This window comes from Thunnus thynnus, chromosome 18, assembly GCF_963924715.1.
Source record: "Thunnus thynnus chromosome 18, fThuThy2.1, whole genome shotgun sequence".
Lineage (NCBI taxonomy): Eukaryota > Metazoa > Chordata > Actinopteri > Scombriformes > Scombridae > Thunnus > Thunnus thynnus.
Window position 1 is genome coordinate 10,164,065 of NC_089534.1, and position 288,358 is coordinate 10,452,422.

At 41.1% G+C, this 288,358-nt stretch overlaps 10 protein-coding genes and 1 non-coding gene across 21 annotated transcripts in view; 7 read left to right on the forward strand and 4 right to left on the reverse strand.

The window, feature by feature from the left end:
* The first annotated feature begins 304 nt into the window (after window positions 1-304).
* Window positions 305-12,541, forward strand: snw1 (SNW domain containing 1). The gene is made up of 14 exons (XM_067572051.1): window positions 305-401; window positions 866-1,019; window positions 1,211-1,372; window positions 2,157-2,252; window positions 3,729-3,835; window positions 4,494-4,598; window positions 4,928-4,997; window positions 5,145-5,210; window positions 5,481-5,597; window positions 5,698-5,839; window positions 6,514-6,616; window positions 8,229-8,346; window positions 10,192-10,355; window positions 11,674-12,541. The coding sequence occupies exons 1-14, from the start codon at window positions 388-390 to the stop codon at window positions 11,864-11,866; spliced, it is 1,611 nt and encodes a 536-aa protein (XP_067428152.1). The 5' UTR covers window positions 305-387; the 3' UTR covers window positions 11,867-12,541.
* Window positions 12,542-21,226: 8,685 nt separating this feature from the next.
* On the forward strand, window positions 21,227-39,557 carry sptlc2b (serine palmitoyltransferase, long chain base subunit 2b). The gene is made up of 12 exons (XM_067572065.1): window positions 21,227-21,464; window positions 24,714-24,908; window positions 25,202-25,356; window positions 26,255-26,403; window positions 27,293-27,417; window positions 28,939-29,032; window positions 29,578-29,683; window positions 30,849-31,068; window positions 32,303-32,429; window positions 35,181-35,316; window positions 35,645-35,774; window positions 36,946-39,557. Exons 1-12 carry the CDS (start codon window positions 21,246-21,248, stop codon window positions 37,057-37,059), a joined length of 1,770 nt encoding a protein of 589 aa, XP_067428166.1. The 5' UTR covers window positions 21,227-21,245; the 3' UTR covers window positions 37,060-39,557.
* Window positions 39,558-40,066: 509 nt separating this feature from the next.
* Window positions 40,067-52,107, forward strand: ism2b (isthmin 2b). The gene is made up of 6 exons (XM_067572753.1): window positions 40,067-40,924; window positions 45,300-45,551; window positions 46,672-47,005; window positions 48,990-49,127; window positions 49,254-49,322; window positions 49,451-52,107. The coding sequence occupies exons 1-6, from the start codon at window positions 40,814-40,816 to the stop codon at window positions 49,966-49,968; spliced, it is 1,422 nt and encodes a 473-aa protein (XP_067428854.1). The 5' UTR covers window positions 40,067-40,813; the 3' UTR covers window positions 49,969-52,107.
* Window positions 52,108-57,870: 5,763 nt separating this feature from the next.
* Window positions 57,871-57,943, reverse strand: trnat-ugu (transfer RNA threonine (anticodon UGU)). The gene has a single exon. It is a non-coding gene; the product is annotated as a tRNA-Thr (tRNA).
* On the forward strand, window positions 57,904-63,710 carry LOC137168813 (cholesterol 24-hydroxylase-like). Of its 2 annotated transcripts, XM_067571602.1 has the most exons (15): window positions 57,907-58,241; window positions 58,345-58,422; window positions 58,685-58,766; window positions 58,995-59,068; window positions 59,275-59,361; window positions 59,596-59,734; window positions 59,880-59,996; window positions 60,088-60,250; window positions 60,619-60,684; window positions 61,514-61,586; window positions 61,666-61,750; window positions 61,974-62,084; window positions 62,279-62,367; window positions 62,473-62,539; window positions 62,645-63,710. In XM_067571602.1, exons 1-15 carry the CDS (start codon window positions 58,093-58,095, stop codon window positions 62,792-62,794), a joined length of 1,530 nt encoding a protein of 509 aa, XP_067427703.1. In that variant the 5' UTR covers window positions 57,907-58,092; the 3' UTR covers window positions 62,795-63,710. The 2 variants fall into 2 exon arrangements, with proteins under 2 accessions (XP_067427704.1, XP_067427703.1); XM_067571603.1 differs by lacking the exon at window positions 59,880-59,996 and having other exon boundaries at window positions 57,904-58,241; window positions 60,052-60,250.
* Window positions 63,711-63,770: 60 nt separating this feature from the next.
* On the forward strand, window positions 63,771-114,516 carry ccdc85cb (coiled-coil domain containing 85C, b). 4 transcript variants are annotated; one of them, XM_067571604.1, is made up of 7 exons: window positions 63,771-65,287; window positions 99,198-99,277; window positions 100,525-100,566; window positions 105,090-105,194; window positions 109,990-110,082; window positions 111,076-111,174; window positions 112,175-114,516. In XM_067571604.1, the coding sequence occupies exons 1-7, from the start codon at window positions 64,570-64,572 to the stop codon at window positions 112,262-112,264; spliced, it is 1,227 nt and encodes a 408-aa protein (XP_067427705.1). In that variant the 5' UTR covers window positions 63,771-64,569; the 3' UTR covers window positions 112,265-114,516. The 4 variants fall into 4 exon arrangements, with proteins under 4 accessions (XP_067427705.1, XP_067427707.1, XP_067427706.1 ...); XM_067571605.1 differs by having other exon boundaries at window positions 63,772-65,287; window positions 105,093-105,194; XM_067571606.1 differs by lacking the exon at window positions 100,525-100,566.
* Window positions 114,517-114,716: 200 nt separating this feature from the next.
* Window positions 114,717-122,439, reverse strand: ccnk (cyclin K). The gene is made up of 11 exons (XM_067572370.1): window positions 122,283-122,439; window positions 119,904-120,139; window positions 119,469-119,550; window positions 119,246-119,377; window positions 118,375-118,480; window positions 118,200-118,257; window positions 117,760-117,929; window positions 117,440-117,648; window positions 117,177-117,207; window positions 116,787-116,858; window positions 114,717-116,311 (listed from the first exon to the last, which is right to left on the reverse strand). Exons 1-11 carry the CDS (start codon window positions 122,289-122,291, stop codon window positions 115,761-115,763), a joined length of 1,656 nt encoding a protein of 551 aa, XP_067428471.1. The 5' UTR covers window positions 122,292-122,439; the 3' UTR covers window positions 114,717-115,760.
* Window positions 122,440-127,356: 4,917 nt separating this feature from the next.
* On the forward strand, window positions 127,357-157,861 carry bcl11bb (BCL11 transcription factor B b). Of its 2 annotated transcripts, XM_067572328.1 has the most exons (4): window positions 127,357-127,973; window positions 128,077-128,394; window positions 136,365-136,748; window positions 153,340-157,861. In XM_067572328.1, the coding sequence occupies exons 2-4, from the start codon at window positions 128,325-128,327 to the stop codon at window positions 155,403-155,405; spliced, it is 2,520 nt and encodes an 839-aa protein (XP_067428429.1). In that variant the 5' UTR covers window positions 127,357-127,973; window positions 128,077-128,324; the 3' UTR covers window positions 155,406-157,861. The 2 variants fall into 2 exon arrangements, with proteins under 2 accessions (XP_067428429.1, XP_067428430.1); XM_067572329.1 differs by having other exon boundaries at window positions 127,357-128,394; window positions 136,368-136,748.
* An 8,745-nt stretch (window positions 157,862-166,606) lies between these two features.
* Window positions 166,607-168,155, reverse strand: LOC137168815 (uncharacterized). The gene is made up of 5 exons (XM_067571608.1): window positions 168,100-168,155; window positions 167,961-168,016; window positions 167,546-167,875; window positions 166,749-167,349; window positions 166,607-166,675 (listed from the first exon to the last, which is right to left on the reverse strand). Exons 1-5 carry the CDS (start codon window positions 168,123-168,125, stop codon window positions 166,657-166,659), a joined length of 1,032 nt encoding a protein of 343 aa, XP_067427709.1. The 5' UTR covers window positions 168,126-168,155; the 3' UTR covers window positions 166,607-166,656.
* A 106,451-nt stretch (window positions 168,156-274,606) lies between these two features.
* LOC137168994 (poly(A) polymerase type 3-like) lies at window positions 274,607-287,444 on the reverse strand. 2 transcript variants are annotated; one of them, XM_067571917.1, is made up of 19 exons: window positions 285,568-287,444; window positions 285,161-285,262; window positions 284,950-285,016; window positions 284,733-284,814; window positions 284,342-284,451; window positions 284,196-284,249; window positions 283,981-284,092; window positions 283,770-283,859; window positions 282,627-282,765; window positions 282,003-282,075; window positions 281,759-281,879; window positions 281,423-281,507; window positions 279,969-280,022; window positions 279,637-279,753; window positions 279,282-279,385; window positions 278,928-279,196; window positions 278,465-278,764; window positions 278,215-278,306; window positions 274,607-274,847 (listed from the first exon to the last, which is right to left on the reverse strand). In XM_067571917.1, the coding sequence occupies exons 1-19, from the start codon at window positions 285,573-285,575 to the stop codon at window positions 274,835-274,837; spliced, it is 1,992 nt and encodes a 663-aa protein (XP_067428018.1). In that variant the 5' UTR covers window positions 285,576-287,444; the 3' UTR covers window positions 274,607-274,834. The 2 variants fall into 2 exon arrangements, with proteins under 2 accessions (XP_067428018.1, XP_067428017.1); XM_067571916.1 differs by having other exon boundaries at window positions 285,161-285,316.
* Window positions 287,445-287,558: 114 nt separating this feature from the next.
* The window catches only part of agbl5 (AGBL carboxypeptidase 5), a 12,383-nt gene continuing 11,583 nt past the window's right edge, over window positions 287,559-288,358 (forward strand). For 2 of the 5 annotated variants that reach the window (XM_067571914.1, XM_067571915.1), the window contains exon 1: window positions 287,649-287,879. The gene's annotated coding sequence lies outside the window, so the exon portion shown is untranslated. Of the gene's footprint in view, window positions 287,880-288,263; window positions 288,298-288,358 lie in introns of all 5 variants that reach the window. The other 3 variants (XM_067571913.1, XM_067571912.1, XM_067571911.1) reach the window with 3 other exon arrangements.

Consider the following 288,358-nt stretch of genomic DNA (forward strand, 5'->3'; position numbering starts at 1 on the left):
ACTTACTTCAATGCGTCCCCTCTCTTTTAGCATTTTCATATTTTTTCTTGTGCTCTTAACTTTTCATTTGCTTTTTATCTACTATTTGGAGTTTTTATTATTTATTTATTTTCATTGATTTTTTTTATTTATTTCTAATCCTGCAACTGCTTTCCTGAATCAAAATTTAGAGCATATTCGGTCCAAGTTATAATCGGGTTGATCTTAAAGTTTGTGATGGCTACAACTTTGATGAGAAATTACATTGTCTTGTATTAAAAAATAACATCGCACCAGGTTAATGGCGATTCTATTATACTGTCTATTCTTTTCACTTCAGATCTATTCTATGGTTTTCTATACTTGCACTGCGCATGCTCAGTGCATTGCTAAGGAAGAAAGGGGAAAATGTCTCTGGCGAGGTGAGTCCCGCAACAAGGCCTTTTGTGTGTTTAATTCGCGAAAATGTAATCTTGAGTCGTTTATACTACGTTGTAGTCGACAAGGAGAATACGTTAAATGTGTCTCATTGATGTTTTTGGTCTGCACGCCATTGTTTTCTTTTTTTAATCAAGGCTAACGTTAGCTAGCTTAAGTTGTATCGTAAGCTAGCTAGCTTAGTAGCACGCAGCCATGTTCACAACACACATTTATCAACTGTATGGCAGTTACGGATTTGTAAGCTACATAATTCTATCTGAATGTTCCAAAATTGACTCGAAATGATGCTACACTATTAGCTAATTAGCTGTTTCAACATCCCCAAATGATCAAGCCAAGTAAAGCTAGCTGGCGTCTCTGTCGGCTAACGTTAGCTCGGGCTTACAGCAGTTGAGCAATCAGCTACTCTTAACATTGAGACTAATATACATCTTTATGTGTTCAGCTTTTTACCGGCGCCGACCCAGCTGTCGCAGGACCAGCTGGAGGCAGAGGAGATAGTCCGGGCACAGAAGTCCTACTCCACCGCCCTGGTTTCATCCCGGAGAGAGCCCCCTCCTTATGGACATAGAAAGGGCTGGGTACCTCGTTCACTTGAGGTAAACACTCAGAGTTATCTTATATATGATTAAACAGGTTTTCTCATTTATATGGTGGTGGGTGGGTATATTTGTTGTTTGTTGTCCTGCTTCAGGTTGGCTCCTTGTGAAGAGGTGACTACCACAGTTTTATGTAATTCTTTACAAGACGTAAGGTGTTTCATCTTTGCTGTACATCTGTGTTTCTGTAGGACTTTGGAGATGGAGGAGCTTTTCCTGAGATCCACGTGGCCCAGTTTCCACTGGAGATGGGACGGAAGAAGAAGACATCCAATGCTCTGGCGGTGCAGGTGGATGCAGAAGGAAAGATCAAATATGATGCCATCGCCAGACAAGGACAGGGCAAGGACAAGGTATACAGGGACATTACTCCTACAACACTCAGTGAGGATGCTCTCAACACACATACTTAAAAATTTATATCCTGGAAAATATCAAGCTCAGATAAAAGTACAGGACTTGTTATATTCTATCTGAACATAGTAGTTCAGGTCAATTGGGCAATGAGTGCTCACACATTAAAATGAGAGACATGTGTTCTTTTTGGTTTATAACAGCAGTTTGCAACCAGCATATTAGGTGCGTTACCGCCACCTTCTGCTCCGGAGTTTGGACCAGAGATTAAATTCTACACATTAATACTCTCTGTCTAGTAAACTCAAATAAATTACTGCTCCACCTACTTGGCAGGTTCATTAAAGTTTTAATGCTGAGCTCCTGAACTCCAGTCTTCCTAAATTCTTCCTTCATATATTGTCTTTCTTGATCAAACTCAGTACAATCTATGCTTGCATGCATAATAGTCTCCTCAGCCAGATGGAAAAAAAAATGTTCATATATCAGTATTGGCATCAGCAATCAGCCACAATGAGTTGGAAATATCTGCATATCAGATATTGGCAAAATATCCAATATCGTGCATCCCTTGATTGTTTATGTCACCTACGCTGATAATATTTTAGACAAATTTAATGATGATTTAAATGTTTTATATGTTCCCTCTATTCATATACATATACAGTATACACACACGCACACTGCACTATTAAATACTTACATCAAGTTTCCATATGTGATTACAGAAAACACTTGCTTCATTGGTCGGTTCTGAACATTTCTCATCTTTGTTTGTTGCAGGTGGTCTTCAGTAAGTACACAGACCTACTTCCAAAGGAAGTTCTAAATGAAGACACCCCAGAACTACAGAAACCTGATGAGGAGGCTATACAAGAGGTAAGATGTGGTGCAATGTGTATGAATGGAAAGTATGAGTTACAGGCAGGTGCCTGTACTACCAAACAAGTTCAATATAACCAGGATATTGTTAGCTGGCTTCACTGAGCCTAACATCGCCATCCAAATACTACAAAGCTGGCTACCAACTAGCTCAGTCAACTCTGCTGAACTACCTCCTGAAAAATTCTGTTTTAGGGACAGCAAAAAGTCATATTCAACAAAGTGAAATATAAATGACAGCCTGTAATCATACAACAGAATAAGATGATGTAGAAACACTACTTTCCAAATATTTAAAGTATGCTAAGTCTTAAAATACATGTTGATGAATTATTATAGGACTTGAGTATAGAGTGAGTATTTTTTTGAAACCATTCTGAATATATCACATAAAAAAACTAAAAAGTAGTTGATGACTGATGAGGACTATTTGACTGAAATGTTGCATTTATAATCATGGGAGCCAATTAACAGTGTGTGGATTATTTTTCTAATAAAAGAATCTATCGTTTTTATTTTCAATCATCACACAGTTGCCTCATGTTACTCTGAGCTGTAGTGATGGAATCAGAGTGTAAAATCATCCACGCTGTCAGTTAACACTCCTGGGATAAACTTTGCACAATTAAAATGCAGCTAAAATCATCATCATGTGTTTAGTGTCATAAACAATCTCTCTGTTTGTTAGAAGCTCTGTTGTAAAACCAGAGTGGAAATAGAAATCGTGCAACAGTTAATTGTTTCTACTGACCTATAAAAATATATATTGCTCTTTTTTTACTTGTCACTTTATTGTAAATTCAGGACTTTTGTCCTATCGGGATCCTGTAGGAATTATAACTCCTTTTTTTTCAAGTGATCAGGGTGTTGACAGGTTGTAATCTGATCCTCTGAAGTTAACCTTGCTCTGGAGCAGTTTAGCTCTTCAGCATAAGTTACCATGGTGATGTATCCCAATAAGAAGTAGACCACAGTTGTAACCCTGAAAACCCAGAGTTAAACCTGAAGTTACCCCCACTAATCCCAAATCCTGCTTTGTAGTACAGGCCCCAGGTTGCCATCACATTGAGTTACCAGCATCTCTCACACCAAGTCATCTAGGGGTTAATCAGGGTAAATACTATGTAAAAGTCAACACAAAATAAAGCTAATGTTAAAGTTTAACAAAAGATAATTAGGATTTAATTCAATTATATTTTCTTATATCTATTGATTTTTTTGTTATTTGTAGGTGGATATAGAGTGAAAGAGTTAAACAAATTTCAGCACAATTACAATTTACAATGTTGTGAAACGATAAACAACAAAGTTATGTATACTAACTCAGCTGCTTCACTCGACACAAATACATTCATCTGTTTTTATTCTTTTATATTTGTAAAGGTTGGATCTCACTGTAATCACAAGCAGTCCACATGTAAACATGGTCTTTGTGCTTTTCAATTTTGACTTGAGTTGTGTGTCCTTTTGTAGCTGACAGAAAAGACCCGCGCTGCCCTGGAAAAGCAAGTGTCTCAAAAGATCGCTGCTGCCATGCCTGTAAGAGCAGCAGACAAACAGGCTCCCGCACAGTACATCAGGTAAGCAAAACACCATTTTGAAAATCACAGAAAGTCACCGGGGAAAGTGGGAATATTGTACCACTTATAATACATATAATGTTGCATTAACATCATGTAGACTGTAGCATTGGGAAATATTCCAAGTTAGAACTTGCATTGAGATTATGTTGATTTTAGAGAAACTGAACAGACACATTTTTCAGCAAATGGCAATAGAGCATAAACCAGCCTCAATGAAAACCTACACCTCTGTTATTGTGACTTGAGTCATTTGTGTTTGTTCTTGTGCTCCTCAGACTGATCTAAATTATTTAGCGGTTAGCTTGATATATTAGAGCTGTCAGAAAAATGACTAATTCCTGGAGTGCAGTCTTAAACACATTCTAGGCTTTAACCTGACCAGGGATCTATCTTTTTATTTGCCATCCTATATTTCCAGTTGCTTTTAAATGTTACATGTCATCTTTATCTACTAAATACCAATTCTTACAAATAATAAGTTGGAAGTAACTGTTTTTGTTTTGTTGTGCTTGGGAATACAATTAATTATTTGAGTGATTTAAAAGCTTCAAGCGTTTGTTTGTTTGTATGTGTGTGTGTGTGTGTGTGTGTGTGTGTGTCAAGTTAAAAGTCTCCTGCATGGTGACACACTTCTTCGTCTCTGTCTTCCCCCAAGATACACCCCGTCCCAGCAGGGAGTGGCTTTTAACTCGGGGGCCAAACAGAGAGTCATCCGCATGGTGGAAATGCAGAAAGACCCCATGGAACCGCCACGTTTCAAGTAAGTAAACATGTTTTCATCACAGTCGCTCACTCCGCGCCATACACGATATGTAATGTTACCAGTAGAATTATTATATTATTTTAACTAAATTAACTATATCAATTTTATACCATGGCAAGTTATTTGGGGTCGATAACTTTTCCAGCCGAAATAAGTAACAAGTAACGGCTGAAGGAAATGAAAGACCAACTGCTTCTGTAGCTCAGAAGTGCCCCCCTGAAAATCTGCTGAAATCTGTGTTAACCTGCTGTAACTGGATTCTCCTTGGCCCCACTTCTCCTTTTATTGAAAAGTAATTGAATTTGATGTGTATACCTGTCTTTCAGGATAAATAAGAAGATTCCTCGAGGACCTCCCTCTCCCCCTGCCCCGGTCATGCATTCTCCAAGCAGAAAGGTACTGTTGACACATTTGGCTGTTTCTTGTTGTTCTTGTTTCATTCTGCTTTTTAGTGCTTTAACGCTATATTGATGAATCAAAATCAAGTTGCTTCTGTTGACCAAATGCTATTAATATTTGACTGATTTTCTCTTTTTGTTTTAGATGACAGTAAAGGAACAGCAGGAGTGGAAGATTCCTCCATGCATCTCCAACTGGAAGAACGCTAAGGTAATATAACAGTGTAATTAACTGGAACACTTTGTATTTCTAAATGTTAGCTTGTTGTTACTGTGAGTAGTTTTCGCAGGCTTTTTTCTTCCAGGCTTTTTGTTTTGTTTTCTTCTTGATACATACTTTAAGCATAATTATTTAATTTTTAAGGACTCCAGATCTTGTCATGATCATTTTTATAATATAATATATGATAATTTGTTTATTGCCCTGCTACCTTTTCCTCTCTGCTCATTTCTTTCTCTGATTGTGCTAAATGTCTTTCAGGGCTACACCATTCCTCTTGACAAACGTCTGGCAGCTGATGGTAGGGGCCTGCAAACAGTTCACATTAATGAAAACTTTGCCAAGCTGGCCGAGGCGCTCTACATCGCTGATAGAAAGGTACCCCAGCATCATGCCCAATTCATCTGTTGTTCTGAACTGTTGCATGTGTGCCTTTTTTAAAATGAACTAAATTTTGAAATGCCGGTTGTGTCCATAGGCCAGGGAGGCAGTGGAGATGAGAGCCCAGGTAGAGAAGAAGATGGCCCAGAAGGAGAAGGAAAAGAAGGAGGAGAAACTCAGGGAGCTGGCCCAAATGGCCCGAGATCGCAGGGCAGGAATTAAAAGTCACGGGGACAAAGGTGAGTTTTTGCAGGGGAAAAAAAGTAATTTTATCTGATTTTCAACCATGTACAATTAGCTTGTGTGTATGTGTGATATCTATGGCTGTGTGGTTTTCTGAGTGAGTAGAGCAGACTCTGTCATCAGTGCTGTTGCCACTTCCAAATCTGGAACATGATTGGCATAAGTGATGACAACATTTTTCATCCCGCCTGTGTTGACAGGACCAGTAATCTGTGAAATGCTATGTCTGCTTCTCTACTGGTAGTTCACATATACTTTGTAGAAGTAAAATTAGTGTTGCATTTCCTGTTTTTTGTACATATTCCTTGAATGGCCATTTAGATGCATCATGTTACATAGACTGAGAATGCAAAATCTTAATTAAGATTGTTTTTGTTATGAATTCCAATGTTTGTCTCGCAAGTTTAGTGACTGCTGACAGTTTCTCTTCACGTTATACTTCCTCTCCTATTGTGTATCAATTCCATCTAACATCTGTTTTTCTTTTCATCATGCCTCACTTTACTCACAACACACTTCCCATTTCTCACCATCTGTCTCCTACTTCCCTCTTTATTTTATTTTCTTCCTTTTTTTTAAAATTCCCTTTTCATTTCTTCTCTCCCTCTCCCCTTTTCCATCCGTCTATCTACCCTCCCACCCCTGCCCCCCCCCCCCTCTCACGTGGCAGGTGGCGAGGATGGCGAGGCCAGGGAGCGTGACGAGATTCGCCATGACAGAAGGAAAGACAGACAGCACGACAGGAACATTTCCAGGGCTGCTCCTGATAAGAGGTGCTGGACACACACTTTAAACACACCACATGTGAACTCACCCAACCCTTCCCTCCGTATACACACAGATGCACTGTTCACTGCTGAATCATTCATGGGGCCAGCAGTAATACTGAACAAACGCAGGAGGATCCAGCAGAGTACTCAGTCAGTAGTCCTTGTCTGTAACATTCCAGAGACCGTTTGTGCATGTGAGACGGTCAGTCAGGGCAAAGTATTACTTTGTCGAATTAGAATGTGCTACATCGGGATAGGTATTGTTATCAGGATATGAAATGACCTATATCGGGACCTAGGATTTTGGTCCTATCGTCCAGCCCTATGGTCAGTGTGTATCCGTCAGAGTGTACGCTAGCAGCTCGGCCCTCACGTCCACCCGCTGTGGTCTCCCTTGAGCCCACCTCTCACGGGGCCGGGAGGAAAAGTTAAACCTCCTACTGATCAGTTACACGTTATTTAACCGTGGAGCTCCGGGCTGATCCGTCTGTTTCACTGTGCCAATGCTAGATGTAACGTTACCTGAGAGAAAATGGTAAGACTTTTAGGAGTTGTGTTAACTGCTGTTTAGCCAAAGCACAGGGATGCTACTGGGGTGTGCGCCAGCTTTTCAATCTCATGCAACACCTACTCACATGACCAAACACTCAGTTAATCTTTTAATGTCTCAACAGCGGAGGCAAAACCAAACTTTTGCATAATATAAGTTTATATGTAAGTTGTCTTGGCAACATACTAAAGGTTAGGGCTGGGCGATATGGACAAAATCAAATATCACAATATTTTTGACCAAGTACCTCTGTCGGTATTGTGACAATATTGTAGGGATGACTGTTGGTGCTTCCACAAAATATTTATACAATCAGATTTTTGATAAATAATCATCAGTAATTTAGATATAATGACTAAGTGGGTAAAGCCAAATAATAGAACAGCTCAGTTCAGAAAATTAACTTTACTGTAAATCCAGGAAAAGACAACACCTGTGCCATATCACGATATAATGATATCCAAAGACGATATTGATATATTGCCCAGTCTCACTATAGGTCACACAATATTTGGCTATTTAATATGCTATTAATTTATTTGGCAATCAGCATATTTCCCAGCAGACATTTTGGCTGTTAATATTTTCATCTATTTCAATTACATGTTGATACTGTAAACCCTGGTCTGTGTGTCTGTGTGTGCACACTGTCAGGCTGTCAATTGATGGAATTATGGGTCCCTGGAGAAGTGGAGGAAGTGAAACTCAGAGGAGAAGTTCATTGCAATCACAACTGCAGCTGTCAGAAGCCAGAAACCTTGTTATCTTAAAATTAATATTCACTTAACTTTGAAATGGCTGTTAGCTGAAGGACAGTCGAGGTATTAAAGACACAAAAACTTTCACTTTTTACCTAATGGTGAACCTGAATGCATACATGCCAGTATATTATTACATATTACATTAACAAGACACTGAAATGAAACATTCCCTTGTGACTTCAGATGTTTGATGCTGCAGCATTTTGAGTAGTAGATTTTTTTTTGTAGAAATGTAATATTTTTAACGGAACTACTTGCCAAAACTTTTCTAGCTCTAAATTTCAAACATTGTTCTTTGTTTCAGGTCGAAGCTGCAGAGAGACCAGGACAGGGACATCAGTGAGCTCATCGCTCTGGGAGTGCCCAACCCTCGTCCCGCCAGCGAGGCTCAGTATGACCAGCGACTCTTCAACCAGAGCAAGGTTAGATCATATCAAACCTTTCTTTATTAATATAGACCTAGATTATTTGTGTTTATTTCACAAAAATACAAACAAGTACAAGAGTGAATGATGCCCTGCATTGTGACATGAGGACGGAGTATTTCCTAAACAGAATTTGTCAAGGCAAGAGAGATAGTTAGCTTGTACGATCAAGTTACTTCAAATATCTGTTTCAGTCTTTGAAAAAAAGTTTAGTTTCACCTTGGACTGAAGTAGTAGCAGTCTTCAGTGATTTGAGTTTTACTGGAGAGAGGAAAGGATTGAACGCCTCAGTTGCAGAACAGAATTGATCGGTGAGGAAGGCAACACAAGGACAGTCTGCATTACAAATTAGAATTTTCCTTCGTGGGTGCAAAAATGAAGCAAAAGGCCGGTTAAGAGATTTATTTGAAGGAAGAAACTCATCTCAAAAGATTTGGCTATTACACTGTTGTGTACTTACACTATATAACAAAACTGAGTACACTTCTGTGCAGTATCACTAAAACGTTAAATGATTCAAAATTGTATCGTCTTACAATAATTGTAGTATTTTTAGGGTGGAGTGTTTGGTATTTATAATTTAAAAGATTAGAAAGACTAAATTCAAAATACAGGCCTCAAAGCACAACCTCAATGCAACAAAAGACCATTGAAACTAAAGTGACTTCCAATAAAGACTGAACAAGGTTATAAAAGAACCTGTGAACACCACCTCAGTTGTGTCCTGGGTTGTGTCTAATGCAACATGGCTCCATATGGTGAGGAATTGCCTGAATAGGATCATACAAGATCATCAGTAGGTTCCTGAACAGAAGCCAAAACACAGTCGCAGCAGTGGTTAGGAGGTACAGGAGGACTCCTGCTACCAGTAATAGAAAGTGCAGTAGCTGTCCTCAAAAATGAATGATGTATGTGCAATTTGCTATTTACACAACCAAGTAGAAAACCATTGCTCACAAAACCGCAAGATAAAATTTTTCCAAAGAACATGATGAATACTGGCAGCACATTCTTTGGTCAGTTGAAACCAAAATTAATTAGTTTGGATCAGATGGGGTCCAGCATGTTTTGGCATGGACCTGGCCAGGACTACCACAGTGATTGCATAGTGCTGACTGTAAAACACGGAGGCGGGAGTGTGCTGATATGAGGCTGCATGAGTGCAAAAGGTGTAGGGGAGATGACATTTATAGATGGCACTATGAATGTAAATTTGTATACCCCAAATGCTGAATGAAAAGATGTCAGTCTCAAGAAGGTTGGCAGGAGACAATGATCTCAAACACACGCTGCAAAAATCACATAAGAGTTTTTAAAGAAGAAAAAGTGAAAACTATGGTCCTGGCCAAGTATGTTCCCTGACCTGAATCCAAGAGAACACCTTTGAGTATTTTAAAGAGGAAGGTAGAGCAACAAAACCCCTCCAGCAAAAAGTAGCTTTAAAGATTTATCTATGAAGAATGGCAGAACATCTTTTCACAGATTTGTTCTAGACTGGTATCATCCCTGCCCAGGAGGACCCAGTCTGTCATGAAACATAAAGGTGGGCATACAAAATGTAAAAAAAATTAAATAAATAAATAAAAGAAGGGAGTCTCACTAATGAAGGGTGGTTCTGACTTCTGTTTCAGTTTCAATATGGATCTTTCATTATAGTTAGTCAAACATTCTGTTTTTCAAAGGAATTAGCTTAATTTTTCTTGGGTTTTGTCTAAAAAGAAATAAAATTGTATTAGATGGAAAGGATTTGTAATTACTTACCAGGGGGTGTACTCAGTTTTGTTATGTACTGTGTATATTTTTTCTAAAAGGCACTCTTTTTTTCTCTCTGTTTCTTTCCAGGGTATGGACAGTGGTTTTGCTGGCGGTGAGGACGACACATACAATGTGTACGACCAGCCGTTCCGCAGCGGCAGAGACATGGCCTCAAACATCTACCGGCCCAGCAAGAGTATAGACAAGGACGCCTACTCAGACGACTTCGACACACTCATGCAGAACAACAGGTACTATGGACTGCTTTACTTTGTTGTTAACAAATCGCACATTATGTGATTTAAATGTCAACATTACATTCCTCTTAACAGTTTTACCTGATCTGATTGATACAGCTGCGACTTTTTTTTTAAGGGAGTCATAGACAGGAAAAAAATCATACATGCAAATATGCATCAACAATTAAAATATCACTCAGCAGAGAAAAGACTCATTTAAAACCAAAAGTTTTATTGTTAATAGTACTATTATAGTATATTACTATCATAGTATAGTAATATAATACAGTAAAACCTTTGGCACATTTTACTATGTTTTGTTAACTATAAGTTTTGTATGTTAAGTAACTTATCAGTTCCTTAAGAAGTAAAATGGTTTTGACTTTTAAAGTTGGTCACAATACTTAAAAAGTATAATTATATGTACATCACATCTTTGGAAAACTTGATAATCACCTCAAAAGCAAAATAATTGAAGCAATGCATGATAAAGATGTTATACTGCAAGTGCATCGCTGCATTCATTCACATATTAATTAGGAAAAACATAATTTCTTGTAACTGCTTTAACTTAATTAGCTTAATTAAGAGCTAATTAAAAAGAATTAACTGAAGAACTCATTTAAAATTAAGTGTTTTTTTTTTAATATCCCTAAATATTTCTAAAAAAATAACTCAGTCAGTGGTTTGACAACAGTTTATCAAATTTAAGACTTGCACATTTATCAGGCTGCTAACAGGACTGCTGCAGTTTAACCTTCTCGATTATTCTAAAAAAAAAAAAAAAAAAAAAAAAATGAAAGCCTGAATCATTTTTGAGGTCGTTGTAGCTTTATTTTGAGGCACGAGGCAAGCGTGCACATGATGTCCCAGCAGGAGCTCTTGTCCTTGGGGCAGCAGTGCCACACTCTACTACCCGAGCATAGCCTGTCCCATATGTTTAGTCACCAGCTTGTCAGTGTCCTTTAGGAATAGCTTGCTGGCTGCAGGGTGCTACACCATTGTGCAAAACCAAATATAAAAAAAAAAAAAAGCTAGAGAAATAAAAACATATGCTCCATGGAATACCCTGATAGTTTGTATTCCTTTTTTTTTTCTTCTTCTCCGAAAATGTTCATCTGTTGAAGGAAAAGAAACCTGTTAAGTTATTTTGTAGTTTGAATCCTTAGTCCTCTTTTCTGCTTTGAGGATATCTGAAGGACAAAAAATTTAGTCCATCACAACTAAGATTGTCAGTGAGGTTAAACGGCTTTCAAATCAGTGAGAGCAATTATGCATTTTCAGCACATTCTAATTATCTTCTGCTCTTTCTGCCCCTCCCCCCCATCAGGTTTGTTCCAGATAAAGAGTTCTCAGGGGGTGACCACGGGCAGAGGCGGGAAGGCCCGGTCCAGTTTGAAGAGGATCCCTTCGGTCTGGACAAGTTCTTGGAGGAAGCCAAGCAGCACGGAGGCTCAAAGAGGCCTTCCACCAGCAGGAGCTCAAAGGACGACTACCACGACAAGAAACGCAGGAAGGAGTGAGAGCAGCCGGGCATGTAGGGCAGCTGCTCGCATGTTAGAGGACGGGGAGTTAGTCTGCAACCCCTCAGTGATTGGGAGGTGTTTTATTATACTCAAGTCTCTATCGGGAATCATCTGCCAGATTTTTGTTTCCTTTCAGTGTGAGAGAAGATGAAAGATTGTGAACAGTTTTTTTTATTATTATTATTTTTCCTTTTTGTTTTCCCACATTTGTTGTTTACTCAGCTCCATCGAGAACATGATGAGCATTCGGTGTCATCCATGCTTAACATAACATGATGGAGCTGAAAGGATAGGATGTTGTATGTATGTATGGGATCTGCATCTGAAAACTTGTATCTGTACAGTGCAGCCAATGACATTTCAGATGTGGATGGTGATATTTGAGCCTATGCCCTGGAAATATGTATGTAGTTTTTTTCACATGTATACAGACTAAACCCAACAGAAACTCAGCAGGAACTGTCAACCCCCCCCCCCCACCGCCCCTTTTCTTTGAGTTTTTTGTCAACTGTGTTTTATTTAAGCCCCTAGTGTATTTGTGAGCACAGTTACAGCTCATATTTGATGGCAGATATGTACAGCAGTATAAACTTACCTGTAAGATGTAAAGCAAACCAGCTTTATAATTCTTGTACAATACAACCAATGGAATAAATTTCATATAGTGTGTAATTTGTATCTCTCTGTGTTTTCTTATGGAGTAAAGTTTTGTATTTTATTTGCATATAAATGAACTCTGCCGATTTTCCACCTGTCAGCTTCATTCACTACATTTTAGAGCAGCTTAATTCAAACTTTTACAACATATAGTGGGAAGTCCATTAGTTGTGTAATTGTTATAGTTTGCTTGTAGTAGATTCCCACTATTTTAATCACTTCCCAAGTAATGTGTGCCATTTACATAGATGATTAAATGCCCAAAGTGTATTCAGAGAAGCCATCAATTACAAAGTGTGAGTAGTGACGTTTTTACCAGAAATGGGCTCAGCGATTTATGCGATGATTAGAACAAAACTGGTTCCATTAATTACAATTAATTATGATTTATGCAGTCTGACAGTTTTATTTTCCTGGGCTTCAGGAAAATAATCAACGTGGCATTACACAGCCCAGCAGACTCACAAATCTCTGCTCGGTGCCATCTTTCACTCATGCCTGAATAAGGCTCAGACAGTTGTTATACGCACATGATTTATGTTTTCTTCAGTGGGCAGTGTTTGTCGTTATGGCTTCTGGTATTAGAGCAGTGTTCTAGACTTGCATGCTGTGTTTTATGGCTGGTCTTTCACCAGCACCAAAAAAAAAAAGCAGGGGAATACAGAAATAACATCCAGAAGAGCCCAAAAACTGAAAGAATCCAAGCCAAATGACAGTGAATTATACTGGGATATCCAAAAGAAACATTGTACTTGGCAAATTTACTGCCATGTGCTAAGGTTGCTTATGTTTAAGACAACTTTAAAATATAAAAAAAACAACCTTGTTTGCAAGAATGCTGTTGGTATATCAATGGAGTGTTCAAATGTGTACGTCCTGCTAAATATATTCCTCACTTCGTCTTGGCGGCTTTACTACAAAAACATCCCTCTGAGCAGAAAATGACCTTCAATCACATTTATTGCTCGCTTACATTCAAATTCATTTTTCTCGCCAATTGAGATCAGAGCCGTCGCGGCTCTCGCTGCCTGTTGGGTCAGAGGGAGAATACTGCTTCCCACTGCCTCTCATCTACAGCTGAGGAGCTAAAAGACGTTAAACCCTCACTCAATTACAGCAAAGTGGCTCTGATGTGATTTAACGTTGACCTATACTCATGTGGAGAGGAGCTAACATGCTCAAAGTCATCTGATTCCTTACCAACATAGAGGGGGACAGGTTGTCCCTGTCTTCCCTCTGCACCTGAGGAAACAGAGCCGTGACTCTGTGGTAAGAGAGGGGCTCTGATGTAATTTAAAATCGACCTTTATCATCTTTGTCAAGAGGCGTATCTCTTCTTCATTCTTACCCAGAGCTTTTCCCGCTACCTTCTGCCTTTCTGTTTAACATTGTTCTATTATCTGTACAATCATGACTCTTTGTATTATTTACACACTGTACTTTTAAAAATGGTTGATAGCTCCTTTATAACAATGACATGAACGGGGGAATGTGGTCAAGCAGTGTGTATCCTACCCCTGTGTGTGTTTGAATAAATGTTGACTGAATTGATGGAAATCCACTCTGCTATCAGTTCGAGTTGATTTAAGGACAGCAGGGGTTTTTTTGTGAGGGCCTGGTATGCATGTCAGTGTGAAGAAATCAATCTGACATGTACCAGCTCGGTGTAACTGAATCACAGGGGGGTTTGATCAGGATTTAGAGGCACATGTATTAACATGAACAAAGCAAAAAATGTAAAAAATAAATAAATAAATAAATAAATACATGAAAAACATACAAAAGTCCTTGTAACAGCTTCAGAAACATGGTTTCCTCTAGACAACACATTCAATCTGAGCTTTTCAATCCAGCTCAATTCCTATCTCAGAACAGCAGAAAAGATGTGGTCTCTCCATCCTGTGTTTGCGCTCGGACCATTGTTGAGGTGTTAAGGACAGCTTGATAATGGGCCTCCACTCGCCTCTTGTCTGCCTTTATGAATGTGCACAGAGGAAGATGAATGAGATTCTTATTCATGAAGCTAAGAGGAAATTGGTTCCTTGGCATTGCTTTTGTGTGCTTTTCGGTGTAAACTGTGAACATATTGTGTTGGACCATAATGGAATCTTCAGGTCGCAGACAGAGGCCATGATGGATAGTTTCTTATCTTTGCTGCACATGGAAACAAACCCAGAAATAATAAACAATATTGTGTTGTTGTAGCACATCTTTACACTCTTTGGACTTGAAGGAGGAGGATAGCTTAGTTTGTTTGGTGATGCCTTTTTGTGACATTTTCCCCTTCCCCTCCTTCCTCTCAGTGGTAGAAAAGCAATAAGTTTGGTGATGAATGTCCTCACTGCTGCTGTTGACAGGAGCGTATCTATGTTCCCAGGGTCCAATATTCCCAAGGTCCTATGTTCCCCAGTTCAATACTCTATTAACACATATTAACTATTGTTTTTGGGTCAAATTGGACCCATTTCAAGCTAAATTATTTCATAAATATTATGCAGGTTTTTTAAAATTGGAACAAGGCTTCAAAACATCTAGATAAACACAACAAAAACATTGGTTATCATTCTATTTGATTTTCAACAAAGGTTGCCTAACTTTAAGGAAGTATTAATTTTAACCCACACCACGTTTCAAGCGATCATTTTAACCTAAACCATGATCTTTCCCTAACTCTGACCATGTGATTTTTGTGCCTAAACCTAACCGGACCTTTACCACAATCTTGTCACACCATAAAAAAACATAATTATTTTTAACGGTGATTTGTAACAGTCTTGGAAAGCAGCGTATTAGAAAATGCTCCTATGGGTCGTTCTGGAGTGCATCGTAAATCGACCTATGTGATCGTTATAGGACCCTGGGAGAGCACATATGTAAAACTGGGGAACATACGACCCTTTGTCACGTTCCCATTATGTTCCATACAAATCTGGGGAACATAGGACCCTGAAAACATAGGAATTACTCCCCGTTGACCAGTCGAAGACGGTGGCCAGAGAGAGATCTTATCTCATTCCATTAGATTTGTTCTTCTCTTCCAGTATTGAAGACTGCTGCTGTAACACAGGCAGCCCTTTTGTTTTTGTTGAAGGACCTGCACACTGACACTGCTTCTCGTCCACATGGATGAATCATTTTTAAGTATAAATTCATGTCAGAGGCAAAGTATCTGTTTTGACAGAGGGGCAAGCCGTTAAATATGATTTACATTTACCCTTTTAAAGCTTGACTTAAAGCTACACTAATTCATATTTTTATATTAACAACGGATCAAATGCTTACATGTAATGTGAAAGGGGTCGCCCATAGGGAGAGAACTCTACCTAACTCTACAATTCCCAATTTAAAATGTACAATTACAATATCTTAGCTGTCTGCCTTTTAGCATCTTATTTTGGTTCACTCTCAGCACTCTCTTAAACCCGTTTCCAGCCTCAACAGGTAGCTGCTTCCAAAAAAAACAACTTTAAAATCTACCCAGTGCCAAACAGCAGACTACTATTAAGTTAACTACTAGCTGGTTGACACAGAGCATTTAGGGCATGTAGAGCAGAACAGCAAGAGTGAACTGTTTGCCAGCATGGTATGCATCAACCTTACAATGTGAAAATATGTGAAAGTTGTGTTCACAGCTTGTTCCCCTTCCCTCAAGAATCCAAAAAAAAATTTAATTAATGGTGCTTTAACACATCTTACATAAAATATTCATGTAGTTTTTTTAATTGCTGGCAAAATAATTTGTATGCTGAACATTCAACATTAAAATCATGGCCTACATTATGCTCTGGCATCCTACGATCTGCAGATTCTCTGCGGGTCGACTCATAAATATGAGGTTATTTCTATATGCGCTGTCACTCTAATGCATAATGTGAATACAGTATACAAAGCCACAGTCTGTACAGTCTGTAGTAAATTGAATCTGTCAAACTGACATTCATCACTAGCAGCATTCACCTTAGCAGCCAGTCTTCTCTGTCACTCATCCATGTTCTTATCATTAGTTCCTCGTCTGTGCATATTTAGGCCGGAATTCACTCATCATTATACCAGCAGTCTAGAGTTGGACAGAGTCTACTGCTCACTGGAAAATGGTCCGCCTGTCAATCTGTCTGTCCTGCCTGCCTTACCTGAATCCAGGAGGGCAGAATGCTTCCTCTCCTCATTGGCTCCTTCTCGGTGGATAATCTATTACAGTGGGAAGATTTAGACAGGCGTAGCAATCTCTAATGGCTGTGTCAGTCAGAAAGCAGCCTACCGACTATACACCAGTGGCAGGGCCCGCCCAACCGTGATGGGAGTGCACGTCGACTGCTCTGGGATTTGCTGTGACAGGGACTGATTGACGCCTCGGCCAATGTCTTCATCCTAGGAAAGAGCTGGAGCCAGAGAGAGTGTGGTTTGACTGGTAGCATATGTAGTGGCAGTTGGGAATATTGCTCTGATGTTTATGATGTAATAAAGTATCGTTAACTTCTGAAAAAGGGTAATTTAAGAGTTGTATAACCATCAGAGAGCAAAACGTAGTGCTCTGATTGACACTTTGTCCTTGAGTGATTATTACATTGTATTCACCACATGAATTTTCAAGAATGGCCAGGAATATTCAAGGCTGGAGTGGATCATTGACTCGGATGTGACTTGCACTTGCTCTGGTTTGTGCATGAGCGTAATTCCAAGCAATCAGTATGCTCGTTTATACTCATTTAAATGGTTACTTGTGTACTATTGTGATTTCATCATTTGTTATCTACCACATTTAGACCCCACTGAAGTATGAAAAATGGCTGCTTGCCTCGACTTCCTCTCTGGCAGCGTTGGGTCTTAATAGGCTGTCGGGGGAATAGGAGGAGAGATTGATTCTCCTGATGATTTCATTAGATGACATCAAAGCAGGGAAATTGCAACAGAGAGAGCGGGAATACATCCTTGGTGAATAGGAAATCATCTGTCATTTGAATGGTACTGTAAGAACATCAGCAGTGACATGTAACCTTGTCAATGGAAGCACAGTAATTATGACATTTTCCTCAGTAGGGATGTTAATGTCGGTGCACCGCATTGGGTTACATTTAGAGATAGTTGATATTTAGTTTTTGATGCAATAGGAATGCAGGAAAATACTGACAACACCTAGTTTATCATAGGTTAGATCCAAAACAGGAGCGATATATGTAAATAGTTTTTGCAGTTATATTTATCTGAATGTAGGTGGTCAGTCATCCAGGTCATGTGCGGGGTCGGATTGAAAAGCTCTAAATGTTCAAGGCCTACACTAAAGAACATTGAAGTGGAGCTGAAATTTGAATTCTCCTCACTTTTTGTGTAAGGAAATATAATTATACTGTAACTTTTTTGCATATTTTTCTATTTTCCTAAAGCAGATAAAACCAGGGCTGGAAATTATACTAGCTTAGTTAGCCTAGGCTAACCAGTCCAACAGCAAGCTAGGCTAATGAGTGCATACTGAACTTACATTCATCAGGTAACCAAAAACACAACTCACAAATGAATACTGCTGCACCGTGTCTGCTGGATATGGGCAATTGTTTGCTAAAACGTTCACCATAACAACTTTTTACAGTGATAATTTGTCAGCCTAGCTTGATACGTTAGCACATTCCTACAACATGTACTTTTTGTTCATGTTATTTCAATACCTGCTGAGTCATCAACAGCTCCCACACAGTGCTATTTGTTCCATTATAGCTAGTGTTAGCTGTCACTCTTTTATGGGACCAGACTGTCAAAACTCACAGCAACAGTTAGTCCTGTAACCACCGCAGTCCATATCATTCTGATTACAAGACAGAATAATGTACAGAGTCACAAAGAAAATTAAGAAGTGTGCAAATCACAGATGGGGACTGAGAAAAGGTGAACAATGTTAGCCTCTCTGCGGGTTAACTGCCTGTGTGTCTGTTGGAATTGGAGTATAATTAGGAACTTGACCACCTAGGCTACTGATTTCTTAACAATTTTAATTTCAGTTCAAATTTGAGATCAGACATAAGCACAAGGAAATAGAAATGATGTTGTTAAAATGATCCTTCTTCATCAGTCCCTGTCACTTCGTCAGAGCTCACACATTAGCTTTTTGGTGAATGGTGAAACGTCTTCCAGACTGCACCTACTATATCTGTACCTACCTATACTCATCTTGTTTTTTACACGCTAGACATTGGATTATTGTTGCATTGGCTCCGTCGAGAACAAAAACATAATCACTGCAGGCAGGTTTTAGACATACACCATGAACAGATCATTCAAAATTGCTTATTCGTTTCAAGTCAGCATGATTTTCTCATCAGAATGAATTCCAATCACCATTAAAGCTTATTGCAGTGTCTGTATCAATGAGAACACATCCTCTTTCCTTTTAACCCTGCCTCTGATCCTATTAAAGCTGGATCCTTATCACCTTTATCAGGTTTGGAATGGATGGGAGCTTAACTGCCTCTGTTCACATTGGCAAGAGCTTTCAGGACTGATGTTTCATTATTCTGCACTCAAGGTTACAACCTTGAGAGGAAACAAAAAGGAAAGGCTTGAAAAATGATTAGAGAATCAAATCATCAGATGTTATCACCAATGCCTTAATCATGGATGTCACACCCTAGAAACACTGGGCTGCACACCAATGCCACCAAACACCGAACTATAACCCACAGCACCAGCATAACCTCTATTTGTAAGTCTGTTAACAGAACGGGCTCAACCTTTGTGTGGCCCAACAGTGCCATCTAGGAGGTTGAAAACAGGAGTAGGTTTATGGATCTTTGGCCTGCACATGTTTACACTATTTCCACATGAAAATAATCCAACCCAACACACAAGTAAGCATATGCAAATAGCAGAGGACGGAAGGGGACACGGTAAGATCGCCTTTCGGGTACTACTGTATAAACACCTTACACCTTATCAGACACACACGCAAACACACCAGGGCCTCGAGCTGAGCGGCACGTTTCAAGAGAGTATGTTTACCAAACAGGAAGAGACCAGGAAGTACAACCTGTAGGTCCTCTGCAAAATCTGGACCTTGACTCCAGGAAACACTCCTATTGTTTTTGTACTCTCTCACACCAGGGGCCTTTTTCCTCTCCATGTACCTAAGTATCTACTACTTACTTACTTAAGTACAAGTACAAAAAGTATTAGAAGCAAAATATACTTAAAATATCAAAGGTAAAAGTACTCATTAAGTGGCAGAATGGCCCTTATATTATTGGATTATTAGCCAATTGAGACTGTGCTAAATTTAACATACTGTTGGTTAATTTAATCTCTAACATTGCATCATATTTTATAACCTGATCATTTGTTTTGTAGGTAAAATATGAATCTTCAAAGAAACTAGTACCTATAGATCTCAAATAAATATAGTTGTGGAATAAAAAGTACAATATTTTTCTCTGAAATCTAGAAAAGTAGAGGAATAACGTAGCAAAGAATGAAATTACTCAAGAATGTAGTTACTTTCCACCACTGGTTAATAACAGGTTCTTCCTCCCCCTCAGTTTTTCCGTTGAATTAATGTAATGCAGATACTGTAAGATAGAGGATAGTGTTGTTTACACAGACTGATAAGGATCAGATATAAGGTCTAATGTCACAAGGTATCACAGGCCCATCAGTGACATGCTGTGTTTGTTTTATGCAAATGCCAGTTTTAACAGCCACACCATAATCCACAAAAACATTTCACAGCCAAGCACTAAAGGTTGGAGAAAGAGGTGAGAGACTTTTCCTAAATTCTCAGATCACTTTAAACCATCTGAAATACTACACGAATGAAGACTGTTCGGTGTAACTCTTTATTTTTTCTCCTGTGGGAATCACCTTGAAGACAGCCTTGACCCTTGTTTTGCAGCTCCCAAGCCCAGGTGAGAAATTGAGTCACTAGAAACGGGTATTCAGTTCACGCCCAAGCAAAGGTTATTATGGGTTATTTCCACGGGTTGGGCTTCAGGACGACCCACGCCGGAGAGACTGTGACGTCTAGCAGAGAGTTGAGAAATAGGGTAAGAGTTCTCACACTGTTCCTACATTAATGTGCCACAAACATCGTCATACAAGTGCATGGTTTTGAATCATTGTCACGAAAAACTTGCTTTTTTCTCACAAAAAGAGACAATTCCGTCATTAAAATTTTTAAAATATCAACTACTCCTTCCTTCCCATTAAATGGCTCCAAACTATCTGTGATGTCCATAGACTGTATAAAAACGGGTGATGTCACAAATCATGATTGTATAGGTACACGCCTTGATCTCAGATTAATGGTGAGCGCAGACAAACTTTTCCTCCTCCAGCAGATTAATGGTGAAAACAGCCTTCTAGTGTCAAACTCTGTCATTCTGCACAATAAAAGTAAAATGTCCAACAGAAGAAGCAAGAAGAAAAACACTTTTTTTTGAGGGGGAGTGGGAGTGTCTCTGTAGTTACTCATTGAGCAGGTCATGTTCATTTCAGTAACAGTGACTTAATAAACTTACTGTACAACTTACAACATTTCACCCCACCTAATATCAAGTGGATGACCTCACAATTTAATGGTTTATCCCTGCCACTCTACTATTTTTGCTAACTAGTGAGAGGTGTGTCTGTGAGAGTTATCAATTGTCTGTATATAGACGATCTTTGTACGGGACAACACCATTGGCCAATGAAATTAGTGAGGGGGCGGGGATAATCTGTCTTCTTCTTGAGCTCATACATGACTTCACGATTAACGTTACACAAGTTGGGCCGCCTGAAATCTGAAATATCCAGTAACAGTTGGTCGTTAGAGATGACGGAAAGCTCCGCGAACAAGCTGCTAAACGGAGACGCCTGTCACCGGACCTCGAGTGGTAAAAAATCGAGCAAAAATGGCATCGTGAAGAACCACTGCCTGTTTCAACAGCCACACAAGTACCGTCGCCCCCGGGAGAAGGTAAGGCCCCAACCGTCAACGGCTCAACGGGGGGAGCGCCGTAAACAAGCGACGCTGTGTTCGGCGTGAAGTAGCGGAACTAGTTTGAATTAAAACAACAATGTCATGCTGCACATTATTCGTCTTTTGTCGTGTTCATAGTGCGGCCACGAATTGCTTGCTCTGCTGTATTCGTTTTATTTACAGGCAGGCGAAAGTGTCAGATGACGGCAGCATCACGTCATCTCACAACTAAACTGTGTAACGTTAATATAATTAGTTAATATAATTAGTTGGGCTTAAATAACTAATTATAGGAGCCTATGCCAAGCGTACCTTGTTCTGTCCTAATGCAACATATTTCTAGCTAGCTGTTATCAATTACTCCCCAGAATGTAACTTCTAGTTCTTAGTTTATCCTCTCACGTGGTTTTTAAAAATACTTTATCATCATTCATATTTTAATCTATTTTTAAAAGGCAGTTTTAGCCTCTTATCAGCAGTTTGCTGGAATTAAAGCTGCACTTAATTGTACCTTTCAAACTTCTTGTATAGTGATGCATGCCACCTGATCAGGGAGGATTGTAGTGGTGGCTTTTTTGTAACCTTACACCCTGTTGTTTCTGTGCTCATGTATGTGTGTGTGTGTGTGTGAGAGAGTGTGTGTGTGGGGTGAAGGTAGACCGGTCTCTGTTTACACTGACTCTAGTCTGAAGAAGACCAGGGCCCTGTTGTGTTATTTACCACAGAAGCTGCCTGTCCGTCTCCAGAGAGAGGAGAGCAAGAGCGGGCCTGGTTCCACATGACACTTCAGCAGGAGAGGAATGTCTCCAGGCTGTGAAGGGTGTGGTCCTTCCTAGGGTGGAATGAAAAGAACTGAAAACACAAGAGAGTGTGTGTGTGTGTGTCTGTGTGTAGTGGTGGAGGTTGACATTCATGCCTTTGTTTTTTTTTTTGTTTCAGTTGTTTGGGCTCATACAGAATCATTCGGGAAAATCTTAAAATCACAAACACACACTGTGTTGTATACACTGAGAGAAATACTCTAGCTTTTTCATGTAAAAAAAAACAAAACAAATTCCAGACTTTTGACAGCGCTGCTGATTTAGTCATATTGTGGATTTACACAATTAGATCCAGATGCCGTAGTTGTCATACCAATTAGATCCTTACGCACATAATTTCTTCATCCTGCCAGATGTAAAGGGAGAGCTTCAGATTGTATTAATACAGATAATGGCATCAGATACCAGGCTGACACTGGTTTGTACCAGGGAATAGCTAGCACTGAATTTCCTAAATACTAAAATTAAGTGTTCAGAGCGCTTATTAATTTAAACATTTACATTATTCCATGGATGATTGTTGTATAACTTGAGTGGAGGCAGATGAACTTGACTAATATGTCAGTGTATTTAGACAAAATGTATTTAGTAATACTCTGATACTGGGATTCTGATTTCAAAAAGTGGCATCACGATATCTGCCAGTTCTGCTGGCTCTTGACAAGGCAACTGAAATAGCTGGACATAGGCCTGTGAATGCAGGAGAAATCAGAGAGTGGATGAACTCTGTGAACTGTGTCTCCCCACAGGACAAGTACAGTATTTAAACCACTTTACAGTGAGCCTTGGTCTCAGTCACAGACCAGTAATACATTTCCTCCTAGGTCAGGTCCCCGGCTGAATAATTGACCTCACTTTATCGAACCAACCATAATTCCTATATGGAGGATATAGGAAAATGGTTAGAAGCAGGATTTTTATGAGCAGGCAGGAGTAAACGATCTCAGTAACAGCTTTCAGCTGGGATCATAGTGTCAATAATGGCTCAGTAAAGATGAGCTGTGCATGGAATTGGCAATGAGCGGGGAGAGGATTTACGCTGTTGTTTACTCTCTTTTAGGCCTAATGTAAAACATCGTGCACACCATGTGCAAGCTTTTCTTGTTGGGTCTGCATTGTTACATGATCATTGTCTGTTCAGCTTCCGAGCAAGCGTGTGAAAGAGCAGATTTTCTCCAAATGTGTTGGTCGGATGCTGGCCTCAGGACAGTCGCTGGCACAGGCCTTCCTCTTTTCAGTCCGTGTTTGTCTCCAGGTAGAAAAATTAAGCAAATATGACGTCAGCTGAACTGGATTTAGCTGCTGTGGTTGACATTAGTATGCGACAGTCTCTTTTGAAGGGTGACTGGATGTGAATGTGTTTTTGTGCTCCATAGAGGTCTCAGTTTAGTGACAGTGTGGACTGCTGGGCTTTGAATGTATTTTCCTGGCTCTTTAGAGGGAAGGACCTGTTTGACTGGCTTTAAACACACACACACAAACACACACACACACACACAAACACACACACACACACACACACACACTGCAGTGCTCTCCTGTTCCCTGGCTCAGAGGTATTTCTTGGAGAAGCATGACTGGTCACATGAGGTATGGTTGCTAAGCTGCCGGTTACAGTTTGTAATGAGTGACCACCCTCATTTGTTTAGTATTGGTTTTGTAGACAGCCAGTCTGCAGTCCTGTGAAAAATGATGTTAGTATTTTTGTTGTTGTTGTTGTTTTTGATAGCCTATAGATTATCAGCTTAACATTTAAAGAGACCTGGGCTCGCACAGAGTTTTGTTGAGCTCCTCCAATGTGTGACCATGTTTATATGGTCCCATAATCCTAAATCAATATTGCTATTCATAAAACTCAATGAATTAGAACCCTGGGTTGATTTCCATTTTATTGCTCACTGGTCTGTGGGGACACAGGCGTCGTTGGGTTTCATGAATAAATGTGCTTATTGTAGCCTTTATTAGGTTCCTACCTAACTCTCTTTCCAAGTAAAACACAAGTTTAGCAAATCAGCCCAGCTGTCGTCTAGTGTGTGCCCAGCTTATACTGGATTGGTCTGGTCTGCTTTCTGTTGCAATTTATTGGACTGCCTGGTGTGTCAGATTTAATGAGTAAACAGACCTGAAGCGTTGGTAAAGCATTACCTTTTTAGAGGAGAAATAGCCGGCTCTAGGAATGGCTTTTTTTTAACATAAATCTTAAATCTGTGCCTTGGGCTTAGCAGTGTTTCTAAAACTTGGTATTTGGTTAAACTCTGACGAAGACTTTTAAAGTGCAGTGAACTGTGATTTGTAATTCTGAAAAAAAAAATCCATATTCTCTGTCTGTATGCCACATAGACAGCACAATATTATGAACGGTTACCTGTTAATTTTAAAGAGACTTTAAATTCTAACATCTTTTTTTACTTTATTTGTCCCACAGAACCGAAATGTCCCATATAACTCCAGCCTGTACAAGAAGCCCTATGTGGAATCGTTTGAGGAGACTCCTCTACTGGTGGCCGTGCTCACCTACATGGGCTACGGCATTCTCACCATCTTTGGCTACCTCCGAGACTTCCTTCGCCACTGGAACATCGAGAAATGCCACGTGGCCCGGGAGAGGGAGGAGCAGAAGGTAAAAGCTGTGTTTACATTTCAACTTTTTGAATACAAAAGTTGATGGAAAAATAAACTGAAAGCTAAGCCATTGCCATAGTCACTTCACGCCCTCAGCAGTCCTTTGAAATAGTTTTGTTTGAAAAGAAATTGCAAGATAGGGCTTTACTTTAATTTTGGATATCTGATCCTAGAACAGAACCGTGATCAACTTTCCCTCCTAACACATAGCTGATAGAAATGAACTATCATCTCTCTATTGCTCTCATGTCCTCCGCGGGCCCTTATAGACATTGTTCTTTTCCTCTGCAGGATTTCGTCCCCCTATATCAGGACTTTGAGAACTTTTACACCAGGAACTTGTACATGAGGATCCGAGACAACTGGAACCGACCCATCTGCAGCGTCCCCGGTGCCAAGATGGACCTGGTGGAGAGAGTTTCCCATGACTACAACTGGACCTTCGAGTAAGTCGCTGCCCTGTGGTTGTGAGCGTTTGTTTTTCAGTGTCTTGTATGTGCAGCTTGCTCAGGGTTATATTAGAATTAAGGCACTGTCATTGAAAGCTATTAATCCCTCAGAGGTGTGTGTTTGTGCACCTCTGATCGTTAGTTCACCAGGAAGTTCATTGATTTGAATTTACGGTCATTGACCTTGTATTTCTGATAGGGAGAGAGATATAAGATATGACACTATTATCTGTCACATGGCACTGAACAGAAACACTATACAGCATTACTAAAGCAGAGTATTGAGAAACTTTGACAAAAAAAGCAATCCTAAGCAAACAGTCACAAAAGTTTGTGAATATAATCTAGCATGAATGTAACTGAGACAGAACTAAATTGAAATAAACGGAATATATTTTATTGTCCCATACTTTTACTGTCATTTTATTCCTTCTTATTGTCTAAAGGAAACTGAGCACTTCTGACCACTGATCCACAAGAATAGCTTTGAGTTTTCTGACATTTAAAAGCCCAAACATAGAGTAATATACACGTCCATAGACAAAACACACAGGGAGAGCTGCAGACAAACTGTACTGATAACGGTGCACATTGTGTCATATTTCTATATTTATCTAGTTGGTATGTGTGATATGCACTTTGTTTTTTTGTGGTCTGTGCTGACGTCTAACAGCTGAACTCCCTTGCGACAATAAAACAGTATATCATCACAGTGCCTGATAACTGTGGCTATTAAAGTACAACATTGAGCAGGAAATGGTTGCCAAGCAACCAGGGCGGAAAGGCCTACATGTTGAAGGCAATTATTTCTTATTAACCTAGAGCCAGCGTACCAATTCTCTGTTTTTGACTCTCACTGTCTCTCTCTCTCTCTCTCTCTCTCTGTCTCTCTCAGGCATACAGGCAAAGTTGTGCGGGACGTCATCAACATGGGCTCATACAACTACCTCGGCTTTGCGGAGAACACAGGGGCTTGTGCCGATGCTGCCATTGAGGCCACACAGAAGTATGGAGTCGGAGTGGGCAGTACTCGCTGTGAGATGGGTAAGGATAAAAGGGGGGAAAAAAATCAGATTGTTAAGAAGCTTTCTTGATTTATCATCCCCCGAGAGAGCTTTCATTAGAAAAAAATGAGTTCTCAATCCATGAATCAAACGGACTTCCTGAAAACCTCAGAAGGCACTTTAACAGCTGCTCCTTCTTTTGTTTGGTGCTCTTTCAGGATACAAGGCTTAAGTGGATTTGAAGGACTAAAAGACTGAGTATGAAATATAGTGATGTTTTGTGAAAGCTTTGAAGTTCAAGTCCTTTTCAGATCAGCGCCTAGTTTGATACATTCTCCTTTTGACCTGGGCAGCTACTGTTTAATTTATCACATTTAATCTTTTTATCTTCTGCAAAAGAGGAAAACAAACTCGAAGTAACTCATAGCGAGAGTTTGTGGGTTTAGCTTAACAAGAGTGAAATGACCTCACTGTTATCACTTAACATATAGCAGGTGTTTCAAAATGAGTGTTGCTCTGAAATAGGGAGGCAACTAACACTTATACCCACTATTTTCTCAATTTAATTATGTTGCTTATGAAAATTCAAAAAGAAATGGAAAAATTCCTATCACAACTTCACAGAGCCTAAAGTGATTTCCTTCAATTGCTTGTTTTATCCAACCAACACACCAAACCCCCCCCCCCAAAAATCAATTTACTATCATATATGATACAAATAAGCAGAAAATCCTCATATCTGAGAAGCTGGAACAAGCAAATGTTTGGAATTTTTGTTTGAAAAACGACTAAAACGATAAAGTGATTATCCAAAGTTTTCTACATATGACTTTCGGTTGACTTATCGTTGGCAGCTGTAGACTGAAGCATGTCTGTACATGCGTAACGGCACACTGATGAAAAGCCGTATATACTATTGTTGTTTCTAGGGAACTTGGACATCCACGAGGAACTGGAGCAGTTGGTTGCCAGGTTCCTTGGCGTTGAGTCATCTATGGCTTTCGGCATGGGTTTCGCAACAAATTCCATGAACATTCCTGCTCTCACCGGGAAGGTATGGAATTTCATTCACTTCCTTGTTTTTTTTCATTCTCCTCTGAACATTATATCCCTCTTGATTTAATCAGTTAAAACAATTCAGTGTTTATATAGCCACAATGAGCTTTGTACCCATACTGTAATGTTAAGTGCCATAAACAATTGAACTTTTAAGATAAAACACTATTTCCTGTGTAAATGAAAACAAGCTACATGTTCAGTTGTACAGCCAAGCTTGAAGAGTTCAGACTGTCCCATAACACGCTATTTTCCGGCAGAAGCTTTCAAAACACTCTTGAGTGTAGGAGTCGGTGCTTGATATATGATAAATCCCTGCCGCTGTTGTTTTAACCCCAAGTGACTCGCACAAATCTTTACTTGCGTCCTTGCTTGCTCTTTACTTCTATAGCCAAGGTCTCTAGAATAGTGTTTGAACAGGAAGTAGACACTGGAACTGACAGGCGTGTCCTGTTTGAGTTGAGAACACGTTTCCTGAAAACCATATGTGTGAAAACCAAAAAAGCAGATTGACAGAACACGAAATTGAAACTTACAATAAGACAGATTTGAGTCACCGCCCTTGTCACAAGGGCTCGTAAATTCTGGACTAAGTTGGTCAGTTTTCTTCTAGCTCTCATCTTTTATATGATGGCATAATTGTGTGTTGTGTAATAAACTCATTTATTCATTGACCAGAGGATACGATTTGACCTGTGCTAATGTTTGGGTGTGCTGACCTTCTAAACTAGATAACATGTCAGCAGCATTTATGATTTAATAAAACTAATTCCCATCCAGGAAATATCTTTGCCTGAAAACCTATTTTATCTCAGACTGTTTCATTAACCAGAGCCAAAAGAGGTGTGATTACCAGATAATTATGTAGGTCATATGAATTATATGACTTGTTAGTGGCTAACACGCACTACTTACTAAAGTTGCCCGGATACAATCAATGCATATGGATATGAAACTTTTATTGATAACACAGGCAAGATTGTACTCAGATTGAGAGAAACCTGGTTATGATTCTGTATTATTTGTTATTAATAGTTTGTTATCGCTTTAAATAATCTAAGTCTTAATTTATTGTTTTCACAGTCTGTACAGATGTCACACAATGTTATGGGTGCCTTTTTTTGATCATCATAGAAAACAATACTGTATTAAGTGATATATTCATGGCAATAGGTGTACTTAGTCACAGTGTCTTAAATAAATAGTCATGTGACCAGCTGCTAAACTTGAATAAGCCAGGTATGATCCAGACAATTCAGTCTTTGCAAATACTATTATCCCTCAAAGAAGGCGTGCACAGTCATTGCTCAACACTACAAAAGAAGCCAGCATGTGAAATCCTGGGTTTTTTTTATAGTTTTGCAAGCAAACCCTCCAAAGAGGGTTGTTAACTTGAATATTCTTCACCCAATAGTATTTGACTCATTAGGGAATGCTTTTCTCCTTACGTTAAAAAAAAAAAACCACTCTCTCTCATTAGTTTAAAAAGAACATCTGTTTTTTCTGTTTCTTGTTTTAGGGTTGTCTTATCCTGAGTGACGAGCTGAATCACGCATCTCTCGTGCTGGGCGCCCGCCTGTCTGGCTCAACTATTCGGGTCTTCAAACACAACAGTGGGTGACCTTCTGTAACTACAATCTTATTTAAGAACAGGCAGAGAGAATTGTAACCAAAGGCACAACCAAAGCATGCAGCAACCAGAGAACATGGATGATTAAGAGTGTCTAAATTGGATCTTTCAACGCTGTCAGACAGGAGTGAGCTTTAATCTGCTTTACACAACATGAAACTAAATAGATTTAACATGGGTGTGTTTTGCAGCAAGTTACTTCACTCAATGCAAGTTGTTTTTATATTTACCCTGTTAAATCACACAGTTATGTAATAAAAGGCAGACACACACATAGTCACAAAAATGATCATAATCCAACTCAAAGTAAACAAGCAGGGACCAGGCAAGGAAAAGTTCTCAATGCTTCAAAGGGTTGTGATCATAAACTATTGATACAGATCGAATAATTAAAGGATGCTCTTTCATTACTTAAGTTGAATGAAGTCTTAGATAAACTTCGGATCAAAAAAATCTCTCTTTGTACCATTTGTTCAATATAAACTTAAAGCTGCGGCTTGTTTTACCTAACACCCCTCTGTATTGTAGACATGCAAAGCCTGGAGAAGCTGCTGAGAGATGCTATTGTACACGGGCAGCCGAGAACCCATCGGCCCTGGAAGAAAATTCTCATTGTGGTGGAGGGCATTTACAGGTACACATCACAATCATTCTCTCACACATGTACAGCACACTCACACAAACATACAGGCTTGAAAATTGCCTGAGCTAGTCAATCCACTCGTTAAAAATTAAGCTAAATGGGTTTTATTTCTGTTTTACTGTTATTTCACAGTGAGTGTTTTCATAACACTACTCTATCACATTACACTGTTTACTGCCAATTACTTGACACCTACAATTTTCTGGGTTAATCTTAATTTAGAGTGATTGGCAATCATTTTATTTGTACATTTGCAAAAGGGCAAAATAACACTTTTCAAATAGATAGTAGTGTAAAGCATTTTTCTAAATTCTTCCCGTAGAACTGCTACTGGTTTAAGACATTATGGTGTCACAGTGCAAAGGCATTGATTTACTAAGCCTGCCATAGGTCCTCAAGGCTGTTTTTATGATGTGAACATGGCCCCATCTTTACTGTAGCAGCAAACCCATTTGCAGTAAAACAGTGAAGCACTTTTACAAGATAACTGAAACAATATTTCAGCAGATTCGAGTTCAATGTAAGAACATTTCTCTATATCAATTTGAGTTAATGCTACACTCACCTGCTGACTTTGCATAAAAAATACTCTACAAAGGCATCTCCTCATGGGACAAAATGTGAAAACCAATTTCACAATTCCCAGTTCAGTTCCCTCTGATGAAAACGCTGCCTGATTTTATGGTGTCTGAATATAAAAAATAATGGCAGTTTAGAGGTGTGCCTGCTCTCATTTAAGCATAATGTATTCCTTGTTCTTTCGAGTGTACTTAGTATATAGGCAATCAATCCTGTTGATCAATAAAGTTCTCAGAGAAACTGCCTGACTTAATCAATGTCCTTTACTAATGCAATGTTAATGGAGTCTCATTTCCACTAGGATTTCTAAAGCAAACGCTTCAACAGCTAAAATAGACAGCGCGCACACACACATGCACATCTAAGCAAAGGTTAGGCCGTTGTCTATAGGGTCGACTGCTCACATGTTCCCTCAGATTACAACGTTTGCTTCTGTTAGAGTTGGATTGCGGTTATCAGGTAGTCTATCACATGCAGAGAAACTCCTTATCTATTAAGTCTATGATGTCTGCGACACTATTGAGTCGTGGGACCTTTCTAAATTTGTTGATTTTTACATCATTTTCTTATCCCGAAGTATGGAGGGGTCCATCGTACGTCTGCCAGAGGTCATTGCTCTGAAGAAGCGCTACAAGGCGTACCTCTACCTGGATGAAGCCCACAGTATTGGAGCCCTGGGGCCTAATGGCAAAGGAGTGGTGGACTACTTTGGCCTGGATCCCAAAGATATAGACATCATGATGGGAACGTTCACCAAGAGCTTCGGTGCTGCCGGTGGATACATCGGAGGCAAAAAGGTTAGTGGACACGCAAAGGCAAAAACTCAAGCTGTGAGTTGAGACAGAGAAAATGACGTCTTCTCTCGAGGCGTGGAAATTTGGAAACCTAATGCTTAAAATATCTGGAGCATTTAGTCATCCTCCTCTTTTTGGACCTTAGCTAATCCCTGATTGTTAAGACACCGCCTGTTGTGTGTCATTCAGTCATGGTAATGGTCAACACCATTTACTGGCAATGGGAAATTTAGCTTCCTGTTTTCCTGAAATGGAATTGATTGAGTGTAAGTGTAAGCTGCCAGTTCCCCTCAGGGTAGAGCTGCAAACAAGTCTGTAATTTTGTGCCACTTCAGTTGGCCTGGCTTAAGGAAAACAGACAAAGGAACTAGCTTATTCACACAAGATGAAACAACATATTTAGCAATACATCAAAACAGAAATAACTGGCTTGAACATACAGAGATTTTTCCACTGTGCTGTTAAATTTGAAAAATATTGGACTGGAAAGTGCCCAGATGATGGCATAATGACTGAGGATTTGTTACCTTGAAAATGAAGAAACCTCTCTGCCACACCTTCAAAATTTCAGTTCAATATATTTCAAAAGTCGCTTATTTATCCTGTTACATTTCCTCCTGTATAAGGAATGATTTTAAATGATGCAACATCAGTAACCCATAACCTTGACAACACACTTCTATAATTTGGATACCATTATCCATCCATCAATCATGAAAAGATGTTTTTTACTGAAACAAAATAGAGGCAAATTTTTTTTTTTCTCCTACATTCAATTTGTTTATCATTTTAAGCCATGTGTAATACTCAGAATCATCTTTAATGGCCAAGTATGTTTACATATGGAAGGAATTTGACTCTGGCTTAATGGCTGTCAATGTATTTGCACTAAATAACAACACAACAATCTTCAGAAATATACACAAGGAATGACTATAAACTGGTGAAACAGTTTCTGAATTGTAATTTCCTATGTGTAAATATAGGAATATCTGTAAATATTCCTACAAGGACTATCTGACAGGGTTTATATCACAGTGACCTCAATGTAATTTATTTCTAATGTATCTCAGTCAGAACTCTAATACTTGGTGATTTGATCCAACAGTGCTTGCTACGTTGCAACAATCGTCTCACCTCTTTATAATCTATTCTATCTTCTACTGTGCAGCTGTATTTTGTTGGCATCATTGTGTTTGTGCAAATAAAAACAATTTTAATGTAATTTCTCTGTCAGGAGCTGATCGACTACCTGCGGCGCCACTCTCACAGCGCCCTGTACGCCACCTCCATGTCTTCACCTGTGGCCCAGCAAATAATCACCTCTATGAAGATCATCATGGGAGAGGATGGGACCACACTGGGTAGGTGCCAGAAAATGACACCATTCACTTTAAAGTGCATCTTTGCATTGGCAGCAGGGTTGTGAAATGAGTAGAGAGGACATTTTCAGCAGCTTTCATTAAAATTTGTTGTGGCTCTCTATGACAGGTGGTTGTCAGAGATTATCTTTTATGATGGTTACCATTTTGTTGCTGGTGTACCCACATTGTATGCTGAGACCTTTTGGGTGGGCAAGATACACAGAGCAAGTGGAAGTGTAAAATGAATATTCGGCTTAGCACAGCATGCCAAATTGAAGCTAGTACTTGGCGTTTCCAGTTTTTCCACTCATGTTTTTTCAGTCTGATTTGAGAATTTATTGTGCCTTGGTATTTGACGTTACCTTCCATCAGTGACCACAAGATGGCAGCATAAAACCATGGATATCTGTAAACCTGATATCTGTAGCTGAGGACTGGAGCAGTTTCTGTGGCATTCTTTTTTTTCATTATTATTATTATTTCAACTCATCAGTTTTACCACCTTTTGTACTTTGACTCTTTCACACTGACTGCGCTTGTTTATCTTGTAAATGTTTCATTCTCAGCCAAGTGCCTGCCTACTGATATCATGGCCAACTGGCAATTATTTACCAGTAAATAAAGGTGTGTTTGACTGTCTTATCAAACTATATGACATGTGGAAACCAATTCTAGATATGATGTAAATGCCACATGGGTCAATGCCCTTCATCCATTTACAATCGCACCATATTATTTGCAAGAATTTAGTAATAGTCAGGTCAGTTTTTGAACCTTTGTTTTTCTAAAATGTCAGCAGTTTTCCTGTTGTTACCTGTATTATTTGGGGTCAATGTTGTTTACTACCTAATATTTTGAGACATTTTATGCATCTCTTTTGCTGAATAGCTGCTTAAAGATTGCAGGTGATGTTTTTTTTTTCACTACAGAATCTAATAACGTGAGGTTATACCAACAGAGTATTGAGTCTTCTCAGTATTTTATGTTTCAGTATGTGCATTTTTTTAAGAACTGATGGCTGGTGAGTTTCCCTGCTTCTCTGAGATTCAGCTCAGTCTGATGGAAGTTCTTGAAGTGGCGGTATGCTGACTCTACTACACTCCCCTTTATGGCTTTCAGATGTATGTTTCTTCTTGTATGTGTGCTCCTTTGCCTTCACGCTGGGTACAAAGCAGCATGGTGCTGAGGGTCAGAGATCTGTGCAGATCAAACTCTGCTGGACTCATCTCCTACACACACAAACAGGTCACTAAGACTTGTTTTTCTTGCAGGGCGGCGCCTCTTCAACTCTTTATGGGGCTTGATTGATGCAGTCTCCTTTTAAAACGCCGATAGATCAGATTTCCTTACCCCCTCAGTCATTTCAACATTACGTACAGGAATAAACACCTGAATCTGGTTCAGCGGTCAGGAGCAGCCTTTATAGTTTGGCCTTTCCACAGCGTCGTCAACTCTGTCACTAAATCATCTCCCTGAGAAGAGAGGGCCAGACTGGCTGACCTTGCAACATATCCTAGCCTGACAAGTTTTCTTTGTAGAAGACTAACAATGGCAGTCTGATTGGTTGCAGTCCTGTCACTGTTTGAAATCCAAGCCTTTGAAGATTCAGACACTGACATGAAGTTGAAGTGACAGTCGAGCTGCCTGCTAACAGTTTGTTGCTGCGTTCAAGTTGCTAAGGACGGCTGTTCATGGTTCCCGGCACAGGCCTGCATCAAAATGGACTTTCCTTCAATATGAAAAGAATGCTAAAGCCATTTGAGAAGCGATCTGTCTGAAAATCATATGCTACTGTGTTTTTTGCCAGCTGATCACTCACTTCTAAGAATAACTTTGGAATCTTTGGCCATAAAAAGTGTCTGGATGAATATAATGTCGGATTTTGTTGTGTCTCAGGGTGCTTTGAAGCCGTGGTGTTTATACGCTGTTTTTCACCACAGTCAGGCAGATGTGTGTTGCTATTGGCGCATTGTACCCCACGGTTATTTGTTTGGGTAAGATGCTATCTCTGGAGGCTTGCCCTGAGGCTTCAGAGAGTGAATCCACAGTGTGTATCAGACTGACGTGTGAGGATTGATGCCTGTTTAGTTTCAGCCCCCTTGACCTCAAACTTAAAGAATCCTGTTTGTGTTCAAAGGCAAGTGCTGTAGACGAGACTCGACTATCTCGGGCTTTAGCTGTCAGATAATGTGCATGTTCTGCAATTTAAAAGCAGGCTAAATAGAAGAATACACAAGTCATGAGTGGAGAGAAAGCTCTGCAGAAGTACGTGCTGTTTTTTTTCACTTGGCCTCTGGTCAAGAGCTGATGTTTCACTTTTATGAGGCTCACAGGCATAAATAATCACTAAAAATAGTGTTGTAGCTTAAAGGTGTTTTCATTTATTCTGACTGATTACACCTCTGCACAGGCTGGAATTTCATGAGGTCACTAAGCTTAATGTACTAATGAGAATGATAGACTAACAGGAGAGTGAGGAAGGTGTCAGTCAAGCACAGTATGTAAATGCTTACACAATCCTGTGGTTTAATCAGGCAATATCATTGAAAACACCCGTGTGGGTGCAACATGGGTGTGTGATTATTTTCTTGATTAACTGATTAATCATTTTGTCCATAAAATGTCAGAAAATTATGAAAAATGTCTTAATATGTGTCTTATACATAAGTCACCATGGTAATTTAACTGCTGTCCAGCCAAGCTTGCTTTGAGTCACCTTGTGAAAAACCCCTCTTTCTGTTCCCATTCCAGGTGCAGATCGCCTCCGACAGCTGTCCGAGAACACCACCTACTTCCGTAGGAAACTCCGTGACATGGGCTTCATCATTTACGGCAACGATGACTCGCCAGTCGTACCCATGATGCTCTACATGCCTGCCAAAATTGGGTATGTGATTCGTTTCCTTTTCACATTATTTCATTTTTTTTTTTTTTAGTAAAAGTCCATTGCTGTTAACATCACAATTAAGAGACTTAATAGGAAGAATCTCGAATGATTTTGGTAAGAAAAAGGCTTATGCTCCGCTTAAAAAGACTCTGCTTTCTTACTGTTGAGTCTTTTCACAAATAGAATCTGACTTAATGTGTGGAAAGTTGTTTATGATTGCAGTTTCACACATCAAACACCGGCTAAGATGTGGTAACGGCGGAGAGGTCAAACCATCTTCAGGCTTGCAAAGTTTTGCTGTATGAGTAATCTTACCATCGCATTTCAGGGCATTTGGTCGGGAGATGTTGAAGAGAAATATCGGCACAGTGGTTGTTGGCTTCCCAGCAACACCTATCATCGAGTCGAGAGCTCGTTTCTGCGTCTCGGCTGCCCATACCAGAGAGATGCTTGACACAGTAAGTCATCCAATAAGTCCAACCGCTGTCTGGTCTGATCATTATTGAGGTTTTTATATCAATAATCCTTAAGTCAAAAAATCATAAAAATGCAGTTTGCACCACAGTTGCATTCACTGGGCTGTTGTCATTAGTAACATGATGCTCATATTTGCCAAATTACTTCTTTCAGTGTTCGGGGAAATGAACAAGATATTCTTTAAAAAAATCTGATGATCTGAGCTTGATGTTTTTATTGAACTTCCAATCTACTTATCATCCAAGATGTAATGAGAAAGACACTCAAAATCTGTCTTCTTCACCACTGGATCCAATTTAAGAGGATGTTGTTACAGAACAGACTTTATTTGTTGAAGTCTTTAATTTTATACTCAGCGTGATATACAACTTTGGATCCACAGATGATCATGTATCCGTGCTCTCAGTAGACTTTTCTCAGCAGCTGATCGACTATATCTGCCTGCCTCACTGCTGGCTGTCAGTTTTTTTTTTTTGTGTGTGTTTGTCTGTCCACGTATGTGTGTGTGTAAGCCTGTTGAATAATAAGGGCTCTCAATATTTCCTTTATTATAAAAGTACTTGGAAGGCCAAGCTGTCTCTAAGTATTACAGCGTGGCTCAGACAGAGACTTTTATTTGAGCTGCTCTGTCTCTCCAAAGACACTTCATTCATCTTGCTGAGGAGCACGTCAACACCGTTTGTAATAGTCCATTTAAAGGGCATCAGCCTGCCTTTGTAGAGCACTTCGAGGAGCCGCTTTTTCCGTCTTTGGAAAACCCAGCCCTCGCTATTTCTCAAACCATGGAATCAGAAAAAAGGTCAGGAGGAAGGTAAATTGTTTCCAGGTGCCCCTGCAGTGTTGCAATGCTGATACAGTCTACTGTGGAAAGAAGTGGAGGAGTTTCTGTTCAGTTGTGGTTTATGCAGCGAGCCTCCTGTTCACCTTTTGCTTCAGAGCCCACTCTCCTTCACCACACTGACATATTCAGTGCGTAGAAATCCAAGTGTGATTAAGGCTTATCACTCCATATTTCACCTACAAACCCAATCCTCTTTGTGTCACTTGTGTATTCCGCAAGGTTTTTTATTGTCTGGTTATCTTAATTAAGTTTGACTTGAATAATGTCTTATTGGATTCGGATTGATGGCATTCTTCCTGTTGTTTTGCCAGGCATTGGAGGCCATCAGCGAAGTGGGCGACCTGCTGCAGCTGAAGTACTCCAGACGCGAACTGCCTCTTCCCTCGCTGGGGTGGATGTCCGAGGAGAGCCTGCTTCAGGACTGAGCCACATCATCCCCCTTCCTGTCATATCTATCCCCAAAACTCACTGTTTTCCTCCTCCCAAGTTCCATCCACATCCTTTTTTTTTTTTTTTCCCCCTGATAACCCTTCTTTTCCCCCTCATTTTCCTTTTGAGCCAGACCCTCCACCCCCTCTTCTCCATATCTAATCTCATATCAAACACCAGTGGACTCAACAGAACCAAAGTCTTAAGAGGTCTGACCTGTTTTTGAGATTCACCCACAGCAGGGGAGGACGAAAATCCCCCATCATCATCATCATCTTTCCTCGTCTGTTGTCACAGAAGCGTGTTGAGAGAATTTCCGTTCGTCCTAACTTATTGTGACTGCATCGGTCTAACGTCGAGTCTTATTCTTGTGTGCACATTGAATTGAATGTGTATCTTATTTGTGCAATAATAACAACAATATGGAGTTTCTTTGTAATTCAAACAACCTAGAGCAAAGTGGACTGATTTTTTTTTTTTTTTTTTTTTTTTTCCCCTAAGAGTTACTACTTGTGCACTTGGGAAGAAAAAAAAACCTATAAAAAAGTCAGAAATCTGATCAGAGCAGTTGCTATGATGTACACAAGAGGAAAAAAAAATGATATATGTAAATATTATTTATCACGAACTTGGTAGTGCTGCCTTAGGGTAGCATCCCAAACCTCAAAGAGAGATACAATATTTCACAGGAGTAACATAAGCATGTGTTGTCCATATGTATTTATCTGACGGCTTTTTTCCTAATCACTTTTACTTGAATATGGAGCGTATAGAATATTGGGTTCTTTCCCTAACCAAAGGATATACTGTATATGTATAGATATATTTTCTACCTTTCTCTTAAAATGCAAAGCAGATGTTCCAAAAAAAAAAAAAAAAAAAAAAAATTAACAGGGAAAGAATCCCAGGGAGCAAGACTAAGGAATATTTTTTACAACTTATTTTCTATAAATATTTTTCAGCCTTATTTACTGTTTACACCTGCACTCAAAAACTTGAGCCCAGTGTCTTTAACATTTCTATAAGCTAATGAGCTACATGTGTGATTTTTTTTTTTTTTTTTTTTTCTCTCTCCATCATTCTCACTCAAGTGCTTTCTTGTGCATCAGTGTTGACACGATCTCTGAGCACGGCGACACACTGTAAATTAGATCTGTATGTATGACGATGCTGCTCCCACGCTTATCTGATGTACAGACAGCTTTATTTATTTAAAAAAAAAAAAATGTCTCTCAACTTTTCAGCTATCTATTTTTGTGAGAAATGTAACCGTTATCTGAAAGGCAGCTCCAGATGTGTCCCAATGGAAGGTGCGTGTGTGTGTGTGCGTGTGCGTGCGTGTGTGTGTGTGTGTGTTTTAATTGACTACTTGCGTCTTACTTCAGTGCAGCACTACTGACAGGCATTGTGAATGCACAGATGACGTAGTCACTGAAATTTGCGAGATCTGTGTTTGCATATGCTTCAAGTGTCAAGTGTTTTCTGTCCCGTACTGTATCATCTTCTGGGATGGCATTCCAAATCAACTCGCTTTCACTGTCAAGTCTTCGTTTTGTTCGACTGTTTTTTTTTTTTTTTTTTTGTCTGTCTGTCTCTGTCTGTCTGTCTGTCTGTCTGTCTTTTCCGTGTGAAGTCACCCCAAAACATAGCATACATGCCGCCGTTAAACATCCCGCTCATGTCTGCTCGTGTGTTTTTATGTTCTATCACTTTATTGATGTGAATCGGAGGCTGCACCAGTATAGCCAGTGAGGAAACTGGCCATCATCTGGCAATGTGACCATTCCTATAAATGTTCATCAAAGTGATTAAACTCAACGCAGGTTTAGAGATGCTTTTGTTGATGTTTATTTGCACAGCACAACAACTTTTTGGGGTCTTTTTTTTTTTTTTTTTTTTTTAAACTGTACATCCATTAGAAATTAATCATTGTTGTCTTTGAGTGAGTCATTCCAATATTGTTGTTTTTCACAGAAAATGTCTTGAATAACAACTCAGTGATGCATTTGCTTCAATAAATATTCTATACAAAGGTGAAACATGACTATAATCTGGAATTGCACTCTTCGGAAATGTGCTACGATATAAAGAATTTTCTCTCCGTCAGAGTTTCCTCTCAAGCTGTCTGCACAACCGTGCAGTATGTGAAGTCTACATTTCTGTCTATGGAGGCAAAAAATGTAATTGCAAACAGCAACACGACTGTTTCTCTCAGCCAGGTTTCCCCCACTGACACCGTGGAATTAAAATACAGATATACTGTAGTCGCTTGGAGCTCTTTGATGTAATGTGACAGTTTCCAGTCTACCCACAGCAAATACCTGTGACCTGACCTGCAGTGACCATTTGAAACTTCCTTATCAGCTGCTTTTGCCCTTGGAATTGTGTTTGGGTTGAAGATAAACCACTTAGAGGAGTTTGAAAAGCCATGATGTTTGTTGACATTGCTGTTGGTAACAGTGCTGCAAAGATTAAATCCCTTTATTTGTATCAAGTTCTGGATTGGGTTTGTGTGTATTTACAGCAGGCGCAGACAGACTGTAGTCACAACTTAAAAGTTCATGACAAACATATTATAAAGCCTGTTTGACTGATAAGTCACTGACATCCTGCCATTACACAGCATTCCACACCAGCCATTCACTACAGTCTGCAAGTGGCATTTTTTCTGAGACAGTATGCAAGTGGGGTGAGATAACTACTTGTTTCCAGAGTTTAGAAAATGGCAAAACACGCCTAAAGAAATGATATGTGATTTAGGAGATTGTTGTAGGAACAAGGGAAATAACCTTGCACGGCAGTGTCAAAATATTTTACTTAAAAAGTGAGTATTAAAGCTTGAGTATCAGATTAAATGTGCCCAAGTTTGTAAAAATCCACTTCATATCCTAGACCACTGTTGGCTATAATGAACCTAAACCTTGTACCTTCACAAGAACCCCAGTGACCCAACGCACCTCCTCTCCACACAGCTGTGAGCAATGAGCATCCCACCCCCAACTCCTTCAGCATCGACCCACTGAATGCGTGCGTAAAAGGCAAGTTTACCGAAACCGGTTGGTTGGGCGGTACACACACACTCACACACACACACACTCACACTCACACACACACTCACACACACACACTCTCTCTCACACACACACTCACACACACACACACACATAGACAAACACATTCGCTAGAACCGGTGGATGAACTTCAGCTGGATGATGGATTAACGCATCAGACAGATAGCAAAAACGCACTGCATACTATGAACTCCAGATGTCAATGTATTGGAAGAAAACACCCACCCACCCACGACGGAGTGACTCACAGTTTAAAGTAGTTGAATAAACGAGCGCCGGTGCGGACGGGGAGATTCTACGTGGGGTATTTGGCTTCTTTCTGGTACTTAAAGCTCTCCCAACTGTGGCTTTTATGGGGAAGAGAAGCACTGAGCTCGACCCGCCATACGGACAGACAGTTGCTGCGCGAGGCGCTGGTGCCAGATATGGATAGCGCGCGGGATACCTCTGGACGCTGGCGCGCATCTTCATAAAGTGCGACACTTCGGGAGTTGAGGAGGCCTAAAAACTTCATTTGTTCTGAGTCAAAGTTGCTGACAAACGGAAGACAAACGGGACACAAGAGCTTCTTCTAAAACCAACAAGTTAATTCAGAGAAAAGAGTGTTAGAAAAGCCTCCAAAGAACTTTTTTTTTTTTCTTTCCCCAAACCTTCACAGGAAGCTCTGCAAGTAGAGAAGATGCGTCAAGAGGTCGCGCGGAGATTTCAGATGCTGTTTGTGATTTGGTCCATACTTCTCTTTAGTTTGGGGACAGGGTTTCCTACCAGACACAAGAATGTTGCCCACAAGGTACGTTTTCTACAGACACTGGTTGTGTGTTGGCTTCTTTTTTTCCCCCTTAAGTTAAGCAAGTTATAGCGACACTTTGAATCACTAAAGTCACACCTGCCGCTCACAAAACGTAGTATCTAATTGCAGCTAATTAGCTAATGTCTGTTGAATCGTTGAAACTGTTAAGAAATGTGTTTCTGTGTGTGTTAACTTAAGTTTCTGGCGCCTTTATTGCTTAATAGTCTTTTTAAAAAGCTACTAATAACAATCTCAATATTATGATAGGCCTAACATCGGCGATATTATAGAAAAAACTATACATTTTAGTGCTTAACTGTTATAGGAAAATTATGTGAATGAAAATCATGTTTATAAGTTATATTCCAGACACAACTCCTACGTTTCTTTGTTCACGTTTGTTTATTAAAATGTTAATGTCATAGAAAAAGCAAAATAGCTTATTCAGCCATCACCCTCCATCACTTTAAATCTAAAGATTCAATCAATTAAATGAGCTGAAATGACAGAATGTGATTTCCTCAGCAGTGCATGTTGGTCTCTATTGTTCAGCTTCTCTCTCCATGTATAGTAAGGTTTGCCATCACTGGGCATACACTGTGCTATAATAAATCCAAACTCCCTACACACACACACACACACACACACACTAACACGCTGTGCAGTGTGTGTGTGGTGTGTCTAAGGGAATGTTTGTGTTACACGCGGACATATTTGGATATCAAAGTCTGTTTGTGTGTGTTTGTGTCGGGGTTCAGTTTTTGCCTTTGAACTCTCCTTCTTGTGTGGCCTCCCATGGATGCCCTATTGGGTCTCTCCCTCTCTCTCATCATGTGTCTGATTGATGTCAAAGCAAAAAGAGACAGAGAGGGGAAAAGGAGGGGAGGGAAGAGGAGAAGGGAATGATTAGTGAGAAGGAGAAAAAAAAAAAAAAAAAAAAAAAGATCTCACTGTGGCTTGTGTGATTGTTCGTTTCATTCACCAAAAAGGCTGCAGTTGGTGACTCTGTACCTCCGGCGTGACCTGCTGGATGTGTGTCCGTAAGTGGCGGATGGAGAGGAGAGATTAGCGGAGGAAGAGAGAAGGAGGAGGGGGGAAGCTCAGTAAAGCGGGTGCCCAGTAACGAGATGCTTATGTAACTAGAATAAGGCGAGCCCTCTGCATCTCTCACATTGGAGCTGGGGTCAAGTGTCATTCATCTGATTGTTTACATTGGCTCTTTTTTGTGTTAATGTGGAATTTCCTGTTTTTGGTTTTTACCCCCATCTCTCTGTGAAGAGGAGAAGGAGGAGGAGGAGGAGGAGGAGGAGGAGGAGGGGGGTTGCGTTGAAGTGGCCTCTTTCCCAAATATTGAGACCTGTTTGCACTGTCTGTTTTCTTCCCCTACCCACCACCCTCCACCCCGACCTCTACAACCTCACCCCGATTCTACCAGGCATGCATTTGTTGTCCCGTTTTTTTTTTTTTTTTTTTTTTCCATTTGCGAAAGATGGCGATCAAAGAGCGCCCATAGTTTATTGTTCTTCTGTAATGGTTTGGAAACAGCCAAGTGCAGAGGCCTTTGATATCTGCGGGCACATAAATCAGGGCTGCCACACCGCCTGCCTTCCCAGCCTGGCCCCCCACACCCCACCAGATCCTGTCCCTACCCCTCACCTCAACCCCTGCTGCCCTCGTCCCGTCTCCCGACCCCCTCTCCCGAACCTGAATGTGTGTCACCATCAGCAGTGGCGATGACAGTAGCCCAAAATGGAACCAGTCGTTTCAATCAAGTGAAAGGAGGACACAACGCCTTGCCAAAAGGGTGGATTTCTCTGTCATGTTTGTCTGAGGCCAGGCTGAGGTCCCCAAATGTATCCATATAGTCTCCCTGTTAAACACACTGCATGCCATCAGCCAGCGGGCCTTTGATCAGAAGAGCCCCACTACAGAGAGGAGGAGAGCAGGATCAGAGAGAACGAGGGGGAGGAAGAAAGGAGGAGGAGAGTGATATACAATGCGAAAGAATACAGGATCCAGATGTGTAACAAGACGAGATGGAGGGTGTGAAAGTATGCAGCCTCCCTCGTGACTCTGAACTTTTGTGTGTCTGCGTGAGTCTGTAGGTGTCAGGGCATGTGTGTGAATGTAAGGTGTGTATAAGTGAATATTGTAACTGCTGGGCACATTTGACAACGATCCACTCGTGTTGATAACAGGCAAGTAAAAGAGTAAAAATGGAGCATCATGCTGGAGGATTTGTCCAATTAAAGCAGGCAGTATACAGTAACAGTCAAAAGTTTGGACACACTTCCTCATTTACTTGAATGAGGAAGTGTGTCCAAATGTTTGACTGTATATCAGGTGTAACAAGACAGCAGCTGAAGAGGCCTTTATGTCTCACTATTCACATATTTATAGCAAGATATAAAGGCTTAGCTCTTTTTAAGTATTATTTCTTTATAATTTCTTGCTCTAGCCTCCAAATATAACAAATTAGATTGGCGTTATCTGTGGTGAAAACTTGGTTATGGTGCAGTCCTATGTAAATAGATTTTTAAAACCTGGCAGTGCACAAAGGGTTTGCTATTCATGATTACACAAAAAACCCGGGAGATGAGGAATAAAAATCACTTTACCAGGAAAAACTTAAGGCTTGTAGTATTTCATTTCTATCCTCTGCTATTTGGTGCATTTGATGTTTTGCACTTAAACACATGTTACCTGAAAGTACAGTGCCAGCTAAAAGTTTGGACACACTTTCTCCTACAAGTGAATGGGAAGGTGTGTCCAAACTTTTGATTGGTACTGTAGGTTAACATAAAACAGTGTCTGGATGGACTAAATGTTTGGCATGACAAGAAAAAATAACTATCTAACTAATGTTTTAGATAAAACAACAGCAAAATCATCTAAAAAAGTAAGGAATCACCTAAATACACCAAACCTATTATGATAAAATATATGACATGTATGCATACTTACTTACAAACGTTGAAACATGCAACGTTTGTATGGATAGTCTCTTGAACAATGAAATTGAAAAGATTTGTGAAACAATTTGTTAAATGCAGCCCCCTGTCGGTTTAAAAAGATATTGATGTTTCTTGGCAAAAATGTGGCAAATGTGTTGCAATATTTATAATATTTCCCTACAGTATTTGACAACAGTGTATTAAGTTACAAAGAAAGGCTGAGCTTTCCAAAAAGGTTATCTACTTGTCACCACCAGTTTATAGATATTTGGGGAGGGGGCCAACTTCTCTTCATCCATCATTTATCATGCTTGACAAGCTTTTCCTCTAAACAGGCATTATGTGTTCACATGCTTGGATTTGTCTGACCACATAACTTCTTTATGGGACAATCACAGGCAACCACTGAAAAGTACGCCCTGTTCTAGAGGCCATAACCATAAATCATCAACCGTTTGGTCATTAATCCAGACATTTCTTGTCCTCTTTAGCCCTGCAACTGCCACTGGTTTGTTCTGTGCAGACCACAAACTGGCTGTGGTCCAATCTTAAAGGCCTGTCCAGTCATATGTTTGGGCCAGTTTAGCATATTCTGGATGATATAGATATGGGTGAATGGCAGACAAGGGTTCATTAGAGGCTTTGGACTTTGGTTTTGACCAACGAAATAGACATGTGTGCTATTGGACATGAAATAGACACATGAACGCTGGAGAATCAGACCAACCAAAAATCAATTTTCAGTGACTCTATTCCAGATATAGTCCATATATCTACAATTCCCCAACATTATACTGTCATTATTAACCTCAGAGATCAGCGTTTCCTCCTGTTGTTCTTCCTTCTGAGTGACTGTAAAAAGATAAGTGGTGGTCGTAGTGGCGGCAGCATGGCAGGTTCAGACACACTCGCACCAGCCCAGGGGTCCCACGCCTCCCAGGCCCTCTCATTAAAGCTAAAAGAGGATCTCTCTGGCACAGGCCCCTCTTTGTCCACGGCCTGGATGCCATGACTGTTGTGGGAAAAAAAAAAGAGATTGAAATGAACGAAGGCTGGTTGGTCACTTGGCTGGGTAGTTGGATGCCTCAGGGACTCTCTGGAATTGCTGACCAAGCTGTGAAGTGGTAGACGTTTTCAAGGTTTCTTTCTGGAAACAGAGCACTAATTGTTTTTATACTCACTAATAAGCCACTATAAATGATAGATCTTTTTCTGTCAGTGGCCTAAAAGTCGCCAGTGGCCAGATGTCTTATTTGCCCTTGTCCTTTGCATTATTCAAGGTGATGTCTGCACATAGGGCATTTGCTGCCATCCACTTTTCCTTTGGTGATTCCTCTTTGAAATCATTCCATTGGATTCTTGTTAGTGGCCCAGATAAAAAAAACAAATTATCTTACATCTTAACTTGTTCATTCCATCAGGCTCACGGCCACCCAGTTCACAGCGGCGGGGTCCAATATGTCCCTGATGCTTTGGAGCAGCAGAACCAGGTGCAGAGTCTGTTACCCGAGCCCCACAGCCACCAGAGAAGATGGTCCCACCCGCAGCACCGCTCCGTCGGTGTTCTTCCACAGCCAGAGCCCGAGGAGGAGACCAAACCCTTCATCCTGGATCTCAAGAACTTCCCTGACCTGGCCAATGCTGACATCAACTCACAGAACCCCAACATACAGGTGAGTAGGGAGAGGGTTCATTTTAGTTTGTCTACTATAACCATATGGTAACCAATAATTGGTAAATTATGGGTTAGATGAAAACCATTTATCAAAGGAGAACTGGTCTGTTTTGTCATTTGTTGTACTGATTTATTTCCTTAATGCATAACAAAACTAACAATCTCTCAGTCTAATCTTAGAAATCTCTTTGTGTCTTTTATTTGCTACTATTTAATCAAAGTGTAATACAGGAAAAAGTGCTCTGTAATCATAAGCATCACCCATTAAGATCTCATCATCTCCTTCTAAATTGAACCAAAAAGTTCAAAAAAGTTGTTCTGTTTAACTTATCTCAGGGCAGTTATCCTTTCCAACTCTGGCCAGTGTAATCAGGATGTGGTTAGAGGGACATAATGATGCCGGCCCATGTCTACAGCAACCGATGAAATGTTCTGATGAGTTTTCATGTAGCATATAGACCAGATGTAGCATACAGTATTTCGACTAAAAGACTCGATATACCCAGCAGAAACAAATGAAAGCGGTTCCCAATCATCATACTTCTTTCCTAACTGTGAAATTCATCTCCCAACAATTACAAAAAGATAGTTTTCCTGTGTAGTCTCCTTGTTGCCTGGTCTTCACATCAGCTAAAGCAGGCCCTTGGAAGCACTGCAGCATCTAAGATGAGTCATATAGAGGTAATGAGAGGTAGTTAACCAGAATAAATGCTCACATTCTCTCCCTGAGAGGATCGTTTGGTTGGCTGGATGCTCATGCTCACGTCTGGCTGGCTGATTTAGATCCGGGGAGTGGGTTTGCTTGCTAAAATACTCCTCCGAGGATTTGAGACGGTTGATTTCTTGAGAAGAACTTGTAACTTAACTGCTAAAGCTACACAAAATCATTGGTGGTGCTTTACTTTGTGGCAAAATTAAAATAGCAACACTGGACAGTTCAATCGCTTGTTTAATACTTATTATTATGTCATTGGCTTCCACTCACTGTTAAAGCCAGTTTGGATTATCAATTACCCGACAATTTGGAGTCTTGGTTTGCTAGTTTAAACTTTTAGGAGAAAGTTGTTCAGTTGATATTTATTTCAAATTCATACAGACCCCTCTCTCTGTCTATGAAGGTAACCATTGAGGTGGTGGACGACCCTCAGATGGAGGTAGAGATGGACCTGGCCAAGGAAAAAGACTGGCTACCCTCCTCTTCCTCCTCCCCCTCTTCCACAGTAGATTGGCTCGGAGGCAAGAAGCTTTTCTGGCCGCTTTTCTGGAGTTACACCGATGCTGATTCCAGCGAGGACAGCAACAGCCGGTCAGGCGTGGAGGAAACTGGCGAGGAAGAGGAGGATGGAGATTACTTAGTGGATTACGGCAGCGAGGAGCCCTTACCCAGTGGAGTAGGCGGAGACTGGGATAGTCGTTGGAACGAAGGCTTGAATCCAATGCAGAGCTACTATGGTATGTTTTGCCAAGTGGTACACTGACTGTCTGCTGGTGCAGCCACACAAACACAGCTCGTTTTAGACATGACTTCATCAAAGTGATCACAGCTTTTAAAAGATTACCAAAATTTATCTTGTGAGTTTTACTGATGTAGGGATGAAGAAATTTAAAAAGGGGAAGTATGGAAATGCAATCACTGAATTTCTCAAGTCACAAAAGAAAAAGAGATAATGGAAAAACTCAAAGGTGAGCGAGACAGAGAAGGAGAGAGGGAGGACCGCAGAGTGGCTTAGGAAGGCTGCATGATCGACTGTCTTCACAGTCAGAGAGAACCAAGCGATGCCAGCATGCGAGGCAGTTTGAGCACTCGACCATCAGGACATTGTGGGTTATAGGCACTTTGAAGTCGACACTGGTCGTGCTGGTCGCAGAGGCCTGCCTTTTGAAGACGGGTCCGATGCGCTCGCTAATGGCAGCGTGAGGCCGGCACTGTTCTCTGGGACAAAACAGCCCTCTGCTTGTGGACAATTAGAGGGCAGATTGGGAACACAGAATGACAGGGGCCATTCGGCCGGCCCTTTCATCCTTCCCCGGGACCCCATGGGCCCCCCCAGACCCTGGCGGCCCTCACTGCCCTCTGCGGCTCGGCCTTTTGAGCCAGTTCAAGAATTTCGGGGGGCTTTCAGGGTTCTGCATAACTTTTACAGCTCTCTTTCCCCTCTTAATTCTGCCTTCCTCTGGTGGGAAAACTGCTGTGTCTCAGCTTGCACAGACCACTTATTCAGTGGTAAAAATAGTAAATAATGAGAGAGCAAAAGGGAAGGTGTACAAAGTGAAAGAAAGGGAGAGAAGGCAGAAAAGAGAGATAGAAAAAGAAAGAAGGAAAGAAAGAGAAAAAGTTTGATGGGCTGGGCATTGGGTAGGCCAATGTGCAGACCAGAGTTCTACTGCAGATCATGGGCTTACCACAGCCTAAAGCCTTCACTCTTCAAAGAAATTTCCCATAGAAACAAATCCATGCAAAATAGATCTATTTGTTTTTTTCAAGGTTTTTGAAGTCAGACCTATACTGTCATAGCAAAATCTTATAATATGATAGCAGGTGTCTAAACCCTGGATAGTTTTACTCTCCAACCTTTTCCTTATCCATGTGACAACATATCGACTTTATCTGTTTGAGTGCTGTGCATGTAGACGAGCCAGCAAAGGGCAACAATGCCTATTAAGTGGTCACATCTAAAGACTCAGTGAACATAAATCAAGGATGTCTGCCTTTGCTTCTTCTGTAATTAAGACTCTCCTGAGACCTCATTCCCGTATGGCCACATGGCGAGTTGGCAGCGCCCACAAAGTAAAATTGGGTGCTCGCTACACCCAAGCTGGTATTTCTGCACCCACCTCGCCTTTAATCAAGAATGACTTGTTTTCAGTGCTATTAACACCACAAGGAAGCATGGTGCGGAGGCGGACAGCCACAGCACAGCCTCTCTCTCTCTCTAATTTCACTGAAGCCTTCTTAAAAAGAATATGGGTTTTCATGGGGAAGGTCAGACCAGGAGAAAATTGTCATTTGTATGGACTGAGAGAGTCCAGAGACTTTGAAAGTTTATTCTGGATTAGAATGTGAAGTACGTGCTGAGTTCACTTCAACACAAAACTCCAGAGTGTTTTTTTTGTTTTTTATTTGCTGGGTTTTCCCCTTGTGTTCGTAATGCCAGTCAACCCTTTCAAGCTGCGTCTTTTTAGCTTGTTAAATAAACTACATACCTGTGTCTGAAAGCACAATATAGAGTTCCTGTAACTGTATATTTGTTTCCATGCTTTCATTATGTAATCCTCTCATAATCTCTGATACTTTTTTGCAATATGTAAATGATTGTGCTCTCATCTTAATAAAATCTGACAAATTTTCATTGTAGTGCAAAGTAAGCTTTGATCCATGTGAAATATAGAATACAAGCTAAGGCTGAGTTTGTGTGTTTGGATTTTGTTCCCACAGAGAAAGAGACAGATGAGTGGACTCCCTGGTCTCCTTGCTCAGTGACATGTGGACATGGTGAGAGGAAGAGGACCAAGTCCTGTGGCTACTCTTGCACTCTGACAGAAGCCTCAAAGTGTGACCTAGAGCCTTGTCCAGGTAAGATTATACTTCCATTTTAAGAAGTAAAAACACCAAACAGAGCCAGAGTATTGAGACATCTTTTGTGCTTTTGGGATTCCCCTGTCCCAGCTGGTTTTTAATCTACAACGTTCCTCTTTGCAGGTGATGTCAACACAGTGGTAGAGCCCTTCCCTTTCGAGATGGAGAATGGCACAGAACCATTTGGGACAGGTGAGTGTTTATTATTGAAAGTTCTCCATAATATCTTAGATTAGCTTCTCGGACCAAAAATATTTCAAGCCATTATTGGCCATGACAACACAAAAGTTTATGTGGTATTGCTGTTGTCTTTCCAATAGATGTGGACAGCTGTGAGAAGTGGCTCAACTGTAAGAGTGAGTTCCTCCAGAGGTACCTCCACCAGGTCTTGGCGGAGCTGCCCAACTGCCCCTGCTCCTACCCCTCTGAAGTGGGGTACACTGTGGTCAGTGTCTATGATGAGACTCATGGCCAGCCGTTCCGCTGGCGTGATGCCAGTGGCCCCAAGGAGCGCCTGGACATCTACAAGCCATCAGCACGTAGCTGCATCCGCTCAGCTCTTTCTGGCGACTCGTCCACTCTCGCAGCGCAGCACTGTTGTTATGATGATCGTGGGCGGCTGATCACGCGGGGAAAAGGCGCAGGCACGCCTAACCTGATCAGCAATGAGTTCTCACCTGAGCTGCACTTCAAAGTGGATGTGCTGCCTTGGATCCTGTGCAAGGGAGACTGGAGTCGCTTCCATGCAGTGCGGCCACCCAATAACGGGCTGAGCTGCCCAGAAAACCCCCATGAAGACGTGTTCATGAATGAACTGGAGGAGGCCAGGGAGTACTGAGGACTACAGCCAAAACTACCACTTCACTCCGAGAGTCAGAGGGCCTAATTTGAGAGGAGACTGCCTACCTTAAAAGTCATGTAATATTATGTCTAAAGCATGCATCAGCCATTTACCATGCATTAATGACTCAGAGGAAATGCACATTTGTAATTGGGAGTTTTGTGGGGTTTAAGAATGATGGTGAAGTGTGGCTGTCTCAAGTTAGGATTTGGCACAGTGCCCTGCTATCAGGCTCGACTGAACTGAACTGAATTACATGAATGGAAAAAAAATGCAGTGTTCTCCCATTGCTTTCCAACCTGTTACACATCTGGCATGAAATCAAGCTCTCTCTCTTTATATTCAGTACACTCTCCTGGGTGCGTGTAAGCATGATGTCTACCTACTGGCTTTTTTGGTGGTGTCCTGGAGTGCTTGTGAATGACAAAAGCAACATATGGTAAACATCCTGATCATGCTTCTTGTAGGTTTTACAGTAGGAAATGTATGAATATGGGCTGGCTATTTTGATGAAACAAACAAATGTATGGGCAGAGTCCAACAGATGAATATCCCAACAATGCTGCTACAATATAAGATCCTTCAGGTTTTAAAAAGGTATCAAGGGGAACAAGACGACAGGAGATCAGTAGACCCTAAAGATGCCACATGCAGTAACAGTAATGTACATTTCAGTCAATCCTTTGGGACACTACAATTAGCAATGTTACAAGAATTTGAAATCTAAACCAGAGAGGTAAGCTAAAAGGCTTTGAAACATTCTGTTGTCATTATTGAGTTAGTGAGAATTATGACAATAGCCTTTAGGCAGTAATGATACAGGAACAGCACATTTGATTTCAAATGTTTTGTCACACAGATTGATTTCATGTGTTTCCTCACATTTTCACAGCCAGGAAAATATATAATCTGGGTGCCAAAGAGTTAAAAATCAGACTGTTGGTGCCTGTGCAAATCCAGCGTCCTAAGTCTCTACGGTGCAAATGTAGGAAAGAAAAAGTTCTACAGTGAGTAGATTTTGCTCATAGATGTGTCTCTACAATGTTCTCAGGGGGACTAACTGACCATGATAAAAAAAACAAACATTTGTTCATTTACCTCGACAGCGGAGCACTATTGGACCTAGTACAAAGTGTATTGGGGTAAAGATTAGTAGACGGGTATCAGGAGTGTAATCCAGATTGGAATTGATGAACAGATAATGCTTTTTGTGCAGTTTCAAAAAGCAGTTGGGAACCCTTATAACTGAATAGTTGTTGATGCATTGTGTGCGATGTCATTGCTGTTTAAGCTGTTGGCTTAAGGTCTTTGGGTTTATGTATAGAACGTGATTAGATAGAAAGGGCATTCCTACTCAAAAAAACATTCTTGAGAGGTCATGTCGTGGCCTTATTCTAGCTGACATAGAGTATTGGAAGTAGTTGCCATTACCAAATATTTCGTCACTAGGGTATAGACCATAAAATTTGAAACAATGCTCATCCCTGTGACAGTTTATCAAACAGTCAGTGGCAGTAATCTTAATTCTACTTATAAATATCTGAATATTGCGGGACTTGCCCTTTCTGTCCAATCAAATCCTATGGATGTTCGCTCCAAACCTTTTTTTTTTTCAGGAATTCTGCTTCCAGATGTGTACATGCGAACACGCATTTACATTTTGGAATCACCGATTTTAAAGGAAGGCACTTTATTTAAGGTTTATATACAAAAGATTTATCAAAATGTACTCATGTTTGCCATTTGTTAATGATAGTGTTATTGTGAAGGGAAACTCGCCAGAAATGGTGCATTGTTCTATGAAAGTGCATATATCAAGTGTTCTGTTGAGAAAAAAGCATGATCTTTTTGTGATTTCTAAATCTAGTATTACATATATGGTGTTGTACAGTATTTATTTGTCTGTTCTCTTTTTTTAAGTTTACTGAAGCTTTGAAATGACTCTATACTCAACATGGTGCACTAATCGGACTGAGAAATGAAGGCACCCAATATCAAAAGGGAAACCACTTGCCTCATATCACTTCATACAGCAACATCAAGTGTTTGTGTTTCATTCTATGTTGTACTGCAGTGCTCTATGAATATGTTGTTGCAATTATGCTGAAGAAATATATAAAGACTTTGCATTCATCATATGACTTTTTATTCTCATTTCTTTTCCCTGTACTTTAAATCACTGTGTAGTAGGGCCAAGCAAAGCATAGTGGAGCAACATTCCTGACACACCTTTCCTCTCCAACAAGACAGGTAGCAACATTCTCATCTAACTCAAGCAAGAAAGAGAATAAGTTGGAAAAAATGTGGAAAAACTGTTCCTCTGAATTTTTTTTTCTTCCCTTGTAACAGTCAAAAACAAGTCAGACTATTAAAAGTGGAGTGGTGTGTATTAGATGTCCACACACAGCTGAGCTAATGTAAACTGTGCTAAACAGTTTAATAGTCTGTAACTAACAGATTGTGGTTTTGTGTGTTAGTGTCTGCCTTGATGAGAAGCAACGGGGAATGTGACTGTAATATTTTTTTAAATCTAAATTACCATTTCCACATTCAAAAGATCCTGAACCGAGCGATGACAGGATTCAATCAGCTATCACGGATGAATTCTCTTGGTAGTACATGGAAGCAGCATGTGCAGTCGCTGTTTGGACTAACAGCATCAAACGTTTTCCTCAGTTTACTCTGCTTTATCGTCTGTGTGTTCTCGGTCTAACAGTGGTTTTCTTTATAGTTTGAGCTCACATCTAAAAGTCAAAAGTCGCACTAACATTTTCTGCCAGACTTCTAAACAGTCAGCCGCAGCCTTTTTAAACCGTGCGTGTGTCAGGATTTTAAAAATGTGTTGTAGGCATTCTTCCAGACAGTGATTGACAAGACTGTTACATTTTACATGAATAGGATTCTCAGTTCTGGTTTGGGTCCAAATTTTGAAGACCAAGCAAGAACAAGAGACCTGTCAGTATTGGCTATAAATTCCTTTAAGTTATGGTTCCAGAAAAGAAAAGCTAAACTACACTTCACGATGGAAATCGAAATTACGTGGAAGTGTTTCCACTCGACTCGTCAGATAGTAAATGTACGATAAATTTAACCTTATAAGACCCTGCATGTCTCAGCTAACAGTTATATATCTCCTGTGTGGTTTCTAGGTTGATCTCTTCCTAACATCATGATGTCTGACGCTATACTCTTTCCAAAGGATTAAATAACATTGAGATTAAAAGTTCAAAGGTCAGGGTAATGCAAATCCATAGGCTTAGGCAATCCAAATACTCCTCTTATATACTCTAATTCCTGTAGGTCATGATGCCTATACTTCACTTGCTGCTCTCATTGACCCAAGAGAGAAAAAAAAGCATGGTTATGCATTTACAGTAGAACATTAGGTCTAAAGTGGGACACAATTAGCAGAGGATGTACTAATGTTAGGCGCATATGCAAGGAGATACTTAGAAATCCATCAATTCATCTCTCTGGTGTGTATCCACTGCGGAATGAACGATAAGGAGCTTGGTAGGTCTACTGTGGTCCTCCAGTGATTCCTAAGTTGACTGCAGATGAGTGCTGCGTGGAGAGAAGCCAGACACATGTTGACCACATTGCTGCCGCAGAATAACAGATAAATAACCGCAGATGTGTAGACAGAGGAGAAAGCAGAAAGAGGGAAAACAGAGGAGGGTGAAAGGGAGAGGAAAAAGAACATAAAAGAGAGGGGAGGTTTCAAAACGTTGTGGCTAAAAGATGTTATCTGAAATATTGAATGAAGCAAGAGTTCCCAGGCGGAGGCATTTAAGAAAACGAGTGAATACACTTGACAGCTTATGGAGGTCATGTGCATCATGTCACTGAGGGAGTGCGCTGTGGTTACACAGAAGTTCAAGCTGACCGAAATCATTGTATTTCAATTTAGCGTGAATTATTTCACATAGAAAATGTGGAAAGACTGGATTGCAATCCAATAGTGTCCACGTGCATTCCACCATGCACCTCCATGTTTGTCTGTGAACGTGTGTGTGATGTGATTCATTCCTTTAGTTATAGCGCTGGTGGCCCAGGCCTGGTGCCAGAGCTTGGTGGTTACAGATCTGTTTACTTTTGTAGGCTGGCAGGAACATGAGATTTCCTCTGGGTGTACTGCGGCTGGTCGACCTGCAAACAGCATGGCCCTTCAAGTCGCTCGCAGTTCCCGTTACAGGCTGCCTCGTCCCCAACCTCCCCCTGCGGATCATTTGTGACGAGGGTAACCCCGTGCAAACAAACATACCCTAGCGCAGAGGCTGACAAGGGTTCAGCCAGGGACACACACACACACACACACACACACGCTGCATTAATGCTAACAAACATATTCTTGTCTGTGCACACAAACCCATGCACATACTTCAGCTGCTCTACCTACAGGACTTATAAAAATGCCAGTGGATCTTAGAATCTTACGGATTATGTGGAGTTTGACTTGATCCCATTCCTTGCCTAGTTTGACACAGAGGGAGGCCTTGTTCTGAGATGATAAACAAGACTAATCTCAAAATGAAGCCTCAACTCCTAAGAGGCAGAAATCCAAGAGTTATTGAGCATAAACACCAAAATTGCGAGAGTGTATTTTCACTTTTTGCACCCCTTTTTTTCCAGCTGCAGATGATACGGCTGGTTAATTCTGTGAAAAAGTAGCAATACAAAGCCATGCTAGCAGCTCTGGGAGGCTGTAAATAGGCACAGTGGCACATTGCGCTAAATGCTAACGTCAGCATTCTTACTTTCTCACAATTAAAATGTTAACATGCTGATATTTAGCAGGTATAACATTAACAAGGTTCGATCGATCGGACAAGTTTTGACCTAACGAAAAGTTGAGGGATCACCAAAATTGTTACAATTCATCCTGGAAGGGACATGGACGTCTGTACCAAATTTCACAGCAGCTGCATGGCAAACTCAAGGTATAACCGAGTCATCTGGGAACCATGAATGTCTGCACAACATTTTGTGGCAATTTATTCAACTGTTGTTGAGATATTGCAGTCTGGACCAAAGTGGTGGACCAACTGACTGACAGACAGTTCGACATTACCATTCCTAGCGTGGCTTAAAATATATTAAATGTATCACAACTATGAGTGTGTACATTGTTGTCTAACAATCACTTGCAAGGACTGTTACATTTAAAAGCACAAGAACACATTGAGATTGTGTTTTATGATGTCTACTGTCAAGATGTGCTTTCCTCTAATACGTTACATGCTCCTCAATCTTGCAGACTGAGGGCAGGCAAATTGTTTTATCAAGCTAGAACAATATTCAGCACGATAATCCCAACACTGGACATCAATATCCTCAGAGAAGTCTGAATAACTGACATTCTTTGGATGAACCAGACTCTACAAACTTTTGTTTGTTTACTCATGTCCAGTGGGAGTCTTAATTTTCTCCCTCTCTCTCTCTCTCTCTCTGGCTCTCTCTCTCTCTCTCTGTTGATAATATAATCAAAAGAGCAGCCAACACAATACCTTTGGACATGAGAGGGGCCTGCAGATCCAGTAGTACTGAGGCGGCAGACAGCCAGCCATAACAACATCAAACAGCCCCTAGCCTCCAGCGTTTACACAGAGCCAAGACCCTGGACCAAAAATATGATTGCTCGTTCTTTTTAAGATAAGAATGCAGACAAGCTTGAAGGTTATTGCGAACAATATGTACAGGTATGAAGTGGCCATGGTGCTAGAAATGGCTGGATTGTTGCAAACAAGTAGGAAAGAAAGTGATATTTTAGCTCAGACGTGGTTTTTTGTACGACTTAGATCAGAATGTGAGATTTTTGTCTTGCAAGGAATGATGAAAACAAAAATGGATGACATTCTCGTTTAAATGTGCAATACATGGGAAGGTTTTGATATCAGAAAACATCCTAATCAAATGGATTATTTCCATGGTCAGTTTACAGTTCATTCTCTCTGAGAAAAAAAAAAAAAGAGCAGAGATGGGAAAATACTGGGAATTTCAGAAACTGACATAGAGCACCCCCTTCTGGTATTCATCAGTAAATACACAGGCCCCAATCTGTGCTTCACATCTTAATATTTTGCATTTACTTTCTGATATTACAGCAAATAGCCAAAAATCTGTTTGCTGTCTAATTAAGAATGACATTACTTTATATTTAAGAAATTCTGTGGAGATTTTTTGACAAATGTCTCTGCTTTTGTTCACCAGTTGTTGTGTGTAAAGTTGAGCCCAACAGACCATTTTTTTTGTCTGGAATCACATAGGTTTGTTATCAGTTGATCTGAAAAATGAAATAATAGAATAGACACAACTCCACAAACTCCTGATTTGTCCTGGAAATCATATTCTACTTTCAGTGTCTCAGTCTCGGTGCCTTGTGAACTGAGCGATGTGAAAAATGCAATAAAAGAATTTCCACACAAAGGCGGTTAAGTGTAGTATTTGCATTGCCTCTTACTTCCTGTTGGTTATTCTGCCCCGCACATTGTAACTCTGAAAAAAAGCTATTAACAGCTTGGTTTACCATGTAAAAGTAATCCTATAGTGTGTGTATATATCACCACCAACGGGCCTGAGATGGTAGTCAAAATTGTGTCAGTCTAAAATATTTGTTAAGTAGGTGAATGCGTGTTTTATCTGTTAGAATGACAGACATAAATTATTATTTTTATTATCTGAATCACTATGTTTTCACCCACAAAACAGGATGCTGTACAGACTAATGCATCAGGTAATCTAAGATGGAGGCAATCAATTTAAGAATAACACATAACACATAAAGGGCACAACATAGTTGTTTCTATATCAGATCTTGTGCCTTTTAACGCTTACTTAGTCACAGCCTTTTAGCCCCCTTTTTTTAGCACCGTGGAATGTGTTTAATGATCAGCCAATATATTTACACGGGCAAACATAAGTGCACATTTGATTCACAATCTCCATCTGCATCACTTAACAGATCACTGCTCTATGCATTTCTTTATCTAACCTATGTGAGATTCAGTGTTGACTCAAACAATTACCCTATTACGGCAGTGCTCCTGGAGATGGGTGTAATTGTATAAGCAGCGTGAGGGTTTCCCGCTTCACCAGTTGAAGTGTAAGCAGGCGGCATCTGATGTGTAAAGCGTATCTATCTACGTAGTTCCACGCTCTGGTTGGCAAAACTGGTCCTATTTTCAGTCATGGAGGAATTCCCTCATGCCTCCATGCTGAAACTCATGGGTGAGGGATGAACTCCGAAGTGGGAGGAAGTACATATTTGTTCAAAGTTTTTAAAGTTGTGAAAAACTCTTATTCACCCCTGCAGCACATTATTATTCAATGGGTGCATGTCTCATAGTCCTAATAATGCTTCATTAATTATTTGGGAATTCAAAAAGCAGTAGATTGTATATTCCTGATGCATTTTCTCATTATGTCATTATGTACAAAATATCTCAAGTTGCTCAGTTGACATGTAATGTAAATGAAATGTCTACAACTGAAAAATTCTAATTTTCTCCTTTTAATGATTATAACTGCTTCAAACTGAGCATGACATTTTCTATTGTCATTATAATTACTATCATCAATATTTTTTTGTTGGTGTTATGACTGTAGTAATCTCTTAAAAGTATTGCTATAACAACCAAAGAAAATGCCTACTCTGTATCATAGAAGCTGTGGCTAACAGTTGTTATGTTGTTACCTTTTTGGTTGTAAAGGCTAGAAGGCTAAAGCTGTATGACATTAGCTGGCTAATAGTAAGTGATCACACCTGTGTTCATTACAGCATTTTTTCGCTGGTACGACAGAACTATTATTAATAACTGAAGAAGAGACCCATAAGACAGAATTTAGCCTAAAGCAGGGCTCGAACTCGCGTCTGGGAGTGAAAAACGTTCACCCGGCATCAGGCCCCAGCGAGGATCGAACTCGCGACCCCTGGTTTACAAGACCAGTGCTCTAACCACTGAGCTATGGAGCCTGTTCCGTCAAAATCAGCTGTGCAAAAAGAATTTGAAGCTGTCAAACCTGATACCGAAATGCTGACGCAGTTCATACACCAGAGAACTTCACTAACCCCTGACTGACTTATCGTTTCACAGTACAGTCTCTGTAACTTTCCTCGCCAGAATGGCAGTTTTCCGCGTCTTTTTAAGCTGGACTGCTCAGGCGCTTTTAGTTCTTCTCTTTCTGGTTTTCATCGCTTTTCTCGGGTATTGTCTGTATATTAAATACATTCATATGAAATATGACCACATACCTGGACCACCGAGAAACAGGTAAGTAAAGTGGGTCGTTCTTTTAACTCCACTCCCTTAGCTAACGTATTTAACGTTAACGTTACCTAAAACTGTTAACATTACCTTGTTTTTCTTCCCACAGCTTTTTCTTCGGACATTCACCAACGTTTTTGAGGATAATGAAAAATGGAGGAAATATACACGATCAATTTCTGGAATGGTAAGCACACTTTGAAGTTTGGTACTAGCTAACTTACCACCAATATGACCAGTATGGCAGCACGGCTGCTATAGCTAGCTCAGTCAGTGATATACAGTTAACGTAGGTTAGTTTCGATAACTTGTTTCTCTTCGTCGATATATGTTGTCTGTGTTCAAGTTGTTAATTTTGCGACTACACATCTTTATATGATAAATATATATTTCAGTAGTTTGGGAAGAGAGTTTCATGTGTAACGCTAATAAGTTATAAATGTTTACAGGTCCGAGACTTACGGAGCTGTTTACAGGATAAATGCTCTGCATTTCGTTTTAATCGGCACTACCTGTCCAGCCACGACCAAGGTAAACGTTTCATTTTACAAAAATATTTGTTTAATGTTAGCCATCAGTTGCATAAGCATTGCACAATGCACAGCTTAAAAATGCACCATGGACCTGCTTTGCTCTAAGTCCTCGCGAAAAAATGACCCTACGGTGCACAACTATTGTGCTTTTTGGAGAAAATATCATGGTAATATTGTACAAACATCACTTTTTTAATGTTCCTTCTTTTGGTTGCTCCGGTTTTAGGAAATCTTGATGTCCCCAAAGTACCCCAAAGATAAATTTCTCTACAAGCGACTCTTCAGCTTGTTTGGTCAAAGGTAACTTATCAGATTAGTTTCAGGAATTTAACAATAAGAGTAAGATGAGGAACATGTTGAGTGAAAATGGTGCAAAGAGCTGTCTTGGTATATTTGTCTGTCATGTCAGTCCTCTGCAATGACTTTGCTGGTTCACTTCACTGTTTCCTTATGTCTAATCATTAACAATCTTAAAAAAAATATTTAGATCCATGTCTGTCTTCAAGGTTCTTAGGAAATGGCCTGGTAACAGCACTGGACCATGAGCAGTGGTATAAACAACGCCGGATCATGGACCCCGCCTTCAGCAGCTTGTGAGTTATTTACTTTTCAAAGTGGTGGAAAAGTGAGATCACCATCTTGTCACTTTTACATATCTGTCCAACCTGTATTTTATATCTTATGATTGCAGTCACTGTAGATTCTCTTCAGATTGTCAATTCCTTTTGCTCTTTGGGCAACATTATCCCAATTCTTAATCTCTGTGGAGGTTTGCAGGTATGTCCCAACTATGTTATTCCGTCGTCTAAAACTACCATCATTTCCAGGTATCTGAGAGGTCTAATGGGCACCTTCAATGAGACGGCAGAGAAACTGATGAGTAAACTTTCAGAGATTGCTGATGAAAAAACAGAGGCCAAAATGCTCAAACTTGTCAACTGTGTCACCCTAGATGTTATTACCAAGGTATTTTGTCATAGTCTGTTCTACAGTTTCCTTTGCAGTAGCCCTGATCCATCAGGATTTTTCATCTCAGTTCATCAAAAGTTTGTCCAATAAAGCTGTAACTTTCTCAGTATATATGTATGTTTCTTTTCTTGATAACTTTCAGGTTGCTTTTGGTGTGGATTTAGAACTGCTGAAGAATAATAATGATTCACTTTTCCCTAAAGCCATTGAGACGTGTCTGAAAGGGATGGTGCACTATGTCCGAGACAACTTATTTGAGGTATGACTTTACGCCTGGTTAATGTTGAGTTTGTATGATTGAAATCGCTGTGTAGACGCTGTGTGGCATCTTGAAAATCCTGCATTTCCAGTTCAACCCAAAGAACAGACCGTTTATTAATGAAGTGAAGGAAGCGTGCCACCTGCTGCGCACAACTGGAGCTCAGTGGATCCAGGAAAGGAAGACTGCCATGCAAAATGGCGATGACGTCCCCAAGGACATCCTGACACAAATCATCAAAACTGCTGGCAAAGGTTACGGTCCCTAAAGTTCAGATTTGATCAGATAAGCCCAAAGTTTGAACATTCCTGTGTTGTAACAGCGTTGCGACAGTTGCTAAAGATACGTTAAATGGTCTGGATTAGAACAGAGTTTTGATCTTTATCTGTGGAGAATAGTATAACAAAGAAATACATATAAAATACAAGCATCCTCATCTCAACGTGTGCATCATTAACTTTCTCATTAAAGTTTAAGCTACCACCTGTTCAATCAGATACAGTAGATGGGGTATGTGAATAGATAATACGTCAGTTAATTGCATTTTTAAATGAGATGAATGTTCAATCCAACATGGTGACTAGAATTCACTCATTCAATCCTGTTTTTTTTATTATTTCAGAGGAAAGCATGACTAAAGAAGATGAAGAGTTAATGTTGGACAATTTTGTGACCTTCTTCATTGCTGGTGAGTCTATGTTGTTTCTGCTCTGACAGTTTTTCAGTGTGAGGAGTGTGTAGTTCACCACATTGCAGTTGAGTTTAATATCATTTTCCAATGTTTAATGACAAAGACCTTCACAATAATCCGCACACCTTGCTGTGAATAATTCCCTCTGTCTGTGTGTACATAGACAGTTTGATGCAATAGAGTTTTCAGTAAAACAGATCACCAAAGGGTCTGTTGACTGTTATTATCAATACTATTAAGGATAGGAAGGAAGATTTGTATTTTGGTGAGCTACAGTTGGTATTTTCAAACCTTGGCAAAATCACACTTTTTTTTCATCTCTTAAGCCCCACTTGGTTTAGAGTTCAAGTATGTGGGATAAAAAATTGGTGATCTCTTTTTAGGAATACTTCAGTGATTTAGTATTGCATATTGCACCTCTATAAAGTTAGGGGACTCAAAAGAGACACAAAAGTCAAAATTGAAGCAGCAGAGGCTGAGATATCCTGACTTTTAGTCCCTAGTAAGAGTAAAGATAAACCTGCATGGAACCTACATTTCCCATAATGCAACTCAGTAGCTTCTTTCATTAGACATGCCCTGACTCCTAAATGCTCATTTCTTCCAAACCCCACACCTTCAGTTTGTATCACAGGCAAGTATCAAACATACCAACCAAGCAAGACAACTAAGACAACATTTTTTAAGCTCATTCCAGACATTATACAACTTGTGACAAGTAAACTAAACTTTGTATGTAAAATTTAATGTTCCTTAAATATTCTAATGTTTTGATGCCACTTTGCTCCATTTGAAGGATTCATTTTTGCCATTTGTAACATTTTAGGGCAAGAAACAACAGCTAATCAACTCGCTTTTTGCATCATGGAACTTGCAAGACACCCGGATATACTGGAGAAGTAAGAACTAATGCAGTGAAAACAGTTTCACATTATTGTTGTGGCACAACAATGTCTTCAGTAGTGCTTTATTCCTCAGAGTGAAGAAAGAGGTGGATGATGTCATTGGGATGAAACATGACATAACCTATGACGATCTTGGGAAACTGATTTACCTCACACAGGTAAGTGTTATGACATTAGGAAAATTATGGGTCACTTTCTTTTGGAGACGATGCATTCCTTGATCATTTGTTCACTCCCTCTCCGCTATTTTGAGGAATGGCACCACCTGCAGATGACTTGCAAAACCAGGATCTTTCACTTGCCTCATATCTGCTTCGTCCTTATTAATTTTTCTAAGTAATTGACTCAAGATGTGTACCTCACACCGTAACCTCCCCCCAGGTGCTAAAAGAGACCCTGAGGATTTACCCGACAGCTCCAGGCACGTCTCGTGATGTACATGAAGACCTCATCATTGATGGTATCCGCATACCTGGAGGATTCACCTGTTTTGTGAGTCATTTACTTCTGAATGTGTTTGTACCTCTAAAGCAGGATGTACATGTCAGAACCCAAAAAGGTTTTATTGTGTGTTTCTGTTTTATATACATAAGGGATGACACATTACAACTCAACTCACTTTTTTTTTTCAAATACAGATATAAACAATACCTACTATTAAAATGTTTGTTTGCTCTGAAATTTAGCTGAGCTCCTACGTGACTGGGAGAATGGACAAATTCTTCAAGGACCCGCTAACATTTGATCCAGACCGATTTCACCCAGATGCTCCCAAGTAAGTAACATAGAAATCTACATTTTTTACGCCTAATGATATTATTTAGTCTTCACACAGGAAGAAAAACGGTCAGTATTAACCACCTCTTATCTGTTTCACAAGGCCTTATTTCTGTTACTACCCCTTTGCCCTTGGCCCACGCTCATGCCTGGGACAGAACTTTGCTCAGGTGGGTGGTGACATAAAGAGTAATAAATAATCGACACATGCACTAACAGCACATCCTGTATAAACACACTGAATTAACCCAATGGGTTGTGGGGTGTTTTTACAGATGGAGGCTAAAGTGGTAATGGCCAAGTTGCTCCAGAGGTTCGACTTCACCCTGATTCCAGGACAGACCTTTGGCATCCTGGACACTGCCACTCTCAGGCCAGACGGTGGGGTGGTGTGCTTGGTCAAACACAGAAATCACACACAATAAAATAATAAAGATAATAAAATAAATGGTCATATAGTACCACAAAATGAGAAGAAACTGTAACAGTACCTGTGGTGAAATTAGGTTGTTGGTTTCTTTATTCTAGCTTAATGTTTGCAGCACTGTACTTCTGTCCTTTGTAAAGAAAATAGTCTGTGCAATACATGTTTTAAAGGAATACACAATATATTCAAATGAAATTATGACGATTATGAATTTAAACTTGCAGCTCTTTAGCTCTCTGTGATTTCTCTACTGTACTCACTGAGCCAAGAAACCTGTTTTGTGTCTTTAACACTTATATTAAAATGTTGTTTATGCTATTTTTACACAAATGAAAAAAAAAACTGATTAAAATGTATCAACTATCATAGGCACTTTTACTGATGCAGAGGAACTTTTATACTGTGTTTGTTTTGCACTTTAATATGGTGATAATTAATATAATGCCTAAAAGACTTGATTTTATTTCTTGCTCAGTGTGCAGTGCAGTGATTTTTATCTACTCAACCTGTTGTGTTTTTTGTGTATTACTGACAGTGTACACAGGGGGGCGCTATGACTTTGCAAAGAAATCTCTAAGGCACCTGTTAAATTACTGCTGTTTTGAGGATCAAAAGTTGTTATTCACCTGAGCATTCTTGATCATATCAGGCATCATATTCTGTTGTAAGAAAAGGATATTAAGAGGTGAATTTAGGGGGTTTTCCTTTTGAAACAATTAGTACAATTAGGAGTTTACAAATACATGTCTAACTGTAAGAGTTTATGAATATAAAAAGCCAAATATACCACTCTAAACTGCATTAATGTGTGTTTTATAAATGTAATAATGGAATGTTTTAAAGATAAATGTCCTAACTATAATCTAATGCACTTTAAATATTAATTTGAATGATTAAATACAATTTTTCCAGTGCTGAACTTGTCTTACTGTTCCTTTAAGAGGGCTGAGCCTTTGCTTTGTGAGGCTTCAGCGCACTTTTCATCTACCTGCTGCCCACTCCTCTCCCACGTCTTGATTGGCCGTCTTGGCCGCAATCCTCTTGAATGATTTCAAACCCGAGTGTTTGGACAAGGAGGAGGGGGGTGCGCTGCTAAATCCGGGCTAGCTGGGTGGAAAAGGCTTGAATCCTACCGTCCACCGACACACCGCCTCAGCAGAGAGGCTTCATCCGAGGAGCGTTGTTGACGGTGAAACGCACCGCGGCTGAAAAAAAAAAAGTAGGGTTTTATATATACAGGTGTTGCGTTTACTTTAATGTTCGCCTTTTTTTAAAGCGTGAAACAAGATTTAATTTGCATTTAAATTCCTCGCGTTTTATGTTTTCCATCATTTTGAATGGAGCGATGTCCAGCGGAGACGGCGCACATTGCGATGGGACGCGGTGTGTTGTGTTGACAGGACTCGGCATCGGCCACCAGGACCTGATTGAAAATTATTGGTAATCGATTAGGAAAAACAATCATGTGCTTTCGTTATTGACGGAATGTGAGTAGCAGCACTTGTTTCCCCAGATTCATAAAGGATTTTCCTTTGAAAGCTTACTGAGGGTATTCAGTTCATGCACAGGTTGCGCTAGCATCACATTCATATTTTTTTGCTGTTTTATCATCGGCTTGTGAAAGAGGAGAGTGAGAAATAGTACGATACTTTCATACTTTGAACAATGTATTCGTATTTTAACACAATTCCGCAATTGAGGCTTGGTTAATTGAGTTTTGACAGTTAATTGCAAGCCACCGTTTAAACGAACTGACTCACAGCCAGGGCAGTCATGGCTAAAAATCCGTCCGAGGGACCGAGGGATGACCTGAGCCAGCTGACGGACGAGGAGCTGCTGAGGTGCAGCAAAGAGGAGCTGGTCAGGAGATTAAGGAGGGTTGACAGCGAGAAAATGAACTTGATGATCGAGCATGGCAACATGATGAAAGACATCAACCGCCGGCTGCAGGTGCACCTGCACGAAATCCGGAGCCTGAAGGAAATCAACCAGAAGCTGCAGGACGACAACCATGAGCTCCGGGAGCTCTGCTGCTTCCTGGACGATGACCGACAGAAGGGTAAGAAGCTGTCCCGGGAGTGGCAGCGCTTTGGCCGCTACACTGCCAGTGCCATGTGGAAGGAGGTGGGCACCTATATGATGAAGCTGAAGGAGCTGGAGGCCAACCAGGAGACTGTGCTGAGGGAGAACTCAGAGCTGAAGGAGATCATCCTCATGCTGGATGAGGAGAGGAACGGGGCAGGGTCCAGGAGCTCCATAGACAGTCAGTCCAGTTTGACCAACCTGAACGGGGGCACCGGCACGGTCAGGGATGTCGGTGATGGGAGTAGTACGTCCAGCACAGGTAGTGCTGGTAGTCCTGATCACCACAACCACAACCACATACACAAGCCCACCTCAGAGAATAGTAAGATGGGCCCCACCATGAGGAGGTCCATGGATGACCTGTCAGCACCGCACCATCACAGGAGCATCCCCAATGGACTCAATGGTGAGTTCACACACTGCTTCCACCTGGACACACACCTGGCTGTCACATAATCTGCATGCAGACTTAATCCAAGCACTCAGGTCAAATATGAGTTCCAAATCAAAAAACTTTTAGGCTCTTTTGGATTAAACACAACATTATTTATTTGGTCCTTTTGATCTTATTTTCACCTTTTTGTCAAGAAGTCACTCCAAAAGTTTCCAGTGGTATGTAAAGATCTCCAAACAAGGCTGGTTTGAGGTTTCTGAAGTTATATTTAATTTCTTTCTTGGATTTGTTTCAAATAGACAACACAATCAAGCTGTGTTGCATAGTTACCATGTGCGTGTAATTGCACTGACAACATATGCTGATCAAAACTGCTGTGAAGGATTAACATGGGGGGTCTTGGCTTAACCACACCATAAAGTCTTGATTGGGGTGATTATGACACACACACACACACACACACACACACACACATATGCATGTGCACACGCAGCATCCTTAAGTGGCCTTTTCAATCCCACACTACCCCATCATTTGAATCTGCACTGATTTAGGTCACTGCTCTTTTGGTCCTTAAGGAAGAGGGCTTATCTTAATAGCTTTTAGAGGGGGCTCGAGCAAATTGATTGTTTTTTTTTTTTGTTTTTTTGTGAGGTTGGGGTGGGGTGGGGGGGGTCGTTCGCTGATTATCCTTGTTGTCTTTGGTTGTGGAAGAGCACTCATGTCTGCTTAGGGGCCGTTTGAAATGCATGGCATGGGACCAGAAATCAATGTCCCTGCTTTAAGACCTAAATACACAGCTGAAAGCTGCGAGGGGGATGAAAAATGCTATGATGGAACAGGAGAACACTAAGCCTCGTTTAGCTAGCACATGGGCTGGTAACTCGCCATGATCTGTTTGGCGAGAGGAATAAATTCTGTTTCAGGGGGGGAAAAAAAATCCTCCATCTAGTTGAAACTTTACATATTTTTTCATTTTATCCTGACTAGGGCCGAGCGATATGGACAAAATCAAAAATCACAATATCTTTGCCCAAATACCTCAATATTGATATTGCAACAATATTGTAGGGATGACTATTGGTGCTTTCACAAAATATTTACACAATGGGTTTTTTGATAAATAATCACCAGTAATGTGGATATAATGACTAAATGGGTAAAGATAAATAGAACAGTCTGGTAAGTTCAAACTTACATCACTTTACTGTAATGCAGCTGTTAAAACCAGGAAAAGACAACACTTACACCATATCACGATATCCAAAATCTAAGACGATATGTAGTCTCATATCACGATATCGATATATAGCCCAGCACCAACCCTGACTTACAAGTACAGAGCAAAAGCAACCGTTATGAGCTTAAAGCAAGCAGCTTCACATCAGATCACATAGGTCACATGTTATCCGTCAGTCATTCCTGGAATTGTGCGCTGTGAAAACCGTGAAGGTAACAAATACAAAAGGATGGAAGCATGCATGAGGGAGAGCTGAGGAAGCCCTTAATCCAGAAACACACACACACACACACACACACACACACACACACTTATAGACTCACACTCGAACACACACATTTTTGGGCGCTGTTTGGCTGTCATTACGTAACATCAATATTGTGTCGGCAGCGGCCTAGCACCTCTCTAAGCTGCTGTTTCGCTAGATGTGTGACATTGTGTGCCCCTGAGGCTGTGGCTCTGTGTGTTCATCACTGATGATGACACACATATACACACACACACACACATACATACAGTCACACAACTAGCATGGAAAAAGCTTGATTCACTTGAGAAAAGGTTTATTATTTGATTGTTAAAAGCAATGCAATCGCAATCTGATCGATGCTATCTTGTCCTAAACGAAGCTGAGCATCTTTCTGGCTTTTACATAATTGCAAACAACCCCATGTGGAAAAGAACAGAACTCCTATTGATATTGTGTTCTGAAATAACCCAAGATGTCAATCAATGAAAACAAAGACAAAGCAATACTACATTGATCCTAATCTACTATTACACAAGCTGGTAGGCTGTACCCAGAGGCAGGCAGATCAAATGAGTGTTTCATCACTCCACTCGATGAATAATTCTCAAAAACCTGCTTGGATAGAAAATTTAATTGCCTGCAGGTCAGTGCTAGCTTCTACAGTCCTGACTAGTTAGAAAATGGTCTTCTGTAACCGCACAGATTTACTCAATTGGCCGGTTGAAATCTGAGTGGAGTGACCATGTTGTGAGGTCAGATCTGGCCGCGGTGTGAGGTCCGCAGAGTGGCTTTATTTAATGCTGTCCAAATGCCAGTGGCTCCCCTGGGCATTTAGGAGACAAGCTCGAGGATTGCCGCTCAAGTGCTAAATGAACAGCATCTGTCTGGGTGCCAGACACACACAGACGCGAAGGAGAGAGAAGGAAGAGAAAATCTGTCCTAAGATTAAAACCAATCAACTTGTTTGAGTCTTGAGTTTCATATCTTCTCAGTCAAATTTTTTTTACATTTGTTCATCTTTTTGGCGAATGCAAATCGTGAAAATTTCCATTTCCTTAGAGGAAAAAAAGAGGCACTGGGAGAGGAGTGTATGAAAGGGGGTCCAGCAAAGGACCCTCAATGGGTCTTGGTAGTGTTGGGGGAGTGGCTGAACGGTGGTAAGGGGTTGGCTGGGAGGCTTGGGGGTGGAGTGGTGGGGACGATTTGGAGGGCATATTGAACCAGAAGGAGGTTGGGTTTCGGGGGACATCCTGCTGTCTGCTTAATTGAATTTCTTGTGCGTTGACACAGCCGACAATCCCCCCCCAACTCCCCTACCTCCCACCCCCCACCCATTCCTCTTCCTTTGGGGATACAGACTGTGTGAATGCGTGTTTACTTGGACGAGATGTGTGCTGTAATGTGTGAGGAGGGGCGAAAGCTTCTGTTCTGAATAAAATAAAAGACAGAGCAGCAAGGGGCTACACTGAGTACTACAGCGTCTCATAATCCATAATAGTGACTTCTATTTCTGGACGTCTGCATTCACTTTCGGTGGTCTTCTAGTCAAAGACCCCCCTGAAATATGATGCTGTCACAAAGAGCTTGCATTAGCTCCCCCCCCCTCTATAGTGCTCTACAGAAACAGACCTTCAGTGTTGGGCGGAGTATAGCTGTATAACATTAAGACAAAGTGGCCAAGCGAGACAGTAAAGTGCTGCTTTGACATTGGCCAGATGAACTGATAAAGATCCTCTCTGCAATAATGCTTGTTGACCTTTAACAGACCGTCACACATTCCCTTGGCCTTTTAGCTGCCAAATGGCTTTGGAGGAACAATATTTCTAACTCGGCAGATAAAGTGACTCTAAATAAGCCAGAGAGTGAAGCTTCTCAGACTCAGACAGAGAAATGAGAAATGATCAGGCTGACATCAAAATATTTAGCTAGTTTTATCATTTTGAAATCCATTTGGAGGAGGAGGAGGAGGAGGAGGAGGAAGGGGGGGGGCTTAGTTATTAAATAATAACTAACTTACTGTCAACACACACACACACACACACATGCTAACGCCTGGCGGAGATAATTAAATCCTGCGAACAAAATGCCAAGGGGGTAGAACGTGGCCCAGTAGAGGAAATAGGAAGAAACTCTGGGAGCTATTGTGGCTGACTAACGCTGGCATGTCCCAGCTGGCTAGCGTGTTCACGGTTAGCTTCCTTGCAAGTATATTTCGCAAAGCCACTTTCTGGTGTGACCATGCTTTTACCACAGAGTCTATCAGTCCACTCAGCAGCGTAAGGCTCTCTCAGAAACCAGTCTGACATGTTAGTAATCCACTGGAGAATGAGATTCAAAAGAGCTTCAGCCCAATACATTCCTACGAATTTGATTAATATGTTGTTTCACATCAAAGGAGACAGCTTCCACCGGCCTCCTACGTTTGTCTCTTGAGTAAATTGTGCTGTTCCTTAGAGGCCATGTCTTCCTCTGTTTAGTCACTCTGTTGAGTCACCTTATAGGCCTACCCACTTAGGTTCAAATTAGCCCTAATTAAGTCACTGAGAAGTCATAAAGTTGCATATTTAAATCAGGTCTTCAGCACCTGGCCTGTCTTCATGTGTGTGGGTGCCACAGTGAGTGTGAACTCTTCTCCTTTTCTGATTTAGAGGCTTTTCTCTCCATCTCTGTCTTTTCAGTTTCCTTTTCTTTTACCCTCAGGGAGCGACGTGACCTAAAAGCTCGCAATGAAACTGTAAAACCAGCCCTCCCAGTTGGCCACCAGCGTATGTGTGTGTGTGTGTGTGATTCATCATACTAACGCAAATTAGTTCAGTCACACATTCATGTGCGACTGAAGCATTGGGTCGTGTTTCCTCTGACGCGCTTTATAAATAAGCTTTCAAAGAGCAAGTTTAGTGTTTAAGTCTCCTTCCTGAGAGTATAGGTTCACTTTTTTTTTTTTTTTTTTAGAGAACCACTCAGGTTTTCTCTTGTGTTTTTCTTAAGTAAACATCAATCAATCACAGCCAGCTGGTCAAAGTGAGCCTTACTTTTCTCTGTGTGAGCTCCTTTCTAGTTTCAAAGGAAACTGGAGGATCAACAACACAATGGTGTTTTCCTCTCGGCTGTGGTTTCAAGTCATTGTGTGGTATGTCTGTGTGTCTAAAAAAAAAAAAAAAAAAAAAAAAAATGGAGGGGGGGGGGGTTGGCGTCTAGTGGGAATAGGATGTTTCTGTAGCTGATATCCTGTTTGTCCACACTCAGATTCATGTTTCTGTGTTCCAAGATGCTGAGTTGGTTTCTCGTAACCTCACCCCTGCAGCAGCGGTGGAGGGGTGCATAATCAGAACTTCAAAGGAAGAACAACAGATGCTATTGGCGACTGAAACTTATTGTATTGTATTCTCTAAAATGATTAGGATAGCATTGTGTCCAAACCAATAATCTTAAACTTTTTTATTTAAAGTCCAGTGGAGTTCATCAGGTAATGCTTGAGAGTGTGGAGGACTCCCTGGCTTTTGTTTCCCAGCATGCTGTCTGGCCTGTGTGACGCCTGGTCGGCTGATAACACACAGATAATGTAGTAGAAACACACACACACGCACACACACATATACAAAGAGCCACAGGGGGAACTCTCAGCTGTGCACTGTCAATGAAAAGCTAGCCTGTCAGGATGTCCCACATTCCTGGATAAACAAAAGAGGAAGTGGGTCTCTCTCCTCATAGTGACACAGCAGGAATGAGGCTGAACGAAAAAAGAGGAACAGGGAGATGGAAAAATGAAAGAAAATGAAAAACACAACCACTTGGTCTTTGTATCTCTCAGTCGCTCTTTTTAAACTTTTACCTCCCTGACTTTTCTTTTCTGACAGACTTCACTTCTCCGGTCTCTCCATCTGCATCCATCTCTCTCTCTCTCTCTCTCTCTCTCTCGCTTCCTGTGAACCTGCTGTCTGATCCGCTGTCCGTTCATTGCCATCAACACAGCACTCACCCGACAGAATGAGGTTATAGAGCCAGCATGAGTCTTTTGCGCACACAGACATGGACTCGCTGTAAGATCTAATGCCAGTGCCTTCAACAGAAATATAAGTTGGTTTTTTTTCAACAAGTCCTGCATGCTTTTTTATGTCGGTGCGGTCGCCTCTGATGTGTTTGAAAGTGCAGCTGTTTTCCCGGTGTCATATCAAGCAAACGGCGCTTGATACGCTCTCAGCGTCTCCCTCTACATCTTTAGCTATCTAAATGGGTGTCCTTCTTTTCTGATTGTTGGGCAGTAGGCTGCTGGAGGGGCTGGGTTGCTCAGTCGCCTAGGCAACAGCAATGATCAGTGGCGCGAGTGGACGGCGCCCACGCCTAGCCTCAGAGTCACTGAAGCGGAGGGAAGTAAGGGATAGGGGGATGGGGATAGGTTTGGGCCTAGTCGGCTTCCATGCTGGTTGACCCATGCAGAATGATGCCAGCCACAGTGAGGTCAGCTCTGTGTGTGTGTGTGTGTGTGTCTGCTGTCTCAAGTAACTCAAACAGGGTGTGGTCCTCCCAATCATTCCCATGTAGTTTGTAAAAATGCCTTTGGGGGGGGTTCAGTCAGGATAACTGAACATTTGTTTAATGTAAAGAAAACTTATATAAGATTTTGCTTTGAAGCCATTAGTTATCTGCTTTATTTTCAGATGTGGAAACCTAACTTGAGCATGGCTTATTTTAAGAAGCAGATAATTGCACCTGTCATGTTCTCAGGTGATAAGCTCATAATTCCTATGCTGCATCATACTGTAGCTGCATAAACATAGATAATTATGCCACGGCCTGCCAACCTCATCTATTCTGAATGCTTGGGGTTTTCTAACATTCAATACCCTACTAGTTGATGTGTATTAATATGCAGAGCTACAAGTTTAAAATCTCTATCTTCAACACATTTTCTTTCTTTTTTGGAAAATTATATCTGACAATGAAGGTAATTGATATTGATTTTCTTTTTGAGCTTCACACACTTAAGTGACTCGCTAGCTGGCAAACTGGAGACAGAAGAGACCTTTTAATTCACTCAGTTTAACATCATTATAACTGAGATCCATAGAGCTGAGGAGGAATTGGGTGATAATTCTCTCCAAGTTCATAACTGTGAATAACACATACATATTTCCTGACAAGATTAGGGCTGCAACTAATGATTATGTTACTTATCGGTTAATCTGGCGATTATTTTCTCAATTATTTAACTAGTTGTTTGGTCTATAAAATGTTCAAAACCCAAGGTGCAAACTCAAATGTTTATTTTGTCCTGACCAAAAGTCCATAACCCAAAGATTTTTATCATTGAAGACAAAATAAAACAAAAAATACTCACTTTTAAGGAGCTGGAGAGAGAAATATTTGTATTTTTTTCTTAAAAAAATAACTCAAAATGATTAATCGATTATGAAAATAGTTCCAGACCAAATAGCCTTTTGGGTCATTTCAAAACAAGCCCTGAAAGAATGTCCTCTGCAACCCAGCGAGACTACACTGTTGAAGGTTTTAGTAAAGGAACCGTTCCTCGCTTGTCCTCTGTCTCATTGTCAGCCTGTCCTTAACTGTCTGGAGCTGATTTTAATTAGAGGTACAGGACCCCTGGCAAGACCCTTATTGATCTGTGTATATATATGTCAGATGGGACGAGATCTAAACAGTTGATTAAGATGCAAACGAGAGACGCAGGAGGTAGAGTGAAAGAGTAACTGGGTTCAGGTGGCACTGTGACAAAAAACCATCTGGGGCCGCACCATAAACTCACTATCAGCAGTTTGATTCTGTCTATGCAACACACCCAGTGACCTTCGACAACGAGTGGAACAGTCCCAGGTTGCCAAAAGTCAGCAACTCCTAGACAGAACACCTCTTCATCAGCTCCTTTTCGAAGCCTGGGAGGAAGGAGGCATTCATCCAGGTTTTCTGTCTGTCAGCTCTTTGCTTTTGGATGCTGTGACATTGGAGACTGGAGTCAGCAGATGTCTTCACCTTGCTTGCATTTAGATCATGCTGTCACCTCACTCTAACCTGTAGTTTAACAGTTCTGGATCGTTTTCTCTCTGATGGACTGGATGCTTAAAACGCGGGCATGGGGCCACTTTTGCTGGGTCCCATGTGGAACGGCTCATTAGTTTTAAAGATGAGAGACGTTTCATTTGGATTTTGTACAAATGTTGTAGCTGAATGGAAAATCTGTTTTGCTGTTGCAATAAAGAAGAACTTGATTTGTTGCTTAGATGATAACAGCTTCACAATGAAAGTTGGAACTTTGCATAAAACGGAGCGCCTGCAAAAAAAAATAAATATAAAACTGGCGGCAAGCCCTGGAGATGGATGAGATAATGTGGAGTTTTGAGGGTCGGCTGAAGCATCTGGAATGAATTGTTCAGTCTCAACACTGTTGCTCCATCCTCAGGAAGTTTTTTGGAATGGTTTCAGGTAACCCTGCTCTGGTATTCTGGAGGCTAATTTCCTCTCACAAGCCAGTTTCAAGTGCCAAGACTGGACTGTGTAACTTGGGGAAAACATGGTTCTGTTTTGGTTTGGGATGGGCCTCGAGACAGACATTTCTCTCAAAATGATCTTGTTAATTGGAGCCTGGAAGAAAAACAGTGGTTCAAACGTTTTGATGACAAGCACTCAATTAAAGGGGATTATGTGTTTGTTTATGTGTGATGAATGCAGAAATATGACGCTTACTCAATTTTGAGAATGAACTGATTGGGGGAATATAAGTGGAATTTGGATGTTGTTTCCAGTGGAGGGGTTGAAGTGTAACCACCCTCCTCCCCTCTTTGAATAAAGCCTCACATTAAGACCACTGTGGCCATCTGCCAGTGTAGTTTAGTGTTGTCCATACTGTGTTATGGAGACTGTGGAAAAAGTTGTTTCCACTCTGTCTCTCTGAAGTTTTAGAAGACTCAGTGGGGGGCTTGACAATAAGCTTATACATGTATGTAATTGCTTCAATTGGTACCAAACAACGAAAAAATCAAGAAATTCTTGCATTTTAGTTTTGGTCTAGTTCATGTTCACACTGTCTTTTTACAATCGAACCAAGAGCTACGACAGGTAACTCATTAGTTGGACAGTTTTGGTGGCCATCCTGCATCATCATGGACCCACATTGGAAAATCAAATTCTGGCGACCAGTCATGCACTTCTTAAAGCGACTTATGTATTCATTTATCTTCTCTGGAGAGAGCTGTATGAAAGAGCTCACAAAGAATTAAATGATTATGAGCAATGTAGGCTGAGACTATAACTGGGCCTCATATATCATGTCCTACATAAATGGTGACAAAAGCATTGAAACCAGACGAGATGTTACGTTTCGTCCACTTTTTATCGGGGACTGTTAAAATAGACAGAATAGGAAACACACCTCTGGTTGAAACCGTTTTGATGTATCAGGGAAATTCCCCTCATGTGCTGAGGCGCATATGTGTGACCATGTTTACTAAATGATCGTGAACATATGTTATACATTGCTTATAGCTTACAGATCGGGACATCACTTTCTTAACGGTTCACGATGAACAGATGTATTTAATTGTCGTAAGGCTTTTGAATTCACAAAAATTATGTAGTTGGTCTGCTTCACTTTCACACCATAAAGGAACTTCACCAGAGTCATGTAGTTGCTTGACCTCCTTTTCAGGTGGTTGTTAAGCCCGCACCGCTGTTTGATTGGCAGCTTTCTGAACAGCCCAAACAGAACACACTAAACAGGCAAATGCACAAGAGTTGTGTTTAAATGCACCAAACAGGTTGGATGTGAAAGCACCCAAAACAATCTTTTTACATAGCGGCAAAGCTGATGATGCAGGAAGATATCAAGCCATGTCTATAATTCTCAGTCATAGTAGAGATGTTTTATATTTATCAGCATCTTTTCTTTGTTTTTCCCCTTTACCTGCATCCTGCCATATTGAAAGGAAACAAACTAAACAAGAGAATGACCATTTGTCTTCAGCATCAAGTTAAAACCTGATAATGTGCTTATAGTTGGATTAAAATCGACAAAGAAGCAAACGCTAGAGCAGCCACATAAATAATTCTAAATGTATTCAGTGTTATAACATTCAGTCCCCAGATATCTCCAGTTGATTCAAAAACCTTTCACGCTGGTGTTTTATTAGATATAATTTATAAAGAAGAATTATAAAGAGGAAGTTTGACAGATAAGAGTAATGTGAGTCACACGGGGAAGGTCAGAGGCCGGCTTTGAACTTTTGAGTGCTGTGAATTCATCATCAATTCTCCCTCCACATTAAAAATTTATTCAGAAATGATTCATCTGTCTTTCCTGCGTCCCAGTTGTGCTGCTCATGACAAATACTCAGCGACAATTTGATGGCTGTTGAAATTCCATCAAAAACGCATTAAGACCACCCCACTTAACCGGGCTCGGGCCTCAGATTATAAGAGCTGATCAAAGTCATTATTTATCTGTACTCGGCCAAGTGTAGAGCGTTTGATTCCACTGATGTGACTGTGACAATCATAAAGCGCTTAGGTGAAAGCTGATAATCGTATGAAAATGCGAGCTCATGGAAAAAGGAGTTTGTCTGGCTAAATCAATGACTGGCAACCTCCAATGGATGAGAGGGAGCGAGGTACAAGTACAAATGCGTCTGATCTTTTCATCTGTTTGTGTTTGACGTTCGCGGTATTGGGGGATGTTTGTGCTGGTATTAACGTGTGCGGGCCAGCCATCAGGGATGTCCGCGTGATTATCTAAAACTCTGGAGATGTTCCTGGGTCTCCCTCCGATCCTCTTTAACTCCATCAGAGTTAGCTCCGGGTTCAGCAGATGTACAGATAATGTCTGATTACACACAGGCTGCTTTGATCTGGAGTCCCTCCGGTTGGTCGCTGTGATAGATCTTAAAAGGGGATGTGGTGGAGACTGATAGATGGAAAGTGGAATGAAAGCAGGGATGGAGAGAGATTGGTTTTGGAGGGTTTGGATGGAGGATAGAGGGGGAAAGATACTTGATACTGGGAAACAAGAGTACCCTCTTGTTTCTGTTGCAGTCAGTTTCTGTCAGGAAGGGCATTATGGCTCGGTATAGAGTTGGTCGGTGTCAGATGAGGCAAATGAAGCCAGTTATTCATCTTCAGAGGGGCATCATGCAGCATATTCTAAACTCTTCTCACTCACACACTGAGAGGAGATGACACTTCTGACAGCCAATTATAGCCGGCCCGTCTCTCCACTCCAGCACTGTGGCCTCGTTCGTTCTGATCTCACACTGCTCCACTTGTCTGCTGCTGTTTTTGGGAGAGTTTAGCATCAGCACATTTAGAATCAGGCGTCAGCTTGCAAGGCAACAAAGGTCAGTTAACACTTAACTCAGGCAGTGTTTCTCATAAGGCACCACAAGCACAACCAGTATAGTCAGTATTATTATTGGAGTATGGCTGTATTCAAATTAAAAATGTTTTATGGGACAGATATCAATTCCATCTGATTTAGAAGTGAACAATTTGAGGAAAATGCCTAGTTGTGATTTTTCTGACCGATATTGCATTGATTATTTAAATAGCAACTATTTACCATAAACTAAATAAACTACAGGCGTGTATTTCTGGTGTACATACCACAAATTATCACAAACCAGTCAGAGAAATGTCCTGTGACCTAAACCTGACAAATTTAGGTCACATTTTTTAGGATCTTAGATTAACAGTATGCTTAACTCATTCAAAAATGGTGTTATACAGTATTAATACATAACAATAATAATCTGACATAGAGCTGCAATGATTTGATAATTAATAATTTAACAATAAGGCCAAATATTCTCTGGCTGCAGCTTCCCCAATGTGAGGGTTTGCTGCTTTTCTTTGTCATATATGACAGTAAATTAAATATCTTTAGATTTTGGACTGTTGGTCAGACAAACCAAGCAAAAAAAAAAAAAGATTAATTAATTTTTAATTTTTAAGAAAAGTTGTGATGTAGCGTTCATTTGTGAGAGCTGACCAGCAGTCGGTGGTCAGAGCTAGCTTGTCTGCCCTGGTTAGCTTGACTTCTAGCTCATCCTTCCTCACCTCAAAGTGTTTGAATGCATTTAGTCACAGTAGCTCTTGATGGCATAACGTACTCGGGCTTGAGGCACTGAACTTCCTCTTCAATCCCTCTGAGCTACCTTATTTTTATACAGTCTATGGGCTACACACAGCACGGCATGGCTATACTAACGGTGCTAGCCACAGTAACTAGCTGCTAGCCACTGTGCAGGCTGGTAAAATGGATGCATCAAATCTGTTTGTATCTGCGGATTGGTGCTCCTGTCAGTGTTTGAGCGTCCGTATAAGACACTTTGGTCGGTTAATGTGTGTTTTAAAAACTTATTTCAGGGCTATGCTCACTCTCAGTCCCACAAGGTACTGAAATTTGGCATAATAATAATGTCAATAACATGAAGTAACGAGTTAAGTACCCATCCCTATGCAAATTGACCTATAGACCAACGCGTAACCAGTCAAAAATATTCTCTGCAGTTAACTGATTAATGATTAACCATTGACATCCCTAGTTGCAGCCCTAATGCAATATTATTATTAATAACAATAATAATCATCAATCCGAGAATAGCTAAAACAACCAATGTCATCTAACCAGAAGTAGAGACGTCTGGAATCTTTAAGTTGTCTTAAAATTAGGACAAACACAAGCATGAACATAATCCCTATGCTTCTGATGCAAATGATGGATATGCTGCAATGTCTGTGACATTTTCTATGTCTGGATGAGGTTTGACTGATGAATGAACTCTGTCAATCCGCCCATGCCTCAAGTACAAACACCACTGCACAAGTGTGCTCTGAAATCTCACCCATCATTTCTTTGATGCCTCCACTTTGACCTGTGGCTGTCTCCGTAGTTACCCCATCACTACTTCTGATCTCAGTTTGAAATAGATTAATTGAGTAACAAAACCAGCCGAGAGGGATTTCAGGAGATGTTTTTACAGTGCGTTATCTCCTATACATCCTCTCTGTCTCGCTCGCTCCCCTCTCAGTCAACAAAAGATGTAAGAGGATTAAAACCATTGATGTCGTAGCTCTCTGAAACATGGCAGAGGGTTTGGAGGGAGGGCTTCTCCGTTAAAAGGATTTGAAGAGCGGGATCCAGTGCTGAATCTCTGCCCACCACTCTTTTAAATACATGGCACGTAGCCCTGCGTATGATATGCTCTGTATGAACCGAAGCACTCTCTTAAACCCTTTAGAAGATATAATAGTGTTAAACGGCATGCACACTTGATGGAAGTGACCCTATTAGGGTGCAACAGAGTGTCCTCCTAAGAGCGAGGGGAAGGAGAAAAGGTGGGAGGAGGTGTCCGCTACAGGGCAGTTGAGAAGAACCTCTAAAAGAAAGATGCAAGGTTGAAGATCCAGGAGCAACAGAGGACACTGCAGAGCAAGCAGCTTCTCCTTTTGCTTGTTGCTAGGATACTATGCCCTTTTATTCAGAATTATGGGGTGTGCTTTACCACGCTTTCTCTACAGAGTGCCACCTCCTTTCGCTCTGTGCCTTTCTACATCTCTCTCTCCCCGCTTTCTTCTGTCAACTTTTATTCTTTTTGTTTGAGAAACTTATTAACAAGTTGAATCTTGTTGCAGATGGTGTTTTTTTTTTTTAAATCTGTGCACCTTCAAGAAGAAGTGTGTGTGTGTGTGTGTGTATACCGGTCGGACCTTCTTGTAGTTGCTGAAACATAAAACGCACAAAGGCAGTAGGGCATTAAATGAAAAAGGATGAAGAGGGAGGATGTTGCCATGTGCTACTGGTTAGTAATTCTCTCAGGCCCAGACCCAGGCTACATATGGTGGAGTATTTATACAACATGGAGCAAGATGAAAGGTATAATGTGAGCTGTTTCCATGTTGAGGTTAATAATTGACTGTTTGGAAAATGCTGGAGGAGAGAATAGCGTCATAAAAGCCTGCCAAGTCGAATGACAGCAGAGGCATGGAACTGATTCCTATTGTGTTGATGTTGTATTCACCACAGTCATGGCAGCGCGGTTCACCAGACTGGTGGAAAGGCTGACGGCGGAGGTTTTTTTTGGGGGGAGCCCACATCAGCAGCCGTCAGCTGATGAGGACCGAGGAGAGGGATGAATCAGAGAAATGAGGAGAGTTGAAAAAGATGTGGAGGAGGGAGAGAGAGGTGGGATCAGGAGAAACCGGGGTTATGGAGGGTTAGGGGAGGAGACATGGCGGAAAGGAAGAGGAGCATGTGGAGCGGATGGGGTAGTAAAGAGGAAAAAGATGAAATGAGCGGGAGAGGAAAAACAAGAAAGGGAAAACGAAGGTGAAAATAAGCGGAGACGGGAGGAGAAGATGGAGGAGGAGCAGGTGAAAGGGAAGGAAAAAAAAAAAAAAGGCGGGGAGTCGAAGCGAGGACAGGCAAAAGGAGAGGGTATAAAAGAGGAGACAATGTCACTGCTACTACTAGAAGGCACAGCTGGAAATTGGCCATCACTGAAACCTCAGCTGCTGCTGCTGAGAGGTTAGAGGAGAAGAAAAAGCTTTAAAAAACACACACAAAAAAAAGACTGAGAGGCTAGAAATATCAGTACACCTGCACAGCACTGAAAAACGCACACCACTGAGCACTGAATGAAGACTTGCCGCCGACTTTTCATACTTTTTTATTTTCAGAGAAGTAAATATTTCAACAGAGAAATCCGTTTTATCCCTGCTCACACAGCTGCTATCACTGTGCTTTACATTTTGGCTTTTTTTTTTTTTTTGACTGGGAGTACAAGGCAGGGTACTTTTTTTTTTTTTTTTTCTTGCAAAGCCTTTTGGCTACAAGAATTATTTATGTAAGGATGTTTTATTTGTAGAGTCAAATAACTGATCCCTGATACTTTCATCAATCAGATACTGGAAATGAGTATTCAAGGAAATAATATTGTTGTCAGGGCTGATAATGTGCACCGTATGTGTGTCCTACCTGCTTTGCACGTGATTGGAGAGATTCCTGCAGTGTGCAAGTACATGCACATACTATAGGTAAACATACTGTACACTCCCTGTCCACATTCCTGCCAGTAGCTTCACCCAACTGTGCTTTTATAGACCAGCCTGTTTTCATAACTGATTCAACTTGGGGTGTTTCCAGCTGCTTAAATGCTTTGCTATCATCAAATATCTTTTTGGTGGTCTGATGCTGACTTATTTACAGTTCTTTCATGAGTTATGGGTTTCAGTGTGACATGTTGAATTTAAAGTTGTGATTATTGCAAGGCGTTAGTTGTTAATAGTTTTTTGGGTGGAACCTTGCAGTGGCTTTAAATTCTTGGAGAACGTCAATAAGACGAGTGCGCTGACAGGAACTTGGCTGAAAAAAGGTGCAGTGAGCACAGCAAATTATCATTAGGCCATAATAAAAACAGCGAGCTGGTTATGTAAGTGGGGCGTCAGTGTCTGCGAACATGCCCTGTTGATGAACTGCCTCACGGGATTCCACATGTGGAAAGAAACAAGCGAGAGAAGGGTCGAGTAAGAGTTCATGTTCCACAAGTCGGGAAGAGAGAGAGAGAAAGAAATGGGCCATTGTTGTCTTTCGGTTATTTACACATGTCAGTGCTCTCTAGCAATACTGAAAAGTTACAGTTTATGTTATATAATATAAATGAAGCCAATAACCGAAGCAAGTTAAGCAGATAAATCTGCTGACAACAGTTTTAAGCCTGCAGCATTTTAAGTTTTAATAAGATACTATTATGCGTTTAAAAAAATCATGCTTGTATCTTACAGTTTGTGCTGACAGCACACAGATGCAACAAAAACAATCTATCCACCCGTTTGGTATACACACTTTCACACTGTACAGCTTTCTGGGGTTTTTGAACGTCACCTAGCGCATATTGGGCAACAGGCACACTGACGGGTCATTTAACATAACCTGCATCTTTTTGGGCTGTGGGTGGAAATCAGGGAGGGAAAAGGAAGAACATGCAAACTCCACACAGACCTCCGCCGATGGAAAATGATAAATAAATGAATTTTTGAAGCACACAGAGAGAGATGCAAGAGAATGTTGTCGAGGACAAAGAGCTAGCATATGTTCCCGTTTGCTAATCTGGAGCTTTTACAGTAAGATGATTAGAGGTTTGATAACCCTCCATTTAGTAAAAAAAAAAAAAAAAAAGGCATAAAAAGGCTAAAGGCTTGTTTAGAGCCAGTTAGAATTGATTTAACCTCTCTCAAACCTCCAACCTCACCACCTTTTCGAATCAAAAACTAAAATTAAACTACAAATGTAGTTTTAATTGTCCTATTTTCAATCTGCAGACAGCGTATGATCAGCCTCTTTCTTGCACTACTTCCTCACACTACTGTATCTCTCTGATTTCTGTTAGCGATTTACTGCTGACCTCCTTCCTTTTCACTGCGAGTCAGTTAGTAAGATCCACTGAGTCAGAGGGACCACCTGGTCACCACTGGTTCTCTCTGATCTGTGTCACTCACTGCTAATGTGAGCTGACACAGTGACTCCCAAAGGACAGCTGGCTCCGCCGCAGACAATGGAGGCCACGCTGTGTCTGACCCAACTGTGCTGTCCAAGGTAAAGTTAGTCTTGCTTTTCGCAAGTGAGTCATCTTGTGCCGTCTCGTGTCTTGTGCCTTTTTGTCTTTGGTCACAAAGGTCGCCGAGGTAACGGAGGTGTGACGGTTGACTTGTGGCAGGCAGTCAAACGGCGTCACTGCAAAAAAAATAGTCATGCATCACTAAATGTCTGTGACCCTGTTCATCTTGCATGATATCTAGATTGTATGTAGATGCAGCAGTGGCAAGTTTGAGTTAGCGCTGGGCAATGTATCAATATTAGATCAATATCATGAGACTAGATATGGTCTTAGATATCATAGTACAGCACAAGTGTTCTCTTTTCCTGGTTTGAACAGCTGCATTACAGTAAAGTGATGTAATTTTCTGAACTTACCAGACTGTTCTAGCTGTTCTATTATTTGCCTTTACCCACTTAATCATTATGTCTACATTACTGAATCTCATTGTGTAGATATTTTGTGAAAGCACCAATAATCATCCCTACGATATTGTCACAATCATATCGACATTTGAGGTATTTGATCAAAAAAATTGTGATGTTTGATTTTGTCTGTATCGCCCAGTACTAGGTTGAGTTCACACCTGACATAACAGTGTCTGAAATATAAGATAAAAACATTTTTCCTGCTGAATGATGTCATGTTTTGAAGTTAGAAGTTAATATTCATAATATATAGTCTATGAAAGAAATATATTAGTTTAGAGGAATAGTTTAACATTTTGGTAAATGTTTGCATTCATTCATTTGTTCTTTATTCTCATCTTGCCGAGACTTAGATGAGAAGATTGAAACCACTCTCATGGAGGAGAGTGATAAGAAAATGAATACTTGTATTTCCCAAAAATGTTTAACTTTTGCTTTAACCCTAATCCTTAGTATATTAAATAAGTATAGTTTAAAACTATCTAGCCGAAACTATCTAACCAGAGTTGGCTGAATGTTGCCTCACCCGACATGAAGATCATCTTCAAATTGTCCTTTCATGGAGATTCAGGACCAGTTTTTGGTGATTCATCAGATAAAAAGTACCCTGACTTCCACACTGTTTACTCAGTAGCCTGCATATTTTATTTAACCATGTCCTGCAGTTCATTGGCTTTGGAATCCAGTGGCAGCACATCAGCATCACCCACACTTATAATTTTCCAGTCAAAAACAATTTCATTTTATAGTTTGAGAACACCTTTTGCTGTTTTGCATTTCATTGCTGGAACCCAGGCTTCACAAAAAAAAAAAAAAAAAAAAAAAAGAAAAATCTTCAAAGAGTGCGGCTGTTAGATTGATGGGGTTGGCTTATGATTCTGCCTCGTCAGAGGATGTATCAAACCAAACTGCCTCTGTAACCACCCTGCTGTGTAAATGATAGCCATGCATCATAAAGTGAGAAAGCGTGACTTGACGACCAGATGATGGGGTGTCAAGGAGGTCTTGTATAATAAAATTACCGGTTGATGAGTTTCCATTAGGCTTTATGAGGTATTTAAATGTGTGTGTGTGTGTGTGTGAGAGAGAGAGAGAGAGAGAGATGGAGTCCCACTGTAGTCTTCATCAGATTGATTCAGGGCAGGTTAACCATCTGGCTATAAACCTCTAGTCTCACTCACTAATGGAATTTGTTCCCATGATTTTCCCCCCTCGGTGTATATATGTGTGTGTGCGCGCGCTTTTGCCCCCCGTACAAGCTACACTAATAAACCTAATGGCTCTAAGTCAGAGGCGGGGTTTGGGCGTATTAAAAGGATGGAGCGCTTCAGTGCTGCAGTGGCAGTTATGGAACTGGGACCTGTATCATATATCACAACGCGGCGTATAACGACATATAAAACTCTCCCTATGCACCCTCGCTACAGGCTATATAACGCCATAATCCACTCCATCATCCCATCAAATGTAATGCCCTAAATTTTAAACTTGCTCGACACGGGCAGCAGCGGCGGCAGTCATAAATGTCATCATCGCCTTCAAGGGTGGAAATAAGGTTGACGTTTTTAACAACAGCGCCGGATGAAGCCGTTCATTAGCTTCAATTAAACGTTTACCGGTGTGATTAATCACTATCGCGCGAGCGGAGCAGTGTTCGGTCGAGCTGATGTTGTTTTTATTGATTGTATACCTTGTAGAGCTCATGCACTCTGTTGATGCATGTGTGTGTATAGTTATTTAAATATAGTTAATTATTTGCAGCTGTGAGCCTTGTATGGAAGGACAGTAATGTTCATTAGCAGCATGCTCAAAAAAAATCAAGCTTTTTTTTTTTTTTAAAGTATGCATACTGAATTTTTTTACAAGTGTGTTTAATGTGTTTACTTTTCCAGTATAAACACACTACATATTTTAAATCTCCTCAGATTTAGTTTGTAGTATGGAAGTGGGACACAGCTGTTTTCTTCTGCATGAAGCCACGATATCCTCGTCTGACCTCTCTAACTGCTGAAAATCTGCCAAACAGGTTTGAGAAAAGGCACGAAAGGAGTCACAACACATTTATTTGATACCTTTTGATGTTTTTTTTATATTTTACATCATGTAAGGAGTTTTTTTTTGTGGAAACACACATAGCTGTTTGGATATGTTTCAGACTGTTCATCTGTCCTGCACAAGAGGATGAGGATGTCTGCAACTCGAGCCAGATACATCGATCACTTATTGCCGGCTGGTCGACGTCTTTTCGAATGCTACGCTTAGTTATTTCAAGTATTTCTCATATCGCTTGGCTGCAAGTCTAATTAGAGAATTGTTGGGTGGAATTAATGATTAATCGCATTTTTTTTGTTGTTTTTGGATGAACCGATTAAGGTTTAGTCTAAAAAAAAGGTCCAAAAATAAAGACAAATACCCATCGCCAGTTCCCAGAGCCCAAGGTGTCTTCTCCGGTTGCTTATTTTTAATCTATGTCACCAGTTAAACTCAGAGCTGTGAGGAGACAAACAGAACATTTTAAAGGACACAGTGCTCCTGCTCAATTTAAAGTGGCAACAATTAGACAAGATCAGACACCTTCTTGGGAATGCTTGGCAGCTCCAATCAAACAGAAGACGTGTTAAGAAAACATGTTCTCGGTGCCGCTCGTCTCTCAGCCCCTGCAGGCACAGCGGCGACAAAAATAACCGAGTGTAGCCTAATGTTTGCTTGTCAGGTCTCGTAAATTTTTTTTTTTTCCTTTTTTAAAAAGGTCGGTGGCATTCACGCTGACTTGACTCTTCCTCTCTGTGATGTTTCACACCTTTTGACTTCCATCTTTTCACATGCATAAGCACACAAACTGTAGGTGTGTCCTCTCCTCTCCTCTGTCCGAAGATGCTAGGCGACTTTTGTGTGTGTGTATGTGTGTGTGCGCAGACACTTGGAAGATTAAAATGTTATTTTGCTGCTGCTGCTGCCTCTTACAAGGAGATTTTATGTTGAGGGTTAAAAATAGCTTGCTTCTTTGGATGGTTATGTTAACACCATGTAGCTGTTTGGATATTTTTCAGACCGTTCCGTCCTGCACAACAGGATGAGGATGTCTGCGACTCAAGCCAGATACATTGATCACTATTCGCCAGCCGGTCCATGTAGATTTGAATATAAATCCAAGCAAAAAAAAACAAACAAAAAAAAAATTCGCTGAGAAAAACAGCCAAGGAATAAAGTCATGGACATGGATAATGAGTCCTGGCTAGCCTTGTTTTGTCCTCTTGTGGATGAAACTACACAGTCTAGCCTTGAGCCAGTGCTAACCAGTCATAATGGGATGTAATAGAATTCCCTTGGTTATTATGCCTCTTTCTGTCTCGCCTGCACAGTATCTCTATAACCCTACTGTATGCACGTCTCGCTCTCATTCTCCTGTTCCCTTTCTAATGGCCTCTTTCTCGTCAACTGCGGAGTATAAGCGCTGTCGCCTTTGCTTAGTTTCACCACGTCTCAAAACGCTGTTGTCAGGATGAGTCAAAGGCTATGGAACTCCAGTCCAGCATCAATCTAATTTCAGCTGGAGTTGGATGAGATAACTGTCTATCTGGACAGCTCTTACGCAACATCTCTTTCTCTTTATTGCAATTACTGTGCTAATAGCCCCTCAGTGATCCCTTTTTATCCACCAATGCTGGGTTAATAGTTGGGGAAAAGCTCCAGATGACACCAGTGAATTGAGGGTTTTTTTTATTTACAAGTCGCTTCTTTCCATTCGAAATCCCTCCAGTAAAATGCATTCACTTGTTTTGTTGCTATTCTTACTATTTCCTGCATGTTGTCACAGGTAATGCTCTGTTTAGAGCTCTAATCACCCAATCAACCATAGCGCAGATAAAAACAAGTACGATTTTGTCAGCAGTTGGATTAAATAACAGAGCCACAAGTTGAATCTTGCCTCGCTCTCTCTTCCTCTCTGCTTTGCATTAGAATGAAACCAGAGGTGGTTATTATTCTTGTAAACAGTAATGAAACCGCGAGATGATGTCACTGGAAAGAAAAAAAAAAAAAGTTATTTTCTCAAGACTGGAAGAAGCCCTAGTTTGCACATTGCCTCAGAACCCGCATAACAGACGGGATTTTCAGCGGCAGATAATAAAGGGGTTTCAGGGTTATACTTATTGAGGAATGTCCTCTGTATTTACCATCTAACTTCGAGCTGTTAGACTCTGCTTACATAAGCAGAACCTTTGCCAGCTCAGCAGTCAGTCAGACAGACTTTAAAGGAAACGGGGTGGTATGCAGATTTATGCTAATGAGGTTGCCATGGGGTTTGTAATGGTGAAACCGTGGTAACAGGGAGAGAAATGAGGTTAAAGAGGGCCATGGGCTCCGGGAGGATGTTCCCTACCCACAATGCCCTCTGGTGTTTGTTTACACACTGCGGTGGGTTGTGGGTTGCGCGAGGTAAAGCCAGCCATCTCGTAAGCCTCTTCTGTAAAGCCCTTCATGGGCACTGTGGGGTATCATGTTGATGACATCCAGGCGTTTACAGGCAACATATCTGTGAAACTGTGAGCAAGTTAAATAGCTGTTTATGGTGACGTTTTCTAAGTGTTTGTGCTGAAAAGGGGACATGCTTTAACTTGAGTTAAACCAAAAAGTAAATACTCATAATTCCTGCTAACAAAGGACTTAAAATCCACACAAGTCATCCCTAAATAGCTGTCTAATACAGAAATGTGTTTAAACAAAAGGGATCGTGCAGTTTTGTACATTGTTATTTACAGCAAAAAAAAAAAAAGGGGGGGAAATGCAGTAGCACAGTAATCCCACTGTGTTCTTCCAACACAAGCAGAAAATCCTACCTGGTTGACTGATCCAGAGGAATTTTATGTCCCATCCCTGAACCAGTCAAGAGATATGACCTTTGGCCTTTAGTGTCAAGGGCCGTGTGTGTCACTGAGTGTGAGATAGCAAGAAACATGCTCTTTAGATCTTCTTGGAATAGCAGAATACTGAACAAAACATATTGCTCAGTTTAGAAGGTCTCTGTAAACCAGTACCAGATGGCTTGTACATTTTTTTTTTTTTTTTTTTTAAAGGCCTCTAGTATATTGAGTTTTTATCCGGAAACTTAATACAGTTCGGGTACCAACCTTCATGTGCTTGACACAGAAGTGAAAGACAGAAGTGAAAAACGGTTAAGAAAAGTCTTCTGCAACACAACACACACAGCTGGTTTCCAATAGACGAGATCAAGTATTGCAGTATTCTGTAGACAAACAATAGCCTTAAATCCATCTCCAAATGTCACTAATCTTTTCTGTTTTGTCTCACAGTGAGTAGCCAACACACACACACACACACACATGCACACATGGACAGTAATTAAGGATGTGGACCAAATATAAGCCCACAGCTTTGATTTCATGGGATTAAACCCAACTGGCTGCCAGACTGCTATTCTTCTAGCCTAATCAAAAGATTAAGGGCATAGGGTACTAGCCTTACAAGTGGCCCGATCATCTATGAAAGAAATAAGCCGTCGCTCTTGCGTTTTATTTGTTCGATTTTTGCTCAACCGTTGCAGGTGCTAAACTACGTCAGGTAATTTTTTGGGGGGGTTTTTCCAAAAAAAACCCCAAAAAACACAAGTTGAGAGCAGCTTTGTGTGTTGTCGGGTCACAATAACCCCTACACATCAACTTTCAGTGGATTTATTTTTAAATCACATCCGCACATTAACACATGGGCTCATACGCACGTAATCATCGACGCACACAAACATCACACACACACACACACACACGCACGCAGACACATTTTCAGCCAGCCAGCCGCGCTCAGCTGCAGGCATGCGAAGGCGTCCGCTGACCCTGCGAGGGTGGTGACGACGAGCGGAGGAGACAGGGGAGGGACGCATCACTTTGCCAGACAGGATGTGTGATAGAAACAAGACACACACGTCTGCGTTACTGTCTCCTGGAATACCTATTAATAAACCGTTTCCCTCTGCCTCGTTCTCTCTCTGTCCCTCTCTCTTTCCTGCCGAGGATATCGACAGACCGATCAATAAGTAGACATGAGAGATTTAAACAGGCTTTCAATTTCAACTCAATAGACATTAACAGCCCTTGATACATTAAAGAGTCCCAGCTGACCTCCATGCAAATTTAAATGACTACAAGGGATGTAATTACATACACAACATGCTATGGAGTAATTTAATTAAGTCAATAGTGATTCCCTGTCAACTTCCCTCTGTTTAATCTTGATAGATTGATTTATGTTGGGAAATAATGTGAGGTAATGAGGAGCGGTCTGTAGACTGTCAGAACATTTTCGCATGGATGCATGAAGCAGGAAACAATTGAGCGCTTTACTTTTATACACTGAGCCCTTCTGGATAAATGTAGAACGTTTCCAAATGGCAGACAATACTCTCTTGTGTTTTTTTTTTTGTGTGACTTTCAATCGCTATCCCGTTGCCATCTCATTGGGAAGCTGTTTACACTACGCCACTGGACCATCATTTCTGTAAAGATCTGTGTCCGACTTTGGCTTCAGATTGAATCAGAAGATATAGTTCCAGTTTATTTGCTTGAGGTCAAATTAAAAAGCAAAATTCATGTTTGCTGCCATGTTGTTAGCCGTTACTTAGTGTCATCTGTGATTTCAGCGCTCCTGCGTTTCTCTTACACCGTGTCATGATTCAAATCGACAGGTATCCTAGTTTTAGCACAACTGGACCCATGAAAAAGTGACCAATAACACTAGACCCTCTTTTTTCTCTAATGCAGCGCTAAGATGCTATACTGTATAGGTAGCATACATGTAATATAATGTCTCTTGGAGAATCTCTGATGCTGTGTGTATGTCAAAAGTAGAAGACTTGATGCCTTATCAAAGTCTGTCAATTTTTTTTAGCAGCTTCAGTAAACAGCTAATGTTAGAGCACAGCTTAGCCGCAGAGGTTAGACAGAGAACGCTGGTCACGACTGAATTATTACCCTTATACAGCAAACACACCGCTTCAGTATCTGTATGTGGTCAAGGTCCAAGGTTCCCTCGCAGCCAATCAGCTGTCTCGTTTCTACTGCAGGACCACAGAGGGCTTCACAGAGCTAAGATACACCAAAGTGAACTAAATATTTATGTTACTAAAAACTCCTCAGGGCCAGATCTCTTCTAGTAATTTTGTATTTGACACAGATGATTTCTCAAATGGTCTGTTACTTAAAATTAGTGGGGAGTTAAAACCACTCTGAGCTGTCCCTGCTTGTTACTAAGCCTCTATTGTTGACAAGCGGGAAATGATTAAAAAGCTGATTTCACCTGGTCAGTGTTCAAGAGTTGTTGATACACACATGCCGTCCTTTTGAAGTGTAATCCATTTGGCACTTTAACTTTCACACTAGTCACTCAGCATGGTTTGTTTCTCTTCAAGCGTAATGTAATACTTTGCTGTTATCACACGCAGAAACACACACACACACACACACTAAAAACATGCACATGAAAAAACATGTCTTGCTTTCTACAGTGCACAATCACGCACACACACACACACACACCAGAGTGCGTAGGGAGGTGAGGCGCTCTCTCTCTCCTTCAAGAGCGGGTGCCATGTCTTGTCAGATGGGGTTAGCTCCCCGCCAGCTGATGAGCCAGTGGAGCCTTTGAAGCCCTTCCACTGGCCCGTGGTTTACGTGCTTGGGTTGCCAGGTTCTGCCATCCCCCTCATTAATGCAGCATGGGTGCCCACTTAACTTGTTCCTCTCTGCTCCTCTGGTCGGCTTGCCCTGGCTTTGACCGGGTGCTGGGCAGCCAAGCAGACAAGGCACACACACACACACAGAAACACACTGGCATGCTGGACAAGCACATGCATGTGTGCTATACACACAGTCAGTGCTTCCAGACACACAGCCAGGGTTACAGGTACAGATAGAAGTGTATGGGTGCGTTAAAATCATGCAGAGTGCAGATATGTCACCATTCACAAAGCTGTTTACACATACAGTATACTGTACAGGCTCTGCTACTCGAAAATATGGAACACACAGCTTAAACAATTTAGTCGATAAATCAATCAGTTAATTGACCATTTGCTAAACGCCTCCCATGAAAAGTTACTGGCCAGTCGTAGCTGAACAACCATGATAGTAACAGCGATCCGTGGTATTCAAAGAGTTTGTAGGGTGGTGTCTTTTTTTAATCGCTTTCCAAAACCAAAAATCCATGAGTGAAAGTGTAAAGATTTGATTAAACAGTCTACATTTCATTCATAATACTGTACTATAATACCGGGGCTACTGAGACACAGTATTTTGCAATACAAGAGCAATGCTGCTCCTCGTCAACTGGTGACAATACTGACTTTTTGCCTGGGGCACGTCACTTAGGCCTTGTTTCCTTTTAGCATGATGTTCAGTATGTAGCTGTCATGTGCATATTTCAGAGCCTTTTACATATTTTATCCTTATAAAATGAGTCAGCTGGAAACATTAAAATTTCAGCTTGAGACGGCGTTTTCAAGTAAGTTGGTTTTAATTAGCTAGCTAGTTAGCTAGTTAGCTAGCTGTAGCTTTGCAGTCGTCATTTTAGCTGGGAAAAAAACATCTAGGCCTGCGTTTGCTTGAACAATTTTGATTGTTGAATAATTGTTTAAGTTATCAATCAATATCTTATATGTTTATCAATATAATATCTGTTTTATATAGTTGTAAATTGGAGTTTGGATGTTGGACCGTTAGTTGGTAAGAAAAAGACGAGCAACTTGAAGATCATCAAGTTCTGTCCTTCGTTTCCTTTTTCCATCTCTGTCTCCTTGTTTTCAGTTTCATTCTGATTCTACTTCCCATCATGGATCTAATATATTCTTTCTAGAGCATTTCAAGAGTGCTGGTTACTGGAAGCATTGTCTTATGATAAACCAGACTTCCTGTAGCCTGTGAGGTCATATTTCATGGAATTCACTGTGCCCTAACTTGGGTGTTGGTTCAGAGAAAGGAGGGCAAGAAGAGAGACTGTTTAGACCATTTCTGCTCTTTCTTCAACATCTTGAGGTAATCGACCCAGCCTCCCGCCTTGAACACACATACAGTATAATCACAGATGGGTTTAAAAATCCCCTCACCCGCTCCCTCCTACACACACACAAACACACACACACACACACACACACACACAGAGTCAGCTTAGACACCCATGCACAAACCCACATGCACTCCCTATCTTACAAACGCTGCATATAAGAGCTCATTCATACTCCACACACACACACACACACATACACACATCGCTGAGAGAATATCCATGTCTCTGTGCTAAAACACTGCGATACAGCTGTGAATAGGAGATGAAAGCCAAAGCCGAGCCAGGAATAATAAAAGCGGAGTGATTTCAATGCACTGCAGGCTTCTAAACAGCCATGGGATCTGACTTGAAAACATAAGGGGATTCCAAAGCTTGGTCCTTTTTAACCAATACTATTTTACCAAAGCTACTTTGATGTAGCAAAGACCTTGGAGTCAATAGCACGGAGGCTGGTGGTGCTCTAATTGTAACATTCCCGTCGGTGTAAATTTGAATGCGTGGACTCATTTTAAGACTAGCCCTCTTGTTTGTTGTAAAAACCTCCTTACCGGCATGCCCGACTCCCCTGTTTCCCCTCATGTACTTCACAACATGCTCCTTAAAGAATCGCCTGCCTTGACCTCCAATAAACTCAGTCCCACCCACAGCCCCATACTAGGAGTTGGAAGTATAATGTATATAGGAAGGGTGTGACATACAGAAAGAACAAATATATAAATAGAAATGTAAAGAAGAGACTGCTATTGCTACTTGTCAAAATGTTTTAAAGTATATTATCTAAAACCAAGCCCTTAAAGTGGTTTTTCATGTTTTAGCCCATTTACTATGAATACAATTTGCTTTAGAACACAAATCAACCATTTTGCAAACCAAGCTGCTTCTGCTTTTGGTTAACCACTGGTTTTCCATTAATTTGCATACAGTATTTGTCTATTCACATCATTTACTGTAAGTGTTGCATTACCATTATGAGGCAATTCGGTGCAGACTTTTCAAATCACTCCGCAGTTAAACCGCATGGCTGTGCGATGGTAATGTAACTGTAACGAAAATGATTGCAAACTTGATGATTGCGTGGTAGCAAGTGGACCTTGATTTGGGATTATTTTCCAAAGTCATGAATGAACTCTCTCTGGCTTATTATGCAGATCTTTTAAAAAATACTGTGGTTACATGTTTTTCCTCTATAACACATCAAACGTCTCACGCAGTTTTAGCTTTCGCAGTTGTTTTCATTTGTGTTTCGGGTGGAGAGACGTGCCTCCATCCAAGTGGCACTAAAAGCGTCAAATATAAAAGTGAAGCAAGATGAGCTGTGAGGGACAGATGGGGATAGGGTGTTTGCAGCACAGCAAAAAAACAAAGAACCACAAGTGGAGGTCATGACCTTTTTTTTTTTTAAAGGAATTGCAAGTTTTTGGGAGCTTAGCTCACATTTAGTTTAACTTGCTGAGTAAAAGTGATGAGAAATTAATACGACACAAGTTTTTGGCGTTCATTTTCTCATCATTAAGAGACTCATTCGACCAGTGTCTCACAAAAATCTGTACACTTATGTATTGTTAACAAAAAACAGAAAGACAATGGGTGGAGAAGTTACAGCAGAGGGATGTGTTCAAACAGAAAGACAAGCGGGGGATGAGGGAGTGGAGCAGAGTTAAGGAGGGAGTGGCTGCTGGAAGTGGGTCACAGTGGCACTGACGTGATTCAAAATGACGTGCAGAGAGGGGGACGGACTCGCGCCACTGTCACCTTTTGTCTTAGGCGCGCACACAGACACACACATGCTCTCACATTAAGATACATCAGCTCAGTTTATTGGGTGACCAACACTTGTGCCGAGGTAAAAAATGGCTTACTTGTGCATTGTAAGGACTCTCTGCTTCTCTTTATTGTTTACTGCTTAGTTGGGCATTTTTACTTTCCTACTTCTTCACAGTGCCTTGCACTCACTTTATTGGCTCTTAAGATCACATTCAGGCTATGCATAAATAATAACGGCCTATCCCTCGGTGCCTGTTGTGTATAAAAGAGTAGATGGCGAGCTGAGTTTTGCAGAATAATTATTTAGGTTCGGCTATGCGATCCCTGTATGATCTGTAGCTTTACCTCCGGCCCTGTGGAACAGCGGTGAGAAGAGGATGTGAGCCGGAGGGATGGAGGGATAAAAGGATGGAGGAGTGGTGAGGGAGACAGGGAACGCTTTAATTGCCTGACCCCCTCTCCCACCAGCATGGCTCTCTGGAGCCGGGTGTTAAAGAGAGGGGGACGGCTGGATTCTCCCAGCAGATCCCTGCGGCTATGTGCATGCAGCATGCATGTGTACTGTCTGTGTGTGTGTGTGTGTGTGTGTGTGTGTGTGTGTGTGTGTATAGGGAGGTGTTGAGGCATTTTGTGCGTGATGTGTGTTCCTGTGAATGTTCCCACGGCAGATCAGCACATATTTAAGCAGGACCACTTAATCATGCCATGTGTGATGCTGAAGTGATGTGCTCTGAGATTTAATGTAACCCCCTATAACACATCAAAGGCTTATAGATGGGGAGTGAAAGGGAGAGATGGTGCTGTGGTATCTGAAGCTTCTCAGACTGCTCCTGGCTGTGGGACTACTCAATTTAGGCCAACTCTGGGTTCCTCTAGTCAAATATGTCTGAGCAACATATTGCTCATCTGAATTTTTGTTTAATTTGTTCTAAGGAGATAAAAATAAGCCTGACAGACTCAGATGACTTTTGAGTTTATTGGATTACCGATGGCGAGATCTCAATCTCTGTAAGTAATCTAAATATACAAAGCAGAGAGGGGGGGGGCGTGGGGGGGGAAGCAACACACATTCATTTTCCATCCTCCACCCTCTTTCTGAGCCTTCTCTCTTTTGTTGTTTGTGCTGGTGATGACTGAAGCCTGAGGAACCTTCATCCTAATCGGCTTGAGATCTGGCTGCAGATCAGGCCAGCAGATGAATCCAGATTAGAGGGTCACAAGGCAGAAAGAGAGGATTACCAGCTCTGGCTACTGCAGCCTCTTCTCTAACCAGCCAACTGACAGCACTGTCTGCACCGCCCCTCCTAAAAGTCAAGGGGCTGAACATAAATAGGCCTGAAGACCCAGCTGGGGCAACGCACTCTTGTCTACTGTCAGGTCTGGAGAAAGAGAGCAGTATTGTGCGTTTTGAAAAAGATTTAATGCCGGGTTTGGGAGAAAATCAGCATAATCTTTTTATTGCTATTTTTTGCAGCATCATAAATTGGTTCATTTCTTTAACTCAATCTAAAATAGACGTTAGACATGTAACCAAGTTGCTGGGAGAAATCTAGTTAAGGCAGTAATCAGATTTCTCAGCATCCGCTACCATATTTTTAAACTATGGCTGACATGTTTCAATTATATTAATGATACAGAGCATTTGGACTGATGCTAATGAGGTGAGAGGACAGGCTTGGTACTGAGAGAGCACACGGTGACGACGTTCACATGCGCAAAGTATTTTTGGTTTTTGCCCTTATTCTTATAGTCCTACTAAGCTGTTTACACGGTTAATGAAAATGGATATTCCACTAATATTCCCGTTTTACACGCAGAGGGTTTTCAGGGTTTCCCTCTCCTGCCTGCAGTGGTAACAGGAATCAAAAGATCTCGAGAAACCAGCGAGGTGAAAAACATTCGTGAGCTACCGCCTGAGTGATACTGATATGACTGATATTATAAATTTATAGTTACAGGCACATCCAGTATCTAGGTTGTCCCATGATGTTTACAACACTGCTGAGTGTTTTTTGAGTCGTCACTGTCAGTCCATGGGTGCATGTCAGGATAATAACCAATCCCCTCTGTCCCCGTCGTGGAGAAGGCACGCTCTCTGCTTTTCCAGCCCGCCCCTGAACAGCTCTCCACTCTCCCCTCGTTCCTGTTCCCCATCCGCCTTCCTGCTCCGGTATATGTCGTTTTGCCTGCACAGGGGTAAACAGGCAAGAGGGTCATGTGTCGCAAACTGCAATAAAATCCCCAATTGTCCAAAGAATGCTCCTAAAACCAGAATAATACCAGTATATCCCACATGTCTTAATCAGAAAATGCTACATTCAGAATATGCTGTATCAAATTCGGAATAATAGTGGAATATTAGTGTGCAGATTTATGCAGATCTTTTTAAAAATACTGTGGTTACATGTTTTTTTTCCCTGTAACATGTCAAACATCTCACGCGGTTTCAGTTTTGCAGTTGTTCTCATTTGCCTTTTTCGGGTGGAGAGACGTGCTTCAATCCAAGTGGCACTAAAAGTGTCAAATATAAAAGTGAAAGCAAGATGAGCTGTGAGGGACAGATGGGGATAGGGTGTTTGCAGCACAGCAGAAAACAAAGAACCACTAGTGGAGGTCATGAGCTTTTTTTTTTTTTTTTTAAAGGAATTGCAAGTTTTTGGGAGCTTAGCTTATGTATTTATGTCTTGTTTACAGTGAACAGGTGGAGAAGTTACAGCAGAGGCATGTGTTCAAACAGAAAGAGAAGCGAGGGATGAGTCAAGGAGGGAGTGGCTCCCAATTATCTTAATGTCATATTTAGTGTAAGTAATTATTTTTGACACAGTGTTGTTTAAAAACCCCTTTAAGACATCATTCTTCAACAGAAATGCAGCTATGTTAACCTAGTTTCTATAATTCTTTCCCCCGATAATGCAAACAGTGTTTTTTTGATTTACATTATGTTGGATAATACAAGTTACTGCAGAGAGGCGACGAAAACCTGCTTACTTAGGTACATGTTAACACTTGTAAACACATGTTCACCTGGGTAAAACAAGGGTGTAACTGTTATCTGTGGAATTCAGTTTGCCACTGTGTGTGTGTGTGTGTGTGTGTGTGTGTGTGTGTGTGTGTGTGTGTGTGTGTGTGTTTTGTGTTTAATAGTGGGTCTGTGCAGAATAGCACCCCCTGGTTGCACAGTGCAGATTAACCAGGTAGGCTAATAGTTTTAATAACATTTCAGTTATACATAACAAACCAAGGTCAGCATTACCTCACTGATGCAACATGTTATGATTTTGTGTGTGTGTGTGTGTGTGTGTTTGTGAGTAGGTGTGTGTGTGCAGTCCCCTACAGCAGTGACTTCTCATCTGCATCTTACTCCACCCATCGTTTTTCATCAGAAAACCTCCCCTGCCGGCTTTGTTTCCATTTCTCCATCAACGTCTCCACTCTCTGCCTCTCTCTCTCTGTACTTCCACTTAGAAAACAAAATAAAGTAAAGCTGTGTGCGCGGTGGTGTGCTCCTGACTAGTTGCCGACTAGTTGCTGAGTGCAGCTCCTCTGCACAACTCGGCTTTGATCTCGCACTGTAAATTAAACATTCCTTTTTAGATAACAGGCTCTGTGCCACCTACTGAGACAAACTTCACACAGCTCCTGTCCCTGGTTTGAACTCAATAGAGTTGATTCCAGGGTTTTCCCTACCATTATAAGACTTAGGCACAGCGCCTAAGTGTTTTTTTTTCACAGCGCCTTGAACAGAAAAAAACTTTATAGTCGCGCTAGCTTCTCTGTCCTCTCGCCTGCGCTATGTGTTTGACCAAGCGCAGCTCCACTACACACACACACACACACACACACACACACGTTTCACTCGAGTTGATAACAACTCTATGCTTGTTACTGTAATCACAATAAAAGCCTCATGAATAAAAAGCCAATAAGTACTTTATCAAACCACCTGTTCAACAAGCATAAACATGTAGAAAAGTGATGTAGTATTTTTCAACTGCTTTGTCTCCCATCCACCACTGGTATGTTTTACACAACAACAGCACACTGATTAAGATAACAGCGAATCCTTATGAACAAGCTAAAACGAAAGCTGTCTGTCTGTAGCTTAACTGTTCATCTTAGTTTGCAACGTATATTAAAACCGGTCAAATTCTTGTAAACGTAGCTACAGGCTGAGACAGCAGCCCCCCTCCCAAACCAGCCCTTCTCCTCTCTACCAGCAGTACTGTACCTGCAGCAGTGAAGCAGAGGAAGGAGGACAGAGGACAGGATGAAGGACTAAACCTCTAAACCTCACTCAGTATTTTGATGTCAGGAAAATTATTTATTTTATTGACAAGTTAGATTTCTTTCCAGTGAGATATTCAGTGATTTTTTAAAAAATAATAATCTAATCAATTCTTTAGTAATGAAAAAGAACCACTAACGGTATTGATGAAGAACTGGACTGATTATGAGATAGAGATACAAGTCTAACCACACCCGTCCCTACAGCTGGCTAGTAGCTACACCCTGACTATGGGAGGATTAGAAAATCCCTTCACTTTATGCCAAACAAAATTGTGCTTATTATTTTTAAGGTGCACAGTGTGATCACTCACAAAAATGTGAAGGATTACTTCAGGATGTAGCGCTTAGTTCATCAGTGAGCATATCTTTTTCATTTTTATTCTTGCCGATGTCTGAGTGTACTGTGAAAAATTACAACCTCTTTAATAAATATTGTAAAATTATGTGAAAATGCATAGTTTTAGTCAAATAACATCACCCCCCATCCAGCCCAGCCCTCCAGAAACCTTGATTCTGCTGCTTTTTTTTCCACAATCAACAATGTTATAGGCCTCAATCACACTTGTTTGTCAGGTGTAGAGACAGTTTTGTGACAAATCTCAAATATGGAATTGATGTCTGTTTCACACTGAGCAGGAGAATGTGAGCCAAACTGGGAAATGACCCCAGTTAAGTAAAGGGGTTGGAAAGTCAGGTCAAACACTGCTAATGTGGGTGGGAACGCCCAGTGCTTGACCCTTGACATCAATTTACAACTAGTTTTTTTAAGCACATGAGGACTTTTCACAAGGCGCTATATATATATACATAGACGGCTGAGTGGATGGTAGAAGGATCTGCAGAATAACACTAGAAGTAGTTACAGTTTTGCTAAAAGCCAATAAGTTTTAAATTTGGAGTTTTAACAGTTTGGTGATTAATCCATTAGTCAATCCAGAGACAATTAATTTGGTTAATTAAATCGGGTTTTTGACTGTTTGTTGGACAAAATGAGCAATTTGAAGATGTAACTCTGGGCTTCTTCTTCTGGGAAGTTGTAATGAGTATGTTTTCACTGTTTTTGTGACTTTTTTTAAAGACAAAAATAAAGGATTAATCTGAAAAAATAATCAATTCATCAATATTGAAAGCAATAATTGCAGCCCTACTTAAATTATTTCTCTGATACATGTTACCCTTTGTTACCTGTCAGGATTAATTGTTTCAAGCTCATACAAGGCTTCTCATTGCCCTGCTGAGACTCAGACAGTCAGAAATTCAAACCTGTGGTCCAGTATGCTGATTCATAACAAGCCCTTCTACAAGAAACCATCAAATTCAACCTCCTTGTTTTTGTGTCGCAAAATATACATCATATACTTCAATGTAGTTTCAAAGCAGAAGATCGCTGTTCAATAGAAGAGCCAAATATTGCACATATTTCAACTTGAGGGATGGGTACAGTTTTTCAAGTCTTTCTTAAAACAAGAGTCAGGAGCTCAAATGAACATTAAAATGGGTTTTTCTTGCCGTAATCATTTCTCCTGTTCATATTGGCCATTAGAAGATCCCTTCATAATGCACTTACAATGTAAGTGATGGAGGCTAAAATCCGCAGTCCTCCTTCTGTACAAAAATGTGTTTAAAAGTTTATCTGAAGCTAATATGAAGCTGCAGCCATTCTCGATTAGTCAAATGAAGTAGATATCTTTCAACATTACAGTCTTTTTAGTGCCAAAGTCCCTCTTTTTGTTACTATACTTCCACTGCAGCTCAACAGGGAAACACTTTCCGAGGAAACACAAAGAGGGAATCTCATGCTAAAAAGACTGTAAATGTGGCAGATATCCACTTAATATGACTAACTCAGACTGCCGCAGCCTCATACAAGCTTCAGATAAACATTTAAATGCATTTTTGCACAAAATGACTGTGTGGACACACTGTGGATTTTGGCTCCCATCACTTAAATTAAAGGGGATCTTTTAATAGCCAGTATGAACAAGAGGAATGATTACAGCGAGGAAAACCTCTTTCAATGTTCATTCAGGCACCTGACTGTTGTTTTAGGACAGACTTGAAAAATTGTGAACCTATCCTTGAAGACATTAACCATGATCTGAAAGCCCTCCACAGGAGAATTCACTTCCTCCAGGACTTTTTGGGGCTCTCAAAGTGCACAGCAACCATCGGAGCTCTATGCGGTCCTTTTGCTCCAGTGGCCCTGCCTGCCTGTTTTCCGCTTGAGGTCTTTGAAATGCTAATCTCTTCTCCTCCCCTCTTTTCTTCTCCATCTCTTCTCCAGATTCCTCCTCCAACTACATCAGGCAGCTGGAGACTAAAGTGCGGATCCTGGAGGACGACAACAATAAGCTTCTCTCTCAGGTGAGGTGCACACACTTAACGTCTCTCTCTCTTCCTGTCACTTACACATGTGTGAGTGGCACTACTTGCCCAGTCCAGTATCATTTGAACTCACTAAACCCCCTCTTGTGCAACTTTTTAATCCATCCCAAAACATGTGATCGGCAGCTGGGATGAGATAAAGTGTTGTGCCCGATGCATCTGTGAAGCCGCCCCCTCACAACAGCCTGCCTGTTAGTTGGAGAGTATGTTTATCCATGTTTAATTCATGGGGAGTCAGTAAGCTTCAGTAGCGAGCAGTGATGTTAGCCCCTTCGGCGAACTGCGGGAGCGGAGGAGAGATGAGAGGAGAAAAAGGAGGGGAAGGAGGCATTAAGTGACAGTGACAGAGTAAAGCAGTTCTCCCAAAGTTAACCTTGTTCTGGCTTCTCCTAAATTTGGAGGATGAAGGGGTTGAAGGAAGGAGTGGAGGTGGGAATGTGAGGAGGAGGAGGAGGAGGGGGGGGGGGAGGTGGATTTCTGGTTCAACAGGAGGTCACATGTCAGTCAGCAGAGGTGTGTGTTACATAAAGCGTGAGAGGGATCAAATAGTGAATTATTGGTAAATCCTCATACACTTACCGTTTATCTTTCTGTTTTAACGTCACGTTTTATGATGCAACTCATCTGAATGCAAGTCAGACTTGCACACAGTCGAGTTGCAGTTTCACAGCTTAAACAGCTTTTTTGATTTGAAGCCTTTATTCTTTTTTTTTTTTTTTATAGTAATTCCTTTTCCCCCCAATTATCTCCCACCAGATTTACTATATCTAGGCACTGGTGTAGGCTGGAATCACTGATACGAAACCTAAATGATCCTCATAATTAGCGCTTAAGTGCTGCAATTAGGTGCTACTCTGTCTCACAGCAGTGTTACTTAAAGACATATAATATTAACCTGCCTCTTAAAGTCGACTAATAGTCCTTGTTCACAATGAGGGGATGATGTTTCTTTTTTTTTTATGTTGGGATGAGTATGTTTTTGCAGTAATAGAACTTTAACTTTAACACTTGTGCATTGAATACTGCAAAATATAAAACAGTTGTGACTAATAGAAAATGTAATAAAATGTGGACTGACCATGACTATAGAAGCTGAAAAGTTGTTTTTTTTTTACAATATCTTCATCTTTTATGGAGCATACAGTTGCTATCCTGGTTGTTAATGGCTCCAATTAGACAATAATGAAATAATGAACCATTACACTATTATGTTTTTCTCTCCCTAGGCTTATAGCCGGTATAGCTTATCACAGATACAGATGAAAAAGGTAACTTTCTTAAATGCCACTGTTTGTCAGCTCTTCTGAAACGCTCCTCTGCTGGTCAGTTGGTCGAGCCCTTTTTTGCCTTTTCACTCTTTTATCTGTCTGGTGGTGGGACTTTTCAAAGCTTTGAGCTTGTTGCTTTCTCTTAAACTGAGGGTGGACACAATAAAAGCAACTCCTGTACAATGTAATGCACTCTGTTGCAGTAACAAACAGTATCATGTTTAGTTTATGCTGACACTTTCAGGCAGGTGCTGAGTCAACTCTATGGTACTGTTTAAAGAAAAAAATTAGACATTTTGGAAATAAGCTTATTAACTTCCTTGCCTAGAGATACATGAGAAGATCAATACCACTCTCATAGCTGTACAATAAATATGAAACTCCAGCCAGAAGACTGTTAGCTTAGCTCAGCACAAAAATAAACGATTAACCTGACTGTGTGCAAAGGCCTCCCAGCACCTATAAAGCTCACTAATTAACATTTTTTTTATCTTGTTTAGTCCGGACAAAAACTGAAGTTTAAAAATTACATGTTTTGGTGGAGTCCAGCAAGTCATTGCACCCAGTCAAGAAACAGTCCCCCACATAACCCCCCTATAAAAAAACTTTTTTCACTTTGTTTTTTGTACAGATTAAACACACAAGATATAATAAGTTAACTAGTGAGCTTAGAGATGCTGATACTTTTGGACAGAGCCAGGCTAGCTGTTTCTTCTTGTTTCCAGTTTTTATGCTAAGCTAAGCTAACCGGCTGCTGTCTGTAGCTTACTACTAGTATAGATATGAAAGTGATATCAATCATCTAACTCTCAGCATGAAAGAGAATTAGTGTTACTCCCAAAAGGTTGCACTATTTCTTTAAGGCCATATTCAGGTATTTGGTGTAATACAGTGCAGTTCAAACAAAGTGAAGCCTCAAACATTACTATAGAACAAAATCACCTGTCTGACACAGTGTTAGTGTTATGAAGAGAAAAGGATTTGATTGCATTACTTTGTAAAAGTATTGCTTATGTGTCCAATCCTGTTTTTTGGCCCCTTTTTGCGCTGCTAGCATGCTATGCTGATGAATAAACACAGGTGGCCCTGCTTGTATGTGGCCTGTTTTGGCAAGAAAGCCTTTTCCTGTCCTTGGAGCATTTTGGCACAGCACAGTAAATGTTTGGCATAAGGTACCCTAGGTGAATGAATGCTACATTGTGCTTTGGTGCATAAATGACACACGCTTGTCCTAGCTTGTCGGGACGTCTGGTGGGCTGAATAATTTAGGATACCGGGGCGATACAGGTAGACCCAGGCATCCATTATGCATGCCGACAACTGGTGTATGAGTGCAACTGAAGAATGCAGGAATGTTTGAAGTTAAAATATACTATCTTGATGGTTGTTTGCTTTCCTTGAAAATGTAATATTTGTAATGATAACATGAGCCCATTGAGCTTTTCTGTAGTTTAGTATTTAGTTTGACTCTTACGCAATAGCCTACTTACTGAGCAGGTGGAATTGTTACAATGGACTACTTGCCTAAATAGACTTATTACCTAACTTCCTGTGTTATGAAACTGGCCCAGTGAAACTTGTGTTGAGCTGAGGGAACAATAGCCTCTTATCACAGGAATGTTGACCCTCGAAACCAAATTGGCTGAAGGATTTTTACACTACTAAAGGGAGTAGGGGGTTGACAACGTTGTCCCACGGTGGATATTAACAAGCGCCTACACAGCACAGGTGTACCCACAATGAGGAAAACAGGTGTGCTCATTGCTCAACGCTCACACTTCGACCCAAACATCCATGATACGATTTTCTCGTTAACTTTTCTCCCACTCGGATCTCCCGTGTCTTTCAACCGTTACTTATCTCTCTTAAGTCCCTGAAGTGCGAGGCACTCTGTGGCTTTCACTACATGCTCACCGCCTCACTTTATCATTAACAATTAAATGCTCAGTGTGACTCTGAGAATTTAATGATTTATATGACAGATTCAGATGACACTCCATTTGTTAACTGCTGGATAATTTAACTCATTTTGTGAGAGTGTGGACTGAAGTAGGGTCCTGTGGACTTGAATGATGACAGAGGTTAATGAATTATGACTCATTCTTTGACAGAGTTATTATATGACTGATTTATTGACTTGAGAAATTGGAAGATGTATTTGCATGTTCTGGGTAATTGACATCTGCAAATTAAATCTTGCTAAGAACTTAAAACACTCTGTATAAACTGTTTACTTGCAGGAAAGGTTAATATGGAATAAAAAGTTAATATAGCACTGAAATGGGTTGCCATGGGAGACTACCCAATGTCAGCACCGATTCAGTTCTTCATTCCATTAAATTATGGCGCTCAAGGTGCACGCTGCTATCCTCTCTACCCTTTTGTCAAGGCGGCATCACCCCTGCCCCTCATAACTCAAACAGGAAATGATGCGCGACGTCCACAGCTTCTCCCTGTCAGCACCAAGAACACCGTGATGGATGGAGAGACGGAGGAGTCCGAGTTTTAGCCAAGAAGACCACAGAGGGCCAACTGTCCCCAGCTGTCTGGCAAACAAATAGCTTTGTTGGTCTCAGTGGTCAAGGTCAACTCAGGGAGGGAGGTCAAGTTTTGAGACGTGTGTTGGTTTGTTTGTAAAGCTAAACTAAAGATGGAAAAAAAAAAAGTCCTAGTTAGATGATGGAAATCTTGTTGGAAAACTCTGATATGTTACTGATCAAACCAGCTCTTTTCATCCAGTCGATAGATGTGCTCAGGTCATGAATTGTTTATTTCAGTCCACCGGATATGACATTTTGTGACACACTCTAAGCCTGGAGAAATGACAAAGAGATGCTAGCCAAGGTACAGAATTGAGGGCATGAATATGGAAACCCAAAGGATAGATCAGGAAGTGCCAAGGGAAGGATTGGGAAAGGTTAGAGGAACACCAACAGGATACTGAGCTGGAGAGAAGAATAGGAGGGGGGAGGGGGGGGGTATCAAAAGACAGAGAAGACAAGGGGAATGCAGATTGTGGCTTTGTGTGTGTGTGGAAATTGTGTATGTGACTGTGCACCTGTGTGTGTGTGTGTGTGTTTGTGTGTGTGTGACGCACAGAGAGATAACAGAGACAAACACAGCACAATGTCCATGCATTCTTAGACGCACACCCACAGCTCATTGGGTTATTTATAGCTTGAGTGCTCCCGGGCATCATGTGTGTTTACATGGCGAGCTGCGCACAGAGGGAACACTAGTGCGTGACATGAGAAATGTCATAAGGAACAGTGGTGTTGCCGTGTTCCTGCCTACAGCGAGAAGTTAGGCTGGTTACGGCCCCCAGGAACCAGTGGTCTTTGGCCGCTAATGAGGACAAATCTTAGGAACACTGTCCCTGCGTAATGGCCCTCGATGATGGCACAACGTGATCCAGCGCCAGTGCTGTGAAGTGCCATTTATGTAAAAAGCCACAACAAATAAAAATCAGCTCGGCAAATGAAGTGCTTGAAGCGATGTCGTCAGAGTGACGATGAGAGTGCAGGTGCCAGTGCAGGAGGGGGGACAGAGCCACAGAGTTCCTAATGAACCATCACTGAAGATCTTAATATACAAAGCACAGCCCGACTGATGTATCAGCAGGCCGATATTTGTGATTTCTTGTGATATCGCGTTATATTTGTATCAACATGTACGTATGTTGGCAAACATGAAAAAAGAAATTGTAAACTGCAGCAATTAAAAACTTTACTGGCAACATTTTTATGTATTTTTACCTTCCATTTTTCTCAATTAAGTTAAAAATAGTTTTTTTTATGTCTTTCTGTTTACTTAGTTACTTATAATAATTTAGATATCAGTTAATGTTTGCTGTTCAAATTAACTTTTATATTTACTGTCATTGTAAAATAGCTTTACTCAAATGTACAGTAGAGGTAGACCAATAAATCGTCCATGCTGATATATGGCCCTATACTAACTGAATGTCAAAATACCAGTATCCGTGAGGAAGTCAATCAATAAGTCATGGGAAAAAAAAGCACAGCAGTACAGAAATGTCAAAGATATGTGTCATGTATTTTAGAAAACAGTGTCTCCATTATATCCACCATAGAGAAATGTAACTGTTAAACATTCTGCAGAATACATATTTGTCATAAATCCTTAATAACATTGATTGGATTAAATCAAGCAAATTTAAGGGATCTTATCAAAAATGTTTATGTGTTTATGTTAAGAAATAAATCATGGCCAGTGTATTGTTGTTGGATTTTTTTAAACGCTCAAATAGCAATATCAGTATCGGCCTCAGAAATCTAATATCGGTCTAGCTCTACTCACTAACAGACGCAAATACATTGATTTTGAGTCACAGAAATGACTTCCTGTCTGTGTGTATGTGCTTATTTTTGGCTTTGGATTAATAATTTGAATTGTCTGGCCTTCTGTAATGCAGCTCTCTAGGTGTATTTAGTCGACATTGCACTCATATCTCTATTTTTTTTTGTATCCGTGTGTTTGTTTTTTTGCTCATTTGTGCCCAGCAGTGCAACCCAGGTGACCTTCGTGCCCTGAGGAAGGGTATGACCCTCTACCACTCAGAGTCCCAGCTGTCCTCACTGCCCCAACGCCAGGACGCCATGCACATGGTCAGTACCCAGGAGGCTCACACACACACACACACTTTCACACACACGCACAGACCCACACACAGAGGGATGCTCACTCATACCCAGCCACTTAAACAGTCATAGCCACTGTGGCCACTTAAACACCATGAGGTTGCTTACAAAAACATGGTTACAAATAGACAGCAGATTTAATTGCACACAGACACACACTTAATTGTAGGGAGGACTGTCACTGGTGCCTCCGCAGTGGAATCAAGTCAAGTCAGCTCTAATTCACTTTGCTTCCAACTCACCAATTTTACCTCCACAGGCGACCTCACTCTCTCTTACACATGACAGGAAGTGAAACACACATTCACACACAAGAAGAAAGAAAGAGAGAGGAGAAAAAGAGAGAGTGTGAGTGGAGATATTGCATGAGTAATATAAGACAGACTAGAAAAATAAAAGGAGGAAGAGGGGGGAACTAAGACAGAGAAAGATGGGGAATTAAAAGGAGTCAGCCGTCCCTTCTCTTCCTCCCATGTTCTGGCCCTTGAGCTGCCTTCGTCCTCCCTGGAGCCTGTTTGAACTGAATCCCACTATGAAAGTAATAATCCGCTACAATCCACCGCCACCCCTAACCCTGACACTGTCTGGGGAGGAGAGGCTGGGTAATTGTTTTCTGACTGCTTAAGGAAGGTCAGAGCCGGGCTATGCCACTACCCAGAGGACTAAATCTTCCCTGTGTAAAAATCTATATTGTGTTTTAATCACAGGCCCAGTGTGAGTCAGCGTTCAGAGCCAGCTCGCACCTTTTAAGCTCGTGGGTCAAACCCGCCTCCTCTTGGAGGTTGGTGCCGTTCAATAATGTCCGTGAACCTTGACTCCCATGAGGAGTCTCTCCCCGCAGGAGGAGGCATAAACTGCAAATTATCTTGATGGCTGTCTCCATGCATTTAATTTCACAGTGCAGTTTCATGTGAAACAAGGTCATGATATTGACTCGAGGTGTGAATTTTGGCTCCTTAGTGACATGACATCTGATGTCATTCTGACTGAGCCAGAAAAGTGGAAATGGATTTGTGTTAGCACATTTAAGTACATTTAGGATTCCATTAAATCATACCTCAACTGGCTGCAACCAGTAGAGACATGCGCTTGAGGAATCTGTCAGTAGCCGGTTGTACCAGCACCAGTGGTCTATTAAGGGGAAGTTTTACGCATCGCTACATTAAAACAGGTTGCACTACACAAAGTATTTCTTACACATAAATTAGTAGTTACCGAGTAATTACACCCAGTAAATGCCAGGTGTGAGTATGGAGAAGCTAACTGAACTAGCTAACTGGAAAAACTAATGTTAGCATGCTAATATATAACCGTTTAGAGTGAAAGGAGTAGGAATATGGTCGATATATCTGACCCAACACTTGATCGAAGTATTGTAATGTTAGTTCAATATATTGTTTGTCCTCCTAAAAATGTTATGTCGGTATATTATATATTGATACAGATGTTTTCCTGGCTAAAACATTGATTAAAGGGGTAATTCAGTGATTTAGCATTGCACTTCCACAAAGTTGGGGAAGTTTTGAGAGACATAAAAAAAAAAGAATGGTTGAAATTGTTCTGACTTTTAGTCCCTGTCATGGTTCGAACTCTAAAAACTCATAATGCAACTGAGTAGCATTTTTCATTAGCCTTAGCTTTCCTTAGTCTCTTTCCTCATCCCCAGGATAAAGAAAAAGTCAATCTTGAAAGCACCTTTCAGATTCAGCAAGCTTATGATATAACAAAGCAGTTGCATGCAGTACAGAATAACTTATTCTTGTGATTCATGTCCTCCTCTTATGATGGCTTTGTTGTCGTGACAACTCCATGGAGATGTACTCATGTTGAGTTCCATAGTGATCGATTGCCTGCTCTCTAATGTGGCCCAAGTTCATCCATGTGTGAGAGAAGGCCCTCGTTGGAAGATGAAGAGGGAGAGAAAGAGCAAAAGAGAAGATGAGAGACATGGGGGCCACAGACAGCAACAACAGCAGAACTTCAGTGAACTCTGGTTGTGTGTAGCCATCCTAATCTATCAGCTCATCCTTTATATCTAGTCCTTTGTCTCTTTGTTCAGCCCAAGTTTCAGGTCAGTGAATGTGCGTGACATTGTCAGATTGAAAATGAGCAAGAAAGATGAAAAGAAAAGATGGATAGGGAAAGAAAGCGGCCAGCCTGTATGATTCTCACAAACACTCAACAGTCGGGTCTGATTCCACTTCCTCAAACTACAAACCATTGATTCTGACAGGGTTTGCTTTCCCCTCTTATCCTGCAAGGCCTAAATCAGGCCTGTTTATGCAGGCGAGCCATCCCAAACTGTACATCCATATGAACAGTAAACATTGCCCGGAGCCGGCTGTGTCTCTGCGCTGTCCAAATCCTTTTCTTTACTGCACTGCTCCGGCGCAGAATAAACTGAAAAACCATCCTGGCCCCGGCGCTAGCAGGAAGTGTTTACACATTTCAAATAATAGCTTTAACCCACAGAACAGAGCATCAAAAGGAGGCAACAGTGATTTGCATTTTTTTTTTTTTTCTTATAGTCAACTTCAAAGTCCACTGCAGAAGCGCTTTACGGGAATTTCAGCCCATACATTTGTTGCTGTGACCTTCAACAAAAGGAAACACACTTAACACAGTTGGACATGTGTTTGTATTTCTCAAGAGGATTGCTATACTATATAGAATTTTCTAACAAATATAGACTCAGCCTTGGGAAATGCGTTTAATAATGTAGAGACGTAACCCTATACAGTACTCCAGTACATAGTTCTGAAGATACTTACTGGGGCTTTAGAATGTTTTTATCCTACAAATCAAATGTCTTGCAGGCAATTTTCTGATCTAAGTTTTTTGATTGACTTCTTCAGCTGGAGGGCTGGTTTCCATTTATTTCTGCATGGTCTAAAAATTTGCTTGCAGACTTGACATTTGCTTCAGGTAGGTAATCTACTACAGTGAGAATTTCATTGCCTTCATTTTTTTGTTGTTGTCAAAGTTATGTTGCTGCTGCAAGGTCATGCAGTTGCAAGTAGGACAGGCTATCAAATAGCTTAATACTTATTTAGAAATGACTGAAATATCTTTAGGATCATCGGTAGGAGAAGTATAAGTAGCAATACTACAATGTAAAAATACTAAAGAAAAAATCCTGTTTTCAAAATATAACTGAAGTAAAAGTATTAACAGCTAAATGTACTTCAAGTATCAAAAGTAAAACTACTCATTATGAAGCAGAATGGCATTTTCATGTTGAATTAGAATTAATTTATAATTGCTCTTGCATACAATATTTGAGTAAATGTCCTTACAGCTAAATGTTAGATTCCACCACTGTGAAAGCCGGCAGATTTGTAGTCTTGTTTACTTATTCTTTCATCCAACATTTTTTGATTTAAGTCCAAATTTGACCAATTTTAGACCATTTTATCTAAGCAAAGTTCCAATATGGCTGCTTGTGTTTAGACAACATGAAACATTTGAGAACTTTGAGTGGGAGTGTTTTGGAAACTCTTGCTACTGCATTCAAGGGCACTCCGTGACTTTTGAGGATGCTGCTGAATAGCAACCTTTTTAATGCAAGAAATAACCAAATTTCACATTAACCTTTTCATTATGTCCATGATTTTCTGATATCAAAGCTCATGAATAAAATGTTTTATGGCAGCCAACCATAACATGTTTAAATTTTTCTTAACAGCATAACTATGTGAGGATAAGATCAACTTTTTTTCAAAGATAGTAAAACCACAGCTATGTTCCCTTTTTTTCGCTTCACAAATCAAGCATATCAATGACCTTTCACCCTCTGAGGAAGTAAATAAATGCACGTTCAATATTATTTTTATGGTTTTCAGTGGTTGTCAGGTGAGCAGTTGTCGGACATAACCTGCAGGACTAGCAAAGAAATCAATTTTTCATGTGCTTGATGTGATATGAAGAGACCGTCTGCAAAACATCCCTCTTGGTTGCAGTGGGATTATTATTTTATCTCTGTGGTATTAGGACGTGTGGGCTCAATCTTGCACCCAAATGGGGCCAGTGGGTGCGGAGGGAGCTGACAAATGCATCACCAGTGAGCGGAGAATTGAACCGGGGCTAACATAGCCACGGAACTGTGTCTAATGCAGGGCCCTGATGCCAGGTTACAGTGAATGGTGCCATTGTGTGTCCCAGAGATCTCTGTGTCTCTTGAACAGAGAGCCACTGTCTGGAACCAACCGGGGGGGTGGGATGAGTCAAGCAACCTCCTGGTCTTCTTCCTGGCTGGCTGCTCCCATCACACCCGGTTAAATCACACTGTGCAGGTAGCAGACCTGGCTGAGAGTTGAATACGTGGTGAATGCAAGAAGCAGAGAAAAACACAAGGGAAGGAGAGGTGATATGAGTCGGGATGAAGGGGATGGCATTTTCAGTGCTACAGTACAAGAAATCTCTCTTGTTAAATCTGAAGCAAACACCCACTGATATGGTGTGTGTGTGTGTGGTTTGTTTTCTGTCTTCAATTAAGGTATCTTGAGTTTCGGCTCAAATGAAGAGCTCCGTGTCTCGGTGCTCGTTTCATGAGGTTAAACTGTGTGTGACAGCAGATGTGACATCACGGGAGCTTGGCAGTCTACAACATGTCCTCCAGATGTTGTGGGCTCAGACTCAGCTCTTGACCTTTATCACAGGTCGCACTTACTCTCACTCATCTTCGCTGTTCCTGTGTACTGCCTAATGTGAGAGAAATGCCACAAAACCTAAAATATTTTTCAAATTCTTTTTCTCCCCTCAGGGTACAGGCCGTCTCCCAACCAGTGAGTCCTCTCCTGCCACGGGCTACCTGTCCTCCGTCCAGAAGCCTGAGGCCGTGGTGCATGCCATGAAGGTACGTATCTATTACCTATTTCACTTGGTAAATTATATTTTACGGAAATTGTGTTGGAAAAACTTTCTTGATCACCATCGCCTTAGCTGAAAACTAATTTTTGTGTATCAGGACTAATAATGGCTTCAGTTTGGGCTTTACTATAATGCCCTACTTTTTGATACACACTGTGCTGTTCAGTAGTGAACTGTACTACACTAATGTTATGCCATCAAATTAAATTGAATCAAGATTTTTGTTAGCAAATGCTAAAATGTCTCTTGGTTAAGTGTTAAAGAGGAGGAAGTGACATTATGATCCATTTGTGACGCAAATTTCTGACCACAAAACTTAAACTTTAAACAGTCATCACTTGCTTAAGTCATAGGCTCCACCTTCGCCTACTCTGTTGCTACTGTTGCGGCTGTAAAACGGTGGAGAAATTGTTTTCAGGGTCACACAACCCCTGCCAAATGACTCGTTTCACTATCAGAATTTGATCCATTCAATCCGATAACATTTGGAAAGTCTAGAAGAACGGCATGATTAAATTATTTTATCCACATTGAAGTTAGCTAACCGGAAGTTAGCCGGCTCGGTTGGCGGAAGTCTCTGCATTCATCTGGCCAGCGCGGGAAAGTCGCCACAGACACCAGATTTAAAACTCAGTGTAATGTGAAATAGAGAGAGATTTATCTGGTGGTGAGCATTGTGTGAACTCATTTGGCTTGAATGTAACGGACATTCATCTACATGTACAAGTCCCGCACTGCAGAATTACGTTTGAAACCTTCAGAGTGTAAAGAGTACTTAAGTGCATATGTTAGTAAAAAAAAAAAAAAAAAGAGGCAAAATTTTAAAAAAAATAATTTTTTAGAGCAGATTTTACACAATTATCTGAAAATCTTTGCGCCTCTGTAAAATGACTAATATGGTGTTTACATCCCTAAACACATACTAATATATCTAGTGACAAAAACAAATACACACACTCAGCATCGTGTCTGCCATCAGGTGCTGGAGGTTCACGAGAACTTGGATAAGCAGCTTCCCGAGGACTATGAGGATGATCTCAGTGAGAAAGAGAAGGCCATTGTGCGAGAGATGTGCAACGTAAGTGCAACTTCCTACATGTTGGAATAAGTATTGATATTGATACAGTGTTAGATGCAAGTAAAATATGTCGTACTTTTTCTTTGTGAGGAATAATGTTGGCCGTTGCTGTAAACAAGGGAACATTATCTCCATAATAGTTCTGTTTGACTGTTGGTCAGTTTTTTTAGTTCACTTCTCGGTGCAAATCAGGTCAGGTTTTGAGCTGCTTTCACTAATGAGGAACCCTCATTTAGACTCATTTGGTTTGGAATGACACTTGCAGCAGTGTCCCAGGCACATCGCTCCCTCTCACTCTCTTCCTCCTCTCTCTCTCTCTCTATCTATTTCCCCCGCTCCCTCGTCCCCGCCGCAAAGCCAACTCTAAACTGGAAGTTCTAAGTAGAGGCTCGCAGTTGAGCTGTCAGAGCAATTAAACTGGAGCGGCAGGGAAAAGAACACTCCCCTGCGCCTCAGCCTCACCCCTCCATTCTTCCTCTCTTCTTCCTCCCTCCCCCCACTCATCTCCCTCCATCTTTCTGTGTCGGTGCTGAAAGGCCCGGTCCAGGATAAAAGGTTGGCTGATTAGAGAGAGAGAGAGAGAGAGAGAGAGAATGAGAGCTGGGCTATCTGGACCCTGCAGAGGTATGTGACAGGCCAGGAATCTGGGGAGTGCTACAATAGTACCTCTGTAATATCACTGGAGTCCCCCGGGGGCCCCTCTCGCTCACTCCGAGATCTCAGCCTTACAGAGACAGAGGACAGAGTTAGCTCTACTGTAGTGTGTGTGTGTGTGTGTGTGTGTGTGTGTGTGTGTGTGTGTGCAGTCTTTGCAGCTCAAAGTCAAAATGTGAGCATTTGAAGTTTTCACTCTTGAAGAAGAAAGTCGTTTTTTTTTTTTTTTCTTCTTCTTCTGCAAAGCATTACTCTCTCAGTCTCTATGTCTGCCTGTCTCTTTCTGTACATCTTGCTCTTTCCTCTTCCTCCTCACAACTTCTTCTTTCTCTGCCTCTGTTTGCAGGTGGTGTGGAGAAAGCTGGGTGATGCAGCGGGATCAAAGCTGTCCATCAGACAGCACCTCTCTGGGAACCAGTTCAAAGGGCCGCTGTAGCATGGCAACCAGCGCGAGACAGAGAGAGAGAGAGAGAGATCGGGATCCACAGTACCTACACTCACCTGAAAACACCTCTTGCTACCTGCACCTACACAACCCATCATGCCGTGCTCCCTTCTTGCCTACAGCACCCAGGATTCCTTCTACAAGCACTCTCTTAAGACTGGCTAAGATAGCTACTAAATGGACCTGTTAGTCTGCTACTCACATGTACAACATTACGTGTTCAACAGGTTTTTATCTCTGAGCTTATTAAGCGTTGACAACTGGCAGCTAGTTTCACTGATTCGCCACTTTTCTTCGTTGATTTGGAGGCTTTAGGCTACACAATCATCTCTCTCTGTAAACAGGATATTCCAGGCTCAAATTAAAAGCTATTAACACACCATGTATTGTCCTTTTAGAGTATAGCTGTGCTACATTAAGTTAGCGACACAACATGGTTTCAAGCACAGAACAGATGAGGCCACGGGGGCAGAAAATCTCGTAGCATGTCGTTGGGATGTGAAGGCAACATCGTGGCGGTATCTTCAGATAAGTTTTGATAGTACCTCCTGTAGAGACCCTAGCTCCTGTCACATGTATTGCCCCCTAGTGGTCAACGAGTATAACTAGCATTAGCATTCTAAAGTGTTAACTAAGTGAAACCCACTGTGACCTAGCGCCTTTTGCTCATAAGACAAGTCTATGGATAATAAAGTCTAGAGATCACTGTTAACTTGTGTATATTATGTATAAAACCATAGCACTACTTCATTGTTATTGTTGATTTTACTTTTATCTATTTTGTAATTCTAGCGTGGCCATGTGATCAATGATTTAGTTTGAAAAGCACACACAACTGGACCTTTAAACAGGGTTTGCTTTTTGGTAATAAAATCAATTTTTTTTTTTTTTTTTTTTTTAAATTCTTTTCCAGATGAATTGCTATTATTCCTTCTCTCTGTAACCTCTGAAAATGTATGAAGGCCATTCTGAATCAAACCATCTCAGTGAGTTAATGGGTAGATCATTTTCTTACTTTGAATTGTGAAATTAACTAAAATTGTATGCTGTGTGCATGCTTGACAATCATTTTCTCAGGTTGGGAGGGCTACAGCTTTACCTTTGCCCATCTGTGACAACGCGTGTGTGTGCGTGTGTGTGTGTGTGTGTGTGTGTGTTTGTGTGTGTGAAAGGAGACTGAATGGTTCTCTTGCAGCTGTAGCATCTGCCTGTGAATCCTCTTTTTCTCTATCGAACCCTTGTTACAACACGGTTGAAGACTGCTGAAGACATTTACTGAATCCATAAGGGATAGAACTCTATTTTATGGCCAATGATAAACTTTGTGGAAGAGCTTTGCACAAAAGTTCAGATTGAGTTGAGTTAGCTCTGAATTTCTGCTTTGTCGTTTTATTTCACAGATGAAAAAAAGTTTTTTTTCCTGAACTCTTTTGTTCTGTCATGGATTCAGCAGGTGTGTTTATGCAGTGCATGTTTTATTAAAGTTGAATCTTTTTTTTTTTTTTTTTTTTTTGTAGAATGTGAGAGATAAGTCTTCCCTTAGATGTCTCCTGAAAACACTAACATTTAAAAATTAGTATTTCTTGATGTCAGAATGAACAAACAGTGTCAGTCAAAAAAAAAAAGTATTTATTGCCAGGTGTCAGATAGAGATGGGAGCGCTTTTTAGTAACCCAACAGTCATCGACAACAGACTTTGACTTTATCAGATTTACTCCAGCTGTGAAGTTATCTGATAAACCAGTACAGTGACTGGTAGCTCAGGCTCTCCCATCTCTAGTGTTATTTGTTCCAAATTAGAACATTTCTGAGGCTGCTCACCATGGCACCTCTGTTCTCTCAAATAATGGGTCTAAAGAAATAAATCAAAGTATGTGTTTTTAAAAGTGTCCTTTTTTCTAGGAACTGATTTGAAGCCATGATACAATTTTGAATATTTGATTTGAGATGTGCCACATTTATTTTTTCTCTACATGGTGTTTTGATTTGGAACCTAATTGCTTTTTTTTTTTTTTTTTTTTAAACATCTCTAGTGTTTCTTTTCTTCTGCCTATGTGCTACAAACCACAGTACAGAATCCTAGAATCTACAGTGTAAATGTCAATTCCTGTAGTAACTAGCATGACTGTAACTTCTTTTCATGAATTTCACTGATGAGATGACTATTGGCAGGTGAAACTAAAAGATGAAATAGGCCACTTTTAGAAAAAATTTGGGAGAAAATAAATGAAGTTGGTTAATGATACTGTGTAAGTGCTGTCTTCATTTGATGCATTCAACATTTTTGCAGGCATGTTGCTGTCATCAGTGGATGAGTTATGCTGCCCCCTTTTGGTAAAGTACTGGAAGTAAAATGACAGATTTTTTCTATGAAATTCTGCACACGACTCCAGTTGCAACTAAAACTTTTTAATCCTACACAGACTGAAAAACACAACTCCAGTTCAAAGTAGGAAAAGCAGGTCTTTATTTTTGTTTAAGTGTCACATGGACACAAAACCAAAGCTGTGTGCAGCATACAGAAAAAGAGGAGCCTGACTAAGGCACATATGGATAGAAACTCTCAAAAAGATTTGTCTAAATGTAAAGGTCAGATATGTACAAATATACCTTAGACTGTCCAGTGTTCGACACAGTTGGTTTGTTTACAGGGTTTTTGTTTGGTAGTTTGCGTAATGGGACAGGAAAAATAAACAGCGATAAAATGAAAAAGCTGACAATATCAAGAGATAGAGGAGATGCCTTGAAACATAACCTTTGTTTTCACAGAAAAAACAAACAAACAGTATGTTTACACTGTATATGCAGCATGTTTCTCTCAGTGTGACATTCTTTTATATTTGACCACTGCATGTTCATCTCAAATCTTTTATTACTCACCGTCTTTTCTCAAAGGGGAAAAAAGGAATGTGGAGAGAACAGAAAAACAGATTGCAGGAGGAAAAAGACACAGGGGATAAATGGGAAAATTAGCAAACAAATGTAAACACATCATCATGATAACAGAATCATGAAGGAAATGTAAGAGGGTCACTCAAAAGGTACGTTTCATCCTCTCACAATTAGTGAATTAAGCGTGTGTGACAAAACTAGAAAAGACTCAAATAAAATTCAGGGTGCTAATATTTTCTGATACATTTCCAGAACAAAAACAATGACTGGACAATGTTTGTTAAAAGATCCGAGAACTGGACGCACAAAGTACCATCCTACACGTGTTTAAGTCACTTTTTCAAAAAAAAAAAAAAAAAATTTCAGGATTCTCACTGCAGCCTTTCAGCACCAGTTCTGGTTCTCGTAACAATGCTGTCCAGACCTCACTTTTCCTTTCAAGTCTATTTGTTGATGAGCCTTCATTTAGAAGCTCAACAACAGGAGGTGAACGAGCTCAAGTTCCCAGTTATTCTCCCTCTCTTAAGAGCTTTCATCCCCAGCGGTGGCTCTGCACTGCTTCAGCTCAGAGATTTTTGTCACACCCTCTCTGCTCTCATCTCATCCACCCGCCACGGTTCAGGGGCATGCCGGGCGGAGGGGGCAGGGGCACCTGTGACTGTCCTGGGGGCACGGGGGGTGGAGGAGGGTACCCAGCAGGTGGAAGGCCTATCCCTGGAGGGGGTCCGTGGCCCGGCGGCATGCGTGGAGGCGGTGGTGGAGGGTAGCTGTTGTAGCCCGGCGGCGGATAGGTTGGGGGCAAGCTGGGTGGTGGGTAGGTGGAAGGAGGAGGAGGGGGGCCTGGAGGTGGAGCTGCGGGTGGGGGGTAGACGTGAGGGTGGTATGGCGGTATCGGGGGTGCGTAGCTGGGCGGCATCGGGGCGTAGGAGGGACCCTCTGTCTTCATCATCGACTGCAGGCTCTGGTATCCCTCCCCGGACATGTAGGAGCTGGAGGTGGACATGATGTAGTTGGAGGGCGGTGGTGGAGGAGGGCGGTGGGGGAGAGGAGGGGGCTGGTGGGGAGGTGGTGCGTGTGGGGGTGGAGGAGCCGCCTCGTTTCCTGGTTCTGCTTCTGTGGGAGGGGCTGGAGCCGGAGCTTTGCGGTCTAATGAGTGAAACAAAGAGAGCGGAGAGAAAAAACAACTTATTAAAAATTTCCCCATCGTCTTTCCCGTAAATAATACGAGGCATCTCATTTCGCCATGATCTCAAATAACCTTTCCATTCCTAGACAGTGAGCGCACAGCTAGACCAAGACTGCCAGGCTTCAGCCACATAGGAGGTCTCATTATCAGGCTCAAGCACTAATCAGATTGGTCTGGGAGAAGTTAGGAGTGTGCGTGTGTTGGGAAACGTAATGTCCAGACGAGTTGCTGGTTATGTAAGCAGACTGAGAGGACTAAAGACTTTGAGTTGGGAGGCGGGGAGTCCTGGCGGCTCATTATTGGCCTATTTGGTGGCACACGCAAACAGACAGCGGGGTGTTGAGGGGATGCCAGCACGCATCTACCGTCTACCAAACATTTTAACTTCTCCGCAGATTAGACCGGAGGAAGACTGTGACAACGGTCACTTCTTACCTGGCGGAGGCTGAGATGTAGGCAAAGGTGGCATAGGGCTCTCCAGTCGAGGAATCTTTGATCCAACTTGTTCTGTAAATTAAAATGGACCAGATAATAAGATGCAACAGATTTTTTTAAATCAGTGAATGCATTAAGGAACTTTACTGCAGGCTTGAATTTTTTAGAAAATCTTAAAACCTGCCGGGAAGGCACTGATCCTAGACATTTATACTCCTCAATATATCTGTATTCTTGCCAAGACTTAAAGTAAACTGATGTCATGTTAATTAGCCAACTTTTCTTGGACGTATTTCAGTGGGTGGACTGAGATTTATTAGTTTTCTACTGCTTTAAAATCCAAAAGCAGAGCAGAATTTCGCCTGTGCAGGGTTTAACATTAAGTCTTACCTGGAGCCTTTGGTTCATCTTTTGGAGACGTCTGAAACAAAGAAAAATGAACACAAACAGTCACTTTCTATTTTGAGGCAGTGATGTTTGATCGTTGTTGTTTGACGCAGGAGTATGAATCAAGTTAAACACACACAAGCTGCAGAAGATGTTGTATATTTAAATAAACTAATGTTGAACTTAAGATTAGGGAGGATTATCGAGAAACTTTGCACTGGCCTTGGTTTTGAGCCATCATAAATGCTGTTCAAGCATTTACTCACATGTGAGCGTTTGAGCTGGCGTGCAGGGCTGCCACCCTGAGGGGAAGTCTTCTTTGGTGGTGGGGGAGGAGGGTTGGTGGCCTGGGGTTGTCCCTGTGGAGCTGGAGGAGCGGGGGTCAGTGACGCGGGTGGCCGCTCCTTCTCCTGCATTTGCTGAGGGATGGGCTTGTTGCCCTGGGAGTACAGGTCCAGGATCTGATGGCAAATGTCTACAAGGCAAGGATATGTTCTTTCTGTAAATCAGTGTTGAGACATGTCTGGAAAGAGATTAGACAAAGTCGTAGGGAAGGCGTCACGTGTCGTGGCTTTATTATGGGTACCTTCAAGCAGCTCAACTGGGACGTCCTGGACAAACTGCTCCCACCAGCGACGTGATGACTGCTTGGCGGTCCACTCCTGGATGTCAAACTTACAGAGGCGACCGGCCAGGTACATGACAGCCACTGCAATGATCTCTGGCTCCCACTGCAGAGACAGCATGGTGCAGAGGCTGGGAGGGACACAGGCAATATGGTTACTGTACGCTCTTATTTTGGTCAGCTGTAAGGAAACTTTCCAATTCTGTCATGTTACTGTAACTCCATCAATTTGGATTTGACATTATGCTTTTATTACATAGCACACTGGAGCTAGATATTTACCAGTCAGCAGGTTAGGGTGATATTAATATTAAGCGTATCCAATGTATGAATTATAGAAGAAGTCATCTGTGACACAAAGAGTGAGACTGGAGTCAGGGTTTAATGTGCCAGCTGCTCACCTGTCGTTGACAAAGGTCCATGCCATTTGTAGCACCTTGCATACTTTATTCTTCTCTCCTTTAACAAAAAGCAACGATGAGAACAAATAAGGACAAAAGTCATGTTAAACTGATTCCTAGCGCCATAATGTATCTGTGACTGTGCGGATCTGACGCCGTACTTATCCCATCTCACCTTTAAGCTGCTTCACATAGCGTAGCAGGAACATGTAGGGGTGCTCCACCTGCAGGTCAAATTTGATAGTCTGCAGCAAGATTCTCTCCAACACCATCACCTCTTCCTGTTCAAAGAAATACAGAAACCTCAATCATCCTGTTGGTGAGAACAGTACAGATCAAAGCAGGACAACTTCTCGCCTCTTACATATTGGCAGACCTGAATCATAAAAACAGTGTCTTGCACACACAGTAGCATCTTCAGTACATATAGTGACTAAAGGTTATCTCTACATCCTGTTGTAATTTAAGAGTTTGAGCTTACTAGCTGCATACTCCTCATTAGTACACATGTAGGGATTAAAATAGAAAAAACATGGGTGACAAGGTCTAGCTTCACTGTCCTGTGTGAGTCAGTCTCACCCCCAAAACCTTATGATTCAAGATTTTGTTGACAAATCAATGTTTCTCACTGTCCTTTTGTGATTAAATGTCATCAAAACTTCCATGAGCTTGTCAGATCTGCCTACATCAGTCTGTACTTAATGACTCTTCTCACTCACAACAAGAGAGAACCCACGTAAGCAGTCAGTCAAGAATCGTGCAAAACACGATTATGACTGCTTGTTACAACAGAATAACATCAATTAAGACTGCAAGAAAGTTTGCCTTGATGTTTTTGTTTTTCCTCTCTAAACCTACATGATATTATGTCAGGGCTCTGTTATGCTGGGTTACAACACGTTTACGGTTAAGACTGTTAATTCTTCTCTGCACTCGGTGACCACAAGAAATTCCGCAACTGAGGTTGAAAAGACCTTTCCTCTGAACTCACAATTTCCAGTGTTAACAGTCAAAAGACAACAGAGGGAAGGAAAACGGAAGCTCACCTTTGGATCATCTCCAAACTGGGCAAACTGCACATCATTCAATAAGCTGCGGGCTGTTTTGATGATGTCTTTACATTTCTTCGGGGTTTCCTCCACTTTTCCAGCCAGAAAAAGACAACAAGCTCCAGTCACCTGTTGAGATGCAAATGACGACATTAATTCCACACATTTAGTCGTCTAACACAATTAATATTCACGAGGGATAAGCATCAACTGAACTTACGTATCTGGGGAACTGCTTGAAAGAGTGAAACATGTAGAAGCGGTGGAAATATATGATGCCAGTTGCCAGTGTATCATAGTGTCTGCTGACAGTCAAGGATGTTACCAAAAAGCATTTAAAGATAGTTATCGGCAAAAAAATCTTAACAAAAGAAAGATAGCTGACTTTGACTGTGCTGCTATGATAATTACAGCCCAAAATTTACACACTGAATCCTGTGAACTGCTCACATACATGTCTTAGCAATAAAATGTAAAAATACCTCCTGTAGAACAGTATGGAAGAAGTGAAAAACACAAATTTTGTTGTATCATTTCCTGATATCTACGTTGCTCTTTTACTATGTTTCATCAGGGACCGACGGAAAGCGTCGTTGATTTATCTTCTAATACTTTTCTCAGTATTCACATTAATCAATCAATCCATCAAGGATACAGGCCAAGTCGGGTCCCCACGTCGAATATGAAGCGGGCTCCTTCCCTCCGATACCGGGCCTCTGTACCAGGGTCCAGGCCCTCAGACTGAGATGGGGTGTGGGCTAAATCCTTCTTGTCCCAGTACCAGCATGGCTTGATGTGGTCCAGAATTGACTGGCCAGTCATTAAAAAGTTCTCCTTGGATTCCTTCATTGGCTGAGGAGAAGCAACGGAGGATGGACCCGCTGCACTGGACTATAAAGTTAAAATGCATAAAGATGCACAGATGTTACTAATAACATTTACAATGGCTCTATTGTCTTCAAGCATCATAGAAAACACTGACAGTGTGGCAGTGAGTAAGCATGCACAATACCAAAACCCTTAAAGGATACGTTCACAATTTTTCAAGTCTGTCTTAAAACAACAGTCAGGTGGTCAAATGAACACTGGTAATTATTCCTCCTGTTTATACTGGCTATTAAAAGATCCCCTTTAAATGTGCATTTAATATAAGTTATGAGGACCAAAATCCACAGTGTGTCCACACAGTCATTTTGTGCAATAATGCATTTAAAAGTTGATCTGAAGCTTATATGAGGCTTCAGCAGCCTGAGTTAGTCATATCAAGTAGATATCTGCCACATTTAGCATCTAATTCCCTCTTCATGTTTCCTCAGACAGTGTTTTTTCCTGTTGAGCTGCAGTGAAAGTATAGCAACAAAGAGAGGGATCTTCTTGATTTGACTCATCTGGACGGCTGAAGCTCCATATTAGCTTCAGATAAACTCACAGACACAGAAGGAGGGCTGTGGGCTTTGGTCCCCATCACTTACACTGTAAGCGCATTATGAAGGGATCTTGTAATGTTCAGTATGAACAGGAGAAATGATTATGGCAAGAAATACATCCTTTAAACAGAAGCAGCTAAATCATCATTAATTTCCCTAAATATACGTTCATATGGATTCCTTTGGATGTCACTTTTTTTTACTGAAACATGTCAACATGTATTTTGTGAAAAGGCATAGTCTTCAATAATTGGTCTTAAAGACAAGAATAACAACCTCCTCTGAACACTATCAGTGCTACTTTATGTGATAAACTGCCATGATTGATGCTGATGTTCAACTTTAATAGTCTAAACCTAAATATCAAGGGTGCCATGCTAGATTCTGTATCCCTGTCAGAATCAGTTTTCCTTTACTTCACCCTGGAATAAAGAAGAAGATAGGCTAATATTTTGGCAGCCTGCAATAACCCCACAACTTGAGCAACAAAGTTGAATATCTTCTTCACGGTACCATGTCTTTATGGTCCAAACTGAGTGACACATGGAGGAGGCAGGGGTCACAGTTTGCCAACCTGCCTTTTCCAGACGTCCAAATCCAACGATTAAGAGTGAAGTGATAGTGAAACGGAGCACGACGCTCAAGTTCGCTTCTGATTCAGGTTAAGGTGAAAGTTAAGGGAAACATAAATGTTGATATTTAGTGGCTGATTCTCAGTTTTGTTCACCACTTGAACTAACGAAAAAGTGTTAGACATCAAAGCAAAAGCTTTCACGCTGTTTAAACCCACTTTCAGATGTCTGAAACCTTTGTTTTGCTTAAAAAGGGCGATTTAACAGTTTTTTTTCGTCCATCCAGACCACATGAGACCAGGTCCAGATCAAAAACCACTATATTTAGACTTGTCAAATCTGGACTAAATTACCAAGGAGACTCCAGAGACTCATTAAAAATTGGGTTTAAACTGCGTTAAGGTTTTTGCTACGATGTCTAACACCCTTTCACAAGTGTAAGTGATGAAAAAATGGAGAATCTGCCACTAAATATCAATATTTATATTTCTCTTGACCCCGAGTCAGAAGCTAACTTCAGCGTCGTATGGCACCCTGAGTTTACCTTTAATCCATTCATTCAAAGCTTATCTGATGCTATGGCTAAACATATAGCTAGCTGATTATTAAGTGTGTTGCTTCATTAATACATTCATATGGATGTCAATAATAACGAAGAAGGATTTCCCGGAATTATTATAACGAATGCTCTTTAATGTTAGCTTCACTCATATTAACGGTAACTTAATGTTTCAGTTAGCGGTTAGCTTAGTTGAATATACAGCTAACCTATGCATGGACAATAGCAATAGTCCACTAGCCAATGTGTGAGCCCAGAGCTTTGCGACTAGGCTCGATTAAACATACTGACAGCCTAAAATCAAATCAAACAAATTTTCCAAAGCAGGTGAGTCTCCTCGCTGGTTAGCCGCCGCGGCTAGCAAACTTGCCGCACTCGGGGTCTTCTCGCCGCTCAGGCTAACGTTACAGCTCTGAAACCTCTCAAAACTATTTAAAATTCACCTCAATTACCGAACGTCTTTCTACGTCTCTTACCTTTAACATGTAGCCGTCGAAGTAAAGCACCCAATACAGACAGCTAAATGAATAATCCGCAGTTATTCACAATAAATGGGCTAACAAGTGATCAACAACAGTCCCCATTGTAACAAGGGCACCGTCATGGTGGAGACCGTACGTCACTGTGGGCAGACGTCATTACGCAGGACATCTGCTACACGTGGGCTGTGGTTAGATTTTTGTTTTACTTCCCTCTTTTAAATTGATTTGTTGGATACTGTTTTTACTATTGCTGCTACTAGAAAAAACAAACAACGTATACATGTGAAGAATTCATATTTTATTTTCTGTATGAAATGATATGTTATTTCCAATAATATCCACTAGAGGGTGACAGAGAATTACTCGTGGACTTGGACAGCAAGGAGTAGATTTTTGACATATGCAGCCAGTGATTTGACCAAATATGACTGTAAAAACATTTTTTTTTTTATCTCAATAAGGCTCCAAATTGCAAATTATATGACAGCAAACAAATACAAAAATTTACACATATTCTATTGACATTTTAACGCAACTGAATGTTTAGGTAACTTCATATTGCATTTTGTCACTTACCTGTTTAACAAGACAATTTGAGTCTGTGCTCAGGTTACAGGCTGCATTGCTTTTAGTAGGTAGCCCATATGAATTCTTAGAAATATGCCCTAAAACCAAGAGAGAATAATATTATTACAAGGAAGAGTGAGATCAGAGAGGGATATATAACACAAGCAGAAAAGTACAAATCAGTATCAGCAGCCAAAAAAAACAGTTTTTTGTTCTATGTTAGAGGTGTCTCATTTTTTAATAAGTTAATAAGTAGTCTTACCTTCCAGGAAAATTCTGACCACATTTTTAAGAAATGTTCACAATGCCTCCACTTGCTACGCCAGCTCAACAATTTTGGTGTGAGCCAAAATATTCTGGAAACTATGTATAAAAGCCTGGTGGCTCATCTTATCTTTTAACATGATCATGCGTTATGGTGATCTGAAAATTCAGAGGAGGAACAAGCTGCAGAATCCAGCGAACATGGCCTCCAAAATCTTAGGGAAGCCACAAAAACAGATGAGTAATACGTATGATGAACTCTTAAGAAGTAAAGCTGACAGAATTATTAACGACCCTTCTCACCCACTGTACGGTGAATTTGAACTTTTATCCTCGGGCAGACGTTATAGATTACTGATAACTAATAGAAATATCTAAAAGAAATCCTTTGTCCCGAGTGCTGTCAAGGTGATTAATGAAACCAGGATTCGGTAGACTAGGATACAGGGTGGTGCTCCTGACTGTGCTGTAGTTTGTTTTTTGTCTTCTTTTATTTTTTTTGAATGAATGAATGAATGTGTATGCTGAGACGATGTATTGTTGTATGTATATTTTTATGTTTTGATGTTTTTTTATGACATGTTTTATGGTGAAACGAAAGGCAGATTTTCCACATTGTGGACAATTAAGTTTTCATATTCGTTTTCAAAAGTTATATATCAGATATTTGAGACACCATGTGTTTTTAAAAAGTAAAAAAGGAATTAAAAAAGGGCAATAAATTTTATTGCCTCTTTGAATACTTATACTAGTACTTACAATATATCAATTGAAGCAATTCCGCTGTGTGATTTGGAGTTATAGACCATACAACAATAGTTTTTAAATGAATTTTTAAAAAATCTAGCTCTCTAATGAATTCTGAACCACATAGTGCACACTGCTGGAGTAACAGATAAGAGTGGCTGGGACGATACCATAAGTCTTTTGTCAAACAGTTTGATAAGATGTACATTTTCCATTGTATAATTACAAAAATCAGATGCATTTGACTGAGAGTCTAATATAAAAAGGAGCATTATAACACTTGCTTTGTGTGTAAATTACAGGTGATGGTTTACACCCATTTGTGACCATAATCTGAACTAGAATATAATATGATTAAAACAAGAATAATATGCTTTTATTCACAGATCAAATCAAAATCTTTGCTGTCCTTTAAATACATGTCGGCTATTCAGTGCAGAATGTATCTTTTGAACAGCACAAGGTAGCAATAAAGTGAAACAATCTTATAAAAAACATGAATTTAATGAAATAAATTATTGATAAAAACTAAAACCTTTGAAGTTGATATGAACAAGAACTCCTGATGATCATCATCAGCTTTGTTGGCTTGAAATGTGACAGCAGCAAGAGTAGACTACAAATAACATCTTGTGCCCTCTTTGTTCGTCTCCCAACCTCACTTCTGAGAAAAGCCGGCATTGAATCATTTACTTCGTCCAAATTAAAATTTGGAATCTGCATGCATTATATATTCACCCGTGCTCGGACAAATCCTCTTAACTGTGGGAGAAATTGTCAGGATGTGTCCTGTAGAAAAGTAAGAGCCTTGTCTAGTTGTATTGCCCGTAGCAAGGGAGCATCTCAATCTGTCACTCAAGTCTACACACACACACACACACACACACACACACACACACACACACACACACACACACACACACCAGTAAATCAGCTTATGAATAATATATACTTGTACTTTCTTTATTAATATTAAACATTGCATAATGAACCTCCGACTATAAGCAAATCCCAGAGCAATATTCATATTAACGTGAGCTGTCCTGGAGTGGACCTTTCATTGTTTATGTCAGTCCTGTCACATTGTGGTTTAACACATCAAAATGGCTGCTTTGACCAGTTTGTACACTTGACCTCGAGAACACAAAATCCTTTTTTTTTGTTGTCGTTGTTGTTTTTGCTCTTAAAAATTGTATTATGTGCCATTTTCTCCCATATATGTTGGTCTATTTTAAGATATTAATGTCATTTTAGTATTCTTCAGAGAATAAATAGATGGGAGAGACATGAAAAATAGAAGATAGATGGATGCGATGAAGGTTGTGACCCAGAATCGAAGCCAGTTAAGTCGCATGTACTTTTGTCCACTGTTTTGCAAGAGCTTCCCAACTTAAAATTTGTAATTGGGCTCATTTTTTATGTTTTAACATGAATCATAAGCGCCTTAATCTCCTTAAATCCTGGATCATTTTAGAATAGAACTAAAATGACAACATAATGTCTTCTGTTACTTGGACAAAACTTTCAGTTCGGTGTATCCACATATCTTGTTTAGGTAATGCCCTGCGGTGTGCTCAGGTATCTCCCATTCAGCTGTGGCACTTACCACACGAGATGCATGTCTCCTTAGAGGCAACATTTTGGACTTAAAACCTTTCCTGTGTCCACAAGCAGGGTATTTGTGTTATGCTGGCCCTGTGCAACCCAGCTTAAACTGCCTTTGCCCGCAGCCAGCAGATACAAGCTATAATGGAGACATTGATGTATTATTAAGAAACCCATGGGTAAGGATCAAGGAGATGCTTGCAGCCAGCAGAGATGGCAAGAGAGCGTGTGAACTCAGGATAATGTTTTCCTTAAGCATCCAATGTGTCCTTGACTGCTGTTGCTCTCTTGGCCCGATGCGAAAAAGAAGACATTTCATGTAATATCACGTACCGAATTTATGCGCTCCAGTCAAAGCAATATGCTTGACAACATGCTCAGCCTTTCTGTGAAAGATAGCTGTTGTGCTATAGTGTTTCCATGTGAAGTCTGCTGAGGTTATGTCTACTTGAGCCAGAGCTGAGATGACATTTCATTTATATAAATAATTACTGTCCTGAAAGTCCCCTAGGCCTGCCCTGAAGCAATCAAACTTCTAATGCTCTTAAAATTGCCCACCATGTTTTATTAATGGGAGACTATAAAATGTATTGCTATAGCTGCGCACTTCTGTGCTGATCCACAAGGAAATAGTGTCAACTTTAAAAGCCTGTATTAGGGTTTTATTTTTATTCAACAATGTATTTCAACCAAATTACATTACACCTCGGGTTTGAATTGTATGGTGAGGTACAAAAAAAAAAAAAAAGAGAGACTTGAGAGTGTTCTTAACTGTGCTCTAGCCTGCACAAATGTAAGCACTTATCTGTTCATACACTGATCTAAATGAATACAGTGAATTATGTGCGGGATGATTGCTCATTAGTGCCATTAATTGCCTCTGAGTGAACCTGATCTGCTCTTCAAGGACTCTCTCAGATTCAGAACTGTGTAAATGGCAAATTAAGGAGGCTTTTGCTTCATTCTAAAAATGAGAATATAGTAACACTGGGTTAAGGCATCACCCCTAAACAGGTTAGTAATGTCTCCTGACTGTGCCAACAGAGGGTACTGTTGCCTCACAACATGTTTAAATTATCCCAACAAAGATGCAGCATGCTGTTTTTTTTTTTTTTTTTTACTCCTCTGATTCAATGTGGGCAGCTAGGTGAGCTTTTCATTCATATTGATCGTGTGCTGTATCATTATTACACAGCCTAAATTGCTACTATAATATAAAAACAATTAATTATCTGAATTAATGGTGACCTTTGAACTCAGATTAACCAGTATGGTTTATAACGCAAAACTGATAGGTGTGTGTGTGTGTGTGTGTGTGTGTGTGTGTGTGTGTGTGTGTGTGTGTGTGTGTGGTCCCGATATTCCCGCCATTCTAAAACGATTTCCTTTTGACATGCCAAAAAAAATTCAGCTGGCATGACATAAAGGAGAAAAAGTTGTAATAATCAATAAACAAAAGACAAAAGGCGATGTAGACAAGGGAAAATGATGATAAAACTGTTGGATATCATGATCTTTTGGATAAAATGACCGTTAGAGCCGATAAATGTGAAGATAAGAGAGACTTCTGGGCGGTAACTTGACACTGCTTCAAAAGGCAGACACGTCTATGAAATAAACGAAGACTGGTGAGTGATAATTACTTTTTTGTACAGAGCCCATCTCTGAGCTCCGGGGAGTCACCGATAGTCGCCCCTAGTGTGTGTGTGTGTGTATGTGTGTGTGTGTGTGTGTGTGTGTGTCCCACCGCTGTCCGCCGCCTTCACGTGTGTGTGTGTGGTGTCTCTTACAGCGTGGACGCGCAAACGTCACGGACGCACTTGAACTTGAATCCCATCCCACTCCACGGAGGCAACCCCAACCACACACACCCACCCACACACACACACACAAACACCACACACAAGCACACGCCGGCTGCATACAGTCTACACACACACAAATACGGGGTCCTCCCAAACTGAGCCTATTTCATCGTGTGAGTCAACAAGAAGTAGCCTTGACACTGTAAGAAAGTAGGAAACATTGGACCTCTGCTTGTTGGACGAGAAGGAGGAGGAGGTGTCTTGTCTGCCCGCCTGCTCTCTCTCTCTCTCTCTGTCTCTCTCTCTCTCTCACCCCCCCTCTCTCTCTTTCTCTCTCTCTCTCTCTCTCTCTCTCTCTCTCTCTCTCTCTCTCTCTCAATCAACGAGGCTACTGCCACCAGAGCCAAGAGTTGCCGTTCCGCGCACCGATGCCAAAACGCGCAGGAGGAGTCAGTGCCAAAGGGTCATTTTAGCGCACCACTGCTGAAATGGAAAAGGACTGAAGGGAATCCTAGAATAAACAGCAACCATTTGACCCCAGATGATATATTCATAACATTAAAATTAAGAAAAGGAAAAAGGAAAGGAGCCAAATAACAGCCAATACCCATCACACCGGTGGAGCGCTCCGCACTTCATCTGTCACCACGGTCGCCGCAGAGGTGGGCAGTCCAGGATTTTTACCTATCTGCAAAAGGTCATTGCAAAAAAAAAATATTACCTACCTGCGCAAATATCACCTCATCGGCCGCCAGTAGCATACTGCTTCCTAAAACTACACTTTGGCTTCCTCAATCCAGGTGTTGCTACCTCCGAAGACGTGACTGACGCGCTGCAGGACTTTGTGGACAAATTGGTCTTGCGCCCCGGTCCGTCTCTGTACCTTCCGAGCGCGCATCAAAGTTACAGTGGGAGACTGTGTAGCGTATAGTAAAGGGAGTGGGAGGGGAAAAAGTTGGTCACCTGCGATCCAGAGAGGACCGACACCACGGTCCAAGCCGACTCCAAGTGCCGTTCACCGGGCGATGCCAGAGTAAATGCCGGGGCAATGTCCCGCCGCAAGCAGGTGAACCCGCAGCACTTGTCGTTGACGCACAGGGAGACAATAGGCCTACAAGGTGAGTTTAATTCTTTAAAGACTTCATGTGGGAACTGATTTAAATGATTTCTTGCGTATCATTACAATCAATTCTGATTTGCAGGACAAAATATACATTTATTTGGAAATTGATTAAAATCTTGGCCGTGCATTGCTTTTGGTGTGTGAACAAGCAGGATAAGAACCGACAATTTGTGAATATGATTTTGCTATGTGACATTTGTACACATACGAGAAAAATACACCACAATGTTGTTCGTTTTTAAGATTCTTTTAAACTATTTTTTGAGTAATTGCATGGGTTATTAATAGTTGCTTTACACTTTTAAAATGTATTAACACAATTCAGTCATATTACAAATGCGCCTTTTGCAGCTTCCTATGACTTTACAAAGAGAGATGATCTATTGACAACTACAGTGGGACTGCCTGGCTGAGTGTGAGAGTGTGTTTGTGAGTGTGTACGTTTGCATGTGCACGCACGTGCGTTGCGCGTGTATGTGCGTACAATCCAAACAATTCATCCAACACAATTTGGCATTTTTTCCCATTATATTGCAACATGTGGCAATATGTATAATTGGTATATTTGTGTGCACCGTGTTGATCACCAGTTCAGGGATTTAAAACTAATACAGTTACTCATTTTGTACCTTTTTGTTTTAATTTAATTAACTGTATTTCTCTCTCTCTCTCTCTCTCTCTCTCCCTCTCTCTCTCTCTCTCTCTCCCCCTCTCTCTCTCTCCTTCTCTCTCTCTCTCTCTATCATACACACACACACACACACACACACACATTCCCAAAATTATTTTTTTATTGATACACACAGGCCTATAAGCACGTAAAGAGAACATTTTAAGAAAAGGTCAAAAAAATCTAATTGTGCACGAAAATAAGTTCAACTTGCAACCACAACAAAGAAGAAAACAGCAAACACAAAGTAAACAACAACCTGAACTTTTATTAATATTTTTAAAACGAAGGGTCATAACTTGTCTGAAGCTTTTCGGAGCTGCGACCATATTTTTTTGATTAAATTGCGCAGATTAAATCTGTGGCAGGATTTTTTTGGGGGGCATATGATTAAAAAGTCGCATAATCCAATTTCAAATCAATTATATCAATCTAACCTTCATCTCCCAGCGCTCTGCTTTGCCTAAATCCAATTTCATAGAGGCCTAATCGGAGTAATTCATTGCAGAAGTTCATGATGTAATCTTTGGCCAATCTGTTTTGTGTTGAAAAGGGTTAGGCGCATTCCGTCCCACCCGAGACATTTAGCATTTAGACTAATCATTTACCCCAATCACTTTGTCTATCTCTCTCTTTTCTCTGACTTTTCTCCAATCGAGGTTTCATGAAATAATTAAGGCAATTTAAAACATAAATAGGGATCTGAAATTTAAAATGTTTGCTATGCTGCTGTTTTTGTTTTCTAATTGAGAAAGTGTGGTGCATTCTAACCAGATTTTAGGCAAATGACAAATATTGATCCAGCTTGAATATTGATCTTACAGTTTTTCCCCCCTCTGCTGTTACTGTCACAGTTTCTCAGTTAATTCAGGTGGAGACCAGAATTCGTTTTTTAACTGCACAAAATTTAAAAGATAACTACAGTTTCACCTCAGGCATATCTGTGTCTGTATGTGTGTGTGTGTGTGTGTGTGTGTGTGTGTGTGTGTGTGTGTGAGTGAATACGTGTGTGTTTAACATTTACCTGCATGACATTATGACAAATAATTGCAGCCGTGTGCATATTTTCATTTGTCTTCAGGGAACTTGCAAAATTTGGACTAACTGTTAAATATTTTCCTCCCCTGCTTCCAGCCATGGGTCACTTTGTTTGACATCTTTTGTTAGTTTGCATATTGGTTACACAAACCCTTACAGCACCTGCTGTGCAGTCAGCAAATTCTTGAAACTGAACCTGTGGTACTGTGGATAATTGCATAATTAGATTGATAATTAGATGTCACAGATTAGCTTTAAATTCCTTATGTCCGAGCTGCAGCTGCGTTCAAACATCTCCAGAATGTTCTTGCCTCAAGTTTTTAATGACTGAATTCAGAGCTGATTTTAATCACCGCTGACCTGTCTGCAGAGACTTCCCAGTGTCAAACAACGACTTGAGTCGAGATATTTGCAAACGCTGACAAACGTTTGATGTTCACCTTGATCACGCAGAAGTCAGTGTTGTGCCAAAGTGGCTATTAGTGTGAGTACAGTAGGATGCTGAAAAGCTGGGCCATCTGGAGGGCCTGAATCTCGTCCTACCTGTTCTTTCACATGCAACACACACTGTCTCCTGCTTGTTGAACTGTGGCCTCGAGCACTGACTTGACCTGAGAGGCACAAGTGCAAGGTAAAGGAAGGACTGGACTTGCAGGTATTTTTTTTTTTTTTTTTCCTTGTTTGTGGTTCTATCGAGGAGGTCAAGTGCAATGCCAAAAGTAGACTTTGAACAGATGTGAGAAAAAGCACTTGCACTATTATTTGTATCTGACTGTTCTCTCTGTGAACAATGTGTGTCTGTGTGCGAGTGTGTACACAGATGAGTAAAGCGCCTAAGCTATGTTTACTATACGTTACCAGGATATCTTAATAATCATAACCGCATCTGTGGCTGAGGTGGATAGAAAGCTTCTAATTTATCTATAGTTCAGCAACTGATGGTTGCATGTCGCTGGGGGCTGTTTCCTTTTGTTGGGTGGGTCTAGGGGAGGACCAGGATCACACCTCAGGCTGGAGGATCTGAGGAGCGCTGGGGGAAAACCAAACTGTAATTTGATTGAGTCAACATATAACGAGAGCAACTGCAAAATGTACAGTATTTTCAGAGAATATTCAGGAACTTATGAAAAAAAAAACAGGTGGACTTTCTCGTTTTATTTTTTAATTTTTTGATATCACTGCGATAGGTCAATAGGTCGTCTCGGTCCCCGAGGTTGTACGACATTTGAAGTATCAGCTGTCCAGACTAGTCACAAGGTGTCTACTTACACAAGTAAGAATATAAAGTTTCTTCAGGGTGCCTGCATATATCAAGCACATGTCAGATCAGGGGTTATACAGTTTAACTGAGCATAGCATCGTGCCCTGCAGCCATAGGCCTATAGGTCATGCTCTACTTGGAAGTACAGAGAACCTGAATATCAGCATATTTCTGGACAGGCTTTAGCGGAAGGCTATGTACTGGAAATCTACTTGCCAGGCCAGCCATCAAGAAGGACGTTCAAGTGACTGTAACCGCAATGAATGCACACAATGCACAAGTATGCGCCAAAGGCAAACATGCACAGACACATACACACACACACACACACACACACACACACACACACACACATACACATAGACTCAGCACATTATGTAAACCTGCAGATCATACTCAAACTCCATGACCGCATATGCAAATTGTGTGAATGTGTACATGTTCATACACTAGCAAATCAAATTTAACTGCTATTCTGTCTAAGCCGAATTTGGATCTTCAGTTTAGAGTTCATCCTTTGTGAAATTTAGACTCTTGTAGGAAAAAAGGCAAACATCCCTTCTGGGCTTTTTTAAGGCTCTGTCAGTCAATGATTCAGCTTGGAGTCATATCCCTGACAAAGACACCTAACAGAAGTATATCGCTATGAATTACTCACACATTAAGGTGGAACGATTGGTGTTTAGCATCACAGACCTGGTATTTTTCGCAGCGTAATATCAGCATTGTTTCGGAGAATTGTTTTCTGGATCCGGCGATGGAAATGCCTTGTGATAACTGTTTACTCTCAGAATTGGCATGCTACTTGTGAAACAGTTAATGTTTTCTTCTTTATTCGCACCATATGGCTGTCAAATGCTGGGGGAGAAACCCACCGTACGTGCTGCAACACCACAGTAAATATTCGCACACATTGTGGTAACCGGATGATAATCTCACAGGAGATGATTGGTGAGCGATTTATGATTTACTGTGAGACGTTTCACTTTGCTTTCAGATTTCCTTTCAATATTTCAATATTATTGAACACATTTAATCAATTTTGCAAGGCTATGAAGCTTATTTTTACTGTTATTATTATATCTCTAAAATTGGCAAATTTGATTTATGTCTCCAAATGTCATGCCTCATAGCTTACAAGTCATTTATAGCGATTTAGTGACAAGTCACAGTCAACTGCAGAGCCGTATTTTGCTCACTTTCAGACTGATAATCTAAGATTTATGATAAGCAATGAGACTGCTACAGATTAAATGGTGATAAGATAATGAACACACAGCCCTGGCCTTACACAACGCACACTGTGGCAGCTCTCCCTGGCAATCGCAGCCGAGAAAAAGGGTTAGGCTAAGCGAGGCCGCTTGTTGTTTGAATTTTTGATTGCAACCATCTGCAACATTGCTGGTGTCATTTATTTTCAATGACAGTGTGAATCCTACCCGACTTTTCCCTGTGGGGTTTACACGTGTGTGTGTGTGTGTGTGTGTGTGTGTGTGTGTGTGTGTGTGTGTGTGTGTGTGTGTGTGTGTGTGTGTGTGTGTATGTGTATGCATGTGTTTTTAGCTCAGCAAATGGAAAGGGAAAACAAAGAAAGGGAGACAAGTCTGAACAGTATGGTCGACTGTCATATGAGTGCCCCTGGCCTTACTCACCTTTTACCACCAGAACATAGTGTGCAGCTGGTATTAAAATGTTGTGTAAGGTCAGGACTTATTGCGTCAAACAGAAAATAGTTTCACACCTTTCTGATTAATGCTGCTTAGAAGAATCTCATCAAATTCCAATAAATAAAAACAAATGTAGATTATGCATCAAAAATGTCATTTTCTCCTCTTTTCAGTTTCTTATTTTAACTAAAGGTCAGAGTAAACTTGTCAAACCATGCTGTAAATTTTCTTTTCCATCACCTTCACCTCAGGCACAATGAAACAACAAAAAGAGTCATCAGTTTTATAAGGACATATAATGACGAACACAATAATTAGGGATTAGAGGGATTTATAGAGGCAATTAATATCAAAGGACACGACAGGAGCCTAGAGTGTTCATACTGTATATGCTCTTTGGCATGTTGTACCTGCCTAGCTTGTTTTACCTTGTCGTTAACACTTGAGAGGGTACAAATTCTCGGCATGGACATCACAATTAGTGTGTCATATAGCACTTTTGACTGCAAAATTACAATCCAAACAAACTGTGTGGTAAGCATTTTAATACTTACAATTGAAAAATATCTCAGCTGCAAATGAAATAATTCCTTGCTTCTGACAACATGTACTTTCTGGCCAAGCGTTTGAATATTTTTAGGACCTTTTTATACAAATGGAAATATTAGTGAAAGAGGCCCATTGTCTTCAGCTGTGTCTCCCATCTGGTACATATTGTGCAGTGGCAGTGTGTAGCAGCGGCAGCAGCAGCAGCAGCAACGGCAGCAGCAGCAGCAGCAGCAGCAGCAGCAGTGGAGTGACTGACTGACTCTCTCCTCATCAAACTGATAGGGGGTGCTCTAAGGCTGCCTGACTTAACTCACACTTGATAAGGCAGAGTAGCAGGACTGTCATTGGGTGAATGTGGCTCTGTGTATGTATGTGTGTGTGTGTGTGTGTGTGTAAGACAGAGAGAGAGAGACCAAGTGAGAGAAATAAAGTATGTGTGGTATCATGTCAGACAGCTTGGTTTCATTGCTATCATCACGCCTTCTCAACGATGGCATGTTTGACAGTGCGTCTGCTATGCTCCCTTACCTATCAAGCATGTTCCTCTCACATAGGAGTTTATACAGAGGAATTAGACACTGTCTGTCATGACGATAGCCTACATTAGTGTGTTATTCTTTCATGTGTATGTTTCCATTTCAGTGCGTATGTGTTTTTTTTTCTCCTGCAGCATTCCATGCTCGGTTTCTTCATGCATACGTGTTTTTCTCACACAGGTGAGCCTCGGGATAGATGAGTGAGCGGGTTTTAGAGAGGGGTGCGGTTTTTAGAAGGTGTCCGACTGATATTCCAGTGGCATAGTGACAGTGCCAACGCCTGCTAATTTACTGCTTCTGCCCTCAGGCCTTGTTACTCAACCAAAGGTTAACAAACAGGCCCTACTTTATTTGTCTCTATCTCTCAAAGGGAGAAAGTCAAGTTCAAATGCTCAGGTGTCTGTCAGTTCGTTTTTTTCTACATACATGAGGATCTAGATCTTTTCATATCATCACCATCATGCCACCTGCCTTGTCGTCAAAGTTAGAAATAGGAACAAGCCATATTGTTAGCAGAGGGGTCTCCTGCACACAGTCCTACTTAAATGCATTGCACATATGCACACATACATGCATGCATGCATGCATGCGCATAGTTGCGCGGCTTGTGTGAACACTCTGGAACATTGCTTCATGTGAATTATGGTCACAAGCTGTGAACTGTAGGTAAATATGTGTTTGTGTTCCTTCTTTGCCGCCAAAGATTATGAGATGGAAATTATTTGGCAGGCATCCAGGAACCCATCGCCATTTAGAGAAAAGATATTTGGCATCGAATCATCACTCCAGGGCGAAGTGAGTGGACTGGAACGCGTGTGTGTGAATGTGTGTGCGTGGGTGGGGGGGGGGGGGGGGTGGGGCAGGGTGGGGGGGCGATACATAGTTGCAAAGATATATTTGAAATAATAAATTTGGGTGGAAATGTGTGTAATATTCACCCAGAACTCTGCCCGAGTTTAACGGTTACGACTGGGAGTTTAGAGGAGCAACGCCTCCCTGACAGTTTGAGATGAGTGATAAGGGAGTTTAGGATCTCTGCTCTGATAACTGCACACCAAGACACAGGCACACACAAATGAGCACACACCCTCTTTGTCTAATCTTTGCAATTATTAGGGTGTCATGTTTGGAGAAAGAGAGAGAAAAGAGGCAAAGAGGAGGGGGAGGAGATGCGGGTGCTGGAAGTGGAGAAGAGACAGGCAGGCGCTGCTGCTATACTCTTCTCCCAGGCATCAACACTTCTCCCTGGGTACCCGCTCACTCAGACGCCCCTAGAGTCTCTGGAGCTTCAGGTTTCCTCCGGGCTTTTAGAAGAAGACACATTTTCATACTGGTACATCGGGGTAGTGTTAAAAAAAAAAAATGGAGGTTGTCCATGAGGGATTTGCGTTAAGCTGAGGGACTCAGTCTACGCCATAGGGGAGGAGGGGGGAAGAATGTGTAATGGTTATTAATGACCGTGTCAGATCTGTGAAGAATGAGATTTACTCTCTTAACAGGACCTCGGGTTTGGCTTTATAGATTTTCTGTCTGTGGAGAATACAGTGTTCGAACTCACCTGTGTGCTGCTCCATTCATGCACACACACATGACAGAGGCACACTTAGATACCTTACTGTTTTTTTTTTTTTTTTTCTCCGTCTCATTTTTCTTTTCTCTCTCTTAGTCTCTGACACACACAAACATGAACATGCTCACACACACACACACACACACACACACATGCTGGTGGATGTGGCCTCCGCTACGCAACACTTTGTTCTGCACAAGCTGGGGCTCCCACATGGTGAAGGCAGCCGTCTAGCTATGACAGCTTAGTGCAGCGAAGGCCCTCACCGGAAACTCAGCGTGCACTGTGAGATGAATAGTTTCCTGGCCACACACACACACACACACACATACACACACACACACACACATACATACAGTGTTGGGTCCCACCCACGCAGATCTTTTACAGATAAGCTGCACAGGTGTTTGTCTAGGCGAAGTAGATTTACAGCGGTGTTGTTTTATGCCATGAAAGTGACACAATTGTGAACGTAATGATCATCTCGTGTGGTAAGGAGAGATGGCTTTTATCAGGTAAAGTTATCAGGAATTACTAACCTCACTGAGTATTTTCTCCCTGCCTGCTTCTCTTTGTCTCGCCGTCTTTTTTTATGCTCTCTCTAACTCTGCAATCTTTAGAAAAAAACACTGACTGACATCTTTTACCTTCCTCTTCCCTTTTTTTTTTTGCAGCAGAGGCCAATCATGATTCAGGGGCAGGATCTCCATCTCCGGAGCCCTCCACCCCCAGCCCTCGGAGGGTGGGACCCGGGGAGCATGATCTGCTGACCTGTGGCCAGTGCCAGACCAACTTCCCTCTGGGCGATATCCTTGTTTTCATTGAGCACAAGCGGCGTCTTTGCCGGGGGCCTGCAAGTGGACGGGGGTCCTTCTCCAAGCCTGGGGAGACTGGTGGAGCTACAGGCCTTACCATCTCTCCCAGGGCCAGGTCTCTGGAGCTGGGGAGAGGGCCCATTCCGGTGGAGGTGGGCATCCAGGTGACCCCCAGAGGAGAAGAGGATGTGCAGAGGAGGCTGACGCCGGCCAAGGGGATCTGCCCCAAACAGGAGAGAGGAGGTACGTACATGTAGATTTAAAGAAGGACACAATTAGAAGAACCAATAAGCTGCTTGAATCTAAACACACTCGGTTTTGTAGAGAGCTCTCTTGTCAGTACAGTTGCACGTGTTAGCACACACTTAAACACACATGTAGGTGCCAAAAACATGCACTCAGACACATATACACATCTCTCACCTGTCCAAGACAGATAGCTCTCTTTAAAGAATCCCAGCTGCTTGTTATTTTGACAGTGGCCTTCAGGAGGGATTAATGTAGCCTGGGATGATTTCATTAGAGTGAGTGAGAGCTGCACTGTGTGTCTATTCTGCTCCGTTCTAAGTAAAACATCACACACATACACACCCAATCACACACACCAAACAAACACACACTGGCAGGCCTGAAGGACTTCTTCAGCTGAAACCAATTGTGAAAGGCGAGGAAGAAGGTGATAGAGGAGCCGCCCCCACTGTGTGTGTATGTGTGTGTGTGTGTGTGTGTGTGTATGTTTGTGTTTTTTTTTTTTTTTTTGCTTGTGTGAGTGCGCATCACGTGTCTGAGCGTTTGTAAAGAAATCCTGCAGCATATGAAAAAAAAGGGGTTAAGAAAGCTGATTAAAATTCATCTCTGTGCGTGGTGAGGAGAAGGGGATTAATAAAGCAGCAAGGCCGTTCATCTGGCTATAGGGGTGGGGGGTGGATGGGGGTACGGGGGGGGGAGCGAGAGCGAGGCCTGTAGACTGCCAGCGCTGCAGGGAAACCAGTTCAAAGTTATCAGAGGAGACAGTCACCATCGCACCCAAGAGCTGGGAACGCTATCCAGGATTACACAGACTCCAGTAGACTAAGAGAGACTTGGTTAGAGAAGGGAGATGGCTGTATTGTAAAAAGTTACCTGCTTGAATTATACTTAAAAAGATTATACAGTTAACACAGAGGATGGTCACCACAGAGTGGTGTTATGTCATGGAGAGAAGTAAAGGGGAGACTTTTGTAATCCTTTTTATCACATGTAGATTCACATGTTAGAGTACATATCAGAGTTGTAATAATATTCAAATTAATAATAATAATAAAAAAGTTCTTACACAAGCAATGGTAAGCCAGGAGAAATTATGTAAAAGGTGTGAGGAGTCTATAGATGTCATGTCATGTTTCTGTTCACAGCAGGTGCACGACAAAATTCAGTTTTTATATCTGAACAGAAAAATGACTTCAGTTATTCCCAAAATGTAAAAATGATCATCTTACAAATCAGCTAAATGATGATGTTACATTGAGGCTCTTTGGCTTTTAAATTTACTGTAATTAAGTTTTTGCATGCATAACATTTTTTTTAGGTTATTGCAAAAAATGATTCGTATAAAGTACTTTTTTTTTAAAAAGGTCCCTGGGAAACGGATTATAGATTTGCATCAAACATTTTGTTTGTTTCAGAATCAAAGCCGGTGAAGACGTATTTTGTCATCACTGCAGAAATCAGCACATGTGCGCAGTTTCTGTGTGTGGCCAGCAGCTGTGTGTGGCCACCATCTTTTGTAGATGGAAAATTTATTGAAGGAGATCACAAACAACATGTGACAGCACAGTTTTAGATGTCACTGCTAATTTCAGAAAATAAAATCTCTGAGATTTTTTTTGTTGAAATCGTTCAAGTAGAATCTTTACAGCAAAAATACAGATTGGAGAAAGTGATAATTTATTATTTCATTTAGTTGGTTGCAATGTGATTTTTGCTAATTGTCTAATTTATTCAGTCATACTTTGGAAATTTAATGAGCATTACACAGCCTGTAGCAGCAACAGTGAACCCACCTACATTCCCTGTTGAGGCAGAAAAACATGCAACTCATTTGGAAGCTCATGCAATGAGAATGACCTAATGCATTTTACATGTCATTTTGTCTTTTTAGGTGGTCAGAGTAAAAACATTTAGGCAGCGTTAGTGAGTGAGTCAGCCTGTTAGAGCGGCAGTCAGTTAGTCAGAGAGACAGTCTTATCACTAAGAGAACAGGACATGAAAGCACTCGAAGCCCCGAATGAAAGAGAGTAGGAGAGCTTTGTTCAACACATTAGATTGCCACTCAAGGCAGTCTCAAGTTTCAACCAAATTAGATTACATTATTAGGTCTAATTAAGTCCAATGTGTTAGCAGCATACACACTCACAGAAACACACACACACACACACACACACACACACACACACACACACACACATACACACATATACACACACATACATAAGGAAATATCATCACAATTGCTTTCATATGATATTTGAGAACTTTGCAGCCAGAACATATCCAAACACATGAAAATTTGCAGCACAGGTGATTAAAAAACACAAGAAAATGAGAATAATTATCAAACATAACACAAACTTGCACACATATGTGTGCAGATATTTACATGTACTCATAATGCTCTGTAGTGTGCATGAAAAGCTTAAGGTGTATGCGTAACCCTTAACTCTCCGCTCTCCTGGATTGTTTTTTTTTTTTTTTTTTTTTACCTGGTTGGTGTTTTATAACATCCTGTCTGGCCTCTTTGTCTGTCAGCCTGCTTGCTTAAACTGCAAACATGCTGCAAGGCCAGCAGATTCAACCCCAACAGGCGCAAACACTCTCACACAAACACACAAATGCACGCACGTGCGCGCTCATATGCGGCGTAGATGAAAAATGGCCCTTCTGTACCCTGTTTTTTTTCCCCCCCTTGAGTTTCTCTTGCTGATGCATGCATTCTGTGTGTATATGTGTGGGTTTTGTCAGAGTATGTTAATATGTGTGCGCGCGTTGTGTGAATTTGTGTATGTGTGTGCAAGTGTCTGTGAAGAATGATGCGTGTCACTGTGCAAGCGAGAGGTTGTCGCTAGGGGAGCGTTACCATGCTAAGACGACCCTGGCCCTGCTTTGAACCCCTCCCAGGACGGCTGCCAGGCCCCCTCGGAGCACTTTAAGACATCCAGTAGCTACATAAGGGCAAAGTCACATCATGTCATCTCTCTCTCTCTCTGTCTGTCTCTTTCTCTCTCTCACTCGCTCACAAACACTGTGTGTAGAGATCACACGGTAAATATTTCATAAGACGACGTAAACGACAGCGACATCCTCAAACATCTCTCTTTCTCTCTCCGTCCACCTCTGATCTCCTTGCTGTCACTTTTGTGGGCAACATAGTTGTATCACTGTATTACGGTGAAGAATTTGCATTGTTTTTAGACAGGAAGCAACTTATGAGTTTGCTCTAATACCGATACTGGTGTTCTTAACTGAACTGTAGTGACACTGGATTTATGATCAAAGTATTTAAATGAAATACCCGCCACTTTAGAACTGTCACACCTACATGCACAATCTTTTTGTGGGTGTGAAAGATTGTCAAAGTGCGCAGGAGCATTTTTACACGCTAAGATCGGTTTTGGTCTTGAAGTAATGGGCAACAAAGGTTTTTCTTCTCACCGGAAATGACTCATAGCGGTTTCAGGATGAAAACCTGTGGTGTAGCATACAAAACATATCAAAAGTATCAATGACCTTTGTTGTCAAAGAGGTCAAAACTGCAATGTTCGTCACTTGTTTCACTGCCGCTGCCGCTAAATAACTGTGACATTCCAGTTTCCATACCTCTCCAGCACTGTGGATGTGAAGGTGTCTCTCTCCTCTCTTCTCTTCTTTTCTCTCTGTTTTCTCCCCCCATCTTTTTTTTTTTTTTTTTTGCCCCACCACCCAATGCTCCTTTAATCACCTGGCTTGCTCTCATTTCCATATTAAATAGGCTTTAATCATGAAAAGCAATCAGGCTTTTGCATATTCATACCTTCCCCTGTACGCCGGCTTCCCTGTCTCGCTCCAGTGCCAAGCAGCCAGTAATCAGTAGGCAGGCGGCGTAATGCCATAGCCCCGGCCCATCGCATGAAAACACACACACCGCGTGAGTTAGAAATAACTTCACATGCTACTTACGTATTATCTCTACTCCGAGAGAGAGAGATAGAGTGAGAGGGAGAGGGCTAGAGATAAAAAAAGGAAGATGGCGAGACTGATCCCTGATTTGAGCTGCGAATATTTGTACAGAGGCTCAAGGAAAAGTCGATTTGCATAATGACTTTGTAGTTTTGCATTAATCACATTTGCATATGAAAATGCGTTAATTACTCCTGATGATTTTTTTTTTAAACTTGCTTCATTTGATGTCCAAGCTCTGGGGTTGTGATTAGGGGTTACATGGTGGCAGTTGTGTAGGTGGTGTGTGTACACTTGTGTGTGTGTATGTGTTCTCCTGCCTGCAAGTGTGTCTCGTGTGTGTGTGTCCATGCTTTTTTGCATTTCTGGTGCAGTCTGTGTGTGCGTTTATGTGTTCTTACATGAGTGTTCTGAATGCTTGCCAGGGAATTTATCTTGTGTCTGCTGTTAGGCATGTGCGTCTATTTTCATTTTCTTGTTTATGTGTGTGTGTGTGTGTGTGTGTGTGTGTGTGTGTGTGTTTCCTTGTTTCTGTGAGTGGCAAATATTTTCTTATTTCTCTGTGGGGAAATAAGAGGAGTACACTCCCTCTTCCATTTAAATACACAACTTTTTTTTTTTTTTTTTTAAATAACATGACTACACTCGTTCATGATACAGTATCTCCTTCTCATGTGTTTCTTTTTTCACATTTAATTTCCAATAGGGAAGAAAAAGAAATTGATAGGCAAGATAGGGTGATGTTAGAGGTATTTAACAGAACAATACTGTGGGGTTTTGAGTATATTCCCTACTCTCAACAACATCAACATTATATTACTGTAATTTATAGGCAGTACTGCTGCTTTCATCAATAGAAAACAGGATGTCCCTTATAGAAGTTTAGATTTAGTGTTAAAGCAACACAAAATGAGGTGGTGTCATATTTTTGAGGCCCTTTTATGCAGTTTTTTAAAAAATAAATTAAACATGAAATCTAAAATGAATCCAGTCTATCCAAGAATAATTATTGCCATTTCATGCCTTGTGCTTTGGTGTATTTGAAAGCATATAATTGCACATGCTTGTCCTCAGTGCTGCATTTGACTCCCTGTATGAGCAGCTTGGGTCACCTGTGCACAGCTACTTGTAGACAGGTGCTGGTTAAATCTAAAGAGAGAATCATTTGCCATTTCTAAACTTTCATGCTTACAAACAAATAAATGAGCAACAAACTGCTCTGTCTGACATGAGAGGGAATCACAGCAAAAGAATTTTGGTCTTTGATTTGGCTGTGAAGATTAAGAATAATTAAAATCATTTCCTTTTGCAGTCAAGAATTCACCACTTATGTGTCTGTATGGGCGTATTGGGTTCACATACACATCTCTGCGTGTGCACAATTACAGTATACATGTTCTTGCCTGTGTAAGGGCCCCTCGTGTTGTTGGCCCATAACACTGCGCCTCAGACAGGACCACCCCAGGGGCCGTCTGACTCTGCTTGTGTCTGTCTGTCTGCTATATCCAGCAGGGTCAACTAGGTCTATAAGGGAGCTGCTAAAATGGCACAGCTGCACATGCACGCTGCCACACACTCACTCACCTGACACACACTCTTACACACACACACACAGATAGAAACGTACTTTAACAAGTTTATGCAGAAAAACGGAAACTTGACATGCATGCAGGAGTATACTGTACATACACTGATAAGACACACAAAACATGTGAGCATGCAGGAATGCATAAAATGACTCACATCTCACATTAAGGCCTCCATCTCCGACCAAACACACTCATGCGCACGCACACACACACACACACGCGCATGCATGTACACACACATCTTAAAGGCTCCCACATGAAGGCATCAAACGCTCCACAGCCAGCTTTATGGCACTCATATGGCAGCAGATTTGATATTTTCCTACCACAGCGGGGGAATAAAACTCGCCACTAATTTGGACTGCGAGCGCCACCGCTAACTTTCAGCATGTGCCGACTGACTGTGTCTTCCAGATGTGTGGACTCTTTGCTCCTTAACAGCCTTACTTAAGAGGCATTAGAAACCTCACACCCTGTCCCTGCTACGCATGGAGAGTGATGATGGAGCTTTGGTATTCAACACAAACACGCTGTTTTGTGTGAAGCTTTGAGTGAAGTTCTGATGTGAACTTCATGGTCCCGCTGCAATGGACCATAAGTTGTCTTGTGTCAGTGGGAATCTGTGAATGTGTTTATGTTCTTTGCATAAATAGCTATAATCAAGGTAATTTGACTTCAGCACTGTAGTTATTCGAGCTACCCCTCATCTCCCCTCTCTGGTGGTGACATTTGATAACAGGTGTGTTTTCATCAGCACTGAGTAATGTAGCAAATATTATAAAGGAACCACTGTATGTAGCTGTATGTAAATGTACAGATATACTTTTGAAATACATTCATACACAAGAACATAAATGAGAACCTGTTAAGCAACACCTTTCTCCCGCTATGGAAACACTCCATGGAGAAACCTTCAAGTCTACATGATGGACGTGCAGATAAAATCCTCATGTGTCTGTGTGTGTTCAGCTATTGTGCAGTCTGCCAGACATTAGTGCATAACATATAATACGCCCCTTTCAGGAGTAAATGGGGAGATTTTCTGATCCGGGCGTTCACTCCCGTTTTTCTATGGAAAAATAGCATGTGTTTGCCTTTGGGAGGAAAAGGGCTTCCATTAGTATTTGTGAAAAGGAAAAGAGATGGCGCTTGTTAGCCAGTCAGACAGGGGTAATCCTACTTTCTACACTGTTGTTGTTCTCTTCGTCTTATCTTATTAGTGTCCTGCTCTGATTGGGTGGGATTGTGGGAGAAGAAAATGAGGAGACAGCGTTTATGGCCGTATTTTCCTTTTACAGGCTGCCTCACCGCAAGAGATATTGAAAGCCTTTCATGGTACACTTACGATTCCCCTTATTTCATCCACTTATTTGTCTTGAGCAATTACTCCGAGAAAGAACACTAGACGCAGACAAACACATGACGAACATAAGCTGCCTTCATGTTGGTTTGTCACTTAAACATAAATCAGTGATGTCCCAGCAACAATACCAAGCATACAAGCAAAATATTAATTGATACAACCTTCATGCATCATACACTACACTCTCATGGTAGCTATTTAATGTATGAAGGGGAAAAAAGCATAAAACAACAGCAAAAACATAGAATCACTGTCTAATGCAATGATGAAGGGTTAGTTTATGCAAAATTAGGAAAAAACAGATCCCTGACTTATCCAGTCTTATCATTCAGTCATGCAGATAGAGTTGACTTTAAGTACAATGCAACACCATGAAGGGGAATGGATTTTCAATTGTGGTGCTCACAGATTTGAAAAAAAAAAAAAAAGATATAAAATTTTAATAGCAACATCTTTTCAGAAAGTGTCCCTGTTACTCTGGATACTCCACAGAACACATTGTGAACAGTTTTTATAGGGACTATTTTTTTGGTGGAAAGTAGCTCAATTTCCTGTAGGAAAAACTAGGAATATTTCATCTTTGAAGACACATTAATGTTGAATGTTTCAAACATATTTTTTCAATGCTGTGAGCACCACAGAAATTAATGGGTGCAGGCAGAAATAATCAGACAGATCTCCAAACCTGGGCATAAAAATGTTTTATATTTTGGGCAAACAGATCCTTTAAATAAGAATATGTTACAACTTCCCTCCTGGCTTTTTAAAAAAAAAAAAAAAAAAAAAAAAAAAAGTAAATATGTTATGTATTAGCTTCTATTACTTTTTTACTTTCACTTTAACTCATAAAACCTGCACTGCCATCCATGAAAAAAGGGAAGAAACAACTGCTCTGGTCTGGTTTCTTGGATGAAAGAGGGCTTGCACTGTCATGTCCATAGATGGCATTGCAGACAGAGGAGTTAACTGCTCAAGGTTAAGGGGCTACACTCTCCCTGTATCCTGGCGTAATTCATACTTTTCCAGAAAGCCCTCTTCTCTGTGTCTGTCTTTCCCAGAGCAGAACAGAGCAAGTCAAAATGAAATAAAGCCTAAGATGTTATCAGGGTGATTGGTGCCAGCGGAGCTTGTCTGGGCCTGTGGTCTGGCGGGGCAGCACTGGCCCATACCAGTGCTTGTATGTGTGTGTATATGTGTGTGTGTGTGTGTGTGGGTGTCAGTGTGTTTGTGTGTGTGTCCTAAAGGCACTGGATAGATGAAAGCTTGCTTTAACCATAAGCTATGCAGGAGCCGTGCCAGGAGCAGGAAATGTATCAGCGTGATAACAGCCAGAGAGACAGAGAGAAAACGAGAAAGAGACAGAAAGAAATGAGAGCGAGAGAGAGACAGAGGGAGAGGCCACACGGAACCCACGGGGGAGGCCTGGGGCCAAATAGCCCCATCACACATTACACACACATTCATGTCACTTCATAAATATGTGTTGGGTGTGTATGTTGAAAGATAAATCTATGTTCATGTCTGCATTTGTGTGGAGCCTTTGAGTTTAGGTTTTTTTTTAGGAAAACAAGAGACGATTTGACACACCTGAGTATGTTTCAGGATCTAGAGAAGAGAGAGAGAACAGAATTCACCTGAAGACATGACCGTTGCAATCCTAATAATGTTGTGCCGCCGGCCTTGACTGGATCACAACAGCACCTTATAGATAAGAGAGATAGATGAAAAAATAGAGAGAGACGAAGACAGAGAGGGAAGCGTGTTGCCTTATCTACGCAGTTTGCTAATAATATTATAACTATAATAACACCTCTAAAAGTCTTAGGTTAAGCTTTGATACACATTATATTGAGGTGGAGTGGAAATTGAGAGCTTACAGAGGAAATGATGAAGAGTATTTTCATTATTGATTATTGTCTTGACAAACTGATTAATCATTTGGTCTATAAAATGCCAGAAAATGGTAAGTTCTCAGAACCTAGATCTGTCTTCAAATTGCTAGTTTTGTCCAAACAACACTCCCAAATTCAAAGATATTCACTTTAGTGTCATATAAGACAAAGAAAAGCAACAAACCTTCAAATTTGAGAAGGTGAAGTCAGTGATTTTTTTGGCATTTTTGCTTGACAAATGATTTAAATGATACAGATTGATTTTCTGTTGTTCATCTAATCGATTAAGGACATTACATGCCCACATCCTCCTTTTCAAAAATGGGCTCCACACACAACCCCTTCTGCAAGATCGAGCAAAGCTAAATTTCCCTGGTCCATTTTTTTATTTTTAACACTCTCCTCTTTGTTTCTTCCGTTTAGTAAGCTAACACTAATTAGATAGCTTGCAAATTGGTGTCAAATGATGCAACACTCTTTGTGCTCTGTGTGCTCTCTCCTGTGACGCTCACAGCTAGTAAGTAGCCAGAATTAAATATGGATCCAGATAAATTGTGGAGTAATAGTGAATTAGATCATGAGTGTTCAGGCTCTCTTTCCCAGCTGCCCCTCCGCAGTCACTGGAATGGACTGTACGCCATGTCTGAGGCATGTGAGGGGCAAGTTTTATAGCAGGCTGATTGGAATGGAAGGGCCTGTGTGCTGCATTCAGGGCCGTGGTGGTATTTTCCTGTGGGCTGCTAGTTAAGTGGGACTGGCTGCTTGGCTCCAATGGGCAAAGCCAGCTGGGGACCATTACTACTGCTGAAAGAACATAGCACCCTGTCACAGAATGGTAGACCAAGATACTCACACAGAGCATGGGCATATGCACAAACACATGTGTACAGTGTAAGCATAATGCCATACATCACAGCCAAAGGCACAAATTATTTCTCCCTTTTTTTCCCACTCACATAGGTTAAGCTAACTAACGGTAGTCACAGAGCATGCAGTGTGTGTCTTGTCACTGCAGCGTACGTGCAGCCTTGGAGGAATTTTGCAGAAAGACACATGCTTATCCCAGGTTGAGATGAGAACTGTATCTCTTGCTTTTGTTTCATTTAAAAACACATTATTAAAGCTCAAACAATAAAGGCACATTTCTTCACACTTTTCTTGCTTCATAAGAACAACACAACACATTTTTTTTTTATGCACTGTTTGCATAAAATGATTGATCCAATGAAAAATTTAATAAACCCACAAAACAGAATTCGTATGTCACTCATATGTCAAAGTCAATTTCCTATTCACTGCCACTGAATAGGAAATTGACTTTCTGGACAAAGTGAGAGTCCCCGAGGGGTATAACTGAAGCTCATTTGGATGTAAAACCTCAAACAAACATTGTGTGAGTCCACAAAGTCAGTCTCCATTTCATTGTCAAAGAAGCTCGAGTTTTCGTCTTTTGATGCCATCACCTATTCAAACATTTTGTTTTTTGCATGTCTGTAGCATCAGTGGGGACTTTTTCCCTAAAATATTTCATATTCTATTTATCCTACTTGTTAAAGGTGGATTTTTCCTTTATTTCTGCACGCGTCCTCCCCTGCCCCCTTTTGTTCTACCAAGTGATGACGCCATTGTTTCCTATTTTTTCATTCCCTGCTGTGTCATGGTAAAATGGTAGAGGTGATTGAACGAGCGATTTAAGTGCTTGTAATTCTGTTATTAATAATAGAAATGCAGGTGGCAATGAAAAAAAAAAGTGCAATTCCTTCCTTTTTCTTCTTCCTGCCTTTTTTTTCTTCGATTCCTTTTCTCTCCCACCACCCTCCCTCTCCTTCTTTCATCCTCTCCTCCATCTTGCTCTCCTCTCCTACATCTTCTCGCAACCACAAGCACGATTGAGTGTCATCCATTTGTCAGCGTCATATGATAGACAGCAGACCCCACAAGTGTGTCCACATACCCCAAAACACTCGTGCACAAAAGCATGATCCGGCGCTTGCACACATACACACACACACACACACACACATGCAGGCGCTGGGACCAGTTAGGAGCTGATGGCGATGAGTCAGGCTTAGAGAAATGCTACAGAGAGCTTAGCTAATGCACTTTATGGAGCTCCCTTTTTCTTTTCATTCTCACTCCATCTTTTTTTTTCTTCTATATCGCTCGCTCTTTCTCCAGCCCCCCCCTTTCTCTCTTTGTCCTAGAAGCCGAGCCAAAAGTCATAGCTCTTTACTGACAGAGAGGTTTTTCCAGTTATTTTTCACAGCGTGTCCCCTGTGCCCTAGCTGGGATAGCTCGCCTCATGGCGGTAACGTGCTCCCTCGGTCGTGCTACATGAGAGCCTCTTCCACTCATGCATTGTTGTGCAGCTGGACTTGCTCAATGTGTGTGTGCGAATGTACGATTGAGTTGTTGGAGATACCTGATCCCTTTTATTGTTCATTTGACCCGCATCCCAGGAGGCATGAGGGTCAGGGTGGAGTGCCTAGATATCTTGTACAGGTGTTTAGTGTGTACGTGAGAGGAAAGGAAGACAGGGAGAGAGAGAGAAAATGGATGAATGAAGAGATAAACAAAGTTAGGGGTGAAAGAGAAAATAGTTGTTCATTTATGTGGCCTGTGTGTGAGTGCCTGGCGCTTGATCACCACACACTTTTTCAACAAACACATTAAGGAGCACTGTTTCTTTAAATCCTCTCCAGGGTTGTCAGGCATTTCAGCTGGTCATATTGGCTGCAGACACACACACACACACGCACACACAGATGTATATGGTTAGCAGGCCGAAGCTGGTTTGAGTTAGCGTGGAGCCAGTCACACTGTGTGAGAGCCTTACCCCCTGCCTGCTACTGCCACCCTCCACAGTCTCTCTCCTTCTTTCTGTCTCTCCATCTCTCTCTTTCTTTTACTGCATACAGTATGTGTGACACTCAGCCGCTGCTCACCGGGGCCGCACTTTACCGTCCGAGCTCCCTATTCCCCGTGAAACACACACACAGACATGCACAGTTGATCTGCGTGGCCCCGTGTCTCCTGATTAGCCTCCTTCATGAAAAACAAGCCATCAGAGCAGAGGGGAGATGAGCACGGAAGAAGGAGGAGGAGGAGCAGGAGGGACGGATGGGAGATGTGAGGAGGAGGAGAGGAGCAGAGGTGTAGTGGGGAGGGGGCAGGGGGGCAGGGGGTGAGGTGAGGAGGCTGGGACCCCTGGGGACCCCTAGATCACAGCCATGCTAATGAGGAGCTGCTTTGCCAGCAGCAGAGGTGTCAGCTAACCCCTGACAGGTGCACACACGCGTACTCCCAGGGCTTGTGCTGGCACGTGCACGTGTGTGTTTGCGAGTGTGTGTGTGTGTGTGTGTGTGCACAGAGAGGGTAGAGAAGGGGAGGGGCTGCGGGGCCAGGTTTGTGTCCCAGTGGCCTAGCCTGCGGGCGGCTTTGTTCTGTATGCAAATCTGTCGCCGTGGTGTTCTGTCGCCCTTGATGGAATGTTGGAGCAGTACAGCGAACCTGAACCCCAGGAATGCTGCAGTGCACGCACATGCACACACACACATGTAACACACACACACATATGACACCTACTGTAGCACAGCTTTCCCAGTCACCTCCTTGTTAACCACAACCTGCACTGTTGCTACACTAAATCAACGTTATTTTACACACTTCCTGGATGTAATATTTTTCATGCTGTCTAGTGCAGAACTCTCCATGCCAACTGAATCTGGTGCAGAGGAGAAGTTGGTTGGCTAGTGTTGGAAAGCTACTTCTTTTCAATTGTGATTTCGCCCCCTGAGCTTTGTGAGAGTTAATTTGGCATCAATGGGCATTCATTACTATCCACACACAGCTCACTGTCAGCTGAGAAGCTCCAGTTTGCCGATTTTGTCAAAAGCTGAGCTTGTGGATTTTTGTTATTCTTCTGTGGTCTTATTATAAGTCCCTCTGGATTAGAGCATCTGATAAAGACCCAAAGTATAAGTGTAATGTAAATGGAGGGAGCTCATGCTTTCGAAATATAAATCAAACTCAGGCTGGAGTGATGGCATATGTGAATTCCTCAATTAAACACAAATCCACATGTCTACACCATACGCCTGGTGTCTACTTCAAGCCTGCCAAGCTCACACCAACTTTTCTACAATGGCCATATGCGAACAGTCAATACCATGGCTCCCCTTCATTCACTGGCATTTTGTTTGTACTTTTTAAGGCAAAATAATGGCTATAAAAGGCAATCTGGAAAGAATAAAATCTGATGTAAAGCTCAGATCTTAGTCCCTGAAGACTGGGTTAATTGGCCCGGTGGTTTAGTAAAAAAACCAACCCAGGAGAGAAGGAGAGCATTATTACTGGCCCACCTCAGCTCCACGCATGTGCCAATGTTTTAATAACTTCCTCCAGGCCTCCTGGCCCTTAGCCCTTGTTTTGTTGCACAGGACAAAGAACTGCCCTCCTAAGCTGGTCTCAGGTCTGTATTGTGTTCCTCTGTTTCATGGGAAAATCTGCCTGCATGGACACCTGGGCAGAACTATGACTGATAGTCTTTTTAAGGGAAATGTCATCATTGTAATGCCAGCAAAATAAAAAAAACAAAAAAACAGTGAAGTTCAGTGTATAATACAGCACCATGTCACTGAATCCTGCTGTTACTCCATTTCATCTAACCTCTTATCTCAGTCACATTCATTTAACAGTGTGTATATTAGTATGTGTGTGGTTTTGTGTGCATATGGTGTGTCAGAGTAAATTGGGCGATTAGGTCCAGCATCAGTGACTGCGTGGAGAGGAGAATGTAACTATTCTAACTGGTAGTTGACCTTGGCGGTCAGCAGTGGAGGGGTCCCTGCCTGCGTGTCAGGCAGACGACTGTAATTACCACAAACTGAAGCATGACACGGCCCACCGTGATTCTTTAATGAAGGCTTTTATTGGCTGGAGCACTGAGCAGCGACAACATTCACACTCTCACAGCATGCATGTAAGTGTGTGTGTGTGTGTGTGTGTGTGTGTGTGTGTGTGTGTGTGTGTGTGTGTGTGTGCGAGAGAGGAAAGAATAGAGTGAGGATGCATGCAACAATATGTGTGATATAATCAGAGACACATCAAGATAGCGTCTGTGATGTTAACGTTAGGTTTCTGAAGGGAGGTTTTCTGCCTGCTTATTTGATCTTACTGCTTACCTCTATCCTCTCTGTCGGTTAGAACCAGAGAAATCTAAATTTGGGCAATCAAAAGAAGCCTGGTTTGAGCTGAGGTGCTGCCAAAGTTGAATGTGATAGCCCGAGAGAACTGTCAATCTAGCAAAAACATCCCCAGACATATACCAATCCTAAGGCTTTAATGTCCTCTTAATGGATTGCTAAATTTCAAAATTGTTGCTGAGATGCACTTCAGATGAAGTGAAATGAGTTTTTGATAACGTCTTATGTAACTGTCAGCATAAAGCACTTCCGCATTGTTCTCAACATCCGGCAGCTTGGTTTGTTTTGTATGTGTATTCACATCTACTTCATCTATCTTGCTATCTCTTCTTTGATTATCTTATTTGCTATCACAGTTTCTTTTCCTCTCTCTGTTTTCTCCCCTCCCCCCTGCTTGCTTGTTTGGGAAGTTGATGAAATTTGTCTTTGGCCGTCATTAGGCAGCAGCCATCAGCTGCCACTCTATTAGCTGCCACGCTTCCTTTAACAGCATATGGCACGGCTGTGTAAGATATGACAAGATGCAAATGTGTTGCTGTTGTGGTGGTGGGGCGGAAGGTTGTGGGGGTGGTGGTATTTGATTGGGTAGCTTGTATTGATGATGTGTGAGGACTAAAATGTAGATAAATGAAAAAAAACAACGATCACAATTTGACAAATCGAGAGAGATCATCAATCCCTCTCCCAATCTCACATCTTCATTTCGTATTGATCCTTGTGTGTTGATGAGATTATACTGCTCCCAAGTCTATAGACCCCTCTCAGTCCCTGGGGGCATGTAAATAGCCTCTGTGTGTGTCAGTGTGTATGTGTGTGTGTGTGTGCCCAAGCACGTCTGGCCCTTAAAGTCCCTCCACCTCTCTTCTTACCCCCTCTCCTCCTCCTCTTCCCTTCCCTCTCTCGCTCTCTTCTCCCCGTCCAAGCTGTTAAGCTGTCCAGCTCTCTGCTGCCAAGCGGCCGTGTGAAGCCTAGCCAAACTAAACACAGGCAGGCAGCCCGCCACTTGCCCCACACCCGCACACACACGCACAGATATACACATACATGCACAAAAATATGTTCACATACATGTCCGTACGCACACACTCGTCTGCACATGTTAGTAGCAGGAGTCAGGTCATGTCCCACCCCACACAAACAGTGAGAGTGACGGCTACACCAGAGCCCCACTAATAGCAGAGAAAAACAGACAGAATCAGTAAATGAGCCCCTCATTAACTTTTTCTGACCCCGTCTCCTCTGGGGAAAGCCAAACCAATCACATCGCCAAATCAGCTTCCTGTACTAGACACTGATCCAACATCAGCTTTCGCTCATCTGTTCTGCACGGTACAAGCATGTGTGTGTGAATTTGTGAGTGTATGGAGGTGTCCTGTGAGAAAGGAGGGAGGCAGGACTAGGAAAGTAAAAATAAAATTTTGCTGTGCATGTATCTGTGTCTGCATGTGTGTTTTACATTCCATGACAATGGGTGGCTTTGAGGCAGCCAGCCATCTTAAGGGCTCTTTTCTTGATCACATAAGACTTTGGGCAAGAGCAACTTCTTGGTCTTTGTTTTCTCCCTCCGGGCTCCAAACTCTGGGACCACCGTACCAACTTGACTCCGCTTGCGGTAGCCGCTGATGATAAAGTAGATGCAGATGCCTTGCAAGCAAACACAAGACTGTGGAAATGCCTCTTCATTGCTAGCCTGTGTTGAATTAGATGAATCCCAACCAAGGCTCTTTTTATGAGTCACACACTGGCTGACATGGCCATGCCACAGTGACTGATAGATTCATTTGGCATTATTAAGTCACGCCATTTAAAGGGGCAATTTGTCAGTGAGTGACATGCAGTTTGTGTGTGTGTGTGTGTGTGTGCAGCCACATCATATCATTTTACTGTACTTGTTATTACACCAGTGACGTAAAGCTTTATTTAATGTGGATGCTGTGTTAAGACTGGAGGGGTCTTTGCTGTTTACACATTGTCTCCATCACCTCTCCCGTCTCTCCTTTTGTGTGTCTGTCTTTCTTTCTAATGCCATATCTCACCCTCCCCTCCCTCTCTCCCCCCTCTCCCATATTTCCTTTTTCCCCCATTGGTGTGCTTTTTTTTTTCCATGGCTGCCTCTCCTGTCTCCATATGGAAATGACAGAGTAGACGAGATGGATCTGTACATTAAAGCCTAGCTGACATTAGAATTAGCATAATGTGTCGTGGCCTTAGGGCAGTACCTGCCATCTGCATTAGCCTGTAGACACACACACATTAAAAATTTCATACACACACAGATAACACCCATGAAAGACCCTCATACACAGATAAACATAGAAAAATCATATAAATATGTTTTAGGTGTGATTACTTTTCCTAAACATAAACAAATATTACAGGTTTCTAATGAATGTGCAGGCTCTGTAACGTACTATGTTGGTTTGAAATGTCTTGAAAATTTTGCTCTTTATTTTTAAGTTTTAAGTGTTTTTTTTTTTTTTTTGGTTTTTACAATAGTTGTTTAAATCCATGTACATTACAGTGACAGCAATAATTAAAAACTGGACTGTTCCATTTTCACTGGACTAACAATTTCTTTCTCTTGGTCCACAGATAAAGATGAGCCATCCAGCTACATCTGCACTAGCTGTAAGCAGACCTTCACCAGCGCCTGGTTCCTGCTTCAGCATGCCCAGCACATTCATGGCATCCGCATCTACCTGGACAACCACCTAGCTAACTGCTCCCTCACTCCCCGCATGGCTCTGCCTCCACCCCCAAGTGCTGATGCCCTTCCCCGCTCCCCTCTCCCCACTTTCCTTGGTGACACCAACAATCCATTCCATCTCCTCCGCATGGCTGCGCCCCTGCTCAGGGAACATCCCCCTCCCCCGGGGTTCATGGAGACCCGGTTGCCTGCAACACCACCCTTTGTCAGCCCTCCGCCTCCTCCAAGACCCCCTCTAGAGCGGCTGGGCCCAGAGGAGATGGGGCTGCTGTCCCAGCACCCCAGTGCCTTTGAGAGGGTGATGCGGATGACCCCCATGGAGCCTCCTTCCATGGACTTTTCCAGACGTCTAAGGGAACTGGCTGGCAACACGACCAATAACGGGGGACCCACTCCTCCTCTTTCGCCAAACCGCGTGCCACCCATGCATCGCCTGCTAAGTCCCACACTTTTCCAGCCTGGCTCCAAGCCCCCAGCCTTTCTCACCTACACCCCGCAGCCACCCATCTCACAGGGGGCACACGGTTCCTCTAGTCCTCCTGACTCCCAGGGTCAGAATCAGGCCCCAGGGAAATCCAAATCTTGTGAGTTCTGTGGCAAGGTATTCAAGTTCCAGAGCAACCTGATCGTCCACAGGCGTAGTCACACAGGAGAGAGGCCGTACAAGTGTCATCTATGTGATCATGCTTGTTCCCAAGCCAGCAAGCTCAAGAGGCACATGAAAACACATATGCACAACAAGTCTGGGTCCATGGGTGGCTCCCCAGAACAGGGAAACAGAGGAGAGGGAGGAGAGGTTGAAGACAAGAGTAGGGAAGGAGACTCAAGAGGTATGGGGATGGACAATGAGGAGGAGGAGGAGGAAGAGGAGGAAGAGGAAGAGGAGGAAGAGGAAGAGGAGGAGGAGTTGAGGAATGGAAGTCGGCCAGAATCCAACCTAAGTGAGGACTCCCAGGAGTTCAGCCAGAATAGGGAGAATGGTCCCAGACAGTCTCCCGAGGAGAAGCCCCTGAGCGGGAATAGAGTAAGTGACAGTGGCGGGGTGAGCATCATGCACCCATACAACCATCTGGACAATCACCTTAGACTTAACCCTAACAAGAGAAGCCTGGAGAGACAACCTAACGGAGATGGTGGAGAGAGGGATGAAGCAGAGAGAGACAGAGAGAATGACAGGCAGCAGCAAAGAGAACGGGATGAGCAGGAGGACCAGAGGCCTGTGATGAACGGCAGGATCAGCGTATCTGAAGCCGAATCCTTCCCTGGGCTTTTCCAGCGTCGGCCCACCCCCATCACTAGCCCAAGCCCCTCCAACAACAAGAGGATCAAGATAGAGAAGGAACAGCTGGAGCTTCCACCAACCATACCCCTTATCTCCCCGGAGAATGTCTACTCTCAGCTCCTGGCTGGCTACGCTGCTTCACGCCACTTCATCAGAGAGCCCTTCTTGGGATTCACCGATTCCCGCCAGTCCCCCTTCGCCACCTCCTCCGAGCACTCCTCCTCCGAGACGGGTAGCCTCAGATTCTCCACTCCGCCTGGGGAGCTGATAGAAGGAGGGAGCGCATCAGGCCGCAGCGGCAGTAGCACCCCTCACCTCCTGCGGGGACCCGGACCCGGCAGGCCCCCGAGCTCCAAGGACAGGAGGAATGACACCTGTGAATACTGCGGCAAGGTGTTCAAGAACTGCAGCAACCTGACGGTGCACCGACGTAGCCACACGGGGGAACGGCCCTACAAGTGTGACCTGTGCAGCTATGCCTGCGCCCAGAGCTCCAAGCTGACACGCCACATGAAGACCCACGGGCAGTTTGGAAAGGAGGTGTACCGCTGCGACATCTGCCACATGCCCTTCAGTGTCTACAGCACGCTGGAGAAACACATGAAAAAATGGCATGGTGAACATTTGATGGCCAGCGAGGTCAAACTGGAGCAAGCGGACAGAGGTTAAGCCAGCAACCATTAGTTATACAGCCTACAGTGTACACAAGCAAACACTCTCATACACACACAAGCACATACACATGCGCACACAAATTCCCGATAACCACTTCTTCAGCTATGGGGCTTGGCTGGATAATCTCTCTCTTAAAAAAAAAATTGAGACTGATTGATGTTAATCTTTTTTTTTTTTTTTTTTTTTTTTTGTCACAGAAACTGCCACCTGAGAATATAAACAAAGGGAAACTTTAATGAGAACTTGTCTGAAACTTGGTGTTTCTTGGCAAAACTGTCTGAGGATTTTATCAGTTAGGAATCCATGGAGCCTTTCTACTGTGCAATAATTTCTGTATTTATTGGATTTTTGTAATGATATTTGGCATGTGCAGGTACATCTTTGTGGGATTTCATATGGAGTTAGTTTTGAAATGTGCTAAAAACTTTTTTTTTTTTTTTTTCTAAAATGCGATAACTGGAAAGCAGTCACCCTTAACACAAATTTAGTTTTTTCCTTTAAGGAAGCTTATTATCATGTGAGAGTAAAATTGTGTGAAGCCGTTAGCTTTTAAAAGTAACGATAATTGTTTTCTATATTAACTGCAGCAGCGGACTACAATCCATTCCCTCATGCAGGCCTAAAGCACTGAATGTCAGCCTGACAATAAAACACCGTGCTGGATTTTAAAAATCCAACATTATCTTAAAGACCTGATAAGTTACTTTTAATTTATTCAGGGAATTTGTCCTTTTACATATTGGCATGTGGATAATTTCAAAAGGCAGTTACTGCATTGCTGTCCTCGCTTCAGTCAGGACATAAATAAAGGTTGCACTTATTGGAGGTAGCCTACCCTTAACTGATGCTCAGTACATTCCCGATGTAGGATTAAACCCCCATATTTAATATGTTGAATAAGTTAAGACTACTTGTGATTAATGTGAGAAGGAGAACAGTCCTGTTTATGGTTTGTAAATATATTCTTTTTTTATATGTGTTAAAGTAGCCCCGACTGTACGTGAAAGATGGCCTAAACCTAAACAATCAAAAGACCAGCTGCTTGCATCATCCACAGTATATGCTACAGTAAATGTAACTACCATACATTATTGCTTTATCAGACCCACTTGATTATCACCCCCACTCCCCCACCCCATGTGTGCTTACTCAAAGACAATTTGTTAAACTAAAGCTACTTCAACAATTGTAACACTTTCTGAATCAATCTTTATCTTCCTCTCGTATCTGGCGTAGCAGCTCTCTGTGACCCAGGTTGACTTGCTGTGCCCCCTTAGGAGCCACAAAATGGTATCAAATGAAATTCATATCAATATGTGTTAGCGTGTGTGTTCTTCCCTCTGCAGTGTGCTCTAAGCCTCTCTCCGACGGCGTCTTTTCACAGTTCACTAGCTCAGATTCATGCATTAGAGCGGCTTTTAAAAGGAAGCCTGTTCATTCGCCTCACAAAGTGATATGGGTTTAACTCCCAGTAACAGATTTTGAGACAGTGTGCATGTTCGTGACTTTTGGGGATTATGGCTTTTATTTTCTGCATCGTTCATCCTGAAATGAATCTGGAATAAAAAAGAAAAGCTATATGAGTTATGATAATTTTGAGCACAGCTGCACTGGGGGATGGCCGGGCGACCTTGAGTAGGGGCTATTCTTATAGTAAAAATGAAAGATTGGAACTGAGAAATGAAGAAGTGTGAGAAAGAAATGGAGGGAGAGAGAGCAAGACCTTGACCATGGAGAAGAGTCATTCAAATGAAATTGGAAGCATATGAAATGTGTGAGTGTGTTTTTTTTTTTTGTACCCAAATGCACATCTACTGGCCACATCTTATAACAGACCATCAGAGTGAGACAGAGCAAGCGTGAGAGGGAGGGAGACAGCAAAAGCCACATGAAAGTAGATTGAGACTACATCTTTCATTTCAGTACTGCAATTCTCAATCGTCAAAATCATCTTCACTTGAAACTTTGACCTGATTTTTTGGCCTATTGTCAGGTTTTGTCTGCGCCATTTTGTTTTGATAGGAAAAAGAATATACTGTACCTTCAATGCAAATTCCTCTCTTTGTGATTTTATACGGGAAATGATGTTGAGGTCAGCAGCTCTCCGTATGCTATTTAGATACAGCCTACTTCAATATATTTTGGTGAATTGCCACCCAGTAGCACAACAGGTTGTGAAACAGTCACAAAATTTAATCTATAGATTTGTGTGCATGGACATGAATTTTCCATTTTTTCCTCCGCGACTTTCAAACTAATGTATTTCGAATCGAAGTAGCCTATCTTTCGTGCTTGCCCCACATTTTTTTTTCTCAGTTGGGACTCAGTAGTACCACGCACTCCAGTACGACCCATTGAAGTGTTTTCTAATCTGGCGCCTCTATCGGCAGTAATCGGCAGCACAACATAATTTGTCTGTGCTTTCCAAAACCGTGACAAATCACAAATCACTTAAATAATTATGTTTTATGGTGTGAGAACACTGTGGTTAAGGTCTGGTTAGGTTCACTACCTAACCACTGGGTTAGGGTTAGGGAAAGAGCCTGGTTTGGGTTAAAATGATCACTTGAAACGCGGTGTGGGTTTAAGTTACTACTAGCAACCTTCATTGTCATGGCAGTAAACAGTTAACACCACGACAACCGTAGTTATGTTTCTATGTTTTTTGGAAATGAGAGGGGTCCCCTGCAGCAAAGTCCACTGAAGTCCACTTTTTGCAAGTTAGGATCTATCCATCCACCTAACATGGAAATGTGTCACCTTATACAGACGTCATCTGAACTGCGCCACTTGACAGGCTCTTTGAAAGTCGTGCTGAGTGTCATGAAAAAATGGAAAATAAATTTCCATGTACATGAATCTATAGATTAAATTTCCTGACTATTTCACGAACTGCTGTGATACCGGGCTGCAACCCCGAAAAGTAAGATTGGCTGAAAAGCTATGTTCAACTTTCTTACACACGTTGATGCATGCGTGCAAAACATCAAGATCCTGTTATATATGCACAGTGTGTTCATTTCAGGAGAACTCAGATTTAGGCCAAAATGAGCCATACAACTATGAAATATATCACATTTAAATGATGAACAGTGAAACCCTGACAGAGATCCAAATCACACATGGACATTCAGTCTTACAATATGTTTACAGTGTTGAAGTATGCCATAAATGAAATACTCTGTGTAAGTGTTTAAAATGATATTAAAGTATTGTTTTCTCAAATGTTTTTGAATGCCATAGCAGTTTTGTATGATTATCCTGGTGGAGGGATTTTATCTTCATGAATATGTTTCTGTATGATTACTTGTTCACTGTATGGGAAGAGAATTTTTTAAATGTAATATTACAGAATCATGCCAGGTTATTATTTTTTCTAACAAGAGTGGTGCCATTATGAGTATCTGTCTATTCTTTTGTGTGTATGTTATATTTTATTTTTTAAATTTTTTGAATGCCGTTTCCTGTTGTTGGTTTGGTTAAGCTATCCAAGCTATCCAAGTGGATGTAAAACAAAATGAGAAAAAAAAAAAAAATTTGAAGAATGGGATGATCCTAAAGGAGGAACCTTCGGCAGGGGAATACAATGGTCTGTGCGGGAATGCTTTTCCAAATCAATCTTATGAGACATTCATGGACATCATGTTTATTGCTGTTTTTTCCTCATGGTTGGTTGAAGGTCTTGTGATGGCACTTACAACTGTAATTTTAAAATACATTTTCATATTTCACTTTTCACAACTTTCACTTTCGCTCTTTGTACAAAACAGTTTCCTTGTTCTTTTTGGGGGGAGTGCATCATTGTGAAAAAAGTGATTTCAGAACAGTACACATCTGCTGTTTTGAGCATATATGTATTTTTGTAATGTGTTGAAAAATCAATACAAGAAAGCCAACACTTCAATAAATGTTGCAATTGCTCTATGATTGAAGCAACCTTTCATTATGATTATTTCATCTTCTTTGCTGCACATTATTGCACCACAAATAGCAATTATACATGTTTTACACACTATGCATATTACTATAGGAGCCATTAATAGTTTTAGTGATCAGCAATAATCCTACAATTTAAGCCTAGTGTTGCTATACCAACAAGCTAGCCAATTCCTTTCCTTTTAATATACCACATCTATAAAAAAACAGAAAAATATATTTGATCAATTTCTAAAGGGGATGAAGGGAAAATTACAGTATTATTTTAGCCAACATGATCTGGAAACAAGGCTATATACTGTAGCTACATCCCACACAAATGATTCATGCATTTTTAAGCTATCAATAAAGTTACAAACAAACCACCAGAAACCGCTGCTAATAATTTAGTATGACCTCTAATCTGATGTTAGCTTCAGGGCCTGAAACCTAATTTTTTATGCAAAATGCCAAACAACAGAGGCTGACCCACGACGTAGACTTAAAAAGATATGTGCAAAAACTATTCAAAGCATACGACATATAATATATTTCCCTATTTTCTATTTTGTATATATCAAAACAATGACTCACCTCCTAAAATCATGTCTGAGCACCTCTGTAATGAATATCGGTGGAATTTTTGGCCTTAGAGCAAAGAAAGCCAGGTTGTTCATGTTGACTCATTTAGAACAATTCAATGATTTATCCTGCATCCATGACTTTTTTTTTTTTTCAAAGTTTATAATACTGGACACAAAATATTTCAAGATACTACATTTACATTGGTGATGTCTTGTGTCACATTACTGAAGGCACTAAGCATTTTTTTTGCTTTGCCAATTTAACATTAATATTTTGCTGCTTCACACTCCAAGTGAGAATACAGTTTTGTTTACTGATGTTGCAGAAAATATTTCACTACATTTTACCTTTATGCTGATTTAATCATCAGCCACATTTTCAAATTTTTCATAGATATAAGCCAGATAACATGACACCTGTGAATTCAAACACACAATTAAAGCTGCTTCTTCTTAGTTTTTTTTTTTTTAAGATGATTTGTTTTGGCATTTTTGCCTTTATTGGACAGTGGGCAGCAAAGAGGCAGAAAGTAAACAAAGGGAGAGAGAGAGAGATGGGTATAACATGCATAAAGGGTCTCTAGCTGGAATCAAGCCAGGGGTGTTGCGGTTATATGGCATGTGCAGTAACCATTCGCCTGCTGGGGTGCTCCCCTTCTTAGTTTTTTCAATCGTTAGAGGGAATGTAAACTGCAGTGGATGTTGTCTGGCTCTAGTCTGCTGTCTAAGGATGTCTGAGATGATGTTTTTATGGTTGAAATTTAAGATATACCTATCACACTGTCACTGAGGAATCTTTCTTGCTTGCAGTTATTTGGCCAAACGTTCTTTTGGGCAAGACAAGACAGACAAATTGTAGTTACTGAATCTTTATAAGAAACTGACAAATAATATTTCACATCGTGTTGCTGTACCAGTAAACTGATGAAGCTCCTTACCGAATTTAACTTCAGAGAAGACTGCTAGTGCACTTCCTTGCTCAAAAAAAAAAAAACAACACAACTGTGAATGTGAGTCACAGGCTTTATTTCGGAAGGTAGCTGTTGACAGTTTCATGCTTCATAAATGAGTACTGGCAGGAGTAAGGGGACCCATCAGGTATTTCTTGATATCAGGCCAACTACAGTCAAGCCCATCCTCGCTTAAGCCTCCAGGCCATTGGATATCATAACAGAAATAAGGCACATACAGAAAGTATGTGTGAGTGTGTGCTTACTCAAGCTCTAGAAGAGAGACACAACAATAGCGTGGAGATAGAGGAATAAAGAAAGGAAAGAAGGCATGTGCAGGGCGGGTTTGTGTGAGAACACAACAGGAGGAATTCACAATGCTCGCCAGCTCTCGCCACACACAACGACCAATGAAGTGTCTCAGTGTCTCAGTATTATACATGATTCAATGTAAAAATATGCTACGTCAAAATGTTCTAAAAATAATCAAACAAGCAGCTACAAATTGCTTACACACATGATGTTTGGAGGGTTTGGTGTTTGCAGGAAGGATCTGATTGTGACTTTCCAAAATGTGTCTCTGTGTGTTTGTGCCTGAAGGCTGACATCTGGGTACCATGTTGATGATTCTGGTCTTCTGGTCAGCATAAATGTGCATGCTGAGAAGATGTCACATTCCCACAGCTCTTATCCTAGCAATGGCATTACTGTTGACACAACAATTGGACTAGCATGACTTTCTGCAGATTGTTAGTGGCTGCAGATGTTTTTAATGATTAGAAAAAGGTAAAAAAAAAAAAAAAAAAAAAAAATTTAAGCATAATATCATATGCTCTTCTCTACTCAGTTTATTTCTTGCTTTGCATTTATCTATTTAAAATACATGCAAGATGCAATTTGTATGGCATTGCACATATTTTTCTTATCAAACTGACATGTTGGAAAATAAAGTTGTGTATTTGTCTTGCAAAATTGCAAATCATATTACAACCTCAAACATCTTATTATACAACTTATTTTGGCAGAATTATTCTCATACGGAACTGTCTATTTCTTTTAAAGGCTACTATCCATATAATCAGAGGCCACACAAATGTGTGCTCACAGACCCATTCCGGCCACTTCTCCGCCACGAGCCCATCTCGCGAAGTTCACATGTGACATGAGGTTAAAAGACTCTCTTTTAAACTTGTTTAGGAGAAGGCCCCCCTCTGTGTGTGCTCTATGTGCCCAGCATCGTGGGAGAAAAGTGGCCTGGAGCGCCAGTGGTGAGGAGGTGCCGTATCCTCGTCACCAGAAAGCACTGGGCAGAGGCCCTGTAGTCACAGACAGAGAGTCGCGGAGAGGGAGATGGGAAATCATGCTTTGGAGTAAAACCACGTCCTCGGGGAACAGGGTGTCAGCAGGGATTGCGGTTCACATCCTGGGCCACACAGAACCACACTGCCACCGCAGAGACCCTACTTTCCACTGGATCACAGGGCTCAGGCCCCACTGGCCTCTCTGTAGATATCCAGTTACTAATCTACCGGCCCTGACCAGTATCCAGTCAAATGACGCTGCCCGCCCAACAAGCAGACTGGGCTTCGCCCTGCGACACAGCAACCAGAGTAAATCCGGCACAGCTGGCTGCTCTTGGGAACAGGGGGAAAAAATGGGTGGAAAGTGGCAGGGAAGTAGGGGAAGGGTGGAGGGAGGAGAGGATGGAGGGAGAGCAATTTGGAAGGGTGGTCAGGAGACAGAGAGCATTGTGGTCGAGCGTGGTCACTCAACAGCTGTGGCTTGGGAAGATTCTCTCTTCTGGGAGAATCTGACCCAGAGGAACAAAGGCTTTGTGGTCATGTCGAGCGTGTAACTAAAGGACAGGAAATGCAGACTTTTTCAGAGGGAGGAAAAACACTGAAGCCACTCAGTGGGAGGTTTTGGTCGTTTACGGCGCAACCATGTCGTCGAGCATCAAAACGGCACACATCTCGAAACAGAAATGACAACTTTCCGTTGCCATAATTGCCTCCCTTATATTCAGACAATTTTTTAAGTATAGGAATGCATTGTTTGACAATTAGACATTAGAACATCCTTTATTTTTTTGAGCCTGATAATATGGAAGAGTGAGCAGGACTGGGGAGACACCTTATGTGATTCCATTTAACACTGATTTGCCTTCAGTTGATCCTGTTTTTATTGCTAAAACAACTCAGTGGGTCGTGACTGCACAAGTCCTCCAAAACACTGGCCGTCACCTCGCCATGGAGACACAGTCAAGCAAAACGTTTATTTATCTTTGCACTCCAGCCACACCCTCGCTGTCTGCATATTTAAGTCTCCTTCTCTTTTCTTCCAGTCTCTTCATCACTTGCTCTGACTGTCATAACCTCACTTGTATCTATTTCCATTTCTCTGTCCTTTGTTCTCTGTTTCCTCTCCCTCCCCCACTCTCACTAGATTGATTCCTTCCAGATAAACTTTCTCTCCTCATAGCTGCTTCTCCCACCCCCTCTCCTTCTCTCCTGCTCCTCCCCTCTCTCATTTTCATAGACAAACTCTCTTTTTCTCTCTTTCTCCCATACCCTGGGTCCCACTGTCAGTGTAATTCCATTGGTGTCAGACCTCCCAGGTGGGCCCAGACACAGGTAGATAGCTACCGCGGTGGGGAAGCTTCTCTGCTGTCGGCTTCCTGACGCCCGACCTGCCCCCCCCCCACCCCCCCACTTGCACACACACACACTCACACACATACACACCTTGCCACAGGGGGGTCAGTGTCATTGTCGACATTGGACACATGCTCGTCGTGGTGCAATATTAAATCTTCTCATTTGATTTGGACTGTAATTATGTCGTAAAAACAAACTGGCTGTGAAGCCGTGGCCCGCCAGTGTGATCTACTTTCATCAAGTGCAGACTGGCTTAATTATAGAGTGCGCCATACACCCATCTTTCACTGGGCAGCTTTTCCTGCTGCTTCTTGAAGCCATCACATTCTTTTATTGTGCGTTAATCACAAGGCAATTGGGCCGTTTGCAATGGCTGGGGGTAGATTTTAACACTGGTCTGTACACATCCTACGTATTCTGGAAAAAAAAAAAGTCAAGAGTTAAGCAGTTGTACATGGTAATGGAATCTGATGCCTCCTCTATTTCTGCGGTGTACTTAATGATATGGTTTTCATACCACAAAGGTATTCAAATGTGAGGAATCTCTGCTGAGAATAAAGGATTTACTGTTCTTTGTGCACTTCAAATTGAAGTGTGTGAGGTTAGACAGATAAATGAGTAAATTTGACAATAAATGACCAAATCTCATCAAAAGAAATCATATTGATGTGAACAACTGTAAATAAAACTTGGATCTTTTCCTCATGGGATTTTATTTCTGTGTCATTATCTTAAGAGGGAACCATAAAACAGTTAAAGGAATAACATTCGAGTATGAAGATCTATGAATTTTATGAGCAAATTATTTCCTCATATTGCCGCAGCTTTTATCTGCTTTTTACAGCCAGACATCTGAAATACATGTTTGTTTAGGCCTATATTTGCCACATGGCTAAGTCAAACCAGATTCCACCTTCACATCAACTCGCACAGGAGGACGCCAGATGCCAAATCACAACATATGGCAATATGTATATTCATTTTTTTCTATACTTCATGCAATATGTTTTGGAGCGCTGCTTCAAATCACTGAAACGATTAAATGATTTGCAAGCTCTAATACATGTAATATCTCAAACTGATCATCCTTTTATACTATTCATTAAAATTGTGAATGATTATTAAAATAATAAAAAACATCACTGAGAAGACACAAATCAAATGATAACCGTTAAAAACCAAAATAAAAAACAGGCCACAGCTATGATTTTGATGGCGATGCTCAGTGGCTGCCAGCAAGCGAAGACAACAAGGTTTATGCCAAAGATAAGTGTGTGAGGGAGGGGTAGAGGATGGAGCTGTCTGGGGACTGACCCCTTTATGTCTTAATAGTTGAGCTGGAAAAGAGGGGAGACTATGAAAGCTGAAGGGTCACAGAGGGAGAACTCCCTCGTTTTTTGTCCCTCTCCACTAGTCTTTTATGATGGGTTCATCTGTGTTGTGACAGGTGTGTGAAGTGGGCACCTTACTGGAGGTAATTGCCATTTCTCTCCTGTGGGTCATTGTTTGTCCCTATGCCTGAAAAGACCATTAGAAAAGAGGATTTTAGGTTGTTAAAGTGGCAGAGTAAGATATGAGGACACACAGAAAACTGAGTAATTCTCTTGCTCTCTCGATTGTAAATTATATTTTTATAAAAATCCAAATGATAAAATATTTAAAAATATTCAGAAAACCTGAGCAGATCCATTAACATTATGTTTTGCTGTACATAAGCACAGACAGTAAACACACCCTGCTGATGCTGCTGTTCTTTAGCTTAAACAGACTGCTGTGGCTTCACTACAGAAACCATTATGGTGCCACTGAGGAGAGTCATAAAGGTGATTAACAGCTGCTTCTAATTAAAGATCAATGGAGAGTCTTTCTGAGGTGATTTGTTATATGAATTAGGATGCCCACTGTCCATTAATGACATCAGGCAATGTCACTGTAACAGATTGGGTATTGATTCCAATGTTTGAGCCACAGCTCAAACCAAACTATAGATCACGACTGCCCGAGATGTTGGGATTAGTTTATGAATGCGCCTTTATTCACAGCATGGTAAAAAGTCAGACAGCCCTTAACAGCCCTCACCCTAATCCACCAGATGTGTTTGAGAATGTATGGCTTTTATTTAATGTATAAATTGCATCAGAAGATGGATAAGTGGCATACATCTTTCTAATGCTGCTGGAATTGAGGTAGTTGGGTATGAAAACTTGAAGTGCTTTGCTCTCACATCCTGGTTCGGTAATCAGACATCATTACAGATCAGCAATGCATCACAGTAGGTATCAGAGGCGTGAAAGAACTAAGTTATAGAGCTGATTTTATATGACCATTACTCTAAACACCTACTGTAGGTAATTTTATGCATTTTGAGTTTTAAGGTTCTGTATTAAGTACAAATGGAATTCAGACCTTTTACAGATTTGTATTTGTCATAGCAGGAAAAGCACAGGTTATATACAAGTAATATTCTATATATTTTGACCAGAACCTTGGAGCTGGCAGTCTGACAATGCAGCCATTTTATTAGTCAGTCTGGTGAGACATTAGAATTTCATAGGTTTAAATGAATCACAAAACCTTTACATGAGTAGGCAAGAACTCCTTTGGTCATATTGCATTTTAATGTCATGTTAAGGGGCAGAGCATAACACTGAGATTGCAGGGGCAGCTGTGGCTAGAGTAGGTTTGTCCATTAATGTTGGTTTGATCTCTCTGTCCACATGTTTGTCCTTGGGTGAGACACTGAACCCAAGTTGCTCCTGATGGTCAGGCTAGCACCTTTCCAGTGTGACAATTGTAAAGTGCTACATAAGGCAGCCAGAGATTTTCCTGGCAACCCCTCATGGATCAGGTCAGAACATGTAATCTTGCATTAGGGCTAATGGCAAACATTTCTCCCCATACACACCCCCTTCAATACAAGTAGAAGGTTTGAAGTCTTACTCCTTAATTTGGGCAACAAATACCCTTTGCTGCTACCACGAAAGACTGACAGATAAGTGGCCAGGTAGATCACATTTAACTAGTCACTTTAGTCTCGTTTATGCCACTATCTATTGGCTGGGCAACCTTATAAACAATCAAGGCAAATATAAGATTTCCAGAGATCTTTATTGAATTCAGAAGACTTCTCTGCAGGGATTCATGCCTTAATGTCAAACCTGAAAGACAGGAAATCAGCATTAAAGGAAGTTCTCAAATTCTGCAAGATAATCTGGTTAAACAAGACAGTACCTTGTGCGCGTGTTGTATCCAGCTCCTGGGCTACTCAGATGTGGTTGCACAAACCGACGTGGCTGTGTAGGTTGGCTGGGCTGCTTCATGACTTGAGGGGCTGCAGGTTCAGTTGGGAAGATCTTGACCTGCTGAGTACTGGGGCTGGAGGGGTAGTGGTACCTTATGTAGTGAGCGTCTTGCCAGTGGTCCCTCCCCTGCTCAAAGCTGCTGCTGTAGTGAGTGACTGTGCCCGGAGGATACTGGCCCGTCAAGAACATGTAGTCATAATGAGGATACCCAACCAAACCTCTGCCTAGACCTGATGGCTGAGGTTCACTAGTGAAGCCTTGTTCAGCTGAAACTTGGACACCAGGAGGTGGTGGCTGGAAGCCTGTGTCTTCTGTCTCAGATTCAAAGTTGCCATGCTCATAGATGTTCTCCATATGGGAAAGTTCACCTGCCTGGAACACTGGAGGAGGAGGAGGGCCAGGTGGGCTCACATTGCTAGGGCCAAGTGGGGCAGGGGCCGGTTTTCTGGAGACAAAGCTGCTGGCTTCAGGTCTTTCAGAAGCTTCCTCACCAGAGAAAGGATGAGGAGGAGCAACTACCCAGGCAATGTCTAGGAGCAGATTTTACAAGGATTTAATATCAGTAACAAGTTTAACTGAAGGACTCTTACTAGTAAGGCACATTTGCTAAGATATTTCACATAGGGTCATTGCACTGCCCACAAATTAAACTGTTCAGACCTTACAAGGCACCAAAAGCTGAAGTTAACCATTTACAGTTAAGGAAAGCCATACTACACCAGTTACCTTTAGGAGCAGGCTGGAAAGAACTTGGCTGTGCTAAGCCTGCAGGGAAGCTGCTAACAGATCCTGATGGAGCAGGTTGAGCAAAAGAGTTAGAGCTGTATGAAGCTGTTGGTTGATTCGGAACACTGGGTTGATAGTAATTAGGCCCACTGCCTAGAGCAGTTCCAGGGTGAGCTGGAGCCACGGCAGTTTCAGAGGCAACCTCAAAACCAGGAGCTGCAGGTGCAAAAGCATTAGAAGATGGTACTTCCCAGTAAGAGCCAGTAGAAGCAGAACCAGGGTTTGCACCGTAGTTACCGCTATAGGAGGCACTGGAATCAAAACCTCCTCCTGTAGCAGGGAGATAAGAGATACATTTTTAGATAGACAAAGAAAAAAATTAACCTCTTTAGACGTGTAAAAAGTAGTACTTTACTTTTCTTAGTAGGGTAGCTGTAACTTGCACCAGTCAGCAGAACAAGGAGCAAAGCCCTATTTGGAAAAAGACAAAAATGTAACTTCAACTACTACTGAACAGAAAACAGGCAAACCATAACAAAGAACCTGTTGCTTACCCTGAAGAGACCAAAACAGCCATCATGGTGAATGAACAGCTCTTGTGCCACTAGGACCCTGTGAAAGGTTTATAAATGCCGCAAGTGACCTGCCCTGACCAATCAGAACATAATGAGCTAACGATACACGGCTGCTGGCAGATTAATCCTAATGACGGTGAATCTCCCAATTTGAAACTTCAAGAGTGAGCAAATCAAAGCTGTCCTAGTTGTCTTGCAGATGCTGAATGTTTTACAAAGTGCTAAAATAGGTGTGTCACATTACAGATATTGTGAGTTTTATTTTCAGCAACATTAAATTCCCCTGCTTTGTGTTTTTTGTTTGTATGCATTTTTTGTAGTTTTTTTTCTTTTTCTCTCTCTCTTTCTAAGGCCAAATAAGATCATAACAAATATTTTCAGCCTTTTAGACTGTTTATAAATGATTTGATATTCATCACATGGTCAGACCTGCCTATCATACAGTTCTTATAGCACATCCTGGAGCACATAATTTTAATCCTAAATCTCTTAGTACACATTTTGATTAATTGTTAATTGTCTGCTTATTTGCAGATATCAAACGGGAAAAATTAAATCACAGACACATTTTGACAGAAGGAAGGATCCATATAGTTATAACAGATGTGCTGGCAGAACCAAGAGGCCTATCATGTGATGTTTCTACAATTATACATAAAACTAAAATGCAGCGTTTTTTTGTCACATTCTAAAATTATAAAGAAAAATGTGACCAAGTCCTGACCTAAGGAACATATCCTGAAGAAACTGACAAACCGCACTACTATATAAGAAATCTAAATGTGTTTGATAGTGGCACAGCCCTTCATTAAGATCTTACTCCTCTATACCCAGCTTGAGACTGTGCCAAATGTGCCATGGTTCTACATTGTGACAATTTCCGGCACTTCAGATGTGTATTTCCTGGCTTTCTAATCAGAATGCTATTTTGTATCTCAAAAGGGGCTCCATTCAGCCCAACATTAACAACCCTCGTCTGTGATAATGTGGATGCTTCGGGCCATAGGCCACCAGCTGCATCCACTTGTCAGTCTTTGGTACAGATGCCCTGTCTGTCTGCTGTGGCGAATGAAACTCATGGACTAAATTGGCACTTATTGTGCAAAATGATTTTATGTACGCATTTTAATGTGCCTCATCCAATTCCTTAACATGGTTTAATTTTATCTGCTGACAGCAATCTCAAATTTTCAAATGATTAAAATGGAAAGCTCCTGTCCCTCTTGCAATTTATGTCTTTGAGTGGCCAGTGGAGACCAAATGGAAAGGCTACAGATCTTTGTATCAAACCTGAATACTCTCAGGCAATTTATCCAAATCTGCTGGATTTTCTGTGCATCATATTAGTTTCTCATACAAATCAAATGGAGAGAACTCAATTATGATGGATCAATAATTCAGCATTCTCAATTATGCTTTAATTGTAAGAAGCAATATCATGCAATCTTATTGTGTGGATAGGTGTTGTTGCTCTGCAGAGCTTTAGCTGATTGTTTATATGAGATTAGAGCTGTGTATCAAGGAAAAGATCAGGCAATGTCACACAGCCTTGGATAGCCAGCGAGTGACACGTGCATAGACACACTCTCGCACACACTCAGATACACTCCCAAACACACACACACTCTTAATGACACAAACACATAACATAAAGCCAAATGCTGCCACTAAAATTTGCATGGTGCTCAGTAATGCATTAGTGAACATCACTTGGCAATCTGTTCATACGGGCTTAATTGGATTTTAATACCGCCTCTGATCTTGTTTTCTAATTAACGGCGGTGGCTGGCAACCAAGCAGAACCATGCACCCAGCAACACCTTTGATCCCGGCCATATGGAGTTCCTCCAAGCACGCCGGGGATGTAAAAATCCCTCACCTAGACGTGGGCGAACAACAGGCCCCCGAATCAAAATGGATGGGGTGAGGAGAATGAAGGAGGGTGGAGAATGGAGGAGTGTGGCAAGGGGGTGTTGAAGGAGGAGGAGGGGGATGGCGGCACGAGGTGGCGGTGGGGGCGGGCAGTGGCATGTGTCATCCACACATCCCAGCGGCATTGTTATTGATTAATTTCTCTCACGATCAGTTGTGATCACAGATACATAAAACATGAGAGGGGGGACTGAATGCCTGTATACCTTATCATCTTTGCTGCCATTCGACACCCCTTCCTTGCTACGGGGAAATGTCAATAGCTTTTCTAATCTGTTTACTTCTCCCCTTGTGGCCACTTCTTTATGCTTTTGATGAAGGGCTGCCAAAAATGTGTCCTTTTCTACCCTTGCTTTCCCTGTTTTGGCTGGCAGTATGGGTATTAAACTTTACATCTGCATAGTCACTCTGGCTCTCATGCTGTTATTTAGTTATTTAAAAGGGAATCACTTAAATATCCAGCACATTTATGAATAAATTCAGATTATTTAATAGATTATTAAAAGTGATTTGGGGGTAATTTTTGCATGATCAGCCAGTTTTTTTTTTTTTTAAAGCTTGACGTGGCATCAGCATGTTGACTAAAGTCTGCAGCCTCAGCACCACCAGTTTTATGTTAGGCAACATAAGTGGGCTAATTAATTCATTATCATGGTGAAGTCAATGCTACAGAAAATTCTTTCCTGAAAAAAACAAAACAAAATAATATAGAATATTTTCAAATGTCATGTCAAGTTCAACTGAAATTTTAACTTAAATTTAAGCTTTTGCGTACTGTAAACATGCCTCTACCTAACATGTATGAATCAGTCAGACAGGGTTTTGTAAAAAGGAAAAAGTAGGTCTTTGTAAATGTCTTATCAATACTCAGGTATCTCTGAACTTTTGCCAGTTCCCATTAAAGTAATAGTTTGATATTTTGGAAATATCTTTCTTGCCAAGATTTAGATAATAAAATTGATACCACTCTCATGTGTGTACAATAAATATGAACACCTGAAGCTACCCCTAGCAGCCAGTTAGCATAGCTTAGCTTAACACAAAAACTGGAAACAAGGGGAAGCAGCTGGCTCTGTCTGAAAGTAACAAAATCCACCTATAGCACCAGTAAATTTCACAAATTAACACGTTGTAGTTCCCAAAACCTCAGCTTATTTCTTTGAGACCCAAACTCTGTGTGTCTGTATATCATTGTTTGCCAATGTGCGCTGCTTAGGGGAGTTAAAGTATGCACTCGAGGTGGTGGAAATCTCTGAGTACCCTGTGAGGTAAATACAATACACTGCACAAGCCAATATGTCTGTTGAAGGTTATCAGTCATGTCAAGGCAGCTGGACTTGCTGTGTTGTCTTGAAGACATTTCACAAGTCACTCCAGAGGCTTTGTGCACTGGTGGAGGGGTCACTGGTATTCAACCTCTGTGGATAGTTATAACCTTGAAATCAAACAAGAGTTGATTGGTTAGTTCAGTAAGCAGCCATGTAGCTGTTGTTTCAAACAGCAGCTCGTTAACTATGCCTATTAATTAAAAAACATGAGCAAATTGAACACATTTCATATGTACAACAATTTGATTGACAGCCACAGAAATGGTGTTTTTAAAGGGTGTCAAATCTCTACAACACTGACAGTAACTGTTTTGAGTACACAGTGAGCTTACATTAACACTCTCTTTATGAAAAAAATGTTATTAGACCATGAAATTTAATTCTTTTAGCAATGTATCTTAAAGTGCTGATCATGGCAGCGGCAGCTCTGATTGCAGAGTGTGTAAGTCCACACCAACTCTCTCATACGGCTGTTTGGCAGATCACTCTGTTTTTAATTCTTACTCTTGTTGAGAGGCACTCTGACATCAGATGGCCTTCTACAACAATGGCAAAGAAGACGTAAGGGCTGAAAGTCCCTGCCAGTGATTGCACCTGAATAATGATGCCTTTTTACATGCTGGTTGTTTGTCCTTCACAGGGCAATTATTTGAACAATGTGTATATACTCTTTTGAAGAGGATTGTGACATACTGTGCCCTGGCTAATGACTAGAAATGCATTAAGACTAAAGTGGGGTTTCTAATGAAGGTGGTTGACAAGGCATGAAGGCCTTCTCTTTCTTTTATATGGAACTCTTTCTTTTTATAAAAAGAGAAATCCCTGCCCTCTTTAAATTATCAAATTGTCCTTCGACCTTAGCATGTCACAAAGTTTCTCATCTTTCTATCAAAGACACTTTCAAACGTATTGAACGCTGTGTTTACTTAAGTAGCATATTTGTTTTTGGAGTCCTTTCTATTAAAACTTAATGGATGACAGAAATGGAAAGTGGCCTTAGCTGCAGTTTGAAACAATCACATGCTAATGACTACCTTTATTCCTGTTATGCTAACACTACAAAAACAGCATTACACAAGTCACATACCAGAAAGATTCAGCAACAGTTGAGGTTTTTTTTTTTACAACGCTGCCAGTCTACATTTAACCAGAATTTAATTACATACACATTACTGTATGTTTCACCTCCTTTTGTGTATACCACTGTGTAGTGATCCAATCTGCCACAATCCTAATTCTAAGACATTATTTAGTTATTTATTTATTTTCTTTTTGGTTGGATACAGTATAAGATTTTTTAAACCATTTAGGCATCATCACTGCCAAGAATATTTCACTTTTATAGGAGCCTTTATGGGAAATACAGCTCACTCCTTAGTTCCAAGTATGACTAAAAATAAGAAACATTTTTAAATTTTTCTTAAAAAAGAAAATTGTTTATGCAGATCACTGCTTTACTGTCTGAAAGGTATACCTCTTTCATGCTGTCTTACAGTATGTCATACAGCATATAACGTGTTTGTCCATACACATGTCAACCCGCCAGCAGCATAAAAGCTGCCCCACCAGTTTGTCTGACAATAACACACACAGGCTGGTTATTCCAACTGTTAGCACAAACTGTTACAATGTTACAGTATATAAGAGAGATAAGAGCAACCAATTAAATAAAGTGCTTGATTTTGTTACAGAGAGGAAGGAAAACAGCTTGATTCTCTCTCCAAAAAAAAAAACACATTTAACAAAATCAAATATGGAACATGGGACATGGTGTAAAGGAAATGAATATGTATATAAAGCCTTGATGAGTCATTCTGTAATGACAAATAGCCTATAGCCTCAAAGAGTTGCAACTGATTTTTTTCTTATGGTTACACTCCCAAAACATTGAATTTAAGTTTGGAGAGGGATTATGAGGTTTGGATACAGAAGTAGCTGTCATCTCAAGGGGATCAAAGTTTTAGCCATAAAATGCTCAGGGCTACACTTTGCAATAAATGGAATAAAAGTTGCATCTTTATGCTGACTTGGCCCCTCAACAGCAAATCTCAGTTTGTAAATCAAGATGATAATTTGACCATAACATGATAATTCTGGGATCCTGCGATGAGACAAGAGTAGATTTAAATTGATCCTGGGCTTAATCACAGAGAATGAGACAGAGCGTAAAAGAAAGATGAAAACACCCACATGGGATCGTCTTTAAATTTCTGCTGAAGGTAACTGTAGCGTACATGTGTGTGTACTGTATACATACAGCAAATACATGTTTGGCCAGGAGTCTAAAGTAAAGATCTAATTATGAGTTAAACACAGAATTGACAAAAAGAAATCTTTCTCTCCTCTTTTCACCCACTTACACCTACACATGTATGCATCATACACAGTGCAACGTCCACAGCGGTGTACACGCCCAGTGTACTTAGCCTGGGGTAATTATGGCACAGATACAGAAACCAAAAGACAAGTCATATCAGCAATGCAAACCGTCCCTGGGGTCAAAAGTGATCAACATCAATGGAATACCACAGCAAGTTATAGGCTGAGGAGCAGTTAGATTCAAGCACTGGAATGAGCCACCTTTCTCAATCAGCGTTATGAAACAGAGGGTGATAAACATGTACTTAAAGATAAGTTTGAATTATAGTGTGTGTTTTTTTATTAGCTGTGTGAGTAAAACTATGCTAGAATTTCATGTTGTGTCCCTAACTGTCTCCCCATAAAGACTCACACTGTCAAGAGAAAAATACATATGTGAAAATGTCATTTGTTGTATAGAAATGATAATAATAAACAATCAAAATTGACCAGTGAGCATTGAAAACTATAAGAGTAGTAGTCTCTTGGGAGGACCAGATGTTTACGTGAGTGTATAAAGGACAGGAATACGGGTTGTCTTCCACACCAGAGGAAGGAATTTCAAAAGAATATGGTCAAGTTAGAAACCTTTTGTCACATTGCAATTCACTCCTTTTCTGCCTGCCGTCAAAGAGGAGATTAAGTTGTCAAAATGTGGGTCCTGGTCCAGACTGGTCTTTTGAGTGGATATTCACTAGTCTGATCTCTGCCACTGCTAATAGACAGAGCTCAAAGGCGAGCAGGGAGAACAGAGGAGGGAGAGGGGTAAGAAGGCTTTAGGATCACTTTACCTGGATTCGGCAGTGTGGCGCTGGTGGATTAGTGCCCCGGGCCTCATGGCACGCTAGTCTGCAAACACCCCCATAACACTCTTCTACAGGTAGAAACATACATGCACACACATGCTCATTTACAGCACAGTGGCCAGTAAACACACAAACACACACAGCTGAGGTTCATTTTGCACGTTCCCATATGGTTTCCCTCATGTCCAAACACACCTATGCCTTTAAATGCATTCTACAAACATGCCAACACACATCCATATGCTAAAGCACTCAAACACACTAACAAATGCCCAGTGATCTCTTTAGTTTCATAACATCTCAGGTCTTTGTGGCAATAGTCCAGATAAAACAACTACTCTTAATTCCAGTGGCTTATAAAACTTCTGCACTGATTCCTGGCTTCTGTACAGCTGGGATGCCTCACACAAACTTTCTTCGACATCCTAGAAGCTTTCAGAAGTCTGTTCCTGGTCTGATACCACTCTGTAAGGTCACTCACTCATCCAGAACTGCAAAACCATAACCCATAAAGGAGAAAATACAGGTTGTTCTTGGCAGGGAGGAGAGAAACCCACCGCAGCTCCATCCCTCTCTGCCGCCTCTGCCTGCTCTCCCCCCAGTCACTACCTGATGACTTCTCCATCCGTTTTAATTGGTAATTATTTTGCGGGGTTTAATGCCTTTATTCAGACTGTCAGTGTGGAGTCAGGAGAGGAGGATTAGGTGCCCCAGGGGGACGAGACACTGGCACGGCCAGGACAGCTCATTTTTACACGGGCAGGGGAGGAGGACAGCTCATCTTTGATCCGGTTGGGGCTTCGCAGGCCAGAGGGGTGACAGCTGCACTTTCTTTAGCCCACATTTGAATTTGAATTCTATCTTAGGATGCAGCGCGCCGCGGACTTGGCAGGGCAGTGGGGTAATCTGCTCGGCACAAACGCCCGGGCCTTTTCTTCCTGTGTGCCCTCGCAGAGATTGGAGTAATTAAAGTTAAATGGAATGCATTAAAAACTCACTTGTGCCGAGGCTGTGGCGGCCGTGCCAACAGTGAATGGGCTGGGGCTGTCCTTTTACGCTACTCTAATCCTGCAGAATATATGTGTGCCCCGTGACTTTGATGCTACGCTACCAAAGCATCGGAAACGGCTACCAGTGGAGCTACAACTGACTGCTGGCTTTCACCTCAGAAGAACATCTTGGAGAGCAAATTCAGCTGGATTCTGACATTGGCAGCGGGTTGGATAGAATCAGCTCGGGGAGGCTATTAGCACTTTCCAGACTCACATGTCACTCTCAAATTGCTACGCTTTGATGTACAGCCTATTTAAATACACACCCGCCGCTTTTTCTCCTGACCTATGGTAACATTTAGAGTGAATCCCAACTAGCTGGCTATAACAATAGCACATAAAGAACTTGTACTGTCAGTTGTTCTAAAATAGGTTGGCCTATACAAGAAGTACAGCTTTTCATGCCAACAAATGCTGGCTCACAAATGAAACTTTGCATAAGAGATGGGCGCTCCCAGTTTGTCAGCCATCTTGACATGGACAGTAATTGCAGCAGAAGACAAACCTGTGCCTATAGCCATAGGCTGGAGACCAGACCCGCTCTTCAAGGTGGATGTCAAAAGACTTGAGGCATGAGACACTAAGGTAATTGTTGCTGTCTTTCATTTTAGAGGAATGTGGAAAGAGACAAAGAGGGGAAGGCTACAAAACTATCATCATAATCTCTACCTGGCTTTGTGTGTGATCCTTGAGCCCTTCTAATGAGAGGAGATAGGATAGGGAGGAACATAGGGGTGTAGGAGGAGGAAAAAATGGGGAAGTGTTTTGTGAAGGAGAAAATACAGAGCAAGTGGTTAAGAGAGAGACTGAGATGCAAATCAGGAGGGTGAAAATTCTTGCTCACTCATTGATGTTACCTTCGTGGTTTACTATCTACAGTATCTCAAGCTATTTAACAAACACGCGAGTCAATAAATCAGTCAGTCAGTGACTGGTCTTCCAATAGACTTCAAAAACAACTCCTTTTCTAGAAAAAAATAAAAAGAATGGCACGAGCCAGCAAACAATCATTATACACACCCCAGCCTTCCCAGGTTTCACAGTAAATGCCTACAGCCAAAAACATGCACAAATTTGTTTGATAGCACTACATGTTACACCAAATATTTCCTTTTAGGCTCGTAAGGGACCATGTGTATAAACATGACGGCCACCTAGTTTGATACTTACATTTACTTACTTTTTTTATACTGGATCATATTTTGTCTAAAACACGCCAAACAAGATCCTAAAGTTTAAGAAAGCAAAATTTGGTAAAGGAAAGTCAAATGACACTGACTCAGATTTTCTTGGATGTTAGAACACCCTTTTCCTAATCACAAGCTTCCTGGTTACATCAGACATCTGCTTGCTATTCTTTTTTGTGTTTGCATTGCCAAAAGTTCAGTGCCAATGCAAGCAATTTTGTGTCTGTTCTGTGGCTAGGTGGAAATCAAGAGTGTGGAGGTCAGGTGGTGGTGGCGGCGGTGGGGGGACATGTATTGCTTCTTACTTTCATGCAGAAGATTGAAGTTCAGATCCCATGCCCAGACCTGCAATGAACGTTCACCACAGTCATTGACAGTAACCATGATTTTTTTTCTAACCTTAACCAAGTGTCTTAATTGCGAAGCTCTAACAATACCATAAATTAATAGTTAGACATTTTGGGAAATATACTTATTTGCTTTCTTGCCGAGAGTTCGATGAAAAGATTGATACCACTCTGATAAGTATGAAGCTAAAGCCAGCAGGTGGTTAGCTTAGCTTAGCATAAATACTGGAAGGAGGGGGAAATGCAAAACTGTCTCTGTCCAAAGGTAAAGAAAATCTGCCAGCGCCTCTAAAGCTCACTAATTAACAAATAATTAAGTTGAACTATTTCTTAGCCAGGCCAGTGACTTCCTGGAGTCTCAGTTGGTTTTCTGGCAACCTCACAGTGATGACAAGACTTCATCATGTCACTACCCCAGCCAAGATGCTAAGCCAAGCTAGCCTCCTGCCTCTACAGACATTTAGTGTAAGAGTGGTATCTATATTCTTAAATAATTCTCAGCAAGAAAACAAATAATTTGGTGTGCACTGGAAAGTTCTCCAAGATTTCAACAGATATTCTTATAAATACTCACATGTATTTTACTGTGATTCATAAACGATATTCTCTCTGTTTTCCTCTAGTTTCTACATACGCTTTTCAGGTAAGAGAGGGAAATATGTGATTTGTTCCCTCACTACTGTACTGTATGTTTCAAACCTTTAAATAATCAGTCAGTTTATAATCAATATGAAGATAATTGATGAGCTACCTAATGGCATGCATCATCTTTGAACACACACATACATAGCCTACATACACAGACTAATTCTTTGTGGAGACAAGTACCTAATTGGATTTTGAAGACAGCTGATCTGACAGAGTCTTCAGGCAGATTAGATGAAAGACTAGTAAAGAATGGGGAGACAGACAGGGTGAATAAACCAGACAGAGCGATAGAAAGGTAGACAGACCAAGAGAGAAAGACAGAGAAAAAGGCGGACGCACAGACGAAACATGCACTGTCCTACCTAATCGGACAAATACATACACACGTGCATCTGGACATTTCACCTGCAGGCCATGCTTCAAGTGAATCTGCAATGCATACATCTTCTCTTTAGCTGCAAAATCAGTGGAAAGTGCCGTGATTACAATCATACAACTATTGTCTGTACTAAACAGGCAAGCTGGTGCTTCTGTGGAGGAGGGATTCAAGTGCCTGTTCACTTAAAAGTGAAAAGAACCTTTGAATAACTAATTAAAAAGCATCCGAATACCAGTATAAGACCTTGGTTTATACTTTAGTGGATTTGATTAGTGGTGATTTGTCTATTCGCTGACAGACGCTTGATGTTGGCGAGATAAGGGAAAAAAAAGCCAAAGCTTTTGGCTGGGAAGCCCTATTATTCATGGGCAGCAGTTGAGTGTGTATTTCCATTAGATGTGTGAAGGCCTCTAAGGTCTAAGAATGCACTTTAATAGATACCTGTCAAATGTAATTAACTATGTTTTTCCTATATCATACGCTTTCCCATCGCCTCCAGCCAGAGGCTCCACAGTGTGTTTGTGTGTGTGTATACGAGTACACATGCATATGTGTGTCTGTGTGAAAGAGAGACAAGAGTCTGTCTCAGCGCCTTTTGCCACCCAGCGATTGGAGACAGTTTTAATTGCAGCATGACAACCACAAGAAAGGACCAGAAGCCCCATAAAAGCCAAAGCAAGCTGGCAGCCGTCCCACAGTGGAAAGCTAGCCATGCCATAATTACAGGTAAAAAGACCTCTAGCACTGTAGCTCAGCACCGTGTTTATTTGACACCAATCATGCAACTATGCAGGTATCCCAACAATAACGTGCTCTGTCCCAACAGGACTGAGGTGCCTCAGAGAGAGACTTGGACATCACCGGCAATCAAGGAATGCCTTGTGGCTTGGAGACTGAACCCTCGTCAGAACATGAAAGCGAGCAGAGAGACCTTGATTTTAAAGAGCGCCGATGAATTCACCAGTGCAAGTTACATTGTTCCCAGTCAGAGAGGAGCCTCGCATGGCATCAATAATTCATTTTACAAGACTCACTTCTGCCTCCAGTGAGCAGGTCGATTTAAACGTTTTGATATCTACGTCCAAGGGTGTAACGGGCCGCATTAAAGACACATTAGCAAAGTTAGTGACACCTCCTGCTGAAGAGGGAATGCATTCTTTTCACAGCTAAAGCAGAGGTGATCACCCGTGCTCATTTAGGAGTTTTGAGATGCACTGATTCCTTTTCTTTGCAGTTGTATGGTTTTGTATGAGCAGAGGAGTGTTTAATGACTGTATGCTTGATGGCACACACATTTAGCCTAGCCTATGGGAGGAGCAGGGTTGTCTCTCAAAATGACAATGGGGGTAGAAAAAGAGCTCCTGGTTGATGAACGCTGCATGTTTTTAAAGAAATGTGTTGGAGTGAACTGGGGACCAAGCTTTAGCACACACTCAATAAGATTTTAAATCGACTCAGCTCATTCAAATCAAACTTCATCTCCCAATTTTAAGCAATCACATTGGTATTCATGCCAATACATTTGCAGCATAAATCACAAACATTTTTCGAGACAGCATTGCTCTCTATTTGGAAATCCAGACCCCAGCACATAAATCTCACCTCTGTAAGTACTTTACGAGAGCACAATGTGTGTTTTATGTGTTCTTTATGAGTGTGGAAAGGCCACATCTTGAATGACACTCACTGCCAGATCCATTGGGGTGAAAAAAAAATACAAAAACGTTTTACAGGCTCATTTTCTATAACATATGTTCACGTTCCACTTAGAATGAGTCTGTGTAAAAATGCAGGGCAACATGTTTCCTCTCGCCGCTGCTCACCTCTTTTTGTAGAGTTATTCATTCACAGACTTATTTACTGGTATCCCGGTTGTGGTGATTTACTAGTTAGGTAATGACTGTCGAGGCAATTGGCTGCTAAAGTGGTGAACCGGGGCTCAAGTGAAGGGCAGTGTTTATCACAGTATTGATTTTCTGACGAGGGTGTCACAAACTCTTTTGTCACTGAAACTGGGCCACTCATAGAGCTGGCTGAGGGAGGTCACATGACCCACAAGCTAACAACAATTTCATCATTTTATTCACGTTCTTTGGATTTTGTCAAGGTGTTAAGTAAGAAAACAAGAGACCACTGTCGCCAGCAGAAGATAAAGTAACAAATGCTATCTTGCAGGCCAACACAGCAGCAGGAAAAGCTGGAAATTGTTGCCGATGTGGTGTGAGAGGCCATGTTGGGTCTACAAGAAATGCTTTTTTTGCTAACATGACAGCCAATACATATACAATTCAAGATTTGGTTGATAAAGTTATCCAACCCGAGCACCCACAGCCCAAAAAGGCTTAAAGAATTTTTTTTCTGAGAATTAAATGAAAAATGTATACCACTGTCATGTCTATATGCTAAATATGGTACTAGCGCCAGGAGACGATTAGCCTAACTAAAACTTGAAGCAAGGGGAAACAGCTTCCTTGACTCTGTACAAAGTTTAAAATCATTGCTATTTGACGGTGACGACAAGACTGCAGGAAGTCACTGCACCTGGCCACAGCTAGTCACCAAGAAATAGTTGCAGCATGTAACGCCCAGAAAACCACAACTCGTGGTTTTTACATCTCTCTTCTTGTACTCATTACACACACACAAGATACAACATGTTAATTATGAAGTTTTAGAGGTGCTGGTAGGTGGATTTTTAAACTTTGGATGGAGCTAGGCTAGTTCACCCTGCTTCCAGTCATTATGCTAAGTTAATCATCCCCTGACTTCAGCTTTATATTAAGCATATGGATATTTAACTCATTTAACTTTTGCTACAAATGCAAAATGGTGTACTTCCCACAATGTAAAATCTTAGTATAATATCTGTAGCGTGTCTTACAGAAGGATCTGTGTGCCAGAGAAATATACCACTATTCCTGATCTACCTGGCCATTTAAAGTTACTACAAGAAACTCTCATTTTGTGTTGATTTTGGTGGCCCCTGTGTACAAAACCAGTAGTGTTTCCCAGAATGAAGACTGCAATTCCCATGAGCACCACTGCCTCGTATCAAAAAGATCTTGATCTGGCTAGCGCATGCATTTGTTTTGGAAGTGAGTGAAAGAAAGATGCAACTTATTTTTAATACTACTTTTCTTTTTTAGTCACAGCTGTTTGCAGGACACATAGTGATGAAGTAATTTATCTGTAAGATTAATAACAGTAACATGATGATGGTGAAACAAAGTAAACTTCGTTTTAGTACCTTTCATACACCTTGATTACATGTAAGGCTGCATTCACCACCAAATCCAGCAATGTGACACCTTCCCGCAGGGATGTGGGGAGGTGTGGGTGTGTTTATTTGTGCTTCAGAGCATAACCGCCATGAAACAATCAGAAAATAACATTTTATTTCTCTGATTCACTACTTTGTTTTCGCTACTGCCGCTCCCTCTCTTCATTCACTTCATTCTCTTTCTCGTGCTTGCTCAACCACCGCTCTCTCTCTCTTTCTCTCTCATCTTTTTTAAAATGAGTCGGGATGCCAACAACAGGTCTAACTTTACTTTTAATGTCATCAAATGAAGAGGAATGTCCTCCCCCCATGTAATGTAAACATAGGCTCTTCTGCTCTGCATACTATAAATCGTTTCATTGGATTTCATGGGGAATCCGACCTGGTGACAGGCATTCAGAATAACTATATAGAGATAGCCAATCTTCTCACATGAAATTATGTGCAATAGTATTAAATGGAGACTGTTTCATAACCAGTTAAAAACTCCTTGTAGTTGCTTTAAGTACTTAGATGAACAGCTGTGATTTAGAGTAGGGAAGGAGGCCAAGGATTTCAGGGAGCAACTTACCAGCGATGCCAAAGTTGGGTCATCCAATCAGACAAGGAAATTATTACTGCACTAAACACATTTTCACTGCAAATTTGTGTTGGTTGGCCAGTTACAGATATTACACCAAGACTGTGGACTATATTTTCAGAAGCATCTCAGAAGCACTCAAAATTTAGCAGCTGTAGAAAACAGTGTGAGACAGTTTGGATGAAAAATTTTAACTCTCTTCAATTAATTCACCTCAAATTCCACTTATTCTAACCTATTCAAATGCACATTTGAGATACAATATGAAGGTAATTTCAGGTGAACTTTTTTCATCTGTGTTCCCAGGGGACTCTTGGCACTTGCAAACATATGGTTTGAGACTGCCCATCTACCTATACATTTTCTAAGATGTAATGGATATGCTGTCAAATTCAATAGGAACATATATTTTACTTAACTTAACAGTTACTTAATGACTAATCTTTGATGCAACATAAATAATATGCAACATAATTGATTTTGTTTTACCAGGATTTTATCGTCTTTTACTCTTTTACTGTGTCTTAATTGATATTTATCCCATTTATATTTTTTTTCCTTTAATATTTCTTCTCTGTAAAGCACTTGGAGCTGCATTTTATTTCATGAAAGGTGCTCTATAAATAAAATGTATTATTATTATTGTTGTTATTATTATTATTATAAATAGTTGGCTGGCTTAACATCAGTAAAGAAATAATGTTAAGGTAAGTGAAGTAAGTTAAAGCTTCAGCAATAGAAATAAGGGAAGAAACTGCTCTGGTAAACATAAGGCTGCTTTCCATGTGAACTTAATTGATTGTGTTTGAAATGAAGATTAATCAAATGTCTTAGTCCTACCTCTTACTCCTTCATGGGTCCTTGTTGCATGGTGTTATGTTTTATCCTGGTTGTATTCGATGCACTGTGTTTGACATACTTTTGTGGTGTATCGCAAAAGAGAAACAATTGCTCAAATTAAGAGTTGACACAGTGTGATCGATATGGGGAACTTACCGCTGTCAGACCACCGATTGGCCACTAACACCTTTGTCTGTGTCACTAAGCACTGATGAACTCTATCCTGAGCTTCAAAAGAGAGGCGGAGGAAAACAGGAGGAGACCACACACAACCATGAGAAGGAGGGTGGTCTCTGATCTGTCAACAGAGAAGATGTACAGGGGGATTTCATACCTGGAGTAATATTATGTCATCTGGGTCAGGTAATGTGAGGATTGAAAGACACGACTGTCCTGCAAATATTAAAGGAAAGACTCATTAGATTATTTGTAATCAAAGTACTGACATGTGCTTTTTTGTTAAGCCCACTTTCCGTAAACTTGAGGCACACATAGACAACATGTCTTGTGCCTGTGCTGCATTGTCAGCCATAGAGGTTACTGTCAATGATGAAACCATTTCATCCTTTTGTATAATGTGTTTCCCCAAGTATGATTGCAAAGGTTTGGAGCAAATTGACTGAAAAATGAGAAATGTATAAGGTACATTACATATAGCTGTTTTTTAAAGGACTGGTTAGATGAGAAAATCTAAGGTGAAACCACTGCCATCGATTAGTGTAGCTTAGCATAACTAAAAACATCAGGCAACAGCTTGCCTGGTTCTGTCCAAAGGTAACAAAATCTAGCTACTTGCACCTCTAAAGCTAAATTAATTGACACCTTTTATTTAGTTTGTTAAATCTGTACAAAAATCTAAGTGTATAAACAACTATTCCTATTGCCAGGTAAGCAGTGGAGACTCCTGGAAAGTCACTGTACCCAAATAAGAAATAGTGCATATAACTCACTGTAAAACCACAACAACTTGTCGTTTTTACACTTTGGTTTTATTTTTTTGTTAATTAATGAGCTTTAAAAGTGCTGATAGTTAAATTTAGTTACTTTTGGACACAGCCGGGCTAACTTTATTTACTGTTTCCAGTCATTGTGCTAAGTCAAGCTAACATTCTCTGGGTTTGTTTCAAACCATGGCCTGTTTCAAACTGCTCCTTTAAGTTTAAGTTAAAAGAGTTTGGAATGACAGTACACAGAGTACCAAACAAACAATGACATGCTGTCTCAAAGAGCCACGTACAGTGTGCAAGTGTGCATAAATAGACACACCCACACGCCCTTACACTATATGCGCATGGACTCAAAGACACATAACATGTGCTGCTACGAGTTACTTACATGCTCCTGCTTTGCTTGTGCAACAAGATATCCAGCCATGCATCTCTCTCTCACACACACTCTCTCAGCACACATGCATACACACACACTTTTGCTCTCTCTCCTGACTATAAATTTGCATATCTAGAAAGTATTTCCTGGTAAGTAGAGCAATGGCAGCTCTCAGGAGAGACACAGACACAGATAGAAATTTGTATTAAAAAGAAGAAACATCTAAGCGAAAAAAGAACAAAACCATGGTACACCATTACTTTAATGATCCATCATGTTCAAAGGAAACTTATTCACAATCCGGCTGCAATAAACAAGGGAATGAAACACTGGAGTAAAGTGCTTTTCATTTGCAGCAGATGTTTACCCTTCATTCCTACTACTCTGTAGTTTTTCACCACATTTTCTCAAACAGGTCATATAGCTGCTGCACATTATGCTGTTAAAGATCTGTTAAACTGATGGTGTTCAGGATCACAGTATACAACAGAGGGTTTAAGGTCACTCTCCACTATAGGCAGGTGGGAGTGGATTCTCCAGTGAAATTTCCCTTTCCCCCGCTCCCCCCACAGGCCAATACATCGCAAGTTCAGGGTTCAAAGGTTACGAGTCCCAGGAGGTGTCACCCTCGTTACCCAAGAGTGCATCAACCCAACCCAGAGGGCTTTCTTAGTATTTATGTAACCTCTGACCTCTGGCTACTGGGGAGGCTCCCTCTGTCTGTTGTTCAAGCCGTCCTTCACTCTCCAGTTTACTCCCTTCATCCAGAGGTTTCACGGTTCAAGTTCACAGTCAGTGAAGCCCAGACATGTTGAGGCTGCCCAGTCTGAGGCAAAACTCTGTGTTAATTTGCTCTTCTTTTCTGTATGTGTTGTGCAATCATGTGTGTCTCTGGGAGTATTGTGACAACATATTAGTTCTTACTTTATATTTTTATGAATGTAGTTTTTTTTGTAAAATGCTTTTATTGGATATGAAATCCTGCTATGGCTGATCATGTAGTAGCCAGCATGTATTTAGTATTTTTCTTAACTTTTTTTTTGATTTTTCTCCCAAAGTTTTGTATCTGCAGTCAATTTAGTCTTAAAAATAAATACAGCCCATGTCACATTGAAATTTTGTTAGCCATGTTGGCTTAAAAGTTGAGATTTATAGATCATTGTTTTGTTTTTATTTCTTCAAGAAGTCCTTTAAGTGCTCAGAAAAAAAATGGAAATTTGAATGTCTGCATTTCCATGACGACTGGGCAAAAGCTCCAAAACTCTTGTGGTGAGATTATTTTCTCAGCTATCAATCAAAAATATTTTAAATGTGGAAGCTGTTGCGTTCGAGCTTATCCTGCCCATATCTTAATCAACACTGCCTCAAGTGACTCCAGCAACACAGATGACACCGTGTTTATAAGAGCAGCTAAACTGGATCAGCTTCGACTGATATGCGGAACAGAGAATCCCAGTCCAGGATCCTTTCCTCTCCTCTCCACCCCTCTTTCTCTTTTAACGCCTGATTGTTTAAGTGATAAGTGACGGTGATGGATGAGCCGGGCTTTGTGTAATTATTGTCCTGGTTATCATTGTCACTGCTGATAGCATACATCACCGTGTCTCAGCCCAGTTTGCATGTGATAAATAACAGTAGCCGGAGAAATACATTCAAATCATTTGTGAACAGACCCCTGGAATGTAAACACACGGTCAGGCTAATGGAGGGTCCTGGAAGGTACGAGATGGTGTGAAATCATGACTATCGTGCAATGGTGTGATCGTGATGTTTTCGCCGTGTATCTGCTGTAACCAATGCCAAATGAGCATTGCAGTGGACTACACACCCAAACACACACACACACATTACTTCTCCGCAGCTCAGGGCCCTAACATACTTGGCCTTTTTCCTCACTGACTGCATGTCCTAGCTTATCCAAACAAAGCGTCTTTTAAAGAGAAGCCAGTCAGTCATTTTATATACTTTGTCAGGGATGATTAACTGATTCTAATGCTTTATCATGCATCTATGATACTTGACAGCCCTTAGGTGATGTAATCTCTTAGTATGATTTATGGATTATGACAATTAGCTCAGATAAAGGCTATTATTAGAGTTCATTTGCCTTTTACAGATGACTGCGTGGACTGTAATGTCTTTTCGAAGAACATTTACACAGTACCTGTGTGGAGATAGAATCTAATGCCAGATAAGGAATGGCTTGAGGAAGTCAGTGTTTAATCTACAGGCTATCTAGACACTGTGATGTCTCTCACGCATCGACGTGGTCAGATATCATCTGCCATTTGCTACATTTACCTATATTGAGTGTTATTTATAATAATAATAATGCGAGTTCCTGTTATCTTTGATTCATCACAATAAAATGAGCCTTGAAATAGTCTATTTCCTCACCCCTTTTTTCCTGCGCTGCCTCTGCTTCTGTCTTATTCTCTCTTGGACCACAGCGACCATGACCTTTGACCTTGAACTCTGTGGCTGACTGAGCATTATGAGATGCTAATTGGCCATGTAACAATATATCAAACTGTGATATACTGCCATGTAAAATGTGGTAAAGCACATTGTGGACTAATTAGCGTTGCTGATTCTTACTCTGGTGATCTCACCTTATATTTGGCAGGTCACTTTTTCAAGCAAACAATAAACCAAAGTATTACATTAACTTCCTTTTTCATTGGATACATTTGTGTGGAAATTCTACAAAGATTAAAAGCTTAATTTTGCCTTGTGTGGTTGCAAAGGATGCTGTTCATTGTGACATTTTGTAATAATAATGTTTTGATCTTTTTACTAATGTTCACTACATTTCAGTATACAGAGAAAAATGCAAAATGTGTTGATTATTGAGTAATGTATCACTTGACTTGAAGTTCTGCAGTCCTGGAACAAACAGACTATTATACTATTATCAGTTATGCAGTATTACAAACAATCAACACATTTCTCAATTCAGAAAGTGTTAGTTCATGTGTCAACAGTTTATTCAGTGCTCAAACGTGAATTATAAGGCAACATTTAAGGAACAATTTGTATTTGTAGTTATTCTTACAGATCAGCCCATTTTATTTAATTTATTTTGAATATTCTACTATAGCAAACACTGTATTTTAGTGTACTTACATGTGCAGCAAAAGAGCAGCAATCTCTGTAGTCATCCAGTCACATTTCTGCGCAGCCCATGAAGGAATCTGTCCTCGCCTTGCCAGTTTGAAATGTCATCTAATCCCAATAATTACAATCTGCTCTACAGAAAAACTCTGACTCACACCTTAATGGACATTTTAAGAGATTAGATATCTGACAATCAATTGAAAGGCTAAAATACCAGAGAAGTAACCTGGGTCATTTAAGAGAATAGGGTCTTAACAGCAAAAAGGGGACACCTAACACCTAAGGGCCCTCTGCTTTTTCCTGTAATTTCATGTAAGTCCAGCATAGAACATAGAAGTAGTTATACAGTAAACAAAAACAGTTTCATTCATCCATTCATCAAACATTTCTCATAACTGAACTAGCAGAACATTTATTAAAATGAAGAGTCTTTGAAAATGTGATATATTGATACATAAAGTTGATAAATTGGTTGTTAACAGACAAAAGATTTTGTTTCTTTTTTCTTTTTTCTTTTTGACACTCTTGACACACTTTTGACAACTCTAGATATGAAAAAAAATCTTGGTTTGCCAGCCAGTATTACAATATAAAACCTCCAAATCAGTTTCCCCAGATGTAAAATGAATGAAAATAAATCTGTGTTTTTAAATTTAATACACTACCAACCTGAGGAGCATTGAGGTGTAACTGACACATTGGCTCCGGTGGTGAGAAAGCATCATTCTTACATTAAGAGTTTATATGAAGATCAGGTTTCGGTGTAGGAATCACAGATATTTTGCCTGTGAAGACAAGGAGCAATATGAGGGCCCTAAAGGCAGATCAATCAACGCTGGTCTGTGGAAGTTGAACTGTCGGAAAGGTCAGACAGGTCAGGGAGCACTGAGAGTTCACCACTGGCTGCCTGAAGCTGTCTCTTCATCATCTTGAACAATAGGTCATTGTCACAGGGAGGTAGAGTTGCTTATCCCAAATTTAATTGGCAGTTTTACCACAAACAACAGTTGTTTGGATGATACAGAAATCAAGTTTTGTAGATTCTCTTGGAGTATTTTGATGGAAAATCAGGTGTGTAGAGCTGCACACAGTACAATGGATGACCTGAAATGACAGCAGCTTGGATACATGAGCCACTAAGTACCCCATAAAGCACCTTCACGCCTCTCCTTCTCGCTCTTTCCTTCTCTCTCTGTCTCACTTTCTACCCCCCTCACCCTTCTCCATCTGTCTCTTTCTATAGCCCTGTCTTACTCTCTCTGCACCACCACTTCTTTTTTTTTCTTCTTTATAGACAGATGATACGCTGTCCTCCTTCCAACACCCTCACAGTACCATATTTCTCTCCCTGGAGCAAGTAACTCTGTCTCCTGCCTGTGTCCACACTCCTGTCCCCCCCTCCCAACGACACAACCCAGGACAAGCATGGCCTGCAGCTTCGATGGCCCTCCGTGGAACAAAAACACACGCTGCCTCTCAAAAGCCTCCTTTATCCGCGATGAACAAAAAGACGGCTTCACCTCCGCACTGTTCCCACCATTAGACCCTGGCCTGGGCCCTTTTCCTTGTCCTCTCCTCTCTCCCTCCAGCTCACACCCCCACTGGGTCCTTTCAGCATGGGGTGGTGGGGGTGTGAGGTAGGCTCTTTATGTTCACATGTGTCCATGCTGGTTTACTCTGTCAGACTTGCCCCCTTCACAATAGACGTGCAAAGGGATTGACCAGCAGCTTTTGACGCGGCCACCGCCATTGAGATGTGAATGAGCATGGGTGGAAAAACACACCTGCACCTTTATGTGTGTGGGTTCACAGATAATGCTAGAGAGGGTATGTCTGTTCTCTATGACTTGGAAGTTTGGCATTAAGCCTGAAATCAACTCTGAATCAGGCTGAAATGGGACAAATCTGTTTGCTCAGGCTGAACTTTACCAGACAGGCTGTGTCAGATTTGTGCAAAACATTTTTTTTCACCCCTACATGTCATAATATTTTGATATCACGAGCAAATTATATGTTCTCTTGTTCAACATATGGGAGCACCACTCAATCAATGAGATCTAACGATGCGGTGGTAAATTTGCATTGCGTGAATACAAAGTGGGTCATTTGGAAGCGTTGTTGGCATGTAGACCCTGTCATAAAACCAAATGCGTTTACATATTCAGTAAATGCCCCTGTTCAATGTAATGTTCACCCTTACATTCATTCTCCCTTTCAAAAAGCCAAACGAGAGACCCGGGCCATTTTACTCTGACTGGGTCCATGAAGAAATCATTATCCCCATGACCCGAAGCTATTAATTCCATCTCTCACTCCTCCCTCTGTCTCTCATTTCTCTCATTCTCTAGACAAATTCATTTACATGAAAGACCACTCACACTGGCACGGGCCTGCAGGTAAATGACAATCTAACCAACGATTTCATGCAATATTACCATTTCTCAGCGCGCACGCAGTCCACGGGCTGTGGTAAGTGTATCATTAATAAATCTGCCCCTTTCCCATGACTGAAGGGATCAACGTGTTTTAATTATCCTACCGTGATTTGAACTCGATCAGCGTACCGTTCAGTTACACAAACATTCCACAGCGAGCGAGATAAACACTCTGCCTCCGCACTCTGCATACAGAAAGCGGTGCGGGGACAAGGTAAGACATGGTCAGACTCTTTTTTTTTTTTTTTTTATGTTTGTCTTTCTGTCTGTCTGGGTATTGCCATAGAGGAGCAGTATGGTTTGTTTAGTGCAGTAGAAAGACAGACAGTGTATCCTGACAAGTCTGGACCTGGTTGGATATGTCTCATCAGCCACAGAAGTGCAGACATAAAAGGAGGGAGAAAATATCTATATTAGAGAAAAGAGCTGCGTCAGACTAACATTTAGTTGAATGAAAGACCAGAAGGGCTGTGTAAGAATGAGAATACTTAGTTATACTAGTATTATCTGACCTGATGAGATCATTTAACATGCAAAAAGTATTTAAAATCAAATTAGTCACTATTTGCTGAGGTCTGGTGCTGTCTCAACCTTTATGGAAAGATCACAGTGGGTGAGCAGCATAAATACTTGTACTGGGACCTCAGCATTTCACAGGAACAGGCTCAGGCAGTCTAAGTCGTGTGTGTGTGTGTGTGTCTTCCCATCTTCTCATCAGGAAAAACTGCAGCCTTTTTGGTGCTTTGGTGTCTAAGTCCCGTAGGGCAATGGGCAGCTTATGTAGTTCACACAAACACACACAAAGCAGAATTTCCACATATACACACACCCACACACACTCACGCAAGAAGGAACCTGTTATCAAAAACTCGTCCCACTGGCTGGCTGCCAAATGAAACGTGCTGAGGCGAACACTAATCCACTTTAAATTACAACGGTACTGAAAGCCTGTGACCACAGCCAAATATTGATATGGGGTCATTAGTCAATTATGGTGGGGACTCTTGCTGAGTGATCAGAGGGGAGGAGTCGGGGCAGAGGTGGCCGAGCAGGAGGTGTCAGAAGTGGTCTGAGAGGAACAGGTCACCGTGGGGGAGATTAAGGTATTAGCAGGCTGGAGGGTGAAGCTGCACACCAAAGTTAGTCCTAGATAGAGCTGTAGCAGTAATGCAAGCAGTCATGTGACCACATTCTCCCACCTTTTTTTTTTCTTTCTCCTTTTCTCCTCATTCTCTGCCTTAAAACCCAACCACCTCCTCTCTCTCTCTCTCTCTCTCTCTCTCTCTCTCTCTCTCTCTCTCTCTCTCTCTGTCTCTTGTGGGAAGTGTGTGTGTGTGTGTGTGTGTGTGTGTGTGTGTGTGTATGTGAATGAGAGAGCAAACATTTGAATGTACTGTATTTTCAGTGCATCACCACCCCCCCTAGTGGCACATCAGGTTTTAGTCTCTTATTACTGTGCTTCCTTCCAAAATATATTGTAAGTCATTAAAATAAAATACATCTAAGAAAATTAAATTCTGCTTTTCTTCAGAACACTTCTCCTCCAATTATAGCCAATTATAATTATCTATTATTGAATTCTGTCTGATTGAAACATTTTTCCTACATTTTTTTTACCTGGTTTTATTTGTTGAATTGATATGTATGGCCCTCAGTTTTACTCTTCAATTGTAATTAGTATGAAGATGGATAGAAAATCTAGAGGAATCTAATCATTCAATTAGGACCATAGTGTTTCAGGCTAAGTGAAACTACATCAATGCCTTGACACAGATGATACCATTAATTTCCTCTGGGTTAGTAATTTGATAAGGCAACAAATTGGAGAGATTGCACTGCAAAGGGCATCATCATAGCCAAGCCAATTTAGACACTGTGTGGGGCAAATGCTAGATAGAAGATTAAAGAATGAATACTAAATAGATGAGTTGTGTTTATTTAAATCATGTGCGTTCTGAAATGAAGTCTTAAATCATTACATTTTAACAGATGTTTGAATCTATATCACGTATGATGACATGTTGTCACCGTCAGAGGCCCAACAAGTTTGCATGTGTTCAATTTGTCCACGACAGACACTGTGAACGTAATATAAAGAGCTTTCATTGTCCAATACCTTTTCACAACATGCTTACACATAAACAATGAAATGATTGCAGCTCTGAACACTGCAAATAAGAAGAAGAAGAGAGAAAAAAGCCCAGTAACAGACCACCAGTAAAGCAGAGACCACCTATAAATGCTTTCCATCGGTGGGTTCACAGAAGCACTTCAGCTGTAATACTTTAATTGCTCAGGGACTCAAAGTCTAATAAGGTTTCTAAATCGAGCTGCTTTATTTGTTTTCCTTTGACTCGCGGCTAGAGCAAAAATGCAGCCACTCTAATTGCAGTGCCGTCATTAAGAGCTGTGGGTATTAAAAGTTTCTTCCTCCAAAAAACGAGCATGTTGCAATGTTGTTTTTTCTTCTTCTCCAGAACTAAATTATGAGGCCCTTTCCGTCAAGGCCAGGTTCACACAGGAAGTAATTGAGTTTAATAGGAGAAATAAAAAAAAAATACTCTTAGCCTGAATAAATGTTGAAATACAGAAGGATAGAGTTCATTTACTGTTTTTACTAGTGGTGTGTGATGTTGTTTCATGACAATTATCTGGTCGCTATTAAACCAACCTCAGCTCCTAAGAGAGGGTGAGTGTTTGCTCGTGACAAAGACGGAGTCTTTAATTCTGTCATTTATTTATTTATTGTTAAGTGGCTGATTTTGTTAAATTGTGATCTGGAAGCAGTCAAATTCCCTCAGATAAAAACAAGACACATTTCTCCAAGATAACAGAAAGGCTTCCTTAAAAACACAGCATTGCCTCTAACCTAATGTCTGTCTCAGGTGACACAGAAAATCGAGATACCTGCATACATTTGTGCAAATCGCACACAATCTTTGGGACAGGTATGTAAAAATATGTATTCTCAGATCTGTATTTTTATTCATATTTTAATTGAACTCATCTCCTTCCTCTTTGTGCTGCTTACTTTTAATTGAGTTTGTATTACAGTAATTATCAAGTGAGAAGGAAACGAAGTATCTGTCAGCTCAACGTGTCACAGGTACACTCTCACATTGGCATGGGAAGGGTGGGGGTGGGGAGGTGGGGGGCTCTCGTGTGTCCCGTGGTGAGGCACACAGTGGCAATCACAACTCAATTAACACTTTCTATATATACAACTGTGCGTGCACTGAGATACAAACGCGTGCACACACACATACACACAAACACATGCTCAAGCATACACAAACAGCGGGGAGAGGAGTGAAAAGGCTCTTTTCCAACCCTTTCTATTGATCCTGTGACTTTGACAACTAAACCTGTTGTAGGACCTGTGATGGAAGAGAAGCGCTCTTAAGACTTGAACTGGTTGATGCCAATTAGTTAACTTGAATGCACCAAAGCTTAGCTGGAGAGAAGAGGGACAAAAGTTTAATTTGAGGGAGAAGAAGAGAAATCTTTTTGTGCAATCAGTTCTCTTCACACCAAGGTCAAAAATAATGTTTTAAATAAAAAGGTGTGATTAAATAATATAATTGGGAGAAAAAAAAATAGTGTCAAATGTGATTAACAATGAATACAAGAATGTAGAACTCCATACATATTCTGCACTCACTTCTACACTCTCAAAACATTTTTTTTATGCTTGACTCACACATTTCCTGCATTACTGTACATGTATAACCTGTATAAATCTGCTCTGTCCACCTTAATTAAATTTCCTACATGGCTTCACGGTCAGCCAACCTTCCTTTATGCTACACCTGATCTACTTTTACTGGGGCCAGTCAGAAAAATCAACCGGAGAAGTTATTTCTAATACTTTGTCCTTCCACTCCACACATGCCTTTCTTCTTTTTCTCTCTTTTTTTCCCCCCCTGTTCCCTTTCCCTACCTCTGTCTCTCTCTCTCTCTCTCTCTCTCTGTCTAAACTTGCTTTCCTTGATGAGTCCTAGCAGGGAATCACAGGCTCGGAAAAAAGGTAGGGGCCTGACAGAGATTGATGTCTGAGCGCTCCCCCTGATTCGCTGATTAAACCCATCAATCAATATGCAGAGGAGGTGTCCAATGCAAATGGATCCAATCAGGCGGAACGGAGTGGTATTGTCTGTGTGTTGTGGCGAGTGGTAAAGTTAGAGGTGGAGGACAGGCACATCAGCCAGCTTTGTCTCTCTAGGACAGGGACTAAAAAAAGGATATGAGCTCAAAGGAGAATCAGGACTACAATTTGAGATTGTAAAGATTGCAACTGGATGATTGTTGTTAATTGTCTTCCAGTGGAGAAACAATGACGCTGTGATCATGGCAGACGCTCATTCAAAAGAATTACATTGTGAGGCGCATGATTGCTGACTCTCTCCTGTTCTCTGATCACACAAACACATGCGTACTCCCTCTCTTCTTGTGTAAACAGGAGAAAAATGGGCTCATTCGACTACGGCTGCTAATTTCACATCACACACAAACACACACCAACTCAGTATCTGTCTCTCAGACGCACACAAGCGTGCACAAGCTCGCATGCATAGATCATCTGGGCAGCATTCTCCTTGTGCCGTCCCCATCAGCTCACACACACTATCATATTTTCCATGTCTCCATCTTCATCCAATCTTACTGTAATGGTACAGCGGGGACTGCGGCTGGATCTCCCCTCTGGGCCCGGCTGCTCCCTGAAGTATCTGCCTTGCTCTCACTTCAACCCTCATTTGAATACAAGTAGCATCCTTGGTCATTACAGGAGGAGAGTGTGTCCTGCTCGCTTGTCATTGAGATTGGTATGTGTGTGTGTGTGTGTGTGTGTATGTGTGTGCGTGTGAGAGAGAGAGAGAGAGAGAGACAGAGAGAGTCTAGATGGTTGTGAAAGTGACACAGCCAGGATGGATACCATTGTACCCAGGGGTCACGTTGGCCTCAGAGAGCCGCTGCGCATGCAGTCATTTTGACTTGTCGAAAACATAGCTGCTGTCGCAATCACCCTAACCAGCTTTTATTTCTGTCCAGTTCAAGTTCATTATTCATGATTGTTCCATCAGTGTTCTATCTCCATCATTCGGCAGGCTCACCCTCCTCATTCAAACCCCACAGAAGGCGAAGGCTGGTCATTTGTTTCAGTAAATGACACAGATGCCTCTCACTCTGCTTATAGACTTATTCCTCCCCCTTTTTTGGGTAAGGGGTGGGGGTGAGTCGGTGGCGCATGTGAGGGAATGATACCATGACACCTTCTTCCCTCCCTTTTCCTCCTCCCTTTATCTCCTCCCTCTTTCTTTCCCCTTTCTCTCTCTCCCGTCCACCACTCTATCCATCCCTCCCTCCTCCCCTTCCCCAGCACCACCAGAAGACAACGAGCCCCCAAAATGGCTGCCTTGGTGCCAGGGGGACCACAGGCTGCTCTCCCATCTCCCATAATCACCGGGGCGATGCTCGGATGCCTCCCCCATTTGCATAATGCCATCCTGACACTTTCACTTCCGCCATCCATCACCGGCGGCGTGAGTCCCGCGGCCTGCTCCGTCGCTCCGTCTCCCCCTGATTGCGTCCTGTGTTTATCTGCCCAAGCACAAAAGATTGATTCCCCGCTGTCTCTCGGCCTTATGTTCAGCAGATAGGGATTTTCGCCGAATGATGAAGCACCCAGTCAGCTAATGATAAACAGAAAACACATATTCAAAAGGACGGTCTCCCCCCTCTCTCCGGCTTTAGTGTGGCTGCTGTTCGCCTCGCCTTCTCCTCTGCCATGTGTGGGGAAGGGAGGGATGTCAGGTTAAGGAAGTGAACACACTCTGCAGGGAGTTCAATTTGAAACGCAATTGTTTTCCTGTCAGTCCTTTTACATTTTTTCTGTTGATTTGCTCCAGGGGTAAGGGAAAATGAAGGACCGGGAGGAAAGGGAGATAGCAATTAAAATAAAACTGTCGTCTTGATGGCTGCTCTTGTTCTTCTACACACTATAGTGCAGGCGCATCTGACAGACCATGCTTTAAGAACATATCCTGGCTGAAAGATAAAAGCATACATGAGTGCAGCCCAGTAGCTTTTAAGAGGATGGAATTGGTACAAGAGGGTTCCTATACTGCTACTAAAAAAGGTACAAACCAAACCCAATAAGTGCATTATTCATTTAATAACTAAGCATCTAACATGATGTTGCATTTAACCTCTGAAAGACACTGCTTCACTTGTAACATCTAATAAATGCATGTTGTAACAGAGGCATATTACATTATTGCATCCATTAAATCAACAAATAAAATGTTTTGACATCATGCTTCACTTTAATGAGTGGGCTGGAGTCATATTTCTTTAAATGTTCTTGTGCACAGTTTACAATGTGATAAGTATTCCTCGCTATGCAGGCAATGCTGCTATACTGTATGCAGCCGCAGAATGCCAATGCAAAGCATTTCAGCAAGTGCACTAAGTCTGCAAAGTTTCACTCCACGATAACAAAATACTATTAGCTGCTGTCACGTACAGGAGAAGAGAGATTATTTTATTTATTGAAATGAGATTGAAATGATAAATCTCTCTCCCCATGATAAAACACTGGGACTCATAAGCCTAGTGTGGGGGATAGGGATTAGAAAAAGATGGAGGCGAGAGAGAGAGAGAGAGAGAGAGAGAGAGAGAGAGAGAGGGAGACAGAAGGAGAGAGAGGGAGGAGTGAGAGGGGAAGAAATTCATAATGCATAATAAAACAAAAGGTGTCGTGGGAAACATCACTGATATTAAAATCAGAGGCAGACAGATCTATATGAAAAATGCAGATTTGAAAATGTAAATAACCATGGCCCTAGGGGGGAGGGGGAGTGATTCAAAGATAGGATGACAACATGAAGAGAAAGGCATTTATATGGGGGCTTTGATGTTTCTCACATCCAAATTTATGCTACTGACGACCAAAATAATGCCACTGAAGGGGATTTTACACAGTGCACTGCTGGCCTTGTTTCATACCATGATGATATAAAACACATTATGCTTCACATTATCTCAGTGTGAGAATGCCTGGTAATGAGATGATTCACATTCAAGAGGGATACTTAAGATTGCATTTCAACATTTCCAAACAACAACAACATGTTATCTTCACATTAAAGCCCTGTTCCGAAACAAAGGCGTTTGATCCGCGCTCAAATATGTGTTACCTCAATGGGAAATCCACACAGTGTGCCTAACCTTAGCCTTTGAGGATGACCCTCTCACTTTAATCAAAATGCATCCCAGATTGCTTTGATTTTCTGCTGGAGTTGAGCTGTCAATCAAAATCAGGAGGAGAATGGACCCTGGTGTTTGGATGAAATATCCCTTTAATAAAGCCTCCTCGTCACTCAAAGGGTAAGAGAGGATCCTTTGGAAATATGCTTCTGCCTGCAGGCCTCCTCTGTGGAGACACTTCCGGTACAGACTCGGCTCTCGGGGCAGCTCCACTGTCATAACAGGAAATAACACATTGGTTTTTTTGCGCTGCATTAAAAACCATAGAAGAAGATGCAAGCCCACAGTTGTTTTCAAGAGCCGTACACGGTGGTGACAACGTGACTGTGACTTGTTTGGTTTACAGTAATTAAATAAGACAATTCATGTTAGTTGTTTTAATAGTAGCTATATCAAAGAAATGTTAAAAACGCAGTGTAATGTATTAGTTGGTTTCTGTATATTACTCCAGAGTTACCACATCAATGTTAGCAGAGTTAGCTGTGGGCTAGGTGCCAATGAAACATTGTGACTCAGCATTAACTCTGACCGTCTTCTCTTGCACACTCAGTATCTCACCAGTAGTATTTACAGAAAATGTGAGAATTTATGGGAAACCTGGTAATGGTATTTATTCAACATTACTATGGACAAGATCCTGAAAATACAATGTTTCAAGTTACATACAGAGATGCTTTTATTTTAAGTTTCATAGAAGTAACCCACCCTGCGCTGTCTTTTTTTTTTCCCCACCCACATTCCACAAAGGCCCGCACTACTCTGCGTCTGATTGGCTGGTACTCGTCGCCTTTGTTGGTTAGATTGGTTAGGTTTAGGTATGAGGAGTGAGGTGGTTAGGGTTAGAGTGAGAATATCAGGGTCACAGCCAATTAGAGGCAGAGTAGGATCGGGTCTGCCCAGAATGTGGGTGGGGAAAAAAAAACAAACACCCCTGCTTTTTCACTAGCTGTAGTGATGATATGTGTGTGAAAAGTCTGTTGTTTACTTTCTTTTCTGTAAAACTGCAGCATATTTGCGATTAAAATGTTCAGTTTGAACAACACCTGTTCTGGTTATTATTTGAAGCTTCCTCTACACAACAGTGAACTGGCAAATTTGCATTATCCAAAACATCAAATAGTCTGGATGTTTTGCTCCATACTAGTTGCACTGTTAAAATAGCTTAAGTTACGTTATCAGTTTGTGTAAATCTAAATCACCTTAACTACTGAACAGTGACTAGCATTAGCTCATTAAGTGAAATTACATACATTAAGCAAACTTTTCCATATATGCTATATTACTATAAAGCTAGATTTCCTATATATCAATAAATATATAGGCTAGGGTCTTTAAAGGTTGTAAATGCAACCAAAATCAGTGTGATCTAATAAGCTACCAATTGTAAGCTTTTCACATTAAATACACTTGATCAGTTAAATAGTCTGTCTGCAAAGAGAAACTCAGACATTGTGAATAAAAGGAGAACAGTGTATGTGTTTGTGAGAGGCTTCAAACAATGAGCAGTGTTTGTTGAATCAATGAGCTATAGGATATATTTCTTTATGAATCAATCAATAAATATTGTTATATTGACAGAGTTAATCACTATGTGCTGCATTGACAGAATAAATCAATACATTCAGTATTTAAATAATACTGCTACATTGATCAATATGTCTGTGTTATATTGGCAGTCAATCACTTTACATGGTGTGTTGACAGATATACATCACTACATTTAAAGAATTCATCAGATACTATAACGTTACTGCGTTGGCAGTATTTAATATATATCATTAACAAAATCACGTTAAACAGCAACATGTGTTTGCTTTGACAGCTGATAGTTCTGTGATCTCTTGTCCCGACAGTGGAGGTGTCGTACGTGTGTTTTGTTTTATTTTGTTAGCATTTCCTGTCCTGTGACAGTGAAGCTGCCCTGAGAGGGGAGCCTGCACCGGAAGCGTAACCGCAGAGGAGACCTTCAGGCAGACTGTCTCGCCTGTTTCTGCCGCTGTGCCAAAGTGACAGCGCAGTTGCATGAAATATGAAGGTGCTGTGGTGAGAAGAGAGCATCAAATCACTTGAAGCACTGATGTCTCGACAGCCTCATTCATTGCCTCTTGAGGCTTAGAATATGTTCTCAGAAATGCCAATCCACATCTTACTCCATTTTTAATGAGAGATCTCTGATCAAAATATTGCCATTTGTTAAAAAACATTAAGGGATATTTTACTCAAATTTTTAGAAAGTATGTATACTGATTAACCTTTAAAGGATTATTATGAATCATTACAAGTTGGATCTTACTTTCAACGTTTCAACCATTATTTCTACCAGTTACTATAACATTGTACTCACAAAGTTAATTGCTGAGATACTAAAAAGACATCCAACAGGGCAAGAAACATGGGCAGTCAGGTAAGGAAAGTACACTTTCTAATAGGGAACACTTTGTAAAGGATTTATAAATTGAAACATTATAAATCATTAATAAGACTAATTTTTGGGTAGCCATGTGTGAAAAATCTCTTTGACTGATTGAACCGTATGAACACTTAGCTTCTAGAAAAAGGCTGCAGAGGATATGGACTAAAATTCATTTATTAACAATTTATTAAGCATTTATGAATGGATTACAAACATTCGATCACTCATTTATTTATGAAATTTCGGTCATGACTTTTATCAGGTAGATATGGACAAGCATCACAAGAGATAAATACATGTACAGATGTTGGGCAAATTATCCAATGAGAGGCAGAGGATCACAAACATGAGATGATTGGTGCATTTATTATGTTGAGAAAACACACACACACACACACACACACACACACACACACACACACACACACACACACATTAAAGAATCTATAAAACATCATACTCAAAAAATAAATAGTAAATAGAAAGAGATTAGAAAAATTTAAATTTTTTAAAAAAGTGATACCATTTGGAAGAGAACATGAGAGCATATAGTAAAATAATTAATTTAAAATTCTTACTATTATTACAGTTTTACCTCCAAAATAAATGGTTTAAACAATGCGGCAAAACTGTTTGTTTGCTTGTTCATGAGCAGTCTAATTGTCTGACCACTTGTATTTCTTGCCCTCTCAGACTCTCTTGAAGTAATGTCGTCATGTTCCTTGATCTCAGCAATTACTTTGGTGTTGTCATAGAAACAATAGTGAAAGCTACAAAAATAAGACCGAAGTTGTAATAAACTAGAATTATCCCTTTAATTGGAATCCAAATAAGAAACACAGGAAGTATTTAAGTGATTAATAGTGGAGCTGTATGCCAGGTTAGCTAACATGGACGTCTTAGCACTTCCATGTGTAGCTCTGCTGAGGTCAGTCTTCCTGAGCCCTTTAAGAGCACATAAGGCCTTTACTCCCGCCCGCTCCACAGCTGCTTTTAGTCAGGGCCTGAGTTCCCTCCATCCTCTCCCTCCCCTTCCCCATCCCCTTCCATCCCTTCATCCCTCCTGCCCCTCAGCTTTCTGTTCTCTTGCCAGGACTGTAATCAAGCCTTCAGCTTGTGGCCAGGGCCTACCCCACTCCCAGCCCGAAAAGCCACCAACAGACTAAACTATGAGAGAAATGAAGGACAGAGACAGAAGGAGACGAACGGGGTGTGAGAGATAGTCATTAAAACTGTGCCCTGTATGCTGAGAGAACACTAGCATAATGTTTTAAATACAGGGATTGCTACAGTTTGTTTGGGAAAACATCATTGTCGAAAGTTCTGGCACCGTTAAAGATGCCAATGCAGGAACAGTACACGGGTGAGCACTAATCAAAAACATGTGCACCTCAAATTCCATTCATAGCATCGTCTGATTATGGCCTTTGCCAGGACGTTTGTTGGTGGCAAAAGGGTGAGAGTTGTGATTATGAATATTGTGCACACAGTCAACATCTTTTACAGGAATAAGGCTTTCTCACTCGGGGGGGGGGGGGCTTTTTGGAGCCATTCTCAGAGGCCGGCTGTACCTGCTATTGTGTGCTTTCTCCCTTTCCAGTGTCATCTTCCATGGCTGGAGGGGATGGTGCACCCGCCATGGTCATGTTCAAACAAACCCCCATCGTATTCCTTGCTGCTGCTCCTGAACACGACGCCCTCTCAGATGACATGACTGCAACAGCAGCCCATTATTCTGGACAGCCTTTTGGTTTGCTCAAGGATGTGATGTTGTCAGTAGTGCCTTTCAAGGCCGGGTCCATGTACAATCTGTCAAGGCCACTGAAAAACAATGCTGAGGATCATTACCCAGGCCATAATTTACTTTTTTGCATCCAGACTATTTGAGAACTACGTGGGTAATGTGGTGATGGCGATTCAGTTGATGTGGGCTTTGAATTTGATTGAAAAGAAAGTTTATTTCCCATAAAACAGATTAGAAGAAAAGTAAATGCTAGTATGGGCAAAAATGCTGAAATAAAGTTCGGTCCCTACTTCAGAAGATCCCTCTTCAATATATTTAGCATCTAAATATTTGTTTGCCTTCTTAAACAGAATTTAAATAAAATAGGTTCACTTTATTTTCTAAAGACATTTGTAAAGGAAAATCCATGGCAGGAAATCCGCCCAAATCCTTGGAAAATCCAATAATATTTGCACAGAGCTTAAAACATGCAAAGTCCCTGCGTACGAATTAAGCTGGAAGGGAAAGCCCTGCTGGTTATGCATTAAAATGGATTGGAAGAAGGGTTTGACTCCTACAGGTAAAAGCCTTGGAGTGATGACTGATTCTGCACTTTGAGGAGACAAAAACCAGAGATGTCCCTTTACTGCTGTCCAATTCCTCACTGTGCTGCAGGATAATCTGTTTGGCAGCGCTGCACAGTACTCAGTGACCCTCTCCAGCTTTCACACCTACCTCGTGAATAGAAAAGATGAGCACAAAGAAATCCCTCCACTGTACATAGCACAAGGCCATTGATGTACTGTACAGATGTAAAGGATAGATTCCATTGTGACCGAAACGAGGAGAGGGACAAACCTGTGCACAATAGCCCATGAGAACATAAAGTTGAAGAGAAGAGAGCGTAGAGGCGGCTTTTCTTTAGCTGAAGTTCTTCCAAGACCAGTGCTGATTACAGGCCTGACACAGTATGCCTGTGTGCTGTCAACTCGGGAAAAACAAACATGGAATTTATAGCACATTAAGAATTCAACAGGCAATCTATTCAAGCAATTAATGGCGTATGAAAATAAGCTCTGTTGGCGTTGAAAGCACTCCAACACGAATGTAGGCCACGACTGTTGTGTGCTTTTGTTTTCCGCTGATTCGCCCTTGAGGATCACAGTTCCAGAGCTCACACACTTCACAAAGCTTCCCTGCAAGTTGTTGTGCCCCCCTTTCATATTCTCGTGTTAAAACGTACAGCATATCTACAATTACAGTTCCTCCTCTGTTTACCCACAAAGCACAGTCAAGGTGATTCTGATTATACTAAACAATGTTTGACATTGACAAGATATTCAGGACATGCTGCCTTTTGTCATCTCAGAATTGAAAAATTACACTACTTTAAGTAAGCTGTCATCTGACAGTTGAAACAGGCCCGTGGGGGAAATGTAAATACAGCATCCAGATATTCTTGTAGGAAAACAAACAATGCAAAGTATTGGACATCCAGTTAGCTTTAGTACACTTATCTTTCTAATCTAATTAGTGGTTTGGCAGAAATGCTGATACTGCGGCAGACGGTTGTAAACACAGAAGTCCATATACACACCCAAATAGAGACCCGCCGACATGCTTTGGGCCTCTGGGCATACAGGTACTGTAGAAGTGACCTTTAACCTCACTATGTTTTCTCAGCACTGTAGTATTGTCACTCACAACACATTCCTGCCATATTTGTAAGTTAAAGCATAAGTGCCCCTGTGGAGATGTTGCTCTTTGGCAACTTCTATGAAACAGGGATTTGAGGCATTAAAATACAATTGTATGTAATATAATAATGTCAGAGGCTCCCATTTCATTTTAGAACAAGTAAATTGTTGTGTGGTGAAAATGTATCTGAAATTCCTCTAAAACTTGTTGGATAAACTTGTCAGACAAATTTAAACATGCAAGTTGGTCAAACTAAAAAAGTTGATTTTTAGGAGGTAGAGCGCCAATCAGAAGGTCAGCAGTTTGATCTCTGACTCCTCTTGTCTGCGTGTTGAAGTGTCCTTGGGCAAGACTGAACCCCAAAATGCTCCCGATGGTTGCACCAGCACCTCGCATAGTAGCTTGTCACCATCGGTGTGTGAACGGGTGAGTGAGCAGCAGAAAAACATTGGAAACCGCTATATAAATGCAGCCATTTAACATTTTTGCCATTTAGAAATACAAATTATTCAACAAATCTGTCCTATGGGTTTTTAAGCCACAGTGAAGCTAAGGCCAGTAAACAGTGGAAAGCTGTACTGTAAACTGAGTTCTGACACTGTGCCCTGACCTGTGAGAGGGATTATGGTGAGGCTTTGACAGCCCAGAAGTTCCACAACAACCACTTAGGACAGGAATCTGGCCTAAGTTCCTAAGGGAATGTGTGAGTATGTGTTTTGGAGGCTTTTTTTGCCTGAGGGGTTTCTCATGAGGGTCAGAGTAAAAGAAAACAGCCATGAGTGACATGGATTTTGTTGTTATGAGTGCAGCTTCTTACATACACCCCACCAGATGATTTCCAAGAGAAGGTTACTTTTCAGTTTTTGTAGGCTGCCTCCTCCTTTACATTTGCAGGTCATATGCAAAGTGTGAAAATAGGTTAATATATAGCTTAAACCGCAACACATTGTATGGGTGGCCCATTTAAGGGTATCTAACAGGCGGTACGTTTCACGTTCATGATGTCAATTCCAGCAATTTACACATGATAATTCCAAGATTCACACATGAATGACACAAAGTGATCGTTTCAGCACTTCACACATGCACAACATTAGTTTCACATGTTGTAACCTCATAAAATGATTCTCAAGGAGAGGCTGGTACAGATTAACACAGTATACATTATAGACCACTGATGCCTCCCTGACATGTGACCAAAATTAATCAGATTTAGATTCAAGTGATCAAACTGTAATTAATCATGTGAAGAGGGAAATGATCCTTGACGCGGCTCCAGCTGCGAGATGCCTCTGTTTGGTCCCGCGTGCCCCTCTTACAGGGGGTCCACCGGGGCTACATTAAGAGGCTTTGTGCCAATGTCACCTAAATTACAGTCACTTAACACAACAGATGTACTGAATGTCGAGCAAATGATGTGCTTGGGTTGGGGCGGCACATTCACATGCATGGAATAAATTTTACCCGATGTATCAAACATGTTTTTGTTGCATCCTCTCCCCCTCTCAGTGAATTTGCATTTCACTATATGCATATAGCATGCACCACTAACCCACACTGTCTTGTATCTCAATCTCCAAACAACTCCATCGATGGCTCTTTTATTTGCCGGCCTTTACAGTCTCCAATGCGGCTTCTGCATAGGTAAATTAAGCGTATATATTTCAGTGCATCAGTTTGAGGAGATTTTCTCTGCTCTTATAGACTCAGCAGTGGATATGCCAGACAAGCTTAGTTCAGAAGATTATTTTTCTCTTTGTGTGTCAGACTCCTCAGTAGAGGCACAGGCAGATACAGGTATTCAGATGGGAGCCAACGCGGACCAGGCCATTGTGTTTTCCTGCACACAGGAACAGAGCGTTCTGGCATTGCAGGTTAAGAGGGGGACAATAACTCGGGGTTGCAGACACAAATTACATTCATCAAGTTTATCAATAGCAAGTCAGGAATTAAGCCAGTGAGCTCACCCTACTAACACATACTCCCCTCCTCCATAAGTCTGGCTTTCAATGCACAAGTTAATTCTGCACACACTGAGAGAAATGATCTGCTCACTATTATGCCTCCTTGGATGGATATTTTGTTAAACCAACACCGCTACTGCCACTACTCGGGCAACAATCCCTAAACATCAGTAAAGATCTCATTTCTGTGTATAAAAAGCAATGCACTGATACTACAGTATAGCCCTTTTTTATATGATAGAGAAAGAGAGGGAACATTATAGACAGTTTAAAAGATGACACCCCTGAACGGTCTGTAATTGTACTTTACTGGGAGAAAGAATAAAGTAAGAGGAGATATGCAGTATTCTGTAAAATCATAAGACATTATGCTCCAGAACGGGTTTGTGGGGCGGGGCGTATATCCACATAAAGCACTGCCGAGAACCTCCAGCAAATTACCCCGCAGGCCTGCGAGGAGGGGGAAATATCACTAATTGCCCTCCATTCTGTCAGGTCAATTGACTCTAATTGGAAAAATAATAAAAAGCATACTACCCCGGGAGCAGCAAGCTCTGAAAACGACAGGGTCCTTTTTGGAAAGAGAGCAAAGGGGGGTGGAGGGGGGGGTGCACAAATTCCTCACTGCAAATATGGCATCTGAAATCTATCTTTGCCACTGCCATTGCTCCCTCAAAAACAATTACAGCATGCCTTCCTTCTGCCACTAGGCAGCTATAATTACAGGAAAAGGGGCATGGGTTACATACCAAGTGAGTATAATAAAATGACATTTGATTAGGCATTTATGTGCATAATCCGGGTCTTTTTACACCTTAATGTGTTATCTCGGATAGTTCTGTGAGAAAGAGTGTCCACAGACATGTGTGTGTCTGTGAAAGGGGGGGTCCTCTGGTCAGCTGCTGTCGAATTGTCTCCCCGGAGAGCTCAGCAATTTAAAGTCAAATGAGCGTAGTGGGGAGGCCAGGCCACCTACAACAGTTAGAATATACAGTAGGGGAACAAGGAGGTATTGAATATGAGCTATGCCCCAGGTGTTGGCAGACAAGAGGGAATAAAGCTAATCTACTATCTACATTACTAAATTATTGGAGATGAATGGCTCTGCTAATATAATCTCCCACCCCGAGGGGATGATCCTAAGATTAAGGGTCTGCCTCAGTATTCATTGCAGTATTCAGTCGTTTGAGTCGCTCAAAAGTTATAATTTTATTTAAGCCCAGTGCTTACCACAAACCAAACGAAAGTTCTCCAAATTGCCCATCTTCACTTGACAAAAATATAAACAGAGTCAGTATATAAAGTATGTTTTTCTTCTCCTCCAAAACTAAGTAATTGATAAGTTTGATCACAGTGGTCAATTATATATCAATCTATCTCAGAACTGTAGGAACTTTCCATGATGCCTTTGGCAGCTTTGTCCTAAGGTTTTTACCAGAAATCATATTCTAGATGAATGACTTGTATTACTGAGTTGTTCCATGTGTGCTGTGTTCGACTGGGTGAGTAAGTCATCAGAACTCAGATTTCTTCTTCCTTTCTGGTAGATCAGGATCTGATCTGAACCTAACTGAAGCTGAATCTTATTGTCAGTAATTGACTTATTGATCACAGCCAAGAATAAGACATATTACAACTTCTCAAACACTCTGACTGAGAAACAATGTTTTCAGATTCATTCGGATTCGGTGCGATCACAGGTCTTGGAATCCTTGTTATTAATTCACTGGCATGTTAGGCTTCCAGATGACAAAGACATTCTCCTGTGAGACCCACTGGCACATCCCCCGCCAGCGACGTCTTGCCCCTAGAGACAAACTTAGGATAAAACAATGACAGGAGCCCAGCAGCACACAAACCAGTGCCAAACAGCACACCCACCTGCTTATGATCAATGAAACCTCACCGTATACTATCTCGGCATACCATGCCAGCCACTGATGAAAGGCCTCATCGTTAGTGACCGTCTATGATCGGCTCATCGCCTGTTTTGAAATGTAAATTGACGGAAAAGGAAAGGGCTCCGTGAAGGAGTGGCATGCAGAGGAGAAAAGGGGACCCCACCCTCTGGGGAGATTAACGCCACCCGAGTCAGACATGTGTCAAGTGGGGCTTGATGAATCCTGGGAAAATGAAAAAAAGGTATGAAAAAAATGAGACAGAGGAAAGAAAGCCGTTTCTCTTCCCTTCTTGCCTCCTTCTGCACATCCCTGCCTCTCAGATCATCATCTCCCGCCCTTATTCTGTCAACGCCCTTCTTGATGGTTACTGTCAGAGGTGCGCATCTCTTTTGTAGTGTGGTGTTTTGCTGCTGCCACAGTGGAGATGCTTCCTTCCTCTGCATATGCACAAGTAGGCAGGGGTTGGGGGGGTAGGGGGGGGTAGAAGAGTGGGTGTTGGATGGGGGGGTAGGCAAGGCAAGGATGCCTGTGGTATCTGCTGATCCTGACACACCTTTGGGAATCAGAAACCAAAGGACAGAGGGAACGCTTCTCGAGAAAATAGTGGGAGCAGGATATCGGAGTACAGGGATTTGGGTGGTGGTGGTGGTGGTGGTGGGGGGGGGGGTTGCAAGGGCAAGGCACATGTCTGTGACATTGTGGATGATAACACAGGGATGACAGCTAACCAGTGTGCTGAAAAACCTGAAAGAAAGAGGAAGAGGAGAAAGAAACAGAGAGGACTGGCTGTTTAAAGATCCATATTCGGTCAGTAGGGTGAAGGAAAGACAAGTCATAGAAGGATTGTGTGTATGTGTGTGTGTGTGTGTGTGTGTGTGTGTGTGTGTGTGTGTGTGTGTGTGTGCGCGTGTGTGCGTGTGTGTGTGTGTGTGTACAACCATTGGTCATCCACACTTGTGAAAAGGAATGTGTCTCTTGTCACAGAAGGGCGGAGGTGTCACCTTCCCGGTTCACTCCTCTGCCTGAAAAGAACATTGCATCATTTGAAGTAACGATGAAATAGAATAGCTAAATAATGTCCCAGCAGGAGGCCGCTTGCAGAGATGATACAATGCGCAGGGCCTGCAAACTAATGGCCAGCTGTCTTATAATGAGCCCCGACGATCCAGGCCCGCTGATTACCCCCCTCGCCCCATTGCCATCCTCACTGTGGGACATTACGGGCACTATGGGGGGAAGGTGGAAAAGGAGTGGGAGTGCAGAGGTAGAAGATGAGGGTGGGACTGTCCCTCTCTCTCACAGCTTACCCCCACCCCCCTCACCCCAAGCCCTCCATCACCACTACTGAACACCGAAACCCTCTCAGTTAACGAACCGAGAGCCGTCTAATTAGAGCTCAAAAATTCATGAGGGTCCTCATTAATATTGAATATCTGTTGTGGGCCACGACTTCAAAATAAGCACTTGCATATGCAGATGGAAGGTGAGAGAGTAGGAGGGTGGGAAGGAGGGAAAGAGGGAAGGAGTGCATTGTGCCCTGCCAAAGTAAAGGTAGTCAGGTAAAGGTGGAGGGAAGGAGGTAGAGAGGATCTAAGAGGGTAGGGAGTGGGAAGTACATGAAAAGAAGAGAGGGACGGAGAGGGAGACAGACGTGCAGAGGAAATGGAGGGAGAGCAGAGAAGTGGAGAGGGGAGGAGAGGGAAGGGGATGAGAAAAAGTGAGGGACCCCAGAGAGCTGTACCTGTGGAGAAGAGTTGTAATGTTGGAGGACTCTCCTGGGAGAATATGCATGGTCTTTAATGAGGAGGGTGGAGCGCAATGGCGACGAATAACAACAAAAAAAAAAAAAAAAAAGGAAAGAAAAAAACATTCTGCTCTTAATCCCTCGCTGAGAGGAAAAACTCTTTCAAGCAGGTACGCAGAGGTATCACTTTTCAAGTCCCTCACTCCTTCTGTTTTACCCTGGAAAAGGGTACACGGATAAAAGATACAGTCATTTGAAGATTGTCTGCTACCAACAACCATCATTTGCCTTTGAGATAATTCTGGGTATTCCACTTCAGATTTAGAGGCATATGGGTAATGCAGAGGAGGAGGGGGGGGGGATACACTACATTAACTATATGTCAGCCACTCTGGAAGACATCAAGAAAGTCATTTCATAGTGAAGAGAAAAAAAGCTGACACGAATAAACAATTTTTCCTCACAATGCCATACTACTAGATGCTTGAGTTTTTTATCACTGCAACAATATTTCTATAAGGAACTGAGCGGAGGGGTGTACATAGCTACCCTGAGATCTCAGAGAGGGCACCAGGTCTTGGGACAATAGAGGCCCCATTTATGCTTGTCATTTCAAGTGATTCATCTTATTGTAAATCTGATTGGTTTCCCCAGACTACATACAAATCCTAGTCGGTCTTCTCCAGTCTAGAGGGTGGTGGTAATGCAACTGGAGCTATTGGTTACTGCCAATGCATGCCAAACGTCTATTTAAGTTTCACTTCAGCTGCTATTATCAGGGGGGACAGACTCAACAGCGGCTGCTTCCTCAGACTGTGTACTGACATAGTTACACTAAAGAATGCATATACGTCTATACGAGAGGCGGATACATGTACACCTTGTAAACATCTGGATAGAATGCATCTCAAACTAATCAGATTTTATTCTTTCTCTAATGCTTCTAGGATGCATTTACACATGTTTTTTTTTTTTTTTCTTATTGGATAGCTTTTCTATCAGCCCAACAGGTATGAAGTGGTTAAGTGAAAATGGGGTAATAGGTGATGGTGAATTTGTGGTCTGCTGGCTGGCTACAGATATTGTCTGACTTACAAATATATGTTTATATGACCAAGTTTTTGCCTTGCTTGATTCACACTAATTTTACCATCTCTGTGTCACAAACAACACAGACATTAGCTTTAGCCAGCTAGCACCAACCATATATGTGTGGAGTAAGCCTGCTTATATGTTTCTGTGACAACTGTGACTCTGAAAACTTACAAACTTTTATTTTTCGCTCAAACTGGAACTTTTTCAAGTAGCAGGGATGGGTCTTTGCCCCAAAATTCACGCTGCCTAGGATGAATTCAGGTCTGTGAGCATCGATGTGCGCTTTTGCAATGACTTTACATGCAATCATGCACCTCAATTTGCCTCACTTTCAGGGAGTCAACTTTATAGGAATAGTTTGACATTTTGGGAAATACACATACTCACTTTCTTGCAGTGAGTTAGACGAAGAAGCTTGAGAGATAAACTTTGACCTCTGTGTAACCCTTTATATACATACAGTACATGCAAGCATATTTCGCATGCACAGATATTTGAATGCACGTTTGCACACATTAATGTGTGTGAGGACAAGTTTGATAGTGTCAGCTCAGGCAGCTGTTTGCACATGTGTGCTCAGCGCTTTGCTTGAGTCCATGTGTGTATGTGTTTGTGTTTGTGAGTGAGGTGACTGTGGTTGGGGCCAACCTGAGCACTCCTCCTTAATGTGTCTGGGAGGTCCAGGGGAGTCGAGGGCTTTGGAGGGAGTGGATGTGTCTGCACTGAGAGATTTATAGGCTTCAGCCAGGATCACTCTCTTTCTCTGGTGCCAAGTTAAGCAGTAGCATAATTAAAACCTCAGAGGAATCCTTTTGAAGTCAACAATGGGCTCTTAGGCGAACCTTAATGCAAACACACATACTGTACGCACACACAAACACACACACAATCTAAGTCATGCACACACTTGCACTTTGTTTTTGCTCTCACACTTGCAGAAATACACATACGACCACACACATATACTGTGTGTCCATGTATCTTCACACACTCTGGAAAGATGCAGGGTAGATTAGATTAGAGCTCTATTTGTTGTCGAGGAGGAAATTCATTTCCACAGCCAGCCAGTTGCAGGTACATTCATACAAGACAGTTATTACTCTGGCACATGATTTGACACAGACCAACACACCATCACAGAGGGAATGTACTCATTGTAAGAAGACATTTCACATAGTTGCAGAAGAAGAAAAAAAAAACAGCCCTGGGTGCTATTAAACGTGATGACAGCATATGGGACAAAATTATGCATCAATAGTAAATGTGAGACTTATCCTGTATGTGTGCACATAGAAAGAAATGACATTTCCCTAAATACTCTCACTGAGTGTATACTAACTTCATCTTTGTCTACACACACACACACACACACACACACACACACACACACACACACATACACATATTGTACAGGACAATTACTCACATTAAACACCAACAGATGCCATCTTGATTAAATTTGACCGCACAAACACAAATGGAGGTGAGCGGGTCTGCGTCAAGGGTTCCCAGAGCATATGCCGTGCAGGTCGTCAGGAGCCCAGGAAAGAGGGAAGGATCTGAGACCGCCTGCTGTTGTTGCGTTGCTGACAACACACCGTGGAAAATACCCTCAGAGCCCCGAGACGGTGTGGCCATGACCCACCATCCGGCCCTGTTGTGAGACTTGGCCCAAAACACTGAGAGATGTAAACACAGGAGGAGGGACTACAGTAGATGTTAGCAATTTGCAGTGCGTGTAGGTCTTGACCTTGCTAAGTGAACAATAGTATTGCAGTGGAGACATGATGGAGGTGTAAATTGGACAATCCAGGCTTTTTCTGTAATGAGCTATTTCTGTGTATAGTTTTTTTTCACAGCTCTTGACTTCACATCAAAGTGAGAAATAGTATAGCTTCTGTATCCCAAGGTTGCAAAGTCAAGTTAGATTCATGCCCTGGACCCATACTGGCGTAGATCAAAAGTATTGGGCCTTGTAATATGATCACAGTGGGAGTTCACAATGTGAGCTAACTCGCTCTTTAGAGGAGGAGGGGGGGAACTGAGAATAAATGTGTGATCCTTATCTGCCATTGCCCATAACCCATGCAGGCATGGTGGTGGTATGCATCGATAAACTCATAAACAAACTGTAATTACTAGCCCATTAGAGTCAGACCCTCACAAACACAGGCTCATAATCCGCACACAGGAGGGATGGAGGCTTGTCGCGCATTTTCATATAACCCACTGAGCTAAAAAAGTAGAGCAAAACACTTAATGATTTGTGACTGGGGGACAAACAAACCATTTTGATATAAGAAGCTTACACACTCTCAAAAGAGATGTAGCAATGTTGACGCTCGTGCTCGTCATTGTACACACTCCCCGTATTTGAATTTGAGCACAGCTTCATTTATAGAGGAGGTGATCAGAAAATGGACAGCAAATTGATGTTTTATTTGAGGTGAATAAACATGTGTTCCTCTGCTGGGAGTAATCAGGAAAATAATCACTTCAGCCTTGACAACAAATCTACTTGAGTAAGTTTTACGATGATATCCTTTTTGTTTGAACTGGACCCTGTGGAGTACTGTTTGCTCTCTCTCTACGTCTAGACAGAAAGTCTCTTGACAGTCCTGTCCATGCTCACTCTGAGACAAACCCAAGTCCAGAGGGATTGAAGGCAGGAACCTCGAGTTCATTCATTATACAAGACAAGTATTTCTCCGGCTCTAGATGTCACTCTACAATCCTAACCAGGCCTGTTGCGTTTTGAATGATACTGTGGCTTTCCTGTGACATTTTGGACATTAATATTGCAGGGATTCCTTATATCCCCTCTCCATACCCTTATGTATTCTTATGGACCCCTTCAAAGGTGCTGGTCAGGTCCTCTAACCTGGGATATATGGGTCTCTATGTACATCCCTTGCCTTCTAGTTGGACAGGAGGGATATGCTATGATCCACTGAGTGTGTACGTGTCTGTATGTGTGTACACTGTGTGTGTGTACGGCTCTTCTACCTAAATCTATCTCATTCCTAACCTTCAGTGGACGCGGTATGACTGAGTGATCAAGCAGATCAAACCCGTATCTACCTCAGCTCCTCTCTGTGGTGACATTTCGCCAAACCCCAGGCATCCAGGCTGCCCTGATCCTCCTCAGCCCATGTTTATTCAAGAGACAGGTGGGCCAGCCCAGCCTGGAGACAGTTTGAGTCTTGCAACGACAAAAAAAAGGGTAACTCTATCCGGGGGAAATGGGTAATACTGTTATCAGTAAGGGTAGAGGAAATTAACGTGCATAGCAAAAAAGGTAAAAAGCTTTATTTAGAAATACAATTATCTCTGTTGGTTTATTATAATATGTGGAAAATTTGCAGATCTGCAATTTTGAAATTTTTGCTTTTGTCTTTAAAAAACACCTTTTCTATTTTGGTGTTCCACAAAGGCACACTGAAAATTCATTATTCATTATCATTTTGTAAAATAATTTATTACACAATCACGTGCTATAGTAAATATGAATATGGTAGGTATCATCTCACTGTATTATGCCTCCAGCATTGTTTATTTAATTACAAAATATAACTTTATCTTCATTATGGACAAATAGATTTTATGTAAGAAATTGTGAATAAATATGTCAAACTTTCTCTGGTTTCATTCCTCACAGGATTTTTTTTCTTTTTGTGGTTTTATAAAATTCTACTGTAAACATCCTTGAATTATAACTGTTGAGTTGCACAAAACAAACAATTTGGACTATGGGCCCTGGTGAAATGGTGATGGGCAATTTCTACTACTTTCTGGCATTTTATAGGCTAAATAATTAATCAATTAATTAAATAAAACAAATTGTCATTAGATTCTAGTAATATTTCTAATATTTAAAAGAATAATTTTACAGTACAGTTGTAGTTGTTTGTCAGTCTCAAATGAAAATAATCCCCTTTTCCTGCAAAAGGGCACCCTAAGAAGAAGTACATAACATTTTAAAATTGCACACCTTCACTAACAGGAATAAAATGCCTTCAGGTCAGATGTGGTAAACAATAACTGCAGATGTTTGAGCGGATAGAGGTATTAATTATAGTACCCGGTGATGTGTTCAAGTGCAAAGTATTAGCCTCTGTTGCGCTAACGGGTTGCTAATGCGGTTGGTGTTTGACCGGCGCTGAGCTCTCTAATATGTCTGTAGGGACACGGGAGGTTCTAATTAATCCTGAGCTGACGGCCAAGCCAGGACATCCCCTGAGAGGCATCAGGGAAAGCAAGGAGTATCACCACTTCTCCACAGATTAGACTCAACACCCTCAGTGGGATGTTGAAATGGGATGCTGGGCTAAAGGGCTGCAATTACTCCCTCTCTCACCTGGCTGAGAGAAAAAGGATGCTTTTGTAATGTTTTTACAGGAAATTGTTCAGAGAAAAACTGAAAACGATCCGTTTTTTTAAATTTAACAACTTATGTCAGTCAAATGAGAAAGCATCACCGGAGTGAGGCATCAATAAAAAAAAAAAGAATATTCATGTCCTGTCTGACTCGCTCAAAAGTTTCTTCTGCTGAAAAGGTTGTCTGACAGAGGATGAATCTCATGCATGTTTGTCAATATAATTTGCTCTCCCCTTCACCCCAGAGGAACATGCCAGTCTCTTAAGGATTCTGACTCAAATGCCAACATCTGTCTGGCAACAGAGCCAGAATGAGATAGACTAGGACACCTTCATCAGAGGTATTCTCTGGTTGACAGAAGCCACAAGGTGGAATTCCGGAGATGAAATAATGGGCAAGCTGAAAGAAGCTTGAGTATGCAAATCCCCCTGTGTTAAACAATCCATCTTGATTAATATTTCACGTAATGAAAATCTATCAATCAGGAAAAAGTTGAAACTTTCTTGCTTTTTCCCAAAGGAAGACAAATCCCTTGTTTTTGCCTTTTCTGATACTTCTATGTGTGATGTCATTTTCTGGGCGACCATCTTGGAAAAATGCAGACAAAACATCTTGTAATAATGGACCAAAAAGAACCAGCTCCTCTTTTCTGTCTGGAGCAGAGCTCATGATAGTCTGAGCAAAGCAAGGCCAAAAATGCTGAAAGTCCAAAAGCACTAATATCCACAAACAATTTGGCATAGCTACTCACACTTATCCCCATTCACAAACCTTCTTTTATGTATGTTTTACTTGGCAACATCCGCCTCCCCTCCTCCCTAAGCCCACTCGACTGATAGACAGAGTGTGTGAGAGTAGCACATCATAGTACCACACTGCTCTCTACCTCATCACTTTCATTATATTGTCATTTTGAATTATCAGCAGCGATGGACTGGCAAGGATGACTGACACATTCCTGCGAGTGGAGCAGCTACAGCCTGGCTCTCCAGCATGTCCTGGCAAGCCTCGCTTTATGCTGTGCCAGACGGGAGAGGGCCGGCCAAGTGTCTGGCCAAGGGGCTGCACTAATACTGCATAAATAGGGGGGGAATCCCCAGCCCTCACGCTGGCTGAAAACAATACATCTATGTTGAAACGCAAGGCGATATACCTGGGAAGACATGTGCTCATCCTATGATTATATGTAATTGAGTAGAAAAGTCACATGAAAAGGCTGCAATGCAGACATGGTAGGGTGAGTACATTTTAATATCTGCACTGTATCCATTACCAAATGTCAATTTCAAGTCAAGTGATATAATTGAATAAAACAGATGCTCTATTGCCAGAAATATGAGGCACTATAACTAATGTGTCAGTGAAAACCTATCTAAAACGAGTGAGGGTGACAGAAAAGATATCACTATAAAATGCGGTTTTAGCAGCAAATTAGATCATGGAGCAACGGATTTCACCATAATTTGCATTTTGCATGTAAGCAGTGTCGAGCCAAAAATACTTGGCGCAACACCACAGCGGCAGTCTCAGAGGGCTTAACAGCACCAGCAGACGAGTGCGAAAATGGGAGAGAAAGACAATGAAAATGAAGAGGGGGGGAGCAATGAATAAATAAAAAATAAAGGAAGGACATGCTAATAAAAAAAGGAGTCCCAATGCAGCAGGGCGATGACCAGCATGGGGTCTTGTGGGACGTTACATTTCACAAGACGCTGGGATCCACATCAACCAGTTAGCAGCGGTTTTACAGCTATGACTCTGTGGTGAAAACCACTTTGTTGCCTTGGATGTAAATTACGTGTTCGTACAGAATCATGGGGTCTGACTCTGAAAGGATCCAAAACACTGATCCTTTGTGTTTTTTACTTACCAGACAGCACTTTCTATTACAAAGCCTAAAAAAGAAAGACGGACCTCTCATAACTAGAAAAGTCTGGGCATTATTAGGGTTTGTGTTGCCTGGTAGGGTGGAGTCAGGATAAGAGACAAAGTGAACAAGAAGAAAAAACAGCCACTCTCCATACTGTGTTTCAGCTACTTTTTTTTTTGACTAGAAAGACAAGTTCAGTCAGTGTGTGCATATTTCTTCTAATTCCCTCAAACTTGCAATTCTTTAAAAGAAATAGACAGTTCATCTGATCCCCTGCAGTTCACATAAAAATAATTGTTAGATGTTTTTACTGATTTGTCTGCGAAAACATGGGCAGAAAGAAGGAAATTAGTAAATTTGACAACTAAGCCATGAGGTCAGGGCATGAAAGCATGAATTTGTTTGGATGATATTCCTAACATCTGTAGGATAATTTGTTAATTGGGAAAACAGAAAAAAAATGAACAAAAGGAGACATCATGTGAACTGCATCAACGGCTTCTCCTGGAAAATAATTGTACCTTATCTCACTGTGTCCCTTAGATATTCCTTGACAGTCTTATGCTGGTCTGAACATATCCAAAATAAATTAACAACCAGTGTCTAACAGTGTATAAAAGAGAAACGAGCCCTCTGTGAGACATGCTCGCATCGGTTTCCCACACCCTTTGCTGCGAACATTGTGAAATCCTTTACTAATTTGTATCGGGGCACTGCTAGTGAAGGATTTGTTGCACCTCATTCAAGCCACATTATCTTTGGCATATCTTAGCACACACACACACACACACGTGCGCGCTCTCTCTTTCTTGCGCTCTACAGTAAGTTCCAGCCCCCCCTTGTGAAACCACAGCTGGGACTCTTGCACATCAAGCTGGCTGTCTAAGGCTTACCAGGCTCTGCCATCTCTTTGGCCAACGACCACAGAGGTGGGCCCCAAACGAGAGATAAACACACACACACACACACACACACACACACACACAGCATCACAACTTTCCCTGCTCGTGTGTCTCTCTGCATGCTTGGTCTTTTTCCAGTTAAAAGTCTCGTCGTGGAGTTTTCATGTGCAGCCACTCAACCCATGCTCACCTCACTGTGATTCTTGGAACACACTCAGACTGGTGTCAAACTTCTTGGAACTAGACTGAGGCAGATGGGAAGCTATTGTCGGGCATTTGTTCGTATCCTGGTACACGTACAGTATATGTAAGTGCTTACAAGGACCTGTTGACAAATTCAGATGAAAAAACTTAAACAGTTCAATTAGAGAGTAAAAACTGTTCTTTGATTTTTGGGGGGTGAAAAGAGAGCAGATTTCTCTGTTATGTAAAAGACTGTCTGAGAGCTGAAAATGAATTATGAACGCTCCTTTTCTCTCTCTCTCTCTCTCTCTCTCTCTCTCTCATTCTCTCATTCTCTCTCTCACTCTCTCTCTCCCTCCGTAATTTCAGTATTAAAGAGAATGAGTGTTTAAGGCCACAGCTGAACTGACTGAGGACTGGTCGCTTAAACTAACTCTGCCCATAAACATCCTGACGCCAGTTAATTGTTGGTTTGGAGATCAACCCCCCCCCCACCCCCCACCCCCCCTTCCCCCTTCAATCCTCCTTTCTTTCTCTCACACTCTCTCAGTCTTTCAACCCATTCTTAAACAATGAATGTAATTTTTATAGAAAAAGTGAGATAGACTGGGTGAGGCAAAGAAAGAGAAGGAAAGAAAGGAGAGAGAGTGAGGGAGAGATTGCAGGCAGTGGTGGTGTGAGAAGGGGCGTATGGCACCCATTATCTTGTTTATTAAAAGCAAGTTTCTTTCCTTCCCTCCCTCCTCCCCATGCAGCTGACCGCAGATATTTCCAAGGGCCTCGCTCTGCTGTTCTGTGCCTACTTCACAGGCTGCTGGAGGGGTCACAGAAGTTGAAACCAGAGGGTGTCAATCGCCTGTTTCGCTTCATGACCCAAAGGAGGCATCTCCAAAGCAAAAAGAAAGAGTGCATGTTTATCAGCTGTGCAAACTCGTTTGCATGCGCATAGCTGAGCATGATTTATGTGTGCATGTGCATTTATTGATCCAGTCCCGATGAAAGAAATTATGAAGGAGGGAAAGTCAGATTTGTCAGTTGTTGTGCATCATCAGTGTTAACAGAAGGAAAACTGCAATGCCTGAAGCACAATACATTGCAGAAGATGGGAAGTCTGCACTTTGTTTTGGAAGACGAAGTGTCTTTTGTGTTTTACCTTGGCAATAAAATAGTTTTTTTGTAAGGTTTACTAATTCATAGTTAAGATGTTGTCCATCTAAATTGTAACTGACTGTTCCCTAAGTCTTTTCCCCATTAGTTACTGTTGCTACCCCGGTCAAGCTCTCTGTTCTCACATGACTCATAATGCACAGTACAATGATGACAGTAGCAGATTCACAACTCAAAATTTATTCTTGGTTTTATTTTTTATTTTTTTAACAATGGGTCCTTGATTTCAGATTTCAGATAACTATTCTGGTTTAAATGGTAAACTGGCAGATATTATCAGCTGTACCTAGCCAGCCAATTAAGCTAGCATTAGCTAGCATTAGCTAGCTTAATTAGATTAATTAGCTTCTTTAAATGTGCAATGTGGAAAAAGTGGTTGATTTTACATTTATAATTATTTTCCACATGCAGCAGTGAGGAGTGAAAGAGTGAGGAAGTAGAGCCGACATCCAAGACAATCGTTAAATTTATGCTTTAAGTTTTGTATTTTCAGATAGTGTATCTCACTTTTAACATTACAAAAGAAATGGCTTTTGGGATGTGTATTGTTTTTGACGAATGTAGGAATATTGACATTTATTAATATAAAAGGTCGTCTGGGCAACACATCCCTTTAAGGTTAGGATTTGTTAGTGCCAGGAGGAAGCACTAACCTTTAATCAGTCTCATAACCGTAGGTTCTTGTCCAAGCAGTGACCTCTGTTTTGCTGTGCTCAAAGAAACTACAACAATTTCTTAAGATAAATGAAGACATTTGTTGATAGCTAAACGTCTTGAGGATACATGAAAACACATTAGACTATAAATAAAAGAATAATTAGGCCTGTAAATGATAATAAAAGTAAAATAATAAAGAAAACTGTTTAGTTTACACTGTTTTCACTTAGGCTCGAAGTGACTTCACTCGACGTATTGCAACGGGGAATGCTATAGGAAAGCTAACTCAACTTCTCTAAAGAATTTATATTTTAATCTTAATGTTAACTACACTCAGATCTCTCTATTCAGAGGCGGGTAACTCCATGTGAGTTGACGTGACTTCAAAACAAATACTACACGTGAAACACGAGACGTAAGGTTACAATTACAACAAAAGCAAACTGAAGAAAATTCAAAATCTTATCACTAGAGGGCAGTATTGTTACATGTGGTAAACGTGTAATTAAATAAAAAATTAATATGTCCTCAAGAGATTACCACACATCTATCAAAGTTATACCATTCTTTATGAATTTACAAATATGACAAACAACAATTTGACAGATAATATCATATGATTTACATAAAGATTAAACATTGAATTCACATGAAATTCAGCTTTGGCTTATATTTGCAGAGAGGCTCAATGAATGTTCTTCAGGAATGTGAGTTAGAGTTTATGACTCTGGTCTGGGAGATAAGAAAAGACGGTTTTCTGTCCATGTGTTGAGTTATTGGCCCTTTCTCCTGGTTCAAATGACCCCTAAAGTCATTTATGCTTTTAGTTCAGGCTGTAATTAAGTTATTGGTCAGAAATGGTCTCTCAGGAGGTCTGTTCAATCTCCATTTTGTCACAGTGTTTAACTTTGGTCAGTATCATGTTGTCAGATCCCCACTTGGTAAAGAGGTCAGTTCGGGGTCCAGGGGTGAGGCACTAATCCATGTCTCTGTGAGGATTCACTCACCTCCTCAGTTTGAAATTAAAGAAAGGTTATTTATCCCATGAAATTAAAGACAAGGCCCCAAGGTTTCCTACACAAACATAACCCTGTCTCAGATAATGGTTTTAGCAGGGGTTTCTGGAGCAGCCTGTCCTCACAGGAAAAATGGGCTCTGGTGTGTTTTCCCTGCAAGACGCAGTGTATTTTACTGGTGTTTTAAACTATGATTCGCCATGGCTGAGGTGTCCAAATCATGATCTTTCCTTAACCCTAACCAAGTGGTTTTTGTGCCTAAACCTAACCAGACCTTAACCACGTTGTCACACCATGAAATATCATTGTATTATAAAACAGTCCTGTGGGTTGTTCTTCTGGTCCCCATCTGTCCTCTAGACCACACTGAAAACACTCATATAGGTCATTTTGGGAGTCATTGGAAATGACCTGTTCTGTCGTTTTGAAGATGTGTTGACTGGAGTGTAACCTTCCCTAAATTCAATAAAAAGCAGGAAAGAGCCACTCACATTACCCTACATTTTGATATAGTAACATTAAGCACCAGCCTCCACATATTAAGGAAATAATACACAGTGAATCTACTATTGTGAATGGGACTTAAAAAAAACAAAACCTGTTACCCCATAATGTATATTAGTTAGCTAATAAATGCTCCTTGACCTTGGAAGTAGCAGTGTCCTGAATGTTAATACTAGCTACTGCTGTAGTTAATAAGCCTGTTAGCCTGACATGCTATCGTTTATATATTTATTATAGCGTTTAGCGTTTATTATATTTAAACAGAGAAACACACTGCTTAATCCATTCCTTATGACTGAACAATTGCTGTTTGTGGGAAATTTTTAAAGAACAATCAGTGGATTCATATGTCAGTTCTAAAATTTATTTTAAGTTGGATTACCAACTATGAAAAGCAGGCAACTACACCCAGGGCCCGCGGCCTCTGGGTTCCCCAAAAGTCCCAGGTTTTGTGTGTGTCAATTGGTTTGTGGCAGTTTATTGAAAGTAGTATCACCTGACATGCTAAATGCCTTAAGGTGGCTCTTGCTTTATTACCTAAATTTGAGGCTGTGGCTCAAAGAGGGGCTCTGTGTCCAAATCTAGTTTTAGGATGTCAATTATTTCAATTGTGTTTATATGTTGCGTAAATTAATTAGTTTATTCAAAATACTATAAGGAAAATCTGGAGCTCAGGAATATTCTATTATAAAACTGGACAAATTGGACACAAGTGGGAGGAATTATATCAAATAAATGTTGTTGGAACATGATCATAACAGGTCAGACCACTGCTGTGAGGGGAATCACAAAATATTAACTGCATTAAAGTCACTAGGACATATTCTCTTATTGCACCCAGCATAACTCATTCATTTAGAGGTGAATCCACATGTTATCCATTACACAAATTGCGTAATGAGTAACACTCCACACACTGTCCGTAGTTTTACTTTATATGATTTCCATACTGTGTCAAGATGCCCACATGTTACCCAACAGACACTGAATGGTACTACTGTATATGAAGTGAGACAATTTTACTGCTGGTAAAACTGGCTGTAAAACATCTGAGGCATTTCTGTATCTCGTCCATCTTCTGTTTAAATGTGATTCAGACTTTAAGTATTAACAGCACAAATCCACCGTGAAACTAAATTCATATGTTTTTCATCGGCAGTGATCAGTTCACAATATGAATTGTGCACATGAATGAGTTAATCCCATAGCTACAAATAAGGCAAGAGGCAATTATGACGCCACTTGTATACTCTGTACTCTCAGATGAAGTGTCGACACTGGGTAGACAGTTCTCAGGGTGATTTTCTTGTGTTGTGGCTATTTCTTCTGGAGAACTGTTAACACTATACAGATTTTAAAATTTATTTATGAGTGCTTTAAAAAAAGATATTTATGCCAGTCATATATTCATTTCAGTTGTTGCAGCTCCAGATCATTTCTGTCATAAACATCACAAATTAACATCCTGGTATGTGTGGTTTACAGTTTTGGGGAGAGACTCGGTCATGTTTGCATACGCAGACTGAAGAGTCATCAGGAGATCATTAGAATTATGAGAGTTCAGTTTTTGAGCGACAGTTTTACCCTTAACCCTAATGTTTTGTTTGAGGTCCTGGAGACCACAGGCCACCTTTAACAGTTCAGATAACATGCTTAAAATTGTTTTATTACCTCGAATCTTTACAACTTCTCAAAATGTTATGACTCACTTATAATTTTGAACTGATGTGTCAGAGGGGACTATGCAGGATAAAATACTGTACATTTCTTTTTCTGTGAACCCTTTGGCAAACTAAATAAAAATTTGTTCATCATACAACATGTAAAACATAAAATATGGTGTTATAGCATTGCCTAATGATAATTTCTGTATTTTGTCAGCTTCTTTGTGACACTTTCAATGTGGAAAAAGTGGTTGATTTTACGTCTATAATTATTTTCCACGTGCAGCAGTGAGGAGTGAAAGAGTGAGGAAGTACAGCCAACACCCGCAATAACACAAGGTTTAACTTGTATACTGTACAAAGACACACAAACGCACACGGAAACAAACACACTGGCGTCCTGCGTGTGCTGAGGTCATTGTGCAGCGTAACTATCTAACACACTGACAGCAGGAAAACAACCGTTATTCAATTTGCACCAAGCAAATCTCTAAGGCTGTTCAATTCATCAGGGCAATTACTGATACAAAGTGCTGGAGGTTATCTCCACTCGACACATACTACACTCATTCAGACATAGACCATCAGCTCTGTTATGAATCAGGGTGCTGCCTGCATGGCTGCACAATGGCCTTACAGTGCAGCAAGAGACTGGGTGGTCCAACTGGTTGACACTGCCCAGCGCAGTCATGGACCCTACTGTACTATAAGTCCTGCAATGTTTCTCAAGGACGCTGATTTCAGATCATTGTGAGTTTAACTCTGATGAAATCCATACTCACTCTGAAGTGGAAAACTAACGCTGATAACAGATCAGCACCAGGAAAAACAAAGCGATAGCTAAGTTGCCGGCAGCCACAGTAGGGCGCAGCTCCGCCGGGTCTGGTCTATTGGGCTCTGTTTGCATGTCCTGCTTCGTGATCCCTTCTAATTGGCTATCATTACACCCCACATTACCCTATCAGGGCATGGCTAGAGGGGGAAACAGACCATGGTGGTGGATGGTACGCTTTGGTAAGTCTGAATTACACAACTCCGGGGCCATGACTAATATTGGCGCAGTCGATAACTGCTAATGTAAGCAATGGAACAGATGCCCATGGTGGAATAACAACAAATATAGTCCAGTTAACCTTCTCGCAAGGCTGCCTTTGACCAGTCAGAGAGGCACAGGCTCGGTCAAGCGCACATGATGGCTCTCATTCAGCAGTGATTGTGTTTCACTCTGTTGTGTTAAGTGTTTATTAGTTTTAGCTGTTTGGTGTTTTTTCTCATTTAGTGTGTGGCACATGGCTGTGCATATTTCTGTGTGTGTGTGTATGTGTGTGTGTGTCCCTTGTTCTGTGTGGTCAATTGTGTTTATAAAACCCACTACCACAACATTAAAAGTGGAAAAGCAATCCTTTATGGTAATAATCGGTCCTCAGCCGAACAAACAAAAGTATGTTTATCCAAGTAAAATCATGAACAAGGAATCACTTGAGAAAAAGTAAGATAAAGACGAAACAACAAAGATTAATTCCATACTTTTTTGTGACTCATGAGTTTAATTGTTTGTTTTTGTTTGGAGAGTCTGCTTATGTTAATTACGCTCCCCTCTGTTTGAGAAAAATAAGAGTCAAAAATATTTTTCAGCACAAACACAAACACTTTGACAGAATGCAAACATAAGAATTCTCCCCCCCCCCCTCTCCACAAATCCACACCTCTCAGCCTCGCCGCTTGCACACTGAAGGAAATTAAACATCTGTCTTTTCTCTCCCTCACTCCTGCAAAACTTGGCATCTTTGAGTAATTTTTCTTTCTTCTTCTCCGTATTTTTTTTCTTGGTCAGGTCTGGGATTCCCTTGCCGCAGCCGAATTCAATTTACTGCATTTTTTTTTTTTTTTTTTTTTTTTTTTGTAGCAGGAGCCCAGTTCTTCCCAGCCCTCTCAGACTCGAGGATAGCAGTGCTGGGACTGAAGGCCCGGTCCAAACCACCACAGGACGAGACATGGCCGTGTTTAGACCCGTTAGATGAGATTGTAGCCTTGACCCATGTGCTGAGCTGCCGGGTCGCTTGATTGAAGTGCACCACACTTGAGAACATCAGCGCCTTGCATCCATTGAAATAATAAGCTGACCCAGAGAGCTGCTCGCCTTTGAGCTGTAGCCAAGCCATCTGAATCCACTCTGCCCAAATGAGGGCTTATTTTTCAAAGCGTCTCTCTCATGTGCGCCGGCCGACCCTGCACCCGTGTTATGTGTGTACTATATGTGTGCGAGTTAGTGAGTGAAAGGGCGGCGGAGGCTGTATTGGACAGGAGCAGATCACGTCTGTGGCTAAACAGTTTGTTTGGTGAGTCACATGTTCCTGGAGAGTTGTATTTTCACAGTTTGGCTAAGTCAGAGTTTTTTTTTTTTCCAGTTGTTTCCCCCTAAGTTTTGTTTGGTGATTATTTTTAACCTTTAAGTCTTAAGGCAACATTAAGGCGCAACATTTCTTTCTGTCTCTTTTCACATGCAGAAAGTCTGAAACAGGATGAGACATAATGCAATGTGACTGTTAAAAAGTACTCAGAAAGTGCATATGTCAAATTCTTGATTATCTGAAAATCTGTAAATGTCGAGAATGTACTAGCAAATCATGTCGTGGTTTGAAAGTCAATACAATGATGAAGAGGCGGTGACTCTGTGCAGTAACCACATCATTTGCACAGGTTTTTCACAAACTTGGGGTTTGGATAAAACATTTATTTATAAAGGGATAAATGTGAAATTAAATAAGTGTCCATTCGATATGAAGAATGGTATTAAAAGGCAAAAAAAAAGTTGTTTTTCATTTCATGGTGACTTTAACACACTGACCCTGAGTGACCCAGGATGTCATGTAGGGTCACTTCATTATGTATTTAGATTTAGGTCTTTTTTTTATTTATTTTTTTTTATTCCTCTGTACCTGATGAGGAGTCACTTTGGGCCTAAATGTTGTTCTTTTATTTAGAGCTGAAACATTTTGTCTAATTGGCAGAAAATTAGTCGGCGGCATAAGTCATTTCATAAGAACAAATGCCAAAAATTCTCTTCTTCCAGCTGCACAAATATGAATGTTTGCTGATTTTGTTAGATTTCAATTGTTCCCCAGACAAAGCAAAACATTCGAATAAGCTTTGGGGAAATTGTGATGTCCATTTTTCACACTTACCTGACATTTTATGGACCAAATCGATTAAACAAGAAAATAATCGGCGGATTAATTGATACTGTTACAACTTCTATTCTATAATATTAATCATTAGTTGCAGACCGACTTTTCTTAATGAGGAAGAAAGAGAAGAAGAAAGAGAATTAAGAGGAGATTTTAACGGGAGCAGAGTGTTGAGAGATAAAATTCAGTTGTTTAGTCTGGATAAGATAGGTTTGTGTTTTCACACCAATGAAACATAATCATTTCTATACAATCCATACACAACTTCCTCTAGAGACTTGCAAAAATAAATAGAAAAGTTTGTTGTACTGAATTCGTTAGAAGCTGACAATTTAGGGACCTAAAATCAGAGCCACTTGTCAGAAAAGGTGAAGAAAAGTTAATATTATTTAAGTCTTCGATGGTAAACTTATCAAAGCAATACAGAGAAGAATTTGTTTTATTAGATATTGTACTGAAGAGGTTCTCAACATGGTTCCCATTTTCAGTCATTTCATACGACCCAGTGAGATGTCTCAGGCTTCACTAATAACACTCGCTAACCAGTGTGTCCCAGCGTTTCATTCCCTCTGCCTCTGTTTTTTTTTTTTTCTTTCCACTTTGACGAGTCTTTACAACATCTGACATGTGTTTGAATTCAAAAGGCCAAGTGGAGACTCCTCTTTTTTCCATGCTTGTCTATCCATGTGGGGTTTTTTTTTTCATCCTTTCTGTAACTCATTCCTGATTAGAAGTGTCGGTGGGCCATCGTCACTCTGCAGCACTAACCTGCCCCACCCACACAGGCTGCGGTACAGTAGCCAGTCAGCAGAATACATGAATGGGAATTAATCTGTAGTGGACATGTGGCAGGGCAGTAAACTTTTTTTTTAACAGTAGTTGCAGAGAGAAAGATTTAGATTCACGGTAGGTAGGAGAGATATGTCAATCAATGGTCACTTCCCCACACCTCATGAGAGGACAAAGAAGAAGAAGAGCACAAAAAGAAGAAGAAGAGGAAGAGGAGACAGAACAAGTAGAGGAGAGAAAGACGTCACCATGCAATCTGCTCCCTCAGCACAGTTTCTCAGATGTGGTCTGGCACCTAGTTCACAAAGCCAACCAGATCCACACATTGCCTTCATATATCTCTGGAAAGGGGTGAGCAGTGGTGGTGGGAGTGTGATGGGGAATGAGGGAGGGGGGGGGAAAGGGAGAGAGAGAGAGAGAAAAAGTGGGAGCGGGTGACGGGAGGAGGGGGCAAGGAGGGGGGGGGGGGGGGGGGGGGTGAAGAAAAAAGGGAAGAGCAAGTCTTTTGTGTTTACTCACACCGAGTCGCTGCCAGAAACTTTAGACCACATAAGCGATTCACTTTTGTCGTCTTTGCTGACCCAGTCCCATGTAAAAGATTGATGAGGGAGATGATGAACTAAAATAAACCAATCTCCCAGTCACTCAAACAGACAGGCAGCCAAGGAGGCAGTCGAGCAGACAGACAGACCCTCTTCAGTGAGCAAAACCAGCCCCAGATCTCACTCTGGCCAGCTCTCGTCTTTTCTCAAACGGAGAAGGTCTGGCCGGTCAATCAGCAGCAGCCTGCTGCCCTCTTTTGTCAATATTATGGCTGTACTAAACACTTATCATTTTGATCACTGTAACATAAGACTTTCAAACCTCCTAAAGATCTACAGATTTGTGGATTCCCAGTGAATAAATTAAATTACAACATTTAATAAAAATCCCTCTTTAAAATGTTGATTTGATCAAGTTTTTTTTCTATTGATGTCATGGTGAGTTTTGTACAAGAAGCAAATAAAAATGATCTGTTACAATGGTAAAAATGTGCTTTTGGATATGCAAGACTCACAACTTTAACTCCTTTTAATATATTCTCTCTTCTCCTTACCAGAATAATAATGTGATATTAAATAAATATCATGAGACAGAATATATGGCGTAACTGCACTTCCATTGCTTCCACAGTATACAGAACCGCAGCTTTTATGAATCCATAAAATGATGTCTTGTTTTAACGAGAAAAGAAATTCATTGCTACCGTAATTGGTAAGTGCCCAAATCATTAAGCCCTAATGCGGGGCATTTCCTTTGGAGGTAGTTTCCATTTAAGAGACAAGTGTCTAATTGGTGAGTTGTTGAAAAGCACCACAACCTCCCCAGAGATCGTTTCTGAAATCATATAGAGGATAGTTCCCTTTCAATTAAAAGCTACAGTAGGCCTATTCCAGGTTTGATTTAATTGAATGCGTTTATTCAAATCGCGGGGGGTAGGGTGGCGGCACCGTGATTCCATTAAGGGTGGTGTAATATTACGAGGCCAGTGTGAAAATATCACTCTGTCTCAGGAAAATGGAGCAATATCAGAAATAGATTGCTTGAAAAACAGAACACTCCAAAGTACTAGACGGCGGCCGGCATGGGTGCAGATTGAATAAACAATGTTCAGTGCAGAAAGCATAATGCTGAATAAAGATGACCTGCTGCTGTCGCTGCCGCTGCTGTATTCGAATATTATTGGAATTAATTTGTCAGCCGATACTGAACATTGACTATTTGTCCGGAGACTGAATAGAGCTTCTGCAATATTCAAAGTAATGCATGTGTGGAATATAGTGAGTGAAAGTGTTTCTGTGTGAGTGTGTGACGCCCCAGCTTGGATAAATCATGGTCAGGCCATCATGGGTGGCAACCAGTATCCCTGAAATTCAGTGTTTAGTAAATCACTCAATAAAGTTCAGTTTCACCTGAATTGCATTGACTCATAGTACGAGAAAGCCTGAGACAGAAAGAGACTTGATACTTAGTCAAATCACGAATGGATCGTCTTAAAAGTAAAAGGTGAAGAGTTATCTCAGTGTTTTCATCTCTCAGTTTGTTCTGACAACCCTTCTGCTCCCTCCTCTCTCTCTCTCTTTTTCTCTCTCTCTCCCTCCATCTCTCTCCCTGGCAGGTGTCACACCCACACTGTGGCCTCTGGGCTGCAGTAGCAGTGCAGCACACCGAGATAAGGGCTCTACGGAGACAAGCGCACATCCTGTATGAGGTTAGGGCCCCACCAGCACAGCACCCTGCTGCAATGTATGTGTGTGTGTAAGTGTGTGTGTGACCGCAGCTCCTTCCCGTCTCCACGCCAATGAGGACAGAGCCTGCGGTTGCCAGGCGCAGGTGTGTGTATGTGTGCGCCGACAAAAAAAGAGACCTGAGAAACTCTGCCGCGATCTGATCTCATGGTCGTTTTGATAAGTCTGTAAGCAAACAAGGTCAGAAAGGGTGAGGTGGCCCTGCCGTTATGACGGCGGTCTACAGATGTCGTGATCTCCCTGTATTCGCCAGCTTTCAACTCTACTCAGCGTGGCTTGTCTGCGGTTTGAGATGACATTGTTCAACACAAAGGTTTCAGACTCTATTTCATTGTCAAATATCCTCACTGATCTTTTCCATGCTGTTTGGCACTTAGGGAGGGGGGAGGCCTGTGAAACTTGTTGGTGGCCCAGGATTGAAATTCAAATCAGAGTTGCAAACCCATTTGTCAAAGACAATGTGTGCATAAGCTGAACTTTGACAGCAAAAACCAAGTTTATTCACACTTTCTTCACACATCTGGGACTGCAATGCCCTCTCATGGCTGCACAAGTATACACCCAGTGTGTGGTTTAAATGGAGAGGAAAAGTGAAAGCAAAGCCTCCCACAATGCCAGCAAGATATTGTGTTGAATGAGGGTGAACGTGTTCAAGGAGAAATATCACATGTTGTCAATATGGAAAGGATTTTGTGCTTCCTGCTCTGTACTGTAAATTGCTCTGCCTTCATCCAATGCTCGCTGTGAGAGAGGGGCTTCTAATGTGTGCATCATCACTGGTGTTGACGTGTGTGTATTTATAAAAAAAAAAAAAAAAAAAACAACCTGTGTTTACCCACTTTGTGTGAACTTATGAATTTATGTATGTGCGCATGTGATAACACATTTTCCAATATTCTTAAAGCTGTGATATTGCTTGAAACTACTGAAGTTGGGGCGCCTTGGTGGCCTTATGGTTAAGGTGCATACGACATAACCGCAACATCCATGTTTCGACCCCCGGCACGCCATACCCCTCTCCCCCTCTCCCCACAAACCGCTGTCTATACACTGTCAGTCAAATAAAAAGCCTGAAAAAAAAAGAAACTACTGAAGTTTATGCATGCTTACCATGCTCACATGCACACACGCTTACTGCCTCACACACACGCACGCACACCGGATATCATCTACAGGCCATCTCACAGGCCATCCCATCAAAGGAGCGACTATTTCTCTCACTCCCTGCCTGGCTTTTTCTCTCTAAATCTGACACCGCTCTCATAATAAGCAGCCTTGCATATCAGCTCCTTGGAAAGAGATGCAACTGCTCAACTGAAGGGAAGGCAGGAGGGAAGGAAGGAGAGGGGGGGGGGAGTAGGAAAAGGAGGGGTGAGTGGGGTGGGGGGGGATAGAAATCGCGAAGACTTCTGTCACTTCATGAAAAATAGCTTCCCCTTTGGACGGAACTTCACAGGCCACAATCAAGCAGTGCCAAGACGCTGCAATCGTGGCAAATCAAGTCAGCATCTATTAATAATATTTCTGGGGCTGCTGCGGTGAGTGCGCGGCGTGTCCTCCCGCTGTCACAGCCCCGTGATGGAGCGCTGCCTTTATCTCAGCCCTGGCACGCTTCTGTCACAGTGATAAACAATTCACACACAAATATGAATAAGGATCCTCCCAGTAGGCCCCTACACACCCTGCCTTTTCCCCTCATTTTCTAGATGGGGGGAATGTAATCTTCTGGCTTGGTCTTTCTCTCTTTTTCTCTCTTTCTCACTCTCTCTATCACTCTCTTTCTCTCCATCTATCTCTTTTTCCCTCTTTTCTTTCCCAACGCCCCTCACCCCTCCGTCGCCTCCTTTCTCTTTCTTTTCAATCTGTCTTTCAAAGATATGTAAATGACCCCGAGATGGGACCCCAGTGCGTAGGTGGTGTAGCGTGAATGTCAAAGCCCGGGCCTGTGAACCCTGCACACACACGTGCACGCATGCACACGTGCACGGACACACACACACACACACACACACACACACACACACACACCTGCGCTGTATAGATGTCTGCTTTGCATGCTTATTAACAATCATATGTTAGAGTGCCTGTGTGTATGCCATGCACACACACACACACACAAACACACACACACTCATAGACAGACACTGTAAAGATTCACAAACTCTCTCTCTCAGACATATATGCACATAAACATATCTGAAGGACAAAGTTTTCTGATTGTCAGAAAAGTGAAAGGACCTTGTCATCCACTGTCACCTTAGCATCACAATGTTTATTATCTTTATCATACAACCAGTGTGAAAAATCTATCGATCATATTGTCTAGAACTGAGTGAGTAACAGTGATAACTAATGGATGAACATACAATATGTATGTCATTTCACTGCCTACTGACTGTCACATTGTGCACCACCTCTCATGTTATAATTATTCAAGGATTATTCCTTCTTCAAATATGTTTTATTGAAAAGATAAGAAAAAAGATGTATACAAAAGCATGAAATTTAAGTGACATTAATACACACTCGCACAAATACTCTCATATTAACCATGGCCAACTCTGGTGAAACATAACAAGCAAATAAAAATGATGGACTGAAAAAAAACTCCAATATGACTTCTACTAAGGTGTTCATTGAGGATTACTGTAATGTTGGGACTTATGAAAATCAATCAAGAGGCTGCCAGATCATATTCAACTGTAAACTGTAAAAGTCTATTCTTCTACCCTTTAGATTGTAGTATTGATGAACTCATTACAGAAAGCCACCGTTAAACTGTAGGGTCCAGTGCATAAAAACTGTTGTGTGTTTTTTTTTTTCTTTTCTCTGTAATTAAGCAGTAAGAGAGGAGCTGTTTTTGAGTCTGAATTTGACTATTAATTTCTGAAATAGTAATTTGGGCTCAGGTTCCAAGTGTTTATCAAGCACAGTAGAGAGTACTCCAAAGATCCCAGACCAGTGGTTTACTACTCATTTCATGTGATTATTGGAAAAAATGAAGAACGTAGCTCAAATATGATTCCAAATGTGTACAAGGTCATAAAAAGTGTAATATAAAACATTGCTTTTACAACAGTAGCTATACAGTAAATGTCAGAAAAGCATGTACACCAGTTTTAGCTGGCTGATTCTTAACATTATAAAAAACCCACTGTAGATAGATAGATAGATAGATAGATAGATAGATAGATAGATAGATAGATAGATAGATAGGCTTCTTCTTCTGTGGCGTTCAGCACAGTTCACACCTGGTATGTCTGGTGTCTAATTGTCAGTGGCTGCTCCCTGCCAGGCCCGGTCCCTCCATGTCCGTGATGTAATTGCGTATTTCCGCAGTGAAACATTCAAAGAGGTCTAAATGAGATTTCACTCAGCAGGACGGAGCCTGCGGTGGGGTGCTGATGATGAATGTATTGTAAGATTGATTAGCGCCAGTAAGAAGTGTGGCGGATATGGCCACCAGAGGTGTGCGTGTGTGTTTGTGTGTGAGTGAGTGTGAGAGAAAGAGAAGACGTTGGTGGTGCAAGTGAATGTGTGTATGTGTGTGTGTGTGTTTGTGCCACTTGAGTGTATGTGTGTTATGTGTGGGTGTGCTCATTTGCGCATGTGATATGACGTGATAGGCGTGCACGTGCGTTTGGATGGACTGCAGAGAGTGTCATTCAGGTGAGAAATAAGACATGGTGGAGAGCTGAGAGGTGGAAAAAAACGTGTGAAAAAAGAAAAAGAAAAAAAAACAAACAAGTTCTCAACTGTCTCATGATTTCATTGAGAGCAACAGACATCTAAAAATTAGAGTAACATCCACCACAAAACTTATCCTAACAAGTAACTTCATTTAATATTCATTCTTAAGATATTGTCTCTCCTACGTGACAGATCTGCCAGTGGCTTGAGTTTGCCAACTTTCAATAATTGGGTATCGCCTGTCATGTTCTATATACTGTTGGAATGATGTGTCTTATTCTGCCTTGATTCAAGAAATGGATTTTGTTTCTAAACAAATCCTGTCTACAAAAAAAGTGAACATGCAGACAAGAACTCTTTGTCAAATTGTATCAATTTCTTTAAAGAAAAGATTTCAGCACTGCGTATAAAACTGATTTGTAAGATTAATATTTTTACAGTTTATTAGCCCTAATTATATCAACATACAGACAACACAATATCCAGGTACAAATCTATCTTTGAAAACTTACACATTTTTACTTTAAGTTACTATTTATTAAAGAATAAGAAAGGTAAAAGTAAGTTTTAGTAGAGTAACTGAGAGTAGCTGCAAGTCTCGCTAATGTTCATGTTTTCAACACATGGCTTGTGGTTAACAGTTACATGTTAATTTATCTTTTTATATTCGTTTCAAGTTTTAAATTGAGGAAAATGATTGATTTTTAAAAACTATTCAAGTATCACAAGAATTTAAACATCATGACTAATACTTGCACCAAATACAAACCGATGTGCTGCTCTCGTCTGTGATCGAGGGGTACTTCTGATACTAGTTGTCATTGTAAAACTGTAATATCAGCAGTACTAATATTAATGCTGGCAGAACATAGTGTGTAAGAGTAATAGCAGTAATCTTGACAGTAATCGTAACAGCAGTGCAATATCGAAAAAGAAAGAAAATACTTTGCCACAGAGACTACCCAAACCCTCTTCATAAAAATTGAAATAAATATGTCGGTTATGTTATGTTTGAGACTGTAGTGCACTTTTTTCTACAGCGCTGAAACACCTGCACATACACTGATATTATCTCTAATTCCAGATCGGCAACTTCCAAGTCATGACAAAAAACCAAAAGTAATTTGTCTCACATGCTATGGTGTGGAAACTGTGTAGAAAATCTGTAAATTCTGCACAATTTTAAGCCTTTGTTGTCTCTGCAAACCTGATAAACATGGTTTTGTGTTTTTGAAAGCAAACAAGCCCTCAGATTCCATTTAAGCCTGGCTATGGCATGGTAGGACACAGGCCTCTGGGCTTTGGCATAGGATCACTGTACCTCCTTCATAAGAGGGAAATGTCTGTGCAACCCTTCTACTGGAACCTAGCCACTATGTAGAGAGCCAAAAATGCCGCACGGACAATTCCCCCCACTCTGTTTTTAATGGTGGTACACAGAGGCAATAATCATAAAAAGCCAGGGTCTCTTTCTGAATGGTAACTGACATTCATCTCCTACAGTAACTGCAGCCCCAACGCTGGGCAATTTCCCCTCAACATGCAAAACTGTGGGGACAAAATGTGGGACCTGCCATTCTCCATGCATATTAAAGACACTTGTCATCAAGACGTCACCCAGGAGCTATGAGAACAAGAGGTACAGTTCCTCCGAGACAGACTCACTCACCATCAAAACCATGAAATTAGACCCGGGAAAATATCCTTGTGATGGGAAAAATGCTACACTTTAGTGCATTTTGCATATAAAAAAAACTGAAACGGATGCATGTAAATTGCCCGTGCCACAAAGACAAATTGGTAATTCAGGTTTGGAATGAAAATGACACTAAAGTGCAAAAAGGAAATGGTGCAGCGTGAAAGGAATAAGGGTTGTTAAAATGTCACATTTGAGATTCTGTGCCTTTAGGAATCGAGATGTATTGTTAGAGGAAATGTGATAAACACGAGCCAAATGTACAGGGAGCAAGCAGAGCTCCATGTATACCACGTTGTCTTAGTCAACGTGCTCAGAGCGACGCCCACAGAAAAGACACAAACTGATGAATGCACAATTTGTGGTTATATACTTCCTCGCACCTTTCTCTTAGGAACTCATACATTTTCTCTATTATGACGAAAAAAAGGAACGTGTACCCACACAATGACATTCAAAGTGTAATTCTGAGTAAATGAAAACCAAATGCTGATTTGTTCAAAGTGTTGACAGACCTGAGAAACACATGCTTATGTACTTGCATTAATAGGCGGCACACTGCAGTTTTCAAGTGGACCAAATCCACAGCCAAAAGAATTATTTTTCATTTTGGACAACATGTTAAATCCACATTCAACACTGCTGATAATGTTTCAACCACTCAAACCACTTTTCATACCAATTAACACTTGAAACATTGTCAGCACGAAAAACAATACACTGTTTGTTGCCTGTATTCAGCATATATGCTGTAAGGAAGGCTGGGGTGGATCACTTCCCCCAAATGGGTGCTGGCGACACAAGCCCCCCTCGGTTTGTCCCTGGACTCCTCAGGGCCCAAGACCAGTGCCCTCCAGGATGACAAATGGCCTTAATGAAATTGGACAACTCAGCATACATGCATAAGAGGATGTTAAATATTGATAGTGAAGATCAACGTAGCGGTGCATATTCCACTCTTTAATATTTTAAGTGTCAGACAGGCCTATTGTCTATCTATTGGGGGGGTAAATCACTGTCTGTGTCCCCAGCTCTCTTTGAGACACATATGATGGCCAGGGCAGCGTTCACTCAGCTACGGATGAGAGCACCCAGGTCCGCGCTTTGCATATATGCTCAACAAAAGCCGTTCGTGGCGGGACATCTTTTCATAAATTTTCATTCTGATCAAGTGGGTTTATGCATTTGAAAACCGCACATGTAAGCAAGCAAATGAAAACCATATATTTATTTACAGTTTAACAGCTTAGAATCAAAGGCACATCCTGATAGAGTTCATTTAAGCAAGGAAAAGGGCGCTCTCAAATCTGGCTTCACTGATGATAAAAATGAACATGATTTTGATCTCTAGCTGAAAGGATGTTTCTTAAGAATTTGTATTAATCCATGCCCTTGCAATCTCCTTTGTATCTTCTAGCCTCTAATGTATTAATCATTGTACACTTTCTCAAGTTATGAAAGAACGTGTAATATCAAACACTGCATGCATGCCAACACTTGCGTATACAGTGTACTTATCACAGTGGCGGTGCTGCACCTTGAGGGCGTGTCGTTGCGCAGCACAGTAGCAAAGGCAAAGATCACATGAATAACCATTATTCAAATCGATTCAAATTAGGGGGGCACTCAAAGTAATCGGCTAATATCCTACAAAAAATCAATTCCACTCCCATTTGGACACAATTGAATGCGTCTGAAGAGGGCAATTATTAAACACACAGATCAGATCCATAATTGGCAGGGGGGGGGGATACATTGTCATGAGGGCTAATGCACTTCCACTGAGCCAAGAGCCACAGCAGACACTTAGCGCAGGCTAGGTTGGGGCTGGCAGGGGATAGGCTGAGGAACTGCCAGGAGTTTGTGTGTGGGGGGGTCGAAGGGTGGAGGTGGTGGTAGAGGTGGAGTGAGGTGGGGGCTTTGGGCACCTGGGGACTTTGCCTTGCGGGGCCCGATCCCCTGCAACCTCCCCCTTAGCCCACACCCTCACCTCCCCACCCATCTTCTTCTACATCCCCTGGAGGCTTGCTTCACTACGGGTCCCTGACACACCGGAGGGATGACCCTGGGAATCTCATTATGCATACAACCAAAGTGTGCCCCCCCACCGCCGCCACCACCAGAACCACTGCAGCCGCCACCCTCAACCCTACTGCCAGCCGCCCCCCACTAATGCATTTGCATACCGAAGACAGACCAAATAAGGTAATAAATCAGCGGCCTATATTCAAATGGTTTGCAGGGAGATTGAAACCCCTGCATACACTACCTAGAGTAAATTCACCCACATGCTGTGGAGCCAGATACCCATTCTCATCAGCGGACACAGGCACCGCGTCCACTGGACACCAAGATATAAATATATATCCCGCTTCATTGCATAGCCGAGGGACGAACTACCTCAATATATCAATATACATATGCTTATATCTCATATGCCTTAGGCAAACTAACTGCCTTGGTTATAAGGCTGGGCTTTCATGGCACCCGAAGGTCACAGCTCATACTGAGAGAGGGGGACAATTTAAATATTGCACTTAATGTAGGTCTTTGGATACCACCTCTGCCAATTCACTTTGCCTCATCAATAATGAAATTGCCATGAACATGGAAATCAAAGTAATTTCCTTAAGGTGGGATTACCAAGGGTTTCAATTTTTCTTACACCGGGCCAACATGTAATCGACCCTCGCTTTTGTGCTGGCAACAAAGTGATATTTTGCTTTAAACTGATGTGATTCACGTAAGACATGCAGGAAGTCTGTAACAGCGTTGCACATGCTTGATATGGCTGATTATAAAAGTCTGAGAATAAATAAATAGGAATGTCTGGCTGTTGTGCATGCTTGAATAGGACACAGTGAGATGGAATAATAAAATCAAATCCTAAACAGAGTAAGATGTATTTGTGTGTGTGTGTGTGTGTGTGTGTGTGTGCATGTGCTGACTGGCACAATAAAGCAGGCCCACTATGATTGCATTATGATCTGGTGGAAAATGAATTCTGTTTAACAAGCCGACCCCCCCCCCCCCCCCCCCGCACAGCAAGCCCCACCTGCACACACTTACTTCCATTCCATTATTTTCAATAAAAATGGGGAGAAAAAAGATGCATTTTAAGATACATGCAAATAGCTATCCATCAATCAATTTGTTGGTCCCAAAACTACCATCAAAGGGGCAGAGGCTGTGAAGTATGCAATTCCCCATCAACAAATGGAGGATTGAAACTGAATCCTTCAAGCTTAATTAATGGGAAGTCTGCCACTATTACTTGGTTTGTTTAACGCGCCTCACACAGAGGGCAAGTTGTCCTTTTTTGAATCACTGCACCGAATTCCACTTGTTCAACATCACTGAACTGCTTTTCATGCAAAAAAACAATCCATCTCATTTTTAATCCTTTCCTCTCATGGGTCGACATGTCATTATTTTGATCCCCACGTACAATGGCTTCACACATTCATATCGCATCACTCCGAGAGTGTGTGGCAGTAATTATCACGAGGCAGAGATTTCTATTTGTAGAATAACTACCTACAGTTAGGCAGACGCACTGAGGCAGTAATTTCTGTTTCATCCCAAAGTTCAGCCTCACACCAAATACCTCTCTACTCCAGATAGCCAATTACATCTCGGTAAACAGTGACTGGAAATCCTATTTTTACTGAAGCATCATTGCAAATCTATAATAAAAGCTAATAAGAAAAAACACAGAAGTTTGTTCAAAAATGTCAAGCTCGAACTTTCTGTAGGGAACCAAAATGGAAATGAGTCAATGTAAATAATGGTTTAATAAAATCCCCTCCAGTGTAAATCCAATGTGAAATTCACCAAAATACGGGAAAATTTTCACCCTCTTGAGCTAATAACTGGTGACAGGAAGAGGGCTTAAACAAAAGATCAGTCAAGCGTTCATTTGAATATTCAAATCCTTTTTAATAAAACCTGGCTTGATTCATTTCCCATAGATTTGGCAGAAACACTCATTTTGCATTGGGGAGAACATTATTTGGTTAATTTTTTTTTTTTTTGCAGGAAAGAGAGAAAGAGAATGAAACAGTAGTATTCATCTTTTTAAGGTCATTGTCCCAAAGTATGAGCATTATTGGATGTTCAAACAGTAAATACCTACCTTATACAAACAAAGTGTGCAAAAAAGCTTCTGTATAAAGGACAGTATAAATCATCACTTAGCATCACACTTGTTGTCAATGGGCTGTGTCAGATTTTCTCACTGATGCTTTTTAGGCAGTTTTTCGTAATAAGGTGTCAAGGAAACATTTCCATTGTTTAAACAAACCCCCAGGAGGCAGACTTATTTCCATGAGGAAACAAAAGGGAACGGCACATTAACCAAACTGTCCAAGAGTTCCAAGATGTTGCCAGGTGCATAAGCCAAAAGGTTTTCCAGGCTTAAATGTTTCTTGGCCCATAGAGCATGCACATTAGAGTCCTTCTCTAGCTATGCCAGACCTCCTACCGACTGAAAATATTTATTGGTACAGCTCTTCTTCAAGGCTATGAATTCATTTTTGAACCTAATGGATCAAATTCTGAAAATACAAAAAAGTCTGTTCGGGCCAGTGTGCGTCACATGACATGTAATACCGACTGTGACCACTAGAGCAAAAACTGTGCAGTGCCAACATTGAGCTTGGAGGTTTGCAGTTTCTGACTTCCTGGTTCAACTTTGATGTATCGTACTTACATTAGTCGTGCACGCTCACAGATTTCCTGTGAGACACTTTAAGTGCACTGACTTTCGGTTTTACTCCCAAAAAGTGGTTCATAATCTGGTGAACTGTTACCTTTGATTACAACCTGTCGGGTCGTTTGACTGCTTGTGTCGTGTGCCCCGTCAGACTTTGTTGTAACGATGCCACAGTTGTTCGCAGATCTCAGCAATTACTTTGGTGTGTAAAATGTTATCATAAACGAAATAATATCCAAAAACCACAAAAACAAGACCGAAGTTGTAATAAACCAGAATTATACTTTAACCAGATGTTAAGTGTGCAGAGATCAAAAGTCCTCCATGACTGAAAATGAAAATCTCTGTGGAAAAACTCTGCACTGGGAAATTCTTTTCCTCATTGCATGGTGTGAATAGGGCTCGCTTTTGACTCCCCTGTTCTCAAGGCCTCAGCACTCATAAACAAAGTGATTTATTCAAACTTTCCATATCAGAATTCTGCTATCTAATTACTTCAGGGGGACAGCATATTCCACTCGCCTATGAGTTATGGAGAATCTTCTTTATGAGTGAAGTTGATGGAGGATCAGGCGAAGAGCTCATCATAAATCCTCAATAATGCAAACGTTTGAGGAATATCTCAAAATAAAAATGCAAATGTGATTAAGAATGGGTTAGCCTGTGCTGATATGGCAGCTTGTATCATCTAAAGAGATGCAGAGCACCTACGGGGGAAAAAAGTGGCATGTACTTAGGAGACACTCAAATAAATACATAACATTCACTAGCATAGATGCTGTATGGTAATATCTCTCTTACAGCACGTACAGATGCACATCTGCCTTGCACATGTAGATATCACACACACACACACATGCCCAAGAACACACATTGGCAGCAACACACATGCACAAATGCACATACTCGTGCAGTCAGTACGCTTATGAAAATGAAAGTGTGCCCAACATTTTAATCTCACACCTACGTGGCCCTAACGAGAAGGCATAAACTTTTAGGAGGGAGGATGAAGTGGAGGCTTGCAGATGCAAATGGAGCACGTGGAAAATGGCGGAGGTACAATGCAGAAGCTTGTTAGTGACTGAGAGGCGAACAGTGAGGACGATCGCGACACCTCGTCACTTGCCTTTTATCTCTCGTCACCGGCAGATGAAAAATCACTGTGAATCTGCCACATCCGTCTGCATTAACATAACAAAGCCTCAGAGGAGAGAGAAAGAGAGAGGTAGAAAGAGAAAGAGCAAGAGAGAGGCCATATCGACTGTCCTTCTCAAATCTACCCAAAGTCCAAGCGATGTGGAGAATTGACAAATTCTCAATGCTTTTTAGCTATTATTATTTATTCTTTTTCTTTCGGTTTCTTTCTTTCTTCCTCTCTGGTCCTTCTTACGCACACACACACACATTCACACAGGATACAGACAGTGAGAACAGATGTCGAGCAGCCACCTTAAGAAGATCCTCCCCAATCTTAGCATCATCTTACCACTCAGCCAGTCTTGTCAGCACAATAGACAGGACAGAATTACAGACAGGTCTCACTCTTTCTTTAAAAAAAAAAAAAAAAGAAAGCTGCAGAAAAGAAGCAGAAAAGAAGGACTCATCACCTCTCTTTTTCTATCTCACCATTCCTCTCCACCAACCCACCTCAAACCCCCCCCCACCCCCCACCCCCCACCCCCCACTTCTCCATACAAAGCTCATTGGGTGGAAAGAGAGAGAAAGAGGAATGGGAAGGAGGGAGGGGGGGGGGGGGGGGGGGATTGGAAGACATTATGCATATGAAAATGTCCTGAAAGAGGTGTGATTTATGTATGCATTAGATGCAGATTCCATTACGGGCCAGTGGCTCAAGTGAGATCTTTCCAGGAACACCGAGACGACCTGATCAAACTCAGTCTCATTACTGGCCATACGGGCAGCAGGGAAACTACTAGCAGAGAAGAGAGGGTGCAACAGAGGGAGGGAAAAAAGAGAGATAGAGGAGGCATATTTACAACCTGGACACACACACCTCACCCACAGGGAGAGAGTAAATTGCAATCTGCCCTCCAAGACCGCGGCAGATCACAGACAGGCGTTCACCTGAAAGACGAGTGGGAGAGACAGAGAGGAGAGCAGGGAGGAATAGATGGCAAGAAAAGTGCGAATATATGTCTGTCTACCTGGCGGTGTCTGTGGATAACTGTGGTCAACTGTGAACATTGTTGGGTTTGAGTTTGTGTGTCTGTCTACTGCTCATTCTACCTGTGAATATATCCAGCTGCATTATTGTATTCACCTCAAATGGCTACACACTACTACTATGTACTGTATGTGTTGCAATTCATATATGCATTCTTAAAAATATAGATATATATGCAAGTGCACGCCTGTAAGAAGCCCGGGGTGGAGGAGGAGGGTTGTTTGGCTTGATAATCACGTGCCTGGTTGAGATAAGGAAAAAGTGTTTTGTGAAAAGAAAACATGGGCGGCAGTCCTCCATCCCTGGATGACCCCGGCGCTGTAGCCCCTGTGATTGGGGTCAGCCTGGAGATTCCTCTCTGGCCAGCTAATGTGATTGCATCGGAGCAATCCCCTTAAACGCCATCAGCTCTGATCTGCATAGTAATTGGCTCGACTCTCCTTGGACGTGACCTTGGGGAGGGGCGCTGTCACTCCCGCCGCTCTCTCCTGTACTGGCAATCATACACACACACATACACAAATTCACACACACACACATAGTCGTAGCATGTCCACGGAAGCGGGCTCGGACAGACGAGGTGAGGTGCAGATGCCCTACATGGTTCACTGGGTGGTGAGTGTACGTGCGAAGTGACGAAGAAATTCAGGTGACAGGTGTTAATAAACTACGAGGAAATGGGTGATTTCTTGCAATCAACATGTATCACAAGATAATGACAAACTAAGTGTTGCATGTTGATGCAGATGTCTGTTTACTGACTGTGGGGAGAAGTCTTGTGGAAACAGCATTTTAGGAGAGTTAGCAGGGTTAGAGGAAGGGTGTAGATTAAAGTCATCTGCATTCTAACCTGAGAAGAAGTGCAGCAAATAGTACTGAAAATTCCCTGAAAGCCACTTAAAGAATAAATTAATCTGTTTCTTAATGATCAATGGTAATTCATAAAGAAAGTATAGTGAGACAGGGGTTAAGTCATGCTGCTGCAATTCCTTTTTTTTCCAAACACCCTGTAACCTTCTCTCTTTTTGTCCTTCTTGCATCAGCACTATTTGTTGAAGATCTTAACGAAAGACAAAGAAGCAAATGTATATTTTATGAATGTGTGCCTCTGGTTTATCTTCCTTTGTGGGGCTTGTGTATACAATCGAAACCAGCTCTCGAAGAGAAAAGCGCGTTTCTTCTCCTGTCCCCCGATGTCAACGACAAGGTAAGTTGTGGCTTTGGCTGGCTTTTTGATATGCATTTCAAACGGGGAAACTTCACAACCATAGAGGCTAATTTGCAATGGAGATTTTTTTTATTATTATTATCATTCTCTGCTTCGGAAAGCAAAACAGTCAAGGGTGTCAAGCGAGTGACAAGTTTGTTTTCCTGTAATGATTTCCGCAAACTTGAGGTCTGTTCTGTTTTGTTCCTAAGACAGTTTGACCTAGTTGGAGTGCGAGCACGTCCCCTCTCTCTTTCCCTCACTCATGCATTGTTAAAGCCGTGGGCCCGTATTAGGCACTCCCAAGTCATCACATGTCAGAAGGAGCTAATACAAACTGTGTGTGTGAATAGAAATGCAAGATTTTATTTGCATTTAGAGAAAAATTAGTGTTAAGCTAACTTTAAGCCTGACTCAAAGAGAAACTCGTATAGCAATCAAGGAAATTTGATCAAATTAGCAAATGAAACAAACTGTCACTGCAGTGCAATTCACTCTGACAAATTAAGTGACACTCCCTGAGCTGTAAGTCTGACATTAAACCACCATCCATCCTCAATCCCGAGTAACCCTCTGCATGGCCACAGAAGCATTGGATTATTCATTTGAAACATCAGCACTGAAACAGGCCCAATGTCTGCGAGAAAAAGTTTCTGAGGCATCCTCAAATGGCTGAGGGGAAGACTGGGGCCCAGAGGATTTGACTGGAGCGCACCCAGCAATACTCAAGAAAAAAAAAAAAAAAAAAAAAAGGCAAAAAAAAAAAAAAAAAAGAAGTGCTTTGTTAGAAGAGCGAGAGGCATCCCTTGGGCTGTCTCTTTGAATAAGCCAGGAGTAAAGCATCCAGCAGCACCCCGCACCCTCCACTTCTCCTCTCACTCACTCACTCACTCTCGCTTTCTCTACCCACCATCTCCTCCCCCATTATTTCCCCCCCCCTCCTCCCTTTCCTCTCAGAGCGACAGAGGTATAATTGTGCCACGGGGTTTTAGGTGGTGTGACATATCTGTCACCTGGAGACGTGCCGTATCGTGCTCTCCGGAGGAGCCTCGCCTTCCTGTTGGGTGTCATGGAGAGAAAGAGAGAGAGAGAAAGAGAGATGGAGTCTGGCTGGGGCTGTTTGTTGACTTTTGTCACCACATTGATGCTTTGTAAACTTTCCACCGCCCCAAAGTTTTGTTACCCCGCTCCGGTACATGAGGTGGCACAGCGGCCACATGTGTGCTCCATGGCTAGGGCTCTTTTTGAGCGTCATTAAATTTAATATACAGCGTCTGCGAGTGAACAATGTTTCTGTGTGCTTTCATAAACTTGGAGACTAGCAGGTGTTATTACAGAAACACATCATGCTTTTTCAATACATGCTACGACAATATGGCTATGCCTGTTGTCCCTCCTAAGAGGATACTCTGACTTTAAATGAAAAGTCCCATTTTTACATAAATTATGAAAAGTACGTGGTCCTGAGCTGTCTCTCTCAAATAGGCCTTCACTCTCTTTCTTTCACCCTCTCACTTCACAGCCAAATCAAGAATTCTGTTGGCAGTGAAATATATTGAATTTGACAACTCCAAGAAAGACTTTCTGGAGGATAGCGTTTTATTTTGGGTGACCTAATTGTACGCTCCCCATGGCTGCTCCTTGTGCGGTATCTCACTCACTCCTGAAACAGCTTCATTTCTACATTCAAATTATTCATCATCGCCCGGATTTATTTCTTCCTTTCTTCACTTTTCATACCTTTGGTGTTCTCTGCGGGGATTTGAGAGGAGGAGAAAAAAAGTGCTTCTTTGTTTTTTTTTTTGTTTTTTTTCGCAAGCTATTGTTGAAACACCTTAAGTCTCTGGTGTGCGGCAGAAACTGAAGTGATAGACAGGGCTGCCCTATTTACAGCCAGATTAAAAAGAATCACACAGGAAGACTGTGTTAAATGATGATTGTCTATGACATTTAACAATTGATTAAAGAAAGATAAGTTTTAATAGGTGGTGGTGGTGGTGGTGGTGGTGGTGTGGGTGTTGGGGGAGAAAAGGAGGGGCTCTTCTCAGCAGCGATATTTTTTATGCATGCCATATTCTGCTGCTTGTTACAATGAAATGATAAATTTAACATAAAACATCTAAACTGTATCAAAAAGAGTCTAGGTATTGAACTTGTACAAAAATAGTGGTACTTTTCCTACACACACAAAACACAAAATTGCATTAGATTAATGTATCAAATTAGTTTGTAATATATCATAATGAAGTTCTAGATAGTTTATCTCCCGTCTTCTTTTGTCTTCTCTAGAGTGCTTTCAAAAGTCATTTGTTTTTGAGCATGCATCATTCTGTTCTGAGTTCTGTTTTGACTTGTACAGTAAAAGGTGTGAATATGATATAATCTACCGTTTATGGTTAACCACATCCATCTTTGCATAAACATCTCATATTTGACGCTGGCATTTGTTAATGTCGGAAATGAGCAAACATGTCCACCTTACTTCCAGTAAAAACACATCTGTACTTTCTGGACCCCACTTACTCATTTCAAGACAAACTGAAAACAGACACATTTGCTCAAAATTTTTAAGAATTGTCAAGTAAAACAAATCTTTTGCTTGAGCAGATTTCTATAAAAAATTATCTTAGACTAGCTTGAGCAAACTATTTTTACACGTTCTAACTATTGCGGACAATCTCAAGAATTCGAGAATCATAATCTAGTTGAGTGTGTTGTATTAGTAATGTCTGTCAGCATTGTCAAACATCATGTCAGTCTGCCTCACAGAATGCTAATTACATGTGCAAGACAAGAACATTAGAGCAGGGGCAAGTAGCATGAGCACCTGACACGACTGTAGATAGTAACAGTCTCAGACAAACAGGCAAGTAGGAGACACGTGCGCTGACAAGGAGGCAGACAGATAGACAGAGAGAGAGCCAACGGTGGAGAAGTTACTCAGCTAAGTGAAACTCTACTGTTTTCACCACTAAAAGGACAAGAGTGACAGATAGCGTGGGATATTCATGTTTTTTTAGAACTAGAATGACAAAGAGGTCGTCAGTGGAGGGCTGCTAGCAAATGTCTAGGTCAGTGCTTACTTAAGTTTTGAAACATGAGTTCGAGATAAAGATCTGAAAAGATGTTATCGGTATGGAAATTATTTTTATTAATTTTTTTTTTTTCAAGGTATGACTAAGGCGACAAACTCTTCCAAAATACCTGCATGGCAGACAGAATAATACTCTCACTCTCACTGGTGAGCAGTTGTCTAACATGATTAATGTTTGCTACGTAAGCCCACACAATAGCAGGCATAATTTCCGGCTGCAAAAAAAATCTTTAAACTGGGTGAAGGATGGTTTGACAACAAGATAAAAGTCTGTCTTTGCAGTTTTTTTTTAGGAGTGCTACACATAAAATGTTATAAAATGTTGGAAAGTTTAAATCTGAATGCCACTCTGATCAACACAGAATGAAATAAATGGCTTAAATTGATTTTTTTTTTTTCTGCCTGCTAGCTAAGTGCATGTACACTGAAAATATTTCCATCCAAAACATTAATAAACAAAACTACAGATGTAGAAATTGCACAGAAACAAATGAAGTTTCTCACTAAAAGTCAACACTGACAAATACAACTTCATCTGAGAGTTTAATGAGTTGAATTGTATTGTGCTGTAAATAGTCTCTCTCCGTAGGGCACTGCATTGGCCTGCGGACGATTCCTGGCATGTCTGTGAAGTGTGGCGGTGCCCTGTGGGGACGGGAACGCACACACACACACACACACATACACACACCAGCCCCACCAGCATCCCCCTCGCAACAGCTGCCGTGCTGCAGGAGGCAGCCGTACCCCTCGCTGATCAAATCTTGTCCGTCACATTTCCCCTAATTAACGGGCATCTGCTTCCCCCATTTTCCCTACATGGCTACACACTTTCCCTCTGTAGTTCCAATCATCTGATCGTTATGACCTTTAACCCCTCCGAGATCGTCTGCCTCAGAATATGCCTGTGTTTGCCCGCCTGCCTGCTTGCACAGCCCGCCCTCCTTCCTGCTTACCTGCCTGCCACATACCAGCTGGGGGGAGACGCAAGGGCACGCAAACAAACAAACCAATGAGGCAGTGTTCATCTGGAGGACAGACATCACACTTCTGCCTTTTACAATGATTATTATCCCTGCCAACCTTCTGGCAGAATTTTCTCTTTTTCAAAAACATTACTTCACAAAGCAAAAACTGGAACTTACAGCATGACGACTTCTCTTTCCACTTCACCATAGAGTGTGGGGAGGGGGTTTTTTTTGTCTTGCAAGCAGCACAGTGATTAGATGCAGTGACTGACTTGCAGAGACCTGCTCAAAGCTAGAAATGGTCCAAACAAACTTAATTCATCTTAAAATCCAATTTTTCCCAAGAGATTTAGCTTTCTCTCCTGCTCTAAAGAAAACTTAACGCTCATCTCATTTTTGGTCCAGTTTAAGGAAGGACTTGGCTTGTACTGTAATGATTTTCATTTCATTGAGAGGAATGACATAATTAAAGTGTGGTAAAAGCCGGGATTAACACCAGTCAGTCATACCCCACAGCCAGCCACCACTGTGTGTCTTTTTGTTGAAGTATGGGGTTTATGTGTTATGGTAGGGACAGAGGATGATGATGATGATGATGTGTGTGTGTGTGTGTGTGTGTGTGTGTAAATGTGTGTGTGTGTGCATTCCGTCATTCACAACACAGAAGCACCTGAGCAGGCACCAGCTGGCAATGTGAGAGGTGCACTCTAATTTAAAATGCATCTCATTAGAAGCAACCCATAGCCTGTCACTATATTCTTCCTCTGTATAAAGACACAGTGTGGAATTAATGATTTTTTTCTCAAAAACTCAAGAAATAGCTGTTGAAATGTTTCCCTCAATAAATATGTTTCTGACATAGAAAAGAATTACAGTTAATATATTTTCTTTTTTTCTTTAAAATATATATTTGTTTTAAACCAATAGGAGGTTTATGTAGATTTCTCTGTTGAAGTTTGACCTTGAATTATGTGTATTTCTATTGAGCAGAGATTGAAGGCTTTTGTTTGTTTGTTGCTATTGTTTAAAACCCATTTCCCATTTGCACGAGAAATATACTTAAGAGAAGTGTTTATTCATTTGTCGAGATGGCTACACTGCCAAGGAGAGGAGACTTGATGGAAGCTCAGATTCATTAAAACTTAATTAATATGCATCATTATGTAAATGAGGGTGCAGTTAATGAGTTTTTAAAAGAAGCATTCCTTAATTAGTTCACTTTTAATGGCATCATCATTTATCTTTTTCTTCTTTGAAGCAGAATGATGCACTAGATGCAGGCAGTTCTAAAATGCTAATCTACGTTTTATCATCTTATTTTTCTGATTTCCATGTGACAGCGACGGCATCTCGAATCTTGTCGCTAATGAGGGACGTTTACATGTTTTAATGTCAGTTATTTCAATTCAAGACACTGTAAAATTTCTGAAAAAGGGGGAGAATTCCAAATAACACAGAGTGCTTATCCCATATCCTGAGAAAAAAAAAGAAAAAAAAAAACTATAATTAAAAATATATCGACCAGGAGAAGTTAAATCCAGACCCTTAGGCTACTCACGAACGGTTTAGGAAAAAAAAGAATAGGAAAAAAAATCTCAACAGTTCCATTTCCCAGAGAACAACACTGGCAGGGTGTCAGAAGACTTGACAAAACCTGGAGACTTCTGACAGCGTCACACTTCTGGATAATTGGTCCCCAGCACTTCCTGTAAAAAGCGAGCAAACTTGCTCCTTTAGAGAGGTCCCAATAAAACTTTCTTCACAGTGTTGCACCTTAACCAACACTTCTTATTCATTGTTATGCACTGCTCTTTAAACCATAACGTAAACTGCACAGGAAGTGTTTTTTTGTTTTTTTGTCAAATTTCTGGCAGTATTAAATCCCGAGAGCATGTGAGAACAGTGTTGTCAGGTGAGAGTTTTCTGAGTCTTTAACACCTCTTTTCAAAATATATTTCTGTGTCCGAGTATAATAATCTTACAGTGATGGACTATTGAAAACTTAAACAAATGAAAGCAGTTATGTAATGTTTCAAAGCTTTTCATGAGACATTTTTATCTACTAAATACACATTATGTTAACTGTGTGACCTGGGTCTGGTTCATCCACACTCACACTCACACTCACAGTCACACTCACACACACACACAACCCCACCCCTGCACATCTTCTCCTCTGATGAACATTTTGATTGTTCCGCCTCAGAAGGAATCAGTTGCATCATTTCTCCGAGGGCATCAGCACTGGGCGGTACAAGCCTTTTGCATTAACAATAAATTTATCATGCATGAATATGGTCCTCTCCTGCGAATTGATAAGTGGATATGAATAGGAAAATGCAGTATATTGGACTGGAAGTGAAAGGAGGATGAAATGATAGTCCAAATGTGGTTACCAACTCACAAAAGATGTTGTGTTTTTGGCAATGTTGATATATGTTTTTATTTCCATCTGCATATAATTCATAACAATAATCCCATTGCCTCATTACAGGAAGTTTAGATAAACTTATTTAATTTGTAACAATAGTAAATAAAATACCCTCACTTAACTTTCTATCATTATTATTATTATTGCTGTTGTTGTTGTTGAAATGCCTTTGTTTTGCTATTATTATCTCTCTGCTTCTTCTTATAGATGAAATGCAGCAGTTTCTCTCATTATTTAGATGTGCATTCCTGTGGAATCAATTCTCATAGACACATATAAATTATTGTTTAACGAGAAGCTGTATCCTATAAATTATTCAAAGCACCTGGGATTACAATACGAGATCAAATGATAGGAAAGAAAGAGCACTCTGCTGGAGGCAGCCCGCACACGAGCCATCACATCCCCAGTTTGATGTTCCACACAATCTGCTTATGCAGGAATAATTGGGGAGTAACAGACACCATGTGTACAGATACACCGGCCCCGCTTTTGTACGCCTTATTTGGAAAGAGGTAATTGGGCCGCTGGACATGGTCAGCAATGTCACCCCGACTCGTGTACACGTTTTGTCCTCTGCACAGGCAAAGTTACCAAGTAAGCTCCTGAATAACAAGACATAATAATCAGCTTATTTATTCTCTCTCGCAGGAATCTCTACAAAACTTGCAAAACGTGGAAAAAAAAATGAAAGTTAAGGAGGAGCTACTTGTTTATCACACCAACACACAGAGGAGCAAACAGTAATCATTTTTTTCATGGCCACTTTCCCCGACCAGATGAATTTAAACCGCAGGTTTCAATAGGTAAGAATACAGAAACAGTAGAATTTATTGGTGTGTTACGGTGCCCTGATGTGTTGTAAAAAGGACACTCCAGTAGATAAGGAGAAAGCCATTGTGTGGCGTGTGACTGATGGAGAAAGGGGATTTAAATTGAGTCCTCAGTCATAAAATAAATAATGTGTATGTCACCAAAGTGGGGAGCAGATAGAAAGAGAAACGAGAGAGATGACGATGATCTGCTCTCACAGGAACCCGGGGCGTTGTAGGCCAGTAGACGGAGGGCATTGTGGGACTGTTAGAAACATGAGGGATGCAGGTGCACTGAGGGATGAATGTGGTTTTGCTGAGTGTGTGTGGCTGCGCTGGGATGAGAGGGGGGCACATAATTGCCCCAACAGATGGGTGAAGTGTAAAGAGGCAAGAGGCGGGTGTGGGGAAGCTGGGGAGCAAGTGTGTGCCATGGGTGCATGAACTGCTGTATGTGTGTCTATTCTACTTTGCAGAAACCTCAACCAAATGAGTTAAGAGCACGTGCACAATGAAACGGAAAAAATGCCACTGTGAAATATTAAAACTTCAGCAAACACGGGGAAAAAAGTTGCAGAGAGGATACAAAGTGTGCATATGTGTCCAAAACAAGCATAAGTTATAAAAGATGTAGATTACTCTTTCTACAAAGTGCAGTAAGTTTAACAGGTGCTGCAATACCCACAACAGGACTACTTTTTCTTTTCTCATGAATCTGAAACTCACCTCTCAAATACATATATATATATATATATATATACATATATATATATATATATAAAAAGAAAGACACAGAGACTAGAAAACTCAAGGAGGAAGAGGGATTAAGATGAAGGAAGGACGGGCCGTGGGGAAAGAGACAGTGAGAGAAACAAAGATAGAGGGAAACAGATAGAGGGAGCGAGAGAGTGGGAGGGAAACAGGAAGAGGGAGATCATAGCAAGGGAAAAGAAGAAGACCGAAAGATCATAAGAGAGAGATATGCATTTGCACAAGAGAGAGAGAGAGAGAGGATGGGGGAGAGAGAGAAAGTGGGGGAGAGGGAGCAGGAGACCGTAGGGGACTGTCCCCATTCCTGCACCCCACGCTGAGAGCTCCTCTCCTCGACCGTGCCACTTCCGATCAGCCACACAGACGAGCCTCCCCCATGACAGAGCTACTGAGACTGACGGTGCCAGCTAAAGGCTGAATCCCCACTGAATATACTGACGAGAGAGAGAGAAGTTTGGGCTCTCAGTAGGCATGTTCCTCCCTCTCTTATTCATTTCAATTACAAGGGGCTTGTATTCCTGCAGGGCAAGGCCGTGTCGTGTGATCCACTGTAATGCAGCGAGGGCGACATGGAGAAGACACACTGATGCACCATTATCTGCATATTATATGGAGCTGGTTACATTAGTGGCTACAGCGGCATGAGCTGCCGAAAGGTGACAGAAAGTAGTTAAACTGATGATGGACTAACGCATAAACACGAGACAAAAGTATTTCTTGAATACGCTAAAAACGAAATGCTTCATTCATGCTGTGCAACAATTGACGCACCTTGTTCTGAATACAAGTACTGCCCATGTCCAAGTGCTTCAAATATTTGAAACCATATTGAAGTACATTTGAGATCAGAAAACATTTTTGATTTAATCGTGTCGTGGACACTTGAAACACTTGAGATGTAAATGTTTTGCAAAACCTGGCCCCTTACATGCATTCTGTACTGCTGCTTGAAAGCAAACACAACCATGAACTTGCATACATAGATGTGGACACACACACACACACACACACACACACACACACACACACAGCATTGTTGCACATCTATTGTTCAAGTGCAAAAAATAAATGGAGAATCTATGTCCTTATGAATAATATATTATTTTGTGGTGTGCTGATTAATCTCCAACTCAGACCTGCTTTGGAGGAAAAAAATATATATTTAGAGATTCTTCTACCTGCGGTCTTTTACTTCCTATAATCTTTCACTCAATTTCAGAGGAATATGGGTGTTTTGTAGTACGACTTCCTTTTTAGTAAGGGCTCTCTTTGTGCAGGCAGAGAATGTGTTTTATTTGTATTTATGCATATGAATAGCATACGCTGAATGCCAATGATTAGATGGCTTAAGTTCCCCTTCAGAGTTCATATCCTCCATAAAACTGTCCAATTATCTGTTCATGAGCTGAGAGGAGGATATGTATGCATGTGTCTGAAAGCATGCCCAACAGTGCCACCTAGCCCTTGAGAGCAGGGGGGGGAAACAGTTTTTAATATCTTCCTCTGTTTCTGCATTTCATTTTTATGATCCATTAGCAAATTGCTGTGAAGTCAGTGTTATTTTTTGGTTCCAACTCAAAGTTTTGTTCAATTTTCATATCTTACACCTGAAAGTTGTTTTGGAAAATATACTCTATGCAATTCAAAGTCATTACATTTTTGGGGGTTTTAATGATCAGGGTGATACTAATAATTTCCCTTTCGTACAAAACAGGAAACCACAACACTCTATTATGAAAATTCTAGTGAAATTCCAACACGGCATATAATATGCATACCTTGTCAGTGGTGCAATATAATACCTCACTGTGAGCGAGTGAGTAATTTTTCGCTGTGTGAGTCTGAGTCTGAGCAGGGGAGTTATTCTCTGCCTGATAACTGCCAAAATAACAGCAGATAATTAGGCCCTTTAGAGCGCTGGGTGTCTCTTAACAAAGGCACCTGCGTTTCCTGTGGTGTTTGCCGTGCACCCCGAGTGTTTGTCATTTTTAATCTAGCACTCCCGCTGAGACTTCTTCGGCAACAGCCTTGTCTGTAGGGTGCCAAAGGTACCTGCATGGTAGGCATGCAGGGTGTACGCGTGCATGTGCTCATTGTATGCATGAGTGCAAGTGTATCTGGTTTAACTATGCAGCCAAGCATGTGTCTCAGTGCATGCACATGAAAGCCTACATGTGTTAAAAAAAACACCCTGGTGTTTTCATGAAGACATACCTGTGTCTATGCATATGTGTGTGTGTCTTCGTGTATGTGTGTGTGTGCGTACATGCAGTGTGCAGCTCAAATTGTACTGAGTGTTTAAATCTGGCATTCTTCTCATAACTATGCAGTAATTGCCACAAGTTAAAATGGTTGACATTAAAATTGACATCACACCAGAGGTTAATGTTATCAGTCAGCCTCCGCAAAGGAAATTACTTCCCCAACGTTCAGGTTTGTGTATTCATAAATATGGCTCATATTCAGGACTGCCAACTTCAACAGCAAATGTTTGCAAATGTAAAGGAATGATTTTTCAGTTCATCTCAATGAAATAATTTCTTCTGAACATCCTCCCTCATCTGACTGCTCTGACAAGAAACACACACCCTCCTCTTCCCTCCTTTTTCTTTCTACTCTCTCACCCTCTCTCTCTCTCCACCCAATAAAGAAACAAACAGAGAGCCAAAAAAACCCGCTGCAATTCCTCTCCAGTGCAGCCATCCACATCCTGGACTGTGCCAGGTTGGGGAAATCATTGAAATTGTTTACCCCCCCACCCACCACCACCACCACCACCACCATCACCCTCACTCCACCCCCAATACCACCACCACACACACACCTCCCATCTTCACCCCCCCCCTCCGCTCCTCCTTCTTCTCCTCTACAAAATGAGATGCCCGTGTCTGATCGCCTGAGCCAATTTGCAGACCCATGTGGCACCCTTCCCTTCAGACCTGGGCATTGTGCCTCTCGCTCCCTGGCAAAGAGGCGAGGAATTATTTTTATCCCCCAAACACGCGGATATGCACCAATGATTTCAAATGCCTGCCTCGCACATTGTCAGGGATGATTTTGGCCAGGTGCCAAACCTATTATATTGATCTCTCTTTCTCTGTATTTCAATAGCCACAGACAATGCAGATTTACTGCAGAACATATTAGGGAAATAAAAATCAGTCTCAGGCACTAAACTCACTGAAACTGATGGTATGTATATGAGCGCTTGCGTGTTTGTGTATCTGTGCATGAGTGAGCTAAAGGCTTTTTTTCCCTCTAAATTTCCTAAACATAATACTCTCAGGTATGTGTCTATCTCCATGGTAGCCTAACATCCAGTGTTTTCATTAGTTCACCTAAATTGCAGCTCCTTCTTGCAAAGATCTAACCAAATGCCTAATTACATTCTGACATATTCTCATCATGTCATTGAGTATCATAACATTTGAGCCATTATTTTTTTTCTACCTCAGCTTATTGCTTTGGCATCTAGATCTTTTTCCTTGGAGTGCGTTGCTGGCATGGCGGCTCTGGCTTTGGTTGGAAATGATGAGACCTCCGATGTTTGCCGAGGTACACACGGGAATATTCAAATGTTGAAACTGGCAGGGAACGGGCTGTCAGCTAATGAGCGTGTCTATGAGAAAATGATTTGGTTGTTTCCTGAGAGAGAAATCACAGAGAATGGCTAAATGGGAGCTCTCCGAAGAGACTCCACAGCGGCTCGGTGTATACTGCGATGAGACCGTGTTGGGAGGCCAACGGATTGGATGAACACTGTCTGTCTGCCTCGGTGCCAATGTCATTAGTGCTGAGGACTGAGAACGGCCACCATGTCCCTTTTGATTGCCATTAGAGTCTCGAGCCAAACAAAGAACCAAACAAAAGGCCCTGAATAGACTTGGAGTGGAGGTCATGCCAGCCATAGTGAGACTTCAATAGCAGAGCTTTTGGTGTCCTTTAGACCAGCAATTTTCAGCCTGTTTGGCACCATGGCGCACTTTAACAAGACAAAACATACTGTATCAATCATGCACAGTAAATGGATTGATCACACACAGTTGAACATTTCATATAAAACCCTTCTGGCTGATCCTATAAAGACAGAATATCAAATGTAAACAGCCACTAAACAAAGCTCTTTCATCTGGGGAAAGCAATGTGTGATCATGCCTTGATTTCACTCCTACATGGATGATGTTTTATTTAACACACTGCTTTAACCGCTGAGCAAAATATTATTTAATATGTTAGAGGTACCCTGCAGAGATTTTGACCACTAGGGGCATTGTAGAGCAATGTTATGATGCGCAGGTCCCTGTGAAGCTTATGCTTTACCAGCATACACACACAGTTACCATAACCATAATGGTGACATTTGTGCCATCAGAGTGCAGTAAGTTTATCGACAGTTGGGAATTGTTCTAAAAAAGGCTTTACAAATGTTAGAATGGGTCTTGCTGAGTAATGTTGGATATAAACAAAACTCCTCGAGGTACCTTTAAAGGTGCCAAAAACTGTTCTAATTGGTTTGAAGTGGACGACACACAGTTGGTAAAAGGTGATGTCACATACGTCTATACACCAATTAGGATTTAGCACATTTTTATTTGCTGTGGGGTTTTTGGCTTATGTTGTCAATATTATTTGAGTTAACTTTTAATGAATAATAACTAGTTTTCCCCCAGAGATTTAACTTTGATTGTTGCTATGCATTTTTTTTTTTGTTTTTTTTTTTTGGAAAAATACTATTGTCAGCTGTCATCTTGGATCTCTGTATCTATCCCATTGACTGGGCTGACATGAAATGTCTACTTTTTTCCACTTAATTTTATTCAGCTGTGAAATAAATTTCCACAAAGCTACTCTACAGGTTGAAAGTTTTAGAAACAAAATAATACAGTGTTCAAAAATGAGCTCTAAACAAAAATATCCAATTCATTAAAGCAGAGGATAATGCATTCAGGTTACAGTACATATGTGGATGTCACAGTGACTATTTTAATCACTGTATACCCAAAATTAATTAATCAAAGTCTTGATTGTTTTTTTTTTCTTGCCACAGTGCATTCTTCTTTACTTGCAAGAAAATGCACATTTGAGGTTATTTAACTGTTTAACTGCCAATTTGTTAAAGTAAACTTTGCCCAGGTGAGCCGAATAAATGTAGCTGGGTGAGATCCCAGCTACATTTAGATCAGAGGGGTCATCTTTGCTTCATTCCAGCAATGTTTTAAATGTAAGACATTTCCATCCCAGAATAAAGAAACGGTTAATGAGGGTTCTCACTGACCTCTCTGCATCTTTGACAAGAGTAACACCTCATTGTTTGGCCTTGAGTTTTCACACGGTTGCATAGACAGACATCCTGTGGTAATTGAGGTCAAAATGTCTTCACAGCGGCAGACATCATACAATGCGTTGATTTCGTGTTGATATTTCTTTCTCTCATAAGACCTGACCACGTGCAATAATAGCCTTTTAGAGTGTGAACGTAATCTTCAAGGGGTTGCTTTGCTTGTGCCCCAGTATTGCCCAGGCATTCTCGTTTTGATTATACCTATTATATAAAGTGCCTGCTATAAATTGCTGCACAGATGCAACATCAGATCTAAGCAGACAGCTTTCTGGGATATTTCAATGACAAGAAGAAATTGTTTAATTGCCATATTAACTTTATCCTAAACACCTTGAAGTACCTACAAAGATATTAAGAGGCGACATGGTGGCAGTAGTAGTGCCACACTCACCATATTGAGCTATATTACATTTAATGATATTTTCATATTTGAGTATGATCAGGCAAACACACTGCTCGATATACTGATTTTTGAATATTTGTATTTGTGTGTGATTCCTTGTAGCTGTTCTTGTGCAGGATTTCCTTGCTGATACTATAAGACTCCTCTGGCTGGCGTCCCATCAGAACTTGTCTCTTGAACGAGAGACGGCTCGATGGTGCTCAGATGGAGAGAGTATTGTCAGAGGAGCTGCATGTGACTAATCAGGACTGGGCTCGGCTCCCTGCCTCCCAAACCATATTCTGCTGATTCAAAAGGCCACTGAGACTCCATGGTAATGGAAAAGCATGATGGGGCCATCAGAGAAAGTCAAGAAATATTGTGGCTGATATTGCTTTGGTTGATGTCCAACACAATATGCGGTAATATATCAGCAGAGCTGTTGAAAGCCATTATGGGATTCATTATATGATGTAGATAAACAATTGATTGATCCACCCTGGTGTCAATAATCAGCAACAAACCAAGTTACAGATCAAACATATGGGTTACTCATATCTAACCAGCAGTCTCTGTTTGTGCCTTCTGCCACATGCTACCTATCTCCCTTTCTCTATCTTTTTCTCACTCCCTTTTAATCTCTTCCTTTTCTCTCTCTGGTCATTCTCTGCCTTGCTCCGTGCCTCCACACACATAAAATGGAGGGCAGCGGTGAGGCTCCAATTCAGAACTCATTTGTGGTGCTGCCGGCCCCCTACCCGCTCAGCAGTTGCCGAGGGGACCCAGGGGAGCCCTATCACAGCTCTATATGCAAATGTCCTTGCACCTGGGCAACAGCGTGGGCATGCTGGGACTGGGAGCTTATTTATGCAAATCTCAGGGAGACAGTCACAGCACAACACAGAGCCGGCCACAGACACTGGTGGCCATATCTCCCCGCCAGCACAACAACTAGTTGGAAAAACGTGGAAAACAAGATGTGGACAGAGTGGTAAAAGAGGGAGAGGAGTGACAGAGTCACGAAGATTGGGGGAATGTAGAGCTTATGGTAAATAACATGTATGGATGTACAGTATGTAGGGATTTGGTGGGCTGTATTTCCTGAATTTCAGGGGCGTGTAGTATGAGAAGCCTTAATTAAATGTCTAAGAAATAGCCAAACAGGTACTTGCAATTTAACAATTAATGAGTAAGACAATTAATGATGAAAAGCTTTATTTTTAAGTCTGTTTGATTTTTTGCATGACACACAAAAACACATAACGACACACACACAGAGGCACGTGCACATGCATGCACCACGCACTGCAAAGGTGTTTGTTTACTGTCACAACACCACTGACAAGAGGCAATAACGCTGAATGTGTTAAAGCACTCTACGGCAAAAGGAGAACAAAACCAATCTTTGTGTCTCAGCTGGCCCTGCCTCCCGACTGGGCCGCACCACTGTGTGAGACATCACACAGGAAAACGCTCCCTCTCTGCATACAACGGGCCACATTAATGTGCAAATGTATGCAAGAAAATTTCAGAAAAGACAAAATTACTGAGCCAAATGAGGTGGCTGTACTCAAATTGTTGGGATTATGAATAATTACCACACGTTTTCTGGAACTTTCCTCAATTTCCTTTGAAACAATGACTTCAGTGGTTTAATTGAGGAAAATCCAAATGTGGTGTGAAGTTATTGTTTTCCAGTGGCGGGAGGTAGAGCTACCAATACTCATTTTCATGTGCTGAATCAATGGACATGAAGGGGTCCATAGTAGCAACCTTTACCCATGTTGTTTTCCAGAGACTTCATGTATGATCCAACATTTCTTGGTAAAAACCTTCCAGTTCTCTTGCATAACCTTGTTAATTACATTTAACATACTGTCTGTCACTTGTAAATTCTGTTTGGTTAAGGTCAAAATATTACTTAAACAATTCTTTCAAAAAATCTTTGCAGCTCCATACTTAGTAATGTGCTACATGATTATTTTTTTCAATAACAACTAGTGTATGGGATTACAATTGGAAATTCAGTAATTACGTTATTAGTTATCAGTTATTAACAGTTATTAATACCTGTAGGAGTTTTTCAAAGGCACCTTTAATGGAGCTTAGCTGAATAACAAGAATAAAGTAACATAACTAATTACTTGTGCTGTTGAGTAAGTAGTAAAGTAATGTAATTACTTCTACAATGAGCAATTGATTAAATTTTACCAGTAATTTGTCCAGCAAAAGTAATAATTAGTTCAAGAAAACACCTCCTAAGACTCGAAACTTCAATCAGTGAATGAGTTAGTCATTAATTAGTTGTGTCTGGGGCAGGAGCAAAAATGTAAACACAGGAAGAAGGTCATGAAGGAGGTCAGATCTGCCCAACCATAAAGAATGCAATGTCCTTCGTTGCGCTAATTCAGGTTGGACCACAATTTATTCTCCAGCTAGCTGTTAGCAACTGTAGATTTTGCTCATGCACATCCCAGTATAAAAAGCACACCTGGCTATGGTAGCCGTTTAGCTCAAACTTGCAAAGTATGCCTAGGAGTTGGGTCAGATTGAGGTCAGATCACATTCCCTACACAAACAAATCACTCCACAATTCAAACTGACCAAGACCAAAGGGTCAAAGGGTCTCTGTATGGTTGTTTTGGTCCACACCTGAGTATGATTGCTGAGTTCAGATCTGCCCTAACAAATCAAAGCAGAGTTCGATTCAACAGGACAACAGTACCTTAAAAGGGGAGATGAGGAAAGAACGGGATATTCTCACAGTAATTGGACCATTGGCTGATGTGCTTTGCCTTAAACGTCAGTGGTCATGGAGAAAGGGGGTCTCATAGCACAGTAATTCATCCCGAGAATGATGCACCTGCCTGGGGGCTGACTGGCAGCTTTGATGCTCTGATCACCATCATCCTGCCTCTCACCTTCGGGTTCAAAACCAGGGGAGTAGAAAAAAGACCAGAGACAAGGTGCTTAAGAGTGATGCCTTACGAGTCTTTGTGGTTTGATTTAGTGCAGCAACAAACTCGGATATGACGTAAGTTGCTTTAAAAAATGTAGATGAGTCCATCATGAGAAGCAGATGAAAGGAGTCTTTGGTGATGTGGACCAAGAAAGAAAAATGTCAGAGAAGAAAATGACTTAAAGAAAAAGGTAGAAAAGGGAGGGGATGAAGGAGGGTGAGGACGGCTGTTGTTATTGTGTTTGATGTAGTGCTTGACAAGAGAGAGAGTTTAGAAATCCTTGTGTAGTACGATGCAGAGGAAGAGAGGGTTCATTTAAATGCATGCTCACTCAGGGCCCATACGGAGTGGGTGTCTGCTGAGAATTCATCATGGCCTCACTGATAAAGCCCCAGCCTCTTAGCGAGGGGAAAGGAGAGACAGATCACTCTCTTGAGGTGAGATTGCCTCGTGGATGGACACTTGTTATGTAGAAATACACAACACTGACGGATATTACCATGGCACTTTTGGACTGGTTAGTCATCCCTCCATCCTCTATCCATCCATTCTGCCATTCCCCAGTTGAATATGAAGTGCTCTCTGGGAACCGTAAGCTGCAGACTGCATCAGTGATTAAAGCTTCTCAACAATTAGGAGGAAAGTTTTCAAAGAATTTTATCCATAATTTCTCTATAAAGTTATAATGTTTACACTTATTAAAACATCTTGAAGACTAACCACTTCAGATTGGAAGCTGTGGAAAAAAATACATGTAGTTTCTTTATTTTAATATATTATGCTTCCCACTTTAATTTTGACTCAACAGTGCATACATTAAATGTTCGTTAATAGATTTTTTTGGTCAGTTTGGGACAGCACAAGCTGGAAATAAAATATCGACATAATATAGCCATATAAGGTTAGTATGGCGAGAGTGTTAGCAAACAGTCACTAATTACTTCACCAACAGACACATTAGGTTTATTTGGAATTTGATTTGGTCACCCTTTGAATGTAAGTCCGATATTAATTCTGTTTTTAGCTCTGTTATGGTCTCCACCGACTTCTGAGGGCAATATCCAGCTCTTTAAATGCTCCGCTATGTTCACCAGCTAGTCACTAACTTTATCTGTCTGTTGTTTGGTGCTTGGGCAGGTACACAGGGGGGTTTTTAGAGGTTTTTAACTGAAAACAGTTGCTGTTGCTGGAAAAGAGACTGATGAGAGTGAGCCAAAACAGTAAAGTTGTGGACAATTACACCAAAACAATAAGCTGAAAGACACAAAGTGTTTCATTGTGTGCCAATAGCTTTTGTGGGAAATCTGGTTGATCACTTTTCTGCACAAAAGGAGATTTCCTTATGGCATAAACAGATGTTTTCCAGCTCAGCTGGGGCTAATATATATACCACTTTAAGACAGCAGACAAATGTATGACATGGGTCTAGTGACGTGTGTGCAATCCATGTTGGACTCATTCATATTGGACTGTTGGATAATGGTCAGACCTGCGTCATTTCCATTTACATAAGACATGAGTCCAGCCTGGGTTTGCTACAGAATTTCCACATTCATCACTGCCCAGCCAGGCATCATATCTGACATCCATAAAAGTGGAAGTTGTTTGTACTTTGAGGAATAAACATGGTGGGTACAGTCGATAACATGGAGCCAATTTATTAATAATGGATTATATTTATACAGTGCTTTATCTTGATACCCAAAGTGCTTCACAGTGAAGGGGGAAACTCACCTCAACCACCACCAATGTGTAGCATGGCAACCATTTTGCACCAGAATGCTCACACACATCAGCTTGAGGTGGAGAGGGAGGGAATCATTGAGCCATTTACACTGGGGGATGATTAGGTGGCCAGATGGAGAGAGCCACTTTGGGAATTTTGCCAGGACACCCCTACTCTTTGCGATTAGTGCCATGGGATCTTTAATGACCGCAGTGAGTCAGGACCTCAGTTTAACATCTCATCAGAAGGACGGCATCTCCTACAGCACAGTGTCCCCATCACTACCCTGGGGCATTGTGTTGTGTTGTGTTGTTGCAGTGAGAACGACCCTGAGGGCACTATAGGACACAGTAGTGTTATATACAAGTATGTTGCAATGTTGAGAAGAGATGAGGAAAATAAAAGAGGAAGTGAAGCACAGTACACTTCTCTCAGGCAAGTTACTTTATAGCTAGCTGCAGCATGTGAGTTCGATGACATAGAGAAGCAAATGCTTCACGATCAACTGTTAGCGTGTTGCCAATATGAGCATACGAGACTCTTACTAAAATCTGACCTAACCCTGGCTAAAGCTACTATACTGGCTTTGCAAATCGAGGCTGGACTACGGAATGCCAATGTCCTCTCTGATGCTACTACTTGTGCTGCGTCGATGAGAGCCATACACAAACAGCTGAGGAGGACTCGCCAGTGGTAAAAGAAGAAACGTACTTCGATGACTGCACCTACTGCAGTCCAAACTACCAGGAATCGTCGCTCCTGTAATCAATGATCCAACAACCACTTAGCTAATAAGCCTCCATGCCTGGCAGTTAAGGTGACATGCAACTCATGTGGAAAAGTGGGACATTTTTCCAAAGTTTGTCGATCAGGTCAAAAGGAGGTATGTGAGGTAGTGATAAATGAACTGACTGTGCTTTACATGACCGACGCTGATGCTGTGCAGGATAAAATTCTCTGTACTATATGCGAATGGATATTCTCATGATATTGAGATAATAGTAGATACAAGTTCATCCATTACTATCATTCCAGAGAACACTTACCAGATCATCTTTCCTACATGTGACCTTGCTGAGCCTACAGTGACTCTGCTCACACATTCAAGAGAGAAAACATCTATTAAAGGGTGTATGCATGCCACAGTAACCCACAATGGACATTCAACTACAAACTCATTTGTATTGATTAAGTCAGGCACTGCTCTGCTAGGGCTAGATTTAATTGTTGCACTGCATATGTGTATTGAGGGAGCAAAGTCTGTTACCAGCCCTAATGACCCTCCTACTGTGCAGATTGCACAGAGACTTGGGTACAGGATATTGGTTGTGCAAAAGGATTTGTGCACAAAATACAACTCAAACCAGATGCCGTGTCAGTACAACAGAAACTGAGGAGGCTTCCGTTCCCTGTGAGGCAAGCTGTGACTGATGAGCTCAAAGATCTACAGGAAAAGGGCATCATGGAATGTATTGAGGCATCTCCATGGGTCTCCTGCAACACTCAGGGAATCTACAAAACTGAAGTTCAAAGGGACTGTCAAGGCTGAGTCCAGTTTTACTGAGATTACAAGACTGATTGCTGAGAGCTCTGCTCTAGCATTAATGACCCTGAGGCCCTGTTTACACCTGGTATTAACATCTGTCTCAGGTGATACGATCACAAGTGGACAGTTCTAAGTACAGGTGTAAACGCACTCAAGACGCACTGAGGACAGATTGAGATCCGTTGCTGGATAGTTTCCTCTGTCCTGTCAAGTTGATAACTACAGTTTTCAATTTTGCTGCTCTGCTCGACATAATGAGCTCAGGATTAATCAGGAGGACGGCTGCTTTGGATGTGTAGAAGAACACAGAACATTAATTAACATTAGATCCTGACCAATGCTGTCGGTTTGTCGGACATTTAAACAATCAATGAAGTTATGCTGCTGTGTCTTGTGCGTAAATGCGCACAATGTCTCTGCATGGAGAGCAGGGAGATCACTGCATAACTCTCTCTCTCTCTCTCTCTCTCTTTCTCTGTTGAACACAGCTTTGGACAGAGCAGACCCCCGGTCCGGTTAATAACGAACAAATTTGGTCTTTGAAAACTGAAATGATGTGCATATGGAGCAGGTAAGTAAGATTGGATCACAAGTGGTCACTCAGGACGCATTTGGAGACGCATGTTAATACCAGGTGTAAACAGGGCCTGAGTTGCCTACTTATGTGACTACTGATGCCTCTGACTATGGACTGGGATGTACTTACCCAACATCACCCAGACAACAAAGAAAGCATCATAGCTCCTGCATCCAGGACAATATCTCCTGCTGAAAGAAAGTATTCTACTGTTGAACGTGAAGCACTTGCATGTGTTTGGGCAGTAGAAAGGTGAACCTTCTGTGGGGACATCACTTTGTGCTACGTACAGACCACAAAGCGCTTACAACCCTGCTCACATCCAAGTGTAGGGTAAAGTCCCTGCATGTTTTGAAGGCAGACAGCACAAGCCTCAAGCAACAGACCGGCTCTTTCAACAACCCCCAGGAATGCTGGCCAATAATATATAAGTGAAACTCCTCATTGACCAGACCATCTAAACAACCTCCTGCAAACAGAAAGGATCTCATCTCCTGCATGGTCACCAAACCAGACCACTGACCCAAACCACCTTTGATCCTTCAAGCTACAAGAGCCAGCAAGATGGGAAGACCACTTCACACCCCAGTGTGAATGGATAGTACCATCTGGATAAATGACCCCCACCACTGGCTATCATAACTCACCTCTAAGAGCTTCTCAGGTAACAGTCATCTCATCTGTTTATCAGGTCTCTTATACCAACTGCGCAATAGATTACTCTGCATCATGTATTCAAATCATTCACTAGCCATAGCCTTGTGTACCAGTTTCCATTTCCCTCTTGTGTCTTGTTTGTAAAATGTTGTAGTGTTTTACCTACACAAGGGTACTGATCATGCAGGATTGCAAGATGGTCAGCATTACTACTTTGCTTTAGGTATGATGTTACATACTGTCCTGGGAAACAAAATGTGACAGCCAACTGCCTGTCCAGGTTTCCACTGCCTACCACAGAAGATGCTGAAGAGGAACCGGACATGGTGGCTACTGTCTTTATAGATCACCACCAGCTGTGAGACCTGTCCTGAACTGACACAACTGCAACATCAGATACAGAAAGGCTGGTGGGGAGCTGAGTTTATTTGTGGCAAGCGTTTACATCATACTCACATGCCTGTCGAGGACCCCATTCATGCGAAAATTGGACCCACATCCAACCCTGGTCAAGAGAAGAGTCAGGTGACATGGGATGACCCATACAGATAGACCCCTGACACGAGTTTAACCTGCGTCAATGTGTTGGTCTGAATGGGGTAATATAGAGCTTCTGTCAATATCGGATGTAGATTGGAACAAATGAGAGGCTGAAGAAAACCCAAAAGAAAAAAGGTCTCAGCATATATTGTTCACTGTTCTCACAGATGTAAATTGAACTCAGGGAACATTCATGTGGACTAACATAATTTAATGACACATCATTCAGCTTTGAGGAGCAATTAGCACAGATCTGAAAGCACAGACAGGAGGACAATGGCCTTAGGAGGTAAGTGGCAGTGCTGAGTATGCTTGTTAGTTTGTGTATGTGTGCATTACAATTTTACATTTGCATGTTTAAAAAGAACTGTACAGTAGTTAAACTACAACTTGAAATTCCAATTTGAATTTGAATTCTCATACTTTCAATGAAGAATTTTCTCTGATAGTATCCCTTTAACATTTTAACATATGTCACATTATGAAAGATAGTAAAATAATTAATATTTACATTTAGGTAATTGAATCAGATGGGATGCTTACCTTGATTTATTTTATTTTGTACATAGGTTTTATGATGTGTGCTATATGTGATTTTTTTGCTAAATGTATGCATAGACTTCATATTAAATATGTAAGGCAACTTTGCAATGTTGGAGTACAACTCTTTGCAGGACTGAACTGAAGTACAAATATGCATTTGACACAGTGGATAGATAACACAAGTACAGGTGAGGTTGTGTTTCAGCTGAATCAGCAAGCACAATGTGTTTTTTCTCATTTGCTTGTTCTGGCAATTAGCTTTTGAACCCCAATCATGTCCTTGGACAAAACTGTCCTTCCTACATGCATCTGCCCCTCCACAGAAGGTTGCTGCTGCTCATCACAGTGATATTTTTCTCCCTTCCCTCTGTTTCTCTTTCCCTCTCTGTCTTACACACATATTAGAATAAGTCAAAACTAATCCAAACACAATCTTCCATCTGCTTCCACTCCAATTTCCAGAGAAGTTACTGATTTTTGTGCTTTTTTCTCATCTCTGATGTGATAGATGGTAAAACTTTTTTTGGAGAGCAGGGGTTTGGGGGCTGGCATGGCGGTGGTGGTGGTGGTGGTGGTGGTGAAGTAGGCAGCAATTAGCGTGGTGCTAATGAACTCCCTCTCATTATCAGTGAATCAACAGGCCTGTGCTAATTACGGTTAGCAGGACAGACTCCTCTCTCCCACTGCGACGGGCTTCAAGGTCCCTCCGGAGCTGCAACACACCGGATGGTCTGCCAGCAGCCACAGGTGCAAAGCACTCACTGCCAATGTTAAAAACAGAACATAACACAGGCACACACACACAAACATGGGTCTGATAAACACACACATCCGGACACCAATACTCTCTCTGTCATGTTGTGGTCATCTCATGCAGATGGCACGATTGCGCAGCCCTTTTTTTTTTTTTTTTTTTTTACATATTTGTTAGAAATTAAAGTGCTGTTAGCCTTTTATCACCCAATGGTAAGCACATGAGAGAGCGTATGATGCAAAAACTTGAATGGTGCTTTCACCTGTACTTTGTTAACTGCAAGCATATTTTAGCGTTCATTACTAGCTTGACATTTTAAGTGTAATTTCAGTTTATTACAACTTGGGTCTTATTATTGTAGTCTTGGCAGTACCAATGGTAATATTAACATTTTTACTCACCAAATTAATTGCTTAGATCTGGGAACAGGGCAACTCTAAAAAGAACTCACATGGGGCAGAGAGCACAAGAACTCAGACATTCATATTGGTTTTAAAGCTGCATTCATCAATATAATCTTTCATTTTTTAAGACATGTTACTTATAGTGATGAACCTAGTGTCTTTCAGCTCATTGTTTTGGTTATATGGCCTGCAACTTTACTGTTCTGCTTCACTCTTTCTGCTCTCGTCAACTCTGTTTCCAGCTCCAGTCTTGGTTCTTTCCAGCACCAAACAGCAGACAGACAACATTAGTGACTAGCTAAACTTATCTTTGTCAAGTGGCCAGAAGCTTCATGCCTGCTGGATGTTTGCTCACACGTTCACCATAACAACTTTATGAGGTGATAATATGTGAATGTTGTTATTTTAGGCTACTCCGTGGGCCTCGAGAGGCCCCAAAAAAGCAAAAAACAAATAATACTAATTTAAATAAACCTCTAGGTTAGCCAAAATTGTTCTGAGGAGAAACCAAAGGCTAATAGTATGATTATTCCCCAAACTGTCCATTATAAACTCATAAACTTCCATTAATTTAACAGTTTACAGACTGACTTCCTGTAATTTCATTTTCCGTTCACTTTAACCATTTGTACTTGTTGTATAGTTTTGGCTTTCCTTTGCAATGGTACTGACATTTCATGTACGCTCACTTTTAGTTAAACTATAAGATAAAGTGGTTAAAGCTAAACTGGCTTGTTTACAACCAGTCTCATAATCTTTTCGCTGTAAGTTTTTGGCACCTCTTAATTATAGTGATGTTGCCATGTTCACAGATCTCAGTGATTACTTTGGTGTGTACAAAAACTTTGTCCAAAACTACAACAATAAGACCCAAGTTGCGATAAACTGGCTTCATCCTCTAAGCTTTAATCTGTCTGATTTGTGTACCTTTTAACTGGCAAATTACCACAAAATCTGTCATCTATCTTACAACAACCTTCCCCTGCTCTGCAAACAAGTGTTTTACAATAGACACAGCAAGATCCATTAATCAAATGCCACTTGTAAGCCAGCAATGGCCCTCGCCTATCAAACACTCTAAATACTTATTGAAAAGCACAAGTTCTAACTCCATTGATAAAGGGACTAAAGGCTTTTTCAGTGAGTCACTGAGGCGAGCAAACACCAAAAAGATTCTCAGTGTCAGCCCACAGCATGAGCCATAAGATGGGACCTGGGCATGTAAAATAGACCCCCCTCCTTTCCACCCATAACTTAAGCAGAGATCAGTGGCTAACACTCTTAATCCCAAGGGGGTGCTTTCTGAGCTGTAATTTAAAAATAGCGTTTTAATAACACACCACTGCTACAGTACATTAATCTCAGAATTAATTATCTACCCCACCCCCAGCCTATTTGCTTGAAAGAGGCTCTTTGCTGCATTTCTTGTGTTTTAGTTCTATTTATTCCATGAGTGAGCGGATAAAGAGATGCATGTGGAGTGTCTTGTGTCGAGTGCAGTAATTATGCAGTTGCTAGCAGTCGGTGATTTGTTAATTTTTAACAGGGGGGATGGCCCAATGGGAGCACCCCATGACTACACGTTGCTAGTTGTCACTTCGATCATGAAGGTGACACTACTCTATAGAGTATATAGGCTACAGTATAGCATAGAATTGAGTATTTATAGCATATACTTTATAGAATATTATAGATCCAAGATGAAACTGACAGATGGGCGGGACTGAGAGAAAAAGGCGCAATTAAAAATGTGTCTGCTACTTCAGCACCATGGACAGTGCCATGGATTTATCAATACACAGCACAGTTAGGCTACTGATATTTCAGAGCCATCGGAGCCGTAGATTTAAACTTGCACAAACCTCAGTCAGATAAAGGATCAATGAATCAGGAAGACTAGAATAACATATTCACCTAAACAACCCCTCTGCCCCTGCACTCTATCTGCCACAAGGGGATGGAGAGGGGGGATTCAGGTTAACAAGGGAGATGCATTTTGGTCATTTTGCTTACAAGGGGGACAGTATCCCCCCTCATCCCCTCTCCAATCGCCTACTGGTTGCTAGTATATTACCAGTATTTATATGAAAACCAGTGAATGAATTAAAGCTGCGGGGTGTCATCAGCATAAACGGTCAATAAGGTGAGGTGTTCTTAAAGGGCTCACAATCTAACTCAGACTGTGCAATGTAAACAAGAAACAATTCAATTAAGGAGTACATTAAATAAAAATATGAGAGTAATCGAAAGATATTGTAGCAAACAGCTGCGGTATGGAGAATAACTTCATGTTCGTTTACATTTTTATGCAAGGAAATGTTTTTAATCAAACGTCACTTCTAGCAATAGAAAATCAATTCCGAAGAGAAATTAAAGAGCATAACGTGACTGCAAGCCAGGCCTAAAGGCACCGCAAATATTCAAAAACAATATTAAACTGCGATACATAAAATATGAACCTTCCTTGGCAATATAACATTCAAGCATCAGGGGACGTGGGCACTTAATGCAAGTTAATGAAACACAAGAATCGTGTTTAAAGGCACAGCAATCACTGAGCATTTGTTGAAAGGTGATGATCATGTTGCTGAGCCCTCTGGCAGAAGTTGCAGGTTGACAAGAGATCAAGTTGAACACTGACAGTGATTATTAGTATATGAGCCGGGGATGTTAATAAAAAAAAAAAAAAAAGACAAATCTTTCTTGTTCTCTTTCCCCTCGCTTCCTGTTTCCCTGATTGACTGACTGACTGACCTCTATTGTCATAGCTCCACAGCTGACAGTGATCTCCACACATACATCACTTTGTATGTTCTCGGCTGAATAGCAGCGACGTGCATGAACTCTGCATGAGGCAGGTGCCCCCGGGTCTGTGTATCACAGATAACCTTTACAAGGAGGTGCAGTTCACGCCTCCCGGCCCCCGCACCTTCCCGCTATCACATCAAAGGATCTGGATGTGGTTAAATTCAGACACTGGAGAGACAGTCGAGGCTTGGCATGCATGATTGATGTCGAGTTTATAACATTAGGTATCATAAGGTGTAATATAGGAGATAGCGTGAAGTGTAAGATTGCATTTGAGCGTGTTGAAGGAAATAGGAAACTGTTTGACAGCTCTTGGGTGTTATATGGCTTCTTGCTGGTCTTTTTCTGTTCTGGATATCTGACCATAGCTATAAAAACAAAGATCTGCCATCAATTTGTGTTATGCAATGCTGTAGTAACACTGTACTCCTGCCTTGCTTTTTGTCTGGAAGGCAGGAGTACACACAGAGAATCCCTTGCAGACTTTCATGTTTCAATTAACGTTTGATTGAGTTATGAAATATACAAGTCTTGGAACCAAACCATGACAAAATGACATACATTTATGTTGTTTGTGACATGACTCTACTCTGATTTCTGTGTATTCTACATGACATCCTATTAATTTTGTTTATATCAAGGCAGGTGGTTGTCAGCAAAAGTCATTTCGTCAATCTTTTTTTTTCGGACTGACTATTTTTTAAATGAAAAAATAAGTTGCTAATTTTGTCAGTGCTCTTTCTAGACACTGCAGGTTTAATTGCTAATTGTTAACTGGGAATGAATACATTTGCATATTAATTAGTTAGCCCATTTGCATTTTTAATTTGCTGCCTTCAAAGGGGGTGAGATAAAAGGTCGCACAATTCTGAATAATTTAAATAATTTATGCTCCATTGGTGAAAAGAAGCTGAACAGAAGTGTTCTGCGGATATTAACCCCTGAGAGCTTTTACCGAATAAAGCACTCCAAAAATTGTTTTAACAAATCTAATTAAACGGAAAAAGGTCTGAACACACAACCACCCAGAGCACTAGGAGCTAGAGTGTGTCCTCGGGAACAAAAAACGCTCAGGAGAGAGTGATGGAGGGTGTATGGATATGGAGGACGAGACTTCCAGCCCTCCATCCGGATATGAAGGCCTCTCTTATAGTCTTTTCATCATTCAGATTGATCAAATACCCCTACAGGAATGCTGATGGAGCCAGTACTTGGTAATAGTAATTCTCTCTGAAGTTAAGCTGCTCTTTGCAGTGTGTCAGACTCCATAAGCAATCAAAGAGATGCATGTACTGTGGTGGATCCTTGAAAGTTAGCTGGGACTAATTTCAACTGCGTCCAAATTGTCATCCTAATGAATCGACATCACTGGAACAAGTACATTCATCAGATCATCACAGGAAAGTAACAACAAATAGACAGTATTTGTAGCCATGTCTTTTTCACTTGAACTTTTCTCTGCTCTTCCAACTACTTAAATGTCCATTAAAAAAAACAACTTATCTTCCATTTTTGGGTGCAAGGAGCTGATATTTTCTCTCCCTCTTCTTCAACCAGGTCCCAACTGCATTGTGAGACTGTCTCCCCTCCTTTGTCCCAGTGATCTTAATTACAGGCCCTGGGCCCTGAGCAGAGAAGCCCATTTAAATCAGAACACATCCAGCTTCCATTATGGGCTTGGCATTTGGTCTTTGTGCCCATGCTCTTAAATTACATGCTGCCAATCCTAGTGGGCACGGGCAAGATGAGGAGCGGAGGATGGGTGAGAGATGAGGTGAAAGGGGGATGAGAGAAAGCAGAGAGGGGGCTGAGAGTAACAGTGGTGGGGGCCACAGGCTGCACTTGTCGACAGAAAGACCCCCCCCCCCCTTCTTCTTCTGCCCTCTTTATCACCAGATAACTTATGTAAAGTAGCAGATGAAACCCATTCCCATTCACGTCGGCCTGATTGTCAGAATAAGCTTGCATTCCTTTGAAAAGTGATTGACCGCCTGAAAGGGTACAAATTAGGGGCCTGTTCGTCTTTTCTTCTCCGGTCGTGGGGTTTATTTGCGGCAGATTCACCCAGGCCCAAAATTAAGTGAACTCAGGCAGGGATGAATGGGAGAGCTCTGATTGAATAATTGATTTCCTTTGTGTGAGCTGTGTTTAAGAGGGATAACTAGACATCCTTTGGAGTGTAATGATTGTAATTACTGCGATGACTGGTCATGTCAAATATGACACAGAAAAGGACTGTTATTAACCTTTATTCTCCACATAGAAAAAAAAACTAACCCAATATCCTCTTGTCTCTCCCGTCTGCATATGGGTTTCACCTCTGGTGGAGGCATAGCTGCCGTAGGTTGAATGCATGGATGAACTCATTCCCTGTCTTATACTCCTGGCCCATGAAAGGTAGATGGGTAATTGACTGTGCAGTCAGAGTCACTGGTGTGTCAATGACTCACACGGCTAGTGAGCCTTAGGGTAACTCTCAAAGTACAATGCACTATAGTGCCACAATTTAAGTGTAAAAAATAGGAGTTATAGCCATGTTCATGATATCTGTCAGATTCCCATATGCCTTGACCTCTCAAGCAGAATTGGGCTTTAATGCACTTGATGCATTTGAGGGCCTCAGTGAAACAGACATTCATCACATAGTGATCAGACACAGTCTGGTGAAGTTACTGGACATGTAGTTCATATGAATCATAGATGCTACCACTGATTTACTGAACCATCGTCTTGCTCAAGCAGTGTGGTCTAAAGCCCCAGCTTTAGCTGCAAATTGAGACTTGACTGGCGGTGCCAATCACCAGCTCCAAGCTAGCTCACTCTTACTGTATTTGTGCACCCCCCATCCATCCTGAACTCCTCCGCCTGACTTCAGGGCAATATATATATAAATCATGCATTCATTCATTTGAAAAAGTGTTACCTGCCAACATAATCCTGGCAGCGATTACATTTGCCACCGCAACATAATTGGGAAAACAGTTTAGTTGTATATGAACATCATTTCTAGGAGACAAGGTTGTAATATTGTATGAAGAGACTTTTTAAAAACCTTTATTTTGTCCAAGAAAGTTTGAGTGAGCGCATTTGTTAATTTTAAGCAATTAATGGGTCTTTTTTGGCCACTTGTTGGCAGAGGAACATGCTGTAAACAAATTAACATACCTTACAAAGTTAATATAGCCATTTTACACATCTAGCAGGCAAGGAGCAACATTAGCATTCAGTTGGAATTGTGTTTTTGGCCACCTGACAAATGTTAGTCCAATATCCACTCTCCTTTTAGCTTTGTTGGTCTCCATCAATTCCTGAGAAATTACCTGCTCTTTAGCCACCAGCTAATTGCTAACTTTGTCTTTCTGCTGTTTTGTGCAAGGCAGTGGGTTTATTTGAGCTTTTTTGCTAAACACAGATACCTACTGTTGCAGGACAGCTGATGAGAGCTGTGAGACTCTCACTATGAGAAGCCCCTTTCATATTACATGCAGTAATTTGATCCATGGTTAATATAAAAATAATGATTAGTTTAGACTTAAATTGTATGTGCTATTTCAATAATATTGTCCAGCTCAAGTTTTATTTGTAAATATAAGTCTATCCTTAGATGAACAGCAGAGACAAAAGACTACAGTGATGATGTCAATCTGAGACCAATCCCAGAGCTGCTCGATAAATGGTAAATAATTGAACAACTGCAAGGCCACAGTGACAGCCCCCTTGGTGATTTTACTGGGACATGTAGACATTTTATGATTCACAGCTGTAAGGCCTACAGACAAATAAAACTCATTTGGATGTAAAATCTCGGAGATTCCACGAGCCCATGGAGTCTGTCACCAGTGTCAGTGGGCCAACTCCTAGAAGTGTAATGAAATCGCCAATTCAAGACTTGATGCTATGATTTCCAGCTTATCCATACAAATCTTATCTGTTCCAGCACAACTAGAGCTGCTCCTAACCTGTCAATGAAAACCAGGCCTCATTGCCCTGCATCTGAACTTCTGGAGTTAGTGTTGGCAGCCTTGCCAGCTGTGGAGACAAACTTCATTTGAAGGTTTTAATTAGGAACCACAAGCACTTGTACAGGAGAACCAGACAGATGGCACTTGGGAAACAGTAATACATTTTCCATACGACCCAAGTGAGGCATGTCATGTCGATATCTAGCTAGCAACTTGTTCATATCAAAGAAGTGGGTGAATTAATTTTATCCACGCTAGAAGAGGCGCGGGTCTAAGGATGGCAATGTCGGTCTGTCAAACTTTTCAATGATCCAGTGAAATATTTACACATCTACTGGATGGATTGGCACAAAATTTTGTACAGACATTCATTGTTTCCAAACAATGAATCCTACTGACTTGTTGATGCCCTCACTTTTCCTCTAGCGGCACCCAGATTTTGACATTTGTAGTTTTGGATCAACTATTGGATCAACTGCCATGAAATTTGGTGGACGTGTTGAATGGTAATAACTTTGTTTTTTTCCAAAACTGTAATTTGACCACCTTTTGGTTCATGATTTTTCCCATCAGCCTCAACTATGTTTTGTGTTTAATGCTAATTAGCAAAGTTAGCATACTAATACACTAAATTAAGATGGTGAACAGATTATACCTGCTAAACATCAGCATATTAGTATTGTCATTGTGAGCATGTTAGCTTGCTGACATTAGCATTTAGCTCAAAGCACTGTGCGTAAGCACAACCTCACAGAGCTGCTAGCATGGCGCAATTTTAATTTTTTATATAATTCTAAGGGAGAAAATAATCTCATAAGTGGGATTAAATGAAAGACTAGCTCATATGTAAAGAGGAAACTTGATTTTGAAATGTAAATAAGATCAATAATTAGCAAAAAATAAAGTTTGCTTTTACCCATGAGCTATAAATGAAGACACAAATGTCGTCTGGAGTGGGTTGCGACTGTGCCATCCTGCTATTTGTGTTGCTTAATGACTTTCTAATTCCTCATCAGTGGGTAGCTAGCCTCCACAGCAGGCAGACAGAGAGCAGTGGCAGGGTGCCATCCAGGAACAGGTGCTCTTCCATGTTGTGCTTATGGTGTCCGTAGGCCTCAAATACATCCTTTAGGTTGCTATTAAATTGGGAGCATTTCATTGGGTTCAGTGCTTTGCTCTGAGCTTAACTTTTTCTGCTTACACACTTGAGTGCTTGACTTCAAATTAACACACTGATTAATTTAGCTGCTGCTAACTTAACTGGATTTGTTTTTAACTTGGTGGCAAAGTCAGCTGGTTGCAACAAGAGTAAGCAGGAAAGAAATAAGAAGAGACAAGTTAATGATGATGTTTCCTTATTCCTGTCAAACACTTGGTCTCAGCTAAAGTCCATTGGAAACATTATGGTATTTGATGCTTTCACATGCTAAAACAATTAATTTTTTAGGCTTGTGACTTCAGGATGAAATCTTGGCCAGTCACAGATTACTACGTCACCCTATGTTGGTGGGTGTTTTGAGAAGAATATAACATGACATTTTGAATAAATTATTAAGTTAATAAACCAACAATGTATGTGTCTGTTTGCTTGGTGCCAAGATTTCTCTCCACATTGCTGGAAGTGAATAGTTTCTGTATGTTTACAGCAAAAGTACATAATTTTCTCCAGAAAGAAAATAAATAATGACAGTGATTGACACCTGACAATCACAACTAACTCACTTAATCATTCTTATCAAGCTCAAGTCTTATCAAGCACAACCAAAATTAGTGATTGGGGAACATACACTGCACATTTGATAGTAACGTCTAACCGGGAGGAACCTTGTAGTAGACATCTGCAGCTCAATAGTGCTATTTAGACTTCTCAGAGAATGTAGTTGTATTGCTTTTCATGAGTTGCATTCTTACTCTTAGGCTATTTTGTATTTTATACTTTTGGCATCTACATTGATCCAGATACCTGTAGTGCATGATGTCAGGGAGGTTTACAAGACACTTTAGGGAAAGTTGTCATTATTTCACTGAGATATGTGTACTGATACCATGAGCTTACTGGCAATTGCCACTACAATTTATATAATTACTCCAAAACTGCTGTTACTCTATCTGCATTTTAGGCTATTATTAACACCCTTGTCTTGATTTTGTGATCTTAAATCATAAAAATAGCTCTTTCAAGCTAATATTTTCCTATTATTCTCATTAACTTAAAAAAAATCTACTTATAGAAATTTGTTAAACTCAAATAATCTTGTGTTCCATTTACTCTTAGCTTCACTCTATCACATTGGTCAATATCAACAGATTGACATCGAGGTCAGCCAATTTACTTAAATCTTTCTGAATATTTAGTGGGCTAGGAAGAATCAGTATTCAGGGACATTCACCTTGCTGCCAGGAAGTGCAGTAGGCTTTTCTAATTTGTTAAGACTGACACTCAAAGTAGTCCTGATAGACACTACTGCAACCAAGGTACCAATCACTTCCATAAAACAAGGTTAGCACGAGAAAAAGAATATGTTTCCTTGATCAGGTGTCGGAGATGCAGGTTTAGCACAAACTTTTCTTTTTGTACTAATGTTTTTTTTGTTGCTGTAATGAAGTACCCTGACGTTATTTATTGAATATCACATGCAATATTGAAATGTCCTTTTAAAAAATTGAAACAAATTACACTGACATTACCCAGGTCAAGTTTTTTAGGAACCACAACAATCACAATTTTATTTATAGACAATGCACAACACAAGGTTTTAAGCTTTTACAGTTTTGTTTTTCATACAATGCACAATAAACAGACAATAAGCAAGTGAAAAAAAAGAAAAAGGAAGTGACAACAATAGCTAGTAATGAAGGGGGATGTTTTTCCTCTTGGTCAGAAGCGAGAGAGTGACAACATAATCTTCAGTGGCACTCAATCAATTACACCTCCTGCAAGACAAACAGGGACAAACAGGGTTGTAAGACTTACAAGTTCATGAAACACCCATGGGTACCATAAAAATGGCAGGTAGGGAGGGATCAACTACTACGCTGGTTATATATTATAAAGGATTAATGAGAGAATACATTGTGGAATTTTGAGGTTAGTGCATGTAAATGTACTAAAAACGAAAGAATAATATAATACAAAATCTTCATTGTTTGGTATTTTATTACAACCTTCCTTCCTGAAATCAGCTTTTCCATATTTGCTTTAAAAATGTTACAATTTCCAGGAATTACGGGTAAATTATAGCACCAAAATCTGATTATCAACAAAGTGAAGAGCAGACAAAAAAAAATTCTGATAGTTGGAAGCATTTGCCAAATGCATTATACTGAATTCTTCTAAGAAAGAACTGACACAGACAGACATCCCAGAAAGTCTGTCCGCCATGACACTTCTCCTCCACCACGCTGGTCAGATCACTCAGAGCAACATAACAGTACACATCTACCGGCCTCCTCTGATCTCACCCGGGAAGGAGACAACACTTTCATATCAATACCCTGTCATCTCACAATGTGGCATCTTCCCTTTGAAGGTACAGTAGCATTGTTGCAGTTGCTCAGATGTGAAACTCTAGCTTTTATCATCCTGTTTTGGGCAAGGAGGAGAGGAGTGGGAGATGAAGGAAGAGATTTCTTTTTAACTTGGACCCACCAAAGTGGAAAGAAACAGCGTGTTGACAGGTGTGTGAAAAGAGTACTGCTGGGTCAACTGGGGAACTTCAGAGACCAGTTTAGAAGGCTTCATAAAGTCTCTCAGAAGAGACAGAGTAATAGGCTCACTGGCAGCAGAGCAACTATCAACACTTATGTATAAATCAGAAGTTAGTATTGAGGGTTACTCTCTATGGATGCCTGCAGATGCTTTTACCACAGATTATCCTTATTTCAAACAAAGACACATACTGTAAGGCTAACGTGCGCTGCTGCCAGTCCTCTACCAAATAGTCTTAAGACAGAAGCCAGAGAGATTTGATCCTTGTCCTGAATTACCAGCCAGCTGTAAACTACAAGTCCCATTCCACAGCAGGAGGATCACTCCTCCCATTAGCCTTGGCATAGTGCCGACTACAAATGTGAGATTCGTGGTCGTCAGGAGGCCCAGTTGGGACAAGATCCTCTGTCACTCACGGCGACACATGTCATAAACTCATTGTCTTGCCATCAATCCGGGGACCTAACCACCTCCACAACAGATGGAGGGCCCAGCAGGAAGACAGGGGGCCGTGCCCTGAGCCTCCACCCCACACAGAGTGCACGCGGCAGGAGTAAGAGGGGCCACAACTATAGGGGAGCCCCATACCCTAGACTGGAGCTCCTGTGGATACACCTCTGGATGAAGTCCTAATGTTGTCCATGATTAATTAGACAAATGTAAGTACGCCATTACTGCTGTGTAAGAGGAAAGGCTTGCTTTTGATATGGACATTTAACCTATTTAATAACTATTTTAAAGTTTAATCAACCCTACCCATCCTCCCAATTTACAGCTTCTCACTTTTATCAGTAATTACTCTGAAGCACAACTGCATTTATCAGTAAATATATAAAGATGTAAAAATCTGAGTTAGCATAGTTATGAGCATGAATATCCCTCCCAAATTTAAGAGCTAAAATGCTGATAAACATGGTCTGGAAGGGATAAAGATGTCTTGCCTCCCCTGAATGGGGATATGTAATGATATTCATAAAGAGACCACCTACTGGGGGCACAGGAAAAACTGTTCCTTAGCAACAACATACACGCTCTTACAAGCTACATCTTGGGAATTTTTGACCGGATTGGGATGTAAACAACGGAAAACCTTTAACTAGGCCATGTTATGAGTTTGCTCCCCAAGCTGGGTATCTGAGTGTCTCGTCTGGCAGAAATCCACCCAACTAATGATAGATACTATGTGTCAACAAAACACAATAAAGAAAATAAATAAAACAATAAAGAAAGCTTGCAGTATGTCGCTAAACCAAATCTCAACCTCTCAAATAGTCCTTAAAAATATTACGTGAATGTTTACAAATCATATAATTAATAGCATGTTCCAAAATCCAACACAGACAAGACAGATGTACAGGTTTCAGTACAATGGATGTATATTTCAAAAGTCATGAACTGGTCAACCTAACTATCTAATTCCTGTTCTCCCACCAGCACTCAAATAAGCATTTCACATTATCAGACTATTTATGACACATGGATTATGGTCTCCTTCTTGATGAGAAAACTGCAATGGCTCAGGTGCATTAAAGAAGTCTGTTGCCCAGTTAATATACAGTAATTAACTGGTGAATCCTTTTGTTGAAATCTATTCAAAAACACATGAAAATATGAAACTACCATATAAGGCAAGATAGCATTCTGTCATACAATCATCTTAAGATTTTATTTACATATTTACATGTTTTGGAGGACTGTTTGATGCAAAACTAGGCTAAAGACACTTTAATCCATAAATTCCATGTTGCTGTTTTCACTACAGCCTGTGTCATTAATGGTGTTAGACTGAGTGTGTTTTTTTGCGGTACTCAAATCTTAAGTATACTTGCTATTATCCTCTTCAACCAAAAAGGCCTAAAAAACAATTACTATTCAATAATGAGTGATGTTTGTTTCGCCCTGGTCATTAATTACAGTTAATCAAAGACAGCAGATTACTTAAAAGTATCACTCTGCAAAAAGCTCACAGAGGTCAACTGACAAAACATTATCTTCTGGATACAGCATTTCCAGGAAAATCATCGAACAACACACACACACACACAAATCTGTTTTCCTCCTGCAAAAGCTATTATTTTTTTAAAGCATGTAACAATAGATCATCCTCACAAATACATTTCTAAATTATGAATCAGCACCTCACTAGCATTATCTAGTCTCCAGATCAACACAATGAGGTGAGGGAATTAAATATTTGGCATTCAAAATCCTTTTTTCCTTGAAGACTCAGCCATTGAGGGATTACTGAAGGTAAAGATTCTCGCTTAACTCTGATCCGTGCCAGGTTTTGCTGTCACCAAATGACTTGTCTGAACAATGTGTCTGTGTACCCATTGCCTCAGTAAGTTGAGGAAAAGGCCAGCAGAAAGGCTTCATTGCCCTCTTGTGGTGACTGCTGTGTCATTACGGTAAGAGATACAGTATGACATTCATCCAGCTCTGCCTTACAGCAGGCCATTCATGAATCTGAACATGTATACTGTATGTAAGGATCTCTGTCATATGGAGGACATGACAAGGTAGGAGAGAGAAGAGGTGTGAAGAGTTAGGAGAAATTGAGGGGAGATTTTTATTCCTAATTCTGTGCTGTACCTGATGAGCTGGAGTTTGATGGCACGTTTCACGAAAGTAACAGGCTTGGTGGGGCCGGGAGGTAAGTCGGACAGTTCGACAGTGGGGGGACTCTGAAAGGGAAAGGACAGACAAACGCAAGACACGGGCACATGGGTCACTGGCCTTTTCATGTTTTGGTTCTCATAGCAAAATTAAAACTGAAAGCTGACTAGGTTAATAGTGTGTGTCATTAACTTGACAGAAAGCCTTCAAATATAGTTTAGCATACCAGATCAAATTTGACCTTCTTGGCAGGTGTCTCAAGCTCAGAAGTGCCAGGTCTCTCGGCGCTTAGTGGGCTCAAGGTGGGAGATGGACTCTCAATGCGCGGGGAACCTGTAGTGGACTCATCAGTGCTGGTGCTTGTGGTCTCTGGAGTTGATTCCCTATCTGCTTTGAACTTCTTAGCTGAAATTTCTGAATGTGGAGAACAAGGTCTCTTGGTGGCCTGTGGGACCGTGGAGGGTGAGGAAGGTTTGCTGGGCATGGACACTTGAAAAGATGAGCTGCTCGTCACAGACACTGATTCCTGTACAGAACGAGAGAAATACTTATACGCAGCTAGGGCTGGGTTAGTACAGTAAGTTTTGACCTGCATCTTACCACAGGTACTAAGCATGTTAAAACAACATGTTCACATTAGACGCCGATCAACTTGTCTTATCGACATAGCATGGAACGATTTGGCACACCTCATCAGTATTAATGTTCTTGGCTGACATCTCCGGCTGAGGCCAGGCTTTTCTCTCTGTGGCTTGCTGGCTCACGCTGACAGAAGGTGTATGACTAGGTGGCACTGTGGCCGAGGGTTGGCTGCTCACTGAGTGTGTCGGTTTTAGGGTGAAAACCTTTTTTCGCTCGCCGTTAGGCATCACCCAGCAAAGACTTTCCCTGTTCACGTATGTGGCTGATATGGTCATCCCCTCCTCATACATCTTGCAGCGTTCTGCCTGACTATAAACTGCAACACAATGAAAAGATGATTGACAATCTTTTCCCCTCAGCATTGCTCCATTTCTACTTAGTTAAAAGAAAAAAAAACATACCAGTATGACTGAAAGACAGGAGGTCAGAGGTTAGGTCTATTTTCATGTTTTTAGGCACCTCATTAAAGAGGACTCCAATCAGCCACATTGTGCTCATCCTCTCTCTGAAACAGATAGAAATACAGGTCAATAAGTTGACACACCAAAACCCACTCAGCTTCCAATATGAGAAGCAAATATTTAATACATTTTTTACCAAGAGAGTAGATATATAGCGTAAGATTAAAAAAAAACAGGAACCAGTTACTATAAAAGGTTAATCTATTAAAAAATGAAAACTATTCACTTAAGAGCTAATGCCCAAGAGAACTCCCTGCCATAATTAAAATATAACTTTAAAACCATGTGTCCTTACTTGTTGGCCTTCCTGGATCCAGGGAAAGGCTGTAGATTAACATGGGCCAGAGAAATGTGCGTGTTTCTCTCCAGAGTTCCCACCAGCAGTCTGATTTTAGACTCGACTAGGCCAACCCTGAGGGAGTGAACAAAACATAATTTTCAGAGAGAGGAAAGCACTATAGTCGCTGGAAATAAAATATTAAAACTGTTTTCTCCCTCAAAGAGCAGCACAGGCATGAATAAGTAGCATTCTCACCCCAAAGATATGAGATCATCTACAGAAATGTCTACATTTGTTCCAGTTTTACTTAAACTTGGCGCCTCGTTTTCTTTGTTCTGTGTACTCACCATTCGAGATGCTGCTTCTCTGTAGCTGCACTTGCTTGCAACAGAATGTAATGCCTTGAAACATGAGAGACAGAGTGATGGAAACAGACGTCTCAGTGTTGTACCTTTCTACACAGGCTGAAATCTTACTACATTAATCATACATTTCACTTGTATCCAACTGAATATAGTTGTCAATTAATTTCTGATCAATATTTAAAGCAGGTCGATCAACACCACGATGAGTAACGTTACTGAACACCGGGGGATTCTAGGTATTGCATCCATTATGAATCTGCATTTAAGTTTTTAATGTCAAAACTCAACATCATTTTAAAAGTGAACATCAGAAGGTGTACACAACTTCACACCATTTGAGCACCTCTTCCACTACCTGATAATCTTCTATTTGCTAAATAATTATGGCATCCAGAAAATAAATAGGTGATTCAACAAAGCAAAAAAGAGAGACAGAACACACGATGAATTTATTCAAACAGGACCATATAAAAAACAAAATGAATAAAAACTCAAGACTGGTCTCACAATAAAAGTTCAGGAACAAGAAATTTAACTCAGGTAGCACATATTAGGAGCCAAAAAACATATTTAAAACTCCAACAGTATACATAGCAACAGACAAATGATCCAGTTCCTCAAGTACTTGAACAAACTCAAACAATAAAACCTGGTCTGCATTTCCACTCAAAAACTGGCCTTCAACAATTAAAGTCAAATACAAATTGAAGTTTGGTCAGTAAAAAACTGACAACCCACGTCTTAAATACTTAATAAGGCTTCAGTCTACATTTTAAGTTAATACCAAAACTGGTCTGTACATTCATTAAACATTTGGCATTCAGCAATTCAAGTTAGTTATAGAACATGGTTAATTTACAATGACCATATAATAATATCAAACAATCCAATGTAAAAAGAGCCTGACTTAAGTAGCTTACTTAAAAAAAAAACATAATAAACATACTAAATAGATATTCCCTCAAAACAAAGCACTATGTGTAAATACAGATATGGTAAACAAATGATTTCATGTAATTAAGAATAAGACATACATACAATACAGTACATATGTAGCATAATCTGAGAACTAAATCATTTGGTTCAAATCTGGATACAAGATAAGGTACAAGATAAATCAGAGCATTTTAACAACGATAGTTTACAAGTACATGACTTTATCAAGAAAATTTAAAAACCAACATAAAGCTCAGACTTCTTTTAAGGCACAGATACGCTGTTAAAAATGGCTTAAGACACTTTTTAAAGTTCACACTGTTTACTGATTTTTTTGGGAATCAAAGATGGTACTAAGGCAGAAGAAAAAAAGTTTTACAATTCTGTTCAAAAGATCAAACCGGTAAACAAGGGGTTAAAACATTCATATTTTACAATGCAGTGTGTACATAAGTGTGTGTATTCTAGGTATGGCAATTTTCATTTTCATTAATACATACTGGTACTTCTCAAAAAAGTTTGGAGTTTCAAATAGCTTGGACCAGTGTGCTTTTTTCTGCTGTATTTCTTCAGTGATGGCATGGCCTGTGAAAGGAGGAAGGGAAGGGAAAGCTTATTTGAGAGTTAAGCAAAATCCAACATTTTTTCACAGAATCCCTGAAGTGTCCTTGAGAGTATACGTTTAACTTGGTTTGGTTAAAATTGTGCTAATCTAATTCAAAATTACAGCACAGTAACTGAAGTTTGAATGCCTATTCCTGACCAAATGATTTTGCATTAGAGCAAACTAGTGAGCTACAAGGCATTTGGTGGATATCAGCTGAGTGACTACATACCCTGTTTCATCTCCTCTGTCATGATGGCGAAGGTGGAGGGACTCACGTTGAATGTGGAGTTCTGCTGTGGGTATGCTGGGGTGATGATTGGCATCAGGTGGCAGCGGTCACTTACATTAACCTGGAAATGCAGAAGATACAGCAGCTTATCTGTGCATGTGAGCAAATTTGATTAATTCACTGACTGGTATGATTCTATGTTTGTAGCCTAAAATCCTAACATATAATCCTATTGAGGCCTTACCTTGGGGTCCCAAACAGGAAAGTCGAAGTGGCAGTCCTTTACCTCTTTCAAGAGAACTGGGATTGGCCACTCCCTGACACAAAAAAGACAAGACATTTCAGTATAAATCCTCTAAAAACAAACAGTACATTAAAGGGTGTGCTCACAAATTGTGATTTTTTTCTACCAAATCTTTTTCAATTTCAATCTTTTTCTTTTTAAAACTCCTGACCCGATTGTTAAGGAAAGTCTTTAAGAATGCAACTATAGCTTAAAACTCCCTATGGCCAATCATTTCTTTGGCAGAATAGGGGCCTTTCAAGGATTGAGAAAGACTCCGAGCAACATGAACTGCTTTTTTCTAATCAATCACACAGCAGTTTATGTTTACCACAGTAACAACACAGAGAAAATGGTTATTGTAGTAAGTGCATTTTGTTTATTATTTAATATGTAGACTGTCCATAGACAGCAAGAGAAAAGCTCTACTGGGCAGTCTGTATTTAATGGAAACAAGACATTAACTAGACCCACATGGTCCAGTAAGATAACCCTGACAACGGTGCATCTCAGTGCCAAGTGACTTTTAGTCCACTTACATTTTCTTCATTTTGAAAGATTACGAGAAATTCTGGGACAACTCACCAGTTGGAGAAGATCTTGAAGAATTTGGACACCAGGGTGGACGCTGTAGCGTGTGGATAGAGCTGACAGACTTTGGCTACAAGTATGGCCCATGATACACCACCCAAAAAGCCAAGCACGTTGGAGTAAATGTTACGGCCTGGAGGGAAAATAAGAGGATGGAAAAAAGATTAAGACTTCCAGTGAACAATGTTTTCCTGCTCTAATTTGCCATAACCCACTTTTATGTCACATTACTTTAAGTGCAGTTTAAATCTTCGCTTGAAAAATGTTGTAAAATTAGGGAGGAAATTAATTCAAACATGTGGTAAAGCATATCAGATAATAACACAAATCCACTGGCTTGTCTCACAATGCAGCATAACAGCAATATACAACTGAGAAACCCACAAGACTTCCAAGAGACCTCATTAGCTCTTTGCATGAGTGGTCAATTTAGTTGTTTTTTTTTTACTTGGATAAGTTAAATTTTGACTTAACATTGTATGAGATGATTCTACATAGACATAGACACCGTCAAGAGACAAACGCTACCTGTACAGTTCAGTAAACATGTGAATTGTTTAGCAACTGGCCTGTTGCTGCCTAGAAGCAAATTTAGACGAACCAAACAAAATATTCAAGGCAACATGAGCCACGGTAAAGAAATAAGAACAAAGGCTGTGTCCAAAACCAAGCTGCTGGAATAATAATATGTGTAATTTGTTTTTTTCTCAAAAAAACCTAATAAAACCTATCTAATTAAAAGCCCTAAAATTCCATCTGTTCCTTCTCCCTCATTGAAAAATCCAGAGTTGATGAATATGCAAATATGTTTCCTCCTTCACTGAAAAGTCCTTTCTCAGTGTTTGTGCGCTGGAGGCTTCAAGGATCCACATCACACTTGTTTAAGTTGCCTACTGGACCACGATTAGCCTCTAAACTGGTTGTGATGTCACAAACCATGCTAATAGGCCAACCCCTTAAACTCAGTGAGCACAGAGGAACTTTCCTCCTTTGGCAGATTAATTTGAAAACAGCTTTCTAGTGTCAAACACATTTTTGAGTGGAAGGAGACGTTATTCATTGTGTAAGGGGACAAGTTCAAAATAACCTGTCTACCTATTTGCAGTCTCAAACACTAAACAAGTGTGTTCAACTCACGTTTGGCCCACAGCTTAATGGCTCTCAAAGTGAGTCTGAAGTTGAAGACATTAGGCACAAGGCTGAGGATCTCCTCTGTAACTCTGTAGCCTACAAAAATCAGAATTAAATAAAAGATTAACGCTGTCATACATGCACAAAAACATATCTGACTACTACAGCTGTCAGGCACTAATAGGATACAGGATATTTCTAAGCAGTTGTTTCTTACCATTGAGACTCCTCACACAGTGTTTGTCTCTGCCCTTCACCAGCTTGTTATTGCAGAGGTCCAGGTTTTCAGGAATCCTTTTCAATGCCACCTGAGCAAAGACCAAGTCAATCTAAAAAGTAATAGAAACACAAAAAAATGATTAAGACACATGCAAAAAATGTTTTCCTTGAGGCACACTGTAGAGTTTTTATTTATTTCTCTGGCTGAACTACCTCAATTCCATCATAAGACAGTTTGATGACTGGGACGAATGCCTCTTCAATGGCCTGAGAACAGTGAGAACAATACTGTTAGTCACTTGCAATAGGGAGAGATACCTCTTTTGACCTGCACGCAATGAATCACTTATATGACTAACCCGTATGTCTTTAACCTCCTCTTGTGCTTTCAGCTTCTCAAATAAAGAGGTGAAGAAGTCTTTTCTTTCAACAAATCCAGGTCCGACACAGAGGGCATCAATATCAGCACCTGTTGAAACAGCAGAGATTCTTATAAGAAAAAAAGTCCATGTTTAAATGTGTAACTATGCTCTAGACCATTATCTTCTCCATGTTCTTTCAGAGGAGGCGGCCCACAACTGAAAAAACTATGCTGCATGTCCCTTGAATAAGACGTGTCACATCAGAATCAACCAGAAATTGACGTACATATTGTGAATGAACAAAATTTTGTCATATATCGTGAACCACATTAGTGGTCCTAGCATGCTCTAACAGTTAAGGAAAGAAAATGCTTTATTATTGTATTACCTCTGGTGTGTACGCCCAGATGATAGGAGCCAAATGGAAAGATCTTGCCTCCAACTTCCTCTGTTACCGATTCAGGTAAGTCCTAAAATGAATTAAAAAACATAGATGTAATAGTATCCATGCAACAACAAGTTATCAATTCCATATATATAGTTACTTTTGAAATGATATAGATATCAATACAGATTTAAAAATGATTTAACCAACAATTTCTTACCATTTCTTCACACATTTCTGTGAGCCACTCCTTATAGAGTGACTCCAGCCTTTTCAAGACCTTCTCTCTGCAAATAAAGCACAAAGAGCATTTTCAAATATTGTCATTGCTCTGAAACACAGCATACATAGGTGTTTTTTTTCCAGTTCTACTTCTACAAACTGTATTATTTACAATAGGAAAATAACAAAACAGTGAAAATGCATCATACCTGTGCTGAAGCTCCAATATGTCCTCAAACACACCATTTGACTTGAGACTTTCACACAGTTCTCTGGTCTGGATCAGGTCAGCCTCGTTGGGAAAATCCTCGCTGATAGGACCAGAAATACCATACCACTTGGGTATATCTGGTCTATTCAATATACTAAAATGGGGGGATGTGGTGCACTATATTCTTATTGTGCAAAAGTCATGACACACAAAACAGGCATGCAAACTTGTCATAAACCTGTAACAAACTGGTCATAAATTGCCAGTGTGAAATGCATGCATTCCTCTCATGATATTGTACTTTAATACAAGCCCAAACAATACAAAATCATAAGTTACAGCAAATTCAACGAGCACTCTGCATATATATCCCGTGCTGCTGATTTAATAGACTCGAGTACTTACCGAGGCATTGTAGCGAAAATTATGCACTTGTTTGTTTATTTCGAGTCACATAACAGTCAATATCTTATTTTCTCTCAGGAAAAACATAGGGAAAACAGTGTAGATCACACACTCGACTGTATTTGGAGCGAGCGCTCCTACAGTGACGTCACCTTCGCGAATCCAATCAGGGATCGATGGCACAAGAGGACGGACATGTGTGACGTTTGTTTGACTTTAAATGTTGTGTTAAGGTCATGATGGCAAAGTTTCTCTTCAGATAACGCCTTATGTAACCCAATGAAAATACGTTTTGTTTGAGTATAGTTAATTAATTCATCTATGTTGGGACTCAATATAACCTAAAATAAAATATTTAGACTTATATGATGAACTTTATTTAAAAAAGTAATCTGTTGATATTAAAGATACATGTTTGGTAAAGGGAAGGGCGATTTCAAAGACTGATTTTGATATTTGCAAAAACTGAACTCCAATGTGTTCAATTACACATTTAGTAGCCTATGAATACCCAAAACCATGGTCAGAATTGCAAGGCGAAAATACTCTATGCAAATAATTTTCTGTAAGTACCATCATGATTTCTTCTCTGTCTCTCTCTTGCTTGTTTTAATGTCTGGTATTGACCCAGTTTATCTGTATATTCTTAATTAAGGTTTACTTTAAAAAAAAAAAAAAAAAAAAAAAGTAATATTAACAACATCACCAGACAGTACTTTTCACGGTCAGTTTGAAAATGCTCATATGCACAAGACATCCCTATTCAAAATTATTTGTATTAATCTACTTGCGTTTATGGTAGCCCTGAAGTGCAAAACACAACATCTCACTAAACCAAATGAACAAGATGGAAACCATTTCAGAAAACATGAAAAGGGGCTGTTATTCACTCATAAGCTTACATAGCTGGGGTTTAGGGTTTAAGAGGGGTTTAAACCTATGTTATGCAGAAAAAAATTATGTGGTCTCTAAACTCAGTTACTCTTGCTGAAATCACCTAAGCAGCAAATACTTTGGTTTGACTGAGGTATGAGGCCATAGAGATTTCTACAGTTCTGATCAATTAATTAATTCTTAGGTTAGGTATTGATAATACCAGAACAAACCTATAGAAAATGATCACCTGACTCCATAGATCCCCTCAACTCTAGAGAGCATTTTAGCATGGTTCAGCTCATTTTTTGGTTATACAGCCCACAACTTTCCTGTTTTGGGTCACTCTCATTGCTCTCATCAGCGTTGTTTTCAGATGCAGCAGACAGCTGACGAAAAGCTCTGATAAACCCAGTGTTTGCTATCTGCCCAGCACCAAACAGTAGACAGACAAAGTTACCAACTGCCTGGGAAATATAGTGGAGCATTTAGCAGCTAAACTAAGAGGATATTGGATGAATATTCACCAGGTGACCAATAGCTTCAAATGAATGCTAATGTTGGTCCGTGCCTACTGGTTGTGTAAATAGTTGTTAACATGTCACTAACCAGAATAGGTGGGTGACTACAATTCTCCTAATTCTGTTAGATGTGTCTGTCACTCCCAAAAAACTATAGAAAGCAGGAAGTATGGCCAGGAGCACTGTTTTTTCTGAACGTATGAGTGATTTTTTTGGGAAGTTTTGAAATAAAGAAAAGATTAAACATGCACTAGTTTGTCTGTGTTTTTGCAAAGAAGAATGACCGATATCTCAACCTGTTAAGGCTGGTGACCAGAGGCATGGCCCTTGTCCTGGGGCAAAACCTAAAGATAGCTTATAGATCCTTAAATGATTAATATGATGAACTTTGGAAATCTATACTACCAGATATGACAGCATATCTGTTATTTGATATTTGACAGTAGTTACTGTATGACATAAAAATATGTCATTTCTAGGACAGTTGAAGTGAGGAAATATGCAACAAAATGTCTCTTGTGCACTGTTGTTAAGCTTGCTGTTGTGTTAATTATTTAATAAACAAGATTTTCCTTGTTTATTGGTTGTGTTTTTTCCATTTATTCATTGTTTTCTATGATTGGTGTGTTTTACACTGCAGGGCCACCACAGAAAATCCAAGTAACATTATAACAACAATGTTGGTCACTTAAAAAAAAATTTTTTTTAATTATTTTTGATTGCTAATATTGGTGAATTACGCTTACAGCTTGGCTTAACACCATTCTTGCCAGATAGATGCCAGACGTTAACGATAAGGAACTTTCCAGTCAGCACTCATTTTTACAGAGAATCCTGAACGCAGCACGCAGAGCAAATGAATTGAGGGGTTGAGAAGGACGGTGAAAACAAAAATGGACATCGATCGAAAATAGCTGAGTAAGACTTATAATTCATCGCACCATGTAGACACAATAAGTGCAGATAAAATTTGATGACAATGTAATGACGAAAAGCCGCGTATATGCTAAAAAATAAGAGACTGTCGTTCGAGCAACGGCTGTTGGCACGGTAGTTAGCCTCGGTAGCTTAGAAACGGATGCTAGCGTTATTACCAACATAAACTGTATGACATTGCCCACTAATGCTAGCGTAGTTGTCAGTATTAGCTAGAATTAGCTAAAATAGCCAGTGTTAAACGAATAATTGTGCAAAACGCTGGTAGCCGTTTCTTCACCTCTTGCTACGTTTTCTCGGTCAGCTGTTGTTATTGCTCTGTTGTTGTTACTGACATCAAACAGCAGCCATTGTTTTATTCTGCAGGACAAGGTGCAGACATGATCTGGTAAGTGATAACGTAAGTAGGCAAACAGAGACGACAACAGTGCATCCGCCCTCAGTGATAAATTGGTAGTTTG

Coding starts and splice junctions, on each gene's coding strand:
- snw1 (XM_067572051.1), top strand. Junction 5,598..5,697: donor TCTACATCGCTGATAGAAAG/GTACCCCAGCAT, acceptor TTGTGTCCATAG/GCCAGGGAGGCAGTGGAGAT. Junction 8,347..10,191: donor GACTCTTCAACCAGAGCAAG/GTTAGATCATAT, acceptor GTTTCTTTCCAG/GGTATGGACAGTGGTTTTGC.
- sptlc2b (XM_067572065.1), top strand. CDS start 21,246: ATGACTTCACGATTAACGTTACACAAGTTGGGCCGCCTGAAATCTGAA. Junction 21,465..24,713: donor ACCGTCGCCCCCGGGAGAAG/GTAAGGCCCCAA, acceptor TTTGTCCCACAG/AACCGAAATGTCCCATATAA. Junction 29,684..30,848: donor GTGGTGGAGGGCATTTACAG/GTACACATCACA, acceptor CTTATCCCGAAG/TATGGAGGGGTCCATCGTAC.
- ism2b (XM_067572753.1), top strand. CDS start 40,814: ATGCGTCAAGAGGTCGCGCGGAGATTTCAGATGCTGTTTGTGATTTGG. Junction 45,552..46,671: donor CACAGAACCCCAACATACAG/GTGAGTAGGGAG, acceptor CTGTCTATGAAG/GTAACCATTGAGGTGGTGGA. Junction 49,128..49,253: donor TGACCTAGAGCCTTGTCCAG/GTAAGATTATAC, acceptor TCCTCTTTGCAG/GTGATGTCAACACAGTGGTA.
- LOC137168813 (XM_067571602.1), top strand. CDS start 58,093: ATGGCAGTTTTCCGCGTCTTTTTAAGCTGGACTGCTCAGGCGCTTTTA. Junction 58,423..58,684: donor CACGATCAATTTCTGGAATG/GTAAGCACACTT, acceptor AAATGTTTACAG/GTCCGAGACTTACGGAGCTG. Junction 62,368..62,472: donor TTTCACCCAGATGCTCCCAA/GTAAGTAACATA, acceptor CTGTTTCACAAG/GCCTTATTTCTGTTACTACC.
- ccdc85cb (XM_067571604.1), top strand. CDS start 64,570: ATGGCTAAAAATCCGTCCGAGGGACCGAGGGATGACCTGAGCCAGCTG. Junction 65,288..99,197: donor CATCCCCAATGGACTCAATG/GTGAGTTCACAC, acceptor TCTCTTCTCCAG/ATTCCTCCTCCAACTACATC. Junction 111,175..112,174: donor TTGTGCGAGAGATGTGCAAC/GTAAGTGCAACT, acceptor CTCTGTTTGCAG/GTGGTGTGGAGAAAGCTGGG.
- ccnk (XM_067572370.1), bottom strand. Junction 119,551..119,903: donor GTGGGGACCCGACTTGGCCT/GTATCCTTGATG, acceptor GACTGTCAGCAG/ACACTATGATACACTGGCAA. Junction 117,208..117,439: donor GCCAGCTCAAACGCTCACAT/GTGAGTAAATGC, acceptor TCTTTGTTTCAG/ACGTCTCCAAAAGATGAACC.
- bcl11bb (XM_067572328.1), top strand. CDS start 128,325: ATGTCCCGCCGCAAGCAGGTGAACCCGCAGCACTTGTCGTTGACGCAC. Junction 128,395..136,364: donor GGAGACAATAGGCCTACAAG/GTGAGTTTAATT, acceptor TTTTTTTTGCAG/CAGAGGCCAATCATGATTCA. Junction 136,749..153,339: donor CCCCAAACAGGAGAGAGGAG/GTACGTACATGT, acceptor CTTGGTCCACAG/ATAAAGATGAGCCATCCAGC.
- LOC137168815 (XM_067571608.1), bottom strand. CDS start 168,125: ATGATGGCTGTTTTGGTCTCTTCAGG. Junction 168,017..168,099: donor GCTGTTTTGGTCTCTTCAGG/GTAAGCAACAGG, acceptor TTTTCCAAATAG/GGCTTTGCTCCTTGTTCTGC. Junction 167,350..167,545: donor TTTCCAGCCTGCTCCTAAAG/GTAACTGGTGTA, acceptor ATCTGCTCCTAG/ACATTGCCTGGGTAGTTGCT.
- LOC137168994 (XM_067571916.1), bottom strand. Junction 284,093..284,195: donor TGTCTTATGATGGAATTGAG/GTAGTTCAGCCA, acceptor ATTACTTTTTAG/ATTGACTTGGTCTTTGCTCA. Junction 279,386..279,636: donor GGATCCAGGAAGGCCAACAA/GTAAGGACACAT, acceptor TATCTGTTTCAG/AGAGAGGATGAGCACAATGT.